Source organism: Molothrus aeneus, chromosome 1 (assembly GCF_037042795.1).
Source record: "Molothrus aeneus isolate 106 chromosome 1, BPBGC_Maene_1.0, whole genome shotgun sequence".
NCBI classification, from domain to species: domain Eukaryota; kingdom Metazoa; phylum Chordata; class Aves; order Passeriformes; family Icteridae; genus Molothrus; species Molothrus aeneus.
The window spans coordinates 145,139,042-145,382,834 of record NC_089646.1 but is presented as its reverse complement, the minus strand read 5'-3'; the positions used below and the strand labels follow the sequence as shown (position 1 = coordinate 145,382,834).

The following is a 243,793-nucleotide window of genomic DNA, read 5'->3' as shown; positions in this document are numbered from 1 at the left end:
CGATGATTCCCCTCCCTCGCGCCGGCCCAGGTGCGCTCCGCGCTCCTGCCCGCCCGCTGCCCGCCGGCGGGGGTGACCTGACGGGGATGTGACCGCCTTCCCTGCCCACCGCTTCCTACCCCCTCCCTCCAGATATATATATATGTATGTATATGTACATATATATATATATATACACACATACACTCACAGATGAATATATATATATAAATATATAGAGAAGTCATTTTGGGGGGAGGGACGGGGAGCTCGGATCATGGCCCTGGGGCTCCCGGGGCTGTCGCCGCCGATCTGCAGCTCGCCTCCGGGGCCCGCCGGCGACCATGGGGCTGAAGGCGCGGCGCGGCGCGGCGGGCGGTAGCGCGGCCGGCGGGGCGGCGGCGGCGGCGGGGCGGCGAGCGGCGGCCGGCGGCGACCCCGAGCAGGGCTCGCTGGCCCTGGGCACCGGCGGCGACCGCGACGGGACGCTGCTGCTGGAGGGCGGCGGGAAGGAGGAGGGCGGCAAGCGGAGCCCGCCGGGACTGGGGCTGCTGGCGAAGACCCCCCTGAGCCGCCCGGTGAAGCGGAACCACGCCAGGTACCGCCGCATCCAAACTTTGATCTACGACGCCCTGGAACGACCCCGCGGCTGGGCGCTGCTCTATCACGCCTTCGTGTGAGTACGCGGGGCGCGGAGCGGGGCTCCGGGGGCGCGGCCGGGGCTGCCCCGGGGGGTTTATCAGCATCGTTTTGCTTTATCATCCTCGGGGTGAGGCGCTCCGGGGGCCGGCTGTGCCTGGAGCAAGGGTCTGGTGCGGGGTGTGCTGCTGAGCGGCTTTATTTCTCTTATGTCGTCGGGTTTTCCAAAAGGAGCAGCTGCTCTTAACTCTGTGTTTCTGTCTTGCCCGTACCTCCTCGTTGCCTTGGAGTGGCATTCCCGAGCCTGTGTGTCTGAGGCACTGCAGGAGGGATGCCAGGAAAACCAAGGCTCCGGGCGGTTTTAAGGCTCGAAGTGCTTCAGGGGAACGCGGCCAGTTCAGCTCAGCCTGGAGCGTGAGGTTCAGCTCGCTGTTGCAGACCGCGGGTGAACCGATCCCTTCCGTAGCTAAAAGCGTCAAATGAAAACCATCGGGTTTCGGTCCGATAAGCATCACCCCGCAGTGCATGAAACCCGAGCATTGCAGCGCTGTCAACCAGAAAGTTACACTGACCACAAGTGAACCGAGAGGAAATAAACTCGTTTTATGGCCCATAGGTGACAAGTCAAGAGAATGACAACTGGTTTGCATTCCTAAAAATTCTGTTGCCTTAAGTTGTCATAAAGAATATCAAAAAGATAAAGATCATTCTGTCAAGATCACAGAATGGAGTTGGCAGAGTCGTATTAAAATAAATGTTTGTTTTAGTGTTGGGAATGTGTTTGAAAACCCAGGGGTTTATCAGTGGTCATGGTGGTAGTGTTTTTCTTTGGCTCTATAAGGTGTGCAGAGCTCTATGTGACAGAGGATTTAAGCAGTGATTTTTGAAATTGGTTTATTTGCCAAAGACAAACAAAGCTCTCCAGGCTGCATGGGTTGTGAGCCTGGATCTCAGGAAGTACTGATCATTGGCATAGTCCTTGCACCTGCAAATAAACAACTTGAGTGTCGGGCTGTGATTTTACCTTCAAGGCACATTTTTATTATGTTCACAGTGTTTTAGCCCTGAGCGAGAGTTAAAAGGCAACCATCACTACTAGAGTGCTGCTGTGTACCACTCATTCACTGCTGCTCCCCTCTTTTCAATGTTTATTCATCAAGTATATCTTGGGACTCAGGTCCTGTTTTCCAGCATAAAATCTGAAACTGGAAACTGAATGCTGTGACACTTTTTTGGTTCTTTCACCTCTTTTTGCCATAGAAAACTTGTGCTAGCAAGCAGGGAGCGACAGCACTTGAAGTGTGTTTTGCTGGGAAGGCTCTTAGGTCTGGAGGTTGCTGTTAAGTTCTGTTCAGTATTGCATAATGCTGCTGGGGACAGAGGGCACCCCTTTCATCCTGCCTTGGCCAGCCCTCACACCTCAGTGAGGCTTTAGCACACAGCAGAGCATTCCAAGCACTTTGCACCCCTCTGTGACAGCTGGGTCAAGTCTGTGTGCAGGCTCATGTCTGGATGTAAGCAACAGGACAGTGGATGTGTCTGGAGAGGCTCAGGTGAGCTGAGAGATTCAGACAATTGACAATATTATAATTGAATATTGAATTCATTGAATTGAATAAAATAATTGACAATTATTTGCAGTGGTTTAAGAATTTCCAAGTTAAAGCATTCATTTTAGATAACTTTCTAGATGTGTGGTTGACCTTAAGATACTTCTGCAATGTGGATCACAGAATGGGAAAAAAATCATGACGTTTGTAAGGTTTGATTCTTCTTAGGAGTGGACCTGACACTGTGTGGTCAACTTCTCTTTGATGACTACTCAGTCCTGCAAAACTGAAATATCAGTCTGACTCACAAAAGTCAGTAAGAATCTTGTGAAAACCATCAGTGCCGAATTCAATATTAATGAAAATGAAACAAAACAAAACACTTCTTGAAGTCCTTCTCCTTAAAGGAAGTAAAACACACAAGTCTGTCAGCCCAGCATAGACACTTCGTCCCTCCCCAGGACATCCAGAGGATCTTGCTCTCCAAGCTGGCCCCACTGAGTTTCTGTTCAGTCTCAGCTCCCTCTGAACTCAGATGAAGCTGTGGGGTCTTACCTCACTGTAGGATCCAGCCCTACAAAAGGAATCTGCTGAGAGTGATGGAAGAGTGTGCTGGGATCTGGCTGACAGAGCTTGTTCCTGCCACTGGAGGAGGAAGACCTGCTTGAGAGCAGGAGCTGTGGGGAAGCAGCATCTAACTTGATACCCAAAGTCTTTATTCTTGCCTTGAAATGAATTGTCTTTTAACCTTTTTTCCTTCTTTAAAGGAGTCTCTCTCGTTTGGAGGTGCTGCTGTGACACAGTGTAGTTCCACCCCAACAGTCTCCCAGTGCTTCTTTTCACACTAGAACAGTTTACACTTTTCCTTGGGAAGATGAGACATTGCCAGTCTTCCCATAAAATCTATAAATTTGATCTTGTTTTAATTTTCAAGGACAGTCCCATTTATGTTATCTTAATGGCATATTACAATCTGTCTCATCTGAGTAACTTTGCAGTAAGTGCCATGCACCCAAAATGAACCTGTAAGATTGTTGCTGTCAAATACAAATAACTAGAGAATAAACAGCTGAGGGCCAAAAGGGATTTGAGGATGGCTGGATATGAGGAATTCCTTATAGATCCAAGCATTCAGAGGTGTTTAACAAAGACATGATGCAAAGCACTCCAATATTGTGTATATCCCAGGGTCTGGGAGGCAGGTAGCTGCTGATGCAAGAGGGTTGCAACTTTTCCATCCATGCTGAGGGTGTTGTGTGAGGGGCAGGAAGGGCCTTTGACAAGCTCTTGGTGAAAACTTTGCATGCCACAACTTCTGAAAGAGTGGCAGAGATGAGATCTCATTAACTCGTGGAGAGATGCACATATGGCTGCAGAGGGGTCAGGGTCCTGTGTGGATCTCACTGCTGGAATGTGCACATAAAGGAGGATCCTGTGTGGATCTCACTGTTGGAATGTGCACAAAAAGGAGGCTTTGGTTGGAATTGGGTGCTCTGGAATGATTCAGTCTGAGGAAGTCATTCAAGGAGAGCTCATAAATGGGATCAGGCCCTGCCAAACCCTAGGGACAGAGGTGCAGCTGAGAAAGGGAGCAGTTCCTGATGGAAATTTTAGCATTCAGCTTTCACTGGCAGTAATTAAGAGAAAGTGTTGTGAGATACTTAACTTGTGATTCTTCCTTCTTCTTTGTTCTGCACAAGTGAATTTATCCAAGCCCATCCTTGGGGATTTGGTCCATAAAGAAGCCAGCTCTGTTTCCTTCACCATCTGAAAACATTTGCTCTCTAGTAGCTCTACTAGACAAAAGATTTATCTGTCATTCATATGTTCCCCTTTGCTGGGTCACCAGGGTTCATGGTGTTCTTGGCAATATGACAATGTCCTAGTGGTCCTACTTGGTAAGAAAAAATGTTTTTCCCCATGAAAAATGTCATGTCTGTAAAGCTGAACTCTAGCTGAACGTTTTCAGTATAAAGTAAAATAAGAAAAAATAACCTGATATTTTGAGATATTTTTGAGATATTCCAGTTGTAAATGTCTCTTGGGGGTTGCAGGTCAGGCTGCAGCCTATCCCTGTTCTTTTCTGAGCTCATGTCACTGTAGGTACAGCTGATGTTCCCATGATGTTCTGCAATTTTCTTTGTGTTAGGCAGTGCAATATTTTGTAGGAAACCCCTGCAGTTGTGCCTCGTGGGATGTGTGCTGTGGCCAAGGAGACAGACTCAAGACCTGTCCACCTCCACAAACCATCCAAATGCTTTATTTATGCACAGAAACATTAATGAGTAGAATGAAAAATTGAAACAAGTAAGATTTTTATTTTTCCAGTGTTGTTTTTAGCTGTAAGCACAAAATATTTGGTGAATAAAGGACAGAGTACAGAAAGGTAACATAATACAGATTGTTTGGAATTGCAATTTGTGGAAAATTTTTAACCTGACTTAAAGAGAGGATGAAGGAGAGGTAACTAGGAGATATTCTCATTTTCATATCATCTTCTGAGACAACTACAGCTTTTATTTTCACAGAAAAATAGACTAGATAAAGGTTTGGGGTTAGATATTCCTTTTTGGGGAAGTGTGCAATATCACCTGCACTCTGCTGGTGTAGATCACCACAATGTACTTGCTGAGGTGAGGGGGAAGCCATGGGGAACATTAGAGAGCCCTTCTCTGTTTGCCATGCAATCTTCTCTCAGTTCTGCTTCATACCTGGAATAAGAAGAGGAGGCAGAGTCATGAGATCTCTCAAATCAGCATTTCTGGGAAGCACCGGCAGGCACCTCTTGCATGACTGATTGTAGGTGGGCTGTTTGCAGGAAAGAGTGTCATGGGACTGGGAACAGGGTGAAGGTCTGGAGCCTTTCCATTATTTTCCTCTTCACCCTTCAGGAGATGCTCCATAAGATGTGCTCACCCCCCAGACTCTGTGAGCCATCTGGAGGGAGATGGGAGAAGGTTTGGGGTAAAAAGAGGAATAACTATGAATCCTTTCTTGGCTTTTTTGGCATGGACTTGTATCTGAGTGGGTCCCTAGAGCAGCAGAGCCAGCCTGGTCCATTAGCAAGTGCTCTTTGCTTATGTGTGTGCCAATATGAGTTCTGCTTTAATTATTGATGCTAATTCATCATAATGCATGGGTAAATATTCTGCAGTATACTTTGTAAAAACTAATGAAGTCTTAGTCATTGGAGACCTTACCACACACCTCTGCTCCTGCAGCTCCACCGAGGCTTGAGGAGCTGCCCTGGGATTGTGAGTGCCCTGGGGGGATGTGGCTGCAGCTCAGCTGCTGGCAGCAGCTGCCAGGACAGAAGGAAGCTGGGATTTGCTGGGGGAATGACAAGGGGTAGCACAGCCTGGGGAAACCACTGCCTGGGTAGTGAGTGGCTGGTGATCCCCAGCTGCAGCTCTGGAGTCCCCTCAGCAGCTCACAGGTGCCCAATGCTTGTTTCAGCATCCAAACTTCCTTTGAAATTATGGACCAGGCCCTTTGGTGGGAATAAGTGTTCACCTGCAGCCTCAAATCTTTGTGCTTGGGCATCAGTGCTCAGAGCAAGACCCAATCCCCAGTGGGTGCCCCCCGGTTGGATTGCTTTGCCCTCTATTCAATGGTGCCAAGGTTCTGTGCTGCCACAGCTCCTGGGAGCTGCAGGCACAGGGCTGCATGGTGCACAGGGTGTGCCTCAGTGTCCCCCAGGCCCCTGCAGGTCCCAGAGCAGCCTGCAGGTGCTCAAGTTCACTCCCCAGCTCAGAGCAGCCTCATCTGGATGGGCAGTGGAATCCCCGGCGTGTCGGGGGGAGCAGCGCTGCCAGTGCAGCCAACTCTCTGCAGCTGGGCTTTCAGTGCTGCCAGCTCAGCTGAGGAATAGCCCCTCAAATAGCAGTCACAGCCCCTGGTGTTAGGTCTATACAACTGAACAGTCTCAAATTGAATCAGCTTGACAAGCAATGATATAGCAAAGCCACCGCAGCAGCCAGCAAATCACGTTTTTCTTCTCTTCTGAGAGATTTGGTGTGAGGAGCAGCAGCAGCTCAGTGCCACCCCAGCAGTTCTGGAGACACTGTCAGTGGGAAAGCCCAGGACTAGAATTATCTCATTATCTCCAGCCTGGGCTCTGGTCAGAGGTATCACTCTTCCTAAAAGCCATCCCAGCCTCTTCCCATGCCTCTGTTCCTTGCTGCAGACAATGGATCATGGGAGGGCACAGCAGGGTCTGTGCACTGCTGGGACAGCTGCTGGGTGCAGAGGACACCTGAGCTTTACTTTGTGTTTTCATCTGAAAGAGAGATGCAGGAAATGGTACAAAAATGAGCAGAGAGAGGCTTTCTGCACTTGTTTTGCTCATTTTGCTGTAAAATGTAGAAACACTCAAAACAAATTTAATGGAAATAAATAGTAACTAAAGACTAATTTAACACTAATCCATCTTAACAGCTGGATTAAAAAAATAATACGTACATATAATGCCAGTCATCTATCACTGGGTGCTTTTGTGTGCAGGTGAACATGAAGGTGCTCCAGCCATTCCTACTTCTCCCAAAGGTCACCTCAGAATCCACTCAACCAACACATTTCTTTTGTTTTGATAGTCCTCATCTTCAAATATCACTTGATTGAATCATTTTTATTTGTAGTTTACCCAACATACAAACCTGTGCATGTATGTAGAACCTAATTCTGTATCCCTTGACTGTCAAAAAGTCCTTTGTGGCATTGAGATGCATGTGGAAGGTCAGACAATGGCATGCATATTCAAGGACAAGGTCTGAACTTGAGGAATTTGATTTAATAGCTGGAAGAAACTTTCTGATCAAAATTGATCAAGTGAGCATTAAGATAATTTATATGTTTTTTGCAAACATAAACAACTGGTGACCTTAGACACAGCCAGGTGGCTGGGTACTACCATGGTATCAATAAATGATAATGTTTATTCTTATGTTTAATAACATTATATTCCCTTTTTGTGTTTAAGAATGCCATACTCTCTTGTGCGTGAAACTTTACAGAAGGAATGGAGCCATGCATCTGCTATTGCTTCTGGCAGATCCTGTATTAAATGGGATAAGTTAAATATTAATAGCTTTGCAGGGAATAAGCTCCACAAGAGCTGTTAAGTGTCTTAGGATGGTAGCTGGGAAACTTAGCATTTTCTGTGGAGAGAGGGACATGCCCTGGGATATTTAGATTTTGGTAACCTACTTGGAAAAAGGCACTTTTGGAGAACTTCCAGTCTGGAAATCTGTAAATTGCCTTCCGTGGTCTTAAGTGAGCAAATTGCATAAATGTGTGTTTAACTTGGAGCAAATGAAAGGTCCCTCTGAAGTCAGGAGGAACCTGTCCAAGGTGGCCCTGAGGTAATCCAGAGCAGAGGATTGTGACTGGCATTTGGTGGAAAGCAGCATGAGGTACCATCATCTTCCTCTGTACAACCAGCTCATTGTTCTGCTCAGGCCTGGTGGGATCCTCCTAAGCTGAAGGATCCATCACCCATCTTCAGCCTTCCCATGGCTTAATAACCACCTCTGGCTGTAGTCACCAGGATACCACCTTGTCCTCCTTAGTGGTGCAAACCATGAAGAAGTGAAGGTGTAATATCTCTAAATATTACAGCAATATTACACAAATGTCTCTGCTAAGTCTCAGTCTGGAGAGATGCTGAGACCCTGACCTGAGACACAACTGGTGTCTCTTGGCTTTTGCTCTGACACCCCTCTGCCTTGTGATTAATCTTGCCAAAGTCTTTCTTGCTTTAATTTTTCTCAGTTGCTGGTGCATGGAGCTGCATTGTTTGGCAGACATCCATTGTATGGCAGTGACAGAGGAGGAATCCTCATCTTCTCTGGGTTGCTGTTCTCTTTTACTTCCTTTGACTTCCCAAACTTTATTTCATTTCATGGATCCTTGGATCTCACTTGTCCCTGTGTTTCCAGAGTTGTGGCTGAGAGCTGCATGAATGTACTTTGCACTCCTTTGGCAATCCATGGTAGTTTGTGATTATCATGTTGACTCTCCAGTGGTGCTTTTTTAATAATCTCAAGTGCTTTTATATTTACTTTATTCTGTCCTCACTAGTGTTTTGATCACCTTCTAGACTGGTACCTCACAATTTTGCTAACATTCAATTTAGTTCTTTTTCTAGATCATCAAGGAAACAGTTAGTATGGCCAGAACTAAAAAACACAATTCAGCATTTCATTAAATAATAACTTCCCTGCTTCCTGGTTAATACAATGTAATTTGGTAGGGTTTTATTTATAGCTCTGGATCTAGTTTTTAATGTCATATAGTTTCTCCAGCCATCTGAATTAATACTAAGCCAAAGATTTTATGAGATATTGCACCTGTGTTGAAACTGCAAGTATTTCCTCATGTCTTTTTGTTCAAACCTGAGTCTCAGGCTATGTTTATCTGTTTATTTCTGTATAATTAAAAGCATGTGACATGCTTTTAATTGTTATGTCTCCATCTCAGATTTTTCATGCTTTTGACATGGTGTGTATCTCAAACAACAAAATAATTAATTGTTCCTGGTGCCATCCACCACTGGAATAGAGATAAAGCAATGCTGAAAGCTTAAATATCCCAAACCATCCAGGTCTTAGCTCTTCTATGTTTTATAGGAGCCATTAGAGTTGGGCTACACCTAACTTTAGGTCAATGACAGAGATGTTAATCTTAAACCAGAGGCCTCTTTACAGGACATTCCCCACTGACTGTAAATTCAGAGTGTAAAATGTTCAGCTTTCAGTGGGGATGGAGGAGAAGCAAGTGCAGCTGCTGAGGGGCTGATAGTGAAATCCCCAAGGCTCCTGGTGGGGAGCTGCCCCCCAGTCCTCAGCAGTGCAGAACCAGCTCTGCTTATCTTTGCTCCCCTCATGCCTCTCCATTCAGGCTCAGAGGGTTTGTGAGGAGGGATTACACCCTGAGGAGGGAATGTCAAGAGCAGCTGATTGAAATTGCAGGGGAATTCATTTGGGAAGGTAATTACACAAACTGGAATTTGCTCTTCTGCCTTTGCCAACACTGTTGCTCCTGTGAGATGTGCTGGAAGAATCTCAGTGCACACAGCTGAGGCTCCCTGATCACACCCAGACACCTTCTGTGCCCTGCACCAGGTCCAGCCCAGGACCAGCCTCACTCGGCAGCTATGGCAGCAGCTTTGCCCATGCCCAGAGCAGTCATTGGCCATGTCTTGGCTAATTGTCAGAGCTGTGACACACTCACAACACACTGCTGGGTCCTGCAATCAGCCAGAGTGGTTTTGTTGGTGGTTTTGTTGGTGACTGAGTGACTGAGCACAGCTCAGGTGATGCCACAGACCTGGCACCACTCCCAGGAGGAGTCTGGGGGGGCTCCCTGCTCTGGAGGTGAGGTCAGTGGTATGGACACTTCTCATGCCAGCTGGCCTCAGGGACACAGAGCTGGGATGAACATCCTTAGGTTAATAGAACTGACATAATTCTTATGTGTGAGATCTTAGCACTGAGGTTTTCCTCCTGGGTCCATGCAAAAAGCCACTTTTGGGATAGAATCTTTGAATAATTTTAGTTGGAAGAGACCTTTAAAGCTCTAGTCCAACCCTGCTGCTGTGGGCAGGTGTACCTTCAGTTTCAGCAGGTTGCTCAAAGCCCCATCCAAAGTGGCCTTGAATGTTTCTGGGGATGGGGCATCCACCTGGGCATCCTCTGGGCAACCTGTGCCAGTGTTTTATCACCCTCATTGTAAAAAAAATCTTCCTTATATTTAGTCTTAGTTGATGCTCTTAGTTTCAAACCATTACCCCTGGGATAAGACCTTTCACTTAGACAAAGGCCCAAGAAATCCTACCCCGCTGAAATAATACAGGTTTCACCCTAGGTGTGTGTTCAGTACCATATTTTACATTCTACATCTTTTCTCCTTCCTGTTCATGGGACTTTGTCGTGGCTTTTGCCTCTTCTGTTTCAATGCTGCTTGTGCTGCTCAAACTCCGATGGAGGTTTCAACACTTCACCCCCACATCTTGGCATATTAACAAAAAAATACATTTTTGTGATAGAAATCCAGGAGGAAGAGCCCACTGATCATTCATTAACAAACTTCTTGTGTGAAATGTGAAGATATTCCTAGTTGTGTGGATGCTGATATTTGGCTATTTCTCCTGGTTGTGTCTCACTCAATATTGTAGATGTTGCTCCATTACCTTGTCAGGTCCTGGGTGCAGAGATTGGATCTGGCAGAGCCTGGCTTATGACAATTCCTGCTCTCAGAATATGGTGCTATCACATAGTACAGTGTCAAATACACTGCTCTCTTCAGTGTTAAATTAATTCCACAAACTGCATTTCCTTGCTCTTCCTCAGGGCTTGAGTGTCAGTCTTTCCACAGTGGGATCCATCCATCTGGCACATTTTCTGAGGTAGCTGTCTGGAATTCTTTTATAGCTGCTGAAGAAAAACAGGAAATGGAACTTTCTGGAGCACAATTAATCTCATTCTAAAGACAATTTGAAAATGGGTGAGATTAATCACGTCTTGCAGTGCCTGAAATTCTCCCCTGACTACAAAGGAGACCTCATGGAACTAATTTAAATTTAGGTATTTGCACTGAAAACACCTGAGGAATGGGAGACTTTCTGCCTGACCTGAGGGGCAAGGATCAAAGCCACATTAGGGCAGCTAAATGTAAATATGTTCATGTACAGTTCTGTGTGTCCGGTAGGGATTTAGCTTCTCTTTATAGTCAGTGGAGATTTAGTCAATACAATCAGTAGATTTTAGGGTGGAATTCATCCAACCAGATGTGAGGGTCTGCTTTACATGGAGATAAATCACAGCTTCAGCTCCACTGAACAACTCTCCCTTGTCTATAGCAGGAACTGATCTTTGGTGAGTATCTCCAGTAAAAACCACATTCAGACAAATGAGTTGTACCTCTAAAGGCAAGAGGAATATTATTCTTATTATTAAATAGACTTTTATTATATAAATTCTAATTATATCTATATTATATCAATTCTAATTCTCTTTCCTCAAGAGCTTTCTATATGTTGCCACTTAGTATACCAGGCCATGACAAACCTACCACAGTCATCCCTGACATCATGCCAAAGAAAATCACATTTCAGTAGTTTTAAGGTCTTTCTCTAGTTGGGATTCTTGAATTTAACTTTCCACCTTCCTTTTGTTCTCTGTTTTGCCTTGGGCTTTATCTCTCTGAGCTCTCACATAAATTTGCTTTTGATTTCTGATGGTAATTGCAGTTGATCTTGAGGTCACATTCAAACCCAGCACGTGTTGTACTGGGCTTCACATCTAAGGCTGTGACTGACTGTGTTTTCCCTTTGTCTCTTGTATTTACCTGGGCACAGGAGCTGCTGTGTTGGGAATTTGCCAGCATCAGTCCTTCTTCTTCCTATTCCTGAATTTCAGTCCATTTGCATTGGTCCTCTTGACTACATCACCCAAAATTATCTCCCAAAATCAATGAACAGGCATCACTGTTTTCTAGGGGTCTTTTAGGAATCAGAAAACATTTTGAGGGTGGCTTGAACATTGTCCTTTCAAATCCTGTAACAAGTGTAGAAGGTCAATTTGAAAGACCTGGTGTGAATGAGGGGGATCCTGAAGGTCATTTGTGGGCCCAGACAGTTTTTTAAGTGCTACAGTTTTCTGTAGAAAATTAGAGACTTTGCAGATGTGTGAGCACCACTCAGTATTTTCAAGGGCATACATAGCTTTATTTACTTTTTTAATCTTTTCTACTCCTCTTTTTTTAACTTTTTGGATTTTGACATTGGGTTCACCTATGTCAGGCTTAAAACTGTGCCTCTATTGCCCCAGAGTCAGGACTCATCAAGAATTCCTTTATCCATGTGGAGCAAGGTAGTTTAGGTGCAAGAATGATCTCTGAATCACCTTGTGATGGGAATATGGCATCCAAGGGTGAGGTCCTTCCGGTGGGTCCCCTGTGCCTTTGGGCAAGGCTTTTTGATTCCCTACACAAACAAATCCTTGTAGGAGAAGCTCACAGAGCTGTTGGGATTCAGGCCCACACACCTGTGAGTCACAGTTCCTGAACACTCTTTGCCCAGGGGTGGTGATGGTGTTGGGAAGAAGTGATTTATTGATGACCTGTGGAGGTAACAGCTTCCTTGTGGTGACTCAGCTGCTCTCTCGAGAAAGAGGGAATATGAAGTGGAGGTGGACACCCATTTATCTTCCCAGAAAGGATACAAGTGGGACTAGTGTTTGTCCCTGGTCTCACTGGTAGGAGGAAGTGGTTTAGGAGCTCAGCATAATCCATGACCTGCATGTTATTTCATGCACAGTTGGTATCACAGCTGCAGCTGCTGCTCCCAGAGTCAGGATGATAACACCATGTCCTGGTTTGCAGCTCCATTTGCTGCTGGGGTTGATAACCAAGAAATTAAAGATGGGAGCTCTTGGTGGACAGCAACTTTCTGTAGCAATTGAGCCAGGGCTGAATGCCTGAGTCACCACATTCCCCAGCAAATGGGATGAGAAAGAACATTGCTCCCAGAGACCAAAGAAGGACATAATCACCTCCAAAGCAATGTTTTTTTGGACACCATAGGGAAAATCTGCTGTTATAGAATAATACCTTATAGTTTTCTGGAAACAGTAACTCTAAAGAAAACATCATTAGGAGGAGTGAAGAAAAGAGATTTTGAGCAGATGGAAATCTGTCTTCATTGGCAATGCTTGTCACTTACTCTACCATGAGTTAATTTCCCAGCAACTTGAAGTAGATAATGTGTTTATTAGCCTTAATCTGAGATTTCCATCAGTGTTTGTTCCAGGCTATGAAGATGGAGTTTCTGTTTTACTAGAGGGCTTTTTAATTGCATAAATGATGATATAGCATGATTGGAAGGTGATGCAAGATAAATTCAGGCTATACATAAGGCCTAGTAGCAGATCAGAAATCTGCTGAAAGAATTAGCACAAGAAATTATCAATTTTCCACTTGTCATTTTTTAAACCAAACTTGGAGAATTTTCTAGAAGACAGCTGTAGACTGTATCTTAGCTGCAAAATATGGGCTAAATCAAGGATTTTATATATTCTTGGCTGGTGATTAAGCAGGACTGCAAGGTATAGCCAGGAATATGATGGGTTTGGGGGTTGTTGTTTTCTCATCTTTGTTTTTTTTTTTTAGTTTCTTTTTTTTTTTAATTTAGCAACAGATAAGCAAATGAGCAATGAATTAAGTCAGGAAAAGGAGATTTACTTGTATCTTAATTGTAATGTTAACATCATAATGTAGCATAACAGAAGTAGTAGCAGTTACAGTAATTGTGCTTGGAAGCTTAGGATGAAATGTAGATGTTTTCCCTGTAAATGTCTAAATGTGCCATTTCAATCTCCTCAGATGCTGACATAAACCATGGCTGCAGGAGCATTGCTGATCTTGAGCTCATCCTGAAGTAAAGGAGACAGTGATTTACCACACCCTGATTGCCAGAGAGATTGTGCCAAATAAATAGGGATCCCTTGACTGTAAGAGGAGCTTCAACACATGGCTTAGATGTAGAAATCTACATTACAAACACTGAGGTGAATCTCATCCTAATCACGTTGTTCAAGGCCTTGTGGGGATAATAAAATAACTTTGTGAAGTACTCTGGACACGAGGATAAAACAAGCCAGCCTTTTTGGCCTTGAGATGACTTTGCCAAATGCAAAAATCCCATGCAGTCTCAAGTCTGAAACACCCTTCTCAAAGCATGTACATGCATGAACCAAGATCACCAACTTTCTGCAGTCCTGAATTCTGATTCAGTCTTGTTCCTAAATCTTCTTGTGGTGCCCTTTAGGCTCACCTTAGGGTGACCTCTGCTGATGTCCCTCTGGTTCCATGTGCATTCAGAAGGTAAATCTCATTTAACAGGTTTGCAGGACTGGGTTCAGAAATTGTTGCTGGTCTTTCTGGTCAATGTAGTCCCTACACTGATGACCAAATAATGATTGCCAGAATGTGGTGTTTTGGTTTTGTTTTTTTTTTCTTATTGGAAAGGGCTCTAAGTCAATGTTATTGTATTCAGAACACAAACACCTAGCTGTATCTCTTCAGTTATTTTAAAAAGCAATTGCAATATGGTGATTTCTTCAGCTGTCAGCTCTCTTGAAGAGTGGGATGTAAGTTTTAGGTGTCCATGCAGTCTCTTTGCTGCTGATCCTCTAAGGAGAACAGATGGACCTGTCTGATGTCTGCCTTGTCCAGAGAGAAAAAATAATGATTTTCAGCCCACATGGGTAAAAAAAAAAAAAAAAAAAAAAAAAAAAGGCAGAGGAAAAAAAAAGCAATAAAGCCCATGTTTTTCAGAGTGAGGTAAGACAGAAGACAGCAATAGCTCAGGGAAGAATCCAGCAGCTTTGAAAGCAGTTCCAGTGATGGTGACAAAACAGCAGCTGAGCTGCAGAAGGAGGCAAGGGAGATGTTGGAAACAAACTGGCAAAAATGAGAGGAAAGAGGATTAATCTCATTGTGACATGTAGAAGAGAAGGAGGAGGGGAAATAAGGCTACTCTTGCAGGTCAGCATGTTAGAAGCACTTAATGAAAGTGCTGCTTGTACTGCGAAAACAACTGAATTGCCCACCTGGAGCTTTGGGGGCTGTTTCAGGCAAATTCCCTATTTTTGTCTAATCCTAAAGTGTCTACAGTGTGCAGCCTGATGTTGCTGTTGGTTTGCAGAGAGATTCTGTGTGCTCTGGGTGTGCTGGGAGCAAGCCCAAGACCTGGTGAGCAGTGAGGAGCCTTGCCCAGGTAGTGGAGGAATCCAGCTCTTTGCTGTTTGCTGCTTGAACTATTCCTGCTCTGCAGAGAGCCAGGGCTGTGCTTTCGTTTCAGGGTGGCTCCATCGTCCTTGCACATGTCATGGTTGTCATCTGCTCCTGGCAGCACAGGGCTGTGAGCTCTGTCCTGACACCCCGAGTAGGAGATTGAGGCTTTGTTTGTTATTCCAGTGCAGAGCTGAGCCCTCAGAGCTGAAATCCTAGGAGAGTGTGCTTTGTGGGAATTTGGGCTGTCCTGGAGCAGGGAACCTCCCTCTCTGCCCTACAAGCTCATGGGTCAGCTCCAAGGCTGAAGAAAGTGTGAAGAATAAAGAGAGACACCAAAGAAGCTGCATCTTCCAGGCATGTTAAATGTAAGATAAAGGAGGAATAGCTTAGAATCAGTCATTAAGGTTGGAAAAGACCTTCAAAGTCATCATTCACTGACTGAATACCATCATGCCCCCTAAACCATATCATGAGGTGCTACATCTATGTATTGTTGAACATTTCCAGGATGGTGGCTCCTCTGTTTCATTCTCAAAACTAAACTTCATTCTCAAACCTGGGATTTCACAGGACTGGGAGAAGCACATAATGAGGTGATGATTTCAGCTGTTCTCTGTTCTCATGGCCTGACAACACTTCTCTTCAATAAGTTTCAGTTTCTTTACTTCTGTATTTCATAAAATGCCCTACCCTGCACAGGGCTATCAAGGTGCAAGATCTTTTGTAATTCTCTGTTATTGCTTTTGTAAAATTTACATTATGTTCCCTGCAGATTGGTCATTGTTTGTTGGGTTTTTTTAATATGTTTTTTTTTATTTTAAGATGAGGCAAAGGAAAGTCACTGGTCTCTCTATGAGTCAGCAAATCTACCATAAAATTAGGGTTTTAGTCTGAGATTAATCTTCATGTCACGGCACCCTTTTTAAGCTCCCAAATAATTTTTTGTGGCAATAAGGACATTTTAGCTGTGTGCAGTCATGTGATAAGTCAAAATGAATAGGAGGTGAATGTGATGGCACAGGTTATGTCTGACATAGCTGTGAATGTGTGTTTGTAATAGTGTAGTACCACACAGTCACTGCAGCCCCTATCCCTGTTTGGATGTAGCAAGTGCTTTTTTTGCTAACTCAGAAATTATTTGTAGTGTATTTATATATGTTATAGAAGCACCTTCAGGGACAAGCAGAGATGAAAGCCCTTTGGGCTGTGCATCCTTGTACTCCCACAGTATCCCAGGCTTCTTCCAGCACTTCTAGGTCCCACCACAGTGCTTCCATAAAATCTCCAGCCTTCTCTTGATGAGGTGTGAACACACCTGCCCTCCTCAGAGATGCTGTTCACTCTGCTCAGACATCCCTTGGGCTCTGCACTGCCCAGACAGAGCAAAGAGGATCCTTGTCCCGAGCTGGGGCCAAATTTGTACATAACAGGACACAGAAAATAACTGTGATTACCAGTTGGGGCAAGTATAATTTAACAAGAAAGCAGTTGTGCTTACTGTAATAATTAGTATTCTCAGTGCTTCAGTATTACTGTTAGTGTTTTTCATGTATGGCACAGAGAAAAATGTCCTACAAGGGAAGACTGGAAGGAGCATAGTGCTGGATTTTCTGGCTCCCACAGGCTACTCCTTCCTTGCTCAAGGGACAGAAAAAAGTGGGCCAGTGAATAGGAGAAGATGATATCTCTGGTGGAAAAGAGAGTGGCTGGTGGAAAAGAGAGTGGTGTCACTCCAGAACCAGCAATGGTTCAATATTAATAAATGTTCTTTGATAACTGGGGATTAAACCCTTCATGGTTGTTTTGGAAATACATTGGGTGTTAAAGGTCAGGGATCACTTGAGAGACTGTCCCCTCTAACTGGCCTTTAAATGGTGTTCAACATGCAGCTGGCATCCTCACTGGCAGTGTCTTCATTTATGCCAGAGATTAAATGACTTTCTGAAGGCATCTCTGCTTTGTCACTGTTCCTGAGGTGGGGCTCAGTGAGAGTATGAGTGGTGGACACACAAACTGCTGTTAATCCTGCTATTTTCACTCTCAGGGAGAGAAGACAAACCAACAAAAGGCTGTCATATTTCAGGGCTAATTCAACTTCTTTTTTATCAATTCAGCTCACCATGGATGGAGCTACTGACTTGAACTGTTTTGCTCATAGTGCTGAAGAGACAGGAGTGAATATTTGATGACATTCATTCAAGAACATGTATTGTTCTGTGGCTGGTGTGTCTCACATGGTCAGTCTCCCAGCTGCACTCATATGCAGCTAGCTGCTCACACACAGCTTGTGATGGGATGGGATATTTTTGATTAATCCTCCTCTCTGCTGGGCATGGTTGGGTTTGTGTTTCTGGAGATCCCATCCATTTTATTCTCAAACCATGTTTTTCATCTCATTCAGATTCATATGCAAGCTCCTGGTAGATTACATAGATTTATTTGATTCACTTAACCTGAAATCTGTGGTTCCAGCTCATTTTCCTTGGCCTATTGACACTGGGAGACTGGAGGGTTTAAAAATGCAGCCAATGTACATCCTCTGCTCCCGCCTGTGAACTGTCTCAGCTCTGCTCTTCCTGCAGTGACCCATCTCTGATGGAAATGCAGAGGATTTAGGGAGGCAATCAAAAACAGAGGATCATATAACACTGAGGTTTTCTCCCTTTTTTGGGCCACCCTAAGCTGTTGAGCTACAACCTTTCATGGCAGTTGCTGCTGCATTTTGGAGCTATATGGGCTAAATCTGATGCACAAACTTCAAGGTGGGTTGTGATCCTTCAGCTGGCAAGTGCTCATGCATGTTGTTTTTATTGTTGATTTATGCAGACAGGCTGAGGTTGGCCTTGTTTCTGGCAAGTCTGGAAAGCAAAGCCTGTTTTTGTGTCTCTGGATCCCGTATGTGGTGCTGCTGCAAGCAGGGAATGGGGGCAGAATTGGCACATCCATTGAGCTTCTGGCCCATCCAGCTCTCCCAGTCTGCAACATCTCAACAAGTTGGTTTTGCTGCACAGTGTCTGCTTTAACTGGGGAGGAAAGTGACTGGAAGGGCTGGAAAGGGAAATGAGGTTTTGTCATTGATGCTCAAAACTTGTTACAGTGAGATGGCAGTGGTAACTGCAGCTTGGAGGATCAGTGGCTGAACTTTGCTAATTTTTCTTTTATTAGGGAAGGCAGAGCAAGCAAGGAAAATGGAAGGCCTGTTCATGGGAAGTAAGACTTAAAATATTTGTGCAGCAGCCGCAGCAAGAACCTAGTTATGGTCAGTGATCTCACTACAAAGGCAGATAAAAAACTGGTCTTTCCTCAAATTTACAATTTTAGTGTAATGAGGGTATTTACAGGTGGACCCAGAAGAAGTGGGGTTGAAACAAGAAGCATTAGCAGTACTCACAGTTTGCCCTCAGTATAAACTGTTAACAATGTTGTATTACTACAGGAACAGCTTCTTTGAAGAAAAGCTATTAGAAAAGTCAGCAAGGCAGCTCCATGCATCTTTGCCTCTTCCAGCTTATGCCAGACAACTAATAGATTTGGGGTGAGTGCAATAGAGATCTGACACACGATCAATAGGGGCTGGCACAGACCTGTGAGGAGCTGCTGTTCCCAGCAGGAGGAAGGGGAAGGCACAGCAGGAACCATGACTCAGGGCTAAGCCAAGGGGGTCTGGTGGTGCCTGGGCTGTGCTCTGGCACCAGGGCTGAAGCCCAGCCCTCAGTGGTAAAGCTTTTCTAAGGACAGTGTGCTGTGGTTTAAAACACATTGTGGGTGCTCCTTGTGGGGCTCCTCTGCTCCACGTCAGCTCCTCAGCCTTAGCTGGAAATACCAGGAGGTAGATCCTGGATGAAACTTGGGGGGTCCAAAGGGCTTCCTTCAATAGCAAACTAATGGATGCTTTCTGCTGGAAGGTGTTTGTGATGTCTCAGGAAAAAAAAACCAAACAAACTGTGAGCCCCATTAGCTCTCTCAGTTCAGCTGCAGAAGGATTTTCCAGAAGGATCCTTTTCTCATCTGTAAATACATTGGAGGTTATCCCTGACAACAGCAAAGAAAAAGGAGTGAGCAGCTCTGAATAGGCTGCTGGAGGCTCTCAGAGAAACAGTGTGACTTCAATGTAGCATAAGCTGAGCTGAAACTTGGCTGAATATTCTGGTGAAGATGAAGTGAACTAAAAGATAAACTGGCTGGAGAGAGGCCTGTAGTACATAAATGCCAAAATTATGTTTCTGGCAAAGCTGTAAGACATCATGCCTGTCTTTATCGTTCAGTTTTGTGTCCTTTGGCTCTGCAGCCTGAATACTCCAGGGAAGAGCAGAGGTGGGAAATCAGAATTATAAGTGTGCAACTAATTTTAGAAATGCTGCTATGGCACATCACTGCTCACTCATTTATTTAAATCTCTGGCTAGAAAATTGCTGGTTGTGGAGGAATGAGCTTATTCTGGAGACAACAATTGGAAAACATTAAAAATGAGATGGACAAAATGTCTTTCGGATTTCCGTCGTTTCTCATAGCAGTCAGCTATTAAAAACCCAAACAGCTTCCTTCTAAAAACCCCAAAAGATTTCCAAGGTGCAGACAGCTTGTATGCTACAATTCTGAGTTGGAGAACTGAAGAGGAACCAGAAGAAGCTGCTCAGTGTCTACATACAACATTAACTTGGAAGTGTGACCATTTTAAATGTCACTATTGATTTCACAAATGACTCTGTTGATGTTGAACAATGTGGCCAGATAATACACAAATTATAAACAAGAATAGTCTCTTTTTTTTTTTTTTTTTTTCCATTTTGGTGTTTTAAGACAATGTAATTTAAGCAGCCATTATTTTCTGTTACTCTGAGCAGGCTGTTGGTAGGATTTTCCAGGATTATAGCACAATGCTGATATCTTTCAAAGGACTATCAGACTTATCTCTCTGGTGTGTAATGCACTTGTACAGGCACTGGCACTGATAGCAGCAGGGGCACTCCTGTAAACCCAGACCTGCAAGGCCCAGGCTCAGCCCCTCACAGCTCAGATGGAGAAGTGTTTCCATGTTGTAGCTGTTCCTATTTCTGCACTGCAGCACCTCCCAGGCGCCTCTCTGGCTGTGCAGGGGAGGGAGGTGCAGTGGCTGAGCCAAAGCAGGGACCTGATGCCCCTCAGGGGTGCCACATGCCTGGAGTCTGTCACTGGGGCTCTGTGCCTACACCTCCAATAAACCAGGGAAGAGCTTCCTTGTGAGCCTCTGCTGTGTGACAGGACAGTGAATTTAATGGCATCGTTGCCATGGCAGGAAGAACTGAATGGGTGCTTACTGCAGTGGTTAGGCTTTGCTACCTCTTTCCACTTTAGGTAATCCTAGTCTCCAGTGCAAAGAATATTCTACCCAGAATTTTTATTTTCTGCTTTTAAGTTGTCAGTGCTTTTTCAAACAGAGCATTTTCTATAAATTGATTTTTTTCCTGGATACAATCAGTTTTTGGACATGAGGGGTTTTGTTTGGGAGGGAGCTTTCCTTATTGTTTTACACAGCACAAATCCTTGGATATATGAGCTCCTAAATTCATTGTAAGGTACTGTATTGTTAGCAAAAGAGATTGATACTCCAAATTTTCTGGACTACCTGGGGAACAGTAGTGAATAAAAAATGCAGTTCCAGAGAAGGAGAGGAGAGCCTGTAATGGAGCAAACATCTTTCACTGTTGTGAGCTGAGTGGTAACCAAGGCAGGTAGATGCTGGAAACAATCAAGTGTAATTGGTCTGTTGGCATTTTAATAAAACCTTTAAAGCAATAAAAATGTTTTTATGAAAAACAGGTTTGGGCATCTTTTTTAAGGAGGTCTTTAACTGCTGGTTTAAATGTTTATTATGGTTTTGTGAAGCATCTCTTCACAGCAGGTGATAAGCAGCAGAGAGGAGGCCTGGTGTAGTCAGCCCTGTGCCTGTGAGATCAAATCCCTTTGGAGCACGTGGTTCCACTGTGGGTCCTCCTTGTTTGTGTCCATGCTCTTCATGAAATTTGGCCAGGGAAGGTTTACAGACCCCTCCTGCAGACTTCTTGGGGTATCTACAGATAGATAGAATGTGTAGAAATGTGAGGAATCTGTGGGTTTGCTGTGTCATGTGAGTGAGGGCTATTTATAGCCAGGGAAGCTGAAAAGGTAGGTATTGAAAATAAGCAGATTATGTAAAAATCAGTCAAATAGTCATTTTCCTTCAGGTTATAAAACAGCCTTTGTTAAAGTAGAAAAGCACCATCTTTAAGATATTTTTTTTCCTGGTATTGCCTGTATCTTAGTGTTTGGAGAAAGCACAGGGATCCTTCTACAAAAATAACTTTCATAGATGTTGTTGCTAGCACCATTTCAGGAGTTAAGAATTGCAAAGCCATTTACAAAGAAATCTTTCTTTTGTATCTTCTCCTACTTCGGGAAAAAACCCAAACCAACCAACATAAAACCCTTTAGACCTATGTAGTCTCTATTTTATCTCCATTAGGCAAAAACACTATAAAAGCAACTTGGATAAATTTGTTTATTGAATTTTGAATTACAGGTGACCTGGCTATCTCTTAAAAAAGGTCTCTGAGTGGTGGTGACTCCCAATTTGAGTACAAATCCCAAGATACTTGCAGAATTTCTTGCAGTCTTAACCACAAGGGGCCTTTTGTGACAATTATAGCAGCTTTTTACATATATGTTAATCTTCTTTATTTATTCCTTTTGCCTTTGGAAGGTTTACGTTACCAGGCAGTCAGAGAGATGTAAGTGAATGTATCAGCTTTCCAAAATACTGGGAACTGGATACTTCCAGCTCTTTCAAATTTGCTTTTTTTAAAGAAAACTTTGATAATATAGAAATCATAAACTTCTCATTTCTCCTGAGAGCTTGGTTCTGATTTTGCCAGTGAAAGTCTGCTGCTATTGTATCTTTCCAGAAGAGCAGAAATGCAGTTTTTTTGAAACATAACAGATTCGTAGTCTAAAAAAATATAATGGTGTGGGTGAGATTAAGAGGGCAAAAGAATAAATAGCTGATACAGTAAAGTGGGAAAAGTGACAAGTCTGTTCAGTAGGTATTGTGTGAGACCATATCCCATTTACTTGTGTGGTATTACACAAGTAAATGGGGTATTGTGCTCCTGGTCAGTGGGGCTGCAGTGGGCTGCTCATTGCACTGCCATAAGATAAAATTAGTCCTTCCCTCCTGTGCTCAGGCATCTCTGCCTGGGCATCAGGAGACACTTTATAGCTCTCAGACCCCCTTGGCAAGCTAGTGACAGAAGGATTTGGAGGAAGGAGATTTTAATTTGTTTTTCTGAAAAGAAGCAAGCACCTACAGAAGAATCCAGGACAGGAAGGAAATCTTTGCAGGGACTGAGCTCTGTTCTATCTGAGGCAGGAACATAATGTGGTCTTTTCCTTAAGTGGATAAAGTCTTTGTGAAGGCTAATGAGGGTCTGTCCATCCTGGGCTCAGACCAGGACTGCAGTGCACTCCTGGACTGGCGCTGGTTTGGGATGATGAGCTCAGGTGCCAGGAGCAGCTGAGAATGGAGCTCCACGGGGACCATAAAGGAGGCTGAGAAGGAAGCAAAAAGGCTGGAATACTCAGCAAATTACCCCAAAATGAGGCCCATGTTTCTGTAGCCAGGCAGTTCCCAAGAGTGAGCAGTGCTCAGAGAGCCTGGGCACATCTGCACATCCCTGCCGGGTGCGCGGATCCCGCTGCTCTGCTCCCACGGCTGCTATTTGAAGCCTGTTCAAGGCTTTTGCTATTTTAGTGGCTCAAAACCTTTCAAATCCATATCTATATTTATGCACAGCCTGTGTATATTCATTTCTGTCTTTTGCCAATGCTGGTTTTCAGTTCAAACAGCTCTTCTGCTTCCCCCATTCCTCACTTTCCCAGCATAATTAAAGGGAATAGTCATCTTCTATCTTAACGGCTTAGAAACATAACGTTTGTGTATCTAAGGGGAAAAATACCCTAAAAGCAACCTTGGGATACTTTTTGGAATTTCTTAACCATTTTTTGTGACCTTGTTTTATAATATTTTATAATATTTATAAACATGAGGGACCTTGATACTGGATGTACTTCTCATAAAGGTTTCTTGAAAATATTTAAATTTAAACTTGGGTTCTTTTTGTACCCTTATGATTTATTACAGGAAAAATAATATAGACAAGAAGAGTGCCTAAAAATATACATATTGCTTTTTTTCTTACTTTATATTTTAGAATATTGGAAATATCAAGGCTAATCTTTGTTATTATGGAGGAGGCTCTGGCATGTGTTGGAGCCCAGCTGCTGGAAGCTCCTGAGATCTGTCTAGCTCTATTCTCTGAGTACTGGGAAGCAGAGCCAGTGGCACTAGAGAGTCCCTTGGTGGCCAATGCCTCACTGACACCTCCCCTGCATCAGCAGCAAAGCCCACAGCCTTGGCTCAGCTGCTTTACAAAAACAGGCTGCAACACTGATCCCCTGAGGCACTGCCAGTGACTTTGCCTCTCCGATTAGCAGTTCCATTTGGGCTCCTTATAAATTCCCATAATTTTCCTTATGAATTTCTCCAGACTGTTTGAAGATTCTCCAGGTATAATTCTGGTGATGTTTTGCTCTTTGCTTAATCAATTTCCTTTAACATCTCCTCCTTAGGTAGGTCTATCCTTGATTTCCACTTTTCCATATTCTTCCTAACAGATTAGTATTTCCTCTAAATCATAATATTAATGGGACAAATTAACTTTTTAATTTTGATTTAACTTCACATATGAATGATTCAATGCATGGGATTGTTCAGTGAAGCTAAGCCCCAGCATTAGGAAGGGATCAGTCAAACAGATTATCTTTGCACAGATGTCACATTTATAGTCTTCCTTTACCATAAACTGCTAAATTAACTGCAGACATGGGCCCAGGTGTGACTGAGCTTCACTCTTGATTCATGGTCAGAGCAATCCAGGTTGCAGTTGAGTTACTGTGTCAATAGAGGCAATGCCACTGGATGTTTGTGGCAGGCACTGGTTTTACAGCATTGGTTTCAGGTGGTGGAAATGCATTAATTGCAGAAATCTACTCTGTGATTTCTGGTTCTTGTCACAAGGTAGTTGCAGAGGTGGGGAAAATGCATAAATCATTTTGCAGGAATGCTGAAGCCTCCCATCAAAGCTTTAACAAGAGCAGTGAGACAGGTGATGGGAGCAGTGCACAAAGGGGAAGCATCTGACGCTGTCTCCAACAGCTTTTGTTTTTAAGGCTGTGCAGATAAATGGTGACAAAGGCAGCAGATAAAAATGGTTGTGATTGACTAGCCCCTTTGTGTTAAGTTTGGGGCCAATGATTTAATGGAGGAGGAGGAAAAAACCCTAAGTAGCTAATAGGCATCCAGGATATTTTAATTTTTTTTAATAGCTTCTAAAATTTCATTAGAATCCAGTGGATGATTATCCTGTGTTATTAATGAGCTTCACTAGATGTCATGTGGAGTTTGGGAACATTAAAAAGCCACTGTAGTGATATAGGGCTGGGAAAAAAAAACATTTAAAAAGTAGCCTTTTCTCTCCTCTGGAGTCCATTTTTATCAAACTAGCTTGGAGGGTAATTTTTCTACTCTGTAAGGGAGGAGGCAGAGCCCTGTGAAGAAGGCTTTTTGAAACCTGAGTTTTAAAATTTTAAAGCACTTTCTTGAACTCCTCCCATATTTTTCATGTTCTTCTGAACACCAGCAGTAGATATATAGATAGATACCACCAAATTCAGTGTAATCTGAAAATGTAAGATTGGGTGGGACCTTAGCTGGTCATCTTGTCCACTGCTAAACTAGAAACCAAAGCACTCCAACATAGCTGAGTCATTTGTGAAAGGTATTTGTCCAATATGTTCCTAAAAGTCAGAAATCATGACGAGTGAATAATGCTTTAGACCATCTACCTAGATTTCGTTACCTTTTCTGCTGGACAATTTTCCTCCATGTCTATTTGGAACCCATTTCTTCTCACATTTGTCTCCCTACTCACTTTTGTTTGATCTTCCCCTTTTTATTACTGCAGCTAGAATTCATGTCATGACCATAATTCGTGAAAAATTTCCATCTCAATCACCTTTTTGGGGTTAATGGCTGACTTTTTAGCTGTGGTAGATGATGGATTTTGTAGTAGTGACTTATTCTCCTTGCTTTCTACCTGCTGCCCTGTGCATCACTTCAGGCTTCCCTGGTAAAAGCAATCTGTCAGTAACCAAAGAGCTAAACCAAATTTCCCTCAAATTTTTGTTAATATAGTCTAGAATTCAGTTTTATGTTATTTACCCAGGATCAGAATTAGCTTGGTTAGTTTGTAATTTTCTAGTTCATCCCTTCTACACTTTTGAGCGTTCAAATGATGCTGATCATCCTGCAGTCATTGGAAATTTTGTTTCCCAAGTTTTGTTGAAATTAACTTTATCATGAGTTCCTCATCGCTTAAAGGCTCTTGGTGCAAGATATGTGTCTGTTGTTTTTAAAAAATGTTTAATTTTAGCAAATGCTACCTCACGTCCCCTTTTCCTCACAGATGGCAACCTTTCTGTTCCACCCTCGGTATAAAATTCCTGCTCAGTTTGATATACAGACAAAAATATCTATCCTCTGAACATTTTTAGTTTTTTTTACTTTCCTAAGAACAGTTTTTCTGTGTACCTTTAGCAATAGCTCATGTTGAAAAAAATTGGTGTAATTATTTCTATCTGTATTGGTCATTTAATTGTTCCCTTCATTTCCTTATTAGTCAAATGTTTTGCAAATTGTAATTGTCATTTCCTTTCCATTTTCTTCCTGACTCTATAAATATAAAAAATTAATGCCTTACTGCTATTTCCATATCCCCTTTCAATGTTTAAGATTATTTTTTTTCTTTGTAGAGCACTGACATGACTGGGGATTTCTAGCTTTCGGAGTCTTCACCAGGAAATTTGAAAACAGTTCCCACTGCAGTCTTCTTTTAGGATTTCTTCCTTTAAATTTCTGTTTCTGTCAGTGATGCTGACAATCTCACTAGTTTGTCCAAAATCAGCCTTCTCAAAAATTCTTACACTGCTGGTCACTGGTGTTCTCTGTTTGCACACAATAAATGTAAACAGATTGTCCCCATAATCTTCAGTACCTAAGCAACCACTCATTTTTAGGTCATAATTGATTTTTCTTTGTCCATCAAAATAAGGTCTAGTATTAAGTTACACTATGCTAGGTGGAAAATTTGCTCTTCCAAGAAAATACCTGTTATTTTTAGAATGTTTGGGGAAGTTTAATTGTTGCTTGCACTTGTTCAAAAAAGGGATCTCGAGTGAGGTCACCTGTAATGAATATGAAGCCCATAGATCAGGTTTCTTAATTCTCCAGTGAGACAGAGAAACTGAAAACAGGTAGAATCCAGTTCTCCTGCATCTGTGAAATTATGATCCACAGTGTTTTGTTTGTTTTCCTCAGGAAGTTTAGGAGAGTTTACTCCTGCCCTGTCACTGTGCTCCACCTGGGAAATATCAGAGCACTGGAGTGAGGGGCTGTGGCTGCTTCTGGAGTCAGTGGGTTACCAGCCTTCCCCCATGCCCCCAGGTGAGGCTCATCAGGCTGAAAGACTTTACCCCAGGTTTCAAAAGACTGGAGGTGCCTATTTCTCATGGCAGCACATGGCTCTTCGGCTCTTTTCAGTGCCTGGGAAATCCTGAGAAGATGAAGCCCATCAACTTTTAAACTGAAAGTCTTTTTTTCAGCCTCCTGAGCATTAAATATCTCTTTCAGGTATCACAGCAGCATTGTGGTGGTTCTTGCTTTCTTTGCTGGGTGTTCCTTCAGCTGGAAATTTGAGTTACTGCAGGCACTGGAGGGTCTGCTGAGCTATTTCACTCTTGGTAGCCTGTGTGACTCTTCACATTTGGAGTAATTTCTCACATGTTAGGTGAATATTCATTCATTTGAAGATTACACGCTTCCTTGAGAGGCAGCAGCAAACCACTGAAGGATTGAACACCATGAGCTTTTGGGACCTGAAGTCCAAAGATAAAAGCTGGCACATGACATAATATTAAGCTTCAGATCTGTTTTCTGAAGCATCTTGAGACTTTAGGGAAAACAGGAGAGATGGAGCTCAGTCTTGGTTTCTTGTTGCCAGCTTCAGGAGAAGTTCAGTGTCAGGAGAGAGACTCATCATCAGCTCTGCTGAAGCCCAGGCACCCCAGCTGCTGTGCTCTGCAGCCTCTCTGTGTTTGGGGCTGTGGCTTAGGGAGTTGTCTGATGAATCCCAACCTGCAGGTCAGGAGACATGCCCAGGGTCACACAGAAATTTACCCCAGGGCTCGCGGTCACACCCAGGTCTCTTCTTCCACATTGGCACAATTTGACCCTGGAGTCTCTGCTCTTGGACCACACAGCTTTGCCCTGTCTGTGGTACACAGCTCACACAACTGTATTTGTGTGTGTATTTGTTCATGCCACTCTGTCTTATCCTTGGTACACCAGGAGTGGAAAAGCAATTTTGCTCCTGAAGCTCCAAGTGGATGTTAAAACACACTTATTTATTTGTAGATGCTAATGAATATTATGGATAAGGGATTCTAGGGGATTTGGGGAGGGAAATAATTTTAAATAAGCAAATTATTTAATTTAAAATTACATTTACTATACATAATAATGGACAGCTTTCTTGTGGTGCTTTGCAACTTCAAAGTACTTTGCAACTATTAATTAATTAACATGTGCTCTTTTGGAGGTAGGAAACTAATTATTAACAGCCCAGTCTTTCACACAGGGAACTAAATGACAAACATTGATGTTATTTAAACAATTTAGCCATTGTATTGCATGCTCAATTTGTCTCTGCAAGTACCACTTCTCCATACATAATGTGGATTAATGCATATGCAAATGAATAACTTAAACAACTGCATTCGTACAACATGTGATGATCATCATGAATAATGCCCAGTGATTTGCCCAGTGTTTTATATCTTAAGACTCCCTTAAAATGACAATTAGTCATCCTTGTTTGTGTTCCCTGAAGGTCATTTGAGATGGATATTTGTCCCCAAATGGAGCTGAAAGATGATGTGGGCCAGGAGTTGTCTGGGAAGCTGGTCCCTGATGTAGAAGGTTCTGGAGAGAATCCTATAACATGGTGGGGAAAAAACCCTTAGACTGAAGCTGGTGTTGCACATAGCTACACACACTCTTGTGTCCAAAACTCCCCAATTCAGTCCCAGTTAGGACAAAGGGGGAAAGATCAGTAGAAAATGCAGACTCATTGAGCTGGTGGCAGAGCAGAGATAGAGTGGCTCAGTCAATGTGCTGTACCCAAGCTCTCACTGCCTGCACCTTGTGGTGCTCTTCCTGTAGGCAGCCTAAGCCAACCCTCATTTTAGCCTGTGCACAAATCCTAGCAGCCTTATGGCAGAGAAATCTCTGAGCAATTTAGGGAGCCTCTGTCTCTGCCAAAAAATCGGTCCAGGGACGATGCTGTAAAGATGGGTGGGACAGATGATCCTGCTGGAACAGGAGCTGAGCACCAGGCTTGTGCCTCAGCCAGGAAACTCTGCTCATGCTCCTGTGGATCATTTGTGGAGGGTGAACTTGCATGTCATCCTCCAGGAGCACCAGGTGATCGCCCAGCAGTTTGTGCAATGTGTGGACAGGCAGCAAATGTAGATTGAGGTTGCTGCTGCAGAGCAGCCCTGGCAAAGCTGAAGATGCAAAGTGACCACCTCAGGGTCCAGCACTTACACACTTTAACAAGTTATTCAAGGCAGGCTGATAATTTTTCTTCCCCAATGTCCATTTGGGGTTTGAGATGCTGGTGATTTTCATCACAGGCACAAGCAGACACACAGCTTATCCTGCAGTGCTGCCAGGAGCAGAAGGCAACATGGAACTTGTGATGATCTTCCCACCTCTCCCTGATGAGGAGAGAACCTGTGCCAGGGAGATGTAAAAATCCCTGAAGAAAACAGAAAGGACTAAGGAAAGCTGAGGAAAGCACCCTTGGGAAGGCACAAAAGGAATGTGACAGCTGAGGGAGGAGAAGCAACTGCTAAGTAAGCAGGAGTGTTACCAGGCTCAGACACTTGGAGAACTCAAAAAAGGCAACAGGAATGAAGCACCTGGGAGTGTGAGAGAGCCTGGGGGATCTGAACAGCAGTGAATCTGTGCAGACCCTCCTCAGGCTCCCAGGACACCTGGTCTGTGGGCTGGTGAGAAATTTCCAGCGTGGTCTTCTGATCTCTGCATGGCTGTATGTGTTCCACAAGGCTTTCCGTGCTGGAGCGTGGACTGTCCTTATCTCAGCTCCTGACTGTTCCACTAACAGTTTGCTTCAATTTTCCTATCTGCCAGTAGTCTTATTTCCTTTTCCCTAGTCTTTTATAACTCAGCATTGCCTCTCTGTCATTGAGCCTCTCCTTTGCCTTCCCAGTAGCTTCCACACCCTCTGTTTAACCCATCCCATACAGAAACCAGAGACACACAATTCATGACCCTTGGATGACACTTGCATCTCTCCTTGCTACCTGCTGTTCCTTCCCCTTATTTTTATGCCTTTTCTGATATTCTCAGCTTTTTCTGCTGTACACTGTCCTGTCCTCTTTATACAGTTCCTGGCATACTTATTTCTGTTCTTACCTCAAGTCTCTAGGCATTGCCTTCATGCTATTAGCAATAATGACCATGTGGCTTTTTAATTTCTTGATGCATTTTTAAGAAAACCTATGTTTAGCTCTTAATCCTGGCATAGACAGCATGTTCTTGTAGATAATTGGCCTATTAGGTTATGGGTACAGCTGAGTAAATTTCATGCTTATAAAACTGCTTGAGCAGGCAATGCATTTAGCTGACTGCAAACTGGTATTTACCTACTTTCAGGAGAGTAAATAAAGCCTACTGGGTGGCCATCATCATAATGTTATTTTACCTCCCTCTTTCCTTCACTCTCAGTTTCATGCAAAAGCCCAATCTCATGCACAGTCTTATTCCTCCAAGAGGGTGTTCAATTTCTTCAGCTGCTACCAAAATGAATGGCACTGGGAATGTTCTCTGCCCTCCAGGACCAGGCTCCAATTCCCAAACTGTAAGCAGTTATGAGATTGTTCCTAATGTCCATTCCCACCCCAAGTGAGGATGTTCAGTGCCGGACTGGTAATGTCTTTGCCTGTTGAGCTCCTGTTGTGGATTGCACTGATCCCACTCAACACCATGTAAGGGGAGTGTTTTGGAATGCTGGGCAAAATTGAGATTCCACATCTCTTTCTTCTAATATTGATGGTTGGAATAACTTTTCTGCCTCTACTTTTCTTATCTTGTAAGTCATTTGCAAAACAACCTTCTACAGGAAATGATTATTTTTAATTCATTAAAAAGAAGGCTACAGCCCCCTGTATCCCCCAGGAGAAGTCCATGTGCTTGTTGCTATTAGTGTCTGAATGCCAGCTCTGTAAAACTCTCAATGTGTGCATTGCCTTCTTTCAGTTTTAACAGTTTAGGAGCATCAAATCATGGGATCACAGAATGGTTTAGGCTGGAAAGGACCTTAAAAATTACCTGGTTCCAGGCTCTTTGCCATGGGCAGGGACACCTTCCAGTAGACCAGGTTGTTCCAAGCCCCACCCAACTTGGTACACTTCCAGGGATGGGGCAGCCACAGCTGCTCTGGGCAACCTGTGCCTCACCACCCTCACAGTAAAGAATTCCTTCCTAATATCTGTAATATAAATTGACTTTCTTTCAGTTTGAGACCATTCCCCCTTGTCCTACCACTACCTGCCCTTTTAAACAGTTCGTCTGCACATAATGTTCCTTTCCTGAAGATTTCTCTCAAGATGCATGAGCAGATCTCTTCAAACTTACATGTAGGTTTAAAATTAAGCACAACATTGTAATCAATATATTCTAGGTTTGTGTCTCCAGAATGTTGCCCTAAGCAAAAAGTGATCAAGTGGTGGTTCCCAAAATAATGAAATCTATCTGTTTAATAGAAACTCACCATTTTTTATTATTTAGGACTTACCTGTCTTAGTATTTAAAATAAGCTGATATAGGCAGAAATGAAAGCACATAAATTTACTAAAATTTATTAAAAGCTGATTAGTAGTGGCAGTCAACAGCTTAATTATCAGAGACTTACACAAAGATGTGGAGAGTTTATGAAGGTAATGAGACCCTGGCAGCTGCTGGCACTTTGGAATGAGCCTTTATCTATTCCCAATGGACACCAATAACTTTCTAGCTGATACCAAAACAATTGCCCAGTTGCAGACATACCATTTGCTTGGACAAATAAACTGAAATTAGGTTGTTGTGTCACGTAAGATGCTTGTAAGAGAGTGTGTGGAGCCTGAGGAAAAATGAGAGTCAATCAGTCCCTCTGGAAAGAGAAGCACAGCTGGAAGCAGAGTGAGCCTACAGAAACAGCCAAGAAACCAGATGAATACATGACAGCATGAACTGCATCTTAGCTGTAGATTACAGACACTTGATTTTATGCCCTCAGTATTTCCCAGTCCAGCACATCTTTTTATGAGGATTTCCTCTGTCTTTTACCATGTTGCACTAAAAGTGGAGGTTTTTTGCTTTTTCACTGCAAATATCTCTTTCTCCTTTACTTAAAAAAAAAACTGACTGAATTGCAGAAAATTTGCATGTCAATTTCTGTGTTACACCACAAAATCAGGGCAGACAATCCTAACAGTCCCCCCAGATTTGCTTGCACTCCCCCCATTATGATCAATCAGCCTGGCTTCTCATGTCATGTGGATTGGGGATTTCACAGTGGGGATTTTCCAGCAGCAGCCCTGTCCCTTCCGATCTCCAAATGGATGCTTCACACTCTCCCAGGCTGACACATGGAGACAGTTGGTGCTTGGAACAGAGTAATCCAGATCTCCTCACTCCCACACCCCTGCTGTGGTGCCGTCCCTCCGATAGAGCAGAGCCACAGGCAGCAGAGCAAACACATGGATCAGCTCTTCTGGCTCCAGAGAGCTGGTGGTTCCTCTTGGCTGCACAGGCTTAGAAAAGACAGGGAGAATTTTTCACTATGAATTATTTAAAATGAGCCTTTTTGACCTCATTTTCTATATGCATCTCCTAGCAGAAAGTTGAAGCTAAAGTCATTTGTCACGGCTGAGTGTAAATCCAAGGGGAGCAGATGGGGGTTTCCCTGCCACGTAGCCATGCAGGCAATGTGTGCAGGAAAATGGACTGCCTGGGATGAGGCAGGCAAAACCTCCACAAAACAAAATGGGGCTGCAGCTAAATGTTTCAAAATCAAACCCCTAAGTTTACTGGTGGGACTTTATTCTCCTGTAAACTTCATCCAGATTTTGGTCAGCCTGGAGGCAATGTCTTCATCAATTAATTCAACATCTTCACTGATTTTTTTTTCACTTTGAAAAAAAATTGTTGTCCAATAAACTGGTTTTTTTTCCTGGGATGTGCTGGTAGTGGCTTTGTAGCATGCTGTGGAATAGGCTGAGGAATTTTCTGGGGCTCAGTAAGAGTGTGGAAGATTCTCTGTCATTTGAAATCTTTACACGCAGCTTAGTGCCTTCTTGTGCTGTCATGCATTTACAGACTTGGTGAAGAAATTATTATCATATAATCAGTGGGTTCCTAATGGTGATAGAATAGCTTTCTCTCTTCCAGGGAAGCCCCTTTTAGCTTTCATTACTGTGCATAGCTGCAGAGCCTGCCAAAGAGCAGTATCGATTCCTGTGCTTGGAGCAGATCAGGGCTGGGTTTGTTGTGCAAATAACAGCCCAGCAGCAGCACTGCAGACACCAGGAGCAGAATGAGACACAGGTCTGTGTCAGGCATTTGGATTTATTCATTCTGCCTGCTGTTTGCAGTGCAGCATGGTGAGCTGCCTGAGTCTCCACACACGTTTTCCATACGAGCTCGATGCACTGGGGGGACTTCTGGCTGTCAGCTCTCAATGGAGCATGCCCTTGGAAAGGCTGGCACGAGCTCTTAAAGATGAATTATTTAGACAGCTTCACAAACATCTCTGAGCCAAAGCTAAAGATACATCTGCTTGTCATGGGCAGTCATGAACCTGTGATGAGAGCAGAGGGGTTTCCCCGTGCACAGCCCAGCCTGTTGCTCTCTGCTGCAATGCTGCACAGCAGGAGGAGCAGGAGCAGTAGGAAAGGGAATGCTCTCCCCATAGCAGGGATTTGCTTTTCCTGTAGGCTGCATCGCAACAGGAGCATCAGCTGAATCAAAATGTCACATTCTCAGACCTGGGTTTTGCTGAATTTCTGCCTGGTAAAGTGCAGGACTGGTTGGTACTGGGAGCTGTCACTGGTGCCACCCCTAAGGCAGTCTGCATGTACAGACAATGTATTTAATCTGAAAGTAGACTCTGGTGGGGTTTGCAGCAGTTTAAGCCCTGCCTTGAGCCAATGCAGATGACTGCATTATAGATTTTTCACTGATGTGGTCACATTGTAGGGAGTTTCCTCAATGCAAACACAGCCCTAATGCCTTAGGCAAATAATTAAGCATTTTATTCTCCTTTAGCTGTCAGAATGACAAGGGGCTGCCTGTCTGACTTGGGTGATGAGCAATACCTTATCATTTTAGCTTTAGCTTCCACGGAACGTGAGGTTAGAACAAGAATTTCCTTTAGGTTGAATTCCTCTGTTCTGGGTAGCTGTGAGATTTCTGATACCTTTCTCTGAACTCTCCTGTGGGAGATGAGATGCTATAACTGAGGAGACCTAAGGTTGAGCTGAACTGGCAGTTCCTCCCCTCCTGCTGGTCTGGGAATGAATTAATATTTTTATGCTACGTGCAATCGTGCAGTGGAAAAGCAAAATGATTAGTGATTCATCACTAAGCTTGTTTTAAAGATATTTCTTGGTGCAAAACCTCTTTTTGACTGCTCAGTGCTGTATTTTGAACTGCTATGAAGCCTGTCTGGAGGAACTGTAGTAGTACTAGTAATAATAATGATAATAATAATTTCTAGCTCTTGTATAACCCCCCTTTGCAAGATTTCTGGAAGTGCTTTTACAAGGAGAATAATGTGTTAACAGAAAGAGAAAATTATTTTCTTTGGATCCTTTGAAGCTCATGTGATGCAGGTAGGAGTGGAAGTGGATTTTTTAGGCTTTGTATCCTGGCAGGCACCACCTCTGGGGACACCAGCTGTTGTAGGTTACTCCTAGAAATTGAAATGAGGTGTCTGAATTGCTGGTACAGGGGGTTTGGGCTGTTTGTGCAGGCTGCACTTGGAAACTGGGGAAAAGAATTATAGATGCCTCACCTGCAGGTTTTGGGAAAAGAACAACAGCCTCTGCACATCTCAGTCTCTCTGCCCCAGTTTTCTTCTCTTTTGCCTGGGTTCTTCCATAGCTTGAGTAATTAGCATCCTGGGTGGGAGGCATTAAGTAGAGCAATGATGACTCTGATGCCTGACTCAGTTTGACAGTGAGTGTCAGGAAATGGTGTATTTTCATTGGGAAACAATGAAATCGAAGTCAAAGTTAGTCTTAGGTAGGAAACTTTAAGACCATGTCTCCACCAGTGCCAGGACTCAGGGTTTAGCCCTGCCAGTGCTCCTGGACTGAAAAGGGCAGTAGATTTCAGGAGCTTTTTCATACTAGCAAAATTCCAGAGGAAGAACCAGGCCTACTCCTCATTCCAGGGATAAAAGCTTTATCCCATAGACAAGCACCTTCAAAGCAGAAATCCTTAGTGAAAATAGCTTCAGGCAGAAAAAGGGGCACAGGCAAGGGGAAGGGGATATATGGACAAGCACAGGAGGAGTGCTTGGATCCACATTGTTCCCATATCTCACTGGGACTGTTAAAATGGCTCAGTGTCTGTCCCAAAGAGGATTATCTGAGCTGGTGGCCTCCTGAAGGAGAATCAGGACCTTCTGGACATGAATCAAAGTTAATTCAGAGGTTAATCTCCTGGAGAAATGTAATGCTGAAAGGCGAGAAGATTGAATTCCCCATCTTGGTACTAAGATACAGAAATTCTTCTCGGGGATATCATTCTGTGTGCAATTTGAGAAGAACATCTGAATTCAGCTTTTAGTTAGATTTTCAGTTTTATTCAGTGCTCACTGTGGTACCTTGAATGTTGTGTATTAAATGCTGTGTACAGGCTCCAATGCACCATGAGTCAGCATTGCCAACAGGTGTGCAGCAGAGTTCATGTGCTGTTCTCATGGTTTTTTAAGAGCTGTTGCTTCTTACAGGGGCAGCACATTCTGGTGAGATACATTTCCTGCCTGTTCACAGGAAAAAAGAGGAGTGGATTTGAGTATTCTAATTTATTGGGAAGATAAACAGTTTATGGCTAGAGTCTTAGAGCTTCTTTCCTATTCAATCACAAAATACATATGCTTCTCTTGCTGTTGAAACAAAAGATGAAATAGTTGCTGGGAAGATTGAATATGTTATTTTCAAAAACATTTAGTTTTGATGTTTTGAGGAACAGGGCGTGTACATTTGAGAATGGTTTAATTTTGTTAGAGAATACTTTTGTTTGTTTGATCTTGCTTTTTTTATTAGGTTATTACCAATCTTTTGTTATGCATTATTAAAACAGATTAGAAGATACAATTCTTGCTCCAGGGTATTTTCTATCCTCACAACTAAAGGCTTTACAGCTAAAGAAACTACAATTAACAAGACAGACAAATGAGGGAAGGAAAATATTATTTTCTCCAGTCCTGAGGTGGGTAGCAAATTACAAGGAGATTAAAGGTTTAGGTTAGCAAAACTCTTAAATGCATATACCATGCCTAGATCCAGTCCATAAAGGAAATGAGGGTGTCTAAGTCTTGTTGATCTTGGGGGGCTTCTTAAAAGAGCCATGGAATCCAAATAGCACGAACAGTCAGACATTAATTTGTTAGTTAAAGATATGTTTTTGGACATTTGAACTTTATTATGCAGCCTGGAATTAAACACATACTTAAAATGGGACTGGATTGGGTTAAACCTTTGGGCAGGGATTAGATGGGATTAGATCTTCATGGAAGAGTTCAGGTTCTGATGCTATTTTTGATGGTGACAGTGTGAGTGCTTCTTCTAGGACCTCCTATTTTCTTGTCTCATCTGCCAATATGGACAATTTTCCATCTCAATAATGTTTTTATCCTGCTCTAACACTTCCTGTTACTCCTTTGTCCACAGGAGATGCAGTTTCATGCTTTTGAGATTTGCTTCAATGTGACTTTAAAATCACTATTGATACAGATAATTCCCTTTTCAGGATAAAATAATCCCTCGTAGTCTCTTGGCCAAGCAGCTGAAGGGTAGGTCAGGCACACTGATTTTTTCAGTTGGTCAATCCTAGATATGTGTTCTATCTACTCTCCTCTTTCAAATCCTTTAAATCTCTCTAAACACGATTTATAAAAGGCTGTACTATTATTTTTTTTGCATCCATCAAAAGACAAAATTTCCCCTGGATGCTTTCTGCTCATGCAGTCAGAGTCTGCATTGAATTCTGCCTTTGTTGTTAGGTCTGTAGACTTATTTCCCAAGCTTTTATCTGCTATGTAAAGGATATATCAGCTGCACAGCCTCTGCTGTGGCTCTGGCTGAGTCATTCCTGCATTCACAAATAGTCTCTGTCCTGCTGTGCATTGACAATATCAGTGCTCATTGATGACCATTGCTGGGGCCCCTGCATCTCTGTCCTGTTGGTGCTGTCCCTTTCAGGCCCTGCACAGTAAATCTGAATTTTCCTCTCCTCTGTGCACTTTGGGGTCTGACCTCTGATGAATTTTCTTCTCCAGGGGATGTTCCTGCAGTGGTGCCTGGTGGGACCCATATCTGGACAGATGATGGGAGGAGGTGTTGACAGCACTCAGAGGTCCCTGGGTGGTGCTGCTGGAGTGGGGGAAGTGCTCCCCACCCCGGAGGCACCTCCTGGACCTTTGCCATGTGCCATGCTTCTCTCCTGCCTCCTGCACATTTCTCCTGAGGCCTTTCCCTCCCCTGTCTCCGTGCTGGGGACAGCTGGCAGATGGCAAAGCACTTCTGCCTGTTCTGAGATGTCTGTCTGGGGACACCCATGGTCTCAGCCATGCACTGCAAGGATGGTGCAGGCATTGTTTGGAGAGGAGGCAGCAGTTGGGGGAGCCCTGTGCTCTGTGTTTGACCTGTAAAAGGTCTGGGGGACAGAAGGGTTTCATTTTCTGCTTGACCTGAGGCACAAATGAGGTGTGCCCCAGCCTGGCAATGCCCTGCTGGTGCACACACCCCTCACAATCCCTCTGGGCTCAGTTTGAGGGCTGCAGCTCTTGCTTGAGCTCCACACTTGTGCATCCCTTGCTGTTGCTACCTCTGCTGCTCTCAGTTAAGCTCCTGCTGGCAGTGGCAGTTCCCAGATTGTCTTTTTAGCCCAGAGAAATCTGCTCCTGAGCATCTCCCCTGCAATATTGCCTCAGGAGACAGAGCCCAGCACTCTTCCCAGCTTTGCCTTTTGAATACCTTGATTTTTTACCCTATCATAGTCCTCCAATCATAGCATGTGGCTTGCACTCGTGGCCACTCTTTTAAGGTCATCCATAAGTTTTCACAGCTTTTATCTCCTTTCCAGAGCTATAATCAATTCCTGAAGATGGAGTAAGTAAGTGAGGAAAGTTAATTTCAATGTGTCCTTCCCAATAACCTCATTTGCACGAAAATAGCTCAAATATTGTCATTAATCATTCCTTTATGCAATCACTTGGACAGCTGACTTTCTTCTGTTTGCCTGGTCAACAGTTTTATAACAGACTGCTCAGCTGAGCAGCCTGGGGCAGGATGAGGAGGGGAGAAGTGGGGAAAGGGGGTACTTTGTTGCTAAATCACAATTAATTTGTCCTGCTGAATGAAGGGCAGGATGGTGAAGGGGTTGGTTAAAACTTCTCCATCCTGTAGTGCTCCAGTGAAAGCTCTTTGCTTGATAATGAGCATTTCCTACCTGCAGATCAGACACCTGAACAAATATTTTAACAGCCCTGGAGGGTTTAATAGAATTCCAGAACAGTTTGTGTGGGATGTGACCTTAAAGCTCACCTGGTTCCAGCCCTCCTGCCATAGACAGGGACACCTTCCACTGTGGAATACCATGGGTGGGAAGAGGCTCAGAAAGGTCATCAAAACTCACTCCTGACTCCACACAGGTGAACATAAAAGTTACACCAAGTATAGAAGGGTGTTGTCCAAATGCTTTTTGAACACTGGCAGGTGAGGCAGACATATTTTATGAAAAATCCTTTTGCCAGGATCTTTTCTCCTGTAAAGCTGAGAAGCTTCAGCTTCTCCACGTTTTGCTGCTTTGGAATGTGATTTGGAGAATTGTTTACCTAGCATGTGGAATTGTTTTTACTTGATGACCAATGACAGCCACCTGTGTCAAAGCTGTGAGCAGTCCCAAGATTTTATTATCATTCCATTCCTTTCTATTCCTTGCCAGCCTTCTGATGAAATCCTTTCTTCTATTCTTTTAGTATAGTTTTAATATATAATTTTCTTTTAATATAGTACATATCATAAAATAATAAATCAGCCTTCTGAAACATGGAGTCAAGATTCTCATCTCTTCCCTTGTCCTGAGACCCCTGCAAACACCATCACAGGCAGGCTCTGGGCTATGACCACTTGCACAGGGACCTTGCTCAGTGCTCATCCATCTTTTCAGTGCAGCTCACACTTCAGAAGAGCTATGTGAGAATCTAAGCAGAGGTTTTGAATTGTACATTGCTAGCTGCAGTGGTAAAAAGATATTGTAGATCTGATTTGGGAGAAAACACAGAGAGAAACACACAAGCAGGGCTGCTTTGTTTTTTCATGAGCTTTAAATGCCATGGAAGTGATAACTAAGATTCCTAGATGCTGTGTGCTCTTCCATAATGAAGCTTTTTGGTAGTGGGATCTTTCAAAATAAACACCTTTGGTTTGTTAAGGTATCCTTGTTTAGGTACAGTTGCTAATGTCTCCCACAATGAAATTGTATTTACAACAGAGCATCTTACAGTTACTCTACAAAGGACAAGACTCTCTACCCAAATTTGTCCCATTCCTTGTCCTACACCAGGATTTCACTCCTTTGCTGTTAGAGGTGCCTTTACCTGCTTGGCCACTTCCTTCCCTACCAGTGTTCCCTTCCCAAATTCAGACCAGCACCCTGTTCATCCTGGCCTTGAACACATCCAGGGCTGGGATTTGTCTCCCCAGTTGGAGGGACACCATCACAATTAGGGATATTAAATGGGGTAAACTGGGTGCAAAGTGTGAAGAGAGCTGTGCTAGCAGTGGTCCTTGCACAGAGCATCTGAGGCCAGGGGAGCTGGCTATAAATAGGCAGGTTTTTGGTTTTGTTCCCTGAGTGCAAGCACAGAGGTTTGTTTTCTCTCGTTTATTTGCATAATTCCAGCACATATTTTGACAAATATCTTTCCCTCTCCTCATTTTAATTAGATTATTTGTGGGAAATGCACAAGATTTCCCAGGCTGTTGCCATGTGACGTATGCACGGGATAACCTCTGTATCTCAGCTCTCCTGTTGGCATTTGAAGCTCCTTCCTGGTTTCCATTCAGCCACAGACACAATTAATTTTTAGCATCTGGCTGTAAACAGCATTTTGTCTGGCTGTGACAGGGAGGCAGGGAGCCCAATTAACACTGCCTTGAATATCTGTTAGTTTGCTTTCCAGACCCATTTCTATTCTGTGTTAGAAGGCTTAAAGCTTAGAGCAAAAGGAGAATAATAAATTCTAGATGCAGTACTGTCTTATTTAATATTAATTTGTGAATATAATATGATAAATACTGTTGAATTCATTAAACAACTCTCCCTCCCAGTCATACAATAGTGGTAATTACATGTGCAGAATGCAGTGAAATACTCCCTCCAGTGAATTGCTTTCAGAGTCACTTGGTGGGAATTCTTAGCTAATCAATAGATAACAGGGAGAATAGGATCCTGACAGTAGGAGTAGGAGAATCTTGAGGAGGTGGCTTAATTTGGTGGACACTGTACTGTATCTAACTTTAAAAGAGCTTGTTGAAAAATAAGAAAGGTTTTGGTAAAGTATTACAAGACATATTTGAGGTTTTCAGAAAGTCTTTTTGAGAAACACACCTCAGAAGATAGAAATATTTAATTTATCCAAGGAAGGATTTTTTTTTTTTTCCTAAATTTATTTAAGACTAGTTTGTGGAAAACTACATGGGGAAGACATTGCTGGGAGTTGATTGCTGTGGCAGAAAAAGCAAAAGTGACACAGTGGTTAGAAACTGAGGCAACTGCTATGAAAAAAAGACACAGAGATGATATCTTGTACTGAAAAAAACTTAGTGCATGTGATACTGGAAGATTGTCCTCTGGTTTTAAAGTTGCTTTGGAACATGTTTCTTCCACAATAACAGGCACAATGTCAGATACAAGGTGGTGTTCTAAGCAAGGTCTGTGGGGAGGAACCTGCACAACCTTGAAGTTGCATCAAGGCTTAAAAGCTCCATGTGTCAAAGATAAAATAGTGTTTCTTTCTCCCAGAATGGGTTTAATCAGACCAATACAGCATTTTTGGTTGTGGGTACCCTCAGGAGAATATCTGTGGAAACAGAAACTTCCCTTTTCCTAGTTTGTATGTTTTCCTGAATGAATCACACGAGTTTTGGACTGTAGTGTGTCCACTTCAACCACTTAAAGCTGTGGGTAGTCATCAAAAAGCCTGGAGTTGAAAAGGGCATTTCAATACTCTGACCTTTCTTCTCCAGCCCCAAAATTTTTCAGGGTCCATGACAGAAGAACACAGGTTGTCTGCTTTTAATCCTTTCTCAAATATTATGCAAATATTCAAATAGATTCAATTATCATAAATAAGATTGTTATTTCAAGAGGCCCACTGACTCTCATGAGGATGCTTTCCAGGATCTGGAACCAAAGGGCTCCAAGAAAATTCCTGCCACTTGAAATGGGATCCCAGCACAGTAAATTGTGTCAGGACCATCATAAGGGCTCAAAAGGAACCTCTCAGGCTTTGAGGAGTCAGGTTCCAAGTGGAAAAATGTCCCAAGACTTCCAAAAGTCAGGAGATAACAAAATGTGCGGCTGTGCTTCACCAGTGTTTGAGCCATCAGGCTGCTCTGGATTTTCCTGAAGCTGTGACAAAAGCAGCACAGTGAAGATTAATCTCAGAGCAAGGTTCATCCCCTTATGTTTTCATTGCCATCAGAAATTATAAAATGTAATGGAAGGTGCTAAAGTCATCTCTTTGGCATGGGCAAGAAAGTGCCTGTGCTGCAGGATCAGACCCTTTAATTGCAATCTCAAGTCACAGAGACATTTTTCCATTTTTAACATATATTTGGACACTTACAGCATGACCCTGAATACTCTCTGTTGAATTTTGTAAAACTGATAGACCTAGTGGAGATATTTCTGAAATGAGCAATTTTCATGCAGCCGAAGGAATGTTTCATGGAGAATTTCATATTGAAGGTCATTCTAGAAATAAAATTTGGTTTGAGCCTTTCTCAGCTGTAGGTGAAAACAGCAGCTTTCTGCAAGTTGGTTGCAGAGAAGTGGTTTGTGCAGGATTAAAATAGATTTACTGCAACATCTGCCCCACTTCCCACTCACTGCTTGAGAGCTTTTAATCAGAGACTGACAGCTGAGTCTTTTCTGGGTGACTCCTGTTGGGACAGGGGGCAAATGCATCCTGAAACACAACTGAGTGTCAGCAGAACTGTTATGAGAAAAAAAAAATCAAAAATAACAAATTGTATGTTCTGAGATTGCTAAATTCTCCATCACCTACTTTTCTGCCAATTGCTAATTCTTCTTCTGGGCTCATTAACTATTCCTTGGTCAATTAATGAAGTTCATTTTCCTGAGCTAAAACTCCTGCATTATGCTCATTTGTCATATACCAAGACAAAAAACAACCCAAAACTTGGTCACTATGACAAGTTTCAATGTTTTTGTGTATTTACCTATAACTGGAACTTAGAGTTAAAATTATGTTCTTGGGGGTTTTTTTAGTTGTGGTTTGGGGTTTTGTTTGGTTGTGTTGTTGTTGTTGTTTTAATTTTTTGAAAGTGCTCAAGAACATTTTGAATGGGAAGCATCAAACCAAGAAGTATCAAGTTCTTGGATGAAACAAAAAAAAATCTTATTTACTCACCACTAAGCATTTCAGATGCTGATTTGCAAATGACTTTTAGCTGAAACTGATGATCTTGAATTTAAATTTCTTTGGATAACTTGAGGAAGCACATTTGAAGGAAACATAAAATGCTACCCATATCAGTTTTATTTTGCTTGTGTCAGTGTTCCCAAAGCAAAGGGTTGTGTCTCAAATTTCCTCTTAAGACCTTAAAAGCAGATGGTGCAGAATCCCACAATTCTCCAGCTGAGATTCCCAAAGATAACCAAAGCACAGCTGAAGTCAGTTGCCATCTGATACATCTCCATTGTTGCTGGGCTTCAGGCTGTGGCCAGACACTCTCAAATCTGATCTTTGGCTGAAAAAAAACCAGTTCACAGAAAATAACTGAAACACTGGGGTTTTTCTGGTAGGAGGGAGACTTTCCCAGTGTGAGCCAGTTCACTGATGCTGTATTAGTTCCATGTGGTTTGGGAGAACCTGGCAGGGATGCGTAGGGTGGAATGATTGCATTAATATCTGAGTTTTTGCCCACATGCACTGTCATATTGATTACCTGTGTCAATCTCTAATATACAGCATCTAATATCTTCTTTTGGCATCCCCAACTTACTGCAGCTGAGAGAATTGTATTAAATATTGGTTTTTGAGAGAAGAAGGAGCCCACAGACAGGATGAGGGAGAAGCCAATCCTTAACAGTCCCTCAGAAATCAAATTGAGCCAAACTTAAGGGTCACATCCATGCTGCTGTTCCAGGTAGTGGTCACCAGGGCATAAAGTGTGATACTAAGCTGTCTGACAGTATAAATGTACTGGAAGTGGCCAATTGAAGAAGAACATTGAAATTTTTGTCAGGGTAAGCATTCTGTATGTCAGTTGGATGAAAGCAATACCCACCCTCCCCCTCCAGTGCCCACCTTCCTGCTCCATTCAGTCACGAATAGGGCATTGAGCAGATGCAAACAACTGCCCCCACACACATCCTGTTCAAGATTTACACTATCAAGCATTAACATATTTTAATAAATCAGCAGATTAGACTTTTCTTCCCACCTCTTCCCAACAACTGACTCTTAGATCTAACTGTTATCTCTGAGATGGTGGAGGTAAAAACCTCAGTTTACAAAATGCAGGACTAAATCTGGGATGTTGTGCAGGCACCTTTTCCCCCTTTCTGTTTGGGCACCCTACACTCTTTACACCCTGTGAAAATGTCCTAGTCTAAATAAAAATAGATGGCAAGAGTAAACAGAAGGTTCTTCCTGACATCAACCAGAGTACATTGGAGGCACATTGACACCAAATAAACCCCAACAACTCTATTTTAAACAAGTCTTCTTCCACTGCATTATTTATCCCTTAGTATCTAGGGAATGTTCTTTCCCTGAATGTTCTCCCATCCTTTGCTAGAGCATGCCATCTGCCTCCCCATGTGAAAAATGGATGCACAAGTGGAGAGGCATTAAAACATTAACATTCAGAGAGTTGTGGTGCAAAGGGATGCACATGAGAATGGATTTTAAATCATGAGAGACGAAGGACATTCTTTGAAGACTGGGCACTGCACAAATTTAGCACAGGTCCATTCTTACTAAGATATTCTGTTCAATTGAGTGTTGATGTTTAAGTACTCATACAGAGTAGCCCTTAATGCAAACCCAGAGGTCCTGTGGCTCATTAACAACAAAACCAAACAAAACATGGTAAAATAAAAATAAGTAAAACTATTTCCAGCCAAGCACTGCAGCTGTGCATCACAGTCCAGTGCTCAGCCTGAAAGAGCAGCTCCCAGTGCTCAGCTCTGCCAGTGCCCTGCCAGCTTGCCCTGAGTGTCCTTGGCTGCCCCAGTGTTGGTGGGAGATGACTGCTTCAGATGAGCTGATGGAAGGAGCTCTGTGGCAGCCCACAGAGGAAGCCCTGGCCCACTGCAGGAAGGTGGGAGTTGAGTTGTTTGCTCAGCCTGAGCTGGCTGTGCAGCAGCCCTTGCTCACGCTCCCATCTCAGCAGCTGCTCAGCTCACGTTTGGTGCAGTGCTGCTGTTACTCAGCTCCTGTTTGCCTCAGGGTGAGCAGAGCAGTGTCATACCTAGCTGGGAAAGTACTGACAAACCCACACTGCTTCGTGCCATAGTCCTATGAGTGTTGCTTTTGCTCAGCACGTTATGAGCGTGCAGCAACTTGCCAACAGCCACACACAAGTTTATTTAAACTTTTCACTGAAAAGGTGGCCAAGCATGGGAACAGGCTACCCAGGGAAGGAAGGGTTCCAAATACATGCCTGGAAGGGTTCCAAATACATGTAAATGTGGCACTGTAGGAACATGGTTTAATGGTGGATTTGGCAGTTCTGGCTAATGGTGGGGCTTGGTCTTACAGGTCTTTTTCAACCCTAATGATTCCACAATTCTTAGAGCAGGTAACTGTAATGGGTTACCTGACTCTTCTAAACCCACAAGGAGATAACATTTTTTCATGTATGTTACTGTTGACTCTTTTGCAGCTCCCTTTTCTAATGGTTTTAAGGTGCTTTAGAGCCTGTCCTTCCCTATCCCACTCCCCTTTCCCTGCAAGACTTAGGAGAGACTCACCTTTGCCTGAAGTGGCAGCTGGAATTGATGCTACAGGTTTTAATTAATAAGCTGAGTCCTGACTGCCTGAAGAGGAAGTCCCACACTGTATTTTGGGGTGGTTGCATCAGCAAGAGCAGCATGAGCCAGCAGTGCACAGGAGCTGGGATGCTGTGAGGCAGAGCCGGCAGTGGGAGTCACACAGCCTTGGTGCAAAACCCTCCTTAAGCCTCTGGTGCCTTCAAAATCACATCTCAGCTGTTCTCCTGCCTCTTGGCAGGTAGTAGGAGAAACAAGAGACTCAATGAATAGAGGAATTTGGTTTTATAAAGAAAAAAAATTAAAAACGGCTGCACTTTTGATTCCCTTAGTGACAGTAAGTAGGCAGATCCTTCTGCATCAGATACAGGCAGGACTGGTACTGATGTCTGTCATTAACAATAATTAGGCAGGACTGGCAACATTTTGACCATTGTCCTCATCTGAAAATATGATAGTAGCCTTTTAAAATTTTCAACAAAAAACAACAAGCTATTTCAGATAATGAAATCAGGACATATTTTTTGTTCATGCTAAAAAGGGATGCTACAGTGAAACTTATCACATTTTTATGACTTAGCACTGGTAAGAAGTATTACCTGTATGTCTGGGATAATTAATTTGGTGTTCCTGTAGAAGTTTCCATATGTGAAGAAATCATGAATTTTGGAAAATTCTGGTTTGTTACAAGAAACTCATTGAAATTTGGCAGCTGACCTCTTCTGAGATAATCCCAGCTCTGATTCTGCTGAAGGTGGAGGGTCTTGGCTGGTCTTCCCTAGAGAAAATTTCTTCCCAAGGAATGTCAGGAGGCTGGAAGAGGAAGGAGAGTTGCCTTACTTTCCTCCTTGATGCCCCAGGGAGGAGGAGGAGGAGTGGGTGTTTATGTGGGAGGAAATGGGACAGCACTTGTGCAAGTCAGAAGTGCTCATCACTTCTAGCTGCAGCAGCCAGAGAGAGCTGTGCTGTGGACTGATAAAAACCTTGAGAATAGAAAAATGAAATATGGTGTCCTTATTCTGAGATGTCAAAAATTAAATTGTTCTTTTGATCCAGTCCTCCTGGCTTTGGTTCCTCCCTCAATAAAATAAATCCAGGATTGCTCTGATGTCACAGCAGATTTATGAAAAGGAATTTGTGTGTGTCTGTGAAGTGTGCAGGGATTTGCCAAGTTGGGAGTGAGGAAACCAATGGTCTTATTTCCATCAGGTTTTGAAGTATGCAGCAAGGTTATACTCAGTGCAGATACAGGGTGCAGAAAGGAGGAAATCTATTCAGAGGTTTGCCCAGCATCCCTCATTCTCTCTGTGCATTGAGTTGTGAAACCTGTAAAAATAATAATATATGTGCACTTATAATTAAAGGCTTCATCATAATGCGTGAGCACAGGGAAGGCAAATGAAGGTTTGTGCATGTGCAATCATTGAATAACTTTCTAAATTGCAGCATCTTGCTAAAGCAGCAGAGGTTCAGGCTAATTTAGGGAGTCATGGAAGAGGTCTGAAATACTGATCTGTGCAGGAGTTACCCCCTACAACAGGATTTTATTTTCTTTACTAAGACTCGGTGTATTTACTTCAATTTTTATTTTCTGGATTCAGGAAAGGGAATATGAAAATATTTCTATGGGTTTTTTTGGTCCTGCCTTATGAAACATAAAAAGTAATATTTTGAGCTCCAGATTGCAGTGTTATTTGATGTTTAGGCATATATCTAAGCTCATGTGCTTTAAAGAGTGCTGTACTTTAATTTACTGTTATGATTTCGTTTAATGGCTACAGTTAAATGGAAAAAAAAATTTTAAATGAAATTTTCTAACAAACTTTTTCTCAGGATGTATGTACAAAATTGGATAGTGAGGCCTTTCCAGAATGTCAAAGCTGAGATGCCTTTACCTCAAGTAAGGACCATTTGGATTAAATTTCTATTTTTGTGTGAAAACATTGGAGAAAAGAAATAGGAGTGAAATCCTGACTACACATAAAGTTAATTTCTCCACAGCTTTCAATGAAATTGGAATTTTGCCTTAAGTATAGGGAAGAGCATTTAGCTGTAAACATTAGGCCTTTGTTTGTTGCATTTCATTCTCTTGGAAAGGTGAATACAGATATTTCTTACTCTCACCTGTGTGTATTTATGGGGCTTCTGAAGTTGATGCTCTTATGCAAAAGCAGTACCTGCCTCCCATTTTTCTTGCACAGAGACTTCTACAAGGCTGAGATATGCCTGAAAGGATAAACTAAGAAAGTGCATTTACAGTGGAGGGAGCTGCACACTTGACTCCCTCTGAGTCTTTATTATCCCCATCTGTGCAGAGCACACCATAAAATCAGTTACTGCATTCCTGGATTGCAGTGGACATTGGAGAGGTCAGACTCTGCTTCCAACAGGAGTATGAAACTCTACTGTTCTTCTGGACCATTTAAGAGCCCTGGGCAAGGTTGTGGCAGCGTAAAACAGTTTTGTGTTTGTCTGCAGTGACCTTTCTTGGGGTCTAAGAGGAAATCACTGTGCTGAAGTCTCCATTTTAGTGCAGGTGAATTGGGTGCAAATGCTGCAACCACACAAAAACATTCATTTGCCTCTGCAGCAACTCAAGTGTCCCATCCTTGGGAGTGATTAAGGCCAGGTTGGATGGACATTTGAGCAACCTGGTTTAGTGGAAGGCAGAGGTTTGAAACTGGATGTCTTTAAAGTCCTTTCCGACCCAGTCCATTCTGTGATTCTATGAAATCCATTGTGGGTAACTTTCCAAAAGGATTTTGATCCCTGACACCTGTAGAGTTCTTTTCCAAATCAGCTGAGAGAGAAACCTGAGAAAACCCTTCTGGGAAAGGGTGGCCATGTGGATAAATTCTGGTGTACCACTAAGATAGCTTGCCATCCCCAAAATGGGAACAAGGCCAACATGAAAAAATATGGAAATAGGGAATCAGCTTCCATCACTCCTTGTAAAGCACGTAAGATGTTTCATATAGGCAGTTTTATTACATTACACTCGGTTCTAATTTTCAAATTGGAGACAGAAAGAGCAGCCCATGACAGAGAGGAAGATGACTTTAGGATGCTTGGCAATGCTGCTTGGATTCATTGCAGTAGTGCCCAGTGACCTTTCTAAGGATAAAGACCTGATCCACTGGTCAGTGTGGAAGCAGCGTAAAATATTCACCACAGTCTCTGTCCAGGGAATCTCACAAGCCACACATGACCAATAGTCAAAGTTGGGAGGTGAAGAAAAAACAAGAATTAAAGTTAAGCAGGACTTTTCCCTGGCAGCTGTTCTAGATTACAGAAGTGGGCAGTTCCATTGAGGCGATTTTAAGAGTCTTTGTGGTTTTTTGCTGGATTCTTGGTTTTCCTTTGTTGCAGGGCATGCCTAAATGTCAAGAAAAGTTTGTTCCAACATATTCCTTTGCTTGGCTTAATAAAGCATTAGAAAGATAAGAAATTTAATAATAACATAATTTTATTTTTTGAGTTCCAGAGGCCCAAAAATCTAATAAGAGAGGAACACTGCATTTCATGTTATTTATTTATGTTGGACCTCTGCTCCAAAGTAACTTCAACAAATAAAACCAGAACAGCATAAAAGCAGAAGGAGCATCCTGTAAAAAAATAAATTGATGATCTGGGCACAAATCATATTTATTAGAATGATTAGGGTTATGGACTTTGAGAAAATACAATATTAAAAGCAAGTTTTCAGTCTGTGGAACTGTGGATGGCGGTTTTGTTAGAGAGAGCCTGACCTTAAATTGTGCAAACGGGCTTGCTACAGATAAGAGTCACTTTTTAGAAGCCAATTAAGAGTATTAGTGCTCCAACCATGGGATTATACTATAATGTCAGTTTAGACAGCAGCAGAATCTTCAAATGCCCACACATTAACACTGCTATGCTTATTAGGAAATCATCTGGAAGATTATTAGGACAAAAGTGATCTGGAAAAGAACTGGAAGCAAAAAAATCTGGTTCTGTCATTGAGTCTTTCATTGGTTTGTTTGGTATAACTTATCTTTTACCTCTTTGGGCCCCAGTGAGGATGTGGGGACTCCTGAGAGTAATTGTGGTGCAGACAAGATGACAATGTCACCAGAATCTCCTGAGTGGCTCAGAGTCTATTGTATGAAAACAAGCAGGATAGTGACTTCTACCAAGCAAAAGAAACTTTTTTGTCCTACAAACCTGAAAATGTTTCAGTCCCAAAGTGACAGAAATTGGGAAAAAAATGGGAAGAAATAGCTCCTTGGTAGATTGAAATCCATTTTGACATGAAAATGAAATTTTGGCAGAAAACCTCCTAGCAGCTGCACCTCAGTCTCTCTGGAAGAAGCAGGTAGTTCTCATGAGCAGATGTAGGTGGCAGAAAACAGTAAATAGGGCACAATCATCTGTGGACTTCTTGTGCTGGGCTGTCTCAAGGAATTCCTGCCAACCCTGTGCTCTTCTCCTCCTGGCTAGCACAAATATCCTGAAGCATTTACATGTACACTGAGACCAGAGACAAATATTACTTCTGAGGTAGCAGATTTTCAGAGGTTCTGTTGAGCTTCCTCTCTGTAGTTTAAGAAAAGGTCTGATGAAATTAAAGCATGAGTTGTATCATGATATTCTATTATTTTTCATTAGTAAATTCAAGGAGTTCTTAAGTTGTATGCATGACTGAGAATGCTTTATTGGTTGTTTTTATTTCCATGAATAAGATCCACTTTAACAGTAGCACAATATTTATTTTCTCACAGAGGGATTAATATGTCATAATCGAGTGCAGCTTTTGTCACATTGCTATATTCATGGCCAACTATACCCTGATTTGAGATAACATATAGAAATACATCAGGTAACATCTGATTTTATAGCTTTTAAATTCAGTATAATAAAAACCCAGCTCTCTTACTAAAAATTAAAGTCATTGCAGGACAGAGGATTTTTGAACAAAGAACGAATCCATTATTCATTATGCAGAGATCCAGACACAGTCTTTTCCTTTAGATTCATTGCCTTTGTGTAATAGTGCCTTTATTTGAAAAACTTGGGTTTTTTCATTTTGTTTGGGTTTTTTTTGGTTTTTTTTTTTTACCAAAATGTTTCAAAGAGATTTATTTGCCATGTTTTGCAATACTGAGAAATCAGAAGGAGGAACATGAGATCTGAGTCCCAAACTCTTTGTATGTTTGAGACAAATCAGAAATCATGGATGTGATTTCCAGTGTCCAAGGCAGTTCCATTGTTTGCTGCAGAAGCTCTTTATGCTATAACCAGGGACTAACCATTAAGTAAATAATTCCCAAATAATAAGCAGTAAATACTAACAACCTGTGAATTAATTAATTCCTGAAAGAAGTGGTTAGGAAATGCAATTTAATCCTGATTAAATACCAGTTTCTTAAAACACATCAGAAGAACTAAACTTTTAGGAATCAATACTAAGTGCAGTCAGATCAGCAAGGCAATTCTTATTTGTGGGATCAAGACTATGGAGCTTGGGGAAAGAAGTGGACCCAGATTCTGGAAACTTCAGCATGAATTAGGTAAAAAATGCTTCTGCAAATGCATTGCTTTGTTTCCTGTCTAGATCTAAATTAAATAATTTTGATTATTATGGTGCCAGTTTTGTTTTTCTCTCTGGACCAAGGCTTGCTAGACCCCAAGAAGCAGCTATGGGCTGTGTTCTCTGCTCCTTAACATAGCAGTAGCCCTCCTGTCAAAGGAGAAATGTTCATTTCTCCCCTTCACCAAGCCTAATCATGAATTCTAACCACTTGTTCTTGAATGGAACACAATGTTTTTCAGTCTGCCTCATCATTCATTTTGCTGCAAAGGGAAAACTAATGACTCTGAGGAGAAACCTTTGCAAAGGGATGTGGCATTTTCTGAACTAACAAATAGCCAACAACTTCATTTATATATTTCTTTCTTGGCTTGTGCTTATTGCTGATGGGATGTAGCATCAGAGTTTGCTTTGCCTCTTGCTGGCACTCCCACATTCATTTTACTCTATTACTCATACACATTGCCCCTTGTATGTTTCAGTGTATTTTAAGATATCTTCCCCTTTTAAGAGACTAATTAAGTGCATAGTGACCTCTGATCAGATGCCTTTGTAGGGAGCCTGGAAACAGAGAGCAAGTTTTGAGACTCCAGGTTCTCTTATCAGAGGTCATAGGATGTGGTGGCAGCTCCTTAACCTCCCTCACATCCATGATCCCTCAGATCAGAGAGCAGACATGCAATCTGCAATGCAATGGGCATTTGCAGCACACAAGCATTGGAGTATGGAAGCTTACTTGTGACAGACTAGAAGGAAATGAAGTTTGCAATAAAAACGTGAACACCCTGCCTTTGGATACCTGCACAGTGCCTTGATACTCTTTTGGTACTTGCCAGTTGGTGGAAAGCTTCAACATTGGTTTTAAATAATGTTCCTTGCTGTTATTATTAAGTACTTTAAGTGAGCTTCACCCACTGATGTATCTGTGATATATTCACAGTTGTGTTTTTCCTTGGAGATACCAAAGGGAGGTAGAGAAGTCTTGGTACTAAGCTGGAGAAAATAGCCTGGTACAGATCATTGACTATAAAGTTATCACTGCTTTGTGGACCAGTGGCTGACAACTCACAAATGACATCTGTGCTGCCATGACTGTGAAACTCATTCTTTGGGAACTGCCTGTTTAATGGACAGTCCCTGTCTGGCTTGCTGCAATGCCCATAAATAATAGTTGTAACCAAAAGGACTTTTGTAGCAAAAGGTAGATCTGCCATTGAGCCTGGAAATCACATTTATGAGGTTGGTAGAGATCAGTTTGTCTGAATGTTGTTTTAGCTGAGCCTTAAAGTAGCTGAAAGTTTATTGAAAAAATTATTTTCACTAATCAAGCAGACAGTTGAAGTCACTGCTGTGAATTCAGTGGGCTCTGGAAGGAAACTTTTGTTGTTGTGATTGATCTGAAGGGTTTAGAGAAGCATTTTCTTCCCACAGTTTCCCCCTTCATTTTATCAGCAGCTCTGTGCTTTCTCCTGTGATCCCAGCATCTGTTTCCTGTTCTTTCCGGTTCCTTTTCATCACTGAAAAAGAAAGGGTGAGACAAAGAAAAGAGACATGATGAAGGTAAAGGGATGTTATTAGTTTAACATTTTTTTTTGGGAACCTTTTTGATTTCTGCTGAAGGTATTTTTTTTTTTTACACCCAAAGGAAATAGTTCATTTTTACCAACCTGTCTTGCACAGACTAGTGCTTTCAACTTCTGTGGAAAATAAATGAAATGAGGCTCATCTGCCTTCTTTATATGTGAATATATGTAACTAAATTCACAGTGCCTGAAACATGAAAGGGCTTAAACAGAAAATTTAGGAATAGCTCTGCAACTGGCTTTAGTGTTGACTCCAGTGACCAAACATCCTGGGGACATCATTCATCTCTCTGAGCCATCAGAGATACCTTGGGATATCCAGCCCAGGCTCCAGCTGCCTGTCCAGAAGGATGTGGCATGCTCAGAGGTCCTCAGACACTTCAGAGCATCTAGATGGCACTAGCAGCCTATATTTAGGCACATGAATTGAGCCCCAGGGTTGTGATTCAGCTTCAGAAGTAGACATTTGGATGTCTGTAGTGTGCTCTTGGTGTCTACACTCATACTGAGCAGAGACCCAGGTCTGAACGTGCCTACACAAGTCCAAACCCCTAAGGGTAGGTGAAATTCCCAGGAGCATCCCTGTGGGGCTGTAGATCCCAGAGTGGGTGAGCTGAACCCCTTCCAGCTGCCCTGGGTCCCTGCATGTAGCTCCCAGCTCTGCTGGAGATGTTTCCATTGGGAATCCCAGCCTGGATCTGGCAGCCCTGGGGGGCGCCTGGGCTCTCCCACCCTGCAGGCTCAGCCAGGAACAGATGGGGACGGTGCTGCAGAGCAGCTCCTGCCTGTCCAGGCAGCAGCTCCATGGAATGACAGCCTTGTCCCCTCCTTTGACAGCTGATCTTGAGAAATCAAGGCAGAGAGCCAGGATGCCTCAGCCAGGGCGGAAGGAAGGAGCATCACTGTTCCCTTTGACCTGAGAGCTGATAACAGCCATGACCAAGTGACTCCCTCTAGCTCTGAGCACCTTCTTCTCCTGCTGCTGATCTGAGTTTGGCAGGCAAACTGATCATAAAAGTGATTTATAAGGGAAGGGGTCACAGGAAATCCTTTTACAACACAGTTCATCTTATATATAACTAGGAGGCCAGGGCAAATTTTTGACACATGCTCCCAGCTACTTTTTGGAATGGTGAGTGGGTAAATCTGCATCATTCTCTGAACTGGACTTAATTAACACTGCACTGGGAAATGATCTCATTGTGGAGATTCTTGCCTGACTCCCTGAGCTGTATCAAGGCTAATAGTTTCAGGGTCACTCTTCTGAGATACAGGAATGTTGAAAAATAGAGAAAGTTTGAATTTTAAGTATCTCAGAAGGTTATATTTGCAGGGAGAAAAAAAATTACCTGTATATCCAGGTGACAGAAAACCTTGAGGAGTTATGCAATGAACCCTAAACCACTTTTTTTTTTTCTCATACAACAGGTAGGGAAACTGAGGCATCGTACAACTGCAAGTTTTCCATGCAATTCCTCAACTGGAAAGGCTGATGTGAGCCTCACATGTGTATCTTTACATTGATCTCTTTTGCCCAGGAGTCATATTGGAGTGTTATGATTCTCCTCTCTAGTAAACCCCAAAATGCACCAGGAGAGTGTGGGCAGTTAATTACTGAGTTCATTTTAAACTTTTCTAACTAAATCTCCATAGTGAGAGTGCAGGAACACTCCAGATTAGGAGCCCTAATGAAAGGAAATTCATTCCTTTTCTTAGAGAGTGAAATGAAGTGGAAACTTCCTCATCTCTTCACTAAATTCTTTATGAAGAAGACTCAAGACTAATTTTCCAAGTTCCCAACTGTGAAATATTACACACTTAATATTTTAATAACACTATAACCCTCCCACACAGGGGAGGAATAGATTATGACCCTCCTTTTCACAGTATTCCTGATTTATACCCATGTGAGATGAGAGACTCTGGAGGTTCATCATAAAAGTGATGACCCAGCAACTTGTGGGGCTGTGATAAATATTGCATGATATATCCATACATGAAAAAATCTTTTATAGAACATTAATCACTGCTAAGTTAATGCTGTGGGATGTTTTACTATTTTGTAAGTACTAAATGATCCAATAAAAAGCTGATTTACTCTGAACTTTGACCCAAACTTTTGGAAGGGTCAGAACACAGATATTCAGGAGCAGCCAAACTTCACTTTGCATGTGAGTTTCCTCTCTTTTTTTTTTTTCCTGTCCTTTTTTCCTTCCCTTAAGCTTCCTGTGGATTTCCCACCCTAAAATGTGGGTGAGCTCACAGCCCACTTAGAACCACAGAGTGTGAACACTCTCTCCTTTAATTTGTAATGCTGGACCTCAGACACTGCAGCAGCACTTCTCATTTTCCCTCACAAACCTTTATTCCTCTTGGTACTTTTTTCTTGCCCCAGGCTTAGCCCAAGCCTTAGGCAATATTCATCTGAGCAAATGCAAAGGCAGGATTCATCTTTGCAAAGGCAGAAATCTCCTCTGACAAGTGTGACACCTTGAACTTGTGTCTCCACAAACCTTTCTTCAGCCAGAAGGGGAATGTAGAGAGGAGCCTTCACCTTTTTAGCCAGCCCCAGCAAATACTGCTCTGCTCAGATGACATTATGTTCTTGCAGTTGAGAAATTCCAATTTTAGCTAGGCTACCCCACATCCGAGCTTCCCATCTAATCAATGAAGAGAAACAGGTCTTTTGGGGAATATTTCTCTCACCCTAAAATAGGGCAGAGAAGCTGTGAAAGCTGTGATCTACATGCACCTGCTTCTCTTCACAGCCTTTAAAAAAAAAGGCAAGGCAATTTGCTCAGACACAGACATTTATAGATAGATGAGGTGTTCTCCTCCCTCAGCATCAGTTTCAGCCATATGGACCATGTGAGATGCTTTAGAGCATCATGGCTACCCCCAGTTTTCCCCTTTGGAAGACCCTGATCCTGTCCTTCAATCAGCCAGTGCTGCAGCTCTCCAGATTATGTGATCTCCCTTGGATATCTCCAGTGGCACCAGACACCCATATGTGGGTAAATAATTGAGTCCTTGGTATCATTTATTTTTACTCTTCCACATACCTTACACAGTGTCTATTTAAATTAGAAAAATAATGCTTCTTTTCCACTTTTTAAGAAAGACCCTATTTTTACGAAAGTCTGCTCCAAATACAGCAAATTGGAGTTAAAGTTGAACTGCTGAATTGTGGTCTCCAAAAATAATGCTCCTTTTTACCACTGACAGGCCAGCAGATCAGCAGCTTGTGCAACCCAGGTGCAGAGCAGTGCTGTCCAGGCTGGAAGGGTTTTGGGGTTTTGGCTGTGGCTGACTGAACAGGTAGCAGACATCTTCAGCATCCTGTGGCCCATGGCTGACCTTCATGTGCTTGTTTCTTTTCTTGGCTGACCCAGTTTATTTGCTTCACTCTGTTTGATTTCCTTGGCAAATGTGGAAACTTTCTCCTTGCTTTTACTGCTGCCCCAGCAAGCAGCATCTGATGAGCTGTGGGCACCTGCCAGCTGCAGCTCTGGCACAGGTCTGCTCTGTGCAGGTGTCTCATTGCACTCTCATCTTACAGCTGAACACCTGGCTGGCATCAGACATTCAAGGATTTATGGAAAGCAGGACAGTATCTGTATGGAAAAAAAGCTTCTGGTTTCAGTATTCTTTTTAATTTTTGATGGGAGAGCTTGAAACAGAGAATTTGGGTGTCTCCTGGGGGCTCAGTGGGGCTTTTCTTTTGTTCCAGAATATCCTTGCTAGCAAACTGCATGACTAAAACAACAGGAGTTTATGATTGCACCAGATTAGGAAACACACAGAGAGGTAGGAGGAGCAGAGCAGACAGAATATCTTGTCTTTTTTTATAAAATGATCAGTGTATGTCACAATTTAGACTTGATTCTTCATACTGAGTATAACTTGACCACAGCAAACCTTTAACACAGACCAGAATGCACAGATGCCCTTTTATTTGATTCTGGGTAAAGTAAGTTTTAAGATAGAAATCACTCCAACTAATTCAGAGATAAAAATACAGAAAACCTTTGCTTCATTTTAGCAAAGCTGGAATCTATTTCTATCCCTTTTATTGTTGTCTTCCATTTTCCTGTCATTGTCTGTATTTTTGAATTATCACAACATCCAACCACACAGTAAAACTGATACTTTAGGTTGGCTTAAAAGAAAGGTAACCTTGTAAACATTTTGCTGGAGGTTTTAAATGTTAATGAGCCAGAGTGAAGTTCTTGCTGTGGGCAACCCATGCATCCCTGAGAAGTGTAAACAGCAAGAAGGAAGGGGAATCACAGAGGATGGTATAATTATCTGTAATGGGCTGGAATTACTAAAGGGGAAATTTAGGCAGGTTTTAGGAAATGTCTGTGAGCATTGGTATGATGGGGCTGTTCTCTGGTTTGCTTGGACAGCAGATAACCTGGTTAAAGGGCAAGGAAGTGTCCCATAAGAAAAAGCTGTGCAGCAGCAAAATACTGTATTTAAAGAGTGGTTCTCTACATCCAGGTAGCTTTTTTGGTCCCATCCCTGCCATGTGATAATTTGATATCTGGCAACATGAGAAAAGGGAAGTGAGGAGCTGGTTACCACCACTGAAACTGTTAATTTCTCTGTCTGCTCTCAGCCTCACTCCAGAACACTCTGAAGGACAAGGTTAACCAATCATTTTTTGCTCCTGAGGTCAAACCAGGACTCCTGGTGCATGTATAATTCAAACAATGTGCATTGAATGTCCAGTAAATTCAGCTTTTCTAGGATACCTTAAATTTACTGAAGAGATTCCCTGTGTTGTCCCTACACCAGAGATCTAACCCACTCAGAGGAGGAGCCATAGCACAGAGCCCTTTCATACCAATGCACCTTGATGAGCAGTCCTTCCCAGACAAAAAACTGTATCATTGGCCAACAGTAGAAGTTTTTTAAAGAAAATTCTTCTTTGAGATGTTTTGCTGTCATGAGGAGAAAGCAAATCAAGAAACTGTTTAAATTTCATGTAATTTGTTAAATAAAGAGAAATTGTGGCTATTACTAAACAAGTGGTTATGTTCATACAAAATTATAAAAGGTTGGAAAGGACATTGTGATTCTGAAGTCAGACCAGACCGAAATCTAATTGCTAACATAATTCTAGAAGAAACTAAAGCTATTACAGAAGTGATTTCCCACTTGGAAAAGTCTGTGGGAGGCCAGACTTCCCTGCCTGTTATCACAATTAAAGGACCTTTTTAGGGAGGGAGTTTTCTCAGGTGATGAGAGACAGGACCTGAAACTCTTCCTGCTCTGTCTGGTTCAAATCATGGACCTGACCTCGAAGCTTTACTTTCTTAGGTGAAAAAGGAGAGTGAAAATTACCCTAATCTCCATGTGGGAACAGTGGAATCATGACAGCACCTGGGGTTGATGGGGAGTGCAAGAGGCCTCACTTAGCAAATGCACAGCCTGTCCCTCCCTCTCTTCTCCAGGTCAGCAGTGGTTGGGAATGCAAAGTGAGCAATTCCCACAAGAAGCTGGAGAGGCCAAGGAGAGCCTGGTGGCTGGAGGGGGTTTATAATCCAATCTCTTTGTGCTGTCTCTCTCTGCCTTTTGCATTTTAATCAAATGTTTTGTTTCTGTTGAAATTGGTACAGGCATCCCTTAAAAATGGCTCCATTGTGAAAGATTCTCATTTTCCTGCCAAAAGTCATTTTAGTGGGACATGCTGGAAAATCCTTTTGTTTGCTGGCAATCCCTCCTTGTGGAAGACCAGCTGCTCATTCCTGGTAGCAGAGCAGGTATTAATTCCTCAAGGGCACTGCATTGTCATGGCCAAGCCCAAAGGCAAGTCCAAAAGCCTGGGGAAGCCACTGGGAAGGATTGCACAGATTTAAAGACAGAGATGATTTTTGGCTGCAGCAGTGCCTGGTTTTGCCTAGGAAATGACTCATGACCTTGTGGCAGCATGAGGGCACCTCCTCCTCTTGTTAAGAGCATTTTTGGCCATGCTGGGCCCCATCACATCAGCCTGTGATGCTTCATTGGGTTTTTGCCATTTCTCCTCCAAGTCAGGAGCTTCTGACTGACACCCAATTCAGCCAGTTCTCTAGAAGAGGCTGTGAGAAGCACACCTGGGCAGAGCGGCCTCATGGGGACACAGATGGTTGATGTCATCTGTCAGGAAATCAGTCAATAATGTACAGAACTTCAATAATGTACAGAACTCTGAGTGCTGCAGACTTACTGGCAGGAGTTTCAGATGCAGACATCATACAGGCACCAATGAGCCTATAACACCTAATAAGACAATTTTCTCACCAGGGGCTGTTTCATTCCTTTTATCTAGTGTCTCTTTCCTGGCTGTTCTTCACTTCCCTCTTCCCTCTTCCCTCCCCTCTCTTTAGTCAAAATAAGCAGAATTAATTTCTTTCCTTTATTATAGATGTTGGTTGTCTTGGGAAAAACCTGCTTCATCTGTCTAGGTAATGAACCCTCTGTTAAGAGCTGTGGTATTTCTAGGAGTTGCTTGCATATATAATCATGCTTTGCATTGCCAGGTATTCTATAGCATACCAGATTTTCCAACATTGTCAGGCTCTCTCTATTTCTTTACTGATAAATAGGCATATATCTCACTGGCAGTGATGATAAGCTTAGCTGAAGGAGTTACAAGAGTAGAAATCAGAGCCCAAACATTACTTTTTTTGTATCAAAAATCCCATTTTCCATCATTGGGCTAATGCTGGTAGAGAGGCCATAGACTTACTCAGGGGAATTTGGGGAATATAGATTTTTGAGAAACTAAATGTGTCACAGACAGTGGCAGCAGCTACCCTGCACTTAACTCAGTGAATGCTGGACTGCTTTGTCTCTGAGAGGAAATAGCTCAATTAATAAATAGGTGTATGCCTCTCTGAAAATAAGCTCTAATATGCAATTAAAGTGAAAGGTTTCCCTTTTGAGGGTGTGGGGAGCTATTAGATAAAATTATAGGAGGACCAGATGTGAGAGGTACTGTTATTTAATATATTTAAAAATGAGGATAATTAAAAGAAATGCAATGTATAGAGTCTGCCTTTAAAGGGGAATGCATTTGTAAGCTCCCCTGCTAACATCTGTATCACTGGGGAGATTGTAAGGACTAGCTATGCCACATGGCAGAGAGATGACTAATTACAGAACATGCACACTCTTGGATTTCCTTAATATAATAACGAGAATTTATTAAGCAGTGGCAGGGAACAGCAAGCTCAGTGCTGCAATATTATTATTGTTATTATTATTGTTATTATTGTTATTATTTATTTATTTGTGTTACAGTGCTGCACATAGGAAGGAATGGAAATGGGAATGCCCATCGTGTTGGGTGCTGCATAACCACAAACTGAGTGATTGACTCCTGCAGCTTAAACACTGCTCTTTGTAGCCATTCCCTGTGGGGATTAGAGTCCAGCTCTGAGGATAGGTAGAGCATTTAGCTTTTCCATTTTGACTTGTGGGAATCAATTTTCCATTAGGTGTGTCAAAGGTTTGACCAGTTGAGCTCTAGCAGAGGGATCATGTAATCTGAGGGTGTACATGAAAGGGTAGAAATGGAAGGTGCATTGGATAGGCAGGGTGGTAGCACAGGCATATAAATTAAACTATTCATAAACCCTGGGTGAGGAGGTTGAATTATTGCAAGAACTGCTTATTTCAGGGAAACTTAGAAATTCAAAATTCCTGTGGCTTCCTGTGGGCCCCAGAGACTATGAAATACCTAACAACATGCCTCCATGATGTAACCAGACCCTAATCCTTTCTCTTTTGTTGGGACAGGATTTGTTTGTCCTCCTGGAAAAGAAAGGGATTTGAATAAAAATGAGCCCTGGACCAGCCTAATCCCAGGTGATGGTCAGGAGACTCAAATTCTTTTCCCCATCCCTGTTCTCTGCTTTGGGAGCACAGTGCCATGCTCTCCCTGCTCTGTGGGCAGCTCTGCAGCAGGCTGGCAGCAAAAGACATTTCAGAGGAATCCATTCCCAGCTGCAGCCCTGTCCCAGCATCCTTCTACTGCCACCTGTGAAATGAGACAATGTGTAGAATCTCACCTGTGAGGTCACAAAAATATCAAGTTTGCCTGCAACTGAGACATCTGTCAAGGGGAAAAATTTTTATTTGGATGGTATTTCCTTGCACTAGGAGGTCTTCGATCTCTTGCAATCCTGCTGATTTGCAGCCTGTGATGTAGATTGTGTAGAGTAATAATTGAGAAAGGAAATCAGAACACATTTAGGTCATTACTGCCGCCAGTATTTCTTTGTTTACAAAGGACACTTGCTGCATTTATTACACTTGCACTTTGCTAATCTAAGAGTCTTCATTATCAGAAAATATTTACAAGCTCAGGATCTTCTTCCCAATCCTTACCTGAAATGGATGCAAAGAAAGAGATTAAGGATAACTATATCCTGATCTTTTCTCAGGATCTTTTCCCTGTTTTCTAAGACTTTTGGCTCAGTAATTTCCAGATTCTTTTTTTTTGTAGAGCCCATCTGTTTTTTCTCCCATTATATAATTGATTCTATCTACACTCACTTATAAGCATGGCATGTAATGAATGATCTTATTTTTTCTTAATCTTTTTTAACTTGCTGGATTTATGTTATTCCTTCTATTTTGTTGGAAAAGGCAGCTGGAAGTTGTTCAGCCTCTCACTGTCTCTTTTGTGAGACAACTTATGACATCACAGAGCTTTTTCATATCAGTTGTTTCATTTCCAGGCAAGTAAATGAAGTAGCTCCTCAAATGGAGACTATAAGTGTACTTTGAGAGGGATAACACTATCTTGGAATGAACCATGTTTGTTGGGGATGTTATAGATTTCCTTTGTCACTAATTGGAATGTGTATGTAATTGGGTTTACTTTGGAAAGTCAGCAGTGATCAATGTCTTTGGTCAGGATCCAGTATTGACTCTGTAAAATTCTGGAGTTGTCAGCACTGCCTGAGCATGCAGTGCTGCTTGATGGAAGTGATTCAGTTGCCCAAACACAGGTGTGCAGTATGGGAACTCCTGGGATATCCAAGATAAAGCAGGAAAAATGAGATGGGGTCTAAAGGGAGACTAAGATGCTGGAATCTGCTCTGGGCTTTCTCAAGGTTAGTGAGATAACCCAGGACATTTCAGGTATTCTGACATATCAGACATTTCAGACATATTCTGCCTCCTTTTATCCAAGTGATTCTTCTCTACACTATGGACAGCAAACCCTTCTTTATGAAGGCACACACATAAGGAATTAGGTGCCAGCTTTCAGATAATTCACTTTAAGATAGTTATTGCCATAATTCTCACTTACAGATGATTTTTTATCCTAATCTATATGAAGAGATTTTTTATCTATAATCTATAATTGCTGTAAGCAATTGTTTAATGAATCCACATTTGGTTGGCATTGCTGTCATTTCTCTGGATGCTCTTGTGTGGCTTGTTTTGTATGTTCTAATTAAAATAACTTAGAAGCTCTTGGATGTCTTCTTTATTTATGCATCTTTTAATTAGAAAATTCAATAGTTAAGAATTGGGGCATGTGAAGATTCAGCCATTTCATCTCCTGCTGTGATCTTGTTATATGTCCCGAATTAATTGATACCAAGCCAAGTTAGAACTGGATAAAAATGCCATTAGGGATTAATCCTGGGTGTATTTGCAGGTCAGGCTGATGATTTAATATATGTCAGCTCTACAAGACTGCTGAGTCTTGCATTTTTTCTTGTCTTGTGGTGCCAGACACCCTTGTCCTGGAGATACACACTCACTCAACACCCTGGGGTGCATTTTCCAGCGGAGGAGGTTTTGATATGAGGTCCAGTCCATTTCCAAAGGCCTTGTGGCATCCAGAGCTGCTGTCACACCTGTGTCACTGGGGCATTGCTCTCTTTTGTCTCTGCCAAGGCCAGATCCTCTGGGGCCAAAGGAGCTCTGCCAGCTGAAATGGGCACACAACCATCTGGTCCAGCTGGGTTCCACTGATCTCTTCACAGGGGCCATCCTCCACTCCCTGCAGATAAGTAATCTCATAAATCAATTTGGATCCATGAGAAAAAATTGTTTTTAGAAGCACACATATGATGATGTCACTCCTTAGAGAAGATCACTGTGCCCCAATTTGTGGTTGTAGGAAGGAAAAGCTGCTTACAGCAGTGTTTTGGACACTTTTATCTTTCTGTTGCCATGGATGAATGAAAGGAACAGATCTCTCCCTGCTACTGTTTGCCTGGAAAGAACAAAGATGTGGACAAAAGACTCAGCTGGTTGAATATCCACTTACTCCTGGAAGTGAACCAGTATTCAACCAGCTGTTTGGATGGCTGGAAGAGTAAAAAGAATCAAAGAGCTGGGGACTCCCACAGGTTCCCAGCCTGTTCAGTTTCTCAACCTTTTTCTTCACTTGCAGCCTGTGAAAAGGAAACACACTGACAAATATCATGAAAGACACCATAACTCCACAGCAGTTTTCCTGCAGAGAGCTGAAATTAAGTTTTTAACCTTTTCTCTTGTGCTACCTCTGAAAACAAGGACAAAAGAACCATTGTTTCTGGCAAAGCTGAAACAAACCTGCATTCTCCTGACATTGATTCTGTGTAGCACAAATCAGAAATTATGCCAGAAGAATGCTTTGATACTTTGCTATTTATATGTATGCAGTACTAAATGAATTAGAAGTTATCTTAGATGATTATAATGTGTCAGCATCTTGGAAATGATAGAAGTAAATGACACCCTTGCTCACAGACAATACTGTGGAAAAGGCTTGAATGTGCAAAAAAAAAAAAATGGGATCCCCATTTTCCTAAAGGAGAGAAGGCTCAAAGTAAAGCCCATTGAGGCAAATCCTGCATCATGATTGCTGCTGTCTCTGTTATAGAGCCATGGAGTTACAGGGAGGAGGACTTGATTGCAAATATTGTTTCCTGTCAGGTCCATTTCCCTGGTATTCTTCTGAGTTCTGCCCTTGGTCAGCTTCTCATGCCATTAAATAAACAGTAGATCAAATTTATCTGTCCCTCTTTCACTCAAATACCTGTAAAAATGACAATTGAAATTGATCAGAAATTCATGGTTGGGGTCTCACCACCAGTTTGCACACGCTCATAATCTGATCCTAGTGCTTTTTTTTGGGGTTTTATTACCTTCATTTGATTAGAAATCTCTTTCTTAAAGCTGCTGTAAATATGTGTTCTTTAATTCTATTTTAAATTCTCAGTGGACTAAGAATGTGTCTAATTTGTCCCTGCATAGTGTGCCTAAAAGAATGCTTTTCAGTGCTAAAATGCTTTATAGAGAATTTTTAAAACCATTTCTGGAGACACTAATGGAATTTTCCTCTTTTTCACCCAATATTCCCCTTTCTAAAACTTAAAAAATATACCAAACAGCATAATGCAGAACATAAATTGTTTAAAATCAGGCATCTTTCCTCCCTCTCATGTAAAGCAATTTTCTTTTTAAATGTCTCAAAATTTGCAGCTGTGCACTTCTAACAGGATGTCCTTAGCTATGGAAAACATATGAGCATCTGTATGTTTTCTGACTCAAATTGTTTTAATTCAATTTTAGTGTACACTTGATGTGATGAATTCAAGTCATGAAGCTATTGAATAAGCATTGGGCAAGATGGATGGAGATGGGGAAAAGTAATGTGTCATCAAATGAAAAATTTTCTTCCACCCTATCTCACTGTCAAGGACATGAAAGGGAATGAATTAGTTTGAGCAAATATGCTCAGAGATCTGTATTCTTTTATCTGTTGCATTGGTCCCAGTTTGAATTCAGACTGTCAAGGATGCATCTGGGTACTGAACTGAAGATTTACAGGGAAGAGGTAGCAGCCAGGGGAGAAGTATGAATAATGGGGCTCTTGGTGACCTCTCTGTAATGTTTTATATTCACGGGAATTGCCAGTGCTGCCTTTCTCCAGGTTTCCTCTGAAATGATGAAGGATGATCCCAAGACCAGACTGCTGTCAGCCAGGGAAGCCCTGCTGCCTGTTCTTTTTTGTGTCACAACATTTCCAGGTGATCTTGGGCTGACCACACAGCCAGGCTTGAGGCACAGCCCTGGGAGGCATGGGGAGTGAGTCAGTGCAGCTCAGTGCATGCTGGGCTGGCTGGTCACGTTTGTGCTTTTGGCTGCCCCCAGCTCCTGCCCCAGGAGGGGACTGGTGGAAGCAGAATCTGTGTTTTGTGTTCCACTGCAGGGTTATCTGCAATGCCATGGTAAACAATAGCTGTGGGTAATAATCTGACAGTACAGTGTATAATATATGGCCAAAAATATTATCCATTGGTTTTAAAACAAAACTGTCAGAAATTTAGTTAAATTCATCCTGATTTATTAATTAGTCAACAGAACACTTCAGTTCCAGTAAGTGAGGGGACAAACTCCATATTTCATCTTTTGAGGGACTGGGGTCAAAATTCTGATTCAAGGAAGAGTCTGGTTGTTTAATATTCATATTTAGAAGCTAGTGCTGCTGTAAATCCTTCCTGTGTTGGTTGGTTAACTGGTGTTTTGCATTTCTGATGTATTGATTGAGAGATTAAATAAAATAGCTTCAGTTAGATTAGCAGTTGTTAGAGCATGGTGTAAATAATGCCATGGTTGTGGGATTGATCTCTGTAAGAGCTGGACTTGATGATCCTTGTGAGTCCTTCCCAATGGATCCCATTGGTCTACAAAGACAGACTTGGTGTTGTGATGGATGTGCAGTGAATGCAAGAGCTTGCCATGTGTGCCTCCCAAAGTTTGTATGGAAAAGCTTCATAGGAGGGGAAACATGGCAGGGTAAGAGCATGAATCTTCACAGTTTCTGCTTCCAAAGGGGTCAGGAAACCAGTCATGACATAGCAGAGAATCACTGACTGATAGCAGTGTGTCACCACTGCCAAGAAACTCCAAATCTCAACAGCTTTTTCCTCTGTGAATTCCACTGATTGCCTTTCTGAATATGATAGGCCTTCATCTGTGCTTTGCAAAATGCTTTGCAGGTCTTCTCTGAGGTGTACAAAATGCCTGATACTTGCAGGACACACTTGCTTAGTAAGGATCTGACCTTGTGCTATCAACAGCTTTCATTCAAGGCCTCTGTTCACTGACAGCAGAAGTGACCTGGTTACAATCCAGGCGTGGCTCAGACCAGGCTTTCTCATGGATTTTTTTCCATACCATGTTCAGTAATGATTTTGAATAAGTCACCTGGTGCCTCCCTGAATCTGTTGGGGATTTTGTTTGGTTCTATTTTTTTTCTTCAGCAGTGATGGATGGGTGTTTTGAACAAAGCTGCTCACAGCAAACATGTCAAGTTTTCCTGTTCCTCAACACACAGCCAGGAGAGACCTGTGCCAAGAGGCACCTGGACATGCAAACAACACCCAAAGAAAGGGGTGGCTCCAAGCAGAGCTTTCCATGCAGCTGTTTTTGAATGAGTGTGAATAAAGGAGGCTCAGGGAGGCATTCATCACACTCTACAACTCCCTGCCAGGAGGGTGTAGCCAGCTGGGGGTCACTCTCTTCTCCCAGGTAACAAGTGACAGGACCTGAGGAAAAGGTCTCAAATTGTCCCAGTGGATATTTAGATTTGATATTAAGGAAAAATTTGTTCACTGAAAGGGTGGTCCCACATTGGAACAGGCTGTCCAGGGGAGTGGTGTGATCACAGCCCCTGGAAGTGTTCAGAAATGGGTGGATGTGGTGCCTGGAGATGGGGTGGGTTGGGCAGGTAGGAGTGTAGAGGCAGTGGCTGGACTCAATGACCTTAGAGGTCTTTTCCATCTTTAGCAATTCTACAGTTCTGTGAATTGGAACATTATCTGGACTCAACATGGCACAAATTTCCCCTCCCTTTTCTCTATACCTCAAGCCACAACCCATAAGCCAAATCTGTCACTCCACATAATTCTTGTAGGTATTTCTTGGATAAACCCAAACCAAATTGCTCCCTGTCCAAAAACAATTGCTTTTCTTTTGAAAAAATATAAATATCAAATATCTCAGTGTATCTTGAGTACTAAGAAGATAACCACAGTTGTAAGGCAATCTGATTTTTGTCCAGAAGAAAATTACAGACTTTAAACTGTGAAATACCTTACTCCTGACAAAAATAATGATAATTTAAAAAATGCCAAGATCTCCAAAGTAGAATCAGATTTTAGATATATACTGTATTCAATGGACAAGTATCTGATTTTTTAGATTGTTTTGAAAGATAATAATACAAAAAGGCAAAGAGCTCCTCAGAAGTTCACCATTAAGATGCAAATCTGTGGGCAAGAGGGCTTTGTTTGTAATTATCTGCCAAGTCAAATAATAGGGACAAAGCATACCTGAAGAGAATTTGGATTAGTTGAAAACCATGTTTTGTCAAGTCAAAATGATTAAATTTTTTTATATATTTATGCTTTTTCCAATGTCTGCAAGTTAAAAACTGAAAAATGACATGTATTCACCCAGGAAAACTCTATACTCTGCAAAGGCTGCATTTAACAGCTCACAAAGTGATTACTTCATCCTTTCTCTTTCTCTCTCTGGGCTCATTGTGCCATCAGATACTTCTCTAAGCCTCCCATGATGGTGTCAGCATCTCTTACACAGGGGAGCAGTTTTGTCAAGATAAAATATGTGGTATTTTAACAGCACTGTTGTGTTCTAAAGAAGTTCACAGCACTGTCTGGGTTCTCCCCACCATGCAGGGCTTCAGCAGCAGCTGTGGAGTAAAATGGATGAATTTGCTGCTGTGGGGAAAACTGCTCAAGCAGGCAGCTGGGATTGCCTCTTCACTGAGGTCCCATTCCCCTACTTCAGGCTCCCTCCTGCCTTTGCCACCCAGAAATTTGCTCTTGCTGCTTCCCACAGCACCCCTCACCCCTCTCTGTCCCATTCAACTCACTGCACCTGCAATAGGTTATGTCCTTCCTTTTGCTGAGGTTCACTCTTCAGCCAAAAAGCTCAGCATTTGCAAACTTTCATAGATGCCCTCACTGGGGTGAGGTGCACTGGGGATTCCCTTGTTTGCTCCATTATAAATTTCTGAGCTGGGAGAGGCAATAATTCAAAATCTGTATTTCAGCATTTTTTTTTCTCCCTTGAGTTCTGTGTTATTCTGAGGACTGTCCCAAGCCATTTGAGAAAGCAATTTACCTGTGTGCAGTTTTTACAGTGATGAATTGTCCCATGTGTTTTGTGTCAGCTATTATGCCAGATCAACTCTCTGAGGACTTTGCTGTTCCTGTTAGTGGCAAATGCTGAAAAGTTACCTCAGTGACATAACTTGATTTGCTGAGGAAGCTGGTCAGAATTGGAGTCATGTCTATTACTGAGCCCATCCATCCTTTTTAATTTTGTGCACAGTGGCATTTTCTTGTTATGTAAGAGTTTGCATGCCAAGGAAGTCAGCTTGGTATAGACTGCAACAGGGGATTTAGACACCTCTTGAATTTTGTGGAAATAGAAACCAGACCTTGGGGATGGCATAGAGCTTCAAGTGAAAGCTGAGGACTTTTCAGGTTTTAGCATTTCATAGCTCTTTCCTTGTAAAGATGTTTTGTTGTTTTTCTGCTGATTAGCAGAGGAAATTAATCATAAAAAAGAGCAGGAAATTATGGGAAAGTCTGCTTTCATGGCATAGCATAAATAGGCGTGAGGGTTCATCACACAAAGAGTGAAAAATCCCTAGAGGGTGAAGTTTAATTTCTAACAGTAACAAAACTCAAAAGAAATGGAAGAGCACCCTCTGAGGCTGAGCTGGTGGGTGGAGAGGACGCAAAGAGCCACGACAAATCCCTACCAGATAAAGCCTTGGGGTCATTCTCACATGAGAGCAGGAGTCTGTTTGTCAGAGTTTGGGATCTGAGCTTTTGGCACCTGCAGCCTGGTGATGGCTGGGCACTGACAGGTTTGGGAATTTCGGAATTGTGCAATACAATTTCAGCAGGGGAATGCCCATCACAGGTTTTCCTCACCAGAGAAATTCATTCAGTGCTCCTTCCTCTTTCTGGACACCAGCAATCAGGAATCTTGTGAGAATTTCTGTCTTTAAGGTTTTCTCTCCCATCTCTGAAGTGTTGGAAGAAGGTTGAAATGCAATAGGATAAAAGGGCAGAGGGAATCAGACTAAGATGTGGGAATGTGATAATGACAGCAAAGAGGCTGATTTCAATGTAAAAAATCTAAATATTAAAAAGATAAATAGATTAAAAAAGATAATTGTCCAAGCAATAGTATGTTTTTCTTTTCAGTCTTGTACATACTTGCAGACATCACAGCATTTTTGTACTTATTTTTCTTTCTTTTTGCTGTGTTCTTTGCCTCTAGCACATTTACTTTTTAAGCCTAGTGGGTTCTTGGTGTCTCAGCTTTGCAGCAACTGCATTTTTACTTTATTTTATTAGAAAACAGGCACAGAGCTGAAGAGATGGGAACAAACCTTTTAGCAGGGTCTGCTGCAGTAGGCCAAGGGGTAATGGGTTTAAACTGAAGGAAGCTGGGTTTAGCTTAGATAAAAATAAATGATTTTTAGAGTGAGGGTGATGAAACTCTGGAAGAGGTTGGCCAGAGAGGTGATGGATGCCCCATTCCTGAAAACATTCAAGGTCAGGTTGGATGGGGCTCTGAGCAATCTCTCTAGTAGAAGGTGTCCCTGCACATTGCAAGGGGGTTTGGGGCTTTTAAAACTGGGGATTTAAATGTCCCTCCCAATCCAAACAGTTCTGTGATTCTAAGATGCTTCACATGGACAGCACTGGGCTTTGCCATAGACATCAGCACTTCTGCCTCCTTGGTCAGAAGGTACAAATCTGACTGCAAATACTGCAAAAGGAGGATGCAGTGTGAGTGCATGATCTGGTGGAAAAAAACCCCAAACCAAAAAACCCACCCTGCAATCATAAAAAGCATCAATGCAAAACTCTAATGCCTTCAAACCAAAGTTATTAACATTAACATGCTCCAGCTGATGGCTTTTCCACCAGGGCTACACAGGGGAACCTTGTCCCTGCTGTCCTGGGGAAAGCAAAGCTCAATGTCACCTTCTGCTTTCTCTTGCCCCTCCTCTTCACAGCTCCCCTTTCAGTGCAGGTCTAACCCAATTCTGCTTAGTTTGTAAAGCCTGACAAGATCCCTGCTCAAGGTGCTAAGTTTGTAAGGTGCATTCATTTTTCATTTCAAATTGTGCCTCTCAAGCTATCTATAGTTCAGCGTTTAGGCAGCCCATAAAGCTGTGGCTGGTGAGCTGAGCAGAAAAAAGAGATGATAAATGAGTTAATACTGAGTTTGTCACAAGGCAATTTGCTGTATGAATTAAAACACAAATTGGCCCATGGGTTTAGGGTTTAGCAGCCCTGCTACAAAATATGTTAGTGCAGAAATCTGGTGATAGTGTGTTTGAAGGTGTGTCTTTCTTAAAGGTGGGCAACTTGGCTGTCCTCTCTCTCTGGCACAAAGTCAAAAGAATAGAGAAGAGGCCTGTGCTCATATGAGTGATGCTTTAAAAGGGGAGTGTCATATACATGCATTAAATTAATCTCCTCTGGTCAGGGGAGCTGTCTGCTGAGCAGCATCTGTCCATAAAGTATTATGTACTTGTGATCCCATTTCCTGAGGTCTAGTGCTTTTTTATGTTTAATGGTGCTCTGAGCTGGCCCTCTCTTCTTTTGGCAGGCACAATGACCATTGCTGTTCATTAAAGTAGTACCTGACTCCATGCCAGAGGGCAGGACCCCATGCCATGGACCAGTCCATTCCTACAGCTCACAGCAGCTCCTATCTTGAAATCCTGAGGACAGCCTAGACCTGTAGGAGAAAGGATTTAACATGGTAAAATGATAAATGCCACATTAACCTTCATTTTTTTTTTAATTTGATGCAGTGCAAACATCTCTAAGAGGGCAGCTCACCTTGCACTCCCTCTCTTGCAGCCTGAAGACATCAGGCCTGGGTTAATGAGGTTTGTGCTCCATCCCAGTATCCCTCCATCTCAGATTGTCTCTGAAGGGCTGCACTTTTCAGCCACAGTCTGTCTTCACTTGGTGACTAAAAGTTCATTTTATCCTATGACAGCCTCTTCAAAACTAATAATTTCCTTTACACCCATGGCAAACTGAATAATGAGGAAAGGAGCACACAGTTGTGTGTGTATTTGGCTAATGCCAACCATAAATGTCCTAATGAATTCTCATAAACCCCAGTCAGTCTAGGAAACTCCATCTCAATGCATGAGAGTCTGTAGTGACATAGTCTTCCCTCTTTTACATGTCCCATAGGGTCTGTGTGCCTGCAGAGCATCCACCAACACTAAAGTCTTTTCACCACAGGGCAGCTGTGGTAAAACATTCCCTAAATCCCTGCTGTAAGCTTGGGAAGAACAGACTGTGGAGGACAGTAGGACCTTTCCATGAGCTACACCACCCCCTTGTTTTTCCAGGAATTCATCACTGTTTTTTTTTTTTTTTTTTTTTTTTAGTTTACCCAGCCATCCTGGGCAGTAATGCATACATGTAAAATAAAATTCTTGTTAAAAATAATATGCAGAACTCTCTCAGTCTCCTGGCTGCCTGTTAGGTTTCCAAGCATGCTGGAAACCATTTCCAGTCATGGTGCATTTGTTTTCCCTAACCTGCCTTCAGATCAGGGAACTCTGCCTTATCTTTGAGAGGGGCAGCTGAAGCAGAGTGGGTAAAGCCTTGATCCTCAAAGATGCATGGGTGAAATGGGATCCAGAGGAAAGCAGCCATTCAAATTATGAGATTCTTAACTAACTTGAAAGTTTTGGGCCTATGAGACTTCTCAAAGTCTCTGTGCAAAAGCAGGGAACTGAGCCCAAGGTTCTGTGTGCTTAAACAAACACTTTGTGGTGATCCAGACTCGATTATGCATAGGGAAAGGTAAGTAGCTATTCAAGTGTTAAATATTCTTTTCTCCTGAGTGAGTTTGTGAGGAGCTTTGCCCTTGTCAGCTGCAAATGTGAAGAAGATTAAGCCCAGGGAATGAGGGTACTTTGTTACATGTCACCCTGAGAAGTTTTCTAAGAAGCAGATCACAGAAAGAGGCTTTCCTGCCTTGAAAGGCAGGTGCCAGCTGTGGCTCTTAGCTCCTGTTGGGGTGTTTCATCTCTGAAAAATTGCCTGGATCTGTCAAAGATCTGAGATCTTAATTTCTGTGGCCTCCTGGAGACTGAGGAGATGAATTCTCCCACAGGTTCTAATTATGTTAAACTCCATCCTTCCTCTGCTGCTTCTGCTGTGTTGTTGTGATTTGCATCCAGCCTGTTCCCTGTGCTACTGAGTCAGTGCCAAAGGAGAGGCCCCTGGGTTCCTGATCTTTGACACTGCTATTTGTTTGAAAATACTCAAAAGCAGAATGACAATTGTTAGTGTTCCCAAACCTTCTCATTTTGTTACCAACACAGTGTAGAGGCAGAGGGGAAGTTCTGTCTCACCCCTGGGAGGGCTGGGTGTTAGGGGAAGTTGTAAAACAATTAAATTGTTTTAAACAAGATTTCCTGGTTAACCAGAGGGCCACCTGCACAAGCCTGATTCTCACTAAGCCTTGAATCATATTTTTATTTAAGAGTGGCTGATTGTAATTTGACCCCAGTGGTCCTCTTTCATGAGGGATGTAACACTTGGGGCTTGGGGATCAGAAGAAAAAAGGTCAAGCACTGGGATTTTCAGCTGAAATCTGTTGGAACTGGTAACAAGACTTATGGACCTGAAGTTACTGATGAGTTAAATGTATGAAAATCAAGTTTTTTGGTTCTAATTGGCTATGATTCAATGATCCTGGGTGGAATGACAAGGCAGGAGATTCCTGGAAGTGATCAAGTTGTGCTTAGATAAGGCACTTGTAAATACTAAACAGAAATTATTCTTGTAAGTGCAGAATTGATTATATGGGCCACCCCTTTTAGTGTATTTATTTTGGAAATGTCTTATATAAGGTTATGACCTGTAAGTAGTGATAAGTCATGTTTGCTGGGCTGCTCACATAGAATCAAAGGCCAGCTGGAATATAGGAACTGAGCAGAAGAGCCTTCCCCAATCCAGATGAAGACGTCAGTGCAAGGATATTCACAACAGATTCCCACCACCAGTGGCAACAAGAAACTCCATCTGTCTGAGAGATTTGACTCCTCACATCTGCTGTCCTGGGCTAATAAACTGTTCCTATCCCAATAAACTGTTCCTATCCCAATTAACTGTTCTCCTCTTCAACAAACACTGTCCATGAGTGTCTGTGTAACTATGGACAGAGGTGCTACCAAAATGTTCCAGAAGGATCAATCCATGGGCATATCACACTGGGCTCTGAAAGCTGATGGTGTATTTAACAATATCTCCCTCAACCCCAGTTCCTTGTATTTAAAAAGGGGATATTAATATTCTTCAAGTCTAATGCAAACAGGTCCCTCTTGAAGTGCATAAGACAATCATAATGAACTCAGAAAAAAAGTCAACAATGAATTCAAACTGTGCAGGGTTGGAATAAGTCATGTCAAAAATGGTGTAGAGCTGCCATTGGACAGGGCCATTGAGTTGGAGTTTGGAATACATACCTGATCTTATATGCAATGAATGGGGTAAGGAAAAAACAGTGGAAAAACTTATCTGTGATTAAGTCATTAAAGACTTTCACAGTACCCTTAAAGAATTAATAAAAAGGAATGGAAAGTTACACGGTTGTTCCATTTTTGGTATTTTCTTGACTGCTTAGTGCTTTGACCGTAAATCTTGCTATTGTGTCACATACATTTCTGGATATTAGTGGTAATAAAAATCAGTTCATTAGGGCCAAAAAGCTCATTTACCATATTCCCTTAGAACTTCTTGATGGAATACTTTGTGTCCCATGAGACTGGCTTTATAAGAAGTGGAACATTTCTTTTTCTTTTCATAAAGTTTTACCATGACACATGCAATAACAAACACTGTGCTATACTAGGATGTGTTTGTGTTTACTCTGCTTGAGATTCCCCATCAGCCCTCACCACTGTTAATAATTCTGTCAACGAAGCTGAGATTTCCATGGGAAGCATATAGGCAAAGTTAAACAGAGTGAAGGACTAAGGAAAAACAAGCAAATTGCATCATGGAAATCTGTGTCCCTGCTGTGTGCTAACAGCATACCAGCATATGGAAGAGTTGCCAAAAAAGGGATTAGGGAACTTCAGAGTTCCTTAGAGAGGAACCAGGGCAGACAGACCTCACTAAAATGTAGATTGGTTTTTCTTGTGGATGCAGATAATTCTCTTCTCTGAGCTCATTTCTGTCTTCCTTTATTCAGTGTCACTCTGAGTGTCTTGATGTATTTCTGTATTTCTGTCTGAGCTACCCCATGATTTTAGATTTATTTTGGCAACATTTTATCTGAGCTGATATCTCTGCAACAGCTACGTTAAAAAATAATCAACAAACCATCAAAATCCCTTACAAAACCCCAAAATACCAAGTGGTGCTAATGTAAAGTTTAAGAATCAAGTGGACATACCCACCACAAGCACGCATAAAGCAGTCCATAGCCTGTAAATTATTGCTACTGTGAGAAAAAGTAGAAACTTCCCAGATATTAATGAGCACCTTGTAATTGCAGAGTTCAGGATTGACAATGAGATATTTGTAAGTAATGCTGTGTTAGTCATGAGTTGCAGCTTGCCTTTATTTTACAATTAATCCTGAAGAACAGGAAGGGATGTATTGTCCTTGCTGTGTAATTGTGTTACAGAGGTTCTTTCATTAAACTCTACACTGGCAGCTGATCACTTGTTGTTGTGCAGTGGGTGCTTGTGAAACACAGCAGTGACCCTGCTTTCAACTGCACTTCAGGGAGCCAGCAGGAATGTGCATTCCTGCACATGCAACACAGCCACAGCAGAAGTGAAGAACATCTCAGAGAGAGACACTTCTGTGCTTCTGGCTGTTTCCAACCCTCTTTACCCCAGAGCAGATCACAGAGAAATTAAAGATCAGACGTGTTATAAGTGATGTGTCCCTGTACAAGAGACCTCTGAGGCTGGTGATTTTCTTTTCCCATCATCAATCACATAATGGGAGTGAGCCCTTGCTGGGCAGAAATCTTTTTCAGCTGCTGAGTTTAGACCCGGGAGCTGGGTGCATTGCAGGTGTGGCCATACTGGATTGCAGAGATGCCAGTAGGTTCGTTCACCTTTTAAAGTTTCATGTCATTGGTTTGATAGGGGGAGTTTTCTCCTTCTCCATTCATGCTGAAATGCCAGCCAACACAGACAAGAACCTGGTCTTCAGTCAGGTTCTTTCCCAGTTCTTTCCCCTGCAAACATCAATCATAGATTCACAGAATGGTTTGGGTTGGAAGGGACTTTAAAGATCACCCAATTCAAACCTCCCTGCCATGGCAGGAACTCCTTCCACTGGACCAGACTGATCAAAGCCTCATCCAGCCTGGCCTTGAACACTTCCAGGGATGGGGCATCCACAGCTTCCCTGGGCAACCTGTTCTAGTGCCTCACCACACTCATAGGAAAGAATTTCTTCTTAACATCTAATCTAGACCTATTCTCTTTGGATTTGCCATTTCCAAGCCATTGCCTCTTGTCCTGTCACTACATGCCCTTGTAAAGAATCCCCCTCTTGCTTTCTTTTCTGATTAAAGTGGTTTTCCCTGATCTGAACTAGGTTGGCTTGTTAGGACAAGTGCCAAGGATCAGGAGCGCTGTGCCCTATGTGGAAAGGGTTCAGCCCCCTTTGCAGGTTGGTTCCTGATGAGTGCAGGAGAAGGAGCAAAGCAGAGGAGATTGAGCTGTCTGACATTGCGTGTTCCCATCAACCTTTATCTAGGCAGGCTGAAGCCTGCCACTTATAGCCAGGAGTCAGAATAAGCTTCCTAGCTGGAGCTGTGCATTTTAATTAGCTGCTGTGCACTTGGTGGCTGAGCAGTGACATAAAGCAGCTTTTTTAGCTGGATTTTAAAAGGCTTTGAAAAGATACTTTACAGGAAGGATTTTCTCATTTTATTAATTTTCTTTGGGCAGGTGCAGACTCTCTTTAGGTAAATATTTCTTACAAAAGGGATGTTAAATTTTTTATGTGCCAGAACTTGAGATACTGCACACCAATACCGTGCTGTTGAAGCCAGGAGTTGTTCTGATTTATTTCAGCAGCAGATATAATCTGCTCAGGAAAACAGGGGGGAAAAATAATACAGAAGAGAGAACAGGGAAAGTGAAAAGTAAAGAACAAATTCTGGTAGTTTGCTGTTTTAATTAACTTCACTTTTCAACCCCCAGAACATTATTTTGGCCCCATTTGCCCTGCTGTAGCTGGAGTGTGATGGCCATTGTAAAATCTTTGGCTAAGCTTGGTGGAGCTGTTGGAAAGGTTTGCCTCATTTTAGTGAGTCTGAGGGTAGACATTGGTGGATGTTTTCAAAGAAATAAAGACCCTTATCAATTTTTTTCTCCTGCTGTGCAGGGGAGATGTCTTAGGGCTGTTGTTGCCTTTGTTCCATCACAATGCTCTCTGCCAGCCTCAGTGCTGTCAGAGGCTTCTTGCAGGGGAGGATTCCAGCTCCGGAAAGTGATTCCCATTTCTTTTATTTTTAGCATCAAGATGTCTTTTATTCTGGCTGAAGGACAAAATCCCTTTTCACAGAGTCTGCTTGAACAGCAGAAATGAGTGGCTATTAAAAGAAGGCTTACTGTAAAATAGGATAATAACCTAGTTATTTTGCATTTCTAAGTCATTCTTGAATTGATATTTCCTTTCCTACAATGTACACCAATTAAAAGCCACTGAGCAGTAAAAAAAAGCAGTCTATGCAATAATCTGACAGAGAATCATGAGCTGTGAAATGAAAGAATTATTTTGTTGCATTAATGTAAGAAACCATAGCAAATTCTTACAAAGCAGACTTTGTCCTGGACTATTGCTACAAATGTCTTTTAAGTCTTGTAAATGTCTTGTATATTTTAATGCCTTTTATGTACAAATAAACATAGGTGACACGTTAGGTTTCAAGGACAGCTTCTCTTTTTGCCAGTCCCCTCAATGCTCCTTGAATGTCCTTCATACTTCTAATTGAGCACAGGTACAAGGGCTGTGCAAGGCTCTCTTAATCCTGATGCATTAGATCAGACAATACAAAAATATTCCATCAAAAACAGAGGAGGGAATTGTTTTTGGAGGCCAAAACATTGACTAGGAATGAATGTAGCAGGATATTCTATATTAATTGCTAATATTTAAGAATGATGCATTTCAGTGCCCCTGAGGTTAATGGGAAGTTTGGGGCAGCCCTCGGTCAAGCTGTTTAGCAAATATCATCAAACCCCAGTCGCAACTGCACTGCAGATTTGGATGCAAGAATGGAAGAGGACAGATGAAGCTTGTAAACAGACAAGGCACTCATTATGCTAACTTGATTGTAGCTAATTAAAAAGGGATATTAGCTGATTGGATTACAGGGGATGGAGCAGAATGACCCTTTGTTCATGCCTGTGCTTGCATCAGTAGGATTCTCTGTTCTGTCCAAGAGCGTGTCTGCATTATCCTCATTCCCGTTTCTTCTCGCCTGCTTTCAGGGACAGATGCTCCCTCACAGTCTGCTCTCCAGAGCAGCATGCCAAGCTCCCCAAAAGCTGCTGTGCCAGGCTGGCTGGTGCTCTTGTTGCTGTGCTGCCAGGCCGTGGCAAGGAGAAGCTGCCACAGTGCAGTTTTGCTCGCTGGCTGTCTCAGTGGGTGTGCAGAGCTGCCTGCTCTGATCCCAGCTTGGAACAGAGAATCAGGAAACCACATCCAGCACCTTTCAACACCATGCCAAGCAGGGCCCTTATTTCTTCCATGTTCTTTGACATCCTCAGTTTCCATAACAGAATCTTTTGCCAAATCCCTGGCAGCGTTCAAGGCCAGGCTGGATGGGGCTTTCATCAAGCTGGTCTAGTGGAAGCTGTCCCTGCCCATGGCAGGGGTTTGGAACTGGGTGATTTTTAAAGTCCCTTCCAACCCAAACCTGCTGTGATTCTATGAAGTTTCTTGTGCAAATTTTATAGAATAATTAGATGGAAGTGTTGTGCACCTACTCGATGTGAGGCATTACAGACACTTACTGTCATTCAGGTTAGAAAAGCAACAATAACAGAATATGGATTTTGGAACTAAATATGATAAAAACTAAAACAAAGCCTGACATTCCTGTTTTAGTCCTTCATACAAAATAACAGGATACCATTGCATAATCTTTTTAGTTCTTGACCTGTGAAAACACAGCTCTTAGAAATGCATTCTTGGCTGTGTACTCATTCTCTTGCCTTTCAGAGGACTGAGGTTGTTATGATTTGCCATGGCTGTCTCCTGTTTTAAATTCAGAGCAGAATGGCAGACAGACAGAGCTGCCAGAGCAGGCAGCAATGTTAAGAAGCCTGAAGAGAGGGTTGCATATATACTGGGCTAGGAGAGGGGTGTAAAGTCTTTTTCTGCAAAGAGATGAGCCAAGCAAGGCTTTTTCCAGATTTTCTAGCTGTCCATGCCCCTCTCATTCTGTTAAGAAGGCAGACATAGAATCACAGTATTGACACTAGAAACTTCTCAGTTCATTGATCATTTGAAAATAGGGTGACCACCAGAATTACAAAGAAAAGAGGAATGATAATTTAAAAAACTTGGTATTTATTGAGGAACCAGTATATCTTGGAGTTGGAACCACACTATGGTTGATTCACTGTGCATAATTGTTTGTTAAAAGCATTATTTTTACCCCATTTGGTGTTTCTGTCTGTTAAAGTGACAGAACATCAGTTCAGATCTCATCTCCCCCATCTTTATCCCTATTGATGGGTAAGTCCCCAATGTGCACAGGTCATTTAGGCCCATGGAATAAGCATGGAGAAAGGCCAGTGCTTTTAGAGGGCTGTGATCTCAGGACAGGTGTCTAACACAGTTGAACATATTCTCTTCTGGAGATGCCTTTTTCCATAAGCTGCAATTAATGGCTTGGTACAAGGAGACTCTTAGATATCCAGGGTAAACTTGCTTCACAAAATCTTTAGGTATTTATGATCTGATTTTAAGATTTAGTTGAGGCTTTTGTTATAGTCAAGGCAAGTAGAGTGTGAAAATCATCTGAGGTCTTCTTGAGATCATCTCAGCCTGTATGAAGATTATTCCTATAACTCATAGTTTATATGAACAATAAGAACCATTTGCTGGATCTCATCCTAAATTCCATTGAATGCCTTGGTTAGGGGTCTGTTGACTACAAGGAATCTTTTGGTGACTTGCTCAGATACAAACATTCCCAGTTATAGATCCTCTTGTGAAATAAGAAAAATGCTATCTCACAAATGATCTGAAGTTTCTTATCAAGGAAAGTGTTGATCATTCAGTAGTGAAAAAATTTGGATTGCCATTATCCATCCCATTGAGAGATAGAACATTTGTCATAGTGCATGCAAACATCAAGACCTGAGAACACAAACCCATGTTTTTTTCATTTTTAGATCATAAATATATCATTCATTGCCCCTTGTTTTTAAGGCTACTGGTTATCTAATTTTGCGTAGAAGTTTAGTTTCATTCAGGGATCTGGAAATACAGAGAGAAAAAAGAATCCCTTTGAATAACAAATGATCAGGACCTGGTACTGAAAGAAACCCTTTGATATGGGAAGGATTCAAGAATGATCCAAGAGCTGGTAAGGGAATCTGAGTCAGATTCCAGAGATGCTACTGGCATTGTGGTTAGAAATGAAAGGTGCTCACATTATTATTCCTCTGAATCCTGGAAGATTAGATTGGTAACAGCATACCCTGATATGACAAAGTAGGGCAGACACAGCAGGGAGCAGGACTACTGAACAGTAGAGTTTTGGCTGCCCTAGGACAGGTGAATAGCAGCAGATTTTGTAGTCAGAAAATAGGGCACTCTTACTGTGGGGGGCATGTGACCCAGCAACAGCCACCTTGTTTGAAGGGAAATATGGTCACTGATGTCACTCCAAACAGCAATGCAGAAAGGGAGGCCATGGAAATCTGCTTTGAAAGATGGAGATTTATTTTAAAAGTGGTTTGGGTTTTGGGTTTTTTTTTCCTTTATTACTTTTTTATTTGCTGAGCTTTGAAGAAATATTTAAGCTTTCTGCTTTGTGTGGATTGGTGGCTATTTCATGTTGAAAATACCATTTAGTTGCAAATCCTATGAAGGCAAACTCATTGCTTTGTTGCCTGGCTAGTTTTTTGTCTCATCTGCAAGGTCTAAATGAGAATTCTTCCACAAATATCTGTCTCTCTTCAGTGAGAAAGTAAAGATAGTGATGAAAGGATTAATATACAAAACCCTGATCCACAGTTGCCTATTCTGCTTGAGTTCTGAGTAGTGTCAATAATGCTGCTTTGGTTTCTCACAGGTCCTTTCCAAGTTTGCTGTTTAGAGTTTTTACAGTCTTTCTAAACTTACATGAGGTTCATGTCCTCTGTTCTGAAATGGGGAGAATTCAACATCTAAAAACATTTCAGAAGGCATTTTAAATTCAGTAAATGTGTTGATTTTATATTTTAAAGTTCAACTGAAGGTGAGGACCTTGGAATGATTGCTTTGGAAAGGTAAAGTAGCCCAGCATGAGCAGCTGACACATCTAAATTATATATTTTACTCTTGAATGCTGTAATTGGAAGAAGTTTGGATAAGAGTGGATTTTGCTGTGTGAGTGTACACAAGATGCCCCTTTAAAGACCTTTGCCATCCTATTTTCTGTGATTCTCACTGTAGAATGAATTGGAAAGTATGTAAGGAATTTGACTGAAGACTTTCATAAACCCCCAAACTTTCTGAAGGTCATTTTCTTGACTGTGTCCCTAGACATACGAATTTGGACCGCACTGAAAAACAGATTCCCCTGAATATGGGGTTGAGATAGAATGAATATAGAACAGTTTAGCTACTTAAATTCCAATGCCTGTTTCCCACAGCTATAAAAGTCATCAAGTATCTACCCTACACTATCCTTCTAAAACTCAAAAATAAAAATTTCCTATAATTCCCTGCGAAGTAAGAAACAATAATGGGTGACATAATTCCATAGTATTAATCATGAGAATAAACCTTTGGTTTAGGTTATTTTTGTTGTTGGGTTTATTTGACTGTTGTTTTCTTTGGTGATTTTCTTTTTCTTTAGTTGAAATAGGTGAGATGAGTTGGTACAATTTATTTCATCCTCCTGTTAATGATAACCAACCTGTCCATCTTTACCTACATCTCATCCAAACCCTGAGGTTTATTGATTTTGAGAAATGGTCCATGTTTTGTTCTGGAAGTGAAGTTATTGTCAAATCATACTGAGAGGCTGGATATTTGATGGCTCTAAGAATTCTGTCTTTAGGAAGTGCCAGAAACTTTTTTTTCTTTTTCTTTTTTTTTAGTCTGTGATTGACAATTTCAGGAAGAACTACAGCTTTCCACCTTCCTTGCAGACATTAGCTCACAGAGGCATCAGCTGTTTTATTTTCCTTTAACTTCTTGTGAGTTATGTGCCATGCTTCCAGTGGCAGCAGAATCATGCCCCCAGATGTCTGTAGCTATGAATCAAACATAGCTTCTCCCATTAATGGATTATTGACTAGGAGAGCCTGGAGTTGCTGTATGATTCATTTTGCCATTCTTGTGAACACTGAGCTTCAGTGTGTCATTTGACCTACATACTAACCTGGGAAGCTGCTCTACAAAAGACATTCAAAGTCAGATTTTTCTTAGCATATGTTAACAGAATTCCCTAGAGATTTTTATCATGCAGTAGATTAATTTATTACTAGAACATATTATAGGCAGCACTGAGATCATTCTTTTAATTTACTTCTTGTGACCCATTCTGCCTTCCTTCTATTTCAGTAAATTTTATTCTCTGTCTCTGATTAGTAGTTTCAACTTAGGTTCATAGAGTCTGCATTTGAAAAATACATATTAGGTCATCTAGGACAACTTTTGTCATTACTAAAGCTGCTGTGTAGGTAACACATGGGGGCATCATCATAGGCATTTCTGTACCAAGGATGTGTCAGAGTGTTTGGCAGTGAATTCACATCACAGGACAGAGTTAACCAGACTGTTTTCCATCCCCTGCTCTTTGCTAGGTGCCTCTGCCTTGAATCAATCACAGAGTGAAAATTCATCTGAGCCTCTGATTTGACCCATATTGCTTTTCTGAGCTACCTTGCAGTGGATTTGAACACAAATCACACAATAAGTGGCTGTAGAAATAAAAGAAGGACCCAGGGATCTGGGTGAATATAGTATTTTGTGAGTCATTAGATCTGTCTTTTCTGTGTGATTCAGGCACATTTCTTGTCTGCCACATTTTGAGTCTGAGTTTCACAGAGTGAACTTGTCTCTCAGTAAAGGAAGTAATGATATTCAGCCTCATGCATTACTACCAAAAATACCCTTCAAAACAGCTAAATTCTGATCACAAATATCTTTATTCCTGGTGAAGGGGAACTAGGCAGAAAGGTCACAATTTGACTTTCAGATCTCCAATTACATCTGAAAGGCTGGCATTTGGTGCATGTGTGTGAGGATCATTTCACTTGCAAATCGAGCATATTTATTGACGGATTCTCCTTATGTCTGCCTCTTTCATACATCTCCTTGTCCATCTCATTCAGACATTCTCAGAATAAGGATTACATTTATGCATTGGAGGGGTGAAAGAGAGTTACCAAAGGCCAGTTCCAGTGCTGTCATTTCAAACAGCCACTTACTTGAAGATATCAAGCTCAGTCTGAAAATATTTTAAATATTTCACTCTCACAAGTTCAAAATTAATGTTAGTTATGGAAGTACATGATATTTATTAACCTTTGTTTATGTGCTCTTATTCCCCTTAGCTTTTATCAGTGTTGGCTTATGGCTTGAATGCTTCATCTTGCTCCCTACTATTTACTTTCCTGATTAATTAAAAAACCCTAATTTAGCAAAACTGACCAGAATTTTACCTAGTACTCTCTTCTTAGATGAGCCTCCATTCTCTTCTCCATGCCATTGATCTGTGACTCACTTTAGGATGGACTGCTTTCTCTTGAACACCAGTGACCCCACCTAGACATAATATTTCAGAGGCAACTATACCAATTACACACCAGTTTGCAACCACAACAAAAATTTAGAACTAGTGCCTAACATAATATATTGAGACAGCTTCTAGATCAAGACTCCATCCTTATATGGGAAGAAAATAAACAGATAGAAACCTTTTTTTTTTGAGAGTCAGGGAAATTTTAGTAATCTGAGGTGTACAGTCTCTTACCAGTGCATAAATAGAATTAAACAGTAATATTGATGTGCCTTGGCACTTCCATCTTCAATAACCTTTGCTATCACTTGTTGTTCACTGCATACATGAAAAATAAAGAAAGTTGATTTCTTAACAGAGACACCCTAATTATAACATCAATAAAATAATTTGTCTATTTAAAATAGGAATATTTCAGAAAAATGTGCAGTGACTGAATATAAAAGAAAATTATATGCTAAAAATTATATTTCCCAAAGTAAGAATGGTGAACCCCTTCCTTGAATGTTTAATTCTTTTTTTGAAACATTACTAAATTAAAAAATTACTAAAATGAATAAAAAAGACCCAAAACTATTGTGAGAAGTTTTTTTTCATAAGAAACATAATATTTCTCTTTAACATTGGTGAAATGCTTCAATAGTGAAGCAATATGGATGATAGAAGAGTACGACCCTGTGATATCACCTTGAACCCAGTGCACCCTTTGACTCACCAGCTCTATGCCTTAACACAGGCAGGAGTTTCAGCCATCCTGGGCCTGACTGTGGATCCCTCCATGCTTTTAATACTGATAATGGATTTATTGATCAACTGGCAGGAGAGACCAGCATGCTGGAGATGGAGATCTCAATGCCTGGTGGTGGGGTCATTGGTGGCTAACTTCTTGGGGCAGCTTAAGAGGAGCTTTCAAACCCAAACCAAGCTTTTATCTTGTCTCAGAAGATCCAGATCAACTCACTAACCTTGGATCTGAGGATTCTTGGGAAAGGCTAGTTCCTGTGAGATTAATTAAAGAAAAAAAAATGTAAAAGTCAATCCCTGGCCTCAGCTTGGGTTTGAGCTGTTATCTGAATCTAAGAGTCTTCACTCATTATTAAGGTGTGCAAACTGTTCCCTATGGTGATCATCTCAGAACAGCAAGAAACAGGGAGGAATCCAAAGCTCACTGGGTCAAAGAGGCTTTGCCAGTGGATTTTTTCAGGGATAGCACCATGGTGTCCTAAATTAGATATCAACAAGTCTGACTCAACTTGATCCTCAAGACTACAGCCAGATTGTAAACCGTCTGCTCCTGATAGGAACAGATAGTTCTGAAGAGATTTCAGTGTGCTCTTGCTATCTCTTTTCTGCTCCCTAACATAATTCCTAGATCAGGTAGGATTTCTGTATATATTCCAAATTTTCAGATAGAAAATGATACCACAGGGTTCAGATTATTTCCTAGACCATGGAGGAAAATAGAACTGAATGTTTCTGTAGAGGTATAGACTTAACAGCACCCAAAGTAATTAAAGACTGATTCAGATTGATACCAGAGATTCTTCAAATGTGTGCAAGAGCTAAAGACAGATCACCTATACCCAAATAGAGGTCTATGGATGCCAATGAAGGACAGTGCTGAGACCCTGTTTTGTAAACAAGTGTAGAGCTGGAAGTCAGCAGATTAAATTGGTGTATTGGGAAATAGGCCTAACTAACAAAGAAGAAAATGAGTCTATGGGACCTACAACATTTTTTCACAGAATCATGGAATCATGGAATACTTTGGGTTGAAAGGAGCCTTTAAGATCATACAGTTCCAACCTCCCCACCGTGGGCAGGGATGCCACCGCTGAGATCAGGTTGCCCAGGGCCCCATCCAGCCTGGCCTTGAACACTTCTTGGGATGGGACGTTCACAGCTTTCCTGGGCAACCTGTTCCAGTGCCTCACCTAACAAGGCTTTTAGGGCTAATTTGTTTAATATTATATGAGTGATAACTGAAGAAGAAGTAGAAAGGATCAGAGTCATTCCTTCTGTCTGCTGAACTCCAAAAATCATTGATGTTGCTGAACTTTCATATATTCACTTTGAGAGATGACTCGGCAAATTGGATGTGAAGAAATGTGTTTAGCTTTTTTACTTCTTTGTCAATTGGCTTTTGCTAAAGTTTGAATGGCTCAAGGTTATACAGTCTCTATCTTATCTTTCCTTTCCCTTTCTACACTTACTTTTTCTCTTTCCCATTTTTTCTTGCCATGTGCTTAAAAATGGATCATGTTCAGAGAACATTTGGCTGTGAACTCATCACCAAAAAGGCAGCTAAATAGCAATGTTCTAAAGAGCACCACAATGACATAAGTTTGCCAGGTCTCCAGGTGGCCTGAAAGTATGTTGTGTCTGTCTGTCTCCTACAGTGAGCATGTTTACAAGAGTTAGCACCAAAATCAGAAATGGCATGTTTTATCCTTGCTGTTCTTTTCTCTCTCCTATGTGCATCCTGTTGTTACTCTGTCCAAGGAAACGGCTTACAACTCAAATTTAAGAGCAACAGAGATAATTCTTATCTTGTATTATTTTTTCTTCCCTAAAGGCAGTTACATTTGAAGTCAAAGGCTCTTTCTAGCTATTACCTGCAGGAGAAAAAATGAGGGATGCTGTTTTTCCAAAGAAGAAATTTCAAAATCTGGCAATATTTTACTATTAAATATTTGCACTGCTTTCCCCTTCCCCTTCATTCTCTCCTTCCTCATTTTCCTGAGGTCCAGCATTGCTCTGAACCAAACTATCAGTCCTGTAAAGTTTAGTAATCTGGTGATTATAGTCTGTTATGAATGCACTACTGGAATGAAAGAGTAATGCTGATGTGCCTTGGCACTTCCATCTTCAATCTTCCCAAACCTGAGATTATCTTTCTTCAATCACAAGATTTCACAAGGCAACAAGCTGCAGGCAGAATCCAACCACATGAATAAAAATGAATGATTCACAATGTGAAATCTGCTGCTGACTTTGAAGCTACAAGATTTCAGACTTCCTGAGCCATCCCCCTGCTTTTTGAGCTGATGGAGATGTTAATGCTTGTGACTAATGCATCATTGCCCAAGGCTGGCTTGTCCTAGTCAGACTGTATACAAGGGTGCCTCTGTCTCACCAGTTTCTGAGGTGAAAGCACCATTTTAAATGGAAAAAACTTGTTCAACTATCTTTAAAATCAGAAAGGTAAAAACAATGTGTTTTCCATTCTGGGGTAGCCACCTGTACAGGTTCTTCTCTCCCATGGCAAGTCTGAGTGTCAAAAACCTGACCCAATGCCACAGGAAAGAAAGAAACGTCTGTCACTGACTTCACTGCACTTTTTGCCAGGGTCTGAGTGAGTCAGATGTACGTGGTTTGTGACACCACAAACATCCACAGCTCCTCTGGCTGATGTCCTTTGGGAAGATCAAAATCAACAGCCATAAAACACAAGTGCAGGAAGGGGCACAAATAAGTCTAAATGTGAAGTGATTTCATGGTGTTGTTTTTACCTTGTAGCTTTACCTGGTGCATAAATCTGAGGCACAGCATGCTGGGCTGTTCCTGAGCAGTGAATTATGGTGGTTCTTGAGGAGGAGTCTGGGACAGGTGTACCTGTCTGACTGCTCTCCTGCAACTCAGCGTGGGAATAAAAACCTGATCTGACATCAGAGCTAAGGATGGAGCATTTCCCCTGGTTAAGCTAGAAAGAATCTCTTTTCTATTGCTTATTCTCATCTTATTACATGTTTTACGTGGTGGTTGTCTTCATCATTTTTTGCAAATGTATGCTGGGAACCTGATCCTCTGACATGAATAAGCCTTTAGTAATTTGACTTAAACCTATGATATTGACTCTGCCATTCTCACTGCTGTTTTGAAGTCTTGAATAGTCTTGAACTTTTGAAGTCCCTCATCTCCTTAGCTGTCTGTGGCCATGAGATGTTCCCTTTGCTTTTATGAAATCCAAGCGCAATATAAAACTCTTGTTCACTATTTGCACACATGCTCTGAGCCGGTATGGCTGGTCTGTTCTTACCTGTTACATGGAGAACCTGCTTGGCAACATCAGCCTGACCAAAGCTGGTCTGAATTTGTGTGCCTGACAGTTCACCTCCAATGAAATTGCTGTTATTTTGGATGTACTCAGTGCATCAGCACCATTTACAGCAAGGGAGATTTTCAGTAAGAAGCTGTAGATCTGAGAAATGTCCCTTCAGAGAACAGGAGATCTCTCTCTCTCTCTTGCACACAAATTTCTTATCTCACCTCAAGCACTTAGTGATAATGCTCATATTTTCACTTACAGTATTGCAAGTGTGCAGAAGGCCACAGAATCTTGAATATGCAGAAAAATATTCTACTCTTCTGGCAAGTTTTATCATAGAGCAATGGAGAAATAACTTTCTCTAGTTTACTGACACACAGAATAAAGTTTTCAAATATTGATGTGTCAGCATTTGAAAAACTTAAAAAAATAAAAAAAAATAATGTTGCTGGACATTTGTTCTAAAATGGAAATATAAGAGAGAATTTTAGAGTTTTCTGCTGTATTCACTTGCACATCCCATGGGTTTTTTGTGATTATATCCACATGCAGACTTATCTATGATGCAGGAAATACAAAAATATGTAGACATATTGAAAGCTTATGCTAAGTAGAAATGTGTTTAAATCTTATCCTAGACATTAAGTCTGGAGAAACTTGCCCTCAATAGCTTAAGCTGGAATAAGTAATAATATCTGAACTAATAAACTAAACAGGGGTTAGAATTGACATGGGTGTAAGAACTGTCCAGACGGCGCAGTGTCACCTTGCTCCTTGGCGTGGTTGTGACCAGGGCAGGTTCCTCAAAGATCACACCCTCAGGAGCACTACAGGAAAGCATGATTCCCATAAGGAGCAGGGATGAGGCCAACCTGTGGCAGGGGGAGAGAGAAGTGACCATATGGGGCACAGAATCCCAGAATCCCAGAATGGGTGTGGTTGGAAGGAGCCACGATGGGTCACCTGGTCCAACCCAGAGCACACAGCCCAGGATTGTGTCCAGACAGTTCTGAAGTATCTCCAGTGAGGGGAGACCCTCTCTGAGCAGCCTGTAATGCAGTGCTGTAACCATACAATGCTATGCCAAGGTCCCATTGGCAAGAGATGCCTCTGCCCCAATTAAGGTGCAAACAAGACCATATGCTAAAGACAATAATATGGATTTTATGTAACTGTGAATGTGAAGTAAAGAGAGAAGAGAAGAGAAGAGAAGAGAAGAGAAGAGAAGAGAAGAGAAGAGAAGAGAAGAGAAGAGAAGAGAAGAGAAGAGAAGAGAAGAGATCAAGCAGAATATTGTCACCATCCATGGATCCAGCAGTATCCCATTGCTCCTTCTTCACCCTGGTCTTCCTATTGGTTTGGGTCCCAGAGTCATTCTTCTGAGGCTACCACCTTTATACAGTTCAAGTTATGGGTGTTGCTGGGGTGATTGTAGAAGTTGTTCCCATAACTTGGGGTGATATGTGTGGGAGCAGTGGCTTCCTTTCCCATACTTTGCCACAGTGGGAATTTCCATCTGGATATGTTAACCAGGGAGCACTCACCAGATCTTGGCTTCCCCAGGCCTGACATTTGTGCTTCACTGTCAGAAATTCTTCCTTCTGTGCTTATCTCAAGCTCCTGCTGTGGTGGCTGATCTTATGGCAAATTCCTTCTGTGGCTTTGATGGTGTTTTAGACAGTCAAGTGTGCTCTTTGAGTCCTTACGTGAGGGGCAGCTATCGAGTCCTGGTCCTTTTGTAGACTCATACAGATGTACCTAGTGGATCCTCAGAAACTGTCTGGACAAAACAGATGTCTGATGGCAGCAGCAGCTCTGAACTTCTACTAATGAAAACCCTGAGAGACTATCAAAAAGACAAACTGGAGGAGCAACCAAAGCACAGAGCACAGAGAGGAACTGTTAAGTGGCTCCTGCTGAGCTGAAAATATCAATTAATGCCTCCTTGGTCACTGATGGACTTTGCTCTGTGACTGGCAGACAGAAGAAGTTTTCCAAATCTCACAACAATGTTGGTTTTATTCCCTTGAACAGCAAGGAATTGTTTTTTTTCATCCATTCCTATGGGCCATGTCTTATTTCAGAGCTGCTTTACCACCTCATGCTAGAGTTAAGATTGGGTGAGGTGACTTTGAGCTCAGTGCCCAAACTGAGGATCCAGGAGGCTCAGCCAGTGCCACAGAAAGGGCTGGATGAGGATGGGAGCTAGAGGGCATGGTACTCTGCACTGGAAACTTGTCAGAATGCTTCAGAAATCTCGCTCTACCAGTGGGCAGGGTAGATGTAAGAGGTGTCAAAAATGTTGCAGTGATTGAGGCTTGGACTATGCTTGAATCCCTTGAAGAGATGTTGAATGGAGTCTGGGACCTCAAAGCACCAGAAGAACAAAACAGGGCGTGAAGGAACACCCCTAGCCAAGAAGAAGAACAATCAGCATTTCCTAATTAATTTTGCCCTGTTCTTCCCTCTCAGGGACTCCAAACAGCATGAGAGAAGGCAAGAAGCATAAAACTTTGGGTTTCCCACCTACTGTCAGGGTAAGCAAGTTCCTCAGTGGAGCCAGCTGGGGGTTGCTGTTTGTGGGGTGCTGCTCTGAAGCAGCTTTGCTGCACTGCTCACAGGAGTGTTTCCTTTTTGGTGTGTTGCCCTCAGAGATAAACAACATTATTCTCCCCTCAGCTAGACATTATAAGGAGCATTAGTCTTACTGTTTCCTTATATTGTCTCTTTGTTTTCCATCTTGATATTGACAACTCTGATGTGCTCAAGGAAAGCAAATGCTCCTTCTTTAGAGCCCTTGTTTTAGGGGAAGGTGCTTTGTGTCCATTCACCCTGTGCTCTGAGCCAGGTTTCTTGTTGGACATCAATGTGGTTGTCTGTCTGAGCCAAGGGCCAGGCTCCTCTCTGGGGAGCTGAGATGTCACACACCATCTGCACAGAGAGCCTGAACCAGCCTGGAGAGAAACCCTGTCCAGCCAGAACTGAACAGCACACCATGAAGATAAGGAAACCAAACAAAAGAAGAACACACTTCAAACATCTTTCTTGCCTTGCCTTCCTTCCTCTGTTCAGGCTATTCTGGGCATTACACATGTGGGCATTACAGATCTCAGAATTAACCACACTTCTAAATCTGGACAGTTTTGGATGTTTTTCTGTCCAAGCTTTATTGCATTTGGCAGAAGACAGTAGCACACTGATTCTTGGTTTAGGACTTGATTTGCTTTTTTAGTACAAAGGCATTAAATTTTAGCCCTCATTGGATCCCTCAGGAACTTCTTCTTTTCCTATTTATTCAAAACACACAAATCACAAGCACTTTCCCAGCACAAATGTAGATCATTCTAAGTCCCTGCTAATTCAACAAGACACCAGTTTTACTAATTGCCACCTTGATTAATCAAAGTGGAAATAATTTAAGATGCCATCTGCTTCCAGATAGACAGGTCATTTAAATTTGTTTAACTGAGTTTGAAATACAAAATTTGGCCAACATCCCTCTATTAATCAAGCTCATATTGTATATTATCATTTTGCCTTCCTGATTACCTCTTCAATAGGATCATATGGTTGTGTTCATGACTTCAGCAATGATGGGGACTGTTGCCTAAGGCCTATCATCCTTTCTAGAGGGCCCACCAAACTGAAAATATTATTCTGCTGCCTATCAGTGTAGGCTTTTAAAAGAGCCAATTTCTTTAATTCCAAGTTCAGCTCCAATGTGTTTAGATCTTAAAAAAAAGCCCCCCCCCCAAAAAAAAACCCCAATTTAGCTGGGGAGATGAGAAGATTTGTCACCATCACATTGAGCATATACCCATAGATACACTCAGGGATGGGAACAGCAATTTAGAAGTTTTTGAAGTTCATCTGTCCTGCAGCTCAGGTCTGAAAATGCAGTCAATCCCTGGGAGTGCTGGTACAGCTCAACACCATTGATTGGTGACAAAATCCACCTGCTCCAAAGTGAGTGTAGGCACATCATTGTGCCAGGATGGATCTGTTCTTACTGACAGGACTAGTGACACATTGCTTCCTTATAAAAATTCTAAATGAAGGGTCACATCAGGCCATGAGCAATCTGATCCACAGGCCCCTGATACCAGCTGGTCAGACTTCTGCTAGTGTTTGTGGGTTTTGGGGTGTGTTTCTTCACAAGAGGCTGCTGTGTGAAAGAAACAAGTGCTTCAGTAGTTTCTCCAGTGTGCACTGTGAGAGCTTTAGGGTAGAAGCTGCATTTTGACAGCAAAATTCTTCTATTGAAGTATCTTTTATGTACTTTGATCACAGTGCTCAAAGGATATGTTGGCTTTGGTCTTATCTCTTACTCTCTTCCACACAGGCATTAAGTGAAGGATTTAAAGCAGTCACCAGTGTCTGTTTAACAGGAATATTTTCTGAACTGACTTTTACAGGATTTTAAAAATTATTATTAAACACTAGGAATATCATATTTGACAGGTCAACAGATTATTGGGTTTTGGCTTAAATATCAAAAGCCACAATTCTTGGCACATTTCAGCACGCTGAGGAAATTCTTGAAATTCACAGCAAATAAAATATTTAAAAGCTGATTACCTAATCTTCTGCAGGGAGACTGATGGGGAGGCATGCTACAACTTGGCACCATGTTTAGCTGAATTTTTAGCTTCTTACTTACTGATCCACTTTTACAAAATATATGTGGGAATAATGTCTTATGTCTTGAAGACTTCAGCAAATGTGAGGGTATTTCAGGCCTCTCTAGCTCTCTGTCCTCCTGCTTCTGTTGGGAGGGACCTTAAAGATCACCTAGTGGCATTTCCATTTTCATGGGGATGTGTTGTGATGAGGAAAATGCACCAAGATTACTCCACCTATCTCACTCTGCCCAGGAACAGTCCAACAGACCATTGCTGTGGTCTCTGCCAGCAGACCCCTGTTAAAAGAACATGAGAGGAACCTCACAAAACAATGACAGAAATGGGTTGAGACCCTGCTAATTTCAGATGTACAAGATCCACTGACTTCTACAAGCCTGGAACAATTTAATTCAGCTGAGGAGTTACCTTACATTAGATATTAACAGTGACAGTCTCTTGAAGCCTGTTCCACTGATCTTTGTGGGAAGTTTGCCATTGCCTCTAGTCCTTGGCTGCTGGACTGGAGTTCAGGCACATTGGCCAAGATTCACAAAGCACCATTGTTCTGGGATCCCATGAATTTCAGTGGGATTCAGGCAATGAAATTACTTTATGAATCTGGGTCTTCATTCCAAGAAATTTGAAAATTTGAAGAAGCTTATTGAGCACACACTGTCCTCAGAGACTGTGAGTCATTCTATTTGTTTGTTGAAGCCAATCCTTCTTTCACACAGCTAATGCACAAATAAATTGGATTAATGCACACATACCTTCTTCCTGGTGTCAGGGGTCTTTAGATACCATTGCTGGCTCTCCTGTTAAAAGCACAGAACTTGCCTTTGGCATGAATGCAGGTCAAATCTCAGAAGCAGAAGGTCAGAGCAAGGCCAGGTGATAGGGGAAGAGCCATCCTGGCAGGAGATTTAGTCATAAACTCCAACACCACATGTACTTCTGAAAACTGGTTTTTATGGGTTTCCCTTCCTTTTTGAGCTTCTGGCAAATCATTTAGGTGAACTGATCAGCAGAGTGGGGCTGAAACCCAGGGCTTCTCAAATTCCTACCCAGCATCATTAGTTACCCTTATGCTCCCAAGGCTGGTGGCCTCCAATGAGTGCAGCTTGCCTTAAAATGGGAGAGGAGGGCCTCTGTGACTGACATATTTCTCAGACACTCCTTCCTGTTCAATTTGATATTTTTTGCTGATGCACGACACATACAGAGGGTTTCTCTGTGGAGTTCTCCTCACTGTGCAGTGGAGCAAGACCAGTACACAGCAGGGTGGTATCTTAAGGGATGCATCAAAGAAGGAAGCAACTGGGTAAACTTCTGAGCCAGGAGTTTGGGACCTGGCTGTAACCCAGGGCTTTTCTCTAACCTTCTTGCAGCCATTTTAACAGGGCAGGTGCTAACAGGGAAGAGATCCCATGTTCATCTCTGCCTCAGCTCTGCCTGGCTTTCTATTCCTGAGTCAGTGTAGAAATGTGACATATATCCTAGAGAAGGGCTGCTGGAAATAGGATTTTCTCTTTGTGGTTCAGCTGGCCCACCTTAGGTCCTTCAGACTAAAGGAAGACTGGAGAGCTTTTACCTATACAGGGCAGCAAGTAGAGAAATGATGCAGTAGTTTACTGCTCTGTGAGATACCCCAGGGGGAAGCAAAGGAGAGATACCCTGGATCATCCCAGATGACACTGGATAAAGGCCCACATGGACCATTGAAATGAGCCCGTTGTGCCTCAGGGCCCCACTGCTGTCCCTGGACGTGCAGTCAGTGAAGCTGAGGCAGCCCAGGGAGTAATTCAGCTCACCCTGGGGTGGGCAGCTGGTGTCTGCATGGCTGGGTCACTCCTCAGGCCCCATCAGCTGTATTGACTAAAGGTCTTTGCTGCAAAAAGAGTTTAAAAAGTTTAGAGTTTAAAGCATTTAGACAGGTACCTATGCGGACAAATGTGTTTCTTTACTCTTGAACTGTCTTCCACCCAAGACAGCTTTGTTTTTTTCCAGGTGAATGGTTGAGTTCAAATCACAGGCAAAATTTCTGCTATGAGCTCCAAGTGAAAAAAAAAATTCATGCCAAGAAATTAGTTTTATGTATAGGACAGGTATTTCTACTCCTTTATCCCACCTATAATATAAAAAAAGAACAAAAGTTCCCTCAATCAACCACATTTTTGTGCTGGATTTTAAATTGATTTTAGTGCAAGCACCTTAATTGGGAGCATAATTCTTCTTTTGGAAGTGTTAAGTCAAGGAATAAGGACTTTCTTGTTGACTAGGTGAGACAGTAACACCAACCCAAAGATGCACTCAAAAGACTTAACAGCCCAGATCAAAAACAAACAACAGAAGGAAAGGAAAGATGGTGTTGGGAAGTCAGTCTGGCAAAACAGGAAACTAAAGGCAGTGTTTGAAGTAGGATCTAGGCAGGGTAGGGTTTAACAGAGAGCCTTAGATGAACCTGAAGAGAAAGAAAAGTTTTGGTTTTCAAAATATGGCATGGCACCTCTCTCAAGGTACTGGTATAACAAAATAATGCAGGACCTAGAGAGATAATGGATTTGAGGAAAGCTGCTTGAACATCTCTGCAGAATAGCCTAGAGAAACCTACAAACATGGTTTATTATGAATGGAAGTCTGCATTGGCCTGTCTATTATTATTTTCACTGAAACCCTAGAGGATGGAATAAGAAACCTACTTAGGCAGTTTGCAGGTACCACCAAGTGGGGTCTGTTTAAACCTGCTCATGGGTGTTTAACTTCATTCAATAGAAGTTATCAGATAACTTTTTAAGAAAATGGAGAAATTGCAGTGCAGAAAGGGTTTCAGACATAGCCCTTAGGCAGAGAGTCTCAATTATACAAATAAAAGTGGGAGAAAACAGGTCTGCAGGAGAAGTTCTGGAAATTGCAGTGGGTGAGAAGCTGGCCTTGACTGAGTAACCAAATTCATGCTCCTACAGCAAAAGCAGACACAGGAGGACAATAATCATCCTATGAGAAAGACCTCAGTCTGAGGTTTTGAGAGCACCACCTGGAAACAGAATTTGGGGAAAGCCCAGGGAAGAGCCATGTCAGCCAGAGACACTGTGCTAGTGACATGCATTGGAAGGTGGACAGGACTTGGGTTGCTCAGTCTGGGGAAGACTGATAGCTGTCAAGAAACAGGGGTCAATATACAACAGATTGCTGCAAAAATCATCTGTTCTCCATGTTCATTACATGTGGAACATGATGTAATGAGGAATATGGAATGCAACATGAAGCAATGAGGAAATATCTCAAAAAGAAGACTTAATTTGGAAATTAGAAGAATGTTTTTTAGCAGTGAATCTAGCTAAATAAGCAAAAAGAATGTGGGAGGCAAGGAAATGTCTCTTCCAGGAGGTGCAGCATTAGATAGCTGTCTATGCAGAATAGATTCCAGCTATAGTCCCACACAGCTGGGACTGCCAGCTGTGTGCCCCCTCCAGCCTCATTTCACTCTGATTCCACAGTGCTGTAACACGGGGATGGCAGAATTGATGGATGTTCATCAGTAGAACTTGACAGCCCACTAATGTGGCACAATACCACAGGCAGCCCAAGGATTTGCCTGTATACAGGAAATTCAGTAGATTATTCTGAAAAGAGCTTAAAGTTTTAAAAAATGTGCTTTTGCTTTCATTTAAATTTGATTTTATATTTTATGTTGGTTTATTTGTAATCAGGATGCTCCATGAAGTGCAGCTCTGTTGTGTCCCACAGGCTGGTTTCCCTGTGGTTATTCACCCTTTGGTTTTTTGTGGCTGTCAAGTTAGTCCTTTCCAAGAGGGTTGAGGGCATACAGCTGCAGGTGTTGCCTGCACTCTGCCTTGACTGAGGAAAGCCTCAGTGGGGGCAGCACAGGATGAATGAGGCTGTGTGGGGAGCCAGTCTGTGCTGGAGTTTTTGGTGTCTCACCCAGGGATGGCCCTGCTGGGCATTGCCAGGGATGGCTGACAGCACGAGCCAGGCACCCACTCCCAGCCAGGCTTTTACTAACATTTAATTTAATGTACCTACACTAACACAAGTTTGGGTATTGGCCAAATTAACGACCTGAGGAACAGGTTCTAGTTCAAGCAGGCCATGGAATTTAATTATCTTGCTGTCTCTTGTCACTCCTGCAGTTTCATTAGAGGCTGTGTACATGGATGTGGCTCTTACTCACTTCCTAATGGGAAGAGACAGAAAGGCTGAAAAACCAATAAGTATTAAAAAAAACCTTAATAATTTTCCCAGATCTGCTTTATCTTCAGTTTTGACTGTGTTGAATAGACAATCTCTGACTGGCAAGAATATTACACCCATAATCTTGAGCTCAGGCCAGTAATAGAGCTTTTTAGTAATAAAGCTTTGGTGAATTGATTTCCAGCTGCCTGCATTACCTTTCAGGGGTCCTTGCCTGGGCCACATTCAGCTCTTTTTTAAAAAAACATGGGGTGGGTAAGGTTCTTATGGGTCAGGAACTGAATTTGGACAGGTGTTTATGAGCTCCTGTGTATGTCTTAAGCCTGAATCACCCCAGCTGAAGCACTGTAGAGCTATCTGGGAGTCCATCTACGTTTTCTGTGTGGTCTTTGCCAGAGCATGAAGGGTGCCCTTGGAGCCACAAGCAAGCCAAATGAATGATATGGGCTGATAAGAGAGCCTAAAGTGACAAGATGCTTATTTCACATTGCGTAGATGGGTGCTTAAAGCTTCCCATGCTGAGCCCTGGCCCAGATCTGTTCCCTTCCTCCTGTGCTGCTTTGAGCCTTTCTCGCTCCAGGGTGAGTCCTGCAGTGGCCACCTACACCAGGATGACAGACGCCTCTGGGAATGCCACTCAGGCTTTTTGGATCTCAAGACAGATGGAGTGGAATCCCAAGTCATCCCAAGTGGGATCCTAAGGGAAGTCAAGTCCTTGAGGAGGAACTGAGGACATCAGAGTGGGAATGGAGATTTCCTCCACAGCAGGGAGATGGAGTCAGAAGCAGTGAATGTCTGCCCAGATCTTCTCAACTATAACCCAGGAGAAGGGAAACCCCTCACCTCAGAGGGAGACTTTTCTTCTGTGGGTAGAAATCTGCCTCTGGCATCCATGCAGAGGAGGGTTATTGAAGCCTGGATTGCTGTAGGACTGAGCCCTGTCTGCTGCCCCTGAGCAGGGGCATGTCTGTATTTATGTTTTTTCTCTCAGTCTCAGCTTTCATTTCTGGCTTTCCTGTACACAGAAGATAACACCAGGCAATACATTTCTTGAGCACCACACAAGGGGAATCATGCACTGTAACATGAAATTATTGCATTTCTTGACTTATGGTCAGTCATTTGTGCAATTTTTTCATTCCAACAAAATAATACAGAGTCTTTAACAAAGGAAGATAGGTAATGTGCCTCAATTTGTCAGAAAAGTTTGGAAACTGTTGGGTCCTGCCTGTGACCTGAAAGAGTCAAAAACCAGATGATGTGTTTTAAAATTGGCATAGTTGGTCATTCAGACAGGAGCTAAACAAAATTTACTTCTGTCCCAGTCTTGCAGGACTGTCCCTGTATTTACTGGGTAAATCTGGAGTCACCCCAGGCAGATTATGCAGATAGATCAGTGACTAGAGGGGAGGGAATAAACACCTATCTTGGTAGCAAACTAAAAAAAAAAAAAGGGTTAGCGAGGGCATGATTTTTTTGACAGACTTTTCTGACTTTTGTTAATCAGTATGTTCCCTGCTCTGTTAAAAATTGAATCTACCTAACATTATCTTTGCTTTTATGAATTAGCTTTTGTTACAAGTGGTCTTGTTGCAAAAAACCAAAAAAACCCAAAAAACCAAAAAAAACCCCCCAAAAAACAACAACAACAAAAACTGTTAAAAACCTTAAAAACCTTTGGTTGAGTGTTTTCAGGGCTCTGCATGTATAAGACATTTATGAAACAGTTGCCTGGTGTAGAGCTCATGAAATGGCAGCATTTTATACAGCAGCATTTTATACAGCAATTAAACCTCAGAAGTCAACACAACCTTTCTAAGCAGGCTGAAATTGCAGTGGGAAGTCTCATTTCTCTTCCATTGATAATAAACAAGAGTGACATTCACTTGGGTAAGGTGGTGATCTGCAACACCCACAATGAGCAAATGTCCCTGCTCCCCACTGCATCCAGGGAAAGAGGTGGGCAGGGACATCAGCAGAGTTCAGGATGCAATTTGCCTTGTCCTTGGCCTCCTGTGATTGCTCCCTGCTGACTTCATTGGTTGGGTTCTGAGCCAGGGCTGGAGATCTGAGGTAGCTCAGGTGTAACAAAGCCGGGAGATCTTGGGTCTGTGTTTGCTGTGTCTGAATTTCCCAGCAGTGGGGCAGAAGGAATTTTGAACATATTATGTGGAGAGAAGGCACCTGCATTTACCTGACCTCAGGAATAAACCTGACATTGTCAGCCTGCTCCAGAACAGTCTGTAGCTCTCACAGATGTGGGGAGAAGTTCTGCAATGCACTTCTGCATTGCACAGTGACCCCCCCAAATCTGCTGTAAGAGCAAAGACATTTCAGAAATAATTAGAAAGGCCTGCAATGGGCTAAGGCAGGTTTATTTCACTTTTCATCAAGAGTTTATTGGCTTCAGGGTGAGCTGTGGGTGTAATTCTGAAAAGGTCAGCAGCATAGCAGAGAGAGTGAATCACTTTTATAGCTAAATAAAGGCTGACAATGGCCATGGAATGGTTCTTCCCAGCCATGAAGGAGTGTGGTGGCCCTATATGTATGGCTTTGGTGGGGATTGATTGTGAATCCATCCTTTCAACAGTGGAGGGTGCCTGGGACTTTGCTTGCAAGGAAGGAAGATGCAATGTGCAGGGAGGAGAAAGTGGCTTGCAGAGAGGACCATAATGCTGCAGAGGCAGGTAGAAATCTGTCTTGGGCTACCCTTGAGGCACCACAGATGTAAACAGGCAAAGGCAAACTGGAAAGTTCATCAGAGAATTAATAACCAGTGATTTCTTCAGCTGTCCTTCTGACACCCCAGGCCAGTACCTCACTGCTGTGACTCTGGCCTCTAGACTTTGTCTGTGGGTAGAAGTGAACAGCAGGAGTTCAAAAATATTGTACTTTTACAGTTAATCCAACAGGATCCAATATTTCTTTCTTTTTTTAATTAATATTCTATCCATCTTTATAAATAATTGAAAAATGTTAAATAAAAATAAAGAGGTGTGTCATGGTTTGACACTGGCACAATGCCAGTGCCCCCATGAAGATACCTTCTCCCTGGTTTCTGCTGTGAGATGTGACCAGGAATAAGCAAAGCAGGCTCCTACTTAGGGAAAAAGAACCAGAACTTTATTAACTACTCTACAACTACAGATAAAAAGGAACACACACACAGGGAAAATGAAAACTTCACAAGTGCATTTCCTCCTCCCCCCACCAAATTTCCAACACAATACATTTATTCCTCAAATCACCAACTCTCGGTCCAGCACCACCTTTTAGACAATCAATCCTCAGTTCATCAAGAGGAGAGGAGTCCTTCTTGTACCATGGGCTTCCCCTGGAAACACAGTCGAAGCCTCGTGTGTTTCCGTGTCACTCGTGGCACCGCCCGGAGTACATCTGCAGTCGTGACCTCTTCCTTTTCATGTCCAGTGCTCTCACCACTGAACACGGACTAGAACTGCTTCTAGGGTTGTCTTTTAAGGATGCTCTGTCCCGATCCAAAAAAGGCACAGTCTCTCCTTTGGGACACCTGTCCCCACAATCTCTCCTTTGGGACACCTGTCCCCCCCATATTTTTTCACCCCCTGGGGCCGAAGGGCATCAACACTGAACCCTCTTGGTTCTGTGGCCATTGCCTCCCCCTAGAATGCAGTCTCTGTATCACAAGGAATATGGTTCTGTCCATGGCTATACAAAAAGAGTCCAGCAAAAGCTACTCCATCATCTCTTCCCACTAGGATTCTTCTCTATTCTTCTACTATCTCTCACTCGCCCAGACCTCTCTCACACTGGCCCATTTCCTTCCTCATCTTCCACTCTATCTTCTAGGAAAGGTCAATGTTCTGTAAAGTTCTCATTTTCCAAAAAGGGGTTAAAAGCTCCTACAAGCGGCCGGCTGAACCCCCCCCTTCTTCTCCGTCCCAGCCGTGCTGCCGGCACAGGCCCATGTTTATCAAGCTTCAAGGTTACAGTCCCAGGCAGCGGCTCTCTCTCTCTCTCTCTCTGTGTCTCTCAGGGGGGGCTGCCCGATGGCTCCTGGTCTCTCTCTCTCTCTCTCTCTCTCTCTGTGTCTCTCAGGGGGGGCTGCCCGATGGCTCCCGGTCTCTCTCTCTCTCTCTTCCACCCTTCCACCCTCGGGCTCAGGCCTACCTCTCTCGGCCACATGGCTTTCCCCTCCCCCTGCCCAGCCAGCAGCTGGGCCGGGGGAGAGACCCGAACTCTTTCCCGCCGGAAACCCAAGAAGACCCTCCCAGGAGAGAGCCTTGCTTTTAACCCCGTGTTCTCAGAGGCGTGTCCATGTCCCAATGGCCAGGTTAAATGCCAATATTAAAGTCTGAATATCCATTGGCCAAAAACACAGCATCCCAAAAAACACATTTCCTGTCAAACTACCACAAGGTGTTAAAAGCATATTGGTAATAGAAGTATCCAAATTTTATACATGGTACAATCCCATCACATTAGCAAACCTGTGGACCTCTTAGATTATTAACTATCATACCCACTGACCATCCATTTATTGACAGTCATTAACCATATTTCATCTCTGCTTGAATTGTTTCTAAATGTTCCAGTAATACAAATTTTTCTTTCAAAATTCAGTAATGCAGTTGAACCTTACCTGCAGTGCTGTCTTTGCCCAGCATTTAATATGTTTAAAATCCCCTCTGAGTAAAAAATATCAGTAAGAAAGTCATTAGAAGGCGAGTGTTCTTTACCACAATAATCCCCCATGCATGTATCTCTGTTAATTGATCTACTTTTCTAGACAATGTGGTAATTATAGCTCATTGAAGAGCATCAAAGAGCTTCACTGTTATTTTACCCTGACATTTTCCCCATCAGTGTGAAGGCTCACCAGCATAATAGGGATTTTCTCCTTTGAATCACAGGGCACAGGTGGGAACTGTGTTGTTTTGTCAGTGATGATAAACAGTGTCATAGGCACAGGTATTTTTTTGCATAAGATAATTTTACACAATCCCTTCCATCCATGCAGGCACAACCCAGACCGCACTGAGCTCTGTGGTTGTGAGGCACCTGCCTTGGACAGCAATTCTGTGTATCAAAATAACCAAATAGATTAAAAAAAAAATCTTAATGTTTTTATCTTATGATATTTTAAGATCAAAGACATCTAACTGTGTTTACAGACTGGGATTTCTTACATGGTGAGCCTGACTGTAGAGTTTGAGTTTCCTTTTCATGTAAGACAAATCCAGCCAGGATGGGTTTGTTCCTGCTGGAGGCAGTGGTTGGACCCCCCTTGTTTTGGCCAGTGACTGTACAGGGAATCAGATTTAGCAAGTGCAGCATCTTTGGCTTCCTGAGCTTGGAGCTGTTCTGCTTCACAGATCAGAGACACCACAGATAAACATCAGCAAAACATGAAAATCAGCTTAGTCAGAGTACAGAAACAGGATATGGAAACAAGACTTCATGTTGAATTTTTTGAAATGTTTAACAAGTGAGTTGACTTTTGTGGTGATTAGTTTTCCTGTTCTAATAATTTACTTGATCGTTAAATCTGCTTCTCTTCCAAAGTTATGTAATTCTGGATCTAACTTCTGGAGAAAAGCCATCTGCTTATTAATCAATAGTCACCTCTTAACAATACTGAGTACTTGTTGAAACTTATTTGGGTAATGTACATGCATGGAGGAAGGTTTGTTAAGTATATATTGGATAAGAGTTTTGAGGGAGAGAATAGATCAAGTCAAGTAATAACAAATCATTTTTAAGGTTAATTAGGTAAGGGCCATAAAAGTAATCATTATTTATCAGCATCACTTCAGAGCACATCTCCAGTAATTCATGCTTCTCCCATTATCATAAAGAAAAGAATCCAGAGAAGAACTCCAAACTCCAGCAGGGAACTGAAGCCTAATTAAGGATGTGGTGGCTAAAGGTTGTTGTTTTCTAATGGACTGTATGGCACATACTGATCCAAAATGCTGCTATTAAACACACAGTGTAGTTGGCAGTGTTGGTGATGCACATAAAGAAGGACTTTTGGATCTGGATGTTGACCTGGAACCTGAAAGTCCCCTCAGCAAAGAGGGGGACTGAGCAAGCTCCCCCTTAGAGCTGATTGTTCTGACACCAGCTTTTCCTTAGTGTGTGCTATGGCTTCTCACTGCTCCTGCACACCCTGCCAGGGCCCATCCTGTGCCTTGCACTGCTTGTTTTGGTAGCACTGGCTCCAGCTCCTTGTCCTTGCAGAAATGCTGCAGTTCCTCAGGCACAGCTGGGCTCCAGATCCTGCAGAGCCCGAGTGAATTGTGTTGTGATCCAGTGGGTGAGCTTGCAAAAGAGGCTGGAGGAGCTTGCAGAGCTATCATCCTTGTTAGATGAGCCAGAACTCATGCAGCTGCTATTGCTTTGTAAACTGGGAGCTTTCAGGCCCACAGTAATTATATCTTGCTTTAAATTACTTTGGAGTGGCTCTCAAGATGTTGTCATCAAGGCTGTCATCTTAAGGGACAAGCTCAGACACAAGAGAAATAAGCTAAAGTGAATCAGAAAATGGTGGTGGCTGAGTTCATTTCATGGAGCTTGTGCAGTCATCTTGACTTCTATAAAAGTTCTCCATTTCAATTTCTGTCTGCTGAGGAAAAAGCTGCATCCTTCCCCTTCTGAACTTTTTCAAGTGGAGGAAAAGTAGGGAAGAGGTTTTTTTTCTTTTAGCCAGACACAAGAGAAGCCCATCAATACTTTGACAATACAACCCCACTTAGAATTTCTTGTTACCTGCCAGGTAAACAAATTTCATCTTACCACTCATTTCATCACAGAGCTGACAACTTTTACCCTTTCCTCTATTGCACATGTGAAGAGCAGTGTAGAGATTTGATATTTACTGCTGAAATTTTTAATGTGGAAGTGAACATGATTTAATTATTGCTCTGGCCACTGCCCTTTAAAGCTGCATCTTGGACAGGATGCTGTTCAAATGCCCTTCTGGATTCTCTTTTGTAACTCTTCATCTCTAAACAATAATGTACTTATAAATGAGATCTGTCAAGAAAGTTCTAATGATGCATAGCAATGGTAAGCAGCCTTTAAAAAATGTATTTTCTAATGAGATACTAAGGAACAAAAGTAGTATTCTGAATCTCTGATGGTCTTGTAATTGGAGCATTTAGCTCAGAAACGAGACAAAAATGAAATAGTTTTGCTCCATTATACTTGGTAATTTGGCCTTTGCAATTAGAAGAATCTGGAGTAGTGTATTTTGTACCTTTCTGTTATGAAGGATTATAAAGGCTCCATGAACACACACAAAAGGAGCACTAGAGTGAGTGAATTTCTGCTGCTGAGCATCTCCCTATATTCAATCTGACAACTGAAAATATGAGGGGCTCTGAGGCTGCCATTATGCTCCATCATATCAATGATCCATGGATAAGGAACTGGCACAAGCACACTGAAGAGCTCTAAAGGAGCTGTAATAGCCTTCCTTGTCAGCAGCCAGGGGCTGTGGATTAAACAGGAGAGCACTGAGCCACTTAGACTCCCTTGCTTGTCCCATGCTGTTCATCTCTTAGGATGGGAAGCTTGTCCACTTTTGGAAATATGATCATCAACAACTGCTGGTGGAAACTGGATGCCTTTTTGTCATAAAAAGAACTTCTGTGAGCCAGTTAGGGAGAAAGCTGTTGCTAAAAGTGATGGTGGTGGTGGTTTGTCCATTGCAAATGGGTTTGTGATCACTGTGTTGCTGTCGTGTGGCCAAGTGCCCCTTCCCTGGTCACATCCCTGGGCTGTTCTCCAGCAATGTTGCCAATGGCAGTCCCTCAGCCTGCCCAAGGACAGCCATGGCCCTTGCAGGCTCTGCTGCAGGCACCTGCAGAGGAGGGAGAACCAGAGAATCTCCAGTGCTCGGTCCAGGTGGGTTTGCACGGAGCAGGTTAGATGCTGAGCAGCACTGCTCCCTCTGCTCTGCCTTCCCAGTGTTTCCTCCTCTGGGACAGCAGCATGGCATTGCAAAGGAGCAGGCTCTGTGCATTTGTGCAGTGGTACACACCCCCCTTCACCACTCTTTGGGGCTGCAGGGGGCTGGAGGGACCAGTGGCTTTACAAGGAATATTCCAAATCCTGCAGAGCTGCAGCTGATGAGTCCTGCAGGACCCAGAGTGACTCTGTACAGGGCCAGATGGATGCAACTTAAATCCATATCACAGTTCCTTCTGTTAGTGCAATTATCTGAACCCACCATCACCCTGGATAAATGAGGGTTGGTCTTTAAGATAATAACCTCAGTGTCATGGCATTTTCAAGACATTTTAGACTTAACCAAAGAAATTAGGTGAAATAGTAATTGCTCATTTAAAGTTTTATTTGGATTCACTTTAGATTTTTGTAATGAAACAACATTTACCTTTGGCCACTACTGATCTGGAGCGGATCCAGCTCAATGACCTACATGGGAAAATATCTATATCTATTGCTGAGCACGAGCCAAACATTCCCTACTGCAGAGGATTTACAGTTCTTAATCCTGGAAATAAATTCAGAGAAGCAGAGCTTTGTGACAAGGCTAATACTTGTTGAAGGTCTGAGGTTTCTCTGAGAAGAAGCAGAGACCACAGTCAGGGCTTTCAGGAAGAGCAGCATATCTGTGTCAGGTAAATCCAGGATGCTGCAGAACACTGTATGATCCAAATCTCAGGGTTTTCAGGCACACAAAGTCAGAACTATGCACTGCTGTATCAAAGTTTGATCTTTGCCATTTATATCTTAGTCCCCTCCCCTCCTCTTTTTTATCTTCTCCTCTTTTTCTCAAGTTTAGTGGAAAGACAATTTCATTCCAAATTCATAGCAGTTGCATTTTTAATCTCTTCTATTTTTTTATTTTCTAATTTTTGAGACACTGTTAAATTAATGCTACCTCCATTAACCTAGCATCACTTAGAATGTCTGTATTCCTTGGAGAAGATAAATAAGAGTCACTCTATCATTACTATATTTTTCCTCATATACACAGTTGTGAATTTCAAGACCTGAAAGGATCCTCTGGAACCTACTACAGAGGGAGAAAGAGATGATCTTTCTGCAGAGGGAAATCCAGTCCACCTATGTTAGTGATCTATGCCACTGCTTCATGTTAAGATGTTTTTGTATTACTTCCAGTCAAAACTTTCTGCCCAGTTTTAGTACATCTTTTGCATTTTTTCTGATTATTAACATTTTTCTTTCTTTCTTTCTTTCTTTCTTTCTTTCTTTCTTTCTTTCTTTCTTTCTTTCTTTCTTCTTTCTTTCTTTCTTCCTTCCTTCCTTCCTTCCTTCCTTCCTTCCTTCCTTCCTTCCTTCCTTCCTTCCTTCCTTCCTTCCTTCCTTCCTTCCTTCCTTCCTTCCTTCCTTCCTTCCTTCCTTCCTTCCTTCCTTCCTTCCTTCCTTCCTTCCTTCCTTCCTTCCTTCCTTCCTTCCTTCCTTCCTTCCTTCCTTCCTTCCTTCCTTCCTTCCTTCCTTCCTTCCTTCCTTCCTTCCTTCCTTCCTTCCTTCCTTCCTTCCTTCCTTCCTTCCTTCCTTCCTTCCTTCCTTCCTTCCTTCCTTCCTTCCTTCCTTCCTTCCTTCCTTCCTTCCTTCCTTCCTTCCTTCCTTCCTTCCTTCCTTCCTTCCTTCCTTCCTTCCTTCCTTCCTTCCTTCCTTCCTTCCTTCCTTCCTTCCTTCCTTCCTTCCTTCCTTCCTTCCTTCCTTCCTTCCTTCCTTCCTTCCTTCCTTCCTTCCTTCCTTCCTTCCTTCCTTCCTTCCTTCCTTCCTTCCTTCCTTCCTTCCTTCCTTCCTTCCTTTCCTTTCCTTTCCTTTCCTTTCCTTTCCTTTCCTTTCCTTTCCTTTCCTTTCCCTTCCCTTTCCTTTCCCTTTCCTTTCCCTTTCCTTTCCCTTTCCTTTCCCTTTCCTTTCCCTTTCCTTTCCCTTTCCTTTCCTTTCCTTTCCTTTCCTTTCCTTTCCTTTCCTTTCCTTTCCTTTCCTTTCCTTTCCTTTCCTTTCCTTTCCTTTCCTTTCCTTTCCTTTCCTTTCCTTTCCTTTCCTTTCCTTTCCTTTCCTTTCCTTTCCTTTCCTTTCCTTTCCTTTCCTTTCCTTTCCTTTCCTTTCCTTTCCTTTCCTTTCCTTTCCTTTCCTTTCCTTTCCTTTCCTTTCCTTTCCTTTCCTTTCCTTTCCTTTCCTTTCCTTTCCTTTCCTTTCCTTTCCTTTCCTTTCCTTTCCTTTCCTTTCCTTTCCTTTCCTTTCCTTTCCTTTCCTTTCCTTTCCTTTTTCTTTCTTCCCTCAGTTAGTTCCACTCTGCCTTGGAAACCAATGCACATGTACTCCCCTTCACATCTCTCAATCACATTGCAGTTACATAAGAGATGTAACTATGGTTATAAAATGTCCTTTACTCTGAAAGAAGGAGTTTCAGTACAATGACTGAAAGAGACCTTGTTTTTTATAGAAAATAATTTGATTCTGCACTTTTTGCTCACCAAATCATGGGCATGCCCCATGTTTTTGTCTCCATCACCCCTTTTGTAAGACTGTGTGAGAGATGCTACCATATCATTGTTAGCTATTCTGTAGCCTAAAGTTTTCATGGCCAAAATTTACTTTTTTATTTCAGTCATTTGGAGAGGATGATCTCTTACCCCAAACAGCTTCTTTTGCTTATCATTGTTTCTACCTGAATCATTGTTTTCCTCTCCCTTGTTCCGGGAGGTTGATGGTTTTTTTTGTATCAAACAATACAGGTTCCATCATTGGCATTTATGAAATGCCAGGACTGCAGTGTCAATGCAGGGAGATGATTCTGAAATATGGTGGTTTTGTGTGTTTGGTACACACCCCTGCCTCTGTGCACTCCAAAAATTCACTGTCTGTAATGTCTTTATCCCCACTCAGCCCTTCTGTCCCCACAAGAGGGGACCAAGTGCATTGTCCACTTTGGAAGGGGAAGTCTGGAGTCCCAGAGGGACCTTGCTCCCCATGGACCAGGCAGCCTCAGCACACAGGGGCCTGGCTGCTGGAATATCCTCCCTCCCTTCTGAAGTTTTCATAGTCACTTAAGGGATTTGATTCTCAGTCTTCATTAAATTGAATGGGATGAGGGCATTCAGACATCTGAAGTTTGCTCTGAAAATCTCAGCTGTAAAAGACAGCTTATTAGGCCATTTCCCCCATATCTTACGAGCAGAAAAAGAAGAGCCATTGTGAGTGAAAGAGAGAGAACAGTACATCATAATAAATAAGAGAAATATCTACGATTTTGTAATTCAATTGTAACTTCCTATTAAATTTAATAATGCATACACTTTAACTTCATTTTGTTCTTATTAAGAGAAAAGAAATTGGTCCAGGGAAGCAAGCAAATAATTAAATAGAAATATTTAAAAATGCATGAACACTGTAGAGCTTAAACATGTATTACTTTTACAGCAGCAGCCATGATTTAGAATCTGAGTCCCTAAAAATGAAACATTCTTCAAGCTTTTGAAAGCTCTCTAGGAATTCTAGCATCAGAAATGAGCTTTCACTATGCCAGTACCTCTAGAGACATAAGGTTTCTTATTTTTCCATGCCCAGCATGGGCATTACTAAACACAGGAAAGGGAAAGACCACACTTAGTGATAGAAAAGACCACAGCATAGCACTGGAAGTACCTGAGCTGCCTTTGAATCACCTGGGATATTTGCATCCTGCTTCTTACTAGACCGGTGGAGGACAGGCTGTTTTCCAACTGAAGCAGCAACTTCTCAACACAACAAAAATCACAATAATTCCCTGCAGTGATTGCCTGATGGAGCAGCCCTACCCAAACAGATCACAACATTTAGAGTCTGAAAATAGAGACATCAAAAAAGTCACTGAGCAAAATTCCAGGGCTCTCTAAGGAGTTTCATGCTAAGAGAAATTTGCCTGAAGAGCTTGAAGTGAGGCCAGTGGAGCTGATTTCAGCCAATTTTATCTTTATAAATATATCTAAACCTGACCTTTTTTAGGCCAACTCACATTCACTGCCAAAGGATTTCCCAAACGTCACAGATCTCCTTTTCCACATATATTTCAGAAAGCTTTCTGTCCCCATACCTGACAGATAGAACAGACAAAAATGGGCAGGAACAATAAATACACATACAGAAATACCTACTTAAGCTCACTGGCCTCTCACTTATATGCCTGTTGAAAACTTTCTTATTCTTTCAGAAAAAAGAAAATCCATTTGCAGTAGATAAACATTATCTGGATGTTCCAGATCAAATCACCGCCAAAAAAAAATTAAGCCTTGACAGTGAAATGACCAGAATTATCCTGTTAAGGAGAATTGAACATTAATTCTTTAATAGGTCTAGATCATCTTTTATATGCAGAGTACAAGAAATGCTGCTGCAAGGCCAGACAGAAAGGCGAGCTACAGGAGAGGGAATCTTTGCTTCTCCAGTGCTATCTGTGCAATAAATGTTCACCTTGATGGTTGAAATAAACTTTACAGTAACAATATTCCTCTTTATTTCCTTTCCTCTGCTGGGGAACATTACACTGCATCATTCTACACACTGATTACAAGTCCCTGTGGGAAAGGACAAAAACCTATGATTCCTTCTGCTTTAAAATCATTTCTGTTCTGCTGCCAGTGGCCCTGTATGGTATCCAAGCACTTGGGCTGAGCTGGGTGAGCTTTGCCTCTGAGTCTTGTTTTCCTAAGGGGTTTGTGGTAAGGTGGGGGTCAGCCCCTTCTCTCAGGCAACTGGGAATAGGATAAAGGGAAATGGCCTCAAATTGCACCAGGGGAGGTTCAGGCTGGATATTAGGAAGAATTTCTTCACTGTAAGAGTGGTTAAGCATTGGAACAGGCTGCCCAGAGCCGTGGTAGAGTCACCATCCCTGCAAGTGCTCTAAGAATGAGTAGACATGGCACTTTGCAATGTGGTTCAGTGGGCAGGGTGGTGTTGGTCAAAGGTTGGACTGAACAATCTTGGAGGTCTTTTCTAATCTTAGTGGTTCTATGATGGTTTGTAGACATGGCTGTGCTGATTTGGGTCTGGAGGCATCCCTCTGCAGCATAGAAAGTCTAGGAGGTTTTATTTTAAATGCCTGGGTATGGAAACACCAGAAATTAGGGACTACTAGTGGCCTTTAGTGTAGTTACTAATTTGTGTAAGATGGAGTCATTAAAGGCAGCTAATACAAGCACCATAAGTGGGTCAGGCAAAACAAACATCCAAAAAAGCCAAAATAACTCGATGCTTTTAGGGAACCCCCACAGCAGACAGGGAAGAGTGGAAGTATTGATCAAACTTAATGCTGCACAAAAGGGAAGAAAAGTGGTGTGAGGTCAGAGCATTGAAAGGGAGGTGTGTGTCTGGGTGAAAGACTTGCTCAGCAGTGGAGGTGCCTTTCACCAAGGAAGGATCTGAGGAGCTGCACAGGCAGAGCCAGGGGTACTGCACATTGCACTGACAGCTGGGAGACAGACTGGGTTTCAAAGGAGAATGCGTGTCCCATTTGCTAAAGACAGCAAGAGCAGCAGGCTGACCACTGGCAAAGGGGAGAGTCTAATTTTGAGGTGGCAAGGCAGAAGCAACAGGACAGGCCAGAAAAGATATCAGTGAGATTGTTGTAACTAGGGGTGAAGTTAAAAGCCTTCCCACCCCTTTGTTCTGCTGGGTTACTTCCCTCAGTGACACTGTGCTTTAATGCTGTAGGATGCCCAGTTTTTACTGGCTATTTCCTAGTGAGCACAGAGGGTTCTGGGAATAAAAAATAGTTTTTGATTTAGTGCCAAAATCTACAAATCACTTTGAGTTTCCAAACAGGTGAACGTTATTCATGGCAATACATGGCCTGAGCCTGAAATAGAGCAGGACATGACTTTGTTCCTGTCTCAGTCTTGCAGTGGGGACAAACCACATGAGAATGACACAATCAAAGGTGAAAGAACAAAAACATAAAGCCATGACTCCAGAATTTCACAGCCTGAAAAGCAGATCACAGGGAAATCCTTTCTAACCATCACAGCAAGAGCAATATTTGCCTGTATTTTATCAGCCCAGTGAGAAAATCAGGACAACCTCTTTGCATTGGCAACGTGCCTTGCCACCACCTAGGGCTGTGGTTGGCTCAGAATATCAGCATGTTTGAGGCATTCTGCAGAAAAGCCAATTTTTAAATGACATAGGGTCAGGCTCCAACCACCCTAGAATAAATGGAACTCTTACCATATCTTTAAGGGAGTTTTAGATTAAGACAAAGGGATGTAATTAATTTATCCCAGAGCCTTTGGAAACCTCCATTCCGAGAAAGCTTTTCAATGAAGGTTCATTGATAAAAAGGACTCAGAGAACTGGACTGTTGGTTGAATAAACTTCCTTATGTACTGTGAGGTTGCTGGTAGAACATCTGATCTTTTGAGCCCACATTCAGGTATTTATGTACTAAAGAAACTGGCACTTTTATTATTAAGAGTTGTTTTTTTTTTTTCTGTAGTTTGTGTCACTATGAGTCCAATATTCTCCGTTAATGTTGCAATATGCATTTTTAAATAGTCAATATTTTAAAATATTAATTTATCAACATTGAAGAATGTATTAGTAAGAGACATAAACATATATCTTTATGGGAGAATTAAAATCATAATCATATACCATTTTTGCTATGTATTCTAGAGTTAGAATGAAGAACAGAGAGATTCCACTTTCAGGTGCAAAACTAATGCATCAGAAGGATAATTTACTTACTGTGCCCCTGAAAAATGCACTCATATTAAAAAATAAGCTGAAAAAAAAATTCTAGGTTATTTTAGAAGGCATTTGTTTTAATTTTAATAAGAACAACTTAAAATGGAACTTTTTTAAGATAAAAGTATCAATAATCACCTATGACTTATAAAAGATATTTCCTTTCCATTATGCAGAGGAGGCTGTGATGACGTTTGTTGCCTCTGCAGCTCTGGAAGCAGCAAGATCTGGAGTCAGTATGTCTGCTAGCTCTGCCAGTTCATAGGGACATAAATCAACAGCTTGCTGACCTCAGAATTGTCTGTCCTTTAGCCATTTCTATGCTGTTCACTGATTTATTCCTTACCATATTTTATCTGGTCCAGACTAACTACCTGTTCTAAATGCACTGGTTAAATATGAGTCTGATTCACAGCCCAGCAGATCCTTGTTTTCCTGATTTTCATTCCATATTTTTTTGTCTCATATATATTTTTTTCTTTGCCTTTTCCTTCACCCACCATGCTGTTTGTTTTCTCTGGTAACATGACAGATGCACTTTTATAAGGTGCAGCTTTGTAGTTAAATCCTGCCTAGATTTTCACTGGATTTTGTCAGTGCAAGCCAGGAGCAGGACTGAGAGTCTGACCCACTCAAGGATTTAATCTTTTTCCCACTGAGTCCCTGCCCCACTGGAGCAAGACAGTAAACAAGTGTGTGTTAACAGTGAGTGCTGATCCTTCTCTTCTCTTAGATCATGCTTATCCAACAATTACAGACTCTGATTTCATGAGTGAGAGGATGGGAGCAGCCTCTTTCATCCCTACAAACTCATGGGACTGCCACAGTCCTGTCTGCTTCTCTGCCATGAGTGCTGAAGGTGCTCATCTTAGTTTTTTCAGCTGTTTTGGTAACTTCCTTAATTTAAGACTTAGCTCATGCTGGGCCTAACAGAAGAGGCAGATTTGGAGGTCTTAGGTTGTGCTATAATTTTCTATAGGTTGTGCTATAACTTTTCTCCTTTCTATAAGAAGGGGTGAAAAAAGACAGCAGTGCAGAGTCCTTAAATAGCATAAAGAATTATTACCTGATTTAACACCTAAATCTTTCTGATTTAGGTGTTAAAGAGAAATACCATCAGTATACTACCAGTGCTTTTAAAGGAATAATTTGATATAGCAGTTTTTATAAGACTGAGATTGCAGCATTTACAGTCATGATATTTAGATAAACACTTTATCTTCCTCCTCACACATTGCTAGATCCACAGCCCTTTTCACACCCATAATTTGGGCTAAGCTTTGTTAATCCTTATCAATGCTTCCAAATAAGACTCTGGTGAAAACTACCTGGTATTTTGGTATTTAGGAAAAGCAATCTAAGAATTAAACATACACAATATATCTGCAAGAAATGTATTTTAAATTAGGGCTTTTGTAAGGAAAGCTTGGTGGCTGTAGAAATTTCAAACTCTGCCGCCAGCAATTATTAAATCTTCCATTCCTTTGCTCTATTCAAGGCAGACTCAGACAAGGAATTATTCTAGTTATGAGTAGATGGATATTGTCTCATCTCTTTTATCAGAATGGGGTTATCAAGACAAAGCAAAACAGAGGGATCCTGGTGGGGATCAGAAATAGTGAGTATTAGAATCTATACAGTTTTAAGAAAATGAAAAGCATGTCAGCTTCAAATGTGAAAAGAGTAAGGGATGATGTAAAAATTGCAAATATCAATGCTATATTCTTCATTTTCTATAAAGCAGGAAAAACATTTTGCATTCAACTCTATTAAATAAGTTTCACCATTTTCAGCTTTTGACAGCTTATGTTCCAATGTAATGTAGTTTAGATTAAAACAGAAATGTTTGACAGATTCATTCCAGTACTCGGATGTACAGTGAAAAGTCTCTTGTGCCTTTGCATATGGTGAGGTTTGGAAGAAATAATTTATACAGAAAGCAATTGAAACTGCAAAATATCTGCATTAGCAATTGAAACTGCAAAATATCTGCATTAAGCTGGTAAATTAAATAAGGTATGGATACTGCCATGCAAAAACAAGTCCTGTACAGGCTGTGGGAGTTATATTTCAATATGACAAAAAGGGCAGGGTTTTTGTGTTTCATTTCTGTTACATGGTTGTATGTCTGTGGGAACTGGACTAAATATCCTGATGGACATTGTGCCTTCCATGCAGACCAGTGGGTGCTCAGATCCTGCGTCTGTTGAGAAAAAGATTGGAAGTCAGTTACAGTGGATTTAACCAGGGATATAGGATCTGCTCCGAGTTGTTTTTCACTGCTTAACTGCACTGAGCAATTAAACCAAAGTGTCAATTTAAGTTTGCTGTTCTATGGGGTTTGAGGGAGACTTAGTCTGGAAATGAGCACACAAACACACAAAAAACCTCACAGTGATAATTGCAAAAATCTACCCATGCTCCAACAATCATCCAAGTGGAAATCAAGGCTCTCAGAGAAGCCAATGGAGTCCTTTACCAGGATATGATGTAAAATCCCAGCTGTTCATGTGAAGAGCTTTCTAAGACAGATGTTATGATTCTGATTCTTGACAAGTGTTTCTGGAATTCACCATTTGAATGACAACAGACTTGTGCCTTAAAAACCTATTAGCATGAGCTAACTTAGAATTAGAAACATGTTCTTTCAGAATATATTTATTATGAAAAATAAAAAAATAGGCAAAGAAGGGAAGGCAGAGGTGGTATGAAATTGCATCCATGTATTTCAATAGGTAGTAATCGAAAGGTGAAATATTACAGTCTTGTATCTATAACTCAATTGACCTTACTGTCAAACTGGCATCCCTCCAATTTAATTCTAAAACTAAAATTTCAAAGCCAATGTTGAGTAAAAGAAGATGAACTATTAGTCATTACCTCATGGATTTATTTATAACTGCAGTCAGTTTTCCAAAAATATGGCAGGCAAAGGGCAAACCCCATCCTGGGCTGCATCAAACCCAGCACGAGCAGACAGGCAGCAGAGGTGATTCTCTCACTGAGCTCAGCCTGTGAGCCCTGTGTGCAGGGCTGGGCCCCACCAGTTCAGAAGGATGTGAAGGTCCTTGAATGTGTTCCAAGGAGGGTAAAAGAGCCAGTGAGAGGGCTGGAAGTCATGTCCTGTGAGGAGCAGCTGAGGGCTCTGGGCTTGTCTAGTTTGGAGAAGTGGAGGCTGAGGGGTGACCTCGTGGTTCTCTACAGGGAATGGAGGGGCTGAGGGCTCCTGTCTAGGGTTTGGTGATAGAACATGTGGAAATCATCCAAAGCTGCATCAACAGAGGCTCAGTGTTGATATTGGAAAGCGTTTCTTTACTGACAGGATGGTCAAACAGTGGAACAAACTTCCTAGAGACATGATCAGTATCCCAAGTCCATCACTGTTTAAGAGACATTTGGACACTAGAGTTAATAACATGCTTTAACTTTTGGTCAGCCCTGCAGTGGCCAGGCAGTTGGACTAGATGGTTATTGTAAGTCCACTTCCAACTGAACCATTCTAGTCTACTCCATTCCATCACAAGGAATTTCAATTACACAAAAGGACCTCACAACTGGACAGCCAAAGTGAACGTTTTTCTTAAATTTCTAAGTTTGCTTCTTGTTTCAGCTGCTTTTCATGTGAATGGCTTTCCACCTGGAAAGTGCTAACTTAAGGTTTGCAAGCTCCAAACCTGCAAGAAAGACTGCTTTTTTTAAGATTAAGCAGCATTTGAATTTAAATTGTTCACAGTCCCTGGAGGAAATAGCCTCATTCACCCTGTAACCATTTTGGCTGTGGTACCACAGGCATTGCAATGTGATGCATAACATTGGGTCTGAAATACTAATGGGCACCAATATACAGCCCAAGTCATATTTCCATTTTGCAGCAGTGTTGATAAAGCAACTATGGAAGCTATAAACTGCAAGGGGGGGGGAAAGTTACAACTGTGCAATGTTTCAGTGAGGAATTTAAGATGGCTATAAGAGTTCCACAATCCATAAGTCATTTCTGTAAACAGGAAAAAAAATCAAGATCATGATGATATGTTCTGAAGATTAAAAAATCCTCTCAGTCTTGGGAGTGAGCAGTAACCTTTGAGCTGCTGCTAATTTGTCTGCCTGGCAAGTTTATCAGCCTGCTGAGGCTGAAGACTGAGACAAGCAGATCTTTGAGGAAAGGTTTTAACATATTTTGAGTGTTCATTGCTTTATTGACAGAAAGTACCTACCCTTCTAGGGCTGAGAGACAAAGCTGAGACTCAGTTTGTGCCCTAGAGCTGCTGAGCTCTGGCTGGGGCTGGCTCTTCCTTGGGAGTTACTGCATCCAGATAACCTGCAGCTCCTGCCTTGCTCTGCAGTAGTGTTGCTAGGCAGTTGCTAAGGCTGTTTTTGCTCCAGGCTAGATGATCTACCTGTTTACTGCACTAAACTGTGGGATTTAGGGATGGAATATTATCCCAAGCCTGGGTAGCGAGCCCTGGCTGCTCCTTGTGGATAAGCAGGATGCCTGCTTGCTGTGCCCTGGCAAAGGTCTGCATAGCTCTAACACCTCTCACCTGGCATAGGAGCCAGGCTGCAGCAGGAGACTCCCAGGACACAAGGAGGGATTTTCCTTGTGGATTTAACTCCTCGGGATGAAGACTGGGATTTCTTCCTCTGAGAGCAGCTGCCACAGGTCAGCACCCGAGTGCAAATACTGGTGTCACGTAACAAGGACCAATTGTTCAGCCTGAGTTTTCCTGGCAGTTATGGCTGATTTTGTTGCTCTAATGTTTTATCCAGTTGTTATAGTCATACCCAAAGCAGATTTCACTTAAATAAGCAGAGGTCTTTTATGCCATAGAAAGTAGCTTATATTCCTTTAGTGATTACCAACATTTTCTGAAAAGAATTTAGAGCAGGGCCAGGTTGGTCAGATCTACGTTCAACCACTGATGACAGCACTCATTTTTCTATTGCCAAGGCATTGCCCTGGACTTGCATCTGTCTTACAGATAGATAAATGGAATGTGACTATCCCTCAGTCCTGCAGTCCCAGTAGAAGTTTTGATAAAATTTAATCTGACAAATTGGATTCAAGACATCTGGGATTAATTCTCAGTTCAGGTTTTGCTGGATATCTATCAAATGAGCCTATCAGGCAAAGTTCTGTGCACTCTCAGGTAGCTCACTTAATCCACTTTATGGTTCCTCCTCAGTGAAATAAGGCCAGTACCTTATAACTACCTTAGCAGAGGAGTCAAAAAGCATTACTGAATATGAGCTGTTCAGATGTTTGGAGAGCTGGGAGACAGAGAGGAGAGGATCAGCATTTTTTTCTTATTTAGTACGGTGATATTTTCTAAGGGAGTGTTCAGTTACCAAATTTCATTCCAGAAGAAATATTTCACAGGGCCAAATAATTCTCTATCCAATCAATTCTTTATAGTCCCTTTCTAATAAGGCTCATTTTACAGAGCTTTCTCTCTTCCATCTCTTAATGTAGTTGACATCCTGCTTGGTGCTTCATCACTTCTCTCCACTCCAAGTTTTCAAATAGTTTTCGTTTCCCTGGTGAATTATTATGATCACTGGTGATAGCTGAGAAGATGCAACAAAGTAGAGATGCTTCCTCTTTTCCTCAAGCCATGAGTTTGCATTTTTTTCCTTTCTATGTGATTGCTAAAAAAGCTGATTCAATTAGAAGCAGAGAGAAAGATCAAGCACCTATGTGATAGGAAGTGAAATGAATGTTCACAAAATTAGTACTGTAGGGGCTTTTGACAGATTTATGTAGGCTCTCTGCATCTGGGCATTGTCTACTTCAGTTTCAAAATGTTTCTTTTACAGAACCCATTGCAGTTGCTTTGCTGAGCTTTTTATAGGCTTGTGAAAAGAGCTGGCTGTCAGCTCCAGATTGCATCCTCCTGTCCCAAAAACAGGTATAAGATCAGCCCAGAAGGGATGCAGAGATGTTGCCTTGGCAGTGTTATGCCTGAAGGAAAGCTTAGCATCACAGAAATTGTTTTTGACTTGTCCTTAGCAGGCTTCAAGTGATGGAGATGGTCACTGGCTGTGAAGCAGGTTGGTACCAGTATTTTGCTGGTGTTGGACATCTCTGCTGATGGGCAGATGTTGTTTGCTGTCATTTTCTCTGTCATAACACCATACAGATATTTCTACCAAATTAATTATTAGGGTTATGCAGGCAAGAAATTACTCTTTTGGGAATTACTGTTCTGGCCTTTGTGCTCTGACCACCAAGAATACTCTAATTAGTTTCAAAGAGGATAGCAGTAGCCTTAATTTACAGGATTATTAGCCACTAACAGCTCTTTAGCATTTGCTGCCCTTGTTGGTGGCCAAGCAATTGGACAAGAGGGAATGGGCAGAAACTGATGCACAGAAAATTCCACTTGAAAATGAGTAAGAATATGTTCACTGTGTGGATGACTATGCACTGCCACAAATTGTCCAGAGAGGGTGTGGAGTTCCCCTCACTGGAGATATTCCAGAACAGTCAGGACACAATCCTGTGCCATGTGCTCTGAGCAGGGAGGTTGGAGCAGATGACCCACTGTGGTCCCTTCCAGCCTGACCCATTCTGTGATTCTGTGAAACACCAAAGAGATATTTCTTTGGGATTGTTGTATTTGCTGGATACACACCAGATAAGCCTAATGTAGAAATGTTCCTGTTGTTGGACCCTGGACCACCAGATATGACAGAAGTTTCTTTGCTCATGGCTTACAGGTGACAATTGCTCCTTCTACCAGCTCCCTTTCTCCTCAAACGCTCTCCACAGAACTTACAAAGCTTGCTCTCAAGTAGAAGCTTTCACCTTTTGGTTTTGTCCCCCCATCCCAGTCACATCTCTCTCTAAAGGTGGAGATTGTTCCTGTGCCAGATTCCATGTTCATCCTACAGATGCATTCTTTCCTAGGTTATTTCAGTGGGGCTTTGTTTTGGAGTAAACTACTTGCACTGGAATTGCTTTTGTGTATTACAGAAGTTGGTCAGAAAAAGAGTTCCTGTTATACTCACTTGTCAGATTCTGGGTAAATGAGGAGGAAGCTATAAAAATGCACATAGGTATGGAAATACACATAAGTATGGAAAGCCTGAAGAAAGGGAGTGATTTGGTGGGTGGGAGAGGGGGGAAATTAGGGAGTAATCAAGCGCCACTGAGAAATAAAGAATTTAAACTGACTGCTGATTATACCAGAGTAGTTCAACAAAAGAAGCAATAGAAAGTCTGCTAATCACAAGCAGATCATATCTGACAAAATGTGAGATAATGAATAAATTTGTTTATCTCCTTGCCTGTTCAGCCAGAATTTATTCTCACTAAATTAAAGCATAGAAAGTGGATATGGCAAGAACTATTTTGCTTTGAGCTCCCTATATTAGTCAAAAGGAGAGATAAAGATACCTCTAGAATCTGCAAGAATGAGCAAAAAGTAGGCAGGTCCCCCAGTAAATGGGCAGAATATACCCCACAAAGCACTTCTTGTCTCTTCATTCACTGTTAGAAGAGCCTAGGAAAATTACTTGTTTTGAGGCAACCTACCAGATTAGGGCCAATTTACCTGTATGACCCAGCACCACTGTACCTCAAATCATTACCCATCAGATGTGCCTTTTCCTCATGAGAGTGAAAAATGTTTTAAAAGCTCTTTTCTGGCAAGGTAATTTGAACATGTTGAGGATGATTCAGCAAAGCCCTTAATTGCATGTCTCAGCCTATCCCTAATTAGCAGAGATCTTAAATTCTTGTACCATCCTAAGCATATCCTTGAAGTTAACTCAGGCACATACCCAAACTGCTGAGCATGCCTGGGGCAAAGCAGGTAAGTTGAGCCAGTGTTTCAGTAGCAGGCCATGTAAATGGCCAAAGATACATGATATCTTTGATAAAAACAACACCTGAACCTAGAGCAGCTGAATTTCTTCTTTATTCTATAATCACAAAATTAGCATTCCTAAATACTTGCTAAAATGTCACCTCCTTTCACTGTTCTACCGTGTGGACATGAGTTTTCTCCATCTTCCTGATACTGGACCATTGTCTGCATATTCCTGGGTGTTTTGTGCTCAAGAATGTTTTGAAAGACAGAAGTTTGAAATATCTTTGAGAATCTGTTTCTTTTCACTGCACTTCATTGAACATGACTGCCTTGTGTTGCACTCTGAGAATGACTGACTCTCTTTTTCCCAGGCTTCTGGAGTTCACTTTTCCAGGGTTGGGAGGTCACTACCATTGGCTTTTTTCCACCTCAGAGTTCCTGAATTTCTGCAGGAGAGAACACAAAGTTTTGATAGTGAAAATTGCTCAATATTGTCTGGTGTTCTGATGGATGGCAGTATCCTTGCTCTGTGTCTCTTGGTACAGCAAAACACTTCAGCTGAAGAGGTTCTAAAAATCTATTTTGTCTGCTTGAATGCACGAGTTCTGTGGTAATGAACAGCTTTCTTACCAAGGTCAAATCAGACTAATTGCCACTAAGCAGATTTGTTAGTGAAAACAAGGCTGTATTATTTGATAAGAGAGTAAGGATTTAGGTTATCTTGCATTTTGCTTCTTTTGGTATACATTGAGAATTTGCAGGAAACTGGGAGGTTTATTCCTCCTTTTTTGCCCTTCCTATCGCCCAGTATGGGCACAGTCTGCATTTATACTGGCAAAGGCCCTGCCATCACCATTGATACAAATACCAGATCCATTTATACAAATCATGGTCAGGATGCAGCCCAGTGCTATGAATAGTCCTGGGACACCTGAGTCCCAACCAGCTTTTAATTTATTTATGACATTTATTTTGTTCCATACCCATACTCTGGCTGGTTGCCCGTGACCAGTACTATGGATATCCTCCACCCTTGGTCTCCCAAACCTGGCATGTCATTTGCCTTCATAGAAAAAATTAATTGTCACCTTTATGTGAAACTGCAGAGATTGGCTATGGCAAGAGATGAGATGATGGCCAGAACCACGCTTCTGCTCCTACAGGTGCTGGATGTCTTGTTTCATAGTTATATTCATTCAACATGGGTTAAAAATCTGGTTAAAACCATCAGATATATGGTTTAGAGGATTTTTTTTCCATTTTGGATTATTAAAACCTGGGGCAATGTTTGTTTTTTCTCTTTTGTTTTTTCTGTAGCTTAGGGTGTAATCCACATCTTGAAAGGAGAGGGTATTTTCACTTGAGTGCTTTTACAATTGCAGGAATGATCTTCTCAACCTCTCCTGTTCTCTTCCCCTCCGTTGTGTAGTTCTGGTCATTCTTGATCCTTTGTACATTTACATTGCTGCGGTCTGCAATGATGACTTGAGCTGAGGTTTTGTGGGTGCTTCCAGATGAAATGTTTCCAGAATTACCTGCAATTGCAAATACTGAGTATAGACCCAGCTGATCTCATCCATCCTGTGTTCCCAGTGTACCTACATACCCACCCCACAGGCAAAGAATCAGAGTTATTTTCAGAAGTCCCTTTGAGCATCCTTGATTAAACTCTGCCAGTATAGCCTCAACCTTCGTTTCTGCCTGGGTAGTATTCATTTCTGTCAATCTGGCCCTGGGTGGTATTGCCTTCACTGCCCTTCATTATGTGTCATACAAGGGAATTCCTTACACATTAACAGTACAGACCTTTGACTGGGACAGGAAAATGACTGCAGCCTAATTCTTGGAGTATTTCTAGCAAAACACTAAATAATTGTCACAGCTGTAGTTGCCCAGCCAAGCCATCCAAGGTGAGTTGTTTTAATGACAGGGTTTTAAGCCTGGGATGTTTCCAAAATAAATTTATTTAATGAAATGAGACAATCTGCTCAGGAAACAAAAGGCACCACTCCACATCTCCTGAGATCCATGTGGCATGAGTGAGTTTGCTTTTGAGATAGGTCCTAATCAGGTGACAAGAAAATCTTTATAACTCTGGTTTTCCTGGGTAACAGGGTGAGGCTCCATGTGTTGGCACCTTTGTGCAGCTGTAACAAAATGGAACACTGTGGTGATAATCTCTGTTGGTTTCTCTCCTTGAACTGTAGTGGGCTCATGGCAAGGAAAGCTCTCTCAATATACTCCTGTCTTTCCTGCCTCTCCTTCCAGCTGGGAAAGTGATTTTTACAGAAGAAAGAATGTCTGTCTTGCAGAAACTTGTGCTGCAGGCCTATTCTTCTCCCTTTTTGATTTTGTTGGGGTTTTATTTTTAGTAAAGGCAATTCAGAATTGATTCAAAGCAGAACCAAATGCACAAGGGTGGGGTAGGGGATTAGAAAGGCACAGTAAGAATTTACCCAGAGAAAATTAATTTGAGGATCTACCTGAAATGTAGTAAATGAACCTCAGAAATACTGTGGAATTAAATTACTGTAAAATTTCTTCAGGCTTAATCATTAAAGGTCTAATTAAAAGACCATTATTTGACACTATAGTGTCCCACTACCTCATGAAATATATTAGTCTGGGATTTCCTTCCTTCCTTCCTTCCTTCCTTCCTTCCTTCCTTCCTTCCTTCCTTCCTTCCTTCCTTCCTTCCTTCCTTCCTTCCTTCCTTCCTTCCTTCCTTCCTTCCTTCCTTCCTTCCTTCCTTCCTTCCTTCCTTCCCCCCCTTCTCCTCTTTGTCCCTTTCCTCCCATTTGTCATTCCCCATGTCTTTCCCTCCCTTGGTGTCCCTCAGGAGCCTGTGCAAAAATAAAAATTGTGTTATTTTGAATGCAGAACTGCAGTTTCCAGCCTGGGTTTTGCAGACCCTCAGGGTTACTTGTAAGAAGGGGAAAGTATGAAAAGAAACTAGGAAAAGCAAATTGAGGTACTAAATCCTTGTACGATAGCTATGCCCCTGAAAATAACATTGGACCTTCAAAAAGTAAAATGGTTGGAAGCTACAAGTAAAAAGGGAATTATTACAAGAAAAAACATCAGGAGGTGTGGAAGGTCATTATGGTCAAATATATAGTGTAGGTAAACTTCAGAGGAAATCTGTTCAGTGTTAATACAATTTTAGATCAAAGGAATAACATAGTACCTGAGCTGTAGACAGTTAGTGGAATTAAACTTTTGAACCTTTTTAAGACTTTCCTGTCATTTTATATAGCCAGTAAAAAAGAAAAATCCTAGTTCCTTCCCTGCAGTAAATTTACAGAAGTTCATGAATGAATCTGAACTCAAATATTAAAGCTCTGAAACACCATGCTTTTGCTTATGTAGGAACTTGGATTCAAGTGGAGCTTAAAATGATTGGTGGACATGCATTTCATAGGGCACAGGTGGCATCAGAAGCCACATTTCACACAGCTGTATCTTGTGCAGCCATAAATAACTTAGCAAAAATATTTAGGTAGAATTTTTAAGAGCTTTACAAACAAGTGATTTGTTTACAAAACAGAAAAACTGCATGAATATGCCAGGTCTGGAAATGACAAATTCTTCATCAGGTAAAGGCACAAGGATGCAGAATAAAAATTATTTGCAATTCAGGTAATTGAAAATAATAACAGAAGCGTTTTATAATTAAAGCACACAAGCTTTAGTCAGGGGAATCTTTGTATGCAAAACTGTCCAGCACTTCTTGAAACTGGCCACCAGTGTCCCAGCTGTTTGTCTAAGGCACTGCAATTTAATAGTATTTGCTCTTGAGAAGAGGTCTCAGGCTCTTTGCACAGCCAGGTTTAAAGGAACACCACCTCCCCAAAAAGAAAAAAAATTACCCCAGAACAAAACCCCAGATCATTTCATTGCAGATGTTTGCCACCCCAGGGGATGGCAGAATCATTGTCTGCATCCTTCCTACCCTTACCCCTAGGAGTGGGTTAAATGCTGGCTAGCTTTAGGGCTACAGATTCCAAATCCTTTTGGATTTAAAATTTAAACCCAAGCAAAGTCACCAGCTTTCTCAAGTTGGAGCCTTCGTGTCTGATTCTCTCAGGATTTTTCTGTATATCTGTCACATCAACAGATAATTTTTTTTCTTTGTTTTGCCCAAAGCAGAGATTATTGTGTAATCATATAACTCAAGGAGCTAGGGCTTTAGAAAAATGCTGAATATTATGTTGTACTGCTGCAATTTGTCAGAAGAATAGCTTCTCCAAGCTATTGAGATCTACAAAGTTCAGTTTAGATTATCCAGAATAAATTGTCCCTTGACTGACAATCCAAAAGAATAGCTCCATGATTAGTGTTTTGGGACAACCTTAAAGCAGGATTTCCCTTCCTTTGCCCTTGCCCTGCAGGCAGCCTCACTCAGTTCTATCCAGCAATCAGTTAATTTCTTCACAGAGTTTCCCCCAGCCATGAGCTGGGTTTCACAGGGGTTGTGGGTGCACAGTTGCCTGCAGCAGTGGAAATGTGTATAAGGAAATCAATACAGTGTTTTCTGAAGCACACTCTCAGTAGTTGTACAGAGTGGTCACCTTTGGCTCTTTTCTATACCCTCAATATCCCTGTTGAGCAGAGCCTAAATTTGGAACTGGGGAGCAGTTGCAGAGGGGTCTATTGAAGCCAAACCTCTGACACTGCAGTGCCAGGGAGCATTATACAGGGCCACTTCCACTCTGTGTTAACCATTTTTTATCCTGTCAGGGCAGCAGAAAAACCCTTCACATGATGGAAAATCAGCCACTTTTTGTGCAATCCCAGCCTTGTTTCCAGCTGCATAGCTGAACACTTGGTCCACCCTCCCCACCCAGATCCCCACTGACCAGACAGAGAGAGCCCAGTCCATCATGAGAGCCTCACCAATCTGCAGACACTCATTCAATTGCCTGCCAGGACCGTTGTGTTTCCAAAAGGGAGGATTTATACCCAAAGAGTGCTCATATCCCTGCAGTGGGGAGCCAAGACTTCTCAAATCTGTTGCTGGCTGCTGGTGACTCATGAGATGTCCAAGACAAGCAACTTAACTTTCTTTTTCCTCTGTTTCTGTTTTCAAAGAAACCACTTCTCAGCTGCACACCAGGGGGCTGTTGTGAGTTTGAATTAATTTGAGGCTTCCAAATTAAAATTGCTGCAATACAGCAATTCATTTCACCCTGTGAGGAACATCTCAGATCCGCTGACTCTTCCTGTGGAGGCACCTGCTTCTCTCCAAAGCCAGCTCAGCTAACAAGCTCAGGCATTTTCAGGCATTTCACTGACTCTGATGAGCTCTCTCTGAGTGTTAACTCTTCTCTTTGCAGGTCTTAGGACCCCACAGGCAGGAAACAGAATCCTAACTTGCATCACATGGGAAGTTAACTGAATATTGTGAGCAAAGCCTATTTCCAGCAAGCACAGGCCTGCTGCTGTTATATTTATGCTCTGGCTTAAAAACATTCAATTGAAGATGCCATTAGGGGGTTAATGGAAGCATTGTACTTAGAAAGTCTCTCTGCAAGCTAGGCTAGCCTCCTTACCTTACTGTGTGATCAAACTCATCATTTTCCAGCTCCTGCTGGGATTGTAAACAGTCAGATTTGAGCAAATGAGCTGCAGATGTATTTATATCAAGACGATAACATCAGGGGGGTTTGGAATGGCATGCTATGACCTGCTCAAGAATTAATGTAATTAAATTATTGTTTACAGAAAGAAAACTGGCAGTTCTGGGTAGATGGTATTTTTAAACTTTCTTGAAAAGAAACTTGAGTCTGGAACATCCTTTAAAAAGAGAAATTAGAGGTCAAACACTGGATGAGAAAGCAAAAATAGAGGCATTTCATCTCCAGAACTTGATGAACAGCACATACACATCACACACACAATTATATCTTGTGTTTGTGAAGATTTTAGGCAGAATGACACCATCTGTATTTTCAAGGCATCCATCACTTAAGGTTGTGTAAGCAACTACTAAACAAACAATTTCCCAAACTTCAGGAGACTGAGTTTGCCTGAACTTGACATAAAAATGGGTGCAAGATATCAAAATGGTGTCCTCATTTTATGAATGAGGGAATGCATTGCTCAAGGTCTTTTTGGTTTTGTTTTTCTTTCTTTTGGGGAGGACTGGAGTGGGGCAGGGGCACACAGGACTTTGGGGGAGGGGGGCTAATTTTATTTCTATTTATTGTCTATATGTAAACAACTGGTGACATTTGAGATGACCCAAAGTATCAGTATGGGATGCTAATTAGGACACAGAGAAAATCTCCCATTACAGCACCCTGTCTGTACAAACAAACCAAGCCCTAGATCTCCAGGAATGATAAGGGGAAATGTAGGCACCTTGCCTACACATAGGTGCACACACATGAGCACAGCCTGTGTTAATTCTCAGAGTTAACCCTGCCTTAATGTTTGTATTTTGTTTGGAATTATTATTTCAAAGATTGATCATTTTCATACTCACAACTCTCATAGCAGCTGGATTACTACTGTGGACAGGTAAATAGAGCTGAGTGACTTTCCTGGGCTCCTCCTCACTGCCAGTTCTCCTGGTTTAATGCTGTCACGACACAGGGGAGGTGTGCTGTGACCATGCTTGAACATTGTGCAACTGTTCAATTTTCCTATTTTAGCTTCTGTACAACATCCTAGACAATCTCTCCAACTGTGGATGCCAACCCCCAAACACTTGACAGCTTTATCTGATGGCATTTTGTCTGAATTGAAACATGTGCAAAGCTTGGCCTCCATCCAGAGGCAAAGTAGAGAGCCACCTCCACCACCACAGGCTGTTTGCATCTTGTTCCTGTTTCAGGAGAAACTTGAAGGCCAGGAAAAACATGTAGTCTACTATGCAGTGTCTATGCCACAGCTTATGCAGCCCAAACCACTCATCCGTGTTGTGCCTGTAGCAGCTGGGATTGTGAACCCTTGTTTCTTCCCCACACTTCATCAGGACCATGGCTCAAAAATGAGTCTCTGCTGTAGGTCACCTCCTATCTCCATTCACATTACAACATCACCCCTAATATCTATTAACCTTTTCCTCAGAAGACATTTGAATGTGCCGCTTTTTCTTCCTCCCAATCTCAGTTTGATTAACTCTCCAGTTTTCATGGTCAGATTGTGTTTTGCTCCTCAGAGTGGAGAGATCCAACACTGCTAACAAAGCAGTTGTGTGTATTGGAAGAGTGCAGAGTCCAGACTGGAAAACATGTTACACTCTTAGTATTGCTCCTACACAGCTCCTACTCTGTTTCTGGAAAAAGAACACCTGAATGGACCAGTAGTTTGAGCTAGCAGGACACTTCTATGATATCTCTTTTCCAGAGAGTATTGTGTACTCAGGTGGGTCATGCAGCTTACCTGAAAAATAGTAGGGGAAAAAGCTTTTGGCTTCTCAAATTGCAGACAACATGCATTGTAAGGAGATGTGTCAGATAAGGAGGTTAATGGCTTTTTCCCCACCTCAGCTGAATTCCTACCTCCCTCCTTGACCTGGAAATCCACACTTGCAGGGCTGGTGGAAAAGATGTGTGATAAACCCCTGCCCTGTTTCTGTCAAAGTGACCCACACTAGAAAAGACATTCAAGCTATCCTGAGCAATCTAACACCTTTCAGCTTTCCTTCCCAAAATTAAAGCAGATATTATCAATTGGATAAATCACAGCAGCAACTGAGAATACTGTGGGCAGGTTCAGAGGTGTGGTTTGATCCTCAAGTCTGCACAGAAGTCTTTTCCCATTAAGGAAAGAGGTGGGAAGGAGACTGAGAAGTTGTTGTGGTTTAACCCCAGCCAACAACCCAGCCCCACGCAGCCCCTCTCTCTGACTGGGGAGAGTCAGGATGGTAAAAGCTGGAAAACTCGTGGGTTTGATAAAGACAGTTTAAAAGGGAAAGCAAAAGCCAAGCACACAAGCAGAAAAAACCCAAGGAATGAATTCCCTCCTTCCCACAGGCAGGCAGGTTCTGCCATCTCCAGGAGAGCAGGACCCCATCACATGTAATGGTAATTTGGGAAGATAAATGTCATCACTCCAAATGTCCCCCCTTCCTCCTCCTTCCCCCACTTTATACACTGAGCATGGTGTCACATGGTCTGGAATATCCCTCTGTCCTTTGGGGCCACCTGTCCTGCTGTCCTGTGTCTCCTGCCAGCCTCCCCTGCTCCCCCAACTTCCTCACCAGAATGGCAGAAGGAAGAGCAGAAAAGGTCTTGGGTCTGTGTAGGCCCTGCTCAGCAATAACAAAAACATCTCTGTATTATCAGCCTCCTGTTCAGCACAAAGGCAAAACACAGCCCCACACCAGCCACTGAGAGGAGAACTAACTCCACCCCAGATGAAACCAGCACAGAAGGCAAAAAGGGAGAATCTCCCAGTGAAATGCTCCTGTACACACCGGTGGAAGGTGTGTACACTGCATTTCAGATAAAGTCAACAAGTACAAAACATTCTGGTTAAACAGAGACATTTCATTCTTAAACTAGAACAGAGCTGCTCTCCTTTATGTACTGGGGAGAAAATCAGCTTTTAGGTTTTTGCTCTTTTTGAACACTACTAAAGAGGTTTCACAGTACTGAATGTGCCAAAATGAAGTAGTATATTACATTTCTGGTTCACTCTTCAAATGAAAACTCACATGTTCTCATGATTGAATTCCTTAATTTTGGAAAAGGAATCCTTCAGACCACTAGTATAATCAACTCCTATAATGACAAGAAGGCTCTCAATGTCATTCTGCATCCATGGAAGAATTCTGTGAATTTTGGTTTTTTCAGAGCATCTTTTTTAAGAAAGAATCATATTTCATTTTTCACTAAAGTCTGTGAAGGAATATCCAGCATAGTACTCTCAGTATAAAAGAAGTAAGCAGGAAATAAATATGTCTGGTCCTTTATAACCAAAATGCATTTAATAATTTGAATACCTTAGATAATTTATTTTGCTTCTAAATTGATACTTTGGCCTCACTAAGTTTTCAGAGAATGCTTGATTCACTATCAGAAACTGAAACAGGGACCACAAGTCCTGATTCTCAACCCCATTTTAGATCCAAGGGAACCAGAACTGTCCCTCAGGAAAAGGTAAATGAAAATTAATTTCTAATGCACTCCAAAGGCCACAGTTCTGTGGCTCTCTTCATCACTGGATTATTACTGACGATCTGTTCCAATTTGGAACAGAGACAAGATGAAAATTATGCTTCCTAACAAGTCTTGAAATAACCCATCAGCTTGAGGTACTACAAGAAAATTCTCTTTTCACAAATTATTATTGGCTGAGAACACCAGGTTCTGATCTCATTTTTCTGCAAGTATCTCTTTGCACCAAATTCCAATTTCTTACTTAATTAGTGAGCACAAAAAGCCAAAACAAAATACAAAATAAATGCATGATAGAGGAAGTTATCAGATCCAATATGGAAACAAAATTCAAAGAACTCTAAGAGAGACATTTAGGAGATCATTACACTCTTTGTCCCAGAATCCTGGCAAACTGGCATGTTGATAGTCATAGGAGTGTTTTCAGTAAATCCATCAAAGTGATAGAGGAAAGGCAGCGTGTTACCTGGAGTCAGATGGTGAGAAATGGCCAAATGGTCTGTGCAGAAACCAGCTGGCACCCGGCCTCAGGAGCAGGCAGAGCTGTTAGAGTTTCTTTCTTTTAAAAGACAGAGGAAAACAGAAAATGTAATGTGACTATGAAAGAGTAAATGCACTTATAAAATACATCAGTAGTTTTTGTCCTGGAGAGATGAACTATTGCTAAACACTGCAAACATGTGGTTTTTTTATTTGAGGTCCATGGAGAACTTTTAGAAATTGACCAAAAGTCAAGTCAGAAAATCAGCTTTGCTTTCCAGAGGCCTCCAGACACTTGGAAAGGATGCCCAACTTCATTCAAAAATTTCCAGAAAGATAAAGACTGAGAAAGCTGCAGTCCATATCTGTGTAAGAATCTGGGCGTGTTCAGAGCAGAGAAGTTCAAACTAGATCAGATGCAGAGGTGGACCACAGGATAATGACAAAATTGAGAGATTATTTTCTCATGAGGAGAGACACACTGAGTCAGCTTGTTTAACTTCAGCAAAGTGGAGGCTGCAGAAATATATGTTGTCTGTCAATACATCAGTGTGTGATCACTGGGGAGGCAAACAATTGTTAGCAGAAAGGACAGTGCTGGCACAACCAAATGTGAATATATTGCTCATTATTATTTTAGGCTGAAAACAAGAGGGTTAGACTAGTTGAGGAGTAAGATTATGTGACACTCTTGCATGAGAAGCACCAGGGGAGAGATGATCACAGTAATGGAAGTGCAGCCTGACCTGCTTTTGGACAGGATTATGTGACATCCTATGGAAGGAGGGATGTAATGACCCAAAGGATTTATTTCCCTCAGTTGTTTTGTTTTTCTGTAACTTGCCTAAGTGATCACTGGTCTCTTAACCCCATAACCTGTCAGACTGAAAAATGCCAGCACCATCAAAGTTAAGAAATTTCCTAATAGTTTAGAAGCAGGAAGACAGGGCTAAACCATGTCGCTCTAGAATGCCCTGGACATTGGTAGATATCACAGACTGTTAGGTGAGGCCCCCCAAGACTGTTAGACCTGTTACACATTCAAGCCACCAGAAATCCTAAAAAGATGTAATTATTCAGTCAGAACCACCAGACTTGTCTTCCATCCTAGAAAAGGAGGGCCAGAATAACCAGCAGACTAGATAATGGGCAGTTCACCAGTCTCCTTCCCTGCATATTTTAATATTGCTGACAACATCAAAGATCCCTTGTCATGGGTGTAGCAGAATCATAATATTAAAGCAAGTGCTCATTAATACAGGGGGACAACTTAATGCTAGAAAGATAACAATGACAGAACATACAACTTAGTTGAATATGTGCTTTTAAGATCTCTTCAGCATCTCCTCACTTGAAAAATTAATTCATTTGAGCTGTCAGGTTTTGAAACATTAGGGAAAATCAGCAAGAATTTCAGAAGCTTTCAGGAGACAAACAACAAGCTTTTATTTGCCATGCTGAGACCTAATCTGTTAATGAATCAAGAAGTGTTGTTGTGTGGCTCCTTGCAATAAATGAAAGAACATTCTGCAATCCCTCACACTCCTCCTTTTTGTGGGGTGCTTGCTTTTAGGGGTCTGATTTGCAAAACAGATGTTTGGTGACATATCAGTTTGTTCACAGGATACATTCCCTCCTTATTACCAGAAATTCTGGGAAATTTTTTGGGATAAATATAGATATTTTTCTTGCTTTACAAGATCCTCTAGAATTATACAGAATCATTTAACGCTGGGTGAATACTCTGCAGGTTTCCACTCTCTAGGGGTCAGCAGTAGAATTTATAACTGGGTTTTAATTTGAAGCCATCCATTCTTTCAGCTCTCTTTCAATTGCCTCTTTTCATATTTTGTTGCCTTGTCCTTTCCTAATGCAGCCTAACACCATCCTTGTGGTTGCCCAGCACAGAGCACTGAACAGATGTTTTCTTTGAGCTGTGCTCAGCCATATCTAGGCCCTTTCCCTCAGTAATTACAGTTAATTCTAGGAATCCTCAGTGAATATTAATGGTGGAAATAGTTCATCAAATATCCATAACATTACACTGAATGCTCTTTCACAATGCAGTGCTCAGTTACACAGATGCATTACATCATCCTGAAGTTGCATGTACTTTTTTTATACTTAATTAGATTGAAAAAGGGTGCCTGGAGGAATGGGGGAATGTGCTCTAGCTTCCCATAAATCCCTAAAGCACATTATACCCCACACTCAGAAATGTCTTTCTCCCTAGTGTTCCCCTCTATTTTTTGATATTTTCAACATTTATCATCTAACATGATATAAAGGAGCTGGTTGCCTTAAAATATGTAAAGGTTTTCCCTCCTGTACCCTGCTCAGTTTCTCCTGTTTGATCCTGCAGTGAAAATGCAGATCTGCCATCATTACAGCCAGACCAAAATACTGCCTTTAACTATGTCATTGACTGTCATCATCACAGGCTTAGCCTGTGACTTCATCCTGGGGCCAGAGAGGGGAGTGGAATGGGAAGCAAAGGAGAATTGGTGGTGATTAAGTACAAATCACCAGAGCAATTGGAGAACGTGAGCAGACTGTGAAAAGCACATGGAGACATCTCGCAGTCTGATGGGTTCACAGGTTTTTTCCTACTTACAAAAACCTATTTTTGATGTTTGCCACCTTCTTTGCTCCTACTCTGTTTAAGGAAGGTTGGCTGGAAAAGGAAAGCTACAGAGGCAAATAGCCTGGTCTTTGCACCTAGCAGCACTGCACCCATGGTGGAAGGCAGAGGGACAATTCTCTGAAGCACACTGGGCTCCCTGAAGCCAACAGGAGCATAGCTCCCTGTCTGCCCTGTGACTCAGGCAAGCAACCCTTACAGATCTCTCTTTACTGGCTGATTTATTGAAAGAAATCTCTGATACATTCCTGTTGGCTTCTGTTATCAAAAGAGGCACTCAAGAAGACATGGTTCTCTTGCAGTCATGCAGAAATTTGCTCTATAAAGCTGGAATCATAATGTATATAATTAGCCCTCTAGGTAATTGACCATACCTTGCAGTCAGTCATTAAGCAGGACTGAACACTGCACAAGATCTTGTGAAAATAGGATTTTTCTTAACACAATAAAAATTTGACTAATGATGTTTCAGATCAAAGAAAGAAAGACTCACTGTAAAGGATGGGAAAGAAGCTAAGGAATTATATATTGCAGGAATTATATATATTATATATTGGGATGTCAAGCTGTCCAGGTGCCTCTGCAAAATGTTGCATGCAACAATTTGGGCAATATTTGGGGTACCATTAACATCAAGGTAGTTGCTTCTTTTTGTGAAAAATGCAACCAGTGCCAAGTATAGTCCTTGTTAAATGACACAACCACTGAAGGATGCTGTTGCAGTCATGTTCTGTAAAAAGAGAAGAGAAATAAACCCAGTGGCCCAATGCTGTCCAACAAAGTGCATGCAGCTGCATTCAACTTGCATGCATTATGTTATAGGTTTGGCTTTCTCATAAATATTGATATTGATCCTTGAGCTCATTTTGTCCAAGGATCCCAAAGCAGTTGACAAGTATGAATTACCAAAGCTTTGCAACACCCAGAAGAGCAGGGTAACTGCTACATCCTTTTAACACTCAGGCATAAAATGGCAAAGTGAGGTTAACAGGCTTGTCTGGGGTTAGGCAGGGAGTCAGAATGGGAGCTGGAAAGTGGGACCCAGGGGTTATTGTTCTGCTGCTGCTGCTGCTGAATATACACAAGAAGAGGAAATGTGGGAGTTGCCTGAACAGTGTTTGCTACAGCTGGTGCTGAGTCTCACTGTCCCTGATCTCTGTGCATGTGCCCTCAGGAGCTGGAGCACAAACACTCTCAGCCCATATGCTTAGGTGATGGGAATACCCCAGAGAGCTCCCACAGGTGCTGTGAAGAGGATTCCTCTGGGCTGGTGAATGTAGAGAATGATTTTAAACAGTGTAGGAATTCAGTATGGATGGAGAATAGGCAGGACTCCTTTTTCCAGCAACTTCTTAATTTCTGTTGCCACAGGCCTCCAGTTAGGACAGTTAGGAAAAGGTGTAAGGAATTTTTTATTTTGTTGTGTTTTTGTTTTTTTTTTTTTATCCTGCACTGCTAAAACAACAATAATGTTGTTATGTTCCTGTTTTCAAGTTGCTGAAATTGCAACCATTTCACTGGTCTGAAATATAGTTAGATCATCAAATTTCCATTTCACAGATGAGTAAATAGAGGCTGAGGAAGTACATCTGTAGTAGATTTAAGAACCAGAAATCCTTTACTGACACTGGACAGTTTTCCTTTGGTGGCTACAGTGAGGTTTTAGATACATACATGTTAAATATTTAGATTAATCTGCTGAGCTATTACCCTCTAGACTGACATTAAAGACACTGTCTAACCCAGAGAACAATAAATATCATTACCATAATTTCCAGCCTAGGCAAAGCCATTACCAAAGCCAAAGCTATGGCTGAAATCCCTGATGGTACCATGGTTCAGAGGTTCCTGCTCTAAGCTGGAATATTTTGTTTCACAGCTGCAGAGGGCTATGGATACATGGCCACTTACCATGCCTAGCTGATACCTGTTAACCAATGATGCACTGATTGCTTTGGCTTAAGCAATTGTTTAGACCTCTGGTCTGAATTCTGGCTGCATTAAAATAACCTTCATCTACCAGGTTTTTTCTCAATGTAAGTGGAGTTTTTCCTGTCCCACACAAGCAGTGGCTGCTTTCCTGCTCCTGTCATATGGCCACTGGCAATGGATCTTCCACTCTGTGTCATCCCAAAATAAATTCTGCCTGAGTGAGCTATAAATCAGTAGATGGCCTCTGAGGAACAGTGGCTCTGTGTTGCTCAGCCTACACTGATACAATGGAGGGCACAGTGCCACTATCCAGCTGTTGAGATATGAATAAACGACAAGGAATTATGTACAGACAAATTTAAATACTGCTGACTTAGGGGAAATAAAATCACTAAGCTCTGAACGATGCTAGCAGGCTTGAAGCCAAAATCACATTTGCTTTTGTTCTGCTCTGACATGGGGTGTAATTGGGTTACAGTGAAAGCACTGAAATAATCTTTTTTTAAGGTGAAGAACACAGAAACACTTCTGACAGTGGTCAGTAGCATGTGAACAACACTAATTGTTCATCAAGAATCAGATAGACTCACAGAATCATTGAATATGCTGAGGTTGAAGGGACCCATCAGCATCACAGAATCCAGCTCCTGGCCCTGCAGAAGACACCCCAAGAGTGTCCCACCATGTGCCTGAGAGCATTGTCCAAACGCCTCTTGAACTCTGTCAGGTTTGGTGCTGTGACCACTTTCCTGGAGAGCCTGTTCCAGTGCCCAACCACCCTCTGGGTGAAGAACCTTTTCCTGATATCCAACCTAAACCTGCACTGACACAGCTTCAGGCCATTCCCTTGGCTCCTATCACTGCTCACCTGACAGAAGAGATCAATGTCTGCCCCTCTTCTTTCCCCTCATGAGGAAGCTGTAACTGCAATGAGGTCTCCCCTCAGTGTGCTCTCCTCCAGGCTGAGCAACCCAAGTGCCCTCAGCTGCTCCTCATACAGCTTCCCCTCCACATCTTTCATGTGGTCCCTCCTTCCCCATCTTCATAGCTCCCCTTTGGGTACTCTCTAATATTCAATATCTTCAATTGTGGTGCCCAATACTCAATGTGAGGCTGCCCCAGTGCAGAGCAGAGCAGGACAATCCCTCCCTTGCCTGGCTGGCTGTGCTGTGCCTGATGTCCCCCAGGACAGGGATGTTCCTCCTGGCTGCCAGGACACTGCTGGCTCATGTTCAACTATCCACAGACCAGGACCCCCAGGTCCCTTCCCAGAGCTCTGCTCTCCAGCCTCTCATCCCCAGCCTGTCCACACAACCTGGCCCTGACTGTGACTCTGTCTGTACCTCTGACTGTGGCTCTCACTGGCCTTCCAGACACTCAGATAGCCATTGGTCGTTACAGTCAAGGTCATTACAGTTTACTCCACTGAAATACTGAAAAAAACCAAAAACAAATCCTCTAGAATGAGCGTCCAAATAATATTTTTCTTTTTCTTTTTTTCCCCCTTTTTTATCTTTTATAACTTTGGATTAAGTAACAAAGAAAAGACATCCAGAATATATAAATTAGTTTACCAGTGATGTCTGCCCCAAACTTCTTAAATGGAAATATGAACTGAAAGCAATTCACTCCACCTTGAGAATGGGGATGTGGTTGGTCCCAAAGCCCCTCCGGGCTGCTCCTCCTGCCTCTCCCTTCTCCCTGCCCCAGCACAGGCCATTCCCTGGGCTGCAGCCCTTCAGTGGGGAGCTGTGCTCACAGGCAGCTGGCACAGCTCCCTGGGATAAGCAGGAGAGCAACAGATGGCTGAGACAGAAAGTTGTGCTGAGACTGGAAAGGAATTCCATCATTTCAAAGCCTTTGGCCTTTACAGTGCTAGGAATGGGTTTGGAGGATAGTTGCAATTCTATTTTTGCAACTATCTGGTTGCAAATAGTCTGGTTTGGAGACTCTTGGTTTTGCCAAACTCACAGAGCACCAGGCACTGTCTGCAGGAGCCAAGGCAGGTCCAGCTGTATCATCTCTTGGAGCCAATCCACCACTGCAAGTGGCAACTTCCAAGTATTTCACTTTGACGTTTACTTGGCTCATGCTATCTCACCATTGACACAATTCTGGAGCCTCCTGGATGATACACAGGACAACAAAAAGACCTTTAAAACACCTGTTTCAGCCATAAAATTCCATGAGCTAAGGGTGAGTTCCTGTCATTGGGTAACACTGGTCATTTCTTTGTGCCTGCACCGTGCCCTTGGCTCCCCAGCCTTTCAGACTGAGTGGCTCACCCTGGGCTGCCTGGTGGCACTGCTTTTACCCTTGTGAGCACTTGCAGAAGGTGTTGAATTCCTACCTTCCTCTGCACAGCTATTATTTATTAATGTATCAGACCTTCACTCACTATATATTGTTGGATTTAGCTTTCAGTGAGATACACAGATATTCAGCCTGTTCAGCTAACCACCAAAAGTCAATAAAATGCTGCAACCTGAGAAGAGAGAGAGAAGTTGCACATTCGAGGGTCTGAATCAGTCCACCTGAAACCACAGAGTGTATCTTTCCCAGTAGGATTAGAGTGGTGATTATCCCAAGAGAACTGGTAGGTGAGGGCAGACTTCATCATTTTAGGTGTTTAATCTCTCAGAGCCAGAAGGCTGTATATTAAAATGAAAGATAAATGGATAAATATTTAAGACTAGGAAGGATTCATTTAGATGCTTTGAAAGTGGTAGCAATGTTTTGCTCAGATGGGAAAGAAGTTGCTAGACAGATATCTTGTTGGTTTGATTTTTTTTTCCCCAGAAAAATGTTTTGTTTTGTTTTCTTCCTAGGACAAACTCTATATCCCTTTGTAGTGTACAGGGTGTCCTCAGGGTGGGATGGAGCAAGCAAGAGATTAAAAAAAAAAAAGCAGTGGGCAGTTACAAGATAAATTTCAAGGTCTTTTGGCACTGAAAAGCCTTAGAGGCAAAAAAAAAGAAAACCACATTAAACTGTGTTTTGTGTACATCCCAGGAGAATATTTTCTCCTTTGGTGTGTTGAATCTATGTGTTTACTCATGTATTAAGATTGCTGCTTGGTCTGCAGTGTAAAGATAACATAAAATGAATCCTAAATGCCAGATATAGGTTTACAGGCTGAGATGCTCTCTAGAGTTGTCAGCACTTCTGGGTTGTGGCTGTGATGGGATGTAATGTTTTATGCTCTGCAGCTTCTGGACAAAGCCAAGGCTAAAGGGATTTAGAGAAACCAACCAACAGATTCAAGCTAGGAGACTGCTACAGAAACACTCAGCAAGTAGTGAGGAATTACCAAGGAAGAGAAACCTCCAGAGGAACAAGATTTAAAATGTAGGCTATCACCTTGCAGAGTTCATCCTGCCTCACTGTGTTAAAGCTGTGGCTGTGGACTGGAGCTCAGGAGGACTTGGGGACACGAGTGGGTCCCAGAGTGTCATGGGGAAGAGGAGGGAGAGCAAGTCACAGCCCTCAGAGATACAGAAACTGATCTCATTCCCTCAGCAGGGTCACAGCAGCCACTGTGATGGAGTTGTTTTGCCTCTTATTCAAAGAGCCCAAATCACTTCAGTAGGGCTCAGAAAGGTCAATCTCAGAATTCAATGGCACCCAAGGGTGGCTGTCTGTGATGTGGTCCTACATAACCAAAAGTAACTCAGCTTTTGCTATGATGAAATTCCCTGTGATATTGCTGCCAGTGTCACTCTTTACATACTCACAGCCTGGGAGTCTGCAATGCTGGAGAAATGAACTTCTACCCAAGGAGATCCTTCTGCTTTGTCTGGCATGCCATGTCACATGTCCCAGAGATGATTTTTACCCCATTTCTTGGGAGGCTAAGTGCTCCTGGAACTGGGACAAGAGCTGTGGTCATCAAAATGGGCTGTGTTGGTGAACACTGTTTGGGGCAGGTGACATTTGGGGAGGGAGCAGGTTGGGAGAGGGGACATTTCTCAGTGCACACACTTCTTCCCTGTGCTGTGAGCCAGTGGCTGCTTTATGGCAGGGTTTCATTTGTGATTAATGAGCTATTATCAGCATCGTTAGAAAATCAACCATGGCTGTCACCAAATAACATTCATCTCCTATTCAATTCCTGCTTTTGGCTCTCAGACTTTGGCTGAAATCAGACACTAAGGTGGAAACATGGGGAAGCAATGGATGGCTTCAGTTTAGGTTGCATAAAGAGACCAGTTGCTCTGTGAAAGCCCACCAGTGTGTGTTTGGTATTGATAGCATTAGTGCAAGGTAATTAATATTCCAAGATTGTAAACCTGCTCCAGATTCAATAATATGTCCTGCAAAGGAAATTACCAGGACATTGTTTCTTAATAACACTGAACAGGCATTTATTTTCTTAATGGATTTTTAGTACTGGCCTCACAGTTCACCACTGTCTCAACAAGCCTCCCTTAATCAAAGTTTCATTAGTACAAGAGGTCCTTGATATTTCCAGAAAATATTGGACCTGTAACCTTTGTAAATTTGTACTTCCTGAAGTCTTCTTCAGCCAAACTCTGGATTTGTGCTGCATGCTGTGATTACCTGTGTAACCCAGGGGAAAGCAGCTCTAGGTGTGGTCTGACATCGCCCAGGAGAATTGTGAAGATTGCATCTTAATTTACTGGTTACTGTTAACACAGCTCCAATAGAAACTTTTTAATAGAAATGTTATCTCCCTGTTTTGGATCCTGCCTCTGTGGAGTGTTTCAGAATTATGGAATCACAAGACCACTTCCAGACTGCACTGAGAGGCTGTACACAAAGTTACCCCTCAGCTAGAATAAATTACTGAGGCACAGAGCCTTAAGTATGCTGGCAGACATCAGACTGATATCAGAAAGGAAAAAAAAATCATAATTTTAAGAAATGTGGTTAGAGTCAAGCAGCTTCTTTGAATTATTTTATATTCAATCATGTGGACAATATCTCATAAGATAGAAAAGTGTAACAGTAAATCTTCTGGCCTGTATCTATGTGACAATTTCAGTTCCTGCCTGAGTCTCTTCCTTGTCATCAGCAAGCAAACATCAGGATCAGGCAGGTGAAGTAGCCTTCTGTCAGCCTGTGGAAAGCAGCAGGGCATGCAGCACACAGAGTTCAGGTATGTCTTCAGCAGCAGTAGGGTTTAGATGTTTGGAACACAGACATGTTGAATTAATGCAGCTGTTTCATTTTGGCACCAAGATCTATAAAAGCCAGGGGCTCACTCTGAATGTAGAACTATCTGCTGGCTGTACCCCACTCTTCTGTCCTGTTCCTCCTTCCTTCCATCATTACCTGCAAGACAGTAGAGCTCTTACTCAGCTTGAAACTTCTCACCACAAATATGTGCATTAAAGAGGACTGCAGAGACAGCATAACACTGAGCTTGCATAAGGATGCATGCTACTTTCTGACTTTAAATAGTTTTCAGGTCCCCTTAGCAACTGGGTTTTGCAACAAAGTGCTTTTCAGGAGTGCTAATCATCAGACATTGGTGCCCATGCTGGAGAGTTAACACTGATGCCCTCTTCATGCTGCAGCTGATATTCAGAGATTTGCTCACATTATAGGATTAGATCAAATGATCCTCTCTTTAACATTTCCTTGAGGGTGAATGGAAGGTTTTACTTAAGAAGTAATTTTGTTTGTTTTTTCCCTTAGTCTGCTCTAGCTTTGAAAACAGACACAATTTCGAATCAGCACTGATACTGATGGAAAACTTTGCTCCATTATTTTGTGGTGGGATGCTGTCCCACAAACCCCTGAAATGATGCTCATTGTTTACTGAATCACCACATTTGAAATTAATTGTTTATTGAATCACCACATTTTAAATTAACATAAAGCTTCATCCACTTACTTATAAGTAGCTCTTTTCAGCAGGTAATGCCTCCTTCCTTGTTACTTCATGGTAAAACCTCCACTGTGTTGCCAGACAATTTGATCCAGAGCTTGATTTTGCAAAATATAAACCTGAAACCTCTTATTTTTCTAACACTTCTGTCTCTCCACTTTAAGGTAAAATATTCTTTCTAGTCTTTAACTGTCAGTTACCTCCTAGAACAACAACTGCTGATTTTTTTTAGAGAATTAGTTAATGGAGGCAGGGAGGAGAGCCTACAATGCTATTTCATATTCTCCTGCAAAGGGGCACTGAAGCATCTCAGGCTTTTAACCTTGACTTGGAAATGGTTTTGTAATTATGCCTTCTTAAGACTGTAGGTTTTAAAGTCTGCTCATCACTGGCTGAGTGGGAGAAGGAATCTTGTCATTCATGATGGCTGATAACTCGCTTGCCAGATCAAAATTAAGAATAACCTTTCACCAGCAGCTCTAGCACAGACATCATCCTTTCTGACTTCTCAGTGGGTACCAATGAGATTACAGCCAGATTGCACATGACAAACCAAAAATATCCCCAGCAGTCTGTTAAAATTTAACTCCCCCAAAAGATTGCATCCTCACAAGCTCTGCAGCTTGGTGTAGTTCAGCTGATCAATGGGAGCTGAATCATATGCTTTATTATTTCAAAGTTTTCAGAAATCTCAATCAGAAGAGAATTTGTGCTGCAAACAGGAAATGGTGTATCATGGTGCAACCTCCAGCACAGACTGCACAGTAAAGTCTTTGCAGGATTAAAGCCCCAGGCCTTCAGAACTGACACTGTAAAATTCAAAGGTAATTATTCTAATAAAACCTTAGCTAGATCCTGTCTGCTTCCCTTCCCTGAGCCTTTAATTGCTCTTGTAGGTTTCTCCTGTTCTGTTGGAAAATACATAAAACTACAGCATTAGCTAAAGGCACCTCAATTTATTGGGTAATCCAAGTCATTACAATGAAAAGGGATTTTTTTACAGTTGTAAGATCCCTCTTTAAGACTTCCCCCAGTCACCAGAGACATAGGTACTCAGAATTGGTGGGGTAAAAATCCCTGAGCTGACAGCTGATAAGCTGAAAAAATAAAAAGAGGAAACTTCAAAGAAGAATAAACAGCAACTTTGAACGTCTAGAGCTCAGTGCACAGTGACAGCAAGTTTGGGGTCTTCCCCAAAGAGGGAAATTGCCAGACATCAGAAGTGCTTAGGTCATTGAAGTGTAGAGATTTTCACATGAAAGAGTTTGCCTTTGGGATTTGCTCTCTGACTGTCACTATTTCTCTGTGCCTACTGTCTTTTATCGCTGCCCTGTCCTTTTCTTCCCATCTTGGGCTCATGCCTTGAGCTCTGGTCTTTTCACTATTAAAGTCACCAAGAGTTTTGCCAGTAATTTCTAAAAGCATAAGATCAAGGTCTTAATTTTCTTTCATACTCTTGTTTCTTTCTAGGCTTCATTCCCCAAAGCACAGGTGTTCATTCTGCTTCTCTTTTGTGTTTTTGTTTGTTTTTTTTTTGGTGAAAGAGTAAAAGCATTAAAAAAAAAATCAATTAATAATTTGATTTATCAGATTTTCCCAAGCATTCTGGGAAATTCTCTTTAGGATAGGGGTGGGGATTAAGGTAGTTTAGATTTCATCTCTCCTTGAAATAGCAAACCAATGTCTGTAGGATGTTTAGTTGCCAGAAAATAAATTCAAAAAACACACGCACATGCTCACTCCCACATACAAACTTTGCAGAAAGTAATTTGGTATTCATGTTTAAAAATAATTAAATAATTTCTGACTGCTCTCATCTAAGCCCTGTGAACAATGTATGCAGTCAAAGCTGCTAAATTAAACCCTCCTGGCTCCATAATGCTGGTACATTGAGCAGATGTGTTCCGGAGTGCTACCCACTGCCTCCATATCTCCTGAATAGCTGCACATAAAGACAGAACATTCATGTAACTCTGTCTATAAATACAGCAGCCAGAATACACTCCAGAGATGTTGTGAGGGCTCCAAAGTTAAGTTTGGTTTGAGGTTTTGAGCTCAAATCAGAGCTAAAACTGATGTTATAATGATTGAATACACTTTCCAGATTTAACATCTTCACAAACCTATTTAATTTCCTGTAATATTTTTAGCTCACATGAAAAGATGTTCTCCCTATTCATCAAAAATTATTTTAAACCTGACAGGAGGAAAATGAAGTTACTGATGTCTGCTTCCTTTATTTAGTACTTTTCACTTACATCCTGTGCTCTCACATCAGTTTCTTACATTGGTTCTGGGAACTGGGCAGAAGAGCTGGTCAGTAAAATTGTAGGAAGGTAGAATAAGGAGACAGATGCGCATCTTGGACCTGAAGTTATACAGAGTAAGTTTGGACCTGGGGGTCCTGGTCTGTGGACAATTGAACACGAGCCAGGAGGGCCAACCCTGTTCTTGGGGACATCAGGCCTAGCATTGTCAGCCAGGCAAGGGAGGGGATTGTCCTGCTCTGCTCTGCACTGGGTCAGCCTCACCTTGAGTCCTGTGTGCTGATTTGGTCACCACAATAAAAAAAAAAAACCAAAAAAACCACATTAAACTATTAGAGAGCAGCCAGATGAGACCATGAGGTGGTGAAGAGCCTTGAGGTGAAGCCGAAAAAGATGCAGCTGAAGTAATTTGGATTGTTCAGCCTGGAGGAGACTGAGGGAAGACCCCATTGCAGTTACAGCTTCCTCATGAGAGGAAAAGGAGGGGCAGACAGCAACCACTTCTCTCTGGTGACCCAAGGGGATGGCCTCAAGCTGTGTCAGGGGAGGTTTAGGCTGGATAATAGGAAAGGATTCTTCACCCAGAAAGTAGTTGGGCACTGGAAAAGGCTCCCCAGGGAAATGATAACAGCACCAAGCCAGAGAGAGTTCGAGAAGCACTTGGACAAGTCTCTGAGGCATAATTCTTGTGGTGCCCTGTGCAAGGCCAGGATCTGGATTTGATGATGTTGATGGATCCCTTCCAACTCATCATGTTCTATTATTTCTGATCTTTCTGATTTATTTCAATGGTCTTCTACTGCATGTGCAAGAGTTACAGCCCCTTCTGCACCTCTGACCCTTCATAGTCAGGCTCCAGGATATAAAGATGGGGTCCTCTGATTGATTGCAAAGGCTACAAGGACCATCAGCTTCAGTCACGTGCAGTTACATTAAATTAAGTCTTTTCTGAAGATGGTATCAGAGGCAATCTACTTATGCACTGCATTCACCACCACAATGACAGTTACCTCTACAATGAGCCTGAAACATTGAAAAAAGGCCTGTACTGAAGACCAAGTGTTTCAAGAGTGAGACACTAATTATTTCCTGCTACAGTAAAATACTTCCAGATCAGCCTAAGAAATAGATTATGCTTTATATTCTAGGCAAAAGAAAAGAAAATATCCAGGCCTAAGCTAATGCTCAATGCCAGAGTGAAATGAAGAGATATCCCTCCCTGATGCCAAATCTGGTGCTTGGCTTAAGTCAAACTGTGGAAGTAAGATGTAAGAGGTGTGTCATCCTGCGCATCAAAGACTTCCTGGATTTTATTGCACTTCTGCTTAATCTGTCATTACTTTCCTTAAATGGTAGCATTTGTATATGTACTGCTTCTAAGAAACAAAAACCACAAATATGGAACAGATTTCAGTGGGATGTAGAAATACCTGAGCCTTCTTTACCCAGGCTACAATGATAATGGGAGCAGATTAACTGTGAAAACACAGGATTTTGTGCCCTCATATTCATTATTTGCTTCTTAGTATGAAAAATTAACCCATTCCACTTCAGTTACCTTTGTCTCCATGCCCTTGATAGACTCATTAATTCTGATACTCTCATACTAAAACCCTGTGTAATTAAGTTAGAGGTACTAACAAGTAAGTGTAATAGTATGGCTTGCTGTTCTACCAGATCTGGTTCTCCAATTTAAGGTAAGGTTTTAAAGTTGTGTGTACACAAACTTCTTCTCAGGGACCACAGTAAATTTATTTTTTACTCGCTGGGATTGAAATCCCATTGCAGAGTAACCAGAGGGATGTCAATGTAAATGTGACAGCTTAGTGAAGACCGGGCAATAGATTTGCTTGGCCTGAACTCCCCCTAAACCCGGTATTGCCAAGGTGATGAGATCCAGCCCAAAGGCAGAGGGTAGGATGGAGTTATCTGAATCTTTCCAGTTTAATATTTCAAGATTTCTCAGTTCCCATTGGGCACCAAACAGTGACAGAGAAGAACTTGTCATCTTGCAGGTGGAGTGGATGAAGGGGAGAGGAGAACCTGAGGGCAGGCAGAAGCTTACAAACCACACCATTGCATACTGACTCTAAAACAGGAGCTGGTAGCTCCCAAAAGCATAGTGATATGTTTCATGTATACCTGTGAAATAAATGTGGATTTTTATGTATGAATCCCAGAAAATTAATCTATACTTTATTTGTTCCCAGATGAATGGAGGTAATTATGGAAATTCATGCATGCAAAAAATGTCTGATCTGATGCACTTCTACCTTATCAATTAGGAGCATTGTGTGACTCCAATCTAGCTAACTTGCTGTACCATAAAAGCAAGTGGAGAGGAGCCAATAACCCCTGAATTCAATCTGGTTTTAGCTGTTATTTCTTGTTTCTCCTTTTATCATCTAACTCATGAAGTTAGGATCTGTGGGCCATCAACTGACTGATTGGGATTGCTGCTCAATTAGCTGATGAAGTCATTGCTGGATCTAATGGTTGCAATTTAAACCCTGCTTTTGAGCAGATAATGGAAAGGTTAATGCTGTAATAAAGGATGAAGAGACAGACATGTGCCATTTATTCCCTGCTCTGTAAATTAGGGCACTAATAAAAAACCTGTTCTGGAAATTAATAAACAGATTAAAATAAATAAATAAATAAATAAAACAGGAAAAACCAGAATTACTTCCAGGAGGTGAGAAAACATTTCTATATGACTGCATCCTCCAACATACAGAACTTCCACAGAAAGACTAAAACTGGCGTGAGTTTAAGCAGTGGAGCAAGGTTGAAAGATGCAACGCAATGCACAAAATAACAACTGCAATATTAATTTCTACTGTGCAGGCTCAGGGGAAAAGCTGCTCTTGTGTTTGTGCACAGTGTGACATTTCTTGCATAAAGACAGTGACTCAAAATTCCTGGCAAAACAATATTTGTGTTTGAAATATTTCCTACACTTTTGTATTCTTCTGTCCTGTGAAGGAAAGAACACAATGATCCTTGCTGGAAGAAGGAGCACAAGTTCCCTCAAGAGTCTGGAGGGTGAAATATTTCTTAGCCTGCCCCATAACTCCAGTAATGGTGTGTGCAGACCTTAATTATGTGCTTTCTATTGTGGGAATGTTGAATCACTTGTGTTAGATGAACAGCATCCACAGCCACATTACATCTGTCTGGTGTACACCTAAAGCAGGCACCTTGAGATGTATCTAATAACTTTACAAGCCAGCTGAGTACAACCATGTGCTTTTTTTTAAATGCCACAGTGACCAAAATAGTGTCAGTAATTTAATGGGAAGCATTCACCATGAAAATCTTTTGAATTTTGTTCTTGTGAGTAATTAGCTTTATCATTAGACTTACCACAGCATCCCCAGAATTCAAATGACTTGAAAACTTGTAGTTATCAGGTCTTATAATTCTACTGGCATTACAGTACTTGGGTTGTTTTTTTTTCCTAGCTATAACTCTTGTTCACAGGAGAAGCTAAGCTTTCTTTCTTTGGAAATTCTTACTTTTATAGTTGTCTTGTCTGTGAAAAAACAATAGAATTCATCTACACTTGAAGGTGAAAATGGTACAAGGAGGTATTTCTAAGAACAACTCATTATTAATTTTGGCTCCCCAGAACTGCCTGGGACTGGCTCCTTAATTTCCTGTCTAAAAAGAATATAGATTACTTCGGATATAGACCAGAATCCTGAAACTTTTTGGGACTACTGCTGCTGATAAGCAATAGAACAATCAATGTACAATCAGTCATGAGCATCCTGATCAAGATTACTCAGAAAACACCCCTGAAACAGTTACAGCCTATGAGATAAATAATTAATCAATGTTGACAACAACTTCAAGTCACTTTATAGCAAATAGAAATGTGTAGCCAGTGCTGTAGATAGCCAAGGCCAAGATCCCTGTTTAATCACAGAATTGAGGTACTGGAGGGATTGTCTGAGTCAATAGGTTTTTCACCCAGGAAACAGTTACAGCCTCATGCTCACCTACTAATTTTCTCTGTAGCCACATGGCAAGTGTAGCTCCCTATCCCTGGACATGTCCTGGTGGGACATAAAGGGAGAAAACCCTGACTTTTAGATACCTTTTAGATACCTGTGTCAACCACCATGTTTGTCTGAGAGGTCAATAAAAGCCTAGGCCTGAAATTTGTCCCTCTGCAGCAGTCTTAATTTTACAGATATAGGGAAAAGCTCTACATGGCTGATGCAAACCTTCCCCAGCATCCCAGTATTCAGAACTGGCACTGCAAGCTGGGAGCAGAGCACCAGTATTGTTACTTGCTGTTCCAGGCTTTCTGCTTCTGTTCACCTGCAAGAGATGAGATTCAAGGCATGATTTGGATATTCAATTCAAGCACCCAAATATCTGTGTTTGTAGAGATGATTTAAGTGTCTGCTGTCCCACTAATGTAGCTGGTACTGCCTGTGGAGTTCAAAGGGTTGTTCAGCTCACTGAGTGAGCTTTACTGGCTCTCTGGATGGTCAGATCAGTCATGCTATACCTGAAAATGGATTTAGCTCTCCACCCTTATTGATTCATTATTATGCTGAAATTCCAGTCACTCTCTGCATTGATACCACAGCAGAAGAATGTGGCAAAGCTTGAATTAAGAATAGGAATTCCTGTTCCCATGGATGTCAAGAACAGGAAAGTTATGTCAAGACTGAGTCTCACTGTGCCCAGTATTCCTCTGTCACAGACAACTTCCCTTCTGTAAACCCAGTTGTTCCACACAGGAGACACACAAAGATTCACGGGTTTTGAGGACACAAACATGGTAGTCCTAACAGAGTTTCTTAGCACAGGCTTAACTGTTTTCTAGATTGTATTCTGCATGCAGGACTTCTCATTACTGCATTTTTTCTATTTTTCTAAATGTACTTTGCATATGCTGAAATCACTGCCATTTTCAACTTATTCAACTCATTAGATTTCTTTCTTCAAATAAAAACAAAAATCTCTCCTTCCATATTGCCATTTTTCCCTGAGTGTTTGATAGAATTGTCATTGTTTGAATCTGTCAGGTTAAACAGGGACAATGCAATCTGAGACATTAACAAGTCAGTTGAGCAAAAGGGCCATCATACATTGTGTAGGGAAGCATTGTTGCAGATGCTGGTGAAACATTTCAGGAATAAAAATTGGACAGGTCTGGAAAAGACTGATAACCTCCTCCAAAGACTTCAACTTCTGGCATCAAATGAAATATTACATGCTTACAGATGATCCTTCTGAATTTTGAATGCAGATTAATTGTTTATGGTAATGCAAACCAGCAGAAATACTCTAAAACATCATCAGATTTACATAGGTACAAATCCTGTGTGCTAATGACACCGTTCCAACGTGTCAGTCAAAGTCCTGATGGTACAATGACCTCCAAAGAGCTTATTCAAAGTTCACCTCCAGTGAGGCTGTGATTCATTTGCCATGCTAACACAACTCATCATTTGCTAATGAATGTGAACTGGAGATGGGAAAGGAGCACAAATAACTCATCTGCTCCTCACACTTCAGCTGTTGCTGTGTTGGCCTCCACGCTTCATCAGCACCATGCCCTTTCCTGAGATGCAGATCTTACAGAAATTCCACATAAACACAACCTCTGTAAGCACCTTTACTGAAACACTTAAAAGTTATTGACATATTCTCATCAGTTTAAATGCAAGATGTTGAAAAAAAAACACTATTATAAAGGGATTTGCCTTTAAACAACTGATCATCCCCTTCACATTTCTGTCCAGACCACATATCTTGTCATGTGTTAAACCATCAAGGCAGCAGCCAACATTTTAGGGTCAAAAGCCACTTCTTGTCCCTCTTTTATTTTCCCAACAAATAGATGTTAAAAAAAATTCCCAGTGTTCTTATAGAAGTATCAGAGAAGAGAAGCCCTCACATATATTTTAAAAGGCAGGTATTAAAAGACAGAAGACCTGTGGCAGTGGTTTGATTGGTGTGAGGCTGAGTTACAGGGAGTGGTTTTATTTCTGCACTGAGAGAAAGAGCCTGACATCAAACATCTTGCCATCTGAGGAAGGTGTGACTGGGAGACCATGCTCAGGTTCCCATCCCAAAGGGATTTTCATCCATGTGACACTGTGCTCAGGGTCAGGACTCTGACACTACTCTTGGTCAGTATAATGGAGCCATCTCCTTCAAAAACACAAAAAATCTGGGGCTTGAGTGATGTGTACCAAGTGCACTGTGAGACTCCATACAGAGCTGGAAGTATCCAACAGAACCTAGGGGAGGAACATCTGTTTCCCCATGGAGGAGCAGCATGAGAGTGGAGTTGTACTGTGGTGTCCATCATTACTGGAGAGAAGCCCATCCCTTGGGATCAGAATGAGACAAGGGTCCTACACTTGCTTAAAAATGCTAATTTGCTTTAAAAAGGCTATTTTATCTGAGATAATCTAGAGCTTCTGAGACATTCCCTGTTCTGTTACAGGAAGAGACTAGAACATTAAGAATATTCTGCATTCAGTTGCCTTCCCCTGGCTTCCAGATAATGCTGTTTTCTGGGGTATTGTTCTGGAAATGAGCTAGAGCTGTGAATCCTTGTCATCTGACTGATCAAGAATGCCAAACTACAACCTGCTCTGGAGCACAAAGCAAAGGTGAAGAGTCTGGTGTAAAAACAGGTTTATAGGAACAGCATAAATCAAACGGGATTAAAAATCTGGTTTAATTTCCAGTGAAATTTGGTCTATTAACACAGTTTTGCCTGTGTTAATTTGTGTATTCCAAGAAAAAGCATTCCTCTATGCCACCACTGCATCTTTTTATCCACAGCATATGCCACCACTGCATCTTTTCATCATGACATGAAGTTTAGCCTTTGCATCTTTCAGCACAGATACTTTCTTCTTCTCTTCTTCTCTCCCTGTGGATAAAGTGAGGGCAGCTCATCCTCTTTGCATTCTGAACAGTAAGAAATCCTTCCCTGACTGATTGATGTGAGTTTGTTTTGCAGCACCACTGGATGTGTGAATGGGTCATAGTCTACAGACTGGATTGTTAAGAAAAGCTGATGTGCCTTTAGGTTGTCAAATAACCTAAATTGCAGTAATGACTCTGAACTCTTCACTTATAGAAAAAATTCATAAAATCTTCCTGGATTTAAAAAACCCAGCAACTGGATGGTTCAAAGTAAAGATCTGAGACCTTTGTCTGATTTTCTCCAGGTCAGGCAGTGATTAAACACTATGGAGAAAAGATCTACCTTCCATTCTAGCTGCATTACTTCATGATTTTAGCTGAAAAAGCCCTGAGTCAAGTGCCCTGTGTCACAAGCACAACTGTGACCACCTCAGGTGCAAAATAATAGAGCTCACTGTGGAGTAAATGTCAGAAAATCCAGAGATCCTACCTAATCTGAGAGAACTGAGCCATATGTCTGGCTCCACAGGAGCTGCATTATCAGGACGCTTCATTGCCCATAATGGAAAACCCACTGAGCTGTACCTGGACCTGGAGTGCACTGGCAGAGTTGTTGTTGGGTGCAGGTCATGTGCAGTCACACCTCTTCCTTACACAGATGCAAATCTTTGTCCAGGCTAAAAAGTCTACTGGGAATGGCACCATGCAGCTTTTCTTCTGAATGTCCCACTCCAGGCGAGAGCTGAGATCCTTGCAGAAACTGTTCATGTTCTCACATAAGGGTGACTGTGTCATGAGGTTGAGAAGGTACAGGCAAAGATACAGTCCCAGCTGAAATGTTGTTTTTTTTTCAATTGGCAGTCCCACTTGGCTGAAGTGCTACATTGGGTTGGAATAATTGGCATTTTTTAAAGTATGGGGTTTGCAATGTATGGTCAAAAATATAAAAATACCCAACTATCAATATCCCAAATGGGCTGAAGTCTTGCATAAAGAGCAAAGATTCTCTTTCAGTTCATTGTAAGAATCTGTTTGACCACCAAATTATTATTATTATCAATTTCCTACCTAGTAACTCTGTATTGGAGACTACAGAGGCTTTTTCTGGACACTGCTGCTTTCTTATTAGAAGTTCACTTTCAGCTGTGCCAGCTTTGGAGGACCTAATATATTTGATGTGTGTACCTGCAAGAAAAGGCACTTTGGTCAGGTGGAAGAAAGGGTGGGTGGGCTCTTTGGGTTTTTCTGTTTGTTTTCTCTGTCTGCTACAGTCTTTTGATCTTTTTTGATTTTAAATGGGACAGTAGAAAATATCACAACACTCTATTCAATCAAGGCAGAAGTCACAACTGTGTGTTCAGGAGTTACTCTCATTTGCATTTTTTTGTGATTTCTAAAACTTTATTCAGAGGGTATAATTCATTCTTCTCCTTTCTAAAGAAACAAGGAAGGGTTTGTGGGGGAGATCAGTGTATGTCCCTGTGAGACATCCTAAATCTTGTATACCCCTGAGATTTTGTCATGTTTGGAAGTAGACTCCTAGATCTTTTGTCCCTCTGGACACAGCAGTTTTGGGTGACATTTGGAAAGGTACCTTCCTAGAAATTTTTCTCCAGATGTTTAAGCATTGATATAGATGATTGCTTGCCTAACCTTAGGCTCTTTCTGTCATCTAAATTCACTTCTTTACAGAGTTAGCAGTAGTCTGGGCACTTAACTACTCAATTACAGGTTGGCCTTCAAAGGTCCAGCACTTTTATTTTGCAAAATTTAGCAAAAACCAATGTAGGAATCTTAAGGTTTACCTTCAAATGGCTCCACACCAATTTTTTAATATCTTTTGGAGAATGCCCTGTCAGAACTCATTTGATTTGTGGTTTTTGCAGCTGGGGCTGCTGGGTGATGTGGTTTGGCTCTGTGCTCTCCTTGCTCTGCTGCACTGATGGATCACCGTGTTCCTAGTCTGTGTGTCTCAACTCAATTAGCAGCTTTGCTGCCAGCCAGAGATAAGCCCATGGATAGGCATTCTGGGCATGGCAGATAAAAGCCCCAAACAGTTGTTCAGTCTGATATCCTTGACTTGATATAAAAATAGAATTTAAAACCACTAATGAAGCAATTCAGGGTATTTAGTTGCAAGTCAGAAGCTTTTGGATCCTTATTCAAGCTGCAGGGGATAGGAGACATGCAACCCCTTGGTAGCTAATGCTGTCATTGCCTCTCCTTTGCTTCTGCCATCTGTCCCCCACTCATGTGACAAGATGCCTTGGTCTCTCCCAGTAACTTACACATGCCAGGAATTTTGGAGCACTTTTGACACTTTTCCCAGGAGGGAAATAGGATCTTGGTATATGATTCTTGTCTTCTATGCTGAGGAAAAACAGGCAGGGAAATGTAGTGCTCTGGGCTGTTTTGCAGGCTCATACCAGCAAACCTGGGAAATGTGTCAGACATTCTGACATTTCTTCTGACAGAAAATGCAGATTGATGGTATCTGTGCTATCTGACGCTGCTGACCCAAAATGTACCAGCATGCCAGACCCTGGGAAAGATGGCAGTGGTGGTCAACAGGACTCAGAAGAAAAAAATTTTTAGGACTGGGCCTGAAAAAAAGCAAGACAAAGGAAATTTAACCTGGTTTGGCTAGTACATGGAGGAGAGGAAAGAGGAATCATTTGATATAAAAGCTGTTCTTTCATACCCTAAATGCCCTGCTGTGAAGCACAGCTTTCCCCTCCCAGGTCTTGATTTTAAAAGCTTTCCAGACTCATGGACACAGCAGTGAAGCCCATTCAGAGGCATTCCTGCCAAAGAGAGCTCAAGGCCATCAAAAACCTGGCATGAGTAAGGGTTTGGGCTTTTCTGCCTCAGCTTCCTGCTGTGCCAGGGACAATGTCTGTCACCTCTGTCACCAATGGACAGGTGTCATTCTGGGCTACCACCTCAGCACCTGCCAGGTCAGCTTGTATGCCAGTTAGACCAGGGCTCTTTTGGGGATCTTTCCTTACATTCTAGAGTTTCCCTCAGCATCATATGAAGGACTTTTTTCTGCCTCTGCTATCACAGCAGAGCAAGAGTGCAATACAGCTTACTGAGCATGGCATTTCTGCCCTGTCCTTGCTGGACAATGGCACTGGGACAGGGATTTCTGCATGGAGTTGTGGGTGCACACTCAGGGAAATCTGTGGATGCAAGGAAAGGGAAACCTTAGAACATCCCTTCCACAGGACTTGTTGCTTTTTCTCTTCTCTTCTCTTCCAGGACCTCCACTAAGTTTCTCAGTGCTTTTCCAGGCATCCCTGGCCCTTTTGTAGGCTCACAAAATGTTTGGATTTTTCCTGTCACCCTTATCTCAGTACTGATCTCTGGCCTATTGCTTGGAATTGCAGAGATTCAAGAATCTAAATATTAAACTCTGAGTATTCCAGAGTCTGTGGAAATCAGGCATGCATTCCCTTCTCTCTGAAGAGCTATTCTCAAATATTTGATAATGTAATTTTTTTTAGTGTTAAAAACCCTGACTCAAGTTTCTCATTAGCAACCATAAAGCGATCAGTGCAAGATACTGCAGATGTTCTGTGAAAAATGAAGTTCTGAAGAAGAGAAAAAGATGGTGGGTAGGAATATAGAGCAACTGAAAGGAATGTGAGAAAAGATGCAATTTTATTCCTTATGGGTAAAAGCCAATAGCTGAAGAAAATAAGGTTTTTCCAATATGAAATTTGGGAAACTGTGTGGGAATCATGGTTTAGAACCATATTGCTTTGGATACCCTAAACCAAAAATTTAGCAGAACACTGTCAGATTTTCTTTACATATCACAGTCTTAGAGAATTCCATTAGCATTTACCAGGTGGCAGAGCATAATGAAACCAGAGCATAAGCTTTAAGGGAAGAAAATAAAATACCAAATGAAGCAAAGCCGAAAAATCCAAGATTCATAAGAATATTTGGAGACAGAAGAGTCCCAATGTCTTGCAAGAAGTGGTATTGAAGATGAGAGAGCAAAAAGAAATCTGTGCACTGTTGGACTGAGGTAATTTCTTACTAGTAACAGTTCAGTTAGAGGCTGGAGGCTTTCTTACCCAAAGCCTGGGTTATAATTTTGTAACCAGGATTCCTGGCCACATGTAGATATGATACCTAAATTTACAGCAAGGGATTTCAGACAAACCAGAAATGCTGTGGCTGGCTGGTTAATTTCAGTAGCAAAAATACACAAACATTATGAAGAGGTGGTGTTTATAATTATATCCAAACCAGGGGTAAACATAAGGGGTGGCATTCAGCTGATTTGCACAGTAAGCCTCTCCATAGGAGCTCATCACCAGTCTGTCCTTACAGTTAAAGAGAAGAAATATCCTCTCCAGGTGCTCCTGACCAGCTTGAGCTATTTGGTTTAAATCAACCTGAGCTGTACACTAGAAGCACACATTCCTCTCTATTAACTAAACCTCACTGAGGCTTAACATTTTGTCCCACAGCATAAAAATTTGTCAAAATGATACCCAATGCAAATGTAGTTTGCCCTGCCTATGGCAGATCCTGTGCTCAAAACAACTTCATAGGAAAGCTGTTTTGGAATAGATTACAGGCAAATTCCTACAGGATCTGCTTCTACAATTTTGAAGGAAGGGATGGTGAACAGAAATGTGATGAGCAGATGTATATATAAAACACATAAATGTTCTCAGCTATATCTGTGTTCTATCAGCTTCAAATGAAAACAGATATAGATGAAAAACTCAAAGAATGGGGAATAGCAAAATAAGTAAAAATTTACCAAACAAAACAGTCTGTGATGTTCATAGAAGAAACATTAGATTCATGATCATGCATAGTCGTAAATTACTTCTTCTTTTCTGGGAAAGAATTTTTTTTTTGAATACTCTTTTTAACACAAAAAAATAATGCAGTTAGAAAACATGAGTATTAAATATGTAATTTCTAAAACTAAGAAAATATATTGACCTGAATAATATGTGATTTGTGACAGTAACAAGCAAGCACTGCCATTTGGTGGTCTGGAAATTATGCATACAACAAACTAATCAGATTTTTAAGGCATAATGCTGCAAATAGGAACCATGTAATATGCTGTGAAAAATTATGTAAAATAATGGCATTGATGGTTCTAAAAGCTGAAGAACACATTCAGATCCTCATTTGGCATAGGTGATATACATTCTTGAAGTCTGGACTGCCACCTGCTGAAACACAGTTTCATAGGAAGCTTTGACTTAATAGGACTGAGTTTTCATTTTAAACCTTGATTTTCACCCTGTTTCTTTCTTCCAACCCTTAGTGCTCTATGTCCCTTGAATCATTACAACTGTGAGTAAATTTCAGATTTTCTCCCCTTCTGTGTCTTGATTCCCCAGGTCAGTGGCAGTCTTCCTCCTGCTCATCCTCTGTGATTTCAGCAGTTTCTTACCCTGTGATTTTCCTGTTACAATTTTAGAACCAGACTCCACCGCTCAGCCCACACTGCTGCCTCGACAAAATGAAATTAGGCAGTGCAGACTCAGGCACTGCCCTGTTGCCAATTCTCTTTATGTTTGCATGGCCACCACATGGGCATAGGTCTGCCCAAAACAGGGGCAGTAGCAGCAAGGGGAAGAGGAGCCTTCTTATCTTTGCTGAGCAAGGGGGACTGATGTAAGAAGGGTGGAATCTGAGTGACATCTTCCACAGAAAGAGGACACAGGAAGACTTGCAGGCTTCAAAACCATCAGGATCCAGACCAGAAGAGGCTGAACTGCACAGCATCAGTGCAGATTAAAGTTGATGGCATGCTCTGAGCTGCAGTGATAATTATTGCAGAGGCTGAGGAGGACTGCTGAGATGTGAGCTGATTAACTTGTGGGTGTTTGCAGTTGGTGTTTACCCTTCAGCTGTGGTGCAGCAGGAGGAAAGCAGACCCTTCCAAGATGGGTTATGGGCAATAACATGGGCTTTTCATCCCCTCATACCCCGAGTCCTGCGGGAAGGAGCCTGGGGTGAGGCTCTGAGGGCTCCGTGGGTTTGGGGCCTGCAGCTCCCCCTCAGCAATGGCACCTCTGAGGGGCTTCGTGCCCTTCCTGCAGTGGGGGAGGGGGGGGGGGTTCAGGCCACCATCTCTTCTCAGATTTGCCCTCAAGATTACTCAAAACGACTTATTATCTTCAGTATGACCCTCTCACCCTACTTTTAGAGGGTGTTTTGTCCTGCATGGCCTCTTGTCCTCACGGGTGGGCTCTCACATGGAGCTGGGGCTTGCAGCGTGCTTGGTACCACACAAGGAACTGAACAAGGAGCACAGCTAACAGCACTGAGCAGCTGTCCCTTGGTGTCAACATCTGGGATTTTTATTGTCCAAACTCTTTCATCACTGTAAGACCCCTTTCCTTGTAGCAAATACGTGTCTGCGACCACCTGCGCATCTTCGAACTGCTTTGAGCCTGTTTCAAAAGGAGGGAGCTGCAACCCCTCACTCTGTGGAGCACCGGTACCCTCTAGTGGTAAAACCGCAGGCATTTTTAGGCAAAAAAGATGATTTCACTACTAATTTATCTTCTGTCTTCCTTTTGGACAAAAATCTGTACATCATCTTTAAATGACAGTGGTGTTTTTTTAAATGACATCGTATTTTCATGCCTTTAGTTTAAGTACCTATGATGTAATTTGATGATGTAATTTCCTTGGACTGCTTTCAGTGTGTTTCAACTTTCATTAAATCATTAAAATGATGCTTTTGAGCTGACGGGTGGCTGAATTTTCACATGGTATAAAGAAATGTCTGTAGTGGAAAGTACCAAGCAGCAGCTGCTCAAGGCTTTTAATGGGGTGTGGGTGATGGTACCACTCTAAGGCTGAAGTGTGGCAGAGCATAGGTGGCTTATAGTTAATCAAAGAGACCATGTTGCCTTTGTTTAGTTTTCACCTGTTTGCTCTTGGAGGTTCTGGACAGCTGGACCATGGGTCTTGGGAAGCCAGGGAGCCACTGGCTTTATAACTGCATGGAGGGGACAGAAGATAAGGTGTGACAAACTCAAGGGCATGGCAGGAGTGCCACAAAATTGCTAAGTGAACTGCCAAATGTCTTGAGAAGCAGTAGTGTGGTTATAGGTAGATGCAAAAGACATATTTTGATCTGTTTCCTACCAACTACATAACCCATGCTCTAGAGCAGGGCTGGGGAGCGGGAAAAGGTGAAACTCACTAAAGAAATTCAAAATTATTTAGCATGAGCAAACACATTTACTTCTGCTCTAACCTTTCTCAAAATGGCTGATCTGAAATTTTCCTGGCATAAGAACAGTGAATTTCAGAGAAGCCACAGAATAGTCCTTCAGGATTTGCTATTAAGTGTTTCACTGTTGTCTTTTCCTTGCATGTAGGGTGCTAGTGGACTCTGCTTGGAGGAAATTCCCCCAAAAACCATCAGGAGCTATCTGGAGCTCACCTCTGTCCTTTCACTCCAGCTGCAAATAATTTGCATTCTCAGAATACCCCTCTTTAGCCCTAGGTTTTCTCAGACATGAAGGAAATGAAAACCCAAGGTTTTCATGTTGCTGAGCTGAGCTGAGTCCCTTGTCACTGCCTCCTCTGCAGGCTCTGTCTCTGCTCATTTCACCCAGTGAAACAAAGTGGAGTTTTTCTCAGCAAGAGATGAAATCACACTACAGGAACCAGATTGAAATTCAAAGCAGATAGTACACATAAACACAGCTTGATTCTTCACAAGCTTTTTTCCCTGGGTGATTTCAGTACCTAATGCCTATCATTTCTTTGATGTACCCTAGCTATGAAAGCAGGGTATCCAGAGCTTTTACAAAGATATCTTTCTAATTTATTCATTAAACTCAAAATATTTCCATGGCCACCTGCCCCTCTGTTCCTGTGGATCAAGTTTTGGAAACACATTAAAATGCCCATGATTTGGGTACATGAAGTACCAGATTATGAGTTTGCCCCTTTGCTTCACAGTAATCACTTCTATAAAAGATTTTGAATAGCTTGAACCTGGGAATAATTTTGCAAAGCAGATCAATTAGACTGAATTGGATTTGCCAGCAGTGGGAGTTAAATTTTTAGTCAAATCTCTGTGTTCTGGAGCCTCACAGGCAGAAAATAACACAGGGGCAATGATTTATCATATACTTTGTTTACTGGAGAACAGAAATTTATCCTCTCTTGTTACTCTTTCAAACCTTTTTGTCTTTTCATCTGCATAGAAATGAGTGCAAAAAGAGAAGAAAAAAAGAAAAAGAAATGCAGTTTTCAAGGGAGGGTTTGTCCCAGTGCTGCCTTGTAGTGAAGCATTTGCTCTTTCCCAGGCCTCAGGATGTGCCAGGGAGATCCATTGGCAGTCACTGCAGTGCCATTCTGGGCAGCACACAGCTTGGAATAGGCCTCCTGAGCAACACAATCCTCTGCCATATCATGCAATCCCTTCCCAAAAAGCACTATCACCCATCTCATTCTTGAAGAATGTGGGTTGATTAAAGCATGTCTGTCCCAGGAACATTCTGACTGTGATCTTGCCATGACTGCCAGTTCCCCCTCCTCCAACCTGGTTGAAAACTTCTGATCTTCATCAGAACCCACCTCATTCTTGCCAACAGGGAGTAGCCATCCCATGGAGGTCTCTACTCATGATTTTATAGGCAATATCTGCAGTGCAAATACAGAGAGGGTTAAAAATGCTGTGCTTTTTGTTTCATTTCAGGTTTCTGATTGTCTTGGGGTGTTTGATCTTAGCAGTCCTGACAACATTCAAGGAGTATGAAACAGTTTCTGGAGACTGGCTCCTCTTGCTGGTAAGTAAACTGTGGATGCTGCATCAGCCTGGTAATGTCCTGGAATTGAAATCAGCCCCATCAGCAGGGATGGAAACTTGCTCCCAACTGTGCATGCAGTGAGGCTTCTGCTCCTGCTCCTGGAGCAGTGACTGTGCACTTACATATTGGAGAGTTCCCAGTCCATTGTCAACACCAACTGAGTAAAAAGTAAGTGAGGTTCCTGAGCAAAAATAAAATGAGAGCAAAGACCCTAGCCTGAGGCTTTTAAATTGTGGCTTTTCAGCATTTGTCTAACAGTCCTTTCATCAGATTATCAGGAAATTTCCTATTGACCATGCCAGACCTAAGCACACTTTAAAAATATTTTTTGGAGGAATCTTTCAACAGTTTTGATTCATTCTATAGTATTCTGTTAATCCTAGTATTTCTTTCCAGGGAGGTCATCAGAGTTGGACTCATGCTTTTGTCCAATAGCAGCATAACTGAAATTGCTGCAGGCAGTGCCTTTGAGAGAAAATGTATTCACAGGAAATACATTCCAGACTGCTTGTTCTATAAATGCTGAAATTCATGCTCAAGACTTTATTTCAGCAAGGCTTCCCATTTAGCAGAAGAATTAAAAAATAGAAAAAAACCTCCCTAAATATAAAATTGCAAATTCAACATTTAATGAAAATTACCCTAAAAATGAACTTCCTTTGCTCCCATAGCTATCATAAAATACAGGACACAGTGTCTCGCTTAACCTGGCCTTGTTTAAAGTATCCCCAGAGAAACTGCACACCAAAATTAGTTCCAGGATCTCAATTTCCATTTCCCCTTGTACCTCCAGAGACATATAGATTCAACCAAGAGCTAAATACCAAAAAGAATGAAAGGTGAATTCCCCTTGCATGTTCTTTCTCAAAAAGTGCCTGTTTGAAAAGACCTTCATCCCTCAGGGAATGGGAAACTTGCTTTTGGTCTCTGTTACCCTGCTTAGGCCCATCTTTCACATTTGAAAAAGCCTGAGGTTATCTTTCCTTCTCCTGTGCTTGTTTTTATGTGGCTCTCAGCAGCTTTTAGAAGCTATGGGCAACGAGCATGGGGAAAAGTCCCCCCTTTTCGCTCTTGCCAGCAATTCACAGAGAGGAAAAGTAACCATGTGCCCCAGGCTGCCCTTGGCACCCCACCCTGCTGAGCACCTCAGAGAAGCTCTTTGCTCCCCATTCCCTCCCCATGCTTAGAAAGGATCTGGAGCAAGGTGGACAATCCCATTCTTTTCATCCACCAGAAATTTAAGGGAACAATATATGCCTTAAATTTTTCTTACATATGTCTTTATCACTGCTTTAAACTTATGACCATATGAGTGTCCTGCGTCCTGCCCTGTCTGGACATTTATGGCTGCATGAATGAGCTGCTAGTGGCTGACCCTGGGGGTGGGCACAGAGTGCCCTGGGGACTCTGCAGTCACCCCTCACATACATCTCCTCATTTTGTGTAGAGCAGGAGGTCTTTCTGTGAAGTAATTGTCTTTCCATTAAGACAGGGTAAGCATTTCACTTTTACCCACCAGCAGGGGCAAATCCTTCCTGCATGGTACTTAGCAGGCTGGAAAACTATGTCCCCTCTTTGCCTTGCCCTGTCATCAATCTTGATTCTCCTCCACTTTTTTCCTCTCTCTTACACATATCCTAACACTTGCACCTCATCTGTTTCCTTCAACTGTATCCTTGTGTCCAGAATTACTGCAAAATTATTGTGAGACTAACAATGTTGTTTGTGTCTTGATACAGGAAACTTTTGCCATTTTCATCTTTGGAGCAGAGTTTGCCTTAAGAATCTGGGCTGCTGGCTGTTGCTGTCGCTACAAAGGATGGAGGGGGAGACTCAAATTTGCCAGGAAGCCTTTGTGCATGCTGGGTAGGCACATGCTCTCTACTACTGTTTGCCTCATTAATGTCCCTTTTCCTTTTAAGGCAGTTTGGGGGATATAAAAAAACTGGTGATTGGCAGTGCAAAGAGCACTGAAATCAGATCTTTCCTTTATGCCAGGATCCATGTCCTGCTTGGAGTAATTATTTGAAGTAGCCAGCAATAACTTGTAATTCAGAGACACTTGGCTACCTAGTCAGTGAGAATAAAAAAAGAATCCTTCTACTCTTCAAATACATTTTCCTTGTCCTGAGCCCCATTTCACTTTTCTTAAGCTCATCCTCAGGAAGACTCTCTCTGCCTTCAGTTTCAAATCCAACCCTATACCATCTTCCCCAGCTCCCTTTCATATTTGCATTTTGTTTTAAAATTGTATTGTTGGTCTGTATTTGCAAACAAGTATTTTTGTGATTTCACCCATGTTGTCTTTCAGGCTTGGAAGGCACTGCCTATAATTATCCACACAATTACTCATTATTCATGTTTGAATACCCTCCTGCAACTACTTGTTTCATCCATAAACCAACCAGCCAACATTTAGGAGCTCACTCTGCCCTGAACACTGGTCATCCCCATTCATTCACTGATTTTAGGATACCCTCACTTGTTTCAACTCTCTTCAGGCCAAGCACTGTTTTTTTTCTTTATTTGTACAGCACACACTCTGGGAACCATGGTGCTGCATGAATACAAGCCTCTCTTTTTGTTTATCTCATGGATCTAAATGGTAGACAAAATTGTCACAAATTTTATTTGTGTATCTGTGCTATCCTCAATTTAGTAATGCTCCTTTGGGTGCTACTGTTGTACAGATTCTTATATTCTAGTAGGTTTGTGAAGGCAGCAGATGTGAGCAAGTGGGATTGATTCTGTCTCATTCCTTCTCAGTAACAGTGTCATCTCACTCCTGAGTATGAATCTTCATTGATATCTGTGTAAAAAACAAAAGATATCCTGGATTTATTAAAATCATCTCTCATTTGCCACTGGTACAAGTTTGTTTTGAGAATGATTGGAAGTGAATATATCTGAAATCCACTTTTTTGGCTGGAAAGAGAATTTTTTTAATTCAATTCAAATAATTCAAATTCAATTCAAATACAATTCAAAGACTGAGTGCCCAGAGAATGATTGAAGCTGTTTGGTACCACTTTCTTCTTGTATGTGTATATAGGATCAAAAGACAAGGTGAAACAAGGAAAAGAAAGGAAACAAAAAGAATTTATTCACATTTCAAACCTCTTCAGTCATCAGCAAATTGCTTCTGTGAGCACTTAAAGAAAAAAAGTAGTACTGACTTCACGATTTTAGTGGGAAAACTGAGCCAAAAGAATAAAATGGTACCATCAAACCTGAATTTCTCATCTGCTGACCTGCTCACTATGGTGTTGCAGTGGTACAGATGAAGTTAAGGCTGATTTTCTGTCAGCATTATGACGCTGTTTCCATGCATCCCTAAGCAAGTTCAGTGTCTCAGGTCCAGTGCATTGATCTGTAAAGAGATCCCAAGGCTTTCCAGGAGGTTCTGTTCCTGATACTGGTGTGGCAGCTGCAGATGTCTGATTAATTGGCAGGAGAAGGCATTTTCAGGCAGCTCTGAAACTCGCCTAGGGAAATTTGCAGTGCAGCCAGATGGGATTAAGAAGCAGGTGATGGGGCCACTTTTGTTGGCAGGCTTTGTCCTTTTTGCTTTGCAGATATCTTTGTGCTGATTGCTTCAGTGCCAGTGGTTGCTGTTGGGAACCAGGGCAATGTTCTGGCAACATCTCTCAGAAGCCTCCGCTTCCTTCAGATCCTCCGGATGCTGCGCATGGACCGGCGCGGCGGCACCTGGAAACTTTTAGGATCAGCTATTTGTGCACACAGCAAAGTGAGTGAGGAGCTTGCAGGCTCACATGGGGCTTGGGGAGGAAGATTAAAAGGAAAGAGAGGGGGTGCACAGGTACAGCAGTGCCTTGGGGTTATGTTTAGCAGTTCAAAATACAGCTTTGTTCTTTCAGCTTTATTCCCTTTTCCATTCTCTGAACCATTTTGCCCTTTGTTTTACCTTTCTGTGCTCAATAGTGTGCTGGGAAATGAGACCATGTTCATTCCCACACATTACAACAAGAATTTTGCCTTTACTGTGAATGGGATCAGGGACATCCCTTTTATAGTGAAGGATGCTGAAACCCTTGATAAAAAAGCCTGGGAAGCTGCAACATGTTTGTAGTGGCTTCTCAGACCTGTCTGATCAACAGATGGAGCAGGCCTCTGAAGGGATGGAAAGAGGCTGAGTAGCCTGAGAAATATGCACAGAAATGTGGTTTCCAAGGGAGCTACCAGTAAAATTTCTCTTTGGAAGCTTAGGTCATACAATACAGAGATGTACATAGTGAGAACCCAGACAGGCAAAAATTCCTGAAGTCATCTTTGCTTGGTCTAACTTGATGCTGTAGTCAGACACACCCTGTCTTGCACCAGACAGCTACTCGTGTTCTTGGGTTTTCACAAAACATTATTACAAGTTTAAAACTATCTGCTTAAAAATCCTCTAGATGAGATTTCTCATCTGCACAGGATATAGAAAAACTACATATACTCCACTACCTACTGCTTTTTCTTACCCATGAATGACATTCCTGACATCTTAGGGGGTTTTGAAAGCTAAAATGCCAGCTGGCACAGCATATTTAGACTTTGCTTCTGTGCACAGACTAATGGGGATGCCCACCATGCTTCATTTCTTATGAACTTCTGCTTCTTCCTCATATAAACTTGCTACAAGACAGGTGGCAGATAAACACTTATGTCAAAAATGTTTCTCAGGAAACAGATCACGGAAGAAGTCTATGTAACAAAAACATTGTTTAGAATTTGTTAAAGGCTTCATGGTGTGGGATTTCATTCAAATATTACTTGTTTGATTCCCCACCATGCACTTTTAGACCTCAGCTGGCTGGGGGAGATTAGAGTGGGTTGTGAGACCTTTGCTTTACTGGAGACAATGACAAAACAATTTTGCTAATTTCCTTCTGTGACTGCACACCAGAAATTAGCTAGAAAAGTTTTTCTCTTGTCTCAATATTCAATTCCAAAGTTCTCAGCTACAGCCTTTTTTTTTCTTTCCCAATACAGTGAATTGAATTGGATGAATGACTAATATGAATGATAAAAATGAATTGGAATATTGATTTTTTTTTACCTAGCTCTGAAGACCTAAAAAAAAATCTTTCTGCCTTGTTTCAGATATTGCTGGCATTCTGGGATTTTAACTTGGGTGGTTGCATGCCCCAACTCTGTGGGGCACTCCAGTCATTCTCTCTAAAACAGCAAAGTTTGGGGTTTGCTTGCACACAGAATATTTTCAAGGTCTGTTCTTATTGAATGAATTAATTTTGAAAATATCATTCGTGATGGGATCAGCTTTGTTACGGCTGAAGAGATGGAAATGCATCCTGCAGCCTTGGCTCTCTGGAGGTAGGGAAAGGGCAGAGCTGTTGGTTTGTTTGCCAAGACTGACCAGGCCCAGGGGCAGAAGGAAAGGAAAGAGTCAAGGTCAGGGTCAGAGCCCTGCAGCCCCCTGTGCCATGGGTGCAGCTAAGCCCTTAACCCAGCTTAATGCAGAGCCACAGCTGCAGATTCCTCCAGGCTGCTCCTAAGGAAAGATCTGTGTAAGGGCCAATTCTTGTAAATCTCTGCATTATTGCCCACTAAGTGCTGAGCTGGGCTGGTCATGGATGTGACCAAAGCCAGCAGTGACAGCTCTGCTGTAACCCTCTGTGCTTCTCTCTCCTCCTGATATTTACTCTGCCACTGTGGATATTGAGGCTCTTTTCAGCCCCTCTGTGTTCATCTGTTTCTTTTGCAGGAACTCATCACTGCTTGGTACATTGGGTTCCTGACACTCATCTTATCCTCATTTCTTGTTTATCTGGTTGAAAAAGATGTTCCTGAAAAAGATGCTAATGGGGTGGAGATGAAAGAGGAGTTTGAAACCTATGCAGATGCACTGTGGTGGGGGCTGGTAAGTGACTCCAAAATTACATTATAGACTTCTTTAAAACTTCATATCCAAGAAGAGATCAAGTTTTAGGGATTACAGTGCAAGTGCTGCTCTATTTGGGTGAAAGGCATATTACCCAGGAACTTTACCAAAGTAAAGGTGCCCCTACAACCAATCAAGAGAACCTACAACCCTGTTGATTTTCAGGTTGATTTTCAGAAAATGGCCCTTAGGTGCTTAAACCGCCTTCAGAAATCAATCTGTGTTCCTGGTGTCTGGGAAACCTCTTTTAGAGGAGCATCTCTTTGGGGGTAACTGCACTAAAGGGAGACAGAGCTCCCATGCCAGCAGTGTCCTGCAGTGAGAGCTGTGTTCCTCAGAAAGTGGCAGAGCCAGAGCTGCCCGGTGGATGGGTCTGTTGGGCTGTCAAAGAGCACCGAACATTTGGGCCGTTGAGGAAGACATGCATGGCAGGTTTAGTTCTTATGGAGCCACTGACTGAAGATGTCTCTGGGTTCAAATGGAGGAAGTAAAAAAATATTTCTGGCAAGGTTAACATAACAATTCTCATGTCTTACATGCATTCCCCAAAGATCAGGGAGTGCCATTGGTGGTAGGATGCTGAACAAGAGGGATTTTTGATACATCTGTTCTTGTCTCTTCTGATTAAGAGAAGAGTACTGGTTTGCACCACTCTCATTCAATCACAGATACTCCTGCCATTCCAGAATTCATGTTGCTTTGTTACTGATAAGTTAAGGAAGTCTATGTCATGCTGTGACTTAAATTCAGCAGCATATTTTTTATTCAATGAAGTTTACTCATAAATATAAAATACTCCCCTTCCCCCATTATTAGTCAAAAGGTACCAAGTGTTGGCTAGAACACCTGGATGTTTCCATGTCCTTTAATATCCAGGACATTTAGATGGAGTCTCAGTGGTGAGAAAATGTACGCAGTTGGAAATTAACAATTGTGCCAGAAAAGAGAATGCTTTCAGAAAGATATCTTTGCTTTAAGAAAGACCAGGACTTCAGGTAGAGCTATTTCTGACAGGTTATTAAAGGTCTGCAAGCTGTTAAGTGGCAAATCCCATTCCTGACTCTGTACTGATGGTGGGCAGGAGATTTATGTGGACTTCACTTGCAGCAAATGCACCTGTAAGAGGCAGCTGCTTTGAGACTAAAGCCATTCTCCATGCAGTGCCTTGGGATTATGATGCCACCATAAAATTGGTTGACCCATCCTCAAGATCCTATTCCACCAAGGTGTGCATGAGCACCCTCAGGGCTAAGTGAGTTACACAACTTTCATGGTGACATTTACACAGAGCTGTTGGCTTTGTTTTTCTTACATTAAACCCTGGTTCTTGTGCCCACAGATCACACTCGCCACAATTGGATACGGAGACAAAACCCCTAAAACATGGGAGGGACGGCTGATTGCAGCCACCTTCTCTCTCATTGGAGTGTCCTTCTTTGCTCTTCCTGCAGTAAGTACCTTCCCCTCTGTTAGACACAGCCCAGATCTGTGCACTTGCCAAAAGAAGGTAAAGTTAATAAAATCACCATTGGAACCAAATCCCCTTTAAAGAAGTCCTCCAGATTCTTGAGGGGGTCTGTATCAGTAAATGGAACTTGTTTCCTGCCCAACTTTGCACAGAGCCTATTGGGAATAATATGTCACCCCAATACTCCTCGAATCACTATGTGGGCATTGTCTGACAGTGCTAGTTAGCACAGGACAAAATTAAACCAGCAAGTGAACAATCTGGGAAATCACAAGGCAGTTCATGGGACTGTACACTGGCACATGGTAATTTACTGGTATTAGCATAACCCCCACAAAACATATTTTCAAAGGATTTGGGGTCTACCATTGTAATAATTAGAATTTGACCCATCTTATCCAGCCCTTTATTTCCTTTGTCTGCAATGTCCTCAGATAAGAATGAAACAAAATCTGACTCAGATGGGCTGAATAGCAACAGAAACTGCCCTAATCCCAGATTTTAGGATATTTTTCCTCTAGATCCAGACTTGGAAAGAATTTCACAGAGGATGACAAGTCCTGAACTCTCAGACCAAAGCACGGTCTAGCGCAACCATTGTATCATGCAAGCAGAGTTTCAGTGGAAATGGAAAGTAACACAGCAGCTGGACACCACCAGCTTGGAAAGGCAGTAGACATTCAAGAAGCCTCTTGAGGACCTTTAGTAGTTTGGTGTGGCCTGTGGTCCTTGAGAGGATCATGACAACCTCCTGTCCTGTGAGTGGAGCAGCAGGAAAAGCATGGGAGCTGCACAAAGACTCCATGTAGCCATCTCCATCTCCACCCACAAACCTGCATCCTCTCATCATTAATCCATTTTGTTCTGAGTAAGAGTAGTCTAAAATCTTGCATCACTCTGTACTTTCAGGGCATTTTGGGGTCAGGGCTGGCACTGAAGGTCCAGGAGCAGCATCGTCAGAAACATTTTGAGAAAAGAAGAAAGCCAGCAGCTGAGCTCATTCAGGTTTGCAGCCCTTTCCTCTGCCTTGAAAAAGTGCTGTGCATGAAGACTCTGCATCATGTTAGCAAGGGCCACCTCCCTTGCCCAAATTCTCACTTCCCATTGCAGGAGGTGAGAATTTTTGTTTGTCAGTTTTTCACACTGAGCTGGATAATCCAAAGGCCTTTGCAGTTTTGTGGAATCTCTCAACTCCCAGAATATCTTTCAGAAGAACAGTGTCTTGCAAAGAAAGGATCTCATCTGCTAGCTTCTGTAAACCAACTGGCTTCTTCATCACTGCCACAAAATCACAGGAAACAAGCTGTTGAAAACACATTCTTTACAAAATACAATTTTTTTTTTCAGTTCCCTTGAGAAAATGCTTTTCTGTGCAAACAGTTATGTTGTTATTGATGTGAAAACAGCAATAGAAGTAACACAAGAGACAGTGACAATTTCAATCAAAGCAAATAACATAAATAGTATATGTGGGGTTTAAAAACTAAACCACACCCTGTATCCTCTGTTATGTCACTGGATGGTCCAGAAATTGAATGGGAAGAGAGCCCTTACCTGACTTGGACATCAGTTATGGCCTTTGTTATGAATTCAGGATATTAAGCTTAAAATCATTCGTCTGTGTGCTGACAAATTTGAAATTCTTTATTCTTACTAGGTGTGGAGCACATCCTGATAGCGGTTAAGTAAATGACAGCATTTTCACAGAGGGACAGAGAAAGTTTCTGTGATAACAAATGGAAGCATTGGTGCTCAGGATGGAACCAGTCCTCAGGAGAAATAGGCTGAATGGCATTAAAATTCATGGCTGTTCTCATTAAAAACATGCTTTAGCAAACAGAGGGGCTGCAGGCATGAATTGTGAATAGAATTTGATGGAACTTAATTTTAAATTAAAGCATCTGCACTGATCAGGTAGCTTATGCAGCTAATGGGTTTCAGGTTGGGGAAATTTTTTTGGGGGAATTTTAATTTGAACTAAATGCTGAAGTAGAAAATTGCTCAGCAAAAATTTCTTCTGATGATACATTAGGGGGCAAACTGTCTTAAGTACTTCCAGAATTACTGGACAAGTCCAGCAGTGCTTGAAGCTCTTTTAGACATACCAGACAGGACAATAAAACCATTTTAGTCTAATGTAATGTCATGTTCTGATAATGGTTTCCTCCATGTTCTGTTTCCTTTAACAGCCCTCCAAGATCAAAATTCAGTGTCAAAAGCTTTTCCATATAGTGGCACTTATTTGGTATGGCTGATTAGTAATTAATTTCCAGATAGTGACTCAGGTGCATTGTTATGTTCTTTGACAGAGTCTGGCTGCAGTCAGCTGGGAAATAACTTCACCTAACAGTAATTATTTCCTCTCCCCTGTAATTTAGGCTGCCTGGAGATACTATGCTACTAACCCAAACAGGATTGATTTAGTTGCTACCTGGAGGTTTTATGAATCAATTGTATCATTTCCATTTTTCAGGTAAGTGCATTGTCTACCTCTCCATCATCATTTTTTGTAAAGTATCAGTCAGGATAGGAAACACAGACTATATATATATATATGTGTATATATATGTGTATATATATATATATATATATATGTGTATATATATATATATATGTGTGTGTATATATATATATATATATATATATATATATATATATATATATATATATATATATATATATATATCAGCGAGGCTTTTGTAGGTAACAGATGTTTTCCAGAAAACTCTTCTGAAGAAGAGGAATCTTTTCTGAAGTAGTGGTTTAATTTCACTCACCACTTCTGAGTTCAGTGAAAGTATTCCATACATAAAGATATTCAGATAAAATAGATGCTTATATGTTTATGGCTATTAGATTGATCCTCACTCTCCTTAACTATCCAACAGGCATCTTTCTCACATTAGGTCTTAACATTTTAAAATGTTTTTTTAAAAAACCTGTATGTCCCTATGAAAAGCCAAGACTTTTAGCTACAGATTATCAGCTGATAACAATGGGCATTACATATCCAAGTTAGTGCTTTAAATGTTCCTCCTGCTCTTGCTGTTGTGCCTCATTCTGAAAAAGAAGTGCCCTTAAACTACTGTTCAACTCAGAGGTCTCCATGCATAGTTGTGCTCACTGCCCTGATACTGAAGCTCCAGCTGTTGCTCAAGACTCCCTTGAAATGTTTCAGACTCCTGCTTTCACAAAGGGCAAATTAAAAACACTCACTCTTTCCTTGTTTTAGTCACAATACATTTTTAGAACCAATTTCACATGCTTCAAAAAGGAAACCTCAACAACAACAAAAAAAGAACAAACAAACAAAAAACAAACAAACACAAAAAAACCCTAGCACCAAAAGTGTTTAATTAAGGCTCAGTATATTTCTTTCCTTTTCTTTATCTCTTTCACTTTCTGTCTATTCCCACATTTTCCATTACAGAATCATTTCTTCAGGATTTCTTGACTGCAGGGTTTTCCAGAGAGTAATTCTCAGATTCATAAGGAGTCTGGACTCAGTACTGTGACTTCAAGCTTGCTCATTTTGTGTAGGTTCTTTTGTGATCCAAATGCAATCTGAAATTTAATAGGTATTTTGCAAATAAGATCCTGGGAAGGAGGGCAGGGGAGATCACTTCTAACCAAAGACTGGATTGCCAGTCTAAGCAGCACAGACTGGTTTCAGGAATCTAAATCACTTCTTTTTTAGCTTTATAGCTCATTGAAAATGTAGCTTTTATTCTGCTTTTTCTGTCAGTTATGGTCACAGAACAAAAGAGGTATAAGGTATTAGCAGTAGACTAGCAATATATATTTTAAAAATATGCTGAATTTATGATATTATTTTTCTCTCCTTGCTTTCTTGTAATGCGTCCTCTCTTCTATAAAAGGAAAGAGCAATTGGATGGTACTGCCAGGTATGTAGCTGTCATTATTATACATATATGTTTTAATAGAGCTGTTGGAGGATGCAAGCTAAATAGTTCTATGTGGATTCATGAGCTGTTAACTAAATCATGCTACTAACACCACAGGTAATCATTAAAAATTATTAACAAGTCCATTTCTTAACTGCTTGCTTTTTCCCCTAGTTTAACAACACAGCTAAAATGCTAATTGTACAAAGGCAATGTTGCTTGCTAATTGTCTGTAAACAGCTTTATTGTTTGTTATGATTAATCATGGTGTAGATTTCTCCTGATCCATGCTGCAGAGCCAGGGTTTAGCATCCAGGCTGTTCTGGGGGGAATTTAAGACTCTGGTTGCTGTTGCTCCACAGTCTTGCACAGAGCAATGTTGTGGTGTGAGCAAGTGACAGTTCACCCTGTGCAAAGATTTGTTGACAATAAATAAAGAGATGGGTGTCTAAGATGAACCAGCAGGATAGTCATTCTCTCTGGCAGTACTGTAAAAGCTGCATTAGGTTTGAGGGCCTGGTGTCACCCATGCTGAATAAAACAGGAAAGCTCCCCATCACAGCAGGGTATTCACAAGCAAAGAGAATGAAGGAATCCTCAACCCCAGCACTGGCCAGTCACTGCAGAGCAGCAGAGCAGCCACAGTCAGCCAACCTGCAAAGCCTCAAATGGAAATGATATCTTTATAACCTCTTCAGATAAGTAGAAGAGTTAAATGCACATACAATAATTGTAACTCAAAACTTAATGTTAAACCACTGTCAATGGGTCACCCACAATGTAATTCAATAACAATTAAAGGATAAATAGCTCCACAGTGCTGGAGCTACTTCAGTTTGCTTCACCATTTACAACACAGAGAAAAGGAACAAAATTGTAGCTACCTTTCAAAACAGTGAGCCAGAGGTCAGGTCTGGAGTTCTAGTCCCTGACTTGATGAAAAATTATGCTTTTTTTTTTTTTAATATTCCATGTAACACATGAGAACTTCAATAAAGGAAATTGACCAAAAAAAAAAAAGAAATATTACAATTGCTGTTCTCCTAGGAACTTTTGGGGTTCAAGCTTTATTTAGCAGAGAAGAAAAACCTATCTCAAGTTTTCTTACAATTCAGGTGAGTCCTCTAGTGACAAATTATTGGGAAAGGATGTCTTCCTCCTCTTACCACCAAAATAATGAGCTCATCTCAAAGATGACTGGGTGGGAGGCACCCAGTTTGTGAATCCCCATGGACCTCAAGTACTTTACAGCCATGGCACACCCCAGGCTAAGCAGTCATGGGCAAGCTCAGTTGCATTAATGCAGATGTTTGAAGATTTTAGCCATCTCCAGTCTTGGTAACAGCTGAATTTTGGCCTTTAATATGTAGGGAAGAACTTAGGAGCTGAAATCCTTTTGAGTAATTCCATAACTTGAGTCAAAATGTTCTGGCTGAGAAGGAGCAGCAGATTAAAATTAGGTAAGAGAATGCCTGCTGCAGTTCACTGTTGATCACAGCTCCTGCACCTGCAGCAGTTCTGAGTTACTGTAGCTTTCAGGCAGTAAAAATCATTTGATGTCAACACACTGAATTAAAAATGGAAAAGTATGACTCACAGCTCAAAATCTTTAAAGCTATAATCCCAAGGCCCCTCATTCTAGCTGGATATAATTTGGCTTTATTTTATTATATATATAATAACTCTCAGCAAAATCATCAGTACACCTGCATGGGAGCCTTCCTGCTAGCAGAAATGTGTTTATGGAATGAGGCATTCAATTAAAGGGATTGGAAACCCTCCAGGTAAACAGACATATGATGGCACTTGTGGGAACATCCACTGACTTCAGTAGAAATGTGATTGAGCCATAAAATCTGGTTGTTTTGACAGTACCACATCTCATCTCTTATAAAACTCTTATTTACAAACAAGATAATTAAAAAAAATCTTATTCCTTCTGCAGTGATTTGGTATAGAAAGTATCCCTTGTACTCCACTGCAGTTTGTGCTTTGACTCTATTGAAATAAATGAGCAATAAGGGAGTGTGGTCCTAATGGGGAGAACAGCCCATAAGTGTCTTCAGTCTCCAGGTTCTTCCATCAGTTTAGTACTTAAAGAGAAAGTAAATAAGTAGTAAGGCTGCTGTAGTAATCAACTGCATCATCTGATCCATGGTTGACAAAGGAGAAAGAAGAATTGGTCCAAAATTTTCACAGAAGCTTTTAATAAACAAAAAATGAGGCCTGGCTGTGTCAAAATTTGAGGACAGGAAGTGCTTTAAGTGGCAGAGTTTTTAGTGAGTAGAGTGAAAGCTCTTTAGGAACTCCACAGTTCTAGAGTTGAACTCCATGACAGATCCTTGTAGGATCTCTCCTGGATCAGGAGAGAAGCAGGAGCTGGCATGATAAAATCACAGACAGATACAGGACCCTGTTCTTAGACCATTTGGGAAGAACACACGGGTCACAAATGAGTGGAAAAGCCCATTTCAGAAGTTGGATCCCAAGGCAAGGCTGCAGGGAAGGACTTTTCACAGTGGAAAATCAAGTAAAATTTGTCAGCAATCTAAGGCTTTACTGAAGCTCCCTTTAAAATAAAGCTGTGAAGATATGAGATATGATGAAGAGGACATTGGACTGGAGCTCGACTCTGTCCTGTAAACAGTGAAGGGAAGTGGTAGTTATGATGCTGCTCTTAAGAACAGCATCTTCCCTATGTGTATTCCCCAACCCAGGAGGAACTGAGCTGTGCTCTCTGTGGCTCACTGATGAGTTTACTGACCTCATGCCAGAGGTGCCACCAGCTTTTTTTTTTTCCCTTAATCAATGCCTAAACCTCATAGCCCCATGAAATCTCAGACAGCAACTGCTTTTCTCCCGGTATTGCAAAGCTTTTTAATCTGTTCAGTTCTCCAGAAGGGAGATTTATGAGGAAGAGATGCTAATGCTCATTTCTGCAGGCATGCAGCAAATCATTCAGCAAACATTTGGGAGCCTGACCTACATTTAGGATGGGCATTTGCTTGCCAGACATATTTTTATTCTGAGCAACTTTTTATGTCTATGTTTCAGGAAATAATATTGGGGCCTCATTTTTCAGTGCTGTTGTTAGCAGCTGTTCCACTGACTTTGACCAGAGTTTAAACTTGCATGTACAGGCACCTTAGTGAAGAATTTTGAACTTCTAGGGTCTTACTCCTGATCCTCATTGTCCAGCTTTAGAACTTGACATCAGGAGAGTATGCTCATTCCTAGATCTATTATTATGTGATTGCAGAAAAGTCATTTATCCCTGTTTCCTTATCTCTACAAGACAAATAATATTTCTATGTCTTTGGAAAGTTGATTTGATTTTTTAGAGGAGTGGCATAATGAGTACCTGTCCTTCCTATTACATGAGTATGAAAGAATTCATGAAATGTGGTACATTTCTGTATTGCCAATGCTGACAACAAAATGAAAATAAAACCCTACTTTTCAAAGTGTAAAATTTCACTGTAAGCTATTCATCCTAATACATCTGCCCAAAACAGGAAGGAAAAAAGGCCACTCTAATCTACACACTGCATTAACTACAAATGAAAGGCTCCCACTCTTTTCATAGAGCTTTTCATGGGTAATCATTAATGTCTCATCTTATTAACTTTTCTTCACTTTACAGTAATGTCATGATTAGTAGGGAGTCATTCTTTGGATCAAGCCTCACAAGAAAACTTAGGTATATATGTTCAAGTAACAGTTCAGCCTTATTCTTTTCATATTTCTTGCATGCCATTCTCTGCCTGCACTTTCTGTTTTTACTACAGTAGTTCACATAACCACCATCAAAAGTAAGGGACAATAAGACTGAAAATTTATTAAGCATAAAAAGAAAGTTGCATGACCTTGCAAATAGTTAATTGTTCTACTGTTCAGAAAACATGGGATATTATCCAAACTCTCCAAAGAATCTGCTTAGAAACAGGTGTTTTTCTCTGTTTCTATCAAATGGAAATTAAACTAGCCTAGTCTGCAAAGAATTTTGAAATTTACTGTGAGAAAAATATACTGTAAGAGCTAAACACTGTTCCTTATGTGGTCCCAACCCTGCCAACACAATTCATGCAAGTTACTTTGAATTTGAGTTCAGTGGAACAACGTCTTTGCATGTGTATTTGCAGGTTCTGGTTCAGCAAATGGAAAACAAGTGGATGCTTTTGACCATCTGGATAAAGTTAGTGACATGCTTAAATATCTTGCTGAACTGTGACCTAAGACCTGGGGCAAGAACTTTACCTTCCTGCAAAGAGACATAGTCATAGCTTGTGGCACTTCAGGAATACAAAAGATACATAATTAGAAATAATATTTTGACTGAATTGCAAAGTATTTCACTCTATCCCACACCTTGCTGTCATTCAACTTTATCTGGTTGTTCTCATTCCAGCTTCATTCCACAAACATGAAACCATCTACCTGCAACTCAGCTTTTCTAGCTGGAGCTCTTCAGCTTTTGGAGAGCAGCAAGTAAAGCACTCCATTTTTTTATTTGATTATTGGCCCATGCACAATAGTCAAGAGACTTTGATTTAGCAGTTTGATTTGCTTTCTAGTGATTGATACATTATATGTTCACTTTGAAGCAAAAAGTGGGTCAGCGTCCATTTCTACCTACAATGGCTGCATCCATTGGTGAAAAATATCCATCCTGGTTTCACAATGAATTGGATTTGGATTATTCTTCCCATAGATTTATGTGACATTATTTATTTTCATCCATCTCCAATCCCTTTAGAAAGTGTGGATGAGAGAAGGAGCTAAGCAAAGGCCTTTAGTGTATGTAAAAGCGCTTTCTTTTTCTGAAGGGCATCAAAGTTGAGCTGAAGTTTTGATTTGTGCTCAAGTTTGTGGGCAGATAGTCTGGATGGTAGGTCAGTCTGTCATAGTCTGACATAGTCAGAGTCATAGCCACCCTTAAATACCAGTGAGGATGTACACCACCAAGAAGCATGGAAATTTGTTGACTTTGAAGTGATGTTTCCATGTTTCCTCCTCACATGTTAGAAACTTGCAAATTTAGGCCTCAAGATTCAGAGTGCAGAGTGAAGTCTTTAGTTTTCAGGAAGCTGTAGTCAACTATTTTGGGACAGAACATTTTTGTGAGATCTTCTCTGAAGGAAAGAATACTACTCAATAAAAGGGAAAGTTGATTGGTTAAAGTTTAGAACTACCTCAGAAGTGTGGAATGTTCTTTGTTTTATTTTAAGAAATCCCATGGACTGTCTGAGATCAGTTGAACAGGTTCACTGCAGAACTCCTGTCTGTCATAACATTAGCTTGGTATTAATTTCTATTAGGAAGTGTTCAAAGCAGAATATGGGATACTTCTGGAAACCTCATTCAGAATGTTTCATTTTCCAAAGCTAAATTCACCCATGTAAGTTCATCTGATAAGGTACAAAAATGCTGGAGTAAACATTACTTCCTTCTGCTTCCAGTTACCTGAGATTAATTACATCTAGTGACTTTAAACTGTAAAAAATATGGAAAAATCTCCTGATTATCATTTGTCCTTGTTAGGTGAAAGTGGTAAATCCATGGCAGAGGGCTGTTTGGTTCACTCTTAGAATTAATTCACTATTTTTCTCCTCACACACGGACCATTTGTTTATGAAACTCCAATACTAGGAAAAGGATAGAGAGGAGAGTATCTGGCTTGCATGATGGGATGTAAATGCATTATTTCTTTGCATGACTGTTTCTGGAAAATATATCTAGTTCAGTGGTTCCCACTCTTTATTCTGAGCAAGGGTAAAACATGTGTTGCAGAAGCCAGCCATCTCCCGTATATCAAGCCACCAAAATAATCTCTCAGGTGGTTCAAAATAATTCCCACTGCTCATGGGGAACAAAAATTTAAGAGCTGAATTTTTCTTTAGGTAGAAAGAAACTGCACTGCTCTCACCTTCCTCCCTTTCTGGTGATCTGTATCTACCACAAAGTTAAGGAATTTGCATCCTGGGTCCCATTTCAAGGACACAGGGTTTGGAACCCATGAGAGAGAGGATCTAATAGCATGCAAGACAAAAAATGGTGATTTATCCAAGCTAGTCAGAGAAACTACCCTGGATTTTTGTCAGCATGCTTGGGATAGATTTGTATCTCCCCAGTTTCTGGAACTGTGCTGGAAGTTGAGAATGATATTTTATTGAACGTAAGGAAGCCAAATGAAGTGGGACCACTGTTCCCAGGTGAGGAAAAGTAGCTAACATCAGAAGGGGGAGTCTGAAAGATGAGCAGCAGTGCATGAGGCTGTGGGTGGGAACCACTGTCCTAGCCCCTCTCATGCAGGATGGTCGGCGCATGCTTCACGCCCGGGACTGAGCCATGCGCATGCTGCTTTAATGAGGAGATCGTGTCATGAGGACAAATGTTTCCTCAGCACTTTTAAAAAGATCAATGGAAATAAAACCCCAGCAGACCCAGATTTCATTCCTTGGAAATGAGAATAAAGTCCATTTTTTTTTCCTGATGACAGTTGTTATCTGGAAAGAAGCTTGGGTTTTGTTTGGGGTTCTTTTGTATACAACACATGGTTGAATATTTTGATGTCAAGCTGATGAATTATTTTCTGATGATTTTACTGCTCTGGCTGCCAGATAAGAACACAATTGTCTATATTTGTTGCATAAACATACTGTTATGAATCTGAATGTTACTTCAAGGGTTAATCTTCAGGATTCCATTAATGAGGAAGGCTTCAGCTCAGGTAACTTTAACTTAGACTAGAGATCTGCTTTTTGGATGACTTCTCATCTAGATCTTTCCATAGTCAATAACAACGTTCCCCAAGTATAAAGTCATCCCAAACTGAACCACACTCTCCCCACTCACTGGTTAGAGTTGCTGACTTCCCACTGATTATAGAAATGGGTCTAAAGAGTAGTCTTAGATAGGAAGCTTAACTTCTTTAACAGCTTAAAAAAGATCAGAAGAGTTCTAGCTCAGCAACCTAAGATGCTCAAACAACAGTCTTTGGAGAATAGTTTCTTCCTAAACTGACTCTTATCAGCAGGGATAGCTGCAAAACTCTAAAAAGAAAATCTGGGAATACTTTCAGTTTGTGTTATCTGCCTTAGGTCCCCACCACACTGAAAAAAACACCAAAAAGCCCCATTCCACAAATGAGCATGCCAACATATGCAGAGGAAAATGTCACTGCAAATAAGTAGGGTTTTGTGCTGAATGCAGAGGAATTTTTGTTCTGATTTTATCTATGAGGAGGATATAAAATCTTGTTCAGTCCCAGTCTTGCATAGCTCTGTGACAAATTTCTGCATATCTTGCTTATATTGCTGTCCTATACTTATAAAATGTCAGTAGATTAATATTTGGATACTTTGCATCATCTACTGACCCTTTTCCTTCTGGTCTGATCCCTACAGGTCCTCACTTTATGCCTCCATTTTTTCTGGTATGCAAGGCAGTTATCACAGGAGTTTTATGGGGCAAACTTTGGGACAGCTGGATATATATATATTTTGAAGAATTAAGCAAGTTTCTGGAGAGGGAGTTAGAGACCACATGTAATGACAACTGTATTATTTTAGTGTAGTACTAAATGGCTTTTTATAAACAACAGCAGTCTTTTGCCTCACCTATTTTTCTGCTTCTTTGCCTTTCAGGTTCTGTTCCTTAAAGATATTTTTCTCTTGAGAGTTTCTCTGTAGTGTTACTAACTCAGATCTTGTGACATTTAGTACATTGCTCAAAGCCAGTGTGTAGTATGTGACCACTTGACTCTTCCTTTCATTTGAGATTCATCTATCAATCATCTATTGTCAGTGACCTGTAATCCCCCCATGTGGAGAACGCTGATCTCCACAACAAGCCTGTTGCATAATTTTTTCAGACCCAGAAACAAACCTTGTCATTTTATTATCACAGAACAGATCTCCTCCCCCTAAAACTGCTTTGGTTTTTCCTTTCTTGTATCTTATTCCACAGTCTCCTTCAGTCTGCACAGATCAACACCAGGGTGTCCATGCCTCATTGCTTTTTTTTCTTTATATTAAAGAAATTCTCACTCTCACAAGCTTGCTCTCTCTAACACCTTCAGGTCCATCAGTTTATATTGCCTGGCTGACTCTGTTATCACTGAACTAGTTTTTGGTGCATTTCTTTGGAATAAAACTTTTTCAGTGGTGATGTGCCATGATTCTATACTCATCTTGACCATACTTCTCAAAATTAATTCCTCCTTTGATTTATTAATGAGACATGAGAATTTATTTTCCCTACTTTACCTGCCCAAAAATCCCACATGCAAATCTTTCTGTTGACTTTTACTTCCTCACCTTTATATTTTGTGCCCTTTTCAAACTTGCTCATTAGTTTTCTTCTCCAGTATATATTTGCCCTATGTATGGCAGCTGAGTGCTTGAAGAATCCAAATTTCACAGAGAATTCAAATATCGGTCTTGTAAAGCAGTACTGCTCTCAAACATGGTCAAACAGAGAAGGGAAAGTGATGCAGAAAAGGGGGTGCAGGATCTCCCAACATTAGTAGAACACAAATCACTTGCTGGAACTCTGCACTCACCATCACTTCAGTGTTGACAGAACCTTGGTGGGCAAAGCAGATCAAGATTCCACCCCAAAAGCAAGAACTATGGATATAATTTTTAAAGCTATTTTACATTTTAAATTGCATTAAAATATTTTAAAGCCATTTTACATTTTAAATAATTTTTAATTTTTAAAGAATTCTTTAGCTCAAATGTGAGATTTTCCAAAACATAATTTGTCACAAATGTCAGCAAGCAACATCTCATCTTTTTCTACAAAGAAGGAAGTAATCCCCAATTTTTACTCCATATATTTGTCTGTGATTTGTGCATCTTACCCCCATGCCATGAATTCTTCAGGAAATGACATTAGGGCATAGTCTGAGAAATATAGATATTCATGTAGACTGTTCTAATTCTTCACTCAAATCCATGCTTTTATCTCCTGGAAATGCTGATATATCAGGACTAAATCTGTGTCTCTGTACCCAACTCCTCGTTAGTTGCCACTTCAGTACTCACATGCACACGTGCTCTTCATCCATGCAATGACAGGCAAGTGTCTGGACTTCCTAGGCTGCAGAAATTACATTCACAAGTATTTTCATAGCAAAAAGAAAAATCAGAAGGGTTGTAAAAACTTCCTATACCCAAAGGTTTAGTGCTTGCAACTTTTCTGATAGAGAATCCCGTATTTCATTACTCCCTGGGTCAAAGATATATTAAACAGAAACAGACAGTAGAGAGGAGAACCCCAATAATTCACGTAAAAAAAACCCCAACAAACAAAAACAGCACAAAAACTTGCAACAGCTGTGATGCTCAATGCTCAGATAACACTCATTGTGGGGGATACTGCAACAGACAGAGCTCTGAGATAGAAATGTGAAATCCTTCTTTCCCACTTGCAAGGTCTGCACACACATCTCCATCCTTGGCCACGATGTCCTCGCGCAGTGGACCCTCCCCACACTTGCCTCTCCTGCCAGCAGGTTTAGTGGTTGCAGCTGAGCATCCTGCAATGATCCCTCACCTGTTAATTCCTTCTTCTGGTAACCATGGCTGTTGGTCCTTCAGCTCTGCTCTCATCTGTGGCTCTCAGAACCCTGCCAGCTATAACAGCCTCTTCCCTCTCCACACTCAACTTACTTGATCTGGTGTCCCACACAGAGCTGCCTCTTGTTCATGTGTGCACAATTCACCTCTCCCTAGAGCTGTCCCAGGAATGTGTTAAAAAGCTTTCTTCCTGTGGCTTAGCCCTGGTTTTCTTTTCTTTTGTTTTTTTGTTTTTGTTTGTTTGTTTGTTTGGGTTTTTAACAAATGTGCAATTAACAAATATTTGGGCAGCAAAGTGAACAAGCAAATCAAATATTTATACCATCCATCACCTACAAAGTGTTCAGAACATATATAAGCTGATAAACTCCCTGTCAAATTCCTATTCCTGTTTCTGCTTTAGTGGTATTAGTGATTACCTTTAAGATCATTACAGCCATCAGGCTGTCAGGAGGGTTTGTGGTGCTGGTAAAATGGCAGGTAGATGAAATTCTATCTCTGTGTTGTCACTGAAGGACAAATGTATTCAGACAGTAAATCTCTAAGAGGACAGTGCAAGGAATCATCAAAGGAAAAAAATGTGTCACTTCACTACAACTCCTTTAGGTCAAGGTGGAGAGAAAACAGGGTATCCTGTCCTACCATGTCCCTAATCAGTGCTTGGCAAAGCCTTCCCAGAATTTTGCTGGTGATTTATCTGGTTCACAGCACATCTCACTTTATTTTATTCCTTAAAGTTGAGGAATAAAATAAGGGAGTTGAGGTTGTTATGTTTGGATAAGAGATGGCTCTGAGGAGACTTTAGAGCATGTTCTAGTACCTAAAGGGAGACTGCAAGAAAACAGGAGAGGTGCTTTTAACAAAGGTGTGTAGTGACAGGATGAGGAGGAATGGCCTCAAGCTGAAAGAGTGCAGGTTTACATTAGACATTAGGAAGAAATTCCCCACTGGAACCACCAGAACAGGTTGCCCAGAGACATTGTGGATGCTCCACCCTTGGAAGTGTTTTAAGGCCAAGCTGAAAGGGGCTCTGAGCAACTTGGTCTAGTGAATGACATCCCTGCCCATGGCAGTAGTGTTGTTTCATGTCTTTTTAATGAAACTACTGCTTCAGGTGTGCTACGTGAGCTGAAGCACTGTGGCACCTTGCATGGAGAGGATAGCATGACCCTCTGGTAACATTTTCAACATTGATACCAAAAAATGCTCATAAAAAGCAGTTAATTATCTGTGGACCTTAACTGTTGCTTACAAAGACATTGATAATTATGGTAGCCCCAGCAGTGTCCTTGTATACAAAACAATTATTTAGCCCATTATATACTTAAAGCATCATGAAAACAAGTTAATATTGTACAAAGGAGGAAAATGATTACTTCTGCTTATTTTGTAGCCAAAAGCTGGGTCTCTTGGATCGGGTTCGTGGTACCAATACTAAAGGAAAGCTATTTACCCCTCTGAATGTAGATGCCATTGAAGAAAGTCCTTCAAAAGAGCCTAAGAATGTTGTCTTGAATAATAAGGAGCGTTTTCGCACTGCGTTCCGAATGAAAGCGTACGCTTTTTGGCAAAGCTCGGAAGGTAGCCCATCTGTGTTGATTTCTTTCTATGCATCCCCTGTTCTCCTCATTTTACTTTGTTCTTCTGCATATTCTGTTGAAGGTTTGTGACTTTCTGGGACAAGCATGTCTGGTACCTGGTTTTATGTAGTACTTTTGGGGAAGCCCAAGAAAAGGAGTCCTGGAGTCCCGGCAACAGTGCTTGAAATCAAACACCAGCCCTTCTCAAAACCAGCAACTGACATGGGATAAAGCCAGTGCTGGATTCAGCCTGTTTGGCCTGGAAAAAGTGGGCACACAGGGCAGTCAATGTGTATTCCCCAAAAAGCACACACCATCACGGCTTGGTTTATGAGCAAGCTGAGATAGCTCCCTCCTGGACTGCATCCAGCCCTGCAACAGCCTGTGTGCAGGCATCTCAAATACAGCCTCACTGCCATCTCATTAAACCTCCTTTACAGAGTCAATGTCTTCTTCCCTCCCCCTCTCTCCCCAGGCCTGCTGCCCCTCAGAGGTTTCCATTGGGTCTCCATGCAACATTATAGGGCATTTTTCCTCTCAGCTTCCCTGAGCACACATTTCCCTCTTGCCCATAACATTAAAATGGTCTTTAAATAACAGGTTCCCCTTTCTTGTGCCAGCTGACCAGTGCATGCTGGACATGCTACCATGGATGTAGCCTGGGTGTTCCCATCAGGAACTTGATTTTCTCCTTCATGAAGGTACATGAGCTCCAGGCAGTGCCAATGAGAGGAGAACTTGGCCTGTGGCTTCTACAACCTGTTTTAGCCTTTCTGTAAAATAATTTGGGCAAAGATCTATTGGAAAGGAAGACAAGTTCCAAGTGTTTCAGAAATGCTAGAATCTGAAAGGAGATCCTTCAGTAATGTGTCTTACAGCTGTCCCAAAATAATTAAATCCCTTTCAAGACCTGACCAGTGAAAGAAGCTGTAAGAGATATTTCTTTATTAAATTGCGCTTACTTTATGTAGTGCTTTATTCAGCCATGCATCCTTCTAAATATTGTGTGGTGAAATGTTCACACATCTGGTTTTTTGGCCTCCTTTGCAGATGCAGGAACAGGGGAACCCATGGCAGAAGACAGAGGTGACAGTAGTGATTTCCCTATGGAAGATATGATCCCCACATTCAAGACAGCCATCCGAGCTGTCAGGTAAATGTCTTTTTGAAGGATGATAGGAAATTACCATGTTGCTACATGTTGATTCACTGTTTCTGTTATTACTTTTTTTAGATGCAATAGATGAGATAATTTCAGAGTTTTCAGAAACATGAGACAGACCCTATTCAGTCTGTTGAAAGTCTGCAGAAAGGAGAAACTTTTTAATAACATTTTCCATGTCATTTTGAGAAATAATCTACAGTGTTTTTATCATAAAATAATATTTTGTACTATTCCTTGCTAAAATGCTATATAAATATATCTTTCTCAATTTAGTGACTAATATTTGTATGAAACTGGAACTTTTGCTTAACAAAAAACTCTGAGCTGACTCAACTCTTTATTCACAATTATATGAGTGTGCAACCTACTTTTCAGCTGTCATATTTTAATACATGCTGAGGTCTCCATTTCAGCAGTTTTTGGCTTGTGACATGCGTCACCTCCATTTTCACATCACAAGAGATATTCCCGAGAGTTAGAAAACTCCTACTAAGCCTTGGTCATGTGTTTAGCACACCAAGCAAATAGAATCTATTCACTGATGCTCTGTTACTCCTTGATGCAGTACTTTTTTACTCTCCTCCCTTGAAAAATGCCCCCATGGGAAAATACTCTGCTTTCATTGCAATTGCTGTTTATCCCTAAAGTTGTTAATTTTTGGGCCAGGGAGTTACCACCTTCCAGATGAAATACTGCAAGTCTGGAGTGTCTCAGATTTATCTTAGAAAAACTTCAGGGAAGATGGTAATAAAAATATAACCATATATTTATATGTATAAAACCATGGTATGTACTCCTGGTTCTTTTTGAATTGGGTGCAGCAGAATCAGTTTGTAAAAAATTCCAAGTTTTCTAAAGGCAGCTGAAAGCCAAGTCACACAGGCTTTGCTCATGTTGACCATGGCTTCTTTGCTCCGATTGGAAGCTTCTTCATCCCTGTTCTCCACAGCTTTCCCTTTCTTTCCCTGATACCTGCTTGCTTTCAAACATGTTATTGTTACTTTTGAAAAACTGCTTCCCCACATCCTGTCCAAGTCTAATTGATTCATGCAATTTCCATTTAAACTCAATCAGGAGCCAAGATTTTTTTTTTCTTGTGTAGTGTACCCAGATCCTGAACATTAATTGAGAGTAATTCTTTCAGACAAAACCACTTAATGGACTTCGGGGTCATGATCAAGGAGATTTTAAATTAGAATTGCTAACATTGTGATCCCTATTTTTCCCTTAAGACTTTGAATGTGTAGTTTTGCTGTTACCATACCTAATTTGGCAAAAATAGGCCCAGGTATACTTTTGAAACCTTGAAATATTAATAAGCAGCAGAGTTAAAGAATCAGCAGCCCTTAAGAAGTTGTAATAGAATTACCTTTGCTAAATGAAATTTTATACAGACTTTAAAAACATTAAATTAAACCTTAAATTAAAAAAAAGTTAGAACCTTAACAGATGACAGCAATATCCCAGTTCAGACCAACAAGTACCTGGAGATTCTACTGAGAAAGCAAACATCCAGAACCCAAGTCTAAACCAGATAAAGATAAAGCTTTCATAGTTTAAATGTATTTCTTCTATTTGTTTCATCTACCTATATATATATATATATATAAAGTAATGTATAAACAGAAAACGGTGAAAATGCCAAACATTTTCAAGTGCTCTGGCCAGCAGTGTTCCTTTTTATAAAAATTCTGTTACTAATTACTAGCTCATTTTATAGCAATAGCAATAATAAGAGCAATCATATTATTATCACTACAACAACAATAATGTGATACTGCTGTTTTCTTCAAGGACACTTCAGGCAGTTCTAAAAAGTTTTCTCCTCTTTACAACCTGAACTGCTGCTAACTTCTTAACTTCCACATCTATATCTAATTATCATTTCCTATCCAAAACTTTCCCAGGTGCAAAATTAAAACCAAGATGAAAATGATTCAGCATTGCATATACTATAAATTTGCTTTATAATAGACTGAAGCATAGAAGAAGCAGCTTCAACTTCACAGCTTCAAAATCTCCTGTGACTTGTGTTGTTCAAATTCGAGCTCCAACTGTGATTCTGAAGCTTTAAACCATTTTTTAAGACTATGAATTATGCAAAGACAACTATTATAAATTTTCAAATATAGCATGATGTTATAGATTCTTTGTTTATATTTTATTGCCTTGTTTAGAAATAACCATGCTCAATTTGCAAACACCCAGCGAATTCATCCATATTTTGAAAAAATTGGAAATTTTTATCACGAAATCTATATAAGAAATTAATATTTTTTCTGTTTAATTTGCAGAATACTACAGTTTCGTCTCTATAAAAAAAAATTCAAGGAGACTTTGAGGCCTTATGATGTAAAGGATGTGATAGAGCAATACTCAGCAGGGCATCTTGATATGCTTTCCAGAATAAAATACCTTCAGGCAAGGTAAGAATCTTCTGGTAAATGTACAGCTTTGGTGGCCAAATGAAAACATTGGCCTATCTGTGTACAAGGCCACCCAAAAGTCACGCCTTTGCACGGTGCAGCTGGTCCATGACAAAACCTTTTCCCAAAAACAAAAGGCAAGAGAGAGCTTGCAGGGATAACTGCAGGGAGAGACCACTGGCTCAGATATAGAACAAGGACATCATAGTTTAAAAATGCTGTGAATTTTCTTCACTGTTGCCTTATTTGGTCAGGATCAAATTTCTCTCCTCTCCCCATTTTACAGATGATAAATAAAAGCAATAGTTGCTCTCCATGAACTTTTCTTTGGGCTGGATTCTCTGATGATGTGTGCCTAGTGAAACATCACATAAAAGTGCCAAAATACATCAGCACAGAAGGTTTCACTCAGGTGTAATTGACCTATCTGAAAAAAAATTGGAATTTCAGGCCTCTGTGATTGTTCAGGTGCAATCTGCATCCACAGCTCTTTCCTCTCAGAAGGGGTTCATTGCAATGTGATTTTGAGGCACATCTACAAAAATTTGTGCTTCTTGTCCCCTGATCCATTAGCCCAGGTCAGAGCTTGGGGTTGGAAATCCATGTGGGCCTGAGTACACGTGTCCAGATGTGTGTGCAGGTGTGTGTGCAGGTGTGTGTGCAGATGTGTGGGGCTGTCCTTGCTCTGTCTCTGCACAGCACATTCCCCGAGGCCCTCAGTGACTCTGAACATCAAAATGCCACAAAATCACCTTCATTTCTCTCCCAATAACAGGCTGAGGGAGTGCAACTCTTGCTGCACATTTGGGCCTTGTCTGGACTTACCTTGGCTTTAAAAGGCTGCCCTGATCTTTCTGCTGAACTTTGTAATTTCTTATTTCAAAGCGATTTTCCATGCACTGGGCAATCTCTTTTTCAAGTATTTAGCATGTCTGTCAGCAATGCCTGGGGATTCAAGCCAACATCTAGCTAGCTTTGTGAGGCTTGCCTGGAGCTTTTTCAAGTTCCATTTTCAGAACTCTATGGGGCACTATGAAACCATGCAAGGCAGCTGCATGGATTGTCCAATAATACAGATAACTGGTTTGTGAACTAGTGCTGATTGATATGTGGCCTTTTGAGGGGTGAACTGAATAAACAGAGACTAACTTGCACCTGAGCAGTTGAAAATGACAAATGAAAGAATATTTGATATAGTAAAAGAGTATAATTACATGTTGGAGCATTCCAAACAATCTTTCTCCTTTGGTGCCAAATAAAAAAAAATTGAGTAGACTTCCTTATGCAACTTCATTTAAAGTTATGTTTTTCAAGCCAAAAGAATAATTAGTAAAGACTAAAATATTGCTGACAATTAGAAACAACAACTGACAGAATGTGATTGGTTTGTTAGGAATGTCAGCAATTCCGCCTTTTGCCAAGTTCTGATTTTCGTTACCCTGCACAAAATCTGATGGATCTCCTGACATTTTTAAGAGCAGCTGCTGTTGGCTATTTTTTCACAATCATGCTGTTTGGCTCCTTTGAAGGAAAAGAAGTTGTGTTTCAAATGTTGAAGTTTGGAAACAGTGAGCTAGAGCATTACTTAATTACTATTAAATTACCAGGTAATTGCAATTCAGTGCATTGATTGTGGCCCAAAAGAGAGCAGACACATCATAAGCACCAATATATTACCAAATCAACATGTGCTTCCTTTTTGAACCTTTGCTTCAGAGATGCACAGCGTATTCTGTCATGTGTTAACTTTTGGAGATGGACTTACACAGTTGCACTTTTCTTTTTTTCAGAGTAGATATGATTTTTACACCTGGACCTCCATCTACTCCCAAGCATAAGAAATCCCAAAAGGGAGGAGCTTTTTCTTACCCTTCACAACAGTCTCCCAGGTGAATTCTTTTATACCTAGTGTTTAGCACAGCCCAACGCAGAAATAAAAAGTTAATTCATTCCAATAAGCATGATCTTTCTTCAACCACTGTTAAAGTAATGATGCTGAGAGGATATGTTGCTATGAGATAGCTGTGGATAAACATTGAGCCAGAAAGTCACTAAGAGCAATGTGTTTAGATGAAAAATCTAAACAACGGCTTCTTAACTGTCCAGCTCAGCTTCTCCACAGTTTGAAAATATGGTTTTAAATTAAATGCATGCATTTGATTGCTGATGTGCAAATTTTCTAACATTTAACTTGTAAACCCACTTAAAAGCTCAATAAAAACCACTAACAGTTTGAAAGTAAATTAGTTCTCTTCCTGAAGTGCCCACCAAAGGGCAAGCAGAGATTTTTAATGCTGCAGCTTTTAAATCAGTGATTGGTGAGAGATACACAAAACAAATTAAAATAACAGATTTCTGAGTGTGAAAATTGCACCATATTATTGTACTGCTGCATTCCACATAGAAAAAATTCAATAATAAATGACATTTCTTCTGTTGTTTACAACTATCAATCTGTCAATAAATATCCATCAAGAACCACACAAGACCATTAACAATCTGTCCCCAAAGCTGTTGTGGTTGCTCAGAACAAAAGCAATCTTACAGAAAATAAATTATCGCACACAGAGAAAATTCCAAAACCACATAAATGTGAAGAAAGACACCTAAGTATATGGAAGAGGCAGTGATCATTTGAGGAGGAAAGCAGATTGCAAAAACTGCATGAGCCCATATCACCAGTAACCCAATGTGGAAAATCTGACATGTTTTAGGTATAGATTTTGCTCAAATACAATTTATTCACAGCTGTATTTTGGATTTTGTCAGGAAAGAGAAGAACTGGGCATGTCAAAAGTCTTAGAGTATATTTGTTCCAAATCATGTTAAAGAGCAAGTGCTCAAAAATTGTTTTTCGAGACTTAGGCATAGGTTATGGGAAAATATTGACTCCTTTGACATCAGTTTGGAAACTGTTTGATAAAGGATTAGCTTGATCATGAGAATCCAAAATTCCATGAAGTTATAAATAAAACTCCTTAGTTAGAGATCATCTTCTTACCTAATGAATTTGGTCCATCTGATGGACAGGCAAGAGGAAATTGCATAGATGAAAACTTATTCTGGAATCAGCTTTAAATCTCCAGACCAGACTGTCTCTTTTCAGCATTTCCAATATCTGACACTTACTATTTGATATAATGAAATTTAGAAAAAACCACACTCATCTTTGAAACTCAGATTCAGTCTCCAAAGACACTAATTATAAAGAATTAGATTTAAAAACACATGGCCATCTGTAGACTCACTAACTGCACTATCTCAATAATTTTCACAAACCTGAAATTATTCCAACAAGCTGGAGATTAATTTTAATTTTCTTTTGAACTTCTGGTGCTTTTAAATCTTTATTTTAAACTTGAAAAACAAAACATTAAAAAAATTAAAAATCAATATTATATTTTTTTAGGAATGCATTGATATCACATAGAATAGACTCTCACTCCTGTTTGCATAAACAGCAAAAATGGCTCCAAGGATCTATATGAATAAATCAACAAGATGGCAATTCTGTTTTCTTATATAAATTGCTTATTGTGATGCAAAGAAATATTGAACACTAATAGAGTTATTAATTCTTTGCAGAAATGAACCATATGTAGCCAAAGCATCTACAGCTGATACTGAAGACCAAAGTATGATGGGAAAATTTGTTAAAGTTGAGAGGCAGGTAAGTAATTTCATGAGGAGCTTGTTCAGAAATGATAGAGCTGATATAAATTCTGCATTACTCTGGCTGACCCAGGCAGAATTGTGCTGCTGGTGGTGAAGACTCACAGAGATCTTGTTCCAATGATCACAAAACTATGCTGCTAGTTTTTCATGAAAGAATTTGCTTACCTGGGAAGCGCACCTTTTGAAACTTGTTGAATCAATGTCACTGTGTATGGCAGAAGATCCTAACCACAATATTGAAGTGGAACTTTTAAATTCCTGTAGCTTCAGTACTCATCACATGAGGTGTTTGGCATGAGCAAGCCCTTTTCCTGCAGGCTTTGGACTCAAAATGGTTGTCCACTCTTGGGCCCTATCCAAAAGAGAAAGGAAACTAGTCCTGGCATGTAACCCTGATGTTCTGGGACTATTACATGGCATTAGGTCATAAGTTGGACTTAATGATCTCAGAGGTCTTTTCCAACCTAGATGATTCTGTAATTATCAGTTAGAGAACAGGTCTGTATGCAAAGGGAATTCCATATATTGTATTTTGGTAACAGGTATTTACCACTGGTATCAAGAACTTTGTCATAACATTATAGAGTCCTGTTGGATACTGTACTGATAAATATCCAGCAAGACTAATAATTTTTTGGCACAGTTCATAGGGATGAGTCTTCTTATTCTGAGGAGTTAGAAGATAAGCTGTCGTCCATTTCAGCCCAGCTTTGAGGGAGGGTCACGGTTATCGTATGAACCTCCATGACCAATAAACATGGCAGCACACCATTGTACATGTATGGAATCATGGACTCTTTTTGAACAACTGACTTGAGGCAATATCATGACATTGGTATTTTTCAGGTAAATGACATGGGGAAGAAACTGGATTTTCTTGTTGATATGCATATGCATCACATGGAACAGCTGCAGATACAAGTTGCTGAGATAAGTCCATTGAAAGAAACCGCTTCTCCTGCAAGGGAGAAGAGAGAAGAAAACAAATATTCTGAATTAAAAACAATAATATATAAATACACTGAGCAGTGTTCTCGTGAAACTCCTTACAACTTCCAGCAGGTTCCAGTCAACAAAGTCAGCCCCTATGGTTTCTCAGCACGGGGTCACACGGCTCACTCACAACCTTTATCAATAGGTGGGCAAAACTCTGGCAGACTGCAAGCCACACCTTCCTCAACTTCATATGCAGAGAGGCCAACAGTTCTGCCTATATTCACATTAATGGACTCCCAGGTTAGCTACCACTCCCACGGGGACCTTCAAAGCCCTTACTCAGACAAGGTGTCCCCGAGGCAGAGAAGGAGCCTCACGAGAGACAGCGACACCCCATTGTCCCTTCTCTCCGTCAACCACGAGGAGCTGGAGCGCTCCCCGAGTGGCTTCAGCATCTCCCAGGAGAGGGACGACTTCCCCTTCGGCCCCAGCGGGGGCTCGGCGTGGATGAGGGAGAAACGCTACCTGGCAGAGGGGGAGACAGACACAGACACAGACCCCTTCACACCGAGTGGCTCCATGCCTCTGTCCTCCACGGGAGATGGGATTTCAGACTCAATATGGACCCCGTCAAACAAGCCAGTTTAAAAGAGCGTGTGGGGGCAGTCACTGGCTGACTTCTCCTTGTAATGTAAGCATACTTTGTATATCTCACTTACTCTACACCCAAAGCTTACTAGTTCAAAACACCAATGGCTGCATAAGATGCATGTGATATTAGTGGTAGTCATTCTGCACCATTTCATACAATTTACTGATGCAGTTTTTTTCATGCTACCAAAACTAAGGAACTTAGTTTTGAGCATGGTTTGCATGACTTTGCCCTGTATAAATGGTACAGCTGATTTCTTCCATGATACATATCTATCTGGTACTCTTCAATACAACAATGGTGAATTGATAACAGACAAGATACAGTGATCCTTGCTACATTTTGTAAACAGAGCAGCAAAATAAAAAGATTTTTCAGGAACTATAGCCCTTTGTGGAAACAAAATGTCTAAATTACTTTCCATTATAAGCAAATCAATCTCTAATAAACCAAGCCAATCAACCAAGCAAATCAATCTCTAATCAACCAAAAGCAGGGGAAAAGCTGAGTTAAACTATGACCTTATTGGAAAGTTTTTGTGAACTAAATGTTTCTCATGTGATCTCATATAATTACTCCTGAAAAACAATGTTGAAATGAAATTAAGGGTAGGATTTTAAATCATCCAAGCCACCTCCTGGGATTGATGATAGGTATTTATTTATTGTAAAATGTAAATAGAAATCCCTCAAAATACTTTGAAAATCTTCATTAGTGCTTATAAAATTGCTCAAAGTAGGATTATAATGCTTTTTTTAAGAAAATATTTTGCTAAGTCTATTTGCTACTTATGGGGCCAAATTTTCTTTGTTACAAAAATAAGGTTGTTCAGCATAGAGAACTCCAGGTTTATACACTCCACTCTTCTATTGACTTAGGTGCTGCTAAGTAAGAAGCATAATGTAACTCAGCCTCAGTTTCCCAGTCTGTTAATTGGGAGTTACACTTCCACACATGCTCACAGGTTGAAAGGCTCAATTCTCTAATATTTGTCAAGTGCTTTGAGCTCCTCAAATGTGCAGAAAATTGCTGTTCTCTTCCCTGCAAGGTCTACAGTGTGAGATGCTACCAGGATCTGTTTCTCTCTGTTTACCTTTTCTCTTGGAAATGCAGTGCTCCAAATCCATGAATGTGTGCTATGTTTAGGATTAATATATGAATAAATAATCACCATTTTTGTCGTGTGTCCCTGAGCAACAGAGAGACAAGTATACTCCCTAGGCCTCAGCCAAATATTTTTTAATGGAAGTTGGAAAATATTGAGAAGGAGGAGACCAGGAAAATCACTGGATCACTGGAAGGAAATGAATCAAAGATCTCACCACTACAGTGGGAATGTAGTACCTATAAAGCTAGTGAAACTAGCATATCCAAATACCCTGTCCAGGTCTTACCTGGTGTCAGTCAATGTGTCCATGAAATAGCATCCATGTGATGTCCAGCTTGGTGGCTGTACACTCTTTACAGCTGGTGGGAAATGAAGGAGTACAGTCAGTGAGCACAGGGTACAGCAACAAAGGCACACATCAAATTCAGAATGAGATGAATCTCACCTTTAACTCAGTTATCCACAATGACCAAATGTGTACCAAGTTCAAAGAGAGCAGAAGGTGACTTGCTTAGATGTCAGATGATCAGAGACCACACAATCAGTGTTAGCTGTCTCACCTCTCCCCCAATGCTCCAAGGTGCAGCCTCTCTGCCATGGCTCATCCCTACCTCATGTCCAGAACAATCCCTGTCACTCCACAAAATGACTTCCCCACTGTGGCCAGGGCAGTGACCAGCAGAGATGGGCAGGATTTGGCCCAAATAAGGTGTTACAAAAGGGATTTTCTGTAAAGGCTGCTTGCATTACACTGCAGCTGCACAACTGAGCATCTTTGGCACATCCAGTCTGAGCCAAGAACACGTTACTGGGCCTCCCAGTGCTTACTGGGAACTGCACAGCCCTGCATGGAAAGTGCTCCAATGGAAAATATTTTGTTGGGTTTTTCTGACCATAGTAAACTTTTGGTTTAATTCCTCAGTATTGTTGACATCTCACAGCAGTAATTCCATCCAGGGAATTCTGTTCTTTCCCAGATATGAGCATTGCCTTCATCTTCATTGTTTGTTCTCTATTGGAAGAGACATCTAAAGGATTAGGATCTTCTTTCTTCATCTGATTCTTCAGCTATATCATGTTTCATCCTTCTGGGATGGATCTTCAGGAAGAACAAATTGCTGTTGTTACAGGATTAAATACTGCAGAGCAGTTACAGCCTTTGAAGACTGGGATGAGTTCATGGAGCTGTTCTGAAACCACTAACCATGATGGTATGAGGCTCAATTTTGGTAATTACTTAATTGAAAAAATAGCATTGACTTGAAAGATAATCTGTGTTTGGCACAGTTTTTTGGCTAAATTTAAGAATAAAACTAAATGACCAAGGTCTAATTCGTTATAATTTGGCATATTGAGAATTCTTTGGCCCTTACGATTCTTGGAAATATCTGCATTGTACCTGTTACAGGCTTTCTGAAATAGTAATAGATGTCTGTGGCAACTTGTGAGATTTAACCCTCACATGACAAAAGAATGGAAAAGAATGAAAAAATTATTTTAACATTGCTACACTTCTGAAGTGTATGCAAGTATGTGCTAGACAAGCCTGCTTCAGTTTTCTTGAATATAAAGGGCCTGTTGTTCCTACTGATTTAATCTGAGTTTGGTCCTTCTTTAAATGCTTCCTAGAGCTAAACAATCAAAAATGATGGCAGCTAAAAAGCAGGTGCAGTCTGATCAATTTGTTTGTGACTGTCTTTGACAGTGGCTATGCCATGCAGTTCCCTGAACAATTCCCACTGAAATTCTTCAGTTCGGGTTTTTGTTCTTTTCCATGACAGGTCATATAAAAGGAATCTTTTCTCAGTATTGAAGCTGGTTGAAAATCCATAAATAGCCTCCTTATAAAGTTATGTTCTTTCCAAGAGAAGATCCAAGCAAGAGCAGGGACTTGGATGTACATTCACCTGCATACAGGGTACAGCCCCAGAGAAAGGATTTGGGCTGCCCTGCACTCTGCACACTTAGCAGATGAACTGTCTTGAAGTTAGTGTTTTCTCTGGTCTGCAATCACAATATGCATCTTTAAGATGTCAGGTCAGGTATTTGTAGCCACATCATGAAATATTTAATGATGCCAGATAAGATCTGCCTCTTCTTAAAAAGCACTGGTGATAATCTCAGCAAGATCCTCTGCAGTAGACATCTGTGGGTCCTGTGAAGGAGATCCAAGAAATGAGACAGGCAGATCTGATTGGCTTATTTTAATATATATTTTTCTTTCTTAACACTGAAACCTGTCACTGCTCTGTTCATAAGTGTTCTTAGCAGCTCTCTCCCATTTACATCATTGGGGTTAAAAATAGGGCATCCATCAATTCTGCTGTCTGTGATGACAACAGATAGGTGTCAAGGTGTCACCAGCAAGGTGAGATCTGGAGACCATCCCAGATCTGGGATTTGCACACAGATTCATCAGACTCCAATCAGGGTGAGTCCAGGGAGTGCATCCACCCTGGAGCTGTGGTTCATGTGCCAGCCATAGATGCTGGACAAAGCAAAATGAACTATGTGTGATCCCAGTAACATTAAGAATGTCAAGACCTCTTTCCACACACAAAGAATCTCTATGCACAATTTCATTTGAGGAAGGCATCTGGGTCAATAATAGTCTTTGTAATAGGAATTAATTAGATTTATACCTTCTTCTGCATGATGTTTCAGTTAAAGAGTTATCAATTCTCTTTGGGTCAGACCTTTCTAGCACCTCGACTCACACTAGCACTTTGTTTGCATGTACTTTACATTAAAAAGTATTAATGACTTTGATGACTCTCATCTCATTTCAGGCCTTGAGATATTTTTTGTAATTTGAAACTGTGGAGCTTTTCTCTGCTCTCCTTGAAGTAAGATAGAAACCTTCTCACAGTGGTGCACTGGGAGCAGGGCTGGGTTCTAATCTGCCATTATTTATAAATTTTCTTGTGAAGGACAGCACTGATCTGGAGACATTTTTCTTGGCTACATTTTGAGAGTGATTTTCAGTCCCAAACAAATGCCAGATGTCTGGAAGTTTTCAAAAAGGTGAATCTGTGTTTACATTCTGTGCCTCTCTTTGCAGCATTATTATCAATTAAGCTTCCTCATTTTAGATGAAACTGGGACTATTTGATTAAGGCAAAAGTGAATGCTTTGTTGAGGTATGAAGGTATGATAAAAGTGGTTTATGCTCTACTAAGAGAGTTGGCACTTAAAAAAAAAAAAAATCTAGTCAAGTACTGACTGTTGTCCTTGCCTTGGCTTTTCCCTGCCCTGAATTTATCACTCTGGCTCCTATCTAAATAAAAGGGAATTCAACCCATGGAGAGATTGATTAAAAAGTCCCTAAATTGTCCTTTGGCTATATTTGCTCTGTTTTTATCTGTAACATTGCTGCATTATTATGGTCCAGAGTGGAAATAGTTTAAAATTTTTCTGCTTCAAATGGTGGCCCATGAGTGCTGCAAACTAAAGCCCACCTGAACCCGGGGGTAGCAGGGCTTTGTGACCTTCAGGAGAGCACCAAGGTCCAACCAGTTTGCAAGATCACAGCCTAAAGCAATCAGAAAATGCAGAGTGAGGAGCACCCTCACCCCTGCTGGGAGCCCAGCTGCTGCAGAGGTGTCACATCTGCTTAGGCAGGAACTGAATCCATCCTGATTACTGCAGAGCCTGTGAGGAAAGAGCTGGATCTGGATTCCCTGCACCCCACAGCCCCCATCACTGAGCTGTAGGTGTCTAAGAGATGCAAACCTAAATCTCCTACAGCACCTCATGAATTTGGTGGGATGTCACTTTTTCAGGAGCACAGCTGGATGTGAGTGCTTCATTTGAAGATTATTTTAAGAGGTGCAGAGGAAAAGGGGGCATTTTCAAGTGTTTTAGTGTTTTTAGCTGGGCACCCTAGCAATGAAGACCCTGGGTATCACTTTTCCTTCTGGTTTTTTAGGCTGTAAGATTTGATCCTTCCCAATTCAGCTTTGAGTAGCTTCCTTCTGAAGTTAACTGAAGCAAAATAGTGAAAATGGGCTCCTATTTCCATCACGAAGAACACTGAGACTGAAGGTTACATAGCCAACTGCATTTTGTTTTCTAGTTATGGCATCTTATTATTACTAGTATTTGTGCCTTGCTCACTGAAATCTTCTCCATGCTACAAAGATGCTTTTCAGATTCTGGCTGACAAGGGAACACAACTTTTATACAAGTGGCCTTTAGTGCTCTTTATAATATTATTTATTGTAATTTTTAAACTGTATGTGTAATTTCTATTCTGGCACTGTCCAATATTTGAACAAATTTAATATGTTTATTTCAATATATTATGCAAACAATACTTCTTAACTGATTTTTTTATGTTCTGTCTTTAAAAACTGCACCACTTATTAATAAATAGAAATTTCAATTATGATGTGGTTGGATTTATTTTCATTTAAATCTTGATATCTTCACACATATTCAAAGAATATATTGTCAAATGCACTCCCAGCAGAGACATTGGCAAAGACCCTTTTGGCTTCATCTGGGCAGGACTAAACTCAGCTAAAAGCAGGTTTTATGTGGTTTCCACAGCCAGCCCTGTCAACACATGCTAGATCCCATTATTTGTAGCATCTCTTGATTTAGTGGCCATGTAATTTATATGGCTTGAAGCATATGTGAAGGGGAAAATGAAAAGTGGGAGAAAATGCACTCATATTGGAAACATAACGTGCTAAAATATTATGAAATTGCAAACAAAATATAGAGGGAACACAGTAATGGTACAAGCATGATCAGAATATCCCCTGCAGGGAATTTGCTTGAATTCTACCCCTGGTTCTGTTGCTGCATTTCTGTGTGGTTCTGTGTCTGAATGAGACAGGAAGAGAAACACATGAAACATCAACTCTTCCCAAAAATGTAGCTGGACACAGAGAGGTATTTTAAGGCATTCTCTGTGGCTTCAGTTTCATGGCTGTCACCAAGGAATGAGCTCTGCCGAACACTTGAAATACAACCTAAAAACCTTACAACCTAAGGTTTTTTAATATTTTATGGTAGGTAAAAAAATATTCAACATTTATGACATGTCTTATCCCACTTCTAAACCACTGTAATGTGGAAATAATTAAAGGATCCTTTAGTACTGCAACATTAAGTTGTAGTGCTTTTGAGTCTATTTGTTTGTTTTCAATGATTCAATTTAAATAAATAATAACTAAAAAATAAATAGGGTGAATGTCAGGCTCTTACAACCAAGTTCTATTCTTTCCAAAGATTGACAGTTTGTGTTTTTCCAAACTAATGCATCAGAGTGTGGAATTCTGAACCTTTTGGGGTTCAGGGGTTTTTCAAGTGTGTCTGCTTTTACAGACAACTCTACCCTGCATTATCATCACTGCCTCAGCCCTGAATGTCCCAGCCTGAGCAGGAGGGCTTGGGCTGAGCCCTGCAGCTGCCAGGCACAGCAATGGCATTTCCCTGAGCATTTCACAGACACAGCAGGTGAAACACTCAGCTTTGGTTCATCTGCAAGGAAAGGTGTTGCATTAAAATTTCCTCTTGGCTGTCACCCAAATACCAGAACCTGACAAGTCACTGGATTTCAGTGAGGTATTACATCTGATCCTTTAAGAAGCAGACTCTAAAAAGGGAAGAAGGTGTGATACCTATTCTAAGGCAAAGTCTTGCTTGTATCCAGGGGTGCAGCCTGTGCTTACCCCTATATGGGACTTGGGAATCCTATACAATTGTCCCCCACCTAAGCAGAATAAGACTTAGGGTCAGCAGTTTAGAAAGGGTAAAAATTGAAACAGTGTCAATCAAGAAACAGCTTCAGGAATGGAATTTTCTCGGTGTACCCTTCTATTTATTTGTAGGATGCTTTGATTTTTAAGACTTGCCAGGGTAAAACAGTTGCTTGACAAACACAGAGCATCCTCTTGGAACACAGAGCATCCTTTTGGGACACAGAGAAGGGATGGAATCAGGAAAGCCAAGTCCCAAGGCAGCGAACAGCAGGGGAGCTAGACATTATTTAAAGAAATTGCTCTCTAAGATAATACTGTCAGCCCAGTGGCTTTGGGACAGCACCACAGCTTTTCTCCTGCTTCTTTGTGTCAGGTGAAGATGGACAGCAGAATACAGAGCAGAGATCATGAAAAAGGCGTAATATGAGAATTTTTTGGCAGATTTGATGGGGTCAGTTACATCACTGACACACATCCTATCAGAAATAAAATCATTGGATAAGTCATTAAACAGTTTTCTAAGTTCTGGACTGCTTAAATTTCTTGTTATCTAATCAGAGCTTTATGAGGATCTGTGTTTAAAAATGCCAAGTGCTTTATCACAAACTAACTTTGGAAACTCTCAAGGAGCAGTGCATAGTATTGTGTAAAAATCTCATGTATTGTAACTCACACACAGATAAGAAAATCACTAGGACTCCATGCCTCTCACTACTACACATTTTCATTATCTTCATGGCCCCTTTTTTTATTTTCTCTTCTTTTACTCCCTCAAGAGCATACTTGAGTTCAAAAAAAGTTTCACAATATCAGACACTTCAAAAGAAAGTGTTTCCTACTTTAGTAAATACACAAAACATTCTTACTGAAAACAGTTTGTAGAGTTTAATGCACATTCTGTTCAGGAAGTTTTGTGATGTTAGTACCAATCTTAGCAATTGCTACATAGATAATACAAATTAAAGAAAAAGTTATATAAAGGACAGAAACTATTTTCAGTTCTAAATCCATGTTGTTTTGGTTTGGAAAGACAGGAATCTGCTAAGGAAGGCAGGAGCCTCCCCTGAAATGGAGAGTGTAAACCCTCCCCACCCCTCTGAATTACTATAAATTTTAAATTAAGGGGCTCTCAGGCAAAAATATGGGAGCAGGAAATAACAGTTCTTTAATAGGGAAAAAAAATAAAAGGATAAAATAAACAATGCAGTACACTAGAACAACACTGAGAGTCAGAACCTTTAACCCTGTGGGTCAGGGTGTTGGTGGCAGTCCCATTGGAAATGTGGCTGCAGCCCTCCTGCAGTGTCAGGTGTGGCTCTGTTGGAGCAGGGGGATCTGTAGAGAAGGATGTATTCTTCCTCTGAAGATCCTGTGGAAGAAGAGGCAGCTGCTGCTCCTCTGGGGAATCCTGTGGAGAAAAGCCGTGCTGGTGTCTCAAAAACCTCTGGATTATATCTGGGTAGCAATGCTTGGCTCCTCCCTCTGGGCGGAGCATCTCACAATGGGATGTTATAGCTCTTATCAGTCATGCAGTGACATTCAATAGTCTGTTATCAGCAGATGTCCCCTCCCGAGGCAGGAGTGATTGTGGTCACTCAGAGAGAGAGATAAGGCAAACTGCTCACTTGATAAAGGTAATCTGCCATACAGATGGTAATAGAATACATTTTGCCTTGCAATCTGGAACACATGTTCTGAATTGGGAAGGATGTTCTATGAATGGAACAAATACAAGTTTTTATATATAACTATGTATTTGGAGTTCTACAAAGCAAAGTGCCGGGTTCTGCACTTGAGTCAGAACAATCCCCTGCAGTGCTCCAGGCTGGGGCTGAGTGACTGAAAAGCTCCCAGTGGGAAAGGCCCTGGGGTGCAGGCTGGCAGCAGCTGAGCATGAGCCAGAGTGTGCCAGGTGGGCAAGAATTCCAATGGCAGCTGGTCTGCATCAGCAACAGCGTCCCCAGCAGGACCAGGGCAGGGATTGTCCCCCTGTGCTGGGCACTGGTGAGGCCACACCTCAAATCCTGTGTCCAGTTTTGGGCCCCTCACTGCAGGAAAGGCACTGAGGGGCTGGAGTGTGTTCAGAGAACAACAGAGCTGGGGAAGGGGCTGGAGCACAAGGCTGAGGAGCAGCTGAGGGAGCTGGGGGTGTTCAGCCTGGAGAAAGGAGGCTCAGGACAGTGTCACAATAGGACACGAAATGAACAATGCGCACAAGCTGAAACGTCCAAGGTAAAAAGAGCGTAGTTTATTTTCGAACTCCAATATTTATAGACTTTCAGAAGTGACCATGGATTGAAGGATGAAATTGCCACCTCTCCAGCCACACTGGTCAAACCAACAGTCCATCAATTTTCTCCTCCTTCAGAAAGGAATGCAAAACAATCATTATTTACATGAAAAGTGCATGAGAAACTCCATTCCAAAAATGTAAACATCAGAAGGCTTAGAAGAATTTAGAAGAACCTTGTCAGTCTCCACATCTGCCCAACAGGAGGCTGCAGCCAGGTGGGGTCAGTCTCTTCTCTCAGGTAACAAGAGATGAGAAAAGAGGAAACGGCCTCCAGTTGTACCAGGGGAGGTTTAGATTGGATATTAGGAACAATTTCTTCAATTGAAGGATTGTCAAGCTCTGGAACAGGCTGTCCAGGAAGTGCCCAGGGAATCACCATCCCTAGAGGTAGTGCTGGGTTAATGGTTGGACTCAATGATCTTAGAGGTCTTTCCCACATGTAGTAATTCTGAGTTTCTTTATATAATTTTTCTTTTAGGAGATGAAATGTTATTCTACTCAAAAAAGATTGACAAAGAAACAGTAATACATTTAGAGAGTTGTCTTTAATAAAACTTGTGCCAAAAATAATAGAAGGATATAATAGAAGGATATTGGAAAAATCTAAAATTAAAAATTTCTAGAACTAGTACATTTCTTAATAAAATAAACTAAATATCTTATAAAATTGTAATGGTAGAGGACTAACAGAGAAGTGTTGAAGTGCAAACAGTTTTTTCAGAACAAATGAAATGTACTCAATTGATACTTTTCTAAACAAAATTTATTTAATAATCATTCAAAGATGCTTTCATGGAAACCTTTGCCACAGTAAAATGAAGTGTAACTGAAAATAAAACTTCAGTGCTCTGGAGTACACTTGGGTTAAGTTTGCTTCTTTGCACTCTATTTAAAAACAGCATTTCCTTCTCTCTTGCACATCAGCATTGGGTGAGAGAGACACAGCTGGATTTGTGTTTTCTAACCAGGTAAATCAGGCAGTTCTGTGAGGTGCTTTAGGTGCTACAGTGCTCCAGGTGCCACAGCTCATCTTTCAGGGCAGAGATGGTTCACAGGCCAGCCGGGCTGGAGGGTGGCCACACCTGAGGACACTGCCACCCCAGTGGCACACCAGGACAAGGAGCCACTGCCAGCCCAGGACAGAGCAGGTGGGAGGGGACACATGTTCATGCCACTGGCTGAGGTCACAGGAATGTATGGCTACTTACACATATTGCAATTTCTACAGAGAAATGTGTGCTTTTAACCACATCAAGGCCTAAGAAAAAGCCAGAAGGAAGAAATAGTGCTTTGCTTTCACTCTGTGCTCTCAGCCCTCAGAGAGATAGAGCTTCAACAGCCAGACTTCATTCTCTCCCTCCCTACCAGAACATCACACCACACTGTCTCTTACAGATAAATCACAGGCATTTCCTTGAATTTCTGTTTATTTAAATTGCATTAGCAGGCCCTTACCCTGTGCAACCTTCAGCAAATGGATGCATTTACTAGGTAATTTATGTGAATTGTATGTCTATACTGTGTTACTAAGAGACACTGAAAATGTCTTTTTTGTTTCCTGTTCTGGATTTTGGGATGCTGGTTATGGACACAGTGCTGCCACACAAAGGGATGCTGGAAAAAGGAGGCATGTAAAGACTATACTCCTGAGAAAGCTACTTGCCCAGAGGGATGTTCTGAGTGAGAACACAGCATTGTCCCCAAGAGTCAAAGTTGGGGCTGAACAAAAGCCCCCTCCCAGGTCACCTGGGCATTGCTCAGCAGCTGAGGAAAGTTAAAATTACAGAGTCCCAGGGTAAGACACAGCATGAGGCAAAACCTGCTGAAAGTCTAATTATCCTCACAGGCAAACATCAAAAGGCTGGAACTGATCCCAGCACACACATTTTCCTGGCTATACCTGTTTTTGTCAGCTGTTACAGAGAGGACTTTCATCCCAGTCTTCTGGATGTGCTATTGAGCAACTGGTAATTAAGTCAGTAAAAGTAAGTCTTGTCAAAGAAAAGGTGCTTCCATATTCCTCCAGCTTCAGCATTCAGTCACAAGTCTCAAAAATTTTCCTTTTTTCACAGCATTAAATTCCATACAGAATTAAATAATACTAGATGCAGTGACACCCCACCACATAGTGTTTTTTTGTGAAAAACAGAGTGAATGAAAACAAGGAAAAATTGTGCATGCATGTGCACAGACATGTGGGCATCTTATAGACCAGCTACAGCTCTGGTAAATGTGGCTGCAGTTGCCTTGCAGCATCTGAAGTTCTTGGTAAAGGCAGGATTGTTAGGCAGACAGAGACACAGCTCAACCACACACATAAAATGGTTGCTAAAGCACTTTTTGTTTCATAAGTTGACTGTGAACCCACTTAGATTTCCTTTATTAATTGCTACAACGTTTTGAGTGGTTTCACAAGTTGAAACGTTTGGTCGATTGTGATAAAATTACTGAATGGATGATCACTGGCTTTTAACCATGCTGCATCTAAACTCACTGATTTCAGAGGAATTCTTTCCAGCCCACTGGAGTAAATGGTAGCAGAACTTTGCTGACTGTTTCCAACAGTGATCTTCCCTTGGATACTACTGAACATCACTCAGCAGCCCTGAAATTGCCCTATGTCATTGCTCTGACCAGACCTGTCTTCCTTCCCCATCACCTCACCATGATTCCAGGCAATTTTTCCTGGATGTGACTCACATTTTATTCCTTTTGAGGTTCCACACTTAAGATACACTTCAGGTGTCATCTCTGCCCTCTTGACAATGTCCCTTGTCTGACCTGAAGGATGACTAAAGCTTTTCCAGAGGGGCTCACCCTTGCCTACTTCTCACCATCAAAGGTGCCATGGGTCTAATTGCAGCTGTTCCTTTAAAAGGGAAAAAAAATCCTCCACAATTCAATTCTACTGCCAAAAGGAGCTTCCAATCCCCACCTGACCTGCCACAGAGCCTTTCCATGCAGGATTCAACAGGCACTTTGTGTGCTTACGATTGTGTTACCTCTGGTTAGTCCTTCAGGGATTAGGATAACAATTTTCACAGGATTTTAAGGAAAGATTATCAAGTTTGTCTTCTCAAAGTTTTTCACAAAGTGTTTATTAACAACTGGCAATAACTTCCAGTGTTATATAGGCTCTGAAGATAATTTTTGTCATGAGAAATCAGGTAAGTTGATGTTAACTATTCCAGATCTTGGTGGTTTTGCTTGTACTTAGAGGAAACCTTTTCAGCTGTGCTATTAATGCTCAGTGGAAATGTAGCAAATTAAATTATTTTTTACTAAATGTATATTTATTGCATTATATTGCATTCTCACACAAATAAATCTGAACTTAAAAAGTAATTGTATCAATGTAATGAAGCGTGCAATTGTAACACGGGCATATTTTCACATTAACTTGAAATATTTCTTTAGACTTGGTGGATGATGGTGTGCTTAAAATGAGACATGACCTTTAGATGTTGCAACTGAATGCAGGTAAGGAAATTTGTACTCAAGGACTTTCCTCTTTTACTTCTTTGTTCTCTTGATTTCTGTTCTGCTCTGTTAAGCATGAAGATGTGAGGAAACTGCTTGAGATTGGAGTGCAGTATGTTGGTACAGGAAAAATGAAAACTATTTAAACTTCATGGTTACCTGCCACATTAAAAGGACTTCTACTGAAGCATAGCTAATAAACACATTGGTTTAAGATTGCTGTTAACCCAGAGTAACAGAGAGGGATTTAATAAGAGGTCTTCATGAGTGTATAAAAGTAATTTGAACTGGATTAAAATCTCCAATTCAGCAGTTCAGGGAACTCTGCATCAACAGTTCTAAATAAAATAGATTCTACTAATATCATCCAGCTTAAAATAAACAGAGGAGGATTGTTATAGCAGCTGAGCTGAAGGAGAATTTGTAACCAAAGGCTTGACCCTCAGCTTTTATCAGGCAAATGTTTGGAAGGAAAACCTTCTCTGAGTCAGTTTATGGGATTTGTCTGCCTGCTCAGGGCTGTGAGGTACCTGTGGATCTCAGTATAGTCTGAAATGGAAATGGTGATTTTGGTCTGGAGGACAATGAGGGTTTTTTATTTGCAACCTGGACATGTATTTCAGTCATAGCAGTGGAGTCACTTCAAGAGAGATACAGTTGCAAAGTCATAAAGGCTCGTCCCTGATAAATAAAAATTGGATATTGAATAACCAGAGTAATGCAAATGTGACATGTATTACAAGAGTTAATATTACTAACATCTACATTGCTGAGAGATAAGATATTTCAGGCAACAGTTCTAGGAATAGTTGTCACACATGGTTTTGAAATTTGGTTAGATCACATAAATTTCAGGGAGTTAATGCTGGAAAAAGATTTTGGGAAGAAACTAAAAGCTAATGCTTCAAATTTAAATCAAGTCTCTACCAAGTAAAGAGCAAGGGTAGTTCACTTTGGAGTGATATCCCTGGTATTAAGATTTACCTGCAATTTCTTTTTAAGCATTTTGTGCTGGTCAGAGAACACACCAGTGCTAAAAATGGCATTCAGGCAAAACAAGCACTCTCATGAATGGAGGATTTTCCATCATTTTATAGCAACAGTACTCAGTATTTCTTTGCTAGAAGTAGAACAGGATGTGTCTTACTGTGATCCATCCTTCCAGGTTATGTTTGCCTGTTGTCCTTATCATTAGATGTTTTGCTTGGCTGAGTCTGTAGTGTGATATGGCCAGGTAATGCCTTCTCTGAATTCCTGCTGTAAATCAGCACTACATGTGCAGAGAATTGTGTGTGTTGATTAGCACAGAGGAGCAGCTCAGTGGGGAGGACAGCAGGGAACTGAGAATTCAGATGAGCAAGAAAGCTTCACCCAGTGTGTGGGGAATGCTTCCATGCACAATTTGTCTTGCTCTATTCTGTTTGTATTTTTACAGCTTTTCTCTCTCTCCTAAAATAGATGATCCCTTCATGTGTCAATCCTCTTGCCTCTTCTCTGTCTTTTAGGAATGTTTTCTCTCTAGACCCTGCTCTTACTTGCTACACCAAGTCCTCTGTTAAACGATTTTCCCCTGTTCTGCTGCCATGAACAACTCTGGTCAGTTTAAATAAATCAGCACTAAGTTAGATCTCTGACAGGAAATTATCTGCTATCTACCCTTTTACTTATGAACCTTTGTAAAACAGTTGTGCCTTCACATCAGTCTGTGAAATGCTCTCCCCAAGGATTACAGTGCCAGTGTGAGTCACTGGTGACCCAGGAGAGCCCACATTCCTCAGAGCAGGTCCTGGAAATCCATTTTCCTCATGGTGTATGAACACTGGCCATTGATCTGTAGGGACAGATTGAAAATGAAGAGGGCATGCCCTCTTCTCCCACCTCCTGGGTCTGGGTCTTTCACTTGCCATGCAGCCAAAATCCTTGTGCAGGGCAGAGGTGTGGGGTCATTCACCAGTCAGGGCTGCAGAGACCCTCAGGCTGGCCAGCCTTGCCCCTCAGGGACAGCTCAGTGGCAGCACTTCTGTTGTCTGTGTTTCCTGCTGGTGTCCCTTGGGTTGCTGTGCACAGGGACAGCACTGGCTCTGCAGCCTGGTCACTCCTGTGCGCATGGAACAGCTCAGAGAGGCTGTGGCCCCTAAACACTGAACCATCATCACAAAGCACAACTCATCCTAATGCAGATTTTGCAGAGCTAAGGTGACACTTCTCATAGTAGAATCAAAATTCACACAGTTCTATTGCAAGCAGCAAATCACCCGATTTCTCACCTCAAACAAAGACAGAACCCAATAGTTCCCCTTTAATAGGAGACTTGATTATCTAGATGCACCAGCCACCACAGACCCCTGCTCCAAATCACATGCAGTTACAAACCCCCCTTTACATGGTCACCCACTCTCCACCTCCCAAAGCCTGCTCTCCCCAACAGCCACCTCCCTGCTGCTTTGCAAAGCACCATTTCCTCACACTCAGCTCCTCAGAGGAACATCTCTCACTAACTCCTCTCTATTTCATTGAGCCAAACCAAAGACAACAAAAAATTTATCCAGAGATGTGGGTTGGTTTTTTACCTATCTCCATGCAGACTACACTTGCACTGCTTTTATCACATCAGCTTGTGAACATGCTTGAGCTAACACACTGCTCTCCCCTAATTACAGAGTCCACAGATCCATTAAAAACAAAACAAAAAAACCCAAAACATATTAAAAAAACAAAACAAAACAAAACAAAAACACCCAAACTGTTACAAGTCCCAGGAAGCTTCATAACACCAGAGTGGAAGCAGGGATAGCCTTGCCAGGGAGTCAGGCCCTGGGATTTTCATGACAGCAACATTTTCATGGTCCGTAGTCAAGCAGTTCACCAGATTCCAAATATTGTTGCAAGAAAAGCCAGGTTTAGGATTTTTAGTGCTAGACTTGTCCATGGGATACTGGACTCTGTCCATGCATAATTCCTCCATAGAAAGGTGATGGAGTATGAAGTCTGGGAATGAGATTTGGCCAACACTTTCTGCCTCAGTTCATTTCTCCTGCACATGCTGTGCAGAAACTGTGGATGAGTCCAGGCTTGGGTCTGAGTAAAAAGGATTGGGCAGATGGGCTGAATAGGTAGGATGAACTGCTTGAAAGCTCTCAGAGCTTTGCTTGAATTAGCAGAGCTGGCACTTACACACTTTTGACTCATCAGACCAGCAAATACAGACATTTCCAACACAGAAATATTTAGTAGTGTTCCACTATCCCAGGAAGAGTCTCTTTAGAGCCACTAAATACAAATAAGCCATTTTTTGAATGTTTCAATTCTCAAAATGAAAAATATTTTAAATATGATGATAATAGTTTTTGAATCAAACAGTATCACCTTCAAGATATATATCACCTTCAACATTTTCTGGCAGGAAAATGTTTTTCTGCATACTTGCAAGATTAGCTACTCCAAGAGGATATTAAAAAATTTTGGGCTTTTCTTTCTTTTTTTCTTTTTTTTGCTGGTTTTCATATCATCTCTCATTTTCTGACAACTACAGAGTTATTGACATGTTCTGATATTACAAACACAGGGGAAACATGAAAAGAAACCTTTTTTTCCCCACCTCCCTAGTCATCTAATGAAATATTTGAAACCTGGAATGCAGCTCATGGTCTGAAAGGCAGAACACTGTTAATCCTTACCAAGCAGGTAGGCAAGGCAGCATGGACACAACTTGGTGATAATAACTACAGAAATACAAAACCAGGAATGATCAGAAAAGCAACATTTCTGTGACATTTCAGTTGACATGTCTGGTCTGAAACTAAACATAAGCAAATTTTATCTTGTTTTAGCAGAACAGCTTTAGGCACTTGATGTATCAGGTGCCTTTTAGGCACAGCTCATCCTGCCAGAGAAGAGGGTTGTGTTGACAATCTTACCAATTCTCCAGAAAAGCCAGTTAGGTAGGACTTGAAAATCATGAGGCACATGCTAAACTCACAGCACCCAGAGGCACAGAGGAATTGCTGATTGTGGGATTCTGTTCCTTTGTAATTTCCAACCCAATCTTTCTCTGCATCACAGAAATTGGGTATTTCTCCTGTGGTTAAATCATTCTGGGACAAGGGCTGGATAAAATTGCTCAATGCTAAAAATTTTACCACCACCAAGAGAGCATTTCTCTCTCCTAGACCAGCCAAACCTGCTGGAAGTCAGCATCCATCATGCAGGGGCTCTGCTGGCATGTGGCAGCCAAGATGAGCCTGGGGTTCCTGTGTCTCTTTCTGGTTTTCAGCACAGGTAAGGACAATGGGCTGATGCTCCCCAGGGAATTCCCCAGTGTATTCCCAGCTGCTCCCACAGCCCCATTCCCACATCTGTGGCAGGCTTGGTTCTTTCCCCCTGTACAGGCAACACTGAAGGGCTGGAGCTCCAGGGCTGTGTCACTCAGCAGAGTAGGGGATGCCTGTTCCTAAATCCCATGCTGAGAATCTGGAATCAGAAAGGTTTAAAAGGAAAGAGAGGGAAGGGTTAGAAGAGCTCCCACCACCTAGATTGTCAATCCAAATTTAGCTCTGACTAATTCACTAATACAGCTGATTAACACAACATCAAAATTTATAAGCCTTGGATTATACACTGCCTACTGAGTATTTCTCCTCTGTAAACATACATAAAGGGGAACTTGGATGGGCTGAGAAGCTGAAGCTTCATAGGAACATGGCAGATTAGCATTTTCTAGCACTGACTCTCCATTGGAGAGCCTTTTGGATTACTCTTAGGAGGCACTCAGCTCTCCTCTGGCGGGATAGGAAACCTAAATCTCAAACACATATCTTCAACTTGTCCTGCAATCTCTCATTTACTGCTGTGCACCTCAGCTGGTCACCAAGTGATCCCAGAAACCCAGTCCAATCTCCTGAGTCCAGTTTCAGCCCATTCCTCCTGCAACACAGCTCTTGAGGACAGTCCTCAATTGCATGACTGCTCTGATTAACAAACATGCACAGAGAAGGGAAGATTTGTTTGGATTTGGCTTTATTTTACTCTGTACCTCGCAGCAAATTCTTGGTGCAAGCCCAGTGAAGACCTCTACAAATATTTGCTATAATATTTTTATTTTCAGTATTGAGGGGCAAGTTCAACAGGGAAAATTGTTTCTCAGTCTCTTTCTTCACTTTGCAGCTTCGTGCCTAAGAAAAGAAAACAAGAAAGAGAAGCAATTGGCAGTGCTGGCTACTGCAGGTAACAGGCAGCACATCGGGGCCCCAGAGTCAGGGTGTTAATGGCAGTGGGAGGTGCTGGGCATGGAGGGGGCAGCAGATGGACCCTGCCCCTGCAGAGTCTGTGAGCCCCAGCCCACCCAATCCAGTCCCTGGCCATGTTAGCAACTGTGCTTCCCAAAATCTGCTCTTCTCTTTTTCCTTTCTCTCCTTCCCAGCTCTTCATTCCCTTTTGTTTTTCCCTTTCTCTCTTCTATGCTGTGGACAAGTGCTGCTCTCAGCCCTGGGGTGCAGCTTGGCTTCAAACTGGTTATAAATAGTACTGATGTCATTGGAAAATTGCATTTCTCCCCAAATTCAATTTTGTTCACATCTCAGCTTTCTGTGCTTCTTTTTCTGTCCTGCTCTGTTCTTCCTCTCTCTGTCATGCTCACACACACCTTCCTCCCTCACACAGACACTGCATTGCTCTGCTTCTGCATGACTTTGTGGGAGGGAAGCAAAAAAAAATCTTTGAAAAGACTTGGGGGAAAAACAAATAAGCAACAACAACAGAAATAAAACACATTAAGATAAAAAGAGTGATTTGGCTACAGCAAAATTTTCCTGTTGTAGCAAGCAGTATAGCCATCAATGTAGCTGAAAAACAAAAAATCTATATTTTCATGCAGGTTTGGGGAAGGTGGAACCTTTCCTAGGCACTTTCTCTGCCTTTTGTGACCTGCATGGTGAGATCTGCTGCTCTGTTGGCAGCAAACACCCATTGCCCAGCAGGGGAGGGCACCAGCATGCCAGGGCTGGTGGGGTCCTGCAGCTGCTCAAGGCCATGGTCAAGGGCACAGCTGGCACAATTTTGGCTCACCACTCCACTGTTGCTGTATCTTGCTATTTCCTAGACTCATCTCCGTGGTGGAATTTTACTTTCCCATCAGTGTTTTTTGGTACACCCCAAATGTACATAACCTGCTCTTTTTGGTTTTCCTGTTCTGGCAGATTTCTAGCACATATGAGCAGTGGATGCACAGCTGTTTCCTTGTGCCTTCATGCTCCCCTTTTCTTTCAGAGCTACCTGCAAAGTCCCTGGACCTGGCTGCTATTAACCTGACAGAGCTGGTGAACGGGATGCTGAGCACTGCACTCAGAGGTAAGGGGACACAGCTGGGCAGGTCACAGCTGCCAGCCCAGCAGAGCAGGAGAAAAGGCACTACAGGTGCTGGCAGGAAAAGCTGTAAACATGTGCTGTCAGCCTCCAGAGTTGCTTCTAGGAGCATGTTACCTCTGTGCATTTATCATGCAGATGGCTGTCTACCCCAGAGAACTTGGAAATTAGTGTGGGTTTATATATAGACACAATACAATTACTTGTGGGATGCCTTTCAAAAGCACTTTCTAATCTAGTGTACATTTCAATTAAAAGAGAAACAAAAAGGAAGAAGCAATGCAAATGATCCTTCCTTCAGTGGAAATGAGAATGGACTGAGTGTGAGGCAGCTGTATCATACTGGCACCTTGGGAATCCTTTAGACACTAAATGAGCAGAGTCAAAACATGCTGTTCTCACTATTTATTCCCAGCAATAATAGCATGGACTTGTGTTTCTGCAGGTACCAAGAAACTCTTCTCTTTGCTGAGCATCACCTCTTACAGCTCGTTTGCCTTCCACAAAGTGTCAGTCACCATTTACAACAGTGAGTGTTGGCTTTGCTCAGCTCTGGAGCAGCTTCTCTCCCACAGCCTGTGCCACAGCACACTGATTTTTTTTTTTCCTCTGTCTCTCCCTCCAGTCTCTAATGCAAAAAACATTGACCCTGGCAAGTTCCCTGTGCACTACTGCTACTGTTTGAATAATGTGACAAATGACTTGACAGGTGGGTACACAAAAGAGGTTGGCAATTGCATGTGCTTAAGCTGAATTATTCCCTTTGGAGCTGAGGGCTGTAGTCTGAATTCTGCAGACTTCATCCTTATGATTTCCAGCACCACACTGAGGCCAACACCCATAACTCACAAGGAGTGGCTGCTCTAAGTCCACAGCCTCAGTTGGCTGCAGCCAGTCTGGGATGGAGCCATCAGTCAAGTGACTGGTGTGGTTTGGCTGGCAAAATGCCTCCCTTTCCTCCTTGGAAATACAAATTGCAGCACAGGAGAGACAACCAGCAATGCATGGCACCTCACCTTGGCCACTTTTTCTCTTCTGAGAAAACCCAGAGGAGGTGAACAAGGGCTTCTCTGCACCAACAGAGAAACTTCCAGTTGTTATAGTAACTTCTTTGAGCCAGGTCTAATAAGCTCTCAGAGACCCATAGCACACCTAAGATAGTTCAGCTACCCTTGGAGGCATAAAAATCAGCAGGATGGCTTCTGTTGCAGTGTTAGAAACAAAAAGGTTTACTAAAAGGCAAAATAACAAACAGAAAAACCAAGGCAGGTGCTAGACATTCTTGCTCCTGGTAAAACACTTTACAAGAGACCTTGGTTTCTTTACTCATGTCCTTTTCTAGTTAATTGCCCAGGCAAGACTTTTTGGCTTGTGTCTTATTAGCCATCTTGAAGTTTGAGGTGAAGTCTCCTGGATCCTATGAGGTGTCTTTTCACTTAATGGAGGAGAGAAACTTCTGGGTTTCTTTCCTTTTAAGGGGACAAAGGATAGTTCTGTCACTCCATCAACAAGAGGCACACTCCTCCATCCAGTAACCTCAGTGAGCCCAAGAGAAGGGAAAAGCAAGCACTAACATATTCATAGAACTGTTGAATGGACTACAGAATACTGTTGGGCAAACCCTTCACCTAAAATCCTCATTCACACCCCTGATTTCACAGAGTTTAACATTTCAGGATGCATCTGAATGCTTGGATTCTTCAGCTGGTTAATGCAGGGCATCAAGAGTAGATCAGCAGCTACAGACCAGGCTCCACACCCTCTATGCTACACATGGTGACCCTGCACAAGCCACAGTGGCTTTGATGGCTTTCTCTGGACCACATATCTCACAAGCCTTTGTGGATAACTACCCATTGTTGTTCCATTTCTAGAGTCCCATACTGTTGTTATCAGATCTCTAGAGTCCATACCTCCTCAGTGCATTCTTATGGCTGCAGATCTTCACAGCACAGACTCCTTCTTCTGCATATTGCTCTTTCTCAGTTCAGGGCTCCTTCAAGGCTCTCCCTGACTGGCTAACCCACCCCTTTTATCCCAGTTATCTTCATTGGTCACAGCTGCAGCCCAATTAAGGACATCACAGCTGCAGCCCATTGAGGACAACCAGGACCTCTGGGGCAAAGCCTCTATACAGATATTCAAATACAATACTTGTGTTTTGCTAGGACTCAAAGGCCACCTCTACTATAACTACCCAGTTTGCCTTGGAAAATAGCAGAGAAACTTTAATTTTTGTGCTGAAATCCCAGAATATCTTGGGGATTGGAGCATTCTCCAAAGCAGTAAAAATTCAGGTCTCAGGTCCATCACTCCCTAAGTGAGAACAGTGACCTTTTACTGCTAGGAAATACCACTGCAACACCACCAGCCATTTCTTGGGCTGACATCTGAATCATCAGGATGTCTGAAGCAGATCCCAGAGGAAAAAAATCCAATGCCTATTGGAAGGTCCCACACAGCAGACAGGCAACCACAGCAGGGAAAGCCTGCAGACTTCAGTTCTCCTTCTACATTTAAGCAGACTAAATAGAGCATTACTCTAAAATGTTCTCTGGAACAGATAAATTCCATTTAGGTTTTTTTTTTTTTTTTAGACACAATGATATCATTTTGGATACATCTTTGAAATATACTTCTGCAGTATTCTTGTGGTTTCTTCAGTTCACACCAGCAAAATATTTTAACCTTTAAAATATTTTAACCTTTGTCATGTATGAGCATATATCTAAAATATCATCACATAAGACTGCATTTTTGACTTGGAATACATGATAGGATATGTTTTCAATAATAAACTTTCTCTATTTGTTGTCTAGATTTTACAGCTCTACTTGTTGATATCATTGGAAACTCCACCAGTTATCTCACAGAAATTTTCAAATCCACTTCTATTCTCTCAGGTTTGCATTTTCTTTGAACATTTATCATTGTCTTATCATTTACTCCTGGCATGAAAACAACCATAAAAATGTGGATAAAAGCCTATTGCTCTTACTCAACAGCATTTTTATTGCAACACATGGAACAAGATATATATATAATTTGAATGTGTGTAATATAGAGATGTACCTGTTTCTACGTTATGTTGTTTGAATGTTTTATAATTAATTACTAAAATTGGTGGGTTTGAGAATTATTATTACATACTGATATTTGAGCAACTCTGATTCACAGAGAATAAGTATGGGCTATTTTATCAGAAGATTTTTTTCCATATAAAAATGCTTGTAATTTAGAATTTTAATTAGATAGAAGTTTTTCCCCCTGAAGATACTAACATTTGGATTTGATGGTAGTTTGAGATTTTTGTCAAAAATTAGATCAGAAGGAACATACTTGGTCAGCTGCCATAGCAACATGCCATTTTCTGTTTGTGTTTTCAACTGTTTAAGATAATTCCACATAAGGAAAACTGGTAACAATGTTCTCTTTTATGATTTTTCCTTTTCAGTGCGTCAGAGCAATGACTCTGATTGTATCTACATCTGTGTGATGGCAGGGCAGACAGGTAAAAATGAAAATCATTCCACCCAACAATATTGCCCTAGTTTTCCTCAGTGATGACTTATACTGGAAACAAACCTTTGTTGATATTTGTAAGCATTTCTATTTGCAGGGAAAAATCTGTCTGATTTTTTGGAAATACTAGATAAGTCTCCTGTTATTAATTACACATTTTCCAGTAACACATCATCTGACCTGGGTAAGTACATCCTGGGCAATAAAAGGAAACAGGAACCACAGTGAAAATCATGTCCATATTGCTCTTGCAATGAGAACTCCATCCTCGTTTCCACTACTATAAATATTATTTTATTTTTTATTATTGCTTATATATTTGCATAATATTATGTATTTGGTTATAGTTAGAATCATATTTTATATTGTTGAAAATTTAATACAGTAATTATATCATAAATGTAAGTAAATTTTACAAATCTTTAAATTATTTGTTACAAGGTCTTCTGGTGGAGGAACAAACAAAACCTGCTGGGATGAGAGCTTTTAGAGAATTCAGCATTGGGCTGGGGAGGGTCTCTGGTGCTCCTAAATCTAACTGGGTGCCTTCCATAGCTCTCAGAACAAATTACCTCCTACATGAGTTACATTCAGAGTGCAGGTGAGCACATTCAGTCATTGTCCTGTGTGGCTCCTCCACACAAAACTGCTTTGCCAGTTTGAGCTGCACTTCAGGTGCTCACCTTTCACTGTTGCCCATCACTATCTCCCATTTTCAAGGACAGATTAATGCAGGCAGACTGAAATCAGTGGCAAGTTGTGCTGAAAGCTGTGGGGTGTTTCTCCTTTTAAAACCAAACAAAAACAAAAGGACACTTGGCCAAAACCCCCTTCAATTAGAAACAACAGCTGCTACTATGGTAGCAGAATCTGATTTCTTTCCGTTTTCTCACACAATATGCAGTGGATAGTGAATACTCTAACCTTGTCTTCTCATACCTCCAAGACCTGGATTTGATTTTCTCAAGTTTTGTGAAGTTGCAGGAAGACCCAAACAAGACACTGGATTCATCAGCAGAACATGTGTGGACATTTAAATGTGAGCAAATATTGTCAGACCCAAATTTGTGTTCCCCTTGATTAAAGTCTTGACAAGTGATGTTAACTCCAAATAAAGAGTAGCATAAAATTTCTCTGAATCAGCAAATGATGCCAGTAGTGCATTGAAGAGCTGGAGGATAGAGAAACTCTTGTGAAAAGCCATTTTTCCAGAAAAAATAAGTTTTCTAAAGAGGCAGGGAAGAAGAGAAAAACTGGTTGTTGGTTTCAAACTAAAAAATAAGATTATTTAAACTATTTCCTCTTACTTTCTATGGATTTTTCTTGTATTATTCTCTATTTCTTTATATGACATTCAGTTGTACTTGAGCATTTCATAAACTTTAGTACATTTAACTTTGCTGCAGGGCTACAAGATAGAAAAGTGCTCTGCCCCATTTTGGAAGCCAAAAAGCAAGGCTTTGCACCTGCTAGCTTGTAGTAGAAATCAATAGAAATTCTGACCTTGACTTCATACGTCCTTGTCACTGCAGCTGCATCTGTCTCCTACAAAATGCCTGCATTTCCTGTAGGCAGTCTGCTGTCCTTTATAAATATTTTTAATTTCCTAAACCACATGCCCACCTTTGTTATCTCTCATATCCACGAGTGTCAGTTCTCAAACTGCAGCGTCTGCCCTCCAGTACCTGCCTGCTCACCTTGCAGACAGACAAAAACCTTTCTCCCTTTCTATTGTAGTGGAGCAGTTCAGGAAATTAAGTACAAATTATGTCAAGAAAAAAACAAAACCCTGCAGGAAAATTTCAGTTTCTTTCTTTGTTTATGAAAACTCACACATTAAAATGTTCTCAATTAAAATTTCAAACATTATTGGAACTCCCTGTATTTCCAAATTTAAAACGAAATGGAGAAGTGCCTGCTCAAAGTGGCAGAGAAGCACTCAAGGGGTAGATGGCCATTTTCTGGGTGTATTTTAGATATTATTCTCCCCCAGTCTGTGGCAGTTGCTGGTGCCCTTTCTCTGTGTCTCTTGCTTCTCCAGCTACCCGGATCCCTCTCGCCCAGAAAGGAGGGGGAATCCCCACCACGAAGCTCCCGCTGTGGCCAAGGACAGTTGGAGCCAAAGGCTCGTGGTTTCCATCACCCCACGTGGATGCTCCCAGGCCCCAGGGCATGGCCAGACCCCCCCTGAGCCCTGGGGGGAGCCTGGCCCCATCACCAGCCCCGCAGCCCAGCCCCAGTGAGTATGGCCAGGAGCCCTGGAACCTGCCCTAGCCCACTGCTCTGGGGTTTGGCCAAGTGTCTCTGAGTGGAGGTTGGAGAGCCCTTCAGGGACACCCACTCTGGGTCACCAGTGAGTTCATTACTTTATTGCAGAAATGTCAAAATCAGCTGTAGGTTCCATCCTGTAGTTTCTTATCTTTAGGGGGAAAACCTGATCTTGCTTCCCACAAACACCTCTGCCACTTGGATCTTCCCTCGCATTTAGCTCCTAATTTGGTGAGCAGACCTGTGAAAAAGCAATATAGAAATGCTTCTTTTGCCTTCTTGATGCCTTTTTGAAGCTCTGCCCTTCCCTAGACCACAGGCTATTCAAGTTCTATTCAAGTAAAGATTTTGTCCATCCTATTTCATCCTGGCATTTTTTTATGTCACTGGCAGTACGGGGTGAGGGACTCTGGCTGTTGAGCTGTCTCATACCTAGCAATTCTTCTCAGTAGACAAATAATGAATACAAGGAAGGGTGTCTCTGTTCCCACAGCTGACACGTCCATGTTTTGGGTGCAAACAGTGTCTCCACAAGAAGCCAGCAAAGTGATGCAAACAGAGCCAGGTAAGACTGATCTGGGATAGCAGCAAAGTGTGTCATTTGGCACACTTATGAAATAGAAAGTAATATACAGAAAAAGATGACTGATAATGTGTTTGTGCACCACTGTCCATGTAAATGTTTATTAATGAACTGTCAGTTCAGGGTTAGTTTTTTTATTCTTTTCTGCTGCTCCTTCAATCAACCTGCCTTTTTGTTTCAAGGTGTCAAAGCAAGTTCTGTTCTTTTGCCTCCGCCCAGATTTGCCCTCCACAGTACTGTCTCTGCCACCTTCCTACCGACCTGGTGTGACACTGAAACTGTACTCAGCTACCAGTGAGTAAATGCACCTCATGCAGCAGAAACAGCAGTGTGTTTGCAAGTCATGCAAGATAGAAACATTCCCATGCAGAAAAAACATACATGGATTATTACCTTGTGATAGTTTATGTATGTGAACCACCCCCAATGTCCAAGGGACTGCTTCCCATTTGCTTGTGAATTGTACACAACTGCAAATTCAAAACATAGATTATATTTTGGTGATAGAATTAACATAGGCACTTTGTGGGTCAATTTTAGCATAGATTGGTTATTGGAGAATTAATTCTTAAAAGTAATTTTAAAAAAATGCTTTAAATCTCATAATAAATAAAATGATGAAACCAGCTCATGCCACAAGAAACCCCCAGAATTGTTCTGAATTTACAATACTGCAAACTACTTCCTCAGCTAAAAAAGGATCATCATCAGCTAGATTTTCATGAAAGCTCAGAACTCATCTGCTTGTGTTTCTGTGTGGTGACTGTCTAGGAGAAGCATAGATGCTGGGTAGAGCAAAGATAACATATCAGACTGACCTCCAGGGGTCTTCAATATCCTTTAGGTTTGATATTTTAGATAAAACCAGAAAAGGCTAAGGATCTAAAATGCTGGGCAAATCACTTTCATTTTCATGGTCATCTTTTTAGCTGTTATGATGCTATTTAATTCTGAAATCAGATTTATTTTTCTCTCATCTTACTTCTGTTTAAAGAGCTCCAAACACCAGAGTCCTCCTCTGGTGTACAACACTGTAGACCTTGGAGAACCTAGGATGCTTTGAAAAGGCTGGAAAACATGGATTTCAGTGAGATGGGTGAATTGGAGTCACCAAATGCCTCTCTGTGAGAAGCCATGGAGGCACAGGCTGCCTGCCTGGTTCTAACAATCACACATTTGGGGAAATAAATCCAGCAGTGGGATCCTTAAGTAAGAAAGGGCATCCACATTGTTCTGAGGGATGACTCATTATTCCAATAATTCATTTCTTTAATCACAGAAGTGAGTGCCAACTAATAAAAGATGTAAATGTGCATATTAGAGCATGCAGGGAGGGATATTTTGAGTCTGAATCATTCACAATAACCATAACATTGGTCTTCACTGGCAGCAAAATTTAATCTTTGTGCCACAGGGATGGGACAAAGATTAAATCTCAGTGTCACAGGGATGTGATATTGAATTAATAAAAGAGCTGTCTGTTTATTGCAAAAGTTGGACACTTCACTGCCCCTGACAATAATGTGGCAATTTGAAACACACGGGAGGGAATCTCTGCACAGCAGCTGTGGTTCTTGCCTTTTCTGGTCTCTTGACTAATTCAATCTCTTAAGAAAGAGAATTTTCAGAAAAGAAAGTTCTGAAATAAATTCCTACTTTTATTTATCTTTATGAGCTTATGCCCTGAACACAAAAAAATACATTTCACAGTAGAAATTCATTACAGAAGAGGTATAAAGCATTACTATGAATGGGTGAAAATTTAAATTTCAATGATATGATGTGAATATACTATGCAATCAAACAAATTAAATAGAAAATTAATTGAAAAATTATTTCATCATTAAATAAATACAGTATTATGCAAATACAGTCTTAATTTAAAGTGATTGTCAAAATGAAAACCAAATCAATTTCCTTAGCTTTCAGCATTTTTGTTTGACTTCTCTTTCCCACATAGATGATTTCAAATTGAAATTGCCAACGTTCAATTTGCAGCTAGATAAAAGTATATTTCTTCTGGCAAAACACATAGCTTGAGGAAAGCATTTAATACCTGGTTGGCAGGATAGGAGGACCCACTTCTGTGGAGGCTGAAATTTGTAGGAGGGAGGCCTTTTAATTATTCATCAACTTTATTATTTCTCATCAATTTTAACATTACTTTTCAGGGACAACTTATTTTAAAGCCTCATTGTCCCATGCTCTGATATTTGGTTATTAAAATGAAGTGTGTTTACTTAAGCAAGGAATCATTAATTTTTCATTTACTCTATGTAAAAGAATATCAAGGTGTGTCAAATGCTATTAAGTGGACAAAGCCTAATGACATTTATGTGAAATTGCTGGGGTGAAGAAAAGTGGGTCTCCCTCTTGCCCATCTCTGCTAATTTCACCTGATATTTGTGTAGTGCCTTTGACACAGCTGGCTTTCAGAGCAGCCTGTGAGTTTGGGAGCTGCCAGTGTCTGTGCCCTACTCCTCACATACTCCTGCTATCTTGGTCAAGCACTGCCAGGAGAGAAATAGTTTCATAGCAATGAAAATAGTTTCTCTTTCAGGTTGGTATAGCCTTGATTTTCCTCCTGCCCAAGAATGCCATTTTATATTAAATTTCTTGTCAGCACTAGATGACTCAAGCTTATTTCAACAGAACTTCATTAGTCCAAATTTAACCTTCATAACCTCTGCTATCACATAACATAGCATTGCCCAGAGCTATAAAGTGTGTGAGACATGTGAACCTGGAAATGCAATTACACTGTCTAAGGGGATTATACTCAGCAGGTAAGGTAGGTTATCCACACATGGCCAAAGCCTGCTGCTACTTACACAAAAATGGAAAAAATAGTTGACAATCACACCATGGCTGTCCTCACTTTTCTCTTCCTTCCTTCCTTCCTTCCTTCCTTCCTTCCTTCCTTCCTTCCTTCCTTCCTTCCTTCCTTCCTTCCTTCCTTCCTTCCTTCCTTCCTTCCTTCCTTCCTTCCTTCCTTCCTTCCTTCCTTCCTTCCTTCCTTCCTTCCTTCCTTCCTTCCTTCCTTCCTTCCTTCCTTCCTTCCTTCCTTCCTTCCTTCCTTCCTTCCTTCCTTCCTTCCTTCCTTCCTTCCTTCCTTTCCTTCTGCCACTTCTTTTGTCTCCTTCCTTCCACCCCAGAATGGCATTTTCAGGGATATCCTGTGACTGTGGTCACAAGGGTTTTCAGGATGAAGAAGAGACGAGAATGTTGACTCTATGATCAGAAGGCTTGATTTATTATTTTATGATATATGTTACATTAAGACTATACTAAAAAGCAATAGAAAGGAAAAGTCTCTTCAGCAGCTAGCTAAGCTAAGAATAGAAAAGAATGAATAACAAAGATCTGTGTCTCAGACAGAGCAAGAGCCAGCTCTGCCATGAGTGGTTAAGAAATTTAAACACCCACAGGAGACCAATCACCTGTTGCATTCCACAGCAGCAGATAACCATTGTTTACTTTGGTTGCTGAACTGCAGCTTGTCACAAGGAAAAATCCTAAGAAAGGATTTTTCATGAAAGATGTCTGCGACAATATCCCTTATTTGTTGGAGTAGGGGAGCCATTTCTTTGGAGACCATATCCCAGCCAAGGCAGAGCAGGAGATGTGGTGGCACAAGCCTTTGGGCCAGCTCAGAGCTGTGTTTTGTCCTCAGGGTGCCCACAGGCGATGCTCAGAGAGCCCCGTGTCACCTCCCCTCCTGTCACCCTTGTGGTGCAGAAGATCAACCCCTGTGTGATGGAGCTCTGTAGGTTCTTTCAGCTGTGCCTCTGTGTTGGTCAGAGAAGATATTCCAGAAAGGAAGCCATGAGGTAAAACCTGGCACTATTTTTTCTTTCTCTGTCTGCTTAAAATACTCCTTCAGGCTTTTTGTTCCCAAATGACAATTTTCAATCACCAATGATTATTTTGGAGGGTCTGTGGCCACTGGCTGAGATCCAAACGTGTCCCAGTGCACTGATCAGTACCTGATCTGGCTTCAGTATTCCAGCTAAGGGAAAAAAGCCCAGCTGCATCTTTCCAAACATCTAATGGCATCACTGAGGTTGGAATCTAGCTTTTTATTTCCATATTTAGTAATAGCAGCATGATATTCTGTGCTTATCATGGAATTATAGATTGGTTTGAGTTGAAGGGGATCTAAAGACCATTTATTCCAACTCTGCTGCCATGGGCAGGGACACCTTCCACTGGACCAGGCTGCTCCAAGCCCAATCCAACCTGACCTTGAACACTTTCAGGGATGGGGCACCCACAGCTTCTCTGGGCAACCTGTGCCAGTGCCTCACCACCCTCTCAGTAAAGAATTTCTACCTAATATTTAAACTGAACCTGCTCTCTTTCAGCCCAAAGCCATTCCTCCTCACCTTATCACTCCATGCCCTTGTCCAAAGTCCCTCTCCTTATGAAAGACAACAAGCCTCTTATCTTTAACTGCATCTCCTATCTGTAACTCCATCTTCAGATACTGTGTTGAATATTATTCCTGGTTTATGAAAAATGCAAGTTATGTCTGCGAAAGAGTCAAAAGAGTTGCTTACTCCCACAGTAAGTACATTTTCACTTTATATCTCTACATCTCTACATACCTTGTCATGAAGATATAAAAAAGATTTTTGCATATCCACAGAATATTTGCTGTCTGTCATCAGATAGCTATTTTATCTGATAATGATTTTTAAAGGATTAAACAAATTATTTTACCTTCATGCATGTTTTAATATTTTCTTGTAAAACCTCTTCTAACTAATATTTTCTTGTGTTCTTCCAGCATTAAAGCAAAAATGCCTTAAAAGCATCTGTACATCACTTTAGAGCACTGAGAAATTTTGCTGCAAGTTGGAAGACTGGTGGCAGTTTTAGTTTTCTTTCTGATTTCTTGGTGTAAAAATCAGAAAGCAACATGTTATTTGTAAATATTTGAAATCAGACAAGCTATTAACCAGATGTTAACCTAGAAATGTCTCCTCCTCCAAGTCATTGTAAAAATAATGTCTAAAAACCAGAGATTTTTATACAAGTGATGTAGCTGCAATAAAAACATTGAAAGTCTTTAAAAATATTATTTTATAAAGGATATTTACATGGCTGGCTAATGAATGCAAATAGTTTCTATTTATTTTATTGACATTTGAGACACAGTAATCAAAATTAACAAATGCAAAGTAATTTAAAAGCAACCTGAAATACTGAAGACAAGCAGAACTCTCTGGTGTTAAACACATGCAGATTACCTTCTAAATCAAAAACTTCCATTACTTTAGCAATTCCTGTTGTGCAGTGTCAACCCAGGAAGTGACAGGATCTCTTGTACTTTGAGATGTATTTGTGTGAGCTCACCAGGATTCACAGAAACATGGAATTATAGAATGGGTTGGGTTGCAAGGGACCTTAAAGACTTTCTACTTCCAACCTCACCAGATCAGGTTGCTCAGGGCCCCTTCCAACCCAGCTGTCATTTCCTTGGTATGCAAGTCTGGTGAACTAAAAACCAGTTCTAGAAAAAAATGAAAGAATAACCAAATCAATTACATGATCCCATAGTTTTCTCTGCATTATGCTACATATACCCAGAGTATGTCATCAAGCCATTAATACTGTTTTTAAATAAGAAGTTTATTTGCACTGCTGCCCATTGATATTTCACTGAAGGGAGATGTTCAAAGGCAAAGCCAAGGAGGAAAGTGACAATATAAGCAGTGCTGACCCCAGGGACAGGTGGGATGCAGTAGTTCTCTTCCAAAATACATTTTGCTGTTGTGCTCAATAGTGTGAGAGAAGAACTTCTGTCATGTCAGAGAGCAGGATAGATTGGAGTGGTACCAATTTCAGCAGATACTGAAAGTTAGGCCAGTGGAATAAATAGGAATGTTAATACAGTGAGCATGTGCTGGAAATACAACATGCTGCTATCCAGAACCTCAACAGCCTGAAGAAATGGGCCAACAAGAACTTCATGAAGCTCAAGAAGTGCCATCACATGGCCCTGCCATGCTGTGTGAGATCTCACCCTGTTGCAGCAGCCTCAGCCTGTGCCCATTGTCTCTTGTTGTGTCACTGGGCCCTGCTGGACAGAGACTGGCTCTGTCCCCTTTGCACCCTCCCCTCAGGTGTTTACTGGATTGATGAGATCCCCCAAGGGATTGATGAGATCCCCCAAGGCTCCTCTAGGGAAGAGTCACAGCTCTCTTGTCCCCTCCTCATGAGAGACGTTCCCTTCATCATCTCTGTGCCCCTTCTCTGAACTGTCCCAAGTTTTCCATGTCTGTCCTATACTGGGAAGCCCAGAACTGGACACAGCCCTGCAGATGTGGCCTCAGCAGTGCAGAGTAGAGGGGCAGGACCCCTCCTTCCACCTGCAGGCAGCACTGTGCCCAATGCAGGGCATGCTGAGCCCTCTCTGTGCAAGGGCACACCTCTCACTCCTGTTCAACCCTGTGTCCAGCAGGACCCAAGGTCCTTTTCTAGCAAGCTGCTTCCCAGATAGGTGGCCACCAGCACATCTTGGTGTATGAGGCTGCACCTCTCCAGGTGCAGGACTTGGCACTTCTTGTTGAACTTCATGGAGTTCCTGTTGAGGTCCTGGATGGCAGAGTGACCCTTTGAAATGACAGTCACTCATCCCATTGAGTGTCACCTGCCAGCCCTCTGAGGATCCATTCTGCCCCATCATCCAGGCCATTCATGGAGATGCCAGGCAGGGCTGGATCCAGCACTGGCTGCTGGAATGCACCACCAGGCATTGGTGTGCCACTGGCCACCACCCTTGGCGCCCCAGCAGTCCATTTTCAATCACCTCCCCAGGCACATCCAGCTCAGATATCAACACCTTCTCCATGAAGATTTTACAAGTGACCGTGAAAACCTTTTTTCCCGAAAACCTTGTAGGTCACAGAGTCAAAGGGCCTTTTGCTCATGTAAGAATTTGTAAAATTCCCAATTGTCAGACTTCTCACTTCTCCATGCTGCAGTTCAGTGGGCAGTTTGTCTCTGTTGATGGACTCTGTGAAGGGTAGCTGTGTCTGGCCCTGGCAGAAAGCACACCTTCCTGATGAAAGGCAGCCTGGCCCAAGCTCACTGAACCTTCTCCTGCATTTCACTCAGCCTTGGATCAGAGCCACCACGGATAGATTAAAGAAGACTTCCCAACCCTGAGGAATGCCAGTGTTTAAAGCTGTGTAAATTCTCACTCATCTTTCATCACCAAACACTACCTCTTGCTAAGCCATTAAAGCCACATTCACATGCCCAAGAGATTTTGGGAGTGATTAACAACAATGGGATGACTGTTATTTAATTACAGCCAAGAGTATTAGGGAAAGTTATTATATGGTGAAGGCACCTGCAGAACAGACTTCTCAGTATAGATCCTTTACATGGCTGGAGCCATATTACAGATACACTGGGCATAAAGACTCCAAGGAATCTCATGGCAGAATTAATTAATAAATGTTGAAGTGGGTTTGATAAAGGAAAGGATCACATGGGTGAGTTCTATATCCAAGTGGGTATAAATAAGTTAGTACTGGCTTTGCTGATATTCATTTGTCTTCCATCCAGCTGCTTTGGGATAATATCCCTCAAGGTAAGTTTTTCTGGATGTTCTCTATAATAAGGGAAGCAAGAAGAAAACAATGTAGAATAAGCTATTTGTGACTTTGGAGTAATAGACAAAAAATATAGGCAAGAGATTTGGGAAAATAGACTATAAATATTTAGAGCTGTTAGATTTATAATCTCACTTCCTGATAAAATATTACGATATTTTCTAATAGAAATTAATTCCATATTTGAGTTCAGAAAAGCAAATAATAATAAGCAGGTACATATATGTGTGTGTTCATTTCTTTGGCTGTAAAAAGCCATATGCCTGACTTGTTCTAAACTTAAAGTAATTTATGACTGTAATTAAAAACCAATCTGTCATCTTCCATTTAATGAATACTGGTACAACACATTGAGAAGAATTTTTTACACACATTTCTTGAAGATCTCCAAATTACGTCATATTTCTCATTAGGAAAAATTATGATATATTAGATGAGTCTCAACATAGATTAGAATAAATGTTTGACTACAATTTTTTGTGATTTGAAACAAATTTAATGGATTGTGGATAAACTGAATTCCATAGATGTAACATCAGAATAACTTCATTTACACAGTGTTTCACAATATCTTCATTTGAACATAAGAATTGTTTGACCATTGTATGAGATGAAGGAAGATGTGAAAACTGTTTGCAAAACAAAAGAAACTGCAAGTGCACCATTTTATTGCTAAATGGCAGCTGAGTCTGTTAACTCAAAGCAATACCAAAGTAAATATTGTTAGTCAGACTTTTAGACAACATCGGTAAAATAAGGATATATAAGGCTCAACATTCCTGTAATATGTGCATTTACTATGATAAGGGTAAAAACTGAATTTTATCAAGCAGAAATATATCCAGGCTACAAAAGAATGATTTCCCAAGATGATGTCTTGCCACTCTCAGATTGAAGAGATAACATTCTGTCTAATATTTTACTTGACTCACCAGGCACATCAGTCTGCTGTGTGACTTTTTTCTTGTCTTTGGATTAAACAAAAAATGATTGTAATTCTGCTGGTGTCTATGTCCGTGGTGGTGTACAGTGGTAAGTGGCAATGTATTTTTCTGATTATTTGACATTATGTCAAAATACTATTTTAAGTATGAGCATTTGGAAACAGTCCCTTAGAAACACACCTTCTCTCCTCAAATTTTGGTGTTCAACACCCAAATGCACTTGAAGACATTTCTTTATTAAGTACTTATAAAATATTTTTCTCAGGACTTGTAGTGAAGCAACAAAATATGTACTGGGGTTAAAAATACAACCAAAAAATTGCAACTTCTTTTTGCTAGCACTTTGTCATTATTTAAGGCATTAAGTCTCCAAATTTATAAGTTTCATATAAAGAGATTCTATTCATTAAATACATTTGTATTGTCTTAATTCTCCAAACTGTTCAGTAGATCCTGAATTAGAACCCATGTCCACCTAAAGCTCCTCTTTTGAATTTTATTATGAATAGCTTTTTCTTCATATAACTCTTTAGATTTTATTGTCATGAGTGAATGAACTTCCTTGAGTCAGGGATGAGCAAACATCTCAAATTTCTGCAGTCTCTGCACTGTGTAGGAATGTCAGTGAGAGTTATGATGTGCACGTGAAGAGAAGGACTCTTAGAAGGTCTGTCACCATTTCTGGCCAATCCATGGGGATATTTCTAAAGGGAAGAGAAAACTCAGGACCCCAACACAGAAAAATTCTCCACTGACCTTCATCAGCTTCACCAGCTGCTTCTCCTCTGAGGGGTTGCTTGCATTGCAGTTCAGAAATTAAACAGGTCTAAAACAAAACATACAGGCTAAAATTATGAAGCTGAACCTTAAGACTTCTAGTATATAGAGAGAAATCAGAGATAATATTCACATTGCCCACTGCAGTGATAGCAAATGCCCAAATACCTGCACTATCTATTTATCTTAAATATATATATTTTATATTGGTACTGCGCTCAAAAATATCTGGACATTCATACATTTTTCTGACAAAACATTTAAAAAAAAGTCCCCCAAACTTTAAAAGGCCGTGCAGCAGTGTTTAGATTCTTTCCCTTTAGCTAAATACAATGAGAACATGAATATTTAAAGTGTTACCATGTTTAGGTTTGGGGAGGATTATTGATTTATATTTCTGTGGGATTTATTCTGCTGATCTCTGCTTTGAGATTGAAGCAAATATCTGTGCATGAAAGAGCATCTTTGAGAGGAATTAATGTGATTTACCCTGAATAAATAAAATAGTTTGGGTTTGCTGCACCCTGACTTTTTTTGAGTCAAGGTTTTTGCTTCCCAAGGATTTTAAGGAGCGCATCCATGCCCTGTTTTCGGACATTTTTAGTGAGCCATGAATGAAAAAGACAACTGGAGGCGCAGTGATGTTTTTTTGATAGGATTTTTTTTTGTACAGAATTTCAGAAAACTGTTGTCAGCTAGGAAAATCACAGATGCAGTCCGGAAAGAATTTTATATGTAACTGAACATTAAAAGAAATTCCATGGATAAGGTGTACAATGGGAAAGCCCAAGAGCTGATGTATCATACAGGAGTCTCCTCAAAATGTAATGAATTTTTTAACAGGTTTTGGAGAGAGGTGAGACAAGCTGGCATGCCCAGGGTCTTCTGAGGTTTAAAGGATTGATTTTTGTAGCGAAATCTTTCACAGCCTCCACAGGGAATGACATAGGACAGTATTTCCAAATACATGATACCAAAAGAGGAAAAGAGAATAATTACTCCAGAAGGTATTTTCTCCTTGTTCCTCCCACCCCCAATTTAAACAAAAGTAAGCAATCTTGTTAGCAAACATTGGTTCATTGATCTTGACTTGGTGACAAATAAAAAAGTTTTTTTTTGTAAGTATAGGATTAGAAGAGCCAATGATTTACCAAAGTGCTGAGCAGACATTCCTCTCCAGGGGAACTTCAAACATTTATGTGTTAATTGGGTGTACACAGCTCAGTTTGTTCAGAAGAACTAATTGCAAGTTAAGGATAGGGGAGCAAGCACAGTTCCAGTACCCCTGGAATATGATTTTGTCAATTTTCTCCTCTGACACATTTCAACTCTATGGGATTTTCCTGTTTTCCAAACATTTTGCTGAAAGGACCAATTGAGTAATGGCTCTTCTTCAACACCTGGTTTGAGCTGTGGTGTGATGCAGTGTGTCAGACCTGGCTCCAGTTGCACTTGACAGAACCTGGCCCAGGTGATGTCTGTCATTGCAGAGGAAATACAGGCTTTAAGCCAGAAAATAAGGGTTAGTTTTTCTCTGGAAAGCATGTGTACAAATTTAGCATTCAATGCTGGTTTTTTGCAAGGCATGCCATTATTTTGCCTGAAGCTGAATTCCTCATGGCAATGAAGCTTTCAACAGATGTGTTACAATTCTGTGAAAGACCAGCCTTTATTGGGAAGCTTCTTCTGGTTTGTGGAAAGCAATTTACTCCCCTTAGTCCTGCTGCAGAGATGGACACTTTTGATGGATTATTCTTTATCTAAAAGTTTCTCATTGTGACCAAGAATTTCAGGAAAAAGAATAACACAAGAGGAAGCACCTCTTCCTGACTCACTCAATCCTGTCTCCATATTCTGCAACTGAACTTGAGAAATTAATTGCTGGGAGGATATGACTATTACCATGAAAATCTTGTTCACATCACAAAAGTTGTGGACATCCCGAGAAAGCACTTATATATGATCTTTAAAAAAAAATAAAAATCCTATTTTTCTTAATCCTTTACTAAGCATAGAGTTAAGCCTCCTGTCTAAAAACCCCACTACTCTTCTTTACTCTTTTGCACCTATATTTATTGCAGGAAAATGTAACAGATGAACAAGACAACTGTCAGCTCTTTCCCAGAATTTTTTTAGAGAAAAAGGACAGCTTTCCTAATGCCAGTTATTCTGAGACATAACTTATGCCATGAATTTAACACTATGGGCTTTTTCAGTTTTAAATATATAGATCCTTAAGACAGCAAATACCCTTTACTTACTACATTAAAAAAAAGGTTAAATAAATCCAAAGTAATATATTTTCTTCTGAAATCATGCAGAGGAAAAAAAAACAGATTAAAAATGGGAAGGGAGAGAACAAATGTTAGATTTTACTCTAATTCAGAATTTGGCCAACAGAAAAAATGGAAGTGTTGAAAATACACCAAATCTACCACATCATCTTCAAAAGGAAGAAAAGATAATTAAGTTGAAGTATGAAGTTATAGGAAGAGAGACAATGAGGCAATAAGGCAATAGTCAAGACTGACTTAGAAAAACCAGATCACTTCAAATAACTCTGCTTCACATTATAGCACATATAGAGTGCTTGGGACATAGGTGGGCACTAAACCAAGTTTATATAATTCTACTAATTTGTCCCAGAAAGGGCAACTGTTCAGATGAGACAGGAAGACAAGGGTTAGCTCATCCTCAGCAGCAATACCTGCTCAACAGAGACTGGGTTTTGAGCTGAAGTGGGTGTGAATTCCCAGTACACACCAGTCCACACCAGTACAATTCTGGGCTTCCCAGGGTGGGGGTGGAGCTGAGCAAGTACTTCATGTCTCTGATAAATCAGCTTACCAGTGTATGAAGATATTCAAAATGCCTGCAGTGTGTCATAATGAAATACATGTTGCTGGTTTATTGTGATCTTTTGGAGTTTGGTGGGGGTTTTTTTGTTTTTTTGGTTTTGTTTTTTTTTTTTTACATTTAAATGTTTTTCTTCTCAAATTTATTTGCTGAGGTAGGTGGCCAAGAACTGGAGCCGCCAGCATTCCTGCCAGAGCTGCTTAACACACCTGAAAGAATCTTGAGTAAGAAAGGTTTAAGCTTTACTTTCTGCAATATTGCATGGCAGTGGGAATCCTTGTACTCCAGAGGCATCAAAGGGAAGTGTGAGCAAATAGCCAGGGACTCATGTCAAAATGGTTTAACAACTGAAGTGAGACTAGGGGAAGGCTGGTAGGGGGAGAAAATTTTTTTTTAAAGTAAGCATTGTTTGTTTATTTTTTCATTTAGACAACGCCACACTCTTCAATGGAGTCTTTCAAAATGTGGAAAGTGTTGCATTATTTTTTGGTACGTATTTGTTCCAGTTGTACTTTAGCTCTGAATAGAAATCCTGTGGGGTTTGTTTTTGTATATTTATTAAGATGAAACAGGGATTTTTATGGGTGCAGATCTCCCCAAAGGCCGCTGTAACACTAAACACTGCTGAGTGCCAAGCACTGCTCAATGTCCCTGCCTAGTCTGGGCTCTGTGCTCCTGCAAACATCACCTGTGTGCCACCCACACCTGCCTCACCTCCACTTACCCGGTGTTCTATGGCTGTTCTCCTTCCAGACTGCCTGGGCTCTCACTTCACCTGGTTACAGTCCATCTTCACCAACTTCCCTGCCCTTCTCAACTTTGTGAACAGAATGAAGTGTGTCACTGGGTTTTGCCCCAGGGATTTCGAGGACTACGGCTGCTCTTGCCGGTTTGAGATGGAAGGGCTCCCCGTGGATGAAGCTGATGAGTAAGTCACATCCATGAGAGGTCCTTTTGTACCCTGACTGGCAATAAATGCCCTCCTGCTCTGATTACCCAAAGCATAACACCTGTATAAATTATTTAAAAACAGTAATAAAAAGATAGATTTATTTGGGGGTAAGTAAGACCCACACCATCTGGCTCTAGTGAGAGAAAATGTAATCTCTGGCCAGGACAATCAAATAGTTGTTTAATTATATCAGCAGGAGATGTGAAAGGAAATTCAAAGAGAATCAAGATACATCCATGTCTGTGAAGAAAATGGGTTTTCCAACAATGTAATGTATTCATTCCCTGAGTGAGGACAGCAATGGCTCAGAAAGGCCTAAGCCTATAGATAGGTGGAAATTAATCCATCCACTCTACAGCATGGGATGGCTGGGAAAAGGAGATCTAACCCTGCTACTGGAAAAAAAACCATGGAACTTCTCTGTGAAAGGTTTTCTGAACAATTGTGATGACATCCTGAAATGGGAGCCTGATTCAGTTCAATGGATTGATACCCAGGAGCTGAGCACCTGGGCTCTTGCTTTACTCAGCTCCATTTTAGTGCAGAGCAGCACAAACCCAGAAACTGCAGAAACATCCATCAGCAGGTTTGTCCTGAGAAACACTCACACAGCCAGTTTGTATTTACAAATTGTGCAGCCCTGGGGTGAGGTTTCCTTGTCAGCACAGAATTTCTACTGCCATGTGCAGCAAACAGAGACTGATTCTTGCTTTGCCACTGACAGAGATGTGCTCCTGCTTCAAGGGAGCCTCCAAACCAGTGGCTTGCCTGTCTCTTCCAGAGACAGTTCCCACAGTGTTGCAATTTCTTTCACTGATTTTATTTCTTAGAAAACAGTTTTGCAAATCTTGGGGCTTTTCTGTGCCATTTCTGTTCTTTAGAAAAGGATTCAATGCCTCACAGCAGGTTTTTAAGGCATGGGAAAGTACTAGTGCCTGTAAGAACAAGCTTTTCCCATTTCCCAGAGTAGCTCATTGTCATATCTAAATTAGCAGCCTCCACAGACTTTGTCAAAGAGAAGCAGGCCCTTAGGACAATCCATGTCTTGCAATGACAGAGAAACAATCCCTTCCCTGCTTGCAAAGGGAAACTAACTGAATTTTTGGATTAACTGTTGCAGTAAATGTTGGTGTAATTGTGAATCTCTAAACAAACAAGAAGTGCAGAGAGTTTGTGTTAGACTCCTTATGCAGTTAGGGGAGCTTTTAGATGCTAACACCTCACTACACTTCAGGTAGAGTCAGGAGAGGGTTGAGACATCATCAGTCAGGTGTTCAAAACCCTGTTCCTGAGGGGCTCACAGATTTCAGTCTCATCCCTGGAACAAGACACAGTAGAATTTGTGGTGTAGAGGAGACATCAGGCCTTTCTGCTGAATGCTATTTGCCCTCACTTTTTTTAGATATATTCCTTGGACTCCTTCTCTGGTTGTGAAGACAAATAAAATATTGTGATAATTATTTATTAATACAGTCAGGGATTTGATATGAAATTCTTTCTAAATATAGGAGGTGAAAAAGTGAAAGTGCATGTATAGCATGTGTAGAAGGGCTCCCTAGCAGGGAGTCTGGCAAGGAGCAGGTGTGATCCATCCTAGCAGCAGATGCTGGGTTTGGATGTTCATGCTGTCCTTGTCTTCAGCATTTTCCAGGACAAATGCAACTCAATAGCAGAGCTGGATTTTGAGTCCATTTCTCTGAAATGAGGATATTTCAATCTGAATCTAACAGCAAGACTGTTTAATCTATGTAACAATTTTACCTGGAGTAAATGATGACTGTTTTACTTGGAGTTTCATTTATAGCTGATGTCAGTGCACAGAGATGTTGTGGAGATGATTTATCTGTACAAAGAGCTGAAGAGAGGAGAGGACTGAAGAAGAGCTTGTTGGTTTAGTTGACTTTTTATTCCTACTCAAAGTGAAGTGGTCCTGTAGGCAATTTGAGTTTGGCAGAACAACAGGGGTGCAGGAAAACACAAGGTTTCTGACTGCCTCTGTTGTATAGTGGCAGGAGAAAACTGTTTTACGCCAGTGTGAGAAAAATATTTCATGGCCCTTTCCCATGGCTAAATGGTGGATTTCAATTGTGATTGTTGCATAGAAGTACAAGAAATAGAGGATAAAACTGCATGTATTTATATAGTCCCAATGAGGAATTCACATTGCAGAGCCATTAACCCTCCGTGAGTGCCAGGTTCAGTTTAGTTCTCCAAATCTGCAGTGAGGAAGGTTGGGATAGGACTGGATCCAAGATCTCTAGGGCTGACTTGTGGGGCTTTGCTTGTGAGTGAGCAGTGTGTTGAGGGGAAGTATTTGTGCACTGGCAGTGGATTTCTTACATGAAGTGCCTGCAAAGTCCTTGCAAGCACCCGGGAACCACAGCAGGACAGAAATGTTTGGCCACCCACAGCAGGAAGACCTGCTCCCAGCATGGAGCTTTGCATGCAGCCATGGTTATCCTTCCACTCTGACTCAGGGAAAAGCCTTTCCTCTGTCTGGGGATCAAACTGAATGGTTTGACCTCTCTGTTATTTCCTCTTTAAGATGCTGCTTTCAGCACCGCAGATGCTACGAGGAAGCGCTGGAGATGGAGTGCACATGGGACCCATCAAAAATCTCTGCAGATGTCAGCTGCTCTACTAAAAACCTGACCTGTGGTGAGATTGACCTGTCAAAAGAGCTTGACACTGGAGCCTCACCAGTAGTTCATTCTGGTCTACCTACCAAAAGTCATAGAGAAATTATTTGCTCCACTTCCCAGAGCTCCTCCAACAGGCAGACCACTAAGCAAGACCACTAAGCAATGCTTGAGATATCTCCACACATCAGAAATGCAGCAGATGCTGAGGAGACACCTGAAAAACAATCTTCTGAGGCATCAAGGCCTGATTTTTCAGCACTTTGAGGGATCAAATTCTTTCTTCAGAGGGTCACACACACTCATCAGCTAAGCTCTACCAGTGAGAGCAGAGATTGTGTGTTATAACAGGAGCCATTCCATGCAATGCTGGTACAGGCCTGACAAGAGTGGGGTTCTTTAATGCCTAATAACATGTAATATAAATTTTCAGCAAGTTTTGGCTCTCAGAAAAGACTAAATGCTAGAACATGGTTTGAGGACACCAGCAAAGAGGAGTAGAATCCTCAGACTATACCCTTACATCCTATTTAAGCAACAATCTGATCCAAATTCCATTTCTTGTTTCAAATTGAAACCATTTTTGTTATTTAGGCCAATCTCTAATTGTCCAAGTCCATTTAATGCTTTTTCAGCTCTTTCTATATAGTCTCCATCACAAATACAAAATAGAAGTGTCGCAGCTATGAAAAGTCAATGTTTTTTAAATTCTGAAAGGTAGGAAATTTTGAAAATAGTATTTCATGGGGAACTGTTTCCTATCCTTTGTGTTAGGAATAAATTTTTAACTTTGAGAGAAGTGAGGCATTGGCACAAGTTGCCCAGGGAAGTTGTGGATTCCTCATCCCTGGAAGTGTTCAAGGCCAAGTTGGATGGGGCTTTGAGCAACCTGGTCTAGTGGAAGATTTCCCTGTCTATGGCAGGGGGTGGAAAGACATGAGGTTTAACACACCTTCCAGTCCAAGCTGTTCTAAAGTTCTTTGATTCTTTATAAGGAGCAAATCACATATCCATGAAAGGCTTGGATTGTGGATTGTGACTTCATGGAGTTAGGAGGAATATTTTAATGAAGTCTGTGAAATGTTAAATGCAGCATCAGCTGCATTAAGTTTTCCATGGAAGAATAGAGCCTTGCTCTGTAGTCCTCAATACTCTGCAGACACAACCAGAGGCAATAATTTATTGACAGCCATGCCAGGCTGCATCAACTGGTGTTTAAGACAAGAGGTAGACTATTAAACTTGTCCATGTTTGCACTGAGAAGCACATTATAAATAGGTTTGGACTAACAAAATACAGACACAAACCTTACAGGGAGGAAAAAGCAGAAGGTGGAAAGGATTTTTCAATAGTGCCTTGTTTGAATTTTTGTTTTATTTTCAGAGTCTGTGGATCCCTGTGAACAGTTCCTCTGCACCTGTGACAAAGATGCCATTGAATGCTTTGTGAATGCCCGGATCAACTCCTCCCTGAATGGGCTGGATGTCTCCTCCTGCCCATCTCCAGTTACAGGTAATAACAGGGATCTGACCGAGTGCCCCCTCCTGCCAGACTTTCTGCTGGCACCAAATGTGACCTAACGAGAATGAAGCAGGAGCTGGGTGCCTTCCTGCCATAAACCTGGTCTCAGTTTCATGTGTCCTGTCCATTTACTGCTGCTTGGGTGAGTACCAGGAGAGAAGGTGGTGGCAGACTGATTGCTGTCCTGGAGCAGGGCCAGGAGAGGCCTCTGGGCTGGGGAAGGGGCTGGAGGCCATGAGGGAAGAGGAGAAGGCTTGGGAGGGATCTTATTGCAGTTCTCAGCACCAGGTGAGGTGTGGAGAGAAGGTGCAGCCAGACCCTTCCTGGAGGTGCACAGGGTGCAAGGAACACCACTGCAACAGGGAAATTCCAGTTAGATGTGAAGAAATCTTTTTCTTCAGGAAGCTTCTGCCACCTGGAATGAATGAGTGATACTTGTGATGATGTCACTGGCAGGAAATGTTGAAAATATTGCTAACCCAAATCTTCCCTTAAACCATTCAAAAACTGACTGGAAAAGCAAAAACAAGCTTACTCTGTTCAGTTGCTTGGTTTCTATTCTGGAGGGAAAAAACCCTGCAAAGGATGAAGGGGAGGTTTATCCCCATGGTCACACACTGATCTGTGCTCTGTAGCTGAAATTACAGCCCTGCAAGGCCAAATGCCTGCCCTGTGGGAGCAGGCCTGGATTAAAAACTTCATTCATTTGGATTGCAACCAGAGCATGGCAGGGGCAGGAGCTCTGAGCAGAGATGTGAAAAAGAGATGTGAAAAAGCTAAGGCTGCTTTTTCACATCTCTCTCCTGCCCCTGCCTCTCTCCCCCCCTGGCAGGGGCAGGAGAGAGATGTGAAAAAGCAGCCTTAGCTTTTCTAATACTTTGGGTCACAGTCACAGCCTCCAGGGCTAAGGACAGACAGACACACAACTGAATCACAGCCTGGATGTGTGCATACCCTCCCGAATGCAACAAGGGAGAAGAAAATGCCCCAGGAAGGTTTGCATCAAAGCCAGTTCATTGTCTTTTTTAAAGACAGCAATCTTTCACTGGGATCAGATGTCCCTGATATACAGTATGGTAGATCCAACACACCAAAAGTAAAGGGGAAATTGTTCTTTGCTAACAGGAAAATCATGCTGATTTTATCACTGCTGATAAAGACAGATTCCATTTGAGTTCACTGGATGTCTCTGCTAATTTTAAATTATATTATATTTTTTGATGATTATATTTCTTGATGAGGATTATATTTCTTGATGAGGAGAAAAAAAAGCAACTTTTGAATGAAATTTTCACTTAATGTTCACTCATGTTATAATCCTTCTGTGTAGCTCTTCTGACTGTAACTGTGTCCAGTTCTGACTTTGGGGAAAAAAAATAATAACCCTATCTGATCAATCCATAGACAAAGGATTTTGGTAGGTTCTTTATTACAGAGAAAAAATTGAGTGACATGGGCATGTATTTGACTAAATCTTTAATAGGAATACATTCAATGGACTCCTGATTTGTGCTATTCAGATCAAACAGTGAAAAAAATCCCCTTTTCACACTTTATGAGAGACTTTTCTCTTTCAGAAACAACCAGCAAGAGAGAGCTGACAACACGACACAAGGAGGGTAGGTCACCTCTGTAATTCTTTGTCTGGAATGTATTAAATTGAGACCAGCTTATACTCAGAAAAATAAGCTGAAGAAATGGGAATTTAAAGAATGCTGACTGCCAGCCAATTCCTCTTGTTGAAGTTGAAACTCTTTGGGATTATTTTTTATTATTATACTGCATGTAGCTCAATAGAATTTAGTATCAGCAGGGTATAAATACTAAAGAAATATTTTAATACTGCTGCTGTAATCATAATAATATTTAGAAATAATTTTCTTTTTGATGACTCTGATCATGTTATTCCAGGATACAGTCTAAGGAGCACCCTAAGCCATGATGTTCTGGAGTAAAAAAAAATTTTCTTTTTGCAGCATTGGTTCATCAAAGGACTGATGAAGCACTGGCTGTGACTGCATCTGTGGAAGAAGGTTTGCAACTTAGAGTGAAAAAAGCCCTGCTTGCAGCTCCCAAAAGCTGAGAGAATACAAGATATTTTCTTTCTTTCTGGCCTTCTAAAAGGAGTGATATAAAACTAGATGTAATGTTTTGGTGATGGAGTTCAAGATTGAATGGGAAGGTGCAATTTTTCAATTTGTGCATGTAATGTGTTTAACCAGTGTTTACAGCGAGTTTCCCAAGGGCTGAGAATCAATGCTCTTCAACAAAACCTGTTTTCATCAAAACAGCCTTTTTTCCCTGGGAACACAGACTGGAGCAGGTGAGCTGTTTGGCAGGGATGCCCTCTGTGGGTGCCAACCACAGCCAATTGCATATTCTTGTCTTTAAAAGATATTGAATTAATTAAGATCAAGCAGTAGCACGAGGAAATTCTGAGCATGGTTTGTACCAATGAGCCACCAGTTTGGTGTTTTATTTACTTGTAATGAAGAGATCCAGGCTGAAACCTCCTCACTCTGGAGCCTCCTTGGTGAGTCTCTAAACCACAAGGCCGAGTGGTTGTCATGGAAGTCACCTCACTGCTGCAGAGAGAATATGTTCTCCTCTTGCCTGCATGAGGATCAAACCATTCAGTTTGATCCCCAGACAAAGGAAAGGCTGACTGCTGCCTTTCCCTGAGTCAGAGTGGCAGGATAACCATGGCTGCACGCAAAACTCCATGGTGAGAGCAGGTCTGCCTGCTGTGGGTGACCAAACATTTCTGTCCTGCCACACGAGAGGCCAGGGACAGAAGGACCCAAAGCCCTTGGTAACTCTGGGTGGGCCAGGATATGATGTAGAGAGGGAGACCAGTCTTGGACTCTTACCCAGTTTAGCACTTTTGTTTTGTGGCTTCATCACAAGCAAAGCCACACTGCTGTAAAGGGAGAAGTGGCACCAGAGCTGTTTGGAAAATGTCCTGGGGGTGCTGGAGCACAGCTGCCTCCGTAGGAGCCAGTGAGTGCCCAGAAGGCACAGAAGGTGCCCAGAAGGCCAATGACAGCTGTGTGACCAGCAGGACCAGGGCAGTGATCACCCCTCAGCACCATGAGGCTGCACCCCGAGTGCTGTGCTCAGCTCTGGGCTCCTCACTTGAGAAAGGACATTGAGGTGCTGGGGTGTGTCCGGGGAAGGGCAACGAGGCTCACGAGAGGACAAGAGAACATTTCTTATGAGGAGTGGCTGAGGCAGATGGGTTTGTTTAGTCTTGAGAAGAGCAGGCTCAGGGGAACCTCACAGCTCCCCAAAACCACCCGACAGGAGGGTGTGGTGAGGCGGGTGTTGGTCTCTTCTGCTGTGCCTGCAGGGAAACAATCAGAGGAAATGTCCTTAAGATGAGACAGGGGAGATTCAGATGAGTCATTTATAAGAATTTTTCCACTGTTCAGGTGCTCAGACATTGGAAGGGGCTGCCCATGGAGGTGTTGGAGTCACCACCCCTGGAGGTGTTTAGGAGGAGTCTGGATCTGGCACTGTGCAATGTGGTTTGGTGGTTTGGAGGTTACAGGCGCAGGGCAGGGCTGACAGCTGGGTTGGGTGATCTGAAGGTCTCTTCCTACCTTGGTGATTCCATGATTCTCTGTTCATAAACCCCAAATCTGCCAAGCACAGATGCAGCATGCACTGGACATGTGCAACCAGGCCACTGCTTGACCCAGAAAATCACAGAGTGGTTTGTGTTGGAAGGGCCCTTAAAGATCATCTCATTCCAAATCCCCTGCTGTGGGCAGGGACCTTTCCACCAAACCAGCTTGCACAGGGAGAGGTGGAAAGCTGGATTTTTTTGAGAACCTAAGAACCTGATTTCAAGCTTTAGTGTGCTCCCCTGTGTGTGCCATTGCCCTAAGTGTGAATCTGAAATAATGAAAACCACATTGAAAATTTTTTTTCTTTTTAAAAAACAATGTTTCTTACATTTAAAGGTTTGTGGGTTTATTTGTTCTTTATATGTTTAAATAGCAGCACCTGCAGAAGTGTAGGTACCTGAAAAGGCTTTATGCTGAATGTAAGTGCTGGCTGTTCTTTCATAGCTCTCCTGGATTATCAAAGTAGTTTTTTTACAGGATTTTTCATTCTCACCTAGCAGCAGCTCCAGTGTTGGTTCCTGTTTTTCTATCTGCTTCTGGGACACTTTGTAATAGAAAACAGAACTCCTGAAGGAATGAGAGCATCTGTATTTGCACATCTGAAGCAATGTTTTACTTCCTGAAAATAACTACTCCTGCTCCCTAATGAGGCACAGTCCATCATAAGGTTCCAAGCATTACCAACAAACAAAAACCTGTATTAGGAATTTTAGAAAGCTGAAAACAATATAGGTAGTGTTTCTAATCAGTCTTTGAAGGAAACATTTGGAGAGCCACTTACTATTTAACCAGTTGTCTTCCTCTTTAAGCCCAAAGAATCTTCAACATTGACAACTGTGGAAGCTTCATTAAACCAAAGCTAAGTATCATTGAGAAACTCATTCAAAGGATTTAAGAAGTTAATTCTTCACATCACAACATCCTAATAACACAGAAAAAAAAGGGGAGATGATTTTTTTAGATCATTTGACAGCTGTTTTTAAAATTTACCAAAAGGTAGCTGACAAATGGAAATCATTTTATTAGGTAAAGGAAAGAACTTAGAGGTCAGGGAGGTATTTGGACTTATGGCTGCCCATCCATACCTGACTCTCAGTGCAGACAAACACAAGATGTTTGCAAGGAAAGCAGCATCCTTCCTTGCACAACACTGGGATACCAGACCTAGTCCTGTTTAGTCTATTTGTCTGTAAAATGAACTTAATATTGAATTTCCCAATTCAGCCATATTTACACTTCTTTCATGGAATCATAGAATCTTGTGTTAGTGCTATGTAATTATTTGCATGCAATGAGATTAATTTATGAGTATCACTTTGTCTACAACCATCCATACACCACTGAGAAAAACAGGCCAATGTCTCTCCATGCTATGTCTGTATCTTCCTGTTTTCAGAAAAAGCTCTTCTCAGCAGCCTGACTGTCCATAACTGTGCTGGCAGTGTTTCCTGAGTTTATATTTTCTATTTTCAACAGTGGTTTCTTTTGAGCCCCGTGACAGAGTCTTGGCAACTTCCAAAGCCAGAGGTAAGAGTCATTAAATTTTGTTGACAAATTTGGCACTCTTGACTACAGGTGAAGATGGATTTTCATTTATGAAGCTCTGTGGTGTCACAATCAAAAATCTTCAGCACAGGATTTCTGGATAATATTTCTTCTGCTGACTTGCACATCCTTCAGCAAAACACTTTGATTCTCCTAATTACCATCTTAATAAATTCAGGCTGTTTGGTTAAGTTTTATAATGCTTTAAGTCAAAGTAATTTCAGAAATGCATGGCATAAATTCAGCTGGCAGGTCAGTTCCATGATGCCTCTGTTTTTTGTACAGTTACCTCAAGGGACCACAGAGGCACAGCTCCTGCTCCCCCCATCCTCTCAATAAAAGGTCAGTGACCCTCAGTTTTCCTCTTTCTTTGACTGACACAGCAAATCTTCATCTAAAAGCATCACAGTTAAAACTCTGTGCATGGTAGCAACAGGGCTGCCAGAGAATCAAATTTAGATCAGGGTCAGATAGAAGATACACAAACAATAAAACCTGGCTGAGAAGCATTAGCTGTTCCTTGCCTCCAGCCACTCATTTGCACTCCTCATCCAAGTGTTTCTGAAAGCCTCTTCACATAAAGTTTAATGATATAATGGTTGTTTCTGTAAATTACATTCACAGCATCTGCTGCCAGAAGGGTTTATTTTGATTTTGCCTCCTCCTTTATTACAGATAATTTCATGGAACTCTCTCCCAGTCTAAAACCTGTTCCAGCTTTTGCAGGTGTCTGTGCTTTGAGCACAGCCTCACCAGTAGGCAGAGCTGAAAATGGAGCACCTTGATAGGCCTGGAAGTTTTCTCTGGCCCCTTTTGGATAGAAAGGATTATCCAGGCAGGCTGAAATCCACCAGAAAAAGTCAGAGAAAACTGCATATGGAGAGTAGAGAGCAGTCATTTTTTGACTCTGATTACACTGTCTGAACAATATCCCTGTCTCCCACCCAATGGATTCAGCACTGCTGAACTAAGCACTGGTCAAAATCACTAAATGCTCTCCTACATTAACCTGGATGTACCAGAAAATCTGTGTACTGTGTTTTAGGTCTGCACGGCTCCCAGGAGATTATTTGTGATATCTATTCTTAGCTAAGTGTAGAATTTCCCAAACTCTGGTTTTATTTTTTACATCCAGCAGGAATCACTTTCATTTCAACATTTCACTGCCAAACAAAGTGGCATAAATTGTGCACCTTGCTGAGCTATCAAAACCAGTGTGTGACTATTGATCCCTTTCTGCCACCTTTCATGGGCTTTGCTGTGTTCTTAGCAGTACTTTAATTTCTTTTAATCTGTTCTCTTATCCTGTGACAGGTTATTTTCAACACATACTAAAACCAGAACATCAGAGGGACAAGCTTAATGAATTTGAGTTTAGTCCAACCAATAAATTCAGCCAAAGAATTCAAAAGGAAAGCTTTAAATATGAAAATACATGCCCATTAGTATTTTAAAAGTATTTATTTTGTGAAATGCCACATGGTTCACATTGACATTTAGAAATGGAAATGGAACCATTTGATAAGTGTTTTCATTTACAAATTAGTTTATATTAAAAAGGCATAAAAAGATTTTAAGTACCTCCAAATTCAACAAAACATTCCTGATCAGCAACAAAGTGTCAGATAATGTAAAAACAAACACCAAAATATTTTTTAGGACAAATAATCTCCTGAAAATAATTATTTTTCAACTTTTTTTGCCCTCAATATTTCCTTGTGGTTACAACCCAGTAAACCCTTCCGTCACCCAGCTCTGCATTAATCAAATTATTTCTTCTTTCACTGATGTTACTCTCAGTTTTAGAAACTTCAGGTAAACAGACACTTTTTAAGCAATTTACTCAGCAAATGACATCTCACTTGTACTTTATCTCTCAGTACAGCTTACTAAGCAGCAAACATGATTTTCAGCACCTGGCAAAGCTCTTTGTCTCAGTACATAGAGAAATAAAAAAAAAAAACAAAACAATCAGCAGTTAAATTGGAAGTAGTTAACCACAGTCCTTTCTTCTGAAAGGCAAGAGATGTGCATAAATGACCAGTGTGGATACTCTGCTTTTCCAGTTTTCCTCTCAGATACTCCTTCTCTGTGACCATCAATTCACACTGGTTCTGCCTGAGGATATTACTCTCAGCAGCTATCTAAAATTAAAATCTTGCTGGTTATTTTCTATTTCTTCTTCTGCTTGCTTTTTTCTGCTTATTCAGAAGAAGATGGATTTATGGAAGCTTTGGTCCCAGTGGAAGAGATAACCACCTCCCCAGCCTCATTCCCAGGAGACAGTAACTCAATGCAAGTCAAAATTGTCTCCACCAACAGGAGTCCTGCAGGCACACCTGCAAGGACAAAAGGAAAAGGCAAGTGAAAAATTAATTACACTTTTTCTAATTCTAAATTAGAAAATTCTCCTATTCGTGTTTACAGCTATGTGAGGAGCCAGCATTTTTAATGGCTATGTAGAATGAAACTATTTTGTTATTTAAATCTGGAGGTTGCATACAATACAGGATGAATAGCACTGACTGCCCTGGAAGGGGCAGCTCACTGCCACCAGACCAGGAAAACTTAACCAACCATTAATAAATAGCCTCCCACTAGGAATGAACAAATTTTAGGAGACTGCAGTTGATAATAGTTTAGAATATGCACTTTTGGACTCCTGAAAGAAGAGTTATTCTACCTTCACAAGTCTAACCTATGCATTTGTCTTCTCCAGAGACAAGCCCTGCAAAGGGTGGCCTGAGCACAGCTTCCTCTGGCAGAGCTCTGGACCTGGGACTGTCTGAGAGGGGACCTGCAGGGAAAGGTAAATAAAGGCCTTTTTCCCCATTACATCTGATGAAATATTCAGCAACCTCTGTATTAAAAGCAGGTATGTATTACATATAAATATTATAGTTATTTTAAACCAGTTTAGCACATATGTATTGGTACTTAGAAGAACAGGAGGTGGAGACATCTGCAAAAGCTTCCATCACTTTAACCTCTTCTGCCAATATGCTGTCAGTAACACTTATAAAAACTACTAATTATTAGCTTGTAAGGAATTTTTTTCATTTAGTGCAGTATCTAAAATGAGCTCAGGGAATGTTTCTCCCTGCTTTTGTTTGCTGGAAGTAATTTAATCACAACCTTTAAGTTGCTTTGTTTTATAAGCAGCAGCAATAGGAATTTTCCTGCTCTTCATTCTGACCTTTTCCCACAGCCTTGCCAGTCAGACTTTTTCTCACCATTTCTGATTCTGTTCCAATTCCTGCTCAGGGATCCCAGAGATCCTAAGACATTTTAGACCTGTCATGGCTATAAATCCACACTCAAGGACTGTCTCATCCATCTTTTTAGGCTTCCCAATGGAGAGAAGCAGCCCTGGAACTGGAAAAGAGCAGAAGAATCAACCCCACCTTTCACTAAACTGGAAAATACAATTTTAAAATACCAGCTTTTAGAGAGCACAGATCAATTCCCTGAGCCTGTGGTTTATGCTGGGATTTAACCTGAATGAATCAAGACCCAGGAAGGCACATGGGCAGAATTTCCTGTTGGAAACAGTAATCCAGGATTGACCCTGACAGGAGCAGGGAATCAGACTAGAGCTGCAGAGGGGGAGATGGGATTACTCGTGGGAGAAGGGAGGATGCAGAGGGAACAGAAGCCCTCCCTCCCTCCTTCTCCTGCAACAGCCTCTTACATCCTTTCCCCAGCAAAGTCCCAGAACAGGTCCCTTTTTCCTGATATGGAACACTGTTTTCTTTTAAGTGGTATGAATAATTCCCATAAAAACAGTTCTTCCTGAGTAGAGGGTGCCACAGAGACATTAGGATTGGGATTTGGTGATGCCAAACCCTCAGCAGCACAATAGCCATTACAACAGATCACTCCTGCATTTGGCCTAGGGGCACTGCAGCTCAAATTGGACTATATTTCAAATGAGAACAGAAAAAAATATTGTTTCCTTCAGCAAAACATGGTCATTGTCCAGCTATCACTGTGGAAGCACAAGATGTTGGGACTGTATTTTCCAAATCACCAAGACAGAAACCACTGAATACTCAGATGAGTTTGAATATTCCAAAAGAAAAAAAATTACCTATGAAGGATTCCAAAGGACTGCTAAGTATTCTCATTGCAGTCCAATTTGACTTGTATGTTCTATCTTCATAGGAATCGCTCTCCCCTTTAAACTGCCTTGCCCTTTGGCTGTCTTGCTCAGTCAGCACTCTAAGAGCCATAGTTCATGGACTGAAGCAGTAATTTAGAGGTGGTAAAATGTCATCCTTCAAAGTTTCTGGTAGCTCTGGAAGCACTTCTATCTTCACAAGAGAGCCCTCAAGCAGTGAGGACACGGTGTGTCAAATAACAACTTTGCTTCGCAGTGTGTGAGCGACTGACCTTTCTGCAAGAGAGAGGACGTGGAAGAGTGGAGAGGGAGCTGCCCCAGCTCGGAGAAATGCTGTTCTGCTTAACTGAGAGATGCCCAGAGGAATTTGAGTCCTATGGCTGCTATTGTGGCCAAGAGGGAAGAGGAGATCCCACTGATGCACTGGACAGGTGTGGGCTCCTCTGTGTGTGCCATTGTTACTGCAGTGCCCATGGACAAGGAAGATCAGAACATCATTTTCTGGGCATTGTATAGCTGCATTATGGAGCAGTAGTGAAGTCACATTCTGGGGAAAAAAAATCCACTTAAATACATAAAACACAAAATACTCTCATGTGACTAAACCACATTCAATTGTTGTGCCAATATTTTGGAGAGGACTTACTAACTCCAAATAAGAAAGGAGAATGATGGGAGGTTAGCCAAGCAGAAGGAGGAGAACATCAAAGGGATGAGGATAAGGGCCACTTGGCTAAGATGTGGCTTGAACAGTGACTTATGAAGAGCAGAATTAACATCCACCCAGGGCACACTGTCCTCCAGAAGGGAACAGAGCTGAAGCAGAGTTCTGTCAAAGCGGGAGCAAAGTTCTGTCAGAGCTGCAGCCAAGAGCCAGCAGGGCTGATGATGAGGGGCAATGCAGAGAATTCCAAAATAAAAGCACCTCTGGGAGCGTTGTATTTACAGCTAAAAACCTCCTCCTCTGAGGAAGTTCATACAGTTGGGGCACATCAGGTCCAAGTAGAGCACACTCCTTTCTCCTGCACTCACACACAAAAAGACAGCCCAGGCATGAAAAATTGGATTAGATGATGGCATGATCTGGGTATCATGATGCAGTTTTCAGATTTCCAGCCAAGATTTGAACACTGGCAGACACTTCTCATGGCAGACTAGGTCATGGTTACAATTGTAATTGTGTCTTGAAATTAAAACACACCCCTCTTAAACACGTGACACGAAAAGCGTTAGAAGAGGAAAGTGAAAGTAGGAACAAATATAGAAATAAAGTAGGAACAGCTTAAGTTGATTTTTGTTCTTCATAGAAAAAAAAAATTCCAGGGTATGAAAACGATTTTTTTTTAGTTTTAATGGGCACTGAAAATAAAGACAGACAAATAATTGTGAGAGTTCTGGGATTCAGGAAGAGAAAGTATTTTCCATTTACTTCTACTGTTTATTTTAGATGCTGCTTCTCTCATCACTGCTGTATGGAGCAAGTTAAGAAACTTGGATGTCATGCAGAAAGAAATTTGAAATCTGAAGTTGTATGTTTTGATCACACACCAAAATGTAAGCTTGTGTGAGAGGAAACTCTCATGTCCTGATGACAGTGTACCAACATGACAGACTGAGTAACACTATGACAGAGCTGCTAGAGCTGAGTATGGAGACAGAAATATTTAGCTTACAAAAAATTAGCAATGTTTACTATAAACTTTTTTCCTAGTTGAGACAAAGGTTATTACACTACTGTGTATGTGACCAGTATTGTGGCCTCTGCCGGGTTTTGGGGTGTCCCCAGTGGGCTGCAATGGATCTGGACAGCTCAATCCTGTTTGGAACAGCCTGTCCCAGTTCCCAAGCAGTCCCCAGCCACTGGCTGCCTTAGCAAGCTTAAGTGATACCAGCTCTAGTGATTATCAGCTCATTTGTGATTTCAGCTCTTTGCTTGCTAGGTGCCTAGGCAGATGCAGAGAGAGGAGAAGGCTGTGTGAGGTTCCACAGGAATCTTTATTGAATCTTCTGTGAAGGTTCTCAGGGACAGCTCTTCTGCTGAGCTGGGCAAAAGAAGGGGTTTTTATAGGATACAGGGGTTTTAGAAAGTGTCCAATAGTAGGGGTCAAAAGGAAAGTGAACTATAGTCTTACAGAGAGATAAGCAAGGGTCCGAGGCGGAAAAAGGGGCTCCTGTGGTCCAGTCATCATGTCTAGGCATTTCCTATCTTAGACTGCTGAATGCCATGGGGGCACTGCAGGATCTGAGCCTGCTACAGACCAGGTCAGGCTGAGAAACTTACATTCAGACGTTTTATAATTACAGTCAGAAGTCAGCTACTTGTGTCTTTACATTCACAAATTCAACTAAAGCCAGCAGCACCTTCCACTGCCCAGCACCTTGGTGCCAGGCTTTTGTTTAGGTAATTAATTGTGACTTTGGAGACTAAAATTCATGGCAGATTTGAAAATTTTATTTTCAAAACCTCATCTGCCTGTGGCAAATTATACATGAAGAAAGTTCAACAGCTTTCAAAGGTGAATTGTGAAATTTCTCTTTCAGGCATTGGCCAGAGCACGTGTGAGAAGCTCCTCTGCGCCTGCGACACGGCCGCGGCCGAGTGCATGGGCTCTGCCTTCTTCAACGCCAGCCTGAAGATGCCCCACGGGCAGGGCTGCCGGGAGGAGAAGCTCTCCTGCCCAGGGGACTCTGCTGAAAGGCCTCCAGCAGGCACCCAAACAGGCTCACAAACAGGCACAGGGGCTTCCAGCTCCGAGGAGAGCAGTGAGGAGGAAGGAGCCCGGCGGGGAGGATTCCGGAGAGCCAGGAGAGGGATGGGGAATGCCAGAACTGGGGGGCACCAGGGCAGATAACCCTGAGGGCAGAACACCACCCACCTCCAGGGGCTTGGCAAGGGCCAGCACAGCAGCCAGGCACTGAGTACCTGCCCTCCTCATCCTCTCCACGCTGCCTCACACTCTCCAGCACACAAATGACATAATCATAGACTAGGATTAGGTGTTAGGCTGTGTTAACTCCTCACTGTGGGGAGGTCAGCACTATGGAGCATCTGTCTAGGTCAGATATTACCTTAAATACTTATTGGACAGTGTTCTATATAACTTCACTTGATTTTTTTATGTAAAAACTGTTATGATCAGACTGACTTTTGTTAACTGTGCACTTGGTTCAGACTGGATCTTGCTGATGGTGTCCAAGTATTCCAGGTTTTTAATTAAACCAACCTGCAACTACTCCAACTCCCTCTGTGGACATTTTTCCTTTACTGATCTTAGCAGGAAACATCCAGAAGCAAAGCTAAAGTAATTGCATGAAAGTTCCTTTGTTCATTCCTGTCTATAGCTGTGTGTGACTCCCTTCTGAGGGCAATAGGTCCAAAATGCTGGACAGACCCTCCTCTTAGGGAAGCCTCTTCCTTCTCTGGGGCCCAAGTTAAGGACATGAGCAGGAAACTTCCCAGCCTGGTACAGCCCTCAGACTGTTACTCTTCCATGTTGGGGTGATGAAGTCACAATGTGCAGTCCAAGGGTGATCAAAAGAGACTTCAGCACCTTGGAATGGCTGATAGGAAATGTGGAGCATAGGTCATTTTTTCCCCTATCCTTGCAGGAACAGACTGAGTCTATCAATACTTGGCTCCATGGCAGGGGTCACAGCCAGAATTTGGGGTTTTGCGGTAATAGGATGATCAGCACAACACCAGACCTGTTTGTGTCAGATGGGATTCACATTTCTCACATGGGCAAGAGGTCTTTTCTCATGAGCTATCAGGGCTGACTGACAGGCTTTAAAACAGACTTGAAGGGAGAGAGGTGTAGTATCAGGCCATGACAAACCTCTAAAGATCCCTTCCAACCCAACCCATTCTATGATTCTGTGACTCACCAACACTTCCTAGAACAAAAAATGTTGCTGCAAGCTTCCCAGTGATTCATTCAGCTGCTCTGAAAGGTCTGGATTTCTTCTCCATCATCTTGTTCTACAGGACTGAACTGTGTCACCAAAGTATTCCTACAAAGACTATAGCATGTCTCCCTACTATCCAATGACTGTGGCATGTACCCTCATGCTGGGTGCAGAGATGCTGCCTGTGTTCCTCCAGATCCTGCTGCAGTTCACTAAACCCCAGCCTGTGAATCGTGTGTGAACTGAACAGTGTGAGAAGAGCAGGTGAAAGTGCCTGTGAATGTTCTGGGATGAGCAGTTTATATTGGATAAAATTCTGGCTGGTGATAAGCCCCCTTCAGTATTTTTCCTACATTAAAAGTGCAAAGGATTACTACAGTGCAAACCCCCCCCAAACAAAACCCTAAACAAACAAATAAAACTCCAAACATTACTACCCCCTTCCCCTCCACTCCAAAGCACAAACAAATTCCACCACACAAACTCCCCAAATAAACCCCAAAGGTATTTAGTCACATGAATCCCTCTGGATCCCAGTGGCTACATCTTCAGCCCTGGTGAAAAAAACAACAGAACAAAAAGACTTTCTTTAAGGGAAGGCAGAGGTCAAATAAGTGATGTGAGAAATTCGATTTGCAGACAAGATTTTCATTAACTCCCCCTTTATGCTGTACAGAAAAAGGACATCTCAGAACTGAAGCAAAATGCTAAAACTGCAAAATGCCCATTTTGGTCCTATGCTGAGGATGAGATCTGCATTACACTGCAACTTTTATCAGTTTTATTATAGGGATGAAAAATTATTTTACATTTCACAGAATTTATGAATAAATGTTGCAATGAGAAAGTGAGAGAAATGATAAGCTGAAATGTGGTAAGCAGGTGAATGAATTGCACTGCAGAGTAACATCAGTTCATCTCTTTGACAAGAGTGGTGCTGTTGTTCTGAACACTGCACCTTAAAATAAACTCCCATTCCTTTCTGCTAATTATTACTACCTTCATGGTTATGCAAACATTCACTCAACTATGCTGAATTTTCTGACTGCAGAGATAGGGATGGATCATTTAGTCAATCAGGTAAAAGAGAAATAACAAAATAAATATGCTTTTGTTCAGGCAATTTGTCATTAATTCCTTTGAGCTTTTTTCCCCAGTAACTCTATTTTAGGAAGAGTTTAACACTCAAGTTGTGCCCTAATTACTACCACATGAATTGTGATGATAAAGTGAGGTTTTAAATAATCTAGTCATGATTAGGTACATTTATTCATAATCAGAGATCATTGCTAAAATAATTTTAAAAACGACAAGCAGATAAAAAAGAAACATTTAGCATAGTTTTTTTCTTTCTTCTCTCAT

General features: G+C 41.5%; 3 protein-coding genes across 3 annotated transcripts; all 3 read left to right on the top strand.

Moving 5' to 3' along the window:
* The first annotated feature begins 323 nt into the window (after positions 1-323).
* KCNQ3 (potassium voltage-gated channel subfamily Q member 3) lies at positions 324-192,087 on the top strand. The gene is made up of 15 exons (XM_066566548.1): positions 324-655; positions 155,185-155,275; positions 157,036-157,162; positions 158,872-159,044; positions 161,025-161,180; positions 162,541-162,651; positions 163,579-163,674; positions 165,048-165,142; positions 166,548-166,574; positions 177,552-177,739; positions 178,789-178,891; positions 181,198-181,329; positions 183,120-183,218; positions 184,915-184,999; positions 185,851-192,087. The coding sequence occupies exons 1-15, from the start codon at positions 324-326 to the stop codon at positions 186,586-186,588; spliced, it is 2,553 nt and encodes an 850-aa protein (XP_066422645.1). The 3' UTR covers positions 186,589-192,087.
* Positions 192,088-205,402: 13,315 nt separating this feature from the next.
* HHLA1 (HHLA1 neighbor of OC90) lies at positions 205,403-216,542 on the top strand. Its single transcript, XM_066548381.1, has 12 exons — positions 205,403-205,529; positions 205,990-206,073; positions 206,170-206,253; positions 208,364-208,447; positions 208,999-209,055; positions 209,164-209,250; positions 210,013-210,105; positions 211,108-211,305; positions 211,828-211,899; positions 212,137-212,211; positions 215,591-215,747; positions 216,401-216,542. The coding sequence occupies exons 1-12, from the start codon at positions 205,403-205,405 to the stop codon at positions 216,540-216,542; spliced, it is 1,260 nt and encodes a 419-aa protein (XP_066404478.1).
* A 2,876-nt stretch (positions 216,543-219,418) lies between these two features.
* Positions 219,419-241,377, top strand: OC90 (otoconin 90). Its single transcript, XM_066549815.1, is given in 17 exon segments — positions 219,419-219,422; positions 220,478-220,509; positions 220,511-220,574; positions 224,278-224,343; positions 224,549-224,608; positions 224,873-225,047; positions 227,617-227,729; positions 229,094-229,222; positions 230,809-230,850; positions 231,208-231,264; positions 234,337-234,387; positions 234,691-234,747; positions 236,616-236,765; positions 237,125-237,214; positions 238,782-238,956; positions 239,973-240,079; positions 241,067-241,377. Coding segments are annotated over 17 exon segments (1,683 nt in total).
* The last annotated feature ends 2,416 nt before the right edge of the window (positions 241,378-243,793 follow it).

Excerpts from the sequence above, each read along its gene's own strand:
- HHLA1 (XM_066548381.1), top strand. The coding sequence starts at position 205,403 with ATGCACAGCTGTTTCCTTGTGCCTTCATGCTCCCCTTTTCTTTCAGAG. Across the intron at positions 209,056-209,163 it reads TGTGATGGCAGGGCAGACAG|GGAAAAATCTGTCTGATTTT; the intron begins GTAAAAATGAAA and ends TTCTATTTGCAG. Across the intron at positions 209,251-210,012 it reads TAACACATCATCTGACCTGG|ACCTGGATTTGATTTTCTCA; the intron begins GTAAGTACATCC and ends CATACCTCCAAG.
- KCNQ3 (XM_066566548.1), top strand. The coding sequence starts at position 324 with ATGGGGCTGAAGGCGCGGCGCGGCGCGGCGGGCGGTAGCGCGGCCGGC. Across the intron at positions 155,276-157,035 it reads GAGACTGGCTCCTCTTGCTG|GAAACTTTTGCCATTTTCAT; the intron begins GTAAGTAAACTG and ends GTCTTGATACAG. Across the intron at positions 181,330-183,119 it reads ATAAAATACCTTCAGGCAAG|AGTAGATATGATTTTTACAC; the intron begins GTAAGAATCTTC and ends TCTTTTTTTCAG.